The 288,358-nt window shown below is 39.7% G+C and overlaps 3 protein-coding genes across 7 annotated transcripts in view; 1 reads left to right on the forward strand and 2 right to left on the reverse strand.

Moving 5' to 3' along the window:
• Positions 1-14,071: 14,071 nt before the first annotated feature.
• LOC121147305 (cytochrome c oxidase assembly protein COX18, mitochondrial) lies at positions 14,072-25,199 on the reverse strand. Its single transcript, XM_040967128.1, has 6 exons — positions 24,888-25,199; positions 23,941-24,041; positions 20,906-21,069; positions 20,452-20,576; positions 17,418-17,525; positions 14,072-15,052 (listed from the first exon to the last, which is right to left on the reverse strand). The coding sequence occupies exons 1-6, from the start codon at positions 25,197-25,199 to the stop codon at positions 14,879-14,881; spliced, it is 984 nt and encodes a 327-aa protein (XP_040823062.1). The 3' UTR covers positions 14,072-14,878.
• A 6,448-nt stretch (positions 25,200-31,647) lies between these two features.
• ANKRD17 (ankyrin repeat domain 17) lies at positions 31,648-192,234 on the reverse strand. 5 transcript variants are annotated; one of them, XM_040967473.1, is made up of 35 exons: positions 192,028-192,234; positions 191,725-191,946; positions 116,342-116,495; positions 110,034-110,190; positions 104,188-104,335; positions 103,781-103,928; positions 102,545-102,778; positions 98,187-98,281; positions 95,771-96,008; positions 94,337-94,528; positions 93,842-93,951; positions 92,729-92,816; positions 91,316-91,443; positions 90,965-91,108; positions 90,452-90,554; positions 88,218-88,970; positions 83,913-84,061; positions 78,275-78,386; positions 77,974-78,119; positions 75,179-75,321; positions 74,130-74,343; positions 73,511-73,686; positions 71,550-71,712; positions 69,729-69,824; positions 68,203-68,319; positions 59,648-59,819; positions 57,316-57,763; positions 56,729-56,884; positions 52,294-52,443; positions 47,702-49,335; positions 42,315-42,512; positions 34,978-35,226; positions 33,736-33,914; positions 33,268-33,432; positions 31,648-32,699 (listed from the first exon to the last, which is right to left on the reverse strand). In XM_040967473.1, exons 1-35 carry the CDS (start codon positions 192,232-192,234, stop codon positions 32,640-32,642), a joined length of 7,848 nt encoding a protein of 2,615 aa, XP_040823407.1. In that variant the 3' UTR covers positions 31,648-32,639. The 5 variants fall into 5 exon arrangements, with proteins under 5 accessions (XP_040823407.1, XP_040823406.1, XP_040823411.1 ...); XM_040967472.1 differs by having other exon boundaries at positions 191,725-191,991; XM_040967477.1 differs by lacking the exon at positions 88,218-88,970.
• Positions 192,235-284,723: 92,489 nt separating this feature from the next.
• ALB (albumin) overlaps positions 284,724-288,358 on the forward strand; it is a 15,596-nt gene continuing 11,961 nt past the window's right edge. Inside the window, exons 1-4 of the mRNA XM_040966954.1 lie at positions 284,724-284,835; positions 285,532-285,589; positions 286,430-286,562; positions 287,875-288,086. Coding sequence (XP_040822888.1) covers positions 284,757-284,835; positions 285,532-285,589; positions 286,430-286,562; positions 287,875-288,086 — 482 coding nt within the window. The 5' untranslated portion in view covers positions 284,724-284,756. The remainder of the gene's footprint in view (positions 284,836-285,531; positions 285,590-286,429; positions 286,563-287,874; positions 288,087-288,358) is intronic.

Here is a 288,358-nt window from a genome sequence, read left to right on the forward strand (position 1 = left end):
GACACACACCACACTCAGCAGTGATGTCAGAGCCGGGGTCAGGTTTATCCTAGTAAAGTATTTTTAACTCCCTGCCCATAGAAGACAGCGGGGACAGAGTATATCCTGTCCAAGGCACTGCCATTCATGTCAAAAACAGAAAATGAAGGCTTATTCTAAACAGAGCACCCAAGGTCCTGCCTGCCCTTAGCACCTCCATCTCCAACCTCTAGACAGATGTGACAGGATGTGGGTGACAGACCGGGGACAGACAGTGTGGGGCATCTGCTCAACAACCCAGGAAATGGGGCAGTTATTCACAGTCACAGATCTCAGTCTAGAAAGGGTAGCTCTTGGACCTGTGCGACCAGATAAATCTGCTGCCGAATAGGGGACAGGTTGAAGACCGGACACAGCAGAGGGAAAAGACTGAAAAAGCCAGCAGAGCCAGGGAGCACGAGGAACTCCACTGAGACCGCAGCCAGGCACTAATGGACAGGCAAGTCACGAGCTTGATGCTGCAATGTGCAGGCTCCTGTAGGCTGGCCTTAGACACCTGTCATCTTCACTGCTGTTCTTTGTACTTTATCCCCCTTAACAAAATACTTACATATTTATTTATTTATTTGAAAGGCAAAGGCAAAGTTTGTAGAGAAATCAGACCGAGAGATAGACTCTTCAATCTATTGGTTCACTCTACAAATGGTGTTATTAGCCAGGACTGAGACAGGCTGAAGTCAGGAACCTCAAACTCCATCTGGGTCTCCCACATAGGTACAGGGGTCCAACAACTCGGGCCAACCTCCACTGCTTTCTCATGCTCCTTAAAAGGGAGCTGGATCAGAAGTAGAATAGCTGGGACTAGAACTCGTGCCCATATGGGATGCCAGCGTTAGAGGCAGCAGTTTAACCTGACGCATCACAGAGAAGGCCCCTCTGTTGAACTGCAGAATACTAAAAGAACATCAAGGCATATAATATTACACTAACCCCACTTTTAATCTTCTTAGCCAGAGGACAGTATTGTAGTATAGTGGGTTAAACCACAACTTGCAATGCCTACATTCGTATCAGAGCACCAGTTAGTCTCAGGTGTTTCCCTTCCAATCCAACTTCCTACTGAACGAGCCTTGGGAAGCAGCAAAAGGTAGATTCAACTGCTTGGGTCCCCGCCATCCACATGGCAGACCTGGATGAAGTTCTGAGTTCCTGGCTCCTGGTTTTGCCTAGTGCAGTCCTGGCTGCTGTAGCTGTTTGGGGAGTGAACCAATGGACCAAAGCTCCCTGGCTCGCTCTCTCTTTCTTCTGCTTTTACAATAAACAAAAGTAAATAAATCTTTTACAAATTAAGCTCAGAAGGGACAGGGACTCAATGACCTCTTTCTCTTCATCCCACTAACAAAATTAATATTTTCCTAGCCTTAAGAAGTCTGTGTGTGCGTGTGTGTGCGTGTGTGTGGTGGTGGGTGGAATGGAAAGAGGAACCTTGCCCCATCCCCACACTAGATAAGTACTGTGTGCCCACCTGGCACAGGAAGTGAGGTCCTCGCAGACTGAACAGATGAGGAGGCCCATACAAAGTGAGGCGATTATGAACTGCTTTGGACTGCTAAGCTGACTCAAGGGCTTACTTTGGGTTGGGATGGAGTCGTCTCTCGCAGTCTTTGTGGGCCCCAGTGATAGGGTGCTAAATAGATCCCCAAAGGAAGAACAAGCCTGACAGCCTCATCATTGATACGGTATGCAGCGGTGTCAGGATCTTTAAGAGGTGGGGCTTAGTGCGGGGGACTGCAGCCTCGGGAATGGACTAGGGCAGCCTTGAGGCAGTGGGCAGGGATGTATTCGCCCCGAGAGAGGGTTATTACAGAAAGAACAAGAAGGGCTTCTCCAGTCTGCTCCCTGGGCTGCACACGTGCCTCACCTACAACGCAGGCATCTCTCCTTCCACTTCTCTGCCCTTGCCGGGATGCCAGCCTCACACTGTGTGCGCTTGCCAGGGCCCAGAACTGTGAGCCACACAAACCTCAGGTGTTTTGTTTGAGCAGCATGTGGAGACAGGAGTTAGACTGATCCAGGCATAGAATTTTCCAGGTGGATGAAATGTCAGGGTAATGATCATGAGGACACTAGGGGAGAGGGTGGCCTTGTGGCATAGAGGGTTAAGCGGCCACCTCCAACACCAGTATCTCATATGAGTGCAGGTTCATGGGTCCATGTCCTGGCTGCTCCACTTCCAAAATGGTTCCTTGCTCATGGACTGGGAAGGCAATGAACATAGCCCAGGTGCTTAGGCTCCTACCACCCACATAGGAGACCCTGAAGAAGCTCCTGGCTCCTGGTTTCAACCTGTCCCAGTCCTGGCTATGGTGTTTACTGGTGGAGTGTCTCTGTGTCTCCTCTCTAACTCTCTCAAGTTAAAAAATGTATATGTATTTTAAAGCGAGAGGAAAATACTAGCGAAAGTTTGGTTTGAGTTTCAAATTAGGGAATGTAAGTTGTAGAGGAAGGAAGTGAAGAGGAAGGAGAGGTCAGAAACCAGGGACGGACCAGAAGAAGAGTGGACGGATTAGGAGAGACCAGGTGGGACACCTCGCAGAGTAACTGAGCTTCAGATGCAAGTGCAATGTTTGGATTTATGAGTATAAAGGAGACACAGGTGAAATATACTAGCCTCGTCACTGCCCTCTGCTCAGTTACAAAATAATGTGAGAGGTGGAGCATTTCATGATCATGAACGAGCACTTGCTCAAGTGACTGGTAAGGGAAGCTCAAGGTCACTGGAGTTCATGTCTTTCAGCAGACACCCACTCGAGTTTACTGAAAACGTGAGGGTGAGGGCTGAATCCTGTCCCCCACAAAGGCAGGCTGGAGCCCTATTCCCAGGACCTGTATGACTGTGACTTTCTTTGGAGCCATAACCTTCACAGATGCAGTCAAGTTCAAATGAGGTCCCCCTGGGTCAAGGTAGACCTCCAATCCAAACCTGGGCTTTGATAGGAAGACGCAGAGGACGTGAGAGTGTCATAGTGTACTGAGAACTACCATGACTTCCAGGAGGTGAGAGGGTACATGGACCGGTTTCTCCCTCAAGGGCTCCAGCAGGAATCAATCCTACCATCTGACTTCAGACTTCTGGCCTTCAAAACCATGAGAATAAATTTCTGTGGGTTTAAGACATCCAGGTGTGACACTCTATTCTGGGAGCCATAGGTATGTGAGTATGGGGCCAAGGACAGGGTGTCGTAACATAAGGTGACAGCAGTGTAGCATGAACATGTAGGGCTCCGAATCAAAGCACAAAGGGCTTTGGGTGTTTGGAACACCTGTTCCCAAGCATGTCCACGCCTTCATCTGTTGAGCCAGTGAGTAAGAAGCTCCTGGCTCCTGGTCTCCGAAGTGTTGGGTTCAGAGGCCCAAGGATGTGGGCCGTCATCCAACTGCCTTCTCGGGTGCCTCAGCAATGAACCTGATAGGAAGTGGAGCAGCCACCAGCACTTGAATTGACAACCAGCATTGCAGGCAGTGGCTTACTTAACTCACTGTGACACCCCCAAACAAAAGCTGTTAGGTTTAAAATTCATTTAAAACTGGTAAGTTTTTTTATTTTTGTAATCTTCCATTTAATATTTTTGGGCCCCCGATGAGCACAGGTAACTGAATCTGCATGGAAGGATACGCAATGTCTTCAAGCAGAAACTCACACAGAAGCTAGCTGTAGGCGCTTGGTTAACGTGAAACGCATGGTCGGTCAAAGCTCTTAACTCACACCTGAGCCAACTTTGTCTGACTCGTGCGATTTCCTCGGGCAGGCACACTGCAGCCTTGTTAAGCTCAGGAGAGCTACAACACAGCATTGCTTCCTTCTGCTTGGGGCCAGGTTATGACCGTAAGTTTACTTAGAGCCTTAGTTCCCATTTGGACCCTAAGTTTGTATTTGAAAACAGTACTTATAAACTCAACTTCAGCTTCCATTGTAAACTTCCCACCTGTAGTAAACTGAGATGGCCCGGAAGGAGAAACTGTGGATTTCCTCATTGGCATAGAAGTTTCCATCATACACATGCACTCCAAGAAACCTGAGATTATCAGAATAAACTGTTCACATTTTAATGGTAGAACAGTTGGAACATACAGAAATGCAGCTGCAGTTGAAACCAATAGCATTAGCTATATTTCCTCGTTCATTTTTTCAGTTGTCTAATAGAGCTGCAGTTTTCCCAGAGGACAAAAGCCAGAGTTAAATGAAACACAATCCTCGCGTCCCGACTCGGAACCAAGGCAAAACAAATGCAACTATCTCATCAGGGAGGCCAAGAGAAGCCTGCCTGTGAAGTCTGGAATGGAAAACGAGCAATTGGGCATTTTCTTTTTTTGAGAAATCATGAATTCTTGGTGCTTTGACCTCTGGTAGAGCTCTTGAAGGATATTTATTTATTTGTTTGGTTTTGTCCTAGAGTGAGTCAACAGGAACGGGTTATTTTCTTGGATTTTTTATGCCAGGTCTTTTCATTAATGCTTTCACTTCAAAACACCTCAAACCCCTCCTCTGACACAAAATCCAATCGGCAATACAGGATTAGACCATCTCAGTTAAGGCTACCATGCTAAGCTTACCTACAAACTGAGCGGTGAGCAGGGCAGTCCGTGGAACACAAGGAGCCGTGGTTTTCTCTGCTGCTTTCCTTGGGGATGTTTGTCTCAGCATCACCGCCAGGCTCACATCATAGTAAAGCCAACAGTCAATGGCCTGAGACCCGCATCGGCCTCAGGAGGAACGTGCGTGTCAGATTAAGCTGGTTGATTGAGAAAATGTGGGAAGTTTGCAGCCAGCCATTCCTTGTCTACTAATTTCTTTTGTTGCTGTGGTGATATCAGCCAGGCCTGTGGTTTCCAGGGATATAAATCACCCAGGACCAAATGTTTGTCTCATCAACTAGGATCAAATGTGTACACATAGAAATCTTAGCTGGGGTTGTGGAAAATCCTGGATCAAACAGATACAGAAAGCTGGGATTTCTTGTCACGAGGGCGGAGGCCCGTGAAGGGGAAGCAACGTCCTTCCAGGAACTCTTTTTCTCAAATGCCAGAACTAGGAGCAACAACAGTCTACGCCTCCTAGGTCAACTCTAATTCCTACGGTTTTTGGAGAAATATGTAAAATAGATCCATTGTACATGTCTTACATCTTTTTGCTTGGTAGTAGAAGCAATACAAACAAAATAATTTTTTATTTGATTTCCAAGTAATGGAGTCTCAAAAAAAGCAGTATTAAAAACCAGCAATGGGCCCGGAGGCGTGGCCTAGCGGCTGAAGTACTTGCCTTGCACGTGCCAGGATCCCATATGGGCGCGTTTTAATCCTGGCAGCTCCACTTCCCATGCAACTCCCTGCTTGTGGCCTGGGAAAGCAGTCAAGGACGGCCCAAAGCCTTAGGACCTTGCAGCCGTGTGGGAGACCTAGAGGAAGTTCCTGGCTCCTGGCTTCGGATCGGCATAGCACCGGCCGTTGAGCTCACTTGGAGAGTGAATCATCGGATGGAAGATCTTCCTCTTAGCTCTATTCCTCTCTGTATATCTGACTTGTGATAAAAATAAGTAAATCTTAAAAAAGAAAAAAAAAAACAGCAATACAGTTGCTGGCATCATGGTGTAGCAGGTGAAGCTGCTGACTGCAACACCAGTATTCCGATTTAGGAGCAGGTTTGAGTCCTGACTGTTCCCTGCTCATAGCTAATGGCTCCCAACCATTTGGGCCCCTGCTAGCTGTATGGCAGACCCAGAACAACTCCTTGCTTCCACCTGACCCAGCACTAGTCACTGCAGCCATCTGGGGAAGAGAAACAGCAGATGGAACAAGTTCTCCTCTCTCCTCCCGACCTCGCCCCATCCTCCTGGCCTCCCAACTGACTTTCAAAGTAAATAGATCTGTTTAAGCAATATGATTACCAGATGAAGTTCAAAATCTCAGAATTCCTTCTGCTTTGAGACTGCACTCCATTAACAAACTACTGTCAAGGTAATGTGCTCCAGAGCCACAGGATGACATCATTGCTGCGCAGGTCGGTCCTTGGCTGACAGAAAGACACTTTGGTTCAGTTGTTTGGGTTTGTTTCTATCAGCGGTTATTATTTTAACCACACCTGCTAAAGTTCAAATGGAAGACATTCTTGCAGACTCATATAATTTCCAAATAACCTGGATCCTACTAGACATAGCTCTTAAGATACAAGTGTTTATAATAATGAGTTGTTCTACATCAAATTTATTAGATGCCTTAAACATTTAGCATGAATACAGAAATGTAAATTCTTGCATGGTTTCAAACGCCATGCCTGAAATTCCAAAGTTTGCCTTCATAGCAGGTGTAAGCAGAGTCGGTGCTGTGGCTTGGTCAGTTAAGCAACCACCTGCAGTATTTGCATGCCAAATGGGTGCTGATTTGAGTCCCAGTTGCTCCACTTCTGATCCAATTCCTGCTAATCCTCCTGGGAAAGCAGCAGAAAACAACCCAACTGCTTGTGCCCCTGCGCCTGTGTGAGAGATCCAGAAGAAGCTCCTGGCTCTTAGCTTCAGCCTGGTGCAGCCCAGGCTGATGGCAGCCATTGAACCAGCAGACAGAAGATCCACCTCTCCCTTTCTGTAATTCTGCCTTTCAAATACACACATAAATAAATCTTTAAAAGTAAGTATTCCAGGAGGGTGAGAACACACAGGAGATCTGTGTGGGTGGCAGGAGCCATCACTGAGGCCCTCATGGGTGTGCACTGGTGGGAAGCTACAATCAGGAGTGAGAACCAAGACTTCAACTCCAGCACTCTGACATGGAAGCTGTAGTTACTGCAGGCCCCCCTGTGTGCTTCTGATACCAGAACATTCTTCTCTCCAAGTCTGGCTTTCCCCCCAAAGTTCTTATTAGTTTCGCATCCCCTGGGTCATCTGCAAAGGTGGCAATTAAAATTTTTGATTTTTCTTTTTCAAGATTTATTTGAAAGGCAGAGTTATAGAGAGGGAGAGGCAGGCCTGGAACCAGCACTCTTAATATGCAACATGAGTATCAGAAGCAGTGGTGGTTTAGGCTGCACCACAATGCCCACGCCATCCTACTTTCCTTTCAATACCAACCGCCTCTGCACTTCTGGTCATCAAAATACACGGGGATTTCCCCCAACAGCAACTGAGTTTGAAGTGGACATCAGTATACTAAGCCCTGTTTCTCAGCATGCTTAGTCCTAACCAGCATCCCACATATGCACTGCTTAGAGTTCTGGAGGCTACATTTCTGACCCAGCTCCTTACTGATGGCCTAGCAAGGCAGTGAAGGGTGGTTCAAGTCTTTGGGACCCTGCACTAATGTAGCAGGCCTGGAAGAAGCTCCAGACTCCTGGCTTTGGACCAGCCCAGCTCTGGCCATTGTGGCCATTTTGGGAGAACATGGGTTCATCCTCCAGCAAGTTGAAGATCTCTGTCTCTCCTCTCTGTCACTCTGATTTCCAAGTAAAAATAAATCTTTTTAAAAAGTGAACACCAGGGCCCGGCGCGGTGGCGCAAGTGGTTAAAGGTCCTCACCTTGCACGCCCGGGATCCCATATGGGCGCTGGTTCTAATCCCGGCAGCCCCGCTTCCCTCCCAGCTCCCTGCCTGTGGCCCGGGAAAGCAGTCGAGGACGGCCCAAGGCTTTGGGACCCTGCACCCGCGTGGGAGACCCGGAAGAGGCTCCTGGCTTTGGATCGGCATAGTATCGGCCGTTGCGCTCACTTGGGGAGTGAATCATCGGACGGAAGATCTTTCTGTCTCTCCGCCTTTCCAATGAAAAAAAAAATAATCAAAATAAAATCTTTAAAAAAAATAATAAAAAGTGAACACCAGCCAGGTCTCCTCTAATTGAACCCCATTCTGATTTTACCGGAGCATCAGACTTCACAGATGGAGGTCTGTGCTTCTGATGCGCTGTCACTCATGTGGACCGACTTATTCGAGGGGCTCACAGAGCTCAGGAAAACACTTGACTACTCCCTGTTTACTGGAAGGATGTTACAAAGAACACAGAGCAAGAACTGGGTGTAAAAGGTGCAGGTGGGATATAGGAATGCGGTGTAGGAAGGAACGTCCCAGTCCTCTCCAGGAACCCATTCAGGAGCTCGGGAACAGACCTTGAGCGTGATATGGGAAGGCATGGCTGACAAAATCCCTGGCCTTGTCCCGCACCCAGAGGTGGAGGGTGGGATTGTGATCCCAACCCTCTAATCATGCATTTCTGATGGAGGACCAACCCCTCCACCGGCCTCCCTGCCCCTAGTCATCCCATGGAATATGAAAGATACCCCTTTCACTGCAGAGTGTCTAAGGGTTTAGGGAGCCTTGTGAAAATGGAAGACCAATTGTATATATTCCACATTATCAGCAGAGACAAGCAGGGAAGAGAAAAGGGAATGACTTCCTGCACCCCACTAGGAGAAATTTACCTGAAGCACTATACAGTAACACACGTGGTAAGAATCAAACTGTCCCAGGGAGACTTATCCTGCCAGTGCTTTCTCAAACTCCCTCTTGTTTTAAACCAGCACACTCCTCAGCCACAGCTCCCTTGCAAACACAAACTCTGGAAGGTTTGACTTGACTCTGGTTCTACAATGATGAACAGGCAATACTCACAAAGCAGAGACGGGGATTTGAACTGTGATCTTTGCCTGGCATACCAGTGTACCGAAGGATGCCCTGTGGATCCCGGGCACTCAGCAGCAGTACGAGTCAGCCTGGCCAACACATGGGAAAACAGCTCTACCGAGTGCTGTGCTGCTGACCTTCGAGGTCCAGTGGGCTTCGAGGGTTTGTCAGGACACAACCCCACTCTAAGTCAAGAAACATCTGAACTGTCATTTCTCAACTCTTATGGCATACTCACGTCCTAAAGTCTACAAACACCAAATATCATTCCACAAATAGTTTATCAGTGATTATCTGACCTAACACTGCCAGGGGACACACAGACACCAGTGCCTGCAAGCCGTAGCATTATTGTCAACAGATCAATGTGTATCGACGACTCGATTTCTGTTGATGCATGAATGACGATGACCTAACAGATTTCGTTTTCTCCTTAAGGCACATCACAGCCTTGTGCTCAGACATTGAAAGCTCTCTGTAGTGCTCACAGAGGCCATTGGAAACAGAAAAATCACTGGCAACAAGCATGAAAATCTAAAAAGCATTGTAAAAAGGGCTCTGCTTACGGTATAAAAGCTGGAACAAGCAGCCAAACGCAGCCTTGCTTGATTTCCACCAGAAACGTGCATGTATTCCAGCATGCCAGGCTGCTGGAAGACAAGGCCCAGGGCTGTGCTGACATGGCCACATATGTGATGCCATTAGGCTGCTGTACCCATCTGTTCACATGAGAGCTGGGGACAGGAGCAGGCTGGGCAGGGTGAGGCTGCAGCATCCACCAGTGAGTTGGAACTAGGGATGGGCCAGGTCAGGTCAAGCTGCAAAATGCCAAGTGCCAAGATGGAGGGTGGGCCATGTCAGGCTGGGTTGGAGCATTCACCAGCACACACAGGGTCTATGGCTTAGGAGTGATCCTGGTTAAGTAACTAGGCGACTTCCTTGCCAGACTGTTTCCCATTGGTGAGTGCCAGAAAGGGGGTGGCAAACCAGGCTAGACATGGCTACAGCATTCTTTGGCATGTGTGTGATCTGGGACTGGGAGTGTGCCAAACTGGGCTAGGCTCTAGTATTTGCTAGTGCTCACAGGAGTTGAAACGGATGTTCGATAGGCTTGGCTGGGTCATGACACCCGCTTCAACCACATGAGAGCCAAGTTTTGGTGGTGGGCTAAATGCAGCTGAGCTGTAGCACCTACAGGTAAGAACTAGAATGGGTCGAGTATGAACACTGGGGCAGGAGACAAGCCAAGTCAGGCTGGGCCAAGAACCTACCGGTGCATGTGAGATCTGTAACCGGGAGATGGTCTGATAAGAGGAGCTTATTGAACTCCTCTGTCAGGATGCAGTCTCCATTGGTAAGCCTCTCCCAGCTGAGGCTGGGAGAGACCCAGACCAGGTTGGTCAGGTCTGGGGTGAATCAGTTCATAGCATCCACTGGCAGATATGAGAGAGCCAAAACAAGGTACAGAACACACCTGGGTGGGCCACATCTGCCAGTTTACATTAAGGCTGGGAGTTGCAGCTGGCTGGGCTGTGCTAAGTTTAGGCTTCAGCACCCACCAGCATGAGCTGGAACTGGGAGCAGGTGAAGCAAAGCCTATCTGCAGCACCCTTTGGCAAATACCGAGAAGGCAGGAATTGCCAAACTGGGATGCAGCACCCACTGGCACACTCATGACCCTAGGGTGGCTGTGGGGCTCTCCTGCTGGGTCACTGCTCACACTGGTGAGCCTGAGGGCTGGACTGGAAGCACACCAGGCTGGACAAGGGTGCATCTGTTGGAATGCATGTGAGCTGGATTTGGAGGAGAGCTGTACTGGGTTAGGCTACCACATCCACTGGTGCATGCATGAATCGGAATAAAGGCAAGCTGGGTGGGCTTTGTTACAGCATCAGCTGGCAAGTGCCAGCGTGGGGGGGGGGGGGAAGTCATGTCAAATTGAACTGTAGTACCACCTGGAAAGTGCAAAATCCGGGGCTGGTTGTGGGCCTTATAGGGAAACTGTGGGTACCCCTCTGATGGGCTGCAGCAACCACTGGCGCGAGAACCAGGGCTGGGTGCAAGCCTGACTGGACAAGGTACAAGCACCCATTGGCATACATGTGGGCTGGACAGTGGGGTCAGTTGGGCTGAGCTAAGCTGCAGCACCCATAGGTATGTACAAGAGGTGGATGAGACGTGGGATGGACCAGACCAGTCTGCTGCACATACTGGATGCACAGGAACCAGGGCTGGAGGCAGGGACTATAGGGACTATTCCAAGTTGTCCCAAGTAGGCAGTGGTGCCTGCTAGAGTGCATGAGAGCTGAGGGTGTGGTGACCAGGGTTAGGCTAGGCCACAGTATCCATTGGTTTGTGTATGACTGGGCAGCTGGAACCACCAATGTGTGTAGGCAGAGGCAAGTGAGATGGAGCCAGACCCTGTACTAGCCGGTATACACAGGAGTCACATCTGGGGTCACCTCAGGTGAGGCTTCTTGGGGGAATCCCTCCTTGGACTGCTGCACTCAAAACTCCAACCACAGGGAACATCACCTGATCTGACGATGCAGTGCATGTGTTAGAACTGGGCCTCCTCAGCTACTGAAGTGGACAGCATGCCCAGGTGCACATGGAAAACATGACAGCTCGCTGAAGTCTGCAAAGAACATCTAGTACCACGGCAGAGGATGGGAGGCAGAACAAATTGAACAACTCCTCTAGTCAAGCTTTGACAGCAAGTATCTGGGTGATTGGATGCTCTAAGGTGCACTACGTCAGCCAATGGACCTTGGAAAGAGTTCCTCAACTGTGTAGCCTCAAAACCAGCAGCATCTCAGAACATTCTCCACATTGGGGATCCTGGGATGATAACAAGTGGCTGTCTCCCCCAGCCCCGGGTAATTACATGGTTTGGGTGGGAGTGGCCCCATCTCCCCAAGTGTCCCCAAAGGAGGAAAAGAAATTGGAATCAGCTGTTTCATCCATTTTCCCTCAATAATTAGTGGTCCACATGGGCATATACATCCTTCTCAACTATGTAAACATCAAATATAAAATAATTAAAAGCAAAAAAATATGGAAGACTCAAATCATTTGATGAAAACTTTTGAAACAGCCCTGATTGGTATATAACACTGTAAATGCAATTAATACCACTGAATTGTATACCTAAACTGCTAAAATTGGGCCTGGCATGGTAGTTTAGTGGCTAAAGTCCTTGTCATGCACCCACCAGCATCCCACACAGATGCCGGCTCTAATCCTGGTGGCTCCACTTCCTATCCAGCTCCCTGCTTGTGGTGCAGTCGAGGACAGTCCCTTGTCTTGGACCCCTGCACCTGCATGGGAGACCCAGAAAAGGATCTGGGCTCCTGGCTTCGGATCAATACAGCTCTGACCACTGAAGGCCATTTGGGGAGTGAATCAACAGATGGAAAATCTTTCTCTTTGTCTTGCCTCTCTGTATATCTGTCTTTCCAATAAAAATAAAAATAAATTTTTTTTAAGAATTGCTAAAAGTGTTGATTTTGTTACATATTTTACTACAATAAAAGTTGTAATTCAAAGAAAATCATGCATCAAGTGACTCAAATATTTGTCCATGAATAATCTCAAGGTACAGTACAGTCTGTGTTGTGACTGCTCCCCTTCGATCCAGCTCCCTGCTAAGGGCCAGGGAAAATTAGTGTAACTCGGCCCGAGCGCATGGGGCCCTGCACCCACGTGGGAGATCCAGAAGCAGCTCCTGTGTCTGGTTTAGCTTGGGCCCACCTGGAGAGTAAACCAGCAGATGAAATGATAACTTTCAAATAATTGTTTAAAAACAAAACAAAGCAATAACAACAAAAAACCAAAACCAAAAACCATAGCAAGCATTGATTTTGGAGTTACAGATAAGTTTGACCAAGGAAGCCAATGTGCAGATACAGAAACGCCAACCACCGTGGACTGAGTGAGCACAAGCCTGCGTTCCTTCACTGCGACCAGGGGGCACCGTCCCCTCAGGACAGAAGTCCTGTACCAGGACCCAAAACCCAGAACGGACTCTCAGCTGCACCTGTTACCTCTGACTTCCCAGCAAGCTTCAGGAACATGGTAACCACAATCCTTACTCTGTACTCTTTCTTTGTATTAAAAGCTCCAGACCTTCATTCCACAGGGCAACTAAACTCTAGTATCACTCAAAGACTCAAAAATGGTCTTCCTTCAGCTGTTATTTCATGGTAAACACTGAGGTGAGTGACAGGGCTTCTCAGAATCAGGTGCATAGTTTAACTCTGAAAATGGATACTTCACAACCATCTCCAGCGCCTGCTTAGTTTATTCCCAAGTATCTCAACCAGTATTAATTTTATTATCTTTGTAAATTAAACAAGCAAACAATTGATTTCACAATTATACTGTCAACTTTCCTTAAATCTCTATTCTAAATTCAGTAGTTAATTCTTACAAGTCTGCTTTTCTATTTATTTATAATTTACTTATTGGAGAAGCAGAGAGAGACAGAAACAGCAACACACAACTCTACAGAGCTCGCACAATCCAGAACTCCCATCCCCTGGTTCACCTCCTAAATCCCACAGCGGCAGCAGCTTGCCAGGATGGATGACCAAGGTACATCTCACTTCGGGGTGGCAGGAACTCACCCACTTGAGCCATTGTTGTTGCCCCCCAGAATCCACAGCAGCAGGAAGCTGCAGCCATGAGCCTCAAATTGAACCCAGGTAACTCAGTGCAGGCTACTGCCATCATAATGAGTGTTTTAACGGCTCAACACCCACTTCTAAACAACAGCTTAAAATCACCTCTTGGGGCTGGTGCAATGGATCAATTGGCTAACTTGACCTTTAAAGCACTGACACCCCATATGGGAGACGGTTCGTGTCCCAGCTGCTCCGCTTCCCTTCCAGCTCCAGGTTTATGGCCTGGGAAAGCAGTGAAGGATTGCCCAAACCTTGGGATCCTGCACCCACGTGGGAGACCTGGAGGGGGCTCCCGACTTCAGACTGGCTCAGCTCAGGCTATTGCAGCTATTTAGGGAGTGAACCAGCAGATGGAAGATCTTGTTCTCTGTCTCTCCCTCTCTGTAAATCTGCCTTCCTAGTAAAAGTCAGTCGGTCTTCAAAAATCACTTCTTTATGGTCCAGCACGATAGCCTAGTGGCTAAATCCTCACCTTGCATGTGCCGGGATCCTACATGTGTGTTGGTACGTGCCCGGCTGCCCCACTTCCCACCCAGCTCCCTGCTTGTGGCCTGGGAAAGCAATAGAGGATGGGCCAAAGGCCTTGGGACCCTGCACCTGTGTGGCAGTACTGGGAGAAGCTCCTGGCTTTAGATCAGCTCAACTCCAGCCACTGTGGCCACTTGGAGAGTGAACCAGTGGATGCAAGAGCTTTCTGTCTCTCCTCTCTGTAAATCTGACTTCCCAATTAAAAAAAAAAATCTTAAAAAAAATACCATCTCTTTAATAGGTAGCTACTCCTCGAATTTTCGTCCTCTGACCAAACAAACTTAATACGGGATATTTTTCACTATAGGATTTAGCAATACGAACCATCACACGCTGCCTTGTAAACTTCCCAAATGACTGACAAAGGAATGTACAGTCTTTGACCTGTTCCCAGCAGAGCTGAGACAAGAGTATCTACACATCAGGTGCTCAGATGCTTAGACAGCCACACTTCAAGACCTTCCTTCTTTACTCAAACGTTAACTCCAGATTAATCTCAGGTTCCATTAGAATATGATTTCTGCTAGAACCTGCTAGAGGGCCTTCACCATTGTCAAGGTCCTTACTCTGCGAGTCCCAGCGTTTCCCTCTGCAGCCTTTCATCAGAGTTAAGTAGGTCTCCAACCCACACGACCACCAAAATAGTAAGAGTCACATCACCAAATCCTCATATTTTACAAAAATTTAAAGTTGTGGAACAATTAAATACAATATGGCAGCATTCAGTATCTAATCATATTTTCCAAAGTTTTGGCACCCCTCACAAGTTGCAATTTTATGAACAGGGACAAACACTTTCGTTTCCTTTTACGTTCTTTTTACAACTAAACAGATGAAATTTTTAGCACTTAAATGGTTTTAATCACTATCACATGTATCTGGATTGCATCTTAACCTACCCTACACTTTCTGGAGTTCATGATTTTAAGCAAATGCAAATTAAAAAAAAATACCTTGATTTCTAAGTCTAAATATTTTAAAGTAGCAGTGACTCTTGCATCATTTCAAAATTGCTGAAAAATGTCACTTTCTTGAAAGGAACTTGGTATAAAAGGCAGCAAGCAGGTCTTTATAAGGAGTGTCTGAATCGGACTTGGTTAACGGTATTCGGCAAAGTCGACGAAACCCAGGAGAGCGCAGCAGCAAGTTCTGGCAGAGGCCCATGACGCTGGAGCACAGCCAGTAGAGGACCAGTGACTAGAGAGAAGACACGAGAATTAGCACCCGCCCCTCCTCAGGGACACCAAGGCCCACAAATGGGCACATGTCGGCAAGGCCCAATGGCAACATCTGTACAGAGAAAGCCACAAGACTGGCCAGACCTGCAGCAGCTCGCATGGGCAGGTCAGAGAAAGGCCACAGCAAGATGCTGCAGCACCACGAGACCTGTCCATGGGAACCTTGGACGACAGAGAAGAGCTCCCAGAGGCCTCGCAGGGGAGAGCTGACTGCCTGGTGGGCAGTGAGCGCATTTCCCTGCACAGACTTCTGCTAAGCTGTTTACAGCAAAGGGCAGGTCCTGGGGTGTGGCCACGTGCAACAGCAAACTCAGCCTGCAGAACCTTCTCTTCCCTGAAGGGTCTCTCACAGCTCTCACAGGCTGCTCCTACTGTGTCTCAACGTATCTCCTGTTGCCCTTGGAACATGCAGAAGATCACTTAGGTCAACACATATGCTCCGCTTGCCAACTGCTCTTGGGCATCAGAAGGTAAACAGGCTCCCAAATGAGGGCTATGGAGTCAGAGTGCCTGCATTTAGATCTGATGGGTCATCTGTTGGACTCTGGGCAAGTTCTATCTTGTAACCGTCTACCTCAGGGGACTGCTATAGGGAAGACTGAAGGAAGGGAATTCACTTAGAATGGGAAGGATGGCATGTGCCCACACCAAGGACTTGCCCCAAGCCACATCCTCAAAGACAGATGGGCACAGCAGTTAGGAGCTAGGCACCCTTATGGGAGTGATGCCTCCTGTACCAAGTTCTTCATCACCGAAGTGGAGACGAGACCAGTAGAGGAGTTATTGTTCATCAACCATTGAAAACAGTGTCCAGAACAAGGCCAGCAGTGAATAAACATTTGCTACATCACGATCTAAATCTGCCAGTCAAAGCAGCACCCGAGCCTGCTACAGCCAATGATGGGCTGCCATCTCAGTAACAATCCCCCATCTTGTTTCAGAACAAAACCCTAGTCTACTGTGATCTGGACAATGATACACTTCCTCACCTGCTCTGCAGCCAGGGCGCCTGGCAGTGATCCCGGAGGCAGGCCCGGAGCGCCCTGTAGCCATTGCTCGGTAGCCTCTGTGACCCTCAGGTCTCGAGAGGAAAAGGGATGAGCCGCAAGGTCCGAGTCTCCCTAACCTGCTCACCTCTGTATTACCACTCCTGAGAACACGACCAAGTGCTTCCGGCACGCCTTCAGGTCTCAACTGCTGACTCGGAAGCCAGTCACTAACTGGTGCTTCACTGTTTCTATTCATTTCACCTAGTGGTTTTTTACATTATAATCAGGTTGCTTCTTCTCAGAAAAGTGATTATATATAAAAAGTACCACAGCATGCATGCATGCTGGTGCATCAGCTGTCACAAATGCTGCATCTGTTTTAGACATGAGGAAACACTTATTTTGCACAAGATTAATGACAATATTCTGTGTGACAGTTTAAAAATACTCTGACACCAGAAACACCTAGCTTCAGAGTCCTTACAAAAATGCATCATGATGGACTTGGCACAGTAGCCTATTGACTAAAGTCCTCGCCTTGCATGCTTTGGGATCCCATATGGGCACCGGTTCTAATCCCAGCAGCTCCATTTCCCATCCAGCTCCCTGCTTGTGACATGGGAAAGCAGTCGAGGACGTCCCAAAGCCTGGGATCCTGCACTCCAGTGGGAGACCTAGAGGAAGCTCCTGGCTTTGGATGGGCTCAGCTCCAGCCATTGTGGTTGCTTGAGGAGTGAACCAGCAGATGAAAGATCTTTTCTTCTGTCTTTCCTTCATTCCGTAAATCTGACTTGCCAATAAAAATAAATAAATCTTAAAAAAAGAAGCAACAAGTGAATTCTATTCCACACTGCAGCTATGTGTGGGCTCTCAATGAGGACGGAGACAGAGCCAACAGTTCATAAACTTTTAAACCACCTGTGGGAAATACGCAAAAGACAAAAGTAACTGCAAATATCAACATCTTTTCCTATTTCTACCAGAAGTTTAACTGCATACACACAACTACAACTCTCACACAGTTATTAGTCAAAATGATAGTATAAATGAACCCACATGGACCAGGCACAAAATTATTAAGTGCTAAATTCCTAGTTCTAACCTAAACAGGCAGAAAGAATACAGTATCTCATTGAATCACACAAAGAGAAAGTGGCAGGAAAAAGGAATTAGATTTAGCAGAGTCAGGACATCTTCACACACAAGATGTGCCAATCCAAGAAACATCCGGGGTTATTTCGCTAAGGGGTCAAGCTGTTGAAGGTGTGATGGCAGGGCAGGAGAGTGGGTGGTCTAACCGGGGCCAGGGAGCACACAGTGCTTGGGCCTACTCACTGAAGGGACAGTCGCAGCAATTGGAATCATCAAAACCGACAGTCCGCGGACAAAGTGCGTGATGTAAATCTGAAAACGTGACATTCCGGTTTTTTGCAGGGCAAAAATCTGAAGGAATAGAAGAACAAAAACACAATGATTATTAAACAAGGTTTAAATTACAAAATGACCTTTCACTAGCCTCCACCACACTTCAACAAAAGCAAAAATCGGGGCCAATGTTGTGACACAGTGAGTTAGGGCACCATCTGAGATGCCAGCATCCCATATGGTCCGCCAGTGCATGTCCTGGCTGCTCCACTTCCGGACCAGCTCCCTGCTAACGGCTTGGGTAAGTCGTCAATGATGACCCAAGTGTTTGAGCCCTGCCACCAGGCGGGAACCTGAATGAAGCTCCTGGTTTCAGCCTGGCTCAGCCCTGGCCGCTGTGCTCATCTGGGGACTGAGCCAGAGAGAAGGTCTCTCTGTCTCTCCATCTCCTCAAATCTTAAGAAATAAAAAAGTAAAATATAAAAGCAAAAGTTAAAATACTGAGATATTTCTACAGCTTCTCATCTATTAAAAAAATAAATAGGGACAATTTTCACATGAGCTCTGACTCCTTTAGACAGGCCTAGTGCCCGGCATGGAGAATCACTCAAGACACAGGGCAGGAAAGGTAGGCAAGAAGCAGTTACAATCCCTCAAGAACTCTGAGAAGCACAGCGCGGTGCTCATCCTAGAGCCACAGAACTTCTGTCAAGGCGCGCCTCTCAGTTTTAGAGGCTGGGTCACACTGCATCGTCACATAACCTTTCTGTCTCCCCAGTTCTTGACTTTAAAACAGAGCTAACGGTGCCGATCTGAGGGGTATACTAAAAATTAAAGAGTTCGTGTAATGTACTGAGAAACAACGGCTGGCACATAGCACGTGGGAAGGCAGGAGCAGCTTGCTGTTGGTCGTTAGGTGGGCTGGAGGGAACCCCAGAGGACTGTCGTCAGTGTCCGTGCTCAAGTGTCTCCCCCTCCTCTTCCCAGTCAGTGCACAGCCACCTGCTGTGCAGTGGGCCCCTGCTCTTGGCACACTGTGGCAGCTCTCAGGAAGAGCCTGTAACCCACACAGTGTCCGTCACAAACTCCCACCTAAGACTGTATCATCTTCACTTTCCTCATCTGAAAAAACAATGGGTCTATCAGGTTTCAAAACAGGGAACAGCATCCCCAGTGACAGGTCACTGTCTAGGTTGCCTCATAACTAGGCAAGCGTTGTACTGCTGGGAGAAACACAGACAATAGCTGGCAGGCCTTCTGGACCTCATTAATGCCAAGTTTTTGTTAACTATTTCAGTATGTCACCATAGATTCCTATTATTTTTTATTTCTTAAGTGGGAAAGTCCAGCGGGCTAGCCTAGTGGCTAAAGTCCTTGCCTTGCACACTCTGGGATCCTATATAGGTGCCAGTTTTAATCCTGGCGGCCCTGCTTCTCACCCAGTTCCCTGGGAAGGCAGTGGAGGAAGGCGCAAAGCCTTCGGACTCTGCACCCGCGTGGGGGGACCTGGAGGAGGCACCAGGCTTCTGGATTTGGATTGGTGCAGCTGCAGCTGCTGTGGCCACCTGGATGAATCAATGGATGGATACCTCTCTGTCTCTCTCCTCCTCTCTGTGTATCTGACTTTATAATAAACAAGAAATCTTAAAAAAAAAAATTAGAAATAAAATAAGACAAAAACCGGGAACAGCAGACACCATGTCAGTGGGATCAGAACTGAGATAAGGCCGAAGGTGGAGCCTGTGTTAGACCCAGGCTGAGGCACAGCTCTGCATGCAACGGCAAGCATGGCTTTCCTAAACTGCTGCGGAAGACAGCATGGGATAAAGGATAGAAGAACCGACCACGAGGCCATATTTCACGTGTATGATAGTGATTCTTTCCATTTTACACAAGAAGCTCAGTGCTTTTCCTGTCAGACAGCAAGAAAACAGCACTCGAGGACTCAGGATCACTGCCTGGAAACTTCCATATTAAACACATTCACAAAACACCACTGTACGGGCCCGGTGCGGTGGCAGAGTGGTTAAGGTCCTCGTCTTGCACGCCTGGGATCCCGTGTGGGCGCTGGTTCTGGTCCTGGCAGCCCGCTTCCCTTCCAGCTCCCTGCCTGTGGCCTGGGAAAGCAGTTGAGGACGGCCCAAGGCTTTGGGACCCTACACCCACGTGGGAGACCCAGAAGAGGCTCCTGGCTTCGGACCGGCATAGCATCGGCCGTTGCATTCATTTGGGGAGTGAATCATCGGACGGAAGATCTTCTTCTCTGTATATCCGCCTTTATAATAAAAATAAAATAAATCTTTAAAAAAAAAAAATACCACTGTATTGTGAGACTAAAACCAGATTAAACTCAGCATCTTCGCTTTTGGTTTTATTAAAAGCAAGTCTTAAAACAGTAAGCTTGGGATCACAAAATCTTAATGCTGAAAAAGACTTTGAAAATGACCACATTTAGCCATCTCAATTATGGGATTTCTTTTTTTTTTTTTAATTATTGGAAAAGGCAGAAATACAGAAAGGAGGAAGAGACAGAGAGGAAGATCTTCCGTCCAATGATTCATTTCCCAAGTGGCTGCAACAGCTGGAGCTGAGCCAATCTCCAAGGCCAGGAGCCAGGAGCTTCCAGGTCTCCCACACGGGTGCAGGGGCACAAAGCTTTGGGCCATCCTCAACTGCTTTCCCAGGCCACAAGCAGGGAGCTGGATGGGAAGTGGAGCTGCCGGGATTAGAACCGGTGCCCATATGGGATCCCGGCACATTCAAGGTGAGGACTTTAGCTGCTATGCTATCACTCCAGGCCACAATTATGGGAATTCTAAGCCCCACCGATGTTAAGGGACTGGCCTATGCACAGGGCTGATATCGGATCAGAAACCAAGGAACCTCCACCTTGGCTCATGGTGACTGTGACCAGTTTCGACGTGTGCACCTGATGTCAGAACACTGGCAGCAACGAGAGCCCAATGACATAAATGGCAAACAGACCTCACTCGGAGCCACTGACCTCCACTATTAGCAAATTGATGACACCAACAGATATCGGCAAAATCCAAGTGGAATCCAGCGCAGTGAGGTCAGGAAACCACAGGACTCCTCCAGTAGTCAACTGCTCCTGAACAGAAACACCTGCTGAAACAGTTTTAAATAAAACACGAGGGAAACACACAAGCCGTGTGTCATCGCACCGTTCCATTACAGCGTCCCGCACACTCACTGTATTCAGGTCACTGTCATTCAGCATTTTCCCCTCAACCAGAAATGTTTTTCTCAACATAGCTAGTCTCATTACATTTACAAGTTTACGTACTATATTCTTATAAGGAAGATAATGCTAGTCTCATTACATTAACAAGTTTACGCACTACACTCCTATGAAAGGTACAATCTCTCTTTTTTTCTGAAGTACAAACACACTGTTGGAGCGTTGACCCCGACGAGGCTCACTTCGGAGACGTTACCTTCTGAGTGTGCTGTGCCGGTGCTCAAATTCCGCAGAGCAAGAGACACGGTGATCCACATGGGAAGCTGAACCCAAAGCAAGACGCTGGCTTTGAAGGGGTGGCAGTTATCCCGAACGTACAGTTCGGAAACAAGCCTCCTCATATTTCTGAGGTAGGTGAGCCTGGATCCACGGGAGGGGGGAAGCAGAAAAAGCAATGTCACCTGACTACTGCAACTGCTTCACCCCGCAGCACAAGCGCGCTCACTCAGTGGGGACTGGCTGCAGCTCCCGACGGGCCTGTCAGCTGTCCTAGGCTGTGCAGTGGCGCTGCTGAACCAAGACGCAAACAAGGTCTTTTACTGAAGCTTCCACAGCAATGTGCACGATGTACTCACTGCTCCAAAACACCTCACTTCGTCACATCACGGGCTCTGTATCTGCGGGTGTTTGGCCAATTAGGCTTTATTTATTTGTTTTTTTAAGATTTACTTGGTTTATTGGAAAGGCAGATCAAAAAATTTTTTTAAAGATTTATTTATTTTTACTGCAAAGTCAGACACAGAGAGCAGAGACAGAGAGGAGGAGAGGAAGATCTTTCATCTGATGAGACAGGGTGGAAGATCTTTCACCCCCAAGCGGCTGCAATGGCTGGAGCTAAGCCGATCTGAAGCCAGGAGCCAGGAGCTCTTCCGGGTTATCTCACACAAGTGCAGGGTCCCAAGGCTTTGGGCTGTTCTTGGGCCACAGCGCTAGGTCCAGACAGATCAGATTTATGGAGAGGAGACAGAAAGAAGGATCTTCCGTCCACTGGTTCATTCCCCAGATGGCTGTGATGGCGGGAGCTGAGCTGATCTAAAGCCTGAAGACAGGAGCGTCTGCCAGGTCTCCCACGTGAGCGCATGGTCCCAAGGTCAGGGCCGTCCTTCAGCTTTCCATGGCATATTACCCAGGGAACGGGATCTCAAGCAGAACAGCTGGGACGTGAACCGGCATCTACACAAGACGTTGTTTGCTCCAGGTGGCAGCTTATCCGGCTGCACCACAACGGCAACCTCTAATGTGTTCTTTTGGACTAAAGCTGAAGTTCCCAGATTTTTTGATGGATAAAACTTCAAAACTTTAGGTTTTATCTAATAAAAATATTACACTGTTACAATGTTTTTTAAAAATGTCAGATCTTTTAAACACTAAGATAGACACAAGCTCCTAGGAAAGACAGTTGGTAAATTTACACCTATATATCAAGACAAGCTTACATTCACACTGTGAAACTCTAATGTTTGTCAGCTCAGTGGATGCTGGGCACCCATGAGCACTCCCAGGAGCCGGCGCCTGCCCGCACCGGGCAGTGGCGGTGGCCACACCCTTGCCGAGTGCGTGCTGCCACCACAGCACATACATTCTTCCTCACCATGCCTGTGAGCTGACGCTGCTCAACACGGGTCACCTCTGAAAGCAATCTGTGCCACATGGTGGCCAGAGGATGACCAAGTGTCTTCATCCGATGTCCCCTGCCCTGCCTCGCCTGCTGACCTAGCTCTTGGAGCAGACTCTCTAGCCGGTAATGAATTGTCATCCGTGCTGATTTGCTAACAGGGCTTTTCCAGCAGGCCAGAGTCCCTCAAAGACAAGAACGTGCTCTTAACCCACTCCGCTTCCCTGCTCTCCCTCCAGCTGAGCAGTTACACTATCCTGATACACGGATGAGAAAAGTCGATGGCCCTGAAACCTTGGCCCCACTTCCACGGGGGTGGCACAAGAACTGCCCAGCCATTTCCTAACCGGTGAAGAGACCACCAATAAAGATCGGAAGCAATACAGAACTGCTGAACTATCAAAACCACTTGAGGGCCCAGTGCAGTGGCCTAGTGGCTAAAGTCCTTGCTTTGAACGCGCTGGGATTCAATATGAGCACCGGTTCTAGTCCTGGCAACCTTGCTTCCCATCCAGCTCCCTGCTTGTGGCCTGGGAAAGCAGTGGAGGACAGCCCAAAGTCTTGGGATCCTACACCCACGTGAAGACCTGCAGGAGGTTCCTGGCTCCTGGCTTTGGATCGGTGCAGCACCGGCCATTGCAGCTGCTGGGGAGTGAATCATCAGATAGAGGATCTTCCTCTCTGTCTCTCCTCCTCTCTGTATATCTGCCTTTCCAATAAAAATAAAATAAATCTTAAAAAAAAACAAAACAAAACACTTGAGCAGGACCCTTGGAGCATGCCCCACATCGGGAACCCTGGGATGGCTGGGAAGCTGGGCCTGGCTTCTCTCCTTATGTCTCCCCTCCCCCAGATACAGGATGGAAAAACAGAATGTCAAAACAATGGTTCCTAGGGCACGGCGGTATGGCCTAGTGGCTAAAGTCCTTGCCTTGAATGCGCTGGGAACCCATATGGACGCTGGTTCTAATCCCGGCAGCTCCACTTCCCATCCAGCTCCCTGCTTGTGGCCTGGGAAAGCAGTTGAGGATGGCCCAAAGCTTTGTGCCCCTGCACCCATGTGGGAGACCCAGAAGAGGTTCCTGGATCCTGGCTTCGGAAAAGGCATAGCATCAGCCGTTGCGCTCACTTGGGGAGTCAATCATCAGATGGAAGATCTTTCTCTCACTGTCTCTCCTCCTCTCTGTATATCTGACTTTCCAATAAAAATAAATCTAAAAAAAAGATTCCTAATTAATAAAAAAAAAAAATCACAACGCTTCCATTCACTTTCCTCCAGCCCTTGACCTTTGCACCCTAATGAAATATGTAAAAATTATCCAAAATAAAATTTATACAACTAAAAAGAGAATGTCAATAGGGGCCCGGTACAATAGCCTAGTGGATAAAGTCCATGCCTTGAACGCACCAGAGGCCCTGTTTCCCATCCAGCTCTCTGCCTGTTGCCAGGGAAAGCAGCTGAGGATGGTCCTAAGTCTTGGCATCCTATACCCACGAGGGAGACCCGGAGCAAACACAATTATTAAACTTCAATGATAAAAAAAAAAAAAGGCTTCACTGACAAAGCTATGAGAACCCGACACCTATAGCATCGTGGTCGCACGTGCAGCCGTTACCTGGCAACTCTTTTGGACCACCCCAACTGATTGGCTCGCACCACAACTTCTCGGTTAAGATGACTGGCGATACTTCTTATTTCTGGCTGCAAATTTTCCACCTAGCTGAAGAAAAAGTGGAATGTGTTACAAGCACACACGATGTTTACATCTAAGCACTCATTTTTCTCTCTTCAACTCAAAGATCTAATCCTAAGCTTAAAATATGCAGTCAGCACCAGGTTCGAATTCCAGCTTGGGGACTTGGGATCCAGCGCAGAATCTCATCCCATCAAACAGGAAACCTGCATCAGTACCGTGTTTATCCACTGGTTTATCCCGAGCACTTTGGGATTTCCTGCTTAACCCTAGATCCTCCAGAAAACAAGCAACAGAAACCTATGAAATACAAGTTTTTAAAAATACACTCTGATGGCCACAGAAAGGAAAAAATGAATCGCGTTTAACCCTGTGCTAATTCTTTCGGCAAAGTAACTCCCTTCACATAGCCGAGCCCCTTCTTTTGCCTCCTTTTTCTTGTCCTGAAAAATTGCAAACAAAGGAAGCCACTACTTCTGAAATCTCACATTTGAACGATCCCTTGTTCTCAAAACACTTTAATCACTGCCACCTAATTTGATCTCCAAACAAGGTCAGACAAGAGCATTGTTATAAAAAAAAAAAAAAAATGCATGGAGAACACAGTGAGGAGTGCCTGTAATTAACCAGACCCCGGCTGGCACCTTGCACAGGGCTAACCTAGGAGTTCTAGTAAGACCAAGTGGAATACTGCGGGACAAAAGATGCCACGGGCACAATGGCTGGTAACATGTCCTGCTGACTTCTTGATTTGCCTCAAATCTCCTAAGAGCAAGCGTAATCAACACTTGCGCACCAACCCAGCGGGGCAAAGGAAATGACAGAGCTGGCTAAGTTCTCAGCTGCGACGGCCGCTGGGCGACCCTCACCTTGGCCAGAATGTAGTGCTGGTAGGCGGCCAGCGGCAGCGTGACGGCGCCGCGAAGGGCCACGGTGGTGAGCACGATGCTGCCCCACCACGGGAGGCCCGAGGCGGCGTGCGCGCCCAGCAGCAGGTCCTCCGCGCCGCGGACGGGCGCCGAGGCGGCCAGCGCCTCATACCAGCCGCCCGCAGACACCGCCGCGGCCGCGGCCCACGAGGGGACAGCCGCCCGCGGCGGGGTGAAGGCCTGGGCCGCGGGAAGCGGCGGGCACAGGGCGCGAGGAAGCCGGACGCAGAGGCCGCCCAGCCGGCGCAGCATGTCCACAAGCCCGCGGCCCCCAGGCGGAGGCCGCGACGCACGCGCGCCCGTCGCCGGTCGCACCGAGGATGACGCAGCACTCGAAGTGCCGCCCTTCCCGCTGCGGGGCGGAAGTGGCCGCTCCGGGCTGCTCGTGGTTTTCTGCTGAGCTCACTTCCCAGGCTGTGGCTTTTCTTTCTTCGTCTCCGGTACTCGGCGAATCATTTGTAGTGGGAATTAGGCGCGGCGGGGGGTTTTTGTAGCCGGAAGCTGCGTCCTCCCTGCTTGAAGCGCACCCCACTGCCGCATTCTGTTAGACCTAGTTTCCAGCCCCCGAGTCCGCCCGCTCGACCAGCGAGGCCTTTTGGACTGTACCGCTGGTAATCGGCCCCTGTGAGGTTCAGGTATCTTGCGATTAGCCTTCTCGCCCCCAACTTGCAACCTCTCTCTTCCATATTTTATGTTGGGCTACGAATAGCAAAAGGTTCCTGTTAAGGGTGAAATTACCTCACTCAAGAATTATCACTGCAGTATAAACGTTTGATACCTGATGAATACTGCTCAATATATAAAAAGAATGAAATCCTGTCTTGCAAAATATGGTTGCAACTCAAGACCATTGTGTTTAGTGAAATAAGCCAGACCTAAAGACACTTGATTTATGACTGTTTATCTGATTATAGAGTACAAAAGGACTTAATGTAGCTGACACATTGGTATTTTGGAACTAGGCGTTTTCTGCCTTTTGTGATTCTGCCTTAATGGCTTGGCTGGAGGCTGTGTGAACTCCAGGCCTGATAGTCTACCTGACACCCCGCAGGACACCTGGCAGGTCACGTAGGCAGGAAGGAGGTACCTGGTATTTGATAATATTCACAGCCCAATAGCTCATCGATTTGTACTTTTTGAAAGTTGCTTGTTTCAAACCCACCAATAGAAGCCTGCTAAATCATGACTGTATAATTAATAGCCTGAAATGTATAAGAAAGACCTGGGGGGCTTGAGCTCTCTCGCTGTCTGGCTTGCTTGTGTTTCTTTTTGTCTTCTTTGCTGATCCTAGCAGCCTCTGTTGCGGCTGCCCCTCCCCCAGCCCAGCCATGCTGGGATACCTAGGCTAACCTGAATAAACCATCTTTATGTCTTACCACCGACTTCAGACTTGATGATTATCTGGGGATTTCAAAAATCCGGCACAACAGTATAGCTGTGGTGATGCTGGTAGCGCATAATAGGCACCGGTTCAAGTCCAACTGTTGCACTTCTAATCTAGCACGTAGCCTGGAAAGTGGCGGGCAGTGGCTCAAGGCCTTGGGCCCCAGCGCCCACTTGGGAGACCTGGAAAAGATTCCTGGCCTGTGGCTTCAGACCAGCCAGGTTCTGGCTGACAAAGCCATTTATGGAGTGAACCAGCAGATGGAAGATCTCTGTCCATCTCTGTAGCTCTTTCAAGTAAAAATCAATAAATCTTAAAAACTTAACTGCAACTGACATCTTGTGCTTTATTATTCATAAACCTTATCTATTTTATTCCTGAAGAACATTGTCTTTTTTACTTCTTGAGCTTTTTAGTGGAGCATTATAAATTGAAAGTATATTGCAAAAAAATAAAGGCAAAGAGAATGTAAATATTATTAGAATTGTATCTACGAGGGCCTTGGTGTCGTGGCATAGTCTGTTAGGCCACCATGTACAATACAGGCATCCCATACAGGCACTGGTTTGTGTCCCAGCTGCTCCATTTCTGATCTAACTCTGTTAGTGACCTGGGAAAGCAGCAGAGGACAGAGGGAGACTTGCCATGGCAACCATCCGGCGAGTAAACCAGCAAATGAAGAACTAGTCCCTGAAACCATCCACGCCTGCTAGAACTCCTGAGCGGTACAAGAATTGCCCACCCATTTCCTAACTGGTTAAGAGATCGCCCAAAGAGGGATCAGGGAACCTTTTAAATCCCCAAGACCTTTCCTCAGACCTTAGGGGTCTTCTTTTCTTTTCAAGAGGCTCTCCCAAGAGGGGGTGCGCTTCCTCTTTCTTTTCACCTAAGCCTGGTCACTTTGCAAATAAAACTTCTCTGTCTGCAACTGACTTCTTGCTTTTTATTTATTTTTTTTTTAGCTGAGGAAAGAACCGATTGAGCTCTTCTGTAGGACTTTTTCAAACAAATATTAACCAAAAAAAAAAAAAGTTATCTTTTAATAAAAGGTATTTGGGGTTGGTGTTGTGGCATAGCAGTTAAGCCACCACATGTGACACCAGCAATAACTGGGGCCTTGGGGCCAGGCTCAGCTGCTGAAGTCCTTGCCTTGCACGCACCAGGATCCCATATGGGCGCCGGTTCTAATCCCTGCGGCCCTGCTTCCCATCCAGCTCCCTGCTTGTACCTGGAAAAGCAGTAGAGGATGGCCTAAAGCTTTGGGACTCTGCACCTGTGTGGGAGACCCAGAAGTGGTTCCTGGCTCCTGATCGGTGCAGCTGCAGCGATATGGCCACTGGGGAGTGAAACATCGGACAGAAGATATTCCTCTTTCCTCCTCTCTGTGTATCTAACTTTGCAATAAAAAAATAATTGGAGTCCTGGTTGACCCATTTCCAATCTAGCTCCTTAATAATGCACCTGAGAAAGCAGCAGAAAAAGGCTCAGGTCTGTGCCTTGCAGGTACACGGGAGACCTAGAAAAAACCCTTCACCCTGGCTTTGGTCTGGCCCAGCTCTAGTCATTGTGGCCATCTGGTGGGTCAATCAGTAGATGGAAGATCTGTAATTGTCTTCCAATTAAAACATTAAAGAATCTTTTAAGTATTGAAAAATAAATATTTGCATGAGGAAAAGCAAGAAATGTTTCCGATTTTTTTTTTTTTCATTTGCACACGAGTCACAGCAAAAGACCCTCCTTCACTGGTTCATTCGTGCTCCTCAAACAGCCAGGACTGCACATGCCCAGGGCAGGGGCCTGGGAAGTCTCCCAAGTGGCCAGCAGGGGCTCAAGCTCTTGCACTAGCTGCTGCCTCTGGAAGCTGGAGAGGAAGCCAGTTGGTAAGACGAAAACTCTTCTTACATGATGAGACCTGCCAGGAAAAGTTTAACCTGCACAACTACTCACTCCACACAACTTTTTTCCGCCTCAACTGTTAGCTTTTAAAAACAGACTAGAGCCCAGTGCAGTAGCCTAGCAGCTAGAGTTCTTGTCTTGCCAGATTCCCACGTGGGCACCAGTTTGCATCCATGAGACCGCGCTCCCTGCATGTGGCCTGGGAAAACACAATGCCTTGGAACCCTGCACCCACATGCGAGACTCAGCTCCTGGCTTCGCATCCAGCTCTCTGCTGGCTTGGGAAGGTAGAGAATGACCCAAGTCTGCACTTATGTGGGACACCCAGAAGCAGCTCCTGGCTCCCAGCTTCGGACCAGCCCAGATAAAGCCTTTGCAGCCATCTGGGAGTGAACCAGTTGATGGAAGAGTGTTCTCTCTCCTCTGTAAAACCTGTCTTCCAAATAAAAGTAAGTAAATCTTAAAATATAAAACGTTCTCCCTTGGGCCCGGTGTGATAGCGTAGCAGTTAAAGTCCTTGCTTTGAATGTGCCGGGATCCCATTTGGGTGCCGGTTCTAATCCCAGCAGCTCCACTTCCCATCCAGCTCCCTGCTTGTGGCCTGGGAAAGCAGTCAAGGACGGCCCAATGTTTTGGGACCTTGCACCCGTGTGGGATACCCGGAAGAAGTTCCTGGCTCTTGGCTTTGGATCAGCATAGCGTCGGCCGTTGCGCTCACTTGGGGAGTGAATCATTGGACAGAAGATCTTCCTCTCTGTCTCTCCTCCTCTCTGTATATCTGCCTTTCCAATAAAAATAAATAAATTAAAAAAAAAAGTTCTTCCTTCTCTAGAGGAAGGACCCTTATATAAGGCCACCTACAAGCCTGAAAGGAGACCCTCAGCAGGGATGGAATTGGCCAGCATGTTGATATCATACATCATAGCTTTTAGAAGTAAACTTGTATTGTTTAAACCCTGGTCAATTGTTTTTGTTTCAGCAAAGTGAAGTAAGAGTGTTCAAAACCTGAACACAGGCTATTATCACAAAGTCACTTAGATTTCCCATTCTCCCAGTATTCCTTTTAACTGTTTTCTGGAAAAAATGCCACTGTCCTGAGCAATTGTTACAATGATAGTTTTCTGTTATCTTTCCCATTTTCTTCAGGCATTATATTTCAAAACTAATGCCATCTAATCTAGCATTAGCTGTTTTTCCTCTATTGAAAACAGTTTCCTGTCACCTTTCTTAGTAGTATTGAAGAATCGAACATGCAAAGTTTGCTTTTATTTTTCCAAACACATGAATTCATTTAAAGGTAGAAGTCTAGTATGAAACAGCCTGAGATACAGCAGTTAGTCCTGTAATTTACACTCTGTCACTAATGTTCTCATCTTAACTTCCAGCCACTTGAGGTATCAAACACAGCGACTTTGTTATCTGTTTGCCAGTGAGACAACTATGTCCAGAGACTGGCACGCACCTAGGATTTATAAAGTACAGTTCAAGTAGGCCAAACACTGGTATTACCGTGTAACACAGGGGAGAAGAATGGCTATAACATTTTTAAAAAGTTAACGTATTTAGAGAGATTCAATTATCTAAAGTAAAACTGCATTGAGAGAAGGAAGGTCTGAACCTCTTCTTGCAATGATTAAAAACACTGAATTGGTTTTTTAAAAAAATACTTTAATAATTCTGAAATAATCCTGAATTTAGAATTTGTTGTTTGAAGTTTTATTTGAAAGATATTTTGTGATTATGAATCTCCCTATTTAGTCTAACACTTTCTAATGTTTAAACAGGATATAATGTGCAAACCTTGTCATGAAATGCTGATAAAGTTAACGAGTCAAAAGGCAATGGAGTGCTATTTATGTGATAAATAAGACAGGACAAATAATTACCCTTTTTTAAAGTGAAAACTGCTATTAATATTTTACCAAAAAAATTTCACTTACTAGTTAGTAAAATAAATAATGATTTATTTCACAGTAATGGGAGACAGTAAGGAATCTATTGTATATAAATACTAAAATACTCAGATTTCTGTTAAAATGTCTACTAAAATACATGTTGGAAGGCATGAAATGGGAAATTATTTGGAAATCGAAAAGTCATATCTAAAATGGAATGCCTGGTTTAAACAGATTAAACAATAACAAGGGCATTATTTGGGATTTACTTGTGAACTAAACGAAATATTAGTTCCAAGAGTTAAATCACTTCTTTAAAAAGAATGAGAAGATACATCATGTAGTCTGTACAGACACAAATACTTTCAAAATAGAAGAAAAGACCTGTGTGGTCTTAAAATTGTTCTAATACCAATGGCACTGTGCCTAACAAGCCTGATCCGAAAGTTTAAGCACGATGCTCTCCTGTTTAAGCATGAAGCTGCATCCTCTTAAACCGGTTTTAAAATCAAGAAAATACAAAGTCTTCCCCTTTCTTTTTAGTAAGATACCTTATCTTAGAAGATTTAGTTTAGCGAAACAACACAACTAAGGTATTGTAAAAAAAAAAAAATATTAAGTTTATCTATTCTCTAGTAGGATTAAATCTAGTTACCACAGGAAAAAAATCAGGTCATAAAAAAGAGATATGGCAAAATGCAGAGAATGCTCTGTTAAATAAAATTCTACCATATATGCTGCATATTATACTGTAATTGTATTTCATAGCTGTATTTTTTTGTAGGAGGATATCTTTCAGCTTTTGTTTAAATCTGGACATATTAATCATAGGTAGAAAAACAAGTTTATGTATTTCAATACCACCTCTTAAGTTAAAATACGTGAACGTGTTGTTTACAGCTTCTAGATACATTTTAGAATTTGCCTTCTTATTCTTTACTCAGGCTAAAAGAGCAAAGAAATCCAGTTCATGTATTTGAAAAGTTGGAGAAGTGTTAACTCAGGATACTATGCTTCTGCATCATCAGGGTAGAGTTCGTATCTTTTTTAAAATGACAAACTGACATAGGAATTACTTTACTTTCATGCTTGCTGCTTTTGCATTTCAACCATATAGCTTATTTTTCCGTATGAGACAGGTTAGGACACATATTCTTGGATACATTACCGTTTATTGTTTCAAGTGGATGGAATATATAAATCCCACTGAGCAATTTGAATGTGGCCCTGTATCTTACATAAACAGGTTAAATGATGAAGAGTTGATATTGTAATCTGTGTATTCATGTATCTACCATACATTGTCATAATGACAAATGCAAGCTTTATTACTTGACCCAAGGCAGCTGTTGATCCTTTTCATTGATCACATACAGGTGTAAAGAACCAGAAGTGTTTCAAACTGAGAAAAGAAATAAGATACTTTCCACTAAAGTTACTGAAAAATGAGATTTTTATGTTGACTCTTGATGACTGGAAAGCCAATGTTAAGAATCAATATTATCCAATATAAAATAGTACACTGAATTAATAATAAACAGTATATGAAGAGCTTGTATATGCTGACTGGGAACAGTGGTGGCTTTTTAAATTCTCAGGAAGTCTAAACATTTTATAGTTAGAAGAAACCACTAGCACTGATGAAGATGCTCTACGTCTCCATAGCAGCCATTACAATGAAAATCTTTACAGAGTTTTTTCACGATCAGCAAGAGAATTTTACGGGTATTAGTGGTAAAGGTAAAGAGAGACAAGAGTGAAGAGAAGTGTGTCATCATTTTAAAAGTGAGAAAAGGCCATGAAAAGAAACAGAAAATCTAGTGGCAAAGTCAGAAACTTCTTATTCCAGATGTGTCTTGCTGCAAACATACCCAAAGGAGAGCAAGGCGAGTATTTTAAAAGCCAATGTAGGGAAAAGTCCAATGATAATGCCCATCGTTTTACTTTATACTTAAATTACACAAGTAGAAAAGTTATGCTTATTAATAGTTTAATGTATGAAGGAAACATCCAGATTTCTGAATATGAAGGTACATATCTCACATTAATTTAAGTCTACATAAAGTAGAGCCTCTATACTGACATATTGAAATTTACTTTCTGCTTAGCCTTTTCAGTTATGTAAACAATTGTACATTTATTTGCCATTCTAAAACGTCAGGATCAAGTTTACATAATTTTGCTAAATTTCCGTGTTTGCTCAGAAGCAGTTTACAGTACTAAAACCAACCAGCCAAAGAACAGCTTTAACAGAAAGTTATGTCCAAAGGGGAAGAGGAAAAGAAAAAAAGAAAAATGGTAAGAAAAATGCTAACTAAGGTAGAATGGATGATGGTGGGGAATGGGCAGTCACAAATGTTCACAGAAAATAGGTCAGTTAGTAAGTTCTTCTGCAAAAAAGCCTACACACTTCAGTCAAGCACATCAGTAGAATGATTTGGGAGCATAGATTTTTTTCTGGCCACTTCTGTTTTCCTCTGAATGAAAGCAATCTGCAGGCTAACAAGCTGATCCTCATCAGCCAAGCTGGTTCATATGCACACTGCTCATGTGAGGTGCCCAGGGTCCAGTCCACACCTAGAAACAGAATATATATCTATTAACATTCATTCTTAACATAGATTTGGATTAATTAAAACTCTTTAAAAAGGCTCTTAAATAATTAATTAAAAATACCCAAATTTCATTCAATTTGAAACATAATGGGAAATTACAAAGAAAAGCAATGATAAAACCACTTTTATTGCTGTGTTCCTGACTCTGGTGTCTCTGATATAGGATCAGATTAACTACCATTTTAAAAGAACTCATTACCCAAACACTTACAGATTTATGATTATGGAAGAGAGATGAGCTCTTTTCACCTCACTAGTAAATTCTGATATACAGTATAACATTATAATCACTTTACAACTTAAAAATCTTTCCCTTACCATATGCGATTCAATAGAATACACAATGCTATTCTGTAATTTTAGTTCGGATCCACTACCTCTGGTATTATTTTTCACATTACTCTACTATATATAAAGATCCTTCAATTTTCTCAATTTCTTATATATAATCTAGATATTATGATTTATTTACCTGTATTCTTTTTGTCGATGATACTAGATAAATGTTTGTTCTGAGTGACTTGGCTTACCGTTTGGGGGCCATTGTTTTCTGTGGAGCTTGATACCATCTTTATCAGAGAGTTCCAGGAGGGGTCCGCAGCATGAGGGCCATTAAATATGGGTCCTCCAGCACCATCGGGGATGGGTGCCACTGGAGGAATCATTGCATTCCCATACACAGAGAAAGGCATACCCTTAAAGAAAAGAACAACCAACAGCCTTAAAATGGATAGTTAAAATTCCATCTCAATTTACTCAATGTGTAAGTTATCAAGGGATATAAGTTCTTTTTCCATTATGTAAGACTGGACATAACTTAGAAAATACTTTTTTTGAATAGGTAAAACAATATCAGCACTTATTTCTATTTCAGCCAAATTTTGATCTGTTTCCAGGCCCATACTGCAGCATCACTAAACAAATACTTATCCACTAGGTTAGAAGGTTAATAAAAAACACTTTGAAATAATAAATGCTTATTTATAAATCGCCATTACCCCAACTTTAGGAAAGTCCATGTATCCTGCAGGAACATGCTGATGGAATGTACCAGAAGGAGTTACAATTCCCGTATTATCCCGCTCCATTGCTTGATGCTGTGAAAACACTCCCGGATCAGACATCGGCCTATGAATCATTGGATTTCCCATCCCAGGGTTACACCAGTCTACCTTATCTGATAGAAAACAAAGAAGAAGAAGAATATGTTGGTGATATTTAAAATCAATAGGTAGAAAAATAAAATGTTTTCCATTTTTCCAATAGTTTCCACACAGAGATACGAATTATTTCCAAATGGCTTCATATATTTATAGCAGTCTTTTAACATTTGTAGATAGAGACACATTAGTCAAAGAAACAGTGTTGACAAAAGACAGAAAAGCTAACATAACAAAATCTGAAGGACTTGAAAGGATCTATCAGCATTTCACTAACATGATGAAATAAAGAACACATTTATATCCACCTATTTTCAGAAAATATTCATTATTGCAAGGGGAGAAATCATATGAAAACAGAACTTGTATTTTTTTTTTTAAAGAATTCTTTTTATTTGGAAGGCAGAGTTACAAAGAGACACAGAAAGAGGTCTTCTATCTGTTGTCTGTCTTCCCAAATAGCTGCAATGGCTACAACTGAGCTGATTTGAAGCCAGGAGCTTCTTCCGGTTCCCCACATGGATGGCAGGGATCCAAGGAGTTGAGCCATCTTCTGTACTTCGTTAAGCAGGGAACTGTATCAGAAGTGAAGCAGCTGGGACACAACCTGATATCCATATGGGTTGCCGGCAATAAAGTAAAAGACAATCCATTATGCCATGGTGCCAGCCCCCAAATCAGAACTCCCAAAACAAAGTGACTACACAGTCAGAACAAGGCATGGTTGCTGTGTGGCAGCGTTGGTTTGAGTTTCCACTCCTAACCCAACAACCTCCTCATCTTCCCGAGAAGGCAGCCAAGTGACAGGCCAAGTACTTGGGTCCCTGCCAACCATGTATGACACCCAGATGGAGTTCCTGGATCCCGGTGTCAGCTGGCCCAGCCCTGGCTATTGCAGGCATTTGGGGAATTATTCATTAAGAGGAGGAAATCGCTCTCTCTGCCTTTTAAATAAAATTTACAAAGTCACTAACAATATAAAAGTAGATATTTTTAAAATGACTATGGAAATCAAATACTGCCTATTTTAGAGTGAAATGTATAAACTTAAACTCTAGTAGGTAGGCTAGGGTATCATACCTTGATTGCCACCAATTCCTTCAAAGGACCAGATGCCACTATGCCCAACTGATGTGGATAAATTACTCCCAATAACAGATGGAGCTGAAGTGCCAGTCTGCCTGATCCTTGCTGAACGTTCAGTCCCAATAGGGACGGGAACTTTCCTGTCCTGAGAGACACTGCTGGGCTTTTCTGACCCTAAAGGTACTGATGAAGGGGCAGGTGATGGTGCACGAACTCCGGTGGATACTGACTGTGCAGGAGAATCTGGAGAAATGATAAACCACAACAAGGTGGGTTCTTAATATAGTCATTTGTGATTCAATTGCTTTATACATTACTGAAAAAAATACATAGCAACAGACAAAATCATATTTATTGTTTAAAGTTTAACTGTTAAGCACATTTAAACATAGTACACATTTATACTTAAGCACATTTATACTTCAATAATATAAATACCATGAAATCTGGAAGCCAAAACTGTTATATGAATATCCACAATTTACTCACAACTGCTTGACAGTATGATGCACAATCAACTATACATTTCAAGTTTCTGGGGTGTAGGGGGTGTGTGTGTGTGTAATAAAGAAGTTCATGAAAAACAGGTATGTGCACCAAAACAAGCTTACTGTTTAGGCTCATTTTCTATGAACTTTTTTGAAGTTTCATCCTATGTGCATAGATTTTGCAACAGATTTAGACACCCACCCACAAGCACAGCATGTCTATTTCCCCAATATTTCTAAGAGAATTTAGAAGACAAATTCAGTTATCAGCCACATCAGTTGTTATCAGCCACGAATCAATAAAAAAACTTAAATACACAGAATTGCCGAGAGCAATTCCACATGACAAGTGCTGACATTTGTATTATTATACTCTCAATGAGTTAGTGACCACTAATTACAAAGGAAATATGAAATTATTTTGCTATAATATTGCTAAGCATAAAAACCTGTGAGTATATGAAAGAAAAACAACAGTATTGCAAAAACCTCATGGAAAATCGAGTTAAAAGATACATTTCTTTGAGTTAAAAAAATGTTGACATCCATGCAATATAAGAGGTCATTGCAAAGTTACCAGAAAATTCTTGCTAAGAAAAAACCGGATGGCTGTCAAAAACTTTACATCCAAATGGATTTACACTGTAACTCCACTGGTCTAAAGATTTTTTGAAGCAGTCTGTACTTGCCTTTTATAAAATATTAGATCTTTCATAGTCATGGATTTAATATCACTTAATAGCATTTATTTTTAACAAATCAAAACAACGGAAAAGGGAGGCTTTTTAAAAAGCAGTTAAAATGTTTTTAGATTTTCACCTTCATAATGCACTGCAACAGGGGCAGGCATTTTAGCCTTGCAGTTAAGATGCTGGGATATGGGGTTTGTTCTGAAGCATGGTGGATAAAGCTGCTGTTTAGGTGCTGGCATCTCATGGGCAATGGTTCCAGTTCTGACCGCTCTACTATCGATCCAGCTCCCCACTGATACACCTGGGAAAGCAGTGGAAGACAGCCCAAATATTTGGACCCCTGCACCCATATGGGAGATTCGGAAGAAGCTTTTGGCTCTTGGCTTCCAAAAAGCTCAGAGCAGTCGGAGATGAACTAGTCTGTATCTATATCTCCTTCCCGTTCTGCCTTTCAAAGAAGGAAGAAAAGACCATGCTGAGGTGGAACATCAACGCCAGAGTGCATGGGTTCTTACTGTGGCCCCACTCTGGATTCCAGGTTCCTGCTTAATGTGTACCCTGGGAAAGTCCTTCCCTGGCACCCCAATGGGAGACATGGGAGATCTATATCCAGTTGTGGGCTTCTAGCTTTGGCCTGGCTCACACCTAACCCTGGTGAGCAATCTAGAGAATGATCAGCATTAAAAGATTTCTATCCCTTCCACACAAAATAAATGTTAAAAATTGCATTGCTATGGGGAGGGAATTCTGGGAAAATAGGTAGCAACAAATGTTTTGGCTTTTCCCAAATTGCCCCCCAAAACCAAAACACTAAGTATTTAGCAAAAACAAGAACTCATGGATAATATAAGTAACAAAACTAAAGATACACAAATGAAGCCAAAGACAGGCTATCCTTCGGTGTGGAAGGGAGCAATGAGAAATTAATCCTCCACCAGATCTGAGCACAAGAGGGCCTTATGGGCCCAGTGCAGTGGCCTAGTGGCTAAAGTCCTCGCCTTGCACGCGCCAGGATCCCATATGGGCGCCGGTTCTAATCCCGGCAGCTCTACTTCCCATCCAGCTCTCTGCTTGTGGCCTGGGAAGGCAGTCGAGGACGGCCCAAAGCTTTTGGACCCTGCACCCGTGTGGGAGACCCGGAAGAAGTTCCTGGCTCCTGGCTTTGGTTTGGCATAGCATCGGCCATTGCGCTCACTTGGGAGTGAATCATCAGATGAAGCTCTTCCTCTCTGTCTCTCCTCCTCTCAGTATATCTGCCTTTCCAATAAATAAATAAATCTTTAACAAAAAAAAAAAAAAAAAAAAAAAAGCGGGCCTTACAACAGACCAAGATCCTCAACAGAAAACAGCGCCTGCAACTCTGCGACAACAGGTGAAATGTGCAGAGGGGAAGGTGTCGCCTCTCCCCCACTGCAGGACTGGTCTGAAGGCATTTATGCAACAAGGTCTGAAGAAGCAACAGCACTACTAGTGGCGTAAACTCGCAGGATAATCATTCAAGCCTTCTTTCAAAAGGAAGCCCCACAATCACAAGATACTTCTAATCATTGATTCTCAACTGGGCAGAACAAGAGACAACAGGGCAAAGCAAAACGGTCCAACACGGCCATAATTTGCATATTTCTAAAACAATTAAAATCCAAATTATGGAGCTGCTAACTAGATAACTAAAAATTCATGAAAAAAAAAAATCACAAAAATTACCAGGACCACACCTAAATTCCATGTAAATATATCATAAGACAGAAACAAACCTATAGTATTATGCTTAAACCACATCCCCAAGATTCCAAAGTGAGCTAACAGAATTGAAGGAAAAAGGTAAGACAGAACCGCACAATTCACATATTGTAAAACTAGAAACAAGATGACAAAACTAAAAAAAAAAAAAAAAAAGACAAAACTTGAATTAAATATTAAACTATTTTTTAAAAGCTGAATTAAATGAAAAGGAGCACAAGAACATGCAAACATGGCAGTTTTAAGCATTTTTAAACTACATATTGAAAAGACATACTTAAATCACTGAGGAAAACCAGTCCCCCAAAACAGACATAAAGACGTTAACAGGAAAGACAGAAAGGCAACAGAGACAACACATGAACCTACCTTCCTCTCTGGATTTCTCCCTAGGAGCTTGACCTACTTGTGTATTCAATTAGGTTTCCCTTTCCTAAACTCTACCCTTCTAAAAACAAACAAACAAAGCAAAAGAAAAAAACAAGCAACAGCCCTTCACATATTGACAGTATTCTGTGAAGCAGGCTAGCTTGCAGACCAGCCCCACTTGATTATTGCTAAATGCAGACAACCCTTTAATCTGCTCCCTCCCTGCAAGCCCACTATTTTTTATTTTAAAGATTTATTGCACTTTTTAATTGGAACGTCAGATATACTGAGATTTTCTGTCCACTGATTCACTACACAAGCAGCCAAAATGGCCGGAGCTGCACTGATCCAAAGTTAGGAGCCAAGAGCCTCTTTCGGGTCTCCCATGTAGGTGCAGGTTCCCAATGCTTTGGGCTATCCTTGACTGATTTCCCAGGTCACAAGCAGGGAGTGGGGCCGCCAGGATAGTCCTTGCCTTGCACATGCCTGGATACCATATGGGTGCTGGCTCTAATCCCAGAAGCCTGGCTTCCCATACAGCTTTCTGTTTGTGGCCTGGGAAAGCAGTCAAGGACATCCCAAAGCCTTGGGACCTGAACTTATGTGGGAGACGTGGAAGAGGTTCCTTACTCCCGGTTTTGGATGGCTCAGTTCCACTGCTGAGGCTACTTGGGGAGTGAATTATCGGATGGAAGATCTTCCTCTCTGACTCTCCTTCCCTCTGTATATCTGGCTTTCCAAAAAAAAAAAAATCTTTTTTTTTTTTTTAAGATTTATTTGAAAAGGAAAAGAGAGAGGACAGGAAGGGAGGGCACTCTTCCATTTGTTGCTTCACTCCCTCAATGACTAAGTCTGGGTCACAGCCAGGCCAAAATCGGAGGTAAGAACGCCAAAAGGATCTCCCACACAGAGCATAGATGTCCAGTTTGCAGGCTATGTGCTGCTCCTTTTCCAGGTGCATTTAGGAGGCTGGATCAGAAGTGGAGCAGCCCGACTTCAACAGCTGCTCCATTATTGTGATGAGGTGGCAGAATACCCTGCTGCATCACAACATCAGTTGCATACTGGTTGGGCCCGGCGGCATGGCCTAGCGGTAAGGTCCTCACCTTTAATGCACCAGGATCCCATATGGACGCTGGTTCTAATCCCAGCAGCTCCACTTCCCTGCTTGTGGCCTGGGAAAGCAGTCAAGGTCAGCCCAATGTTTTGGGACCCTGCACCCACGTGGGAGACCTGGAAGGAAGTTCCTGTCTCCTGGCTTTGGATAAGCGCAGCAACAGCGGTTGCGCTCACTTGGGGAGTGAATCATCGGATGGAAGATCTTCCTCTCTGTCTCTCCTCCTCTCTGTATATCTGACTTTGTAATAATAAATAAATAAATAAATAAATAAATCTTTAAAAAAAAAAAGAATATGTTTGGTTTTATCACAGTTCAGATTCTGCTCTTTCCACTAATCACACTCAGAAGACAGGGACCCAGATGTTCTATACTCAGGGATTTAAAAAAAAGTCAAAGAAGAGCACAACAACGCTAAGCAGAAAATCCATTCCGAATACATTAAATACTAATTATTATCACTGATTATTTATAAATGTTTGTTCCTCTGTTCCCACTCTACTAATCTGGATGATGTTCAAAATTCATCTATATAGATCTAAATTATCTTTTCTTCCCCCCAGGTTTCATCATTAGTGACACAATTTTTTTCTGACACATTTCTAAAATTACTGCACATTGGACTAATATTACTCTCATTATCACCCATATTCTTACTATGGTCATAAATTTAATAAACAATATTAATAGCAGCTGTTAGCAGATACATAATTCCATTTATCTCTTACACTAATCCTATATGAATATTATCGGTGAGAACTTGACAATTACCTCAGCGACTTGCATAAGTTCATCTAACTGCATATTAAGATTTTGCTGACAAAGGCGTGGAGAGAGGCAGAACACAGGATGAGGGAAATGAACTTCAACACTATCCATTCAGTTAAACTCACAATTATTATTAGTGTAACATGCAATTGCAGGAATTCTATCACAGAAAACACTTCTTAGTAGTCTCATTATACTTTTCTTTTCGAAAGGGACACCTCAATGAAGGAACCCTGAAGAGAAGGCTCAAGTACAGACTGAAACCGGTCCCTTTCTCAATATGTATCTGTCAATGATCCTTATAAACTAAATAAAATATTTTTACTGTTCTAGTACATATAAGTTAATGCTGAATTCATTATAGCTTTGAATAAGTAAATTTTAATCTTTTGCTATACCAGATATGTAAAATTCAAATGTGACAACCAAGCATCCTTCCACACCAGAAGTTCTATTCAACAGATTATTACATAAATTATGCTATGTAATGCTGGTTATACCATCCTCCACTTATCTGAGAAGTTGTTAACATTTCAGAGATAAAAAGAATCCCCAATGAAAAATGTCACAGATTGTCTTCCTTAAGAACAGTATTTTTGGGCCCAGTGCAGTGGCCTAGCGGCTAAAGTCCTCACCTTGCACGCGCCAGGATCCCATATGGGTGCCGGTTCTAATCCTGGCAGCTCTACTTCCCATCCAGCTCCCTGCCTGTGGCCTGGGAAAGCAGTCGAGGACGGCCCAAAACTTTGGGATCCTGCACCCATGTGGGATACCCGGAAGAAGTTACTGTATCCTGGCTTCGGATCGGCATAGCATCGGCCATTGCACTCACTTGAGGAGTGAATCATCGGATGGAAGATCTTCCTCTCTGTCTCTCCTCCTCTCTGTATATCTGCCTTTCCAATAAATAAATAAATTAAAAAAAAAAAAAAACAAACAAAAAAAACAGTATTTTCATACTTACCCAACAGTATGGGCAAAAACTTACTTCATGTTTTAACTGACAATGTATTTTGTTGATGTGTCTAATATTTATTTTTCTTTTGCTCTTTTACTGAGTTAATCAAGATATTATTACCAATTCTAACATGTTTTGTTAGGAGAAACTGATAGTCCAAAAACTAAATTGTTGGGGCAGCCTGTGGAGTTGCTCCACTTCTGGTCCAGCTCCCTACTCATGGACTTGGAAGGAAATGGGGAACAGCCCAAGTTTGGGGGACTCCGCACCCACAGGGAGACCTAGATGAAGCTCCTGGCGGCCAGCTTCGGACCTGCCCTATGCTGATGCGGCAGCTATTTGGGGAGTGAACCAATGGATGGAAGATCTCATTCTAATTCTGACCTTCAAGTAAAACAAATACATCTCTTAAAAAAAATAATGAAAAGAAACTGGGGCAATCTGAAGCAAGGATCCAGGAGATTCTTCGAGGTCTCCCTCATGAACACAGGAGCCCAAGAATTTGGGGCATTCTCTGCTGCTTTCCCAGGTAGAAGGAGCAAGCTGGATCGGAAGTGGAGTGGCTGGGACTAGCACAGGTGCCCCTACGGATGTGGTGCCACTGGTGAAGGTTTAACCTACTACCTTATGGTGCCAGTCCCTATAATTTTCTCAAAGTATAAGCAATTTGATCACTCTCAAACAGTAAAAGTAACGTAAATTAATTGAAAGTACAAGAGTTAATTGCATTTCTTTCAAATAATGAGTCCTTTTAAAAATATACTTCCATTTTGTAGTCCAATGTGGAAATAACCTAATTAGATTCCAAAAATTTGCCAGGATCCCATATGGGTGCCAGTTCTAATCCCAGAAGCCCTGCTTCTCATCGAGCTCCCTGCTGTGGCCTGGGAAAGCAGTTGAGGAAAGCCCAAAGTCTTGGGACCCTGCACCCACGTGGGAGACCTAGAAGAGGCTCCAGGCTCCTGGCTTCAGATAAGCTCAGCTCTGGCCGTCATGGCTGCTTGGGGAGTGAATCATCGGATGAAAGAAATTCCTCTCTTTCTCTGACTTTGCAATAAAAATGAAAAAATCTTTTAAAATATAGTATTAAATTATAGTGAGGTTTAAAAATTAAAAATTTCCAAATTGGGAAAATGCAAAACTTTTAACAACACATACCATATGAACTCTTCTTTGGAAGTACACCACATAATACTCACCATTTGATGCTGATGAACACGGAGTCAACAAACTAAGTGGGGAAAAATGTTGCCTGTTGAAGTTAGCAGCCGTAGGTGCTCCTCCAAGGGGTGCTCCAGGCCCATACATCTGACCTCCTGAAAGGTTTGAGGCGAAAGTTCCCAAGTGTGTAGAAGAAGGTGTTACAGAACCATATGGTGAGTCCATACTGACAATACCTGTAACATGAGATCATAACCTGCAATAGTTATCCTTAGGAGAAACAGAGAGACCTAACATTTGTAGAGTTTAAATACATCCCAAGTTATTTTAGATGACAAACATTTCTCCTGAATTACTTCTCTTTCTCTTTTTAAGATTTATGCGTTTATTTGAAAGATAGAGTAACATCTTCCCTCTGATGGTTCACCGTGCAAACTGGGTGAGTATGAAGCCAAGAGCCAGGACCTTCACCTGCATCCCTCAAGTGGGCGCGTAGACCCATTCACCTGGGCCGCTCTGTGCCACAGTGCTGGCCTACTGAGTTACTTCTTTAAGTCCACTGACTTGCTATTTCATTACACAGAGGAATATCAAAATTATTTTTATATTTAATGTCAACTGTTTTCACTGTTACAGTACAGAGTACGCATAGATGTAGAATTTAAATAGGTTAATAAGAGCCAAGGTGTTGGCATCCCATATGGGCACCGGTCTGAGCCCTAGCTGCTCTATTTTTTATCTAACACCCTGTTAATGTGCTAGGGACCCTGGGCCCAAGTATCCACGTGGGAGGCCTGGAAGAAGCTCTTGCCTTCAGTCTGGCTCAGTTCCAGCTGCAGCCGCCATTTGGGAAGAAACCACTGGGTGGAAGACTCCACCTCTCCTGTAACTCTGTCTCTCAAGTAAATAAATAAATCTTTGAAATGAAGAAAAAAGACTGTTTACAAAGTCAGTATCCTTTATCAGAAGAGTTATGTTCAAGTACAGCTGCTCTCCTTCCCATTAGCTACTTGTTAATGTGCCTGGGAAAGTAACAGAGCATAGAATAAATACTTTAGGGTCTAGCCACCTGCATGTAAAACCAGGCTGAATCTCCTCACTCCTAATGTCAGACAGGCCCATCTGGGGCATAAACTAGCAGATGGAAGAGCTCTGTTTCTTCATCTGTCTCTGTTACCCTACTTTTCAAATAAATAAAAAATAGTGTTAAAAATTATAATAATGCTATGGATATATTTCTATAAGGGAAAGATTTGTTAATTAGCATCCTAAGACTTATTAATTAGCATCTGAGAATTTGTTTCTGTACCTAAAAGTGGGATAATCTGTTATTGAATGTCTCCTGATACAGTGTAGTATGGCGTTAAAGCATTACTATACGACAGTTTCTTCCAAAACAGTTTAATCTGATTCTAATCACTGACAGAAGTAACAGATGAATCTCACAATAGTTTTCAAGACAGCCGGACTCCTTAAAAAGAATCTAAGTATTTAAAGAGGGAGGTGGCAGTATGCCTTAGACCAGGAAAAGTCAAAGAAACCTTATAGGAAAAGTCAAAGAAACCTTACAGCCTACAGAGATTTTAGGCTATAAATTTGTGTACTTTGATTTTACCTTGAATCAACAGGAAATAAAACAAAATCATTCAAGATTAAAAACTCAACTGGAAATAGTAGTACTGATAATGGTACTGAAAATTAAACTTGTGAATGTAGGCGTAGTAGTGAACACAAATATGCTTGATTAGGAACTATGCATGAAAAAGATTTAGAAGTCAATTATCAAGTTTGAAAACTGTTTTCTCATCACCTGACAAAAGGGTGAGAGAAGGAAGAAGTAGGAAAGGAGAGAAAAATAGAGAGACAGGCAAGAAAAGAGAAGCGACAAATGAAAGACACCCAAAGAGGAAGGGAGGAACAAAGGCAAAGAAGCAAAGAGAAAAGGAAGGAGGAGGGAGCAACAGTGGAGTCTGCAAAAATGGTAAGTACAGAACACAAGCAAAGGAATACACAAGTGTTTATTATTCTCTTTCTTACATTTTTGTTAATTTTTCAAAATAAAAACTAAAACTGTAAGAGATCTGACTTAAAAATAAAAGGCCAATGCATTTACATAAGAAAAGTTAATTCTGGGACACTGTTGTAGAGCCTAACAAAATGTGGCTTGAGATGCCTACATCCTCCTCTGATCCAGCTTCTTGCTTAACACATCCAGTGAAGCAATGGGTGGCTCAAGGGCCTGGGCCTGCCACCCATGTGGCAAATCAGAAGAAAGGTCTGGTCCTGGCTTTGGACAAATTCAATTGGGCTTTTAGGAGAATTAGGGGAGTGAACCAGTGGATGCAAGGGCTCTCGCCCTACCTGTTTATCTTTCTATCATTCTGGCTTTCAAATAGATTGAAAAAATGAAAAAGAAATATGTAAAATCAATTCAAATAGGAGAAAAGTTATTGGTTAGGCATGGAAAAAAATATGTATGGGACACAGAGCATTAGCAAAAAGTACAAAAAAAAATTAAAAACAGCATCTGGAAAATGTTTCGAAAAAAATAAAGGTATTTTCTAGGTAATAAATATCTTTAATATTCTGCTTTGAAAAGCTCCTATAGTAAGCCTCGAGTGCTGATTTGGATGCTACTCAACTGCACATTCCTAAAAAGATCGCTTTCCTGAGATATGGCCTTTAACAACTTTTTACAAAATAAAAAATTTAACTTCCTTATTCATTCTAGATCTTAATTTGAGTTTTTCTCCATACAGTTAACATTTCAAAGTTAGATATTATCATTAAATTCCAACTACTACAAAAAATAAAATGTAAGGGTTAGGGCAGTGGCACAGTATCCCTTACGGGTGCTGGTTCAAGTTTCAGCCGTACTTTCGTCTTCTTTTTTTTTTTAAGATTTATTTTTTTATTTTTTATTGGAAAGTAAGATATAGAGAGAGGAGAGACAAAGAGGAAGATCTTCCATCCAATGATTCACTCCCTAAGTGGCCATAACAGCTGGAGCTGTGCTGATCTGAAACTAGGAGCCAGGAGCTCTTCTGGGTCTCCCACACACGGGTTTAGGGTCCCAAGGCTTTGCGCCATTCTTAACTGCTTTCCCAGGCCACAAGCAGGGAGCTGGATGAGAAGTGGGGCTGCTGGTATTAGAACAGCTGGACATATGGGATCCCGGCGCATTCAAGGTGAGGACTTTTAACTGCCAGGCTACTGTGCCAGGCCAGTTGCCCTACTTCTGAACCAGCTCCCTGATAATGCATCTGGAGAAGCAGCCCCTGTACCCACATAGGATATCCAGAAGAATCCTCTGGCTCTTGACTTTAGCAAGGCACAACCCTGCCATTTGGGCAGTTAACTAGTGAATGGACAATCTTTGTGTGTCTCATTTTCTCTCCCTGCAACTCTGCATTTCAAACAGAAAAACAAGCAGGATCTAAAGTGATGGCTCAGCAGTTAATATCCTTGCCTCGCACATGCTGGGGTCCCTTTTTGATGCCGGTTCATGTCCTGGCTGCTCCACTTCCCATCCAGCTTCCTGCTTTTGGCCTAGGAAAGCAGCAAAGGATGGCCCAAAAAGTCCTGGCTTTGGGTCGGCTCAGCCCTGGCTGTTGCAGCCATGTGGGAAATGAACCAGTGGATGGAAGATCTTTCTATTTCTTCTCTATGCAAATCGTCCTTTCCAATAAAAATAAGCACAATAAAAAAGCAAATAGATAAGAAATTAAATTTCAGGGACCAGTTATGCCTTCTCCTCCAGCTGTGGCACTGCCACCATCCCATTTGAATGCCAAATTAAGTAAGGCTGCTCTACTTCTGATCCGGTTCCTTGCAAAAAGCCTGGGAAAGCAGTGGAAGGTAGCTCAAGTTCTTGAGCCGTTTCACCTACGTGGGACACCAGAAGAAGCTCCCAGTTACTTGAAGCAGCTCTGGTCATTGTGGCCATTTGGGGCAGGACCTAGCAGATGGAATATCTCTTCCTCTCTGCCCTTTCCTTCTCTCCGCTACTCTGGTTTTCAAGTAAAATTTTAAAAATATTTAAACGAAAAGAAAGGAAAAGAAAAGAAAAGAAAGAAATTTCAAAGCAAACAACAATCTCTTATAATCTACTTATAATTTTGTTATTTTAGTTGTCAAGACACATTGCTTGTTTTTAACTTTCATTTATTTATTTGAAAGGCAGAGTTACTGAAAGACACGAAGATACAGAGATCCACCATGCTCTGGCTTATTCCCCCAAAATGGCTGCAATGGCTGGAGCAGGGCCAGGGTGAAATCAGGAGCCTGGTACTCCACCCAGGTCTCTTACAAGGGTCAGTGCCCCAAACACTTGTACCTCTGTCTTCTGCTTTCCAAAGCATATTATCAGAAAGTTGGATAGAAGTAGAGCAATCAGGATTGAGGAGTCACCTACATGGAATGTGGTGTTACAGGGCATGGCTTAAACCACTGGGCCACAACACAGGCCCCAGGAGAAACTGCTTTTGAAAACAATCAATCAATCTGGCAAAGGAACATTTATTATCTGGCAACTACATTTACATGTTACAGAAATAGGCAAAAATAACATCAAGTTTCCATTCAACTTGCCCATTTTTGTCCTACCATGTTGCATCTTCAATGTTACAGATCAGGGATAGGGAACTTCTCAGTAAAAACCCAAATCCTAATTAGTTTTGATTCAAACTATATAATTTTGTTATAGTGTGAAACTAGTCATAAATAGTATGCAATGCCTATTAAATTTTACATTTTTTGTCCAACAATAACAAGTATTAAGCATTTAAGCACACAGCATGCTAAATTTGGCCAATGGACCTCAGTATGTCAATATCTTGCACAGATTATCTTTAATTACTTTAATTACTTGTTTAGATTAAAATACAGTAGTGAGGCCACCATTGCAATATAGCAGGTAAAACCACCATCTGTTATGCCAGCATCCCGTATGGGTGCCAGTTTGAGTCTCAGGGATTCCAGTCCTGATGCAGCTCTCCACTAGTTAGTCAAGCAGCAGCAGCAGCAGCAGCAGCAGCAGCAAACAGCCCACGTGCTGGTCCTCACACCCACAAGGGGTCCTAAGTGACATCATAACTGTTGCGGCGAATTCCTACCCAGGCACTCAAGAGAAAAAAACAAACCACATAAAAGAATCCCCCCCCCCCAATTTTTAGTTTTCTTTTTAATACTATTTACATAATTGAGAGCAATGCATGTCCATGAAAAGCTCTTATTAACAGAAAATTCAAGATAAAAATTTACTTCAGCATTTACAGGTTAACAATTTAGTACACAAGTAACACAACAGTTCACTAAATACAACCTCTGTGGCCACAACCTTGCCATAGACTAAAAACAGTATCAAGATGGCCGAGAACTTCCCCATCTAACAGGCAGTTAGAGAAATTAGAAAATACAAACTCACCTGAGGGACTTGGAGCAGGTCTCTGTAAAGGTGGTCTAAAGCCTGGTGCTTTGGAAGTATCAGACTGATGCAAAGGATCTGAAGTTGGCAAATATGAAGATTTTCCTGACAGCATAGATTCTGGTGTTGACTGAGATGAAACAACAGATCCTCCCCAGAAGGCATGAGCAGAAGTAGGACTGTTCTCAAACAATGTGCTAAATGGCCCAAATGGTAAGGGGGCAGTGAAGTTGGGAGCAATGGGCTTACTTGCTGGATGTACTGAATTCTGACAAGCACTTTGTGTACTTAAGGTCGAAGGTAGCTGGACAGAAGAGGGAACACTGTGAGGTCTTTTAATGTGATTGACATTGAGGACTGCAACAGATGAATTCTGCACTGGAGCTGGATTCTTGTGAGGGGCAGTTGTGCCATGAGCAGGTGGTCTAATAGCAGGGACTTCCATTTTAGGAGCAGGCTGGGAGCATCCCAATTGTGTCTGAGGCAAAGGGTAAGTCACTGGGGCAGTAGAAGGCACCGCCACTGGAGCAGAACTTGTTGTTGCTAAAGGAGGAACAGTCATTCTAACTTCCGGGGCAGGAACCTGAGACTGCTGAAGAGATGGTCTTGGCTCCTGGGAAGCAGGTCCCGGAGGCTGTTGTGGAGTAGAATGAACTGATGAAGTCCCAGAAGAACTGCTGCTGTTGGGCGGCCTACTGTTTGCTGCTTCTACTACTGGCGGACTACCTGCTTCCTGTTCAGAAGATGCCCCTTTATTCGGAGATGCTGAGCCACAATCCAAAGGGCTAGTTCTAGAAACGCCTCCTGGCTGGGCTGGTGGTGATGGGGAAGATGGGGATGATGCTGGATAGTGTTCTTTGGCAGTAGGCATAGGATATGTGGCGTTGGTGGGTGCAGTGCTGTTGTTGCTTGCGGTGGTTGTGACTGTTGTGGTGGTGGCATTGGATGTCTTCACAACCGTGACAAAAAGCTGCCTTCTAACAGAAGGCGAACTTGGGCTGCCATTTGCAGATGAACCAGGCACCGTTGAAGCTGATGAACTGGTTGTAGTTGTTGGACTTGAAGTTAAAGAACCTGCTGAATTCACCTGAGAACCACTGCTATTCTGATTGCTATGGCGAGGCACCATGTGAGGCTTAGGTGAGTTAGTAGCTCTGGCAGGGCTCAAAGGCCTGACAGGAAAAGGACCCCAAGTGGATTGAGCTGGTGGAAAAGTACCCCCAAAGTGGGTCATGGGCAACCTTGGTGGACGGATCTGCTGGAAAGTCTGAGCAGCAAGCAAAGCATGTGCAAACTGTGGAGGAGGGTAGGCTAATGGGAGAGAGACTGGAAAACCAGGCCTCACGTTGGTCACTGGGTTCTTAATGGTTTTGTGAGCGGATGCAGAAGAAATTGCAGGCACAGTGAGTGCTGTGGCAGTTTGCGATGTGGATGACAGAGCTACAGTCGTCATCTTAATTCCCATTAAGGAGCTGTTAGCAGCAGTGGTGGTCGGTGCTGATGACCCTATTTTGGAATTTGTTGAGGAGCTTTTCAAACGATTCTTTGGGATAAGTTCATCAATTTCTTTGTCTGGATCCTTGATAAGAGCGTTGATTAACTGGGTTGCTTGTCTTGTTGATTCAGTGCCACCCCTGTAAGTTAACCGAAAAAAATTAGGTTTAATTTCTCCTACTTCTGATCACATGAGGTCTACATTCAACTGTGTGTGTGTGTACCTAGAAGTTAAAAAGCAATTTTATAGCCACACAAAAAAAATTAAACTGTCCCAAATAATCTTGATATCATTCAGAAGAATAAAATAATTTGTTTCCTAAAAATTCATTTTACTATTGCTCCCTCAGACAAAGAAGCCATGCTATTACTACAAAACACACTGTAATTAGAAGAATATCGCACATAAAAGCATATAAGTTGGGCCCAATGCGGTAGCCTAATGACTAAAATCTTTGCCTTGCATACACTGGGATTGCATACACGTGCCAGTTTGTATCCCGGCTCCTCTAATTCCCATCCAGCTTCCTGCTTCTGGCCTAACCTAGGAAAGCAGTAGAGATGGCCCGAAGGCTTGGGACCCTGCATCCGCATGGGAGACCCAAAAGAAACTCTGGGCTCCTGCCTTAGTATAGGCTCAGTTCCAGCCCTTGTGGCCACGTGGGGAGTGAAGCAGTGAATGGAAGATCTTTCTCTGTCTCTTTCTTTCTGTAAATCTGACTTTCCAATAAAACAAAAAAAAACTTAAAAAAAAAAAAAAACCCTCAAAATGTTACTTTTAAATTGATAATACTAAAAACAGTACGAAAAAACTGAGAAAATAGTATTTACCTTAAATTCTCCTACCTTCGTGTCCTCATCTAATACACACTCATGAGTAATTTCTCTACTAGAAGGATAATTATTATAATTGCTGTGGGAAGATGTCTCAAATCAAGGGAAGGAGGGCAGAAGTTTAGCCCAATAGCCAAGATACCCTGCTGCATGTCCAAAGGCCTGGGTACATGACTTCCAGTTTTGGCTTATGATTTCAGTTTGCTGTTGATACAGAATCAGGAAAGCAGCAGTCATGGTTCAAGTGAATGATTTTCTGCCACCCACGTGGAAGGACTAAATCGAGTTTTGGGCTCCTAGCTACTATCTGCCCCACCCTGACTCAGCTCTGGCTAGTCGTAGGTATTTGGGGAATAAGTCAACAGATGGGCTCTCTTTCAATGTATTTTTTTTTAAACTTGTTTTTAAGAAAGAGAAGAATTGGGCCTGGCGTGATGATGCAGTGGTTAAGGTCCTTGCCTTGCACGCCCAGGATCCCATATGGGCGCCAGTTCTAATCCCAGCAGCCCTGTTTCCCATCCAGCTTCCTGCCTGTGGCCTGGGAAAGCAGTTGAGGACGGCCCAAAGCTTCGGGACCGGGCACCCATGTGGGAGACCCGGAAGAGGCTCCTGGCTTTGGATCGGCATAGCATCGGCCGTTGCCCTCACTTGGGGAGTGAATCATCGGATGGAAGATCTTCCTCTCTGTCTCTCCTCTCTGTATATCTGCCTTTCCAATAAAAAATAAAAAATAAATCTTTAAGAAAAAAGAAAAAAGAAAGAAGAATCCCAATAATGTTAACAATGGCCATGATACTGAATCCAGTGAGACTCTTCAAGAGAATATTTAAGTGAAAGTCTTACGGAGACCCAAAGGAAAAATTAGTCAAAAAGGGTATCTACTTCACTTTTATTTAGCTAAGGCAAGCTGTGGATACCAAACTATTTCAGAGAAATGTCAAGACAGAAGGAAAGGGGATAAACAGAAAACAAAATTGGTCAATTATCTCCCTACTTTACAGATAGACTTGAGTATCAGCCCAACTGCATCATATTTTTCATAATGTATTTTATTTGAAAGGCAGAGTTACAAAGAATGAAGGGAAGGCAGAGAGAGACGGGAAACCTTGCATCCACTGGCTTATTCCCTAAATGGCCACAATGACCAAGTCTGGGCCAGGCTGTAGGCAGGAGCTTCTGGGTGTAAGAGCTCAAGGACTTGGGCCATCATCTCCTGCTGCTTTCCTCGGCACGTTAGCAGAGAGCTGGGTGTGCTTCAATGTCACTGCATAGGATGCCAGCTACATAGGTAGTGGCTTTCCCATGTCAACGACAGCCCCAAAGCATCTGGCTTTTAAGTCTTAATTGCCATTAAATGCCTTACGAATCTTTTGTTTTTAAATTTAAATTTAATGACTTTAATTAAAATCATTAAATACATCTTCTTATAATCTTGCGATTTTTAAATATTATCTTTATTTCAGAGATACTTAGGAGAAAGAAATCTACAAGTTATATAAGAAAAGTTTACATTTTTCACTTGGAGGGGTGTCACGGCACAGGAGGTACAACTGCCACTTTGGACTCCCATATGTGATATGAAACACCATATTTATATGGTGTTTTCTGCTAACAGGCAGAGGAGGCAGCAGATGATAGGCCAAATACTTCTGTCCCTGCCAGTCACATAGGAGATCAAGATAGAACTCCTGGCTTCTGGTTGTGAGCTGGCGCACCTCAGGCTGTTGCGGCTATCTGGGGAGTGAATTAGTGGACTGCAGATCTCTCTCTCCCCCTGCCACTCTGCCTCTCAAATAACACATATATAAGTTAATTCTTTTGTCACTTTCATTTTAAATCTATTACTGAACTCAAATTCTAATGTTGCAATTTTAGAATAATAAATCTCGAAGTCTAACTTGAGAAACTACAAAGTCCACTCTTTAAAAAGTCTCAAAACAAAATTAAAACGTGAGGCTTATTTATACAAAAGATTCTAAAAACTTTTCTCACAAGTGCTCACACACAGACATACTCCATATCAAACTCCTAAAACATTTCACAAGAATGTATTTCAGTAGTGGAAAAAAAAAACTATCTCAAACTCACAAAATACACATTTGAAACAAGACTATCATTAAGCACAAAGTTCCACAAAAACTCAAATCACTATTTTTGGATAATGTTTTATGGCAGTAAGCACATAATACGTGACATTTATTGGTACAGTGAATCATTCATACACTACAGTGTAATAAAACAATGGAAGAAAATTGAAGATTTGCCTTATGGTTATTATTCGGTCTCCAGTCTTGTCTTTCTGCTTATCAATATCTATGTGTGCACCAGTGAACTCCCGAATAGCATTGATATTGCAGCCTCCTCTTCCAATTACTCTGGATATTACAGTTGATGGAACGGATACTTTCTTTGACCTGTTTGAAAGACAAAAAGATAGATGAAGGTAACTTTTTTTTTTTTTTAAAGATTTATTTTTATTATTTTTTATTGGAAAGGCAGATATACAGAGAGGAGAGACAGAGAGGAAGATCTTCCGTCCGATGATTCACTCCCCAAGTGAGCCGCAACGGGCCGATACTATGCCGATCCGAAGCCAGGAGCCTCTTCTGGGTCTCCCACATGGGTGCAGGTTCCCAAAGCTTTGGGCCGTCCTCGACTGCTTTCCCAGGCCACAGGCAGGGAGCTGGAAGGGAAGCGGGGCTGCCGGGATTAGAACCGGCGCCCATATGGGATCCCGGGCGTGCAAGGCGAGGACTTAACCACTTGCGCCACCGCGCCGGGCCCGATGAAGGTAACTTTAATTTTCTTCTTTCTCACTCCAGATGAACAGATAAAAGGCAAACGCTAGTGACCAACTAACTACCACAGCTCCTCATCTCATTTGCTTTGCTGACTAGTATCCTTCCCATGTATTCATTAACAGCAAATGTGACAGGTACAGATCCCTTCCTACTTTAACGGATTATACAGACACCAAGTTAGAAAACTACAATATGTCATGAACATTCCCACAAAATATGCTCATGAAGTCACAGTCACCTAATCTATCTAGCTCAAAAAGGTCAAAAAGCATTGCTTTCAGATTACCTTCTGGTGTTTTATTCATTCTTTAAAAGAAAAAATTTTAATATATATCATTTTAAGAATAGTATTAATAACTTCAGTGTTTCCTGAACATGTCTAGAAGCATTAAAATGGTTTTCTCCAAATACGGAAACTTGCTAAGGATGATAGCAATGCAAAGAAAAAAGAGTCTACTGGGGTAAAAATAGTAAATTGACTTAACTTTTATAAGATTACACATTAATTATGACCATTCAGGTTCCATAAAAATAGATGTAAATTTCAGATAAGTAATTAAAGAATGCTTCTTTAAGAACAGCATAATTCTAAGAGAATCAATTATGTTATGTAATTAACAAATAAAACTAGAATATGTAACATAAAATTTTCCTACGTCTCAAAGGTAAGATATATATCTATCCTTTGGTGCATAAAGCTCATTTACTTCATAATTCCTTTTCTCCCTAAAGGACATGAAAATCAGAGAGTAGCAATTATTTCCAGGCCCAGTGGCTAAAAATCATTGCTTTGCATGCATCAAGTTATCATAAAATTACATATAGTTAATGTCCTAGCTGTTTCACCACCCACCCAGCTCCCTGCTTCTGGCCTGGGAGAGTAGTAGAGGACAGCCTAAAACCTTGGGACACTGCATCCATATGGGAAATGTGGAAAAGCTACCGCTCCTGATTGGCTCAGTTCTGGGTAGTCCTTGGGCAGTATACCAGTGAACAGAAGATCTTTCTCTCTGTATCTCCTGTTCTCTATAAATCTGCCTTTCCAATAAAAATAATTACTATAAAGAAAATAAAAAAATATTTTTTCCAAATTAGTAAAGAATTCCTTTGAATACCAAAATCTTAAATACATATAGAGGACTGAACCAATGGCTCAATTAGCTAATCCTCCTCCTACAAGTGCTGGAATACAACATGGGCACTTGTAGGAGGACACTGTGACCCTAGAAGGTCAGGGAGCACAGATTGGATAATATTTGCATGAGAACAACCAAATGGCCACCTTTTGTACACCTGATTGGATATCATTAGTATAAGAACAGTTGAATGGACAATATGTGTGTGAGAACACTTGGTGGAATATTCAAGATAAAAGGAGTTCCAAACAAAAGCATATAAATTGTTACTGGGTTTTGTTGATGAGCTCAATACTTCCTCCCTTATCCCACATAACCCTCAGTGTATAAAGTCTGATGCCACTAATAAACTTCGGCTTTTGACCATCAGTCAGGGTCCACGTGTGTTATTATCGGCTCCATGCACCAAGGCCATCATTGCGGGACAGCGACAGGCACTGGCTCTTCTGGCCTCTCCACCTCCTGCCCAGCTCCCTGCTTGTGGCCTGGGAAAGCAGTGAAGGATGGCCCAAAGCCTTGGGCTCCTGCACCCACATGGGAGATATGAAACAGGCTCCTAGCTCCTGGTTTCAGATCAGCTCAGCTCTGGCCATTGCAGTCACTTGGAGAATGAAGGGAGTGAATCATCGGACAGAAGATCTTCCTCTCTGTTTCTCCTCTCTGACTTTCCAATAAATATAAATAAACCCTTAAATACACACAGAAAAATGGAATCATCTTAATTTTCTCTGGAAAATACTCCAATTAGCACAACAGAGTATGAAATGCATTAGTGAGAATGTATGTGTTAGAGACAATGTGAAGGGTACCTAAAACATAAAAACCCAACCAACCAATCATATGGTGCATCTGGGGGTTGAAAGTAGTAAATTTAATTCATTATATTTCATACAAACCTGGTTTCATATATTGAAAATTTTAATTTTTTATGGGTTTTCTGGAAAGTTCTTTTTGATTATTTTTGTTGGTAAAGATTGATTTATTTTTATAGGAAAGTCAAATATACAGAGACAAAGCTTTTCTGTCAATTCACTGGCCCCAACAGTCAGAGCTGAGCCAGGAGCTCTTCCAGTTCTCCCAGATGGGTGCAGGGTCCCAAGGCTTTGGGTTGTCCTCGACTGCTTCCCCAGGCCACAAGGAGGGAGCGGGATGGGAAGCAGTGCTGCTAGGATAGGAACTGGAGCACATCTGAGATCCTGGGCAGGTAAGGTGAGGACTTTAACCACTAGGGTACTGTGTTCAGTGGAAAGTTCTTTAAAGTAAGTTAACACATAATAGACCACATCCTACTGATATCCAAGGATTTTAAAGGCATCGCATCCTTTACCAGCTTTTGAATGTCACGATTGTACTCTTTAACATGTATTTTTTCAAAATTCCTATGCAATTTGTAGTACATTATTCATAAATATTTATCCTAAAACCCTTGAGATAAAGCTATCCTGTGATGTGAAGATAGAATTAAATCAACATTTATAAAGGCAAACTTATTCTTCAGATGACAAGTACAGATATATATAAGCTACGTACTAGGCTCTGGGATTACAAAGTTGAATAATACACAACTTAAACTAGTTCTTCAGCAAATTCCAATACATACTGGGGCCCAACATGCATCATAAGTGTTTCACTTTGTTACATAAAATCTTCCAATTTTTGGGCCCGACGCGGTGGCGCAAGTGGTTAAGGTCCTCGCCTAGCACGCCCGGGATCCCATATGGGTGCTGGTTCTATCCCGGCAGCCCCGCTTCCCTTCCAGCTCCCTGCCTGTGGCCCGGGAAAGCAGTCGAGGACGGCCCAAAGCTTTGGGACCCTGCACCCACACGGGAGACCCGGAAGAGGCTCCTGGCTTCGGATTGGCATAGCATCGTCCGTTGCGCTCACTTAGGGAGTGAGTCATCGGATGGAAGATCTTCCTCTCTGTCTCTCCTCTCTGTCTATCCGCCTTTCCAATAAAAAAATAATAAAAATAAATCTTTTAAAAAAAATCTTCCAATTTTTAACAGCTTTTTCATAATTTCAAATGTGATGTAAGATTGCCTCTTTCTGGCCAGATTCAGCCTTTGCTGTCAGTTTACTTACAACCTTGGGAACAGTAGAAAGAATTTAACTGTAAAGTGAGAAATACTTCGTTAGGATACTGGGACGACTTATCAGAGGAATGGGTTCCTCTTAAAAGCTTTATTTTAAAAATTTACTTCAAAGGTAGAGCGACAAAGAGAAAGGGTGAGAGAAGGAGAGAGAGACCAGGGGAAGGATAAGAGGAGTGGGATAATGTTTTATCTATTGATTCACTTTCCAAATGCCTATAACAGTCAAGCCTGGACCCTACCCAAAGGAGTAGTTGGGTAGCAGGGACCCAAGCACTTGGGGCATCATACACTGCACTTCCAGGCCCATGGGGGAAGCTGGATCTGAAGCTGAATAAACAGGATTTGAAACAGCAGTCAGATATGGAATGTCTGCCCTAAGTAATGGCTTAACCCATAGTACCATTAACAAAATACCCCCAGCTTCCTTCCAATGCACTCCCTGGGAGGAAGCCGTTGATTGCTCACATATGTGGGTTCCTTCCACCTGCATGGGAGGCTCACAATGAGTTCTTGGCTCCTCACGTGATCTAACCTTGGCTACTGCAGATACTTGGGGAGTGAAGAGGGGACAGAAGACTTCTGCCTTTCAAATTAATAATAATAATAATAATAATAATAATAATAATAATAATAATAAATAAAGGGTAAGAAAACTATCAAAGCACTCACCTTCTTACAACTTCTTTCCATCCTTCTTCCCTCTTCTGACCACGCTTCGGACTTGCTACTGTTAACTTCCCATTTGGAGATGAAAGGGGAGATGGACCAGACTTTGTGCAAGTAGACAGAGAATTACTGGTCCCTTCATTGATAGTCTCTGACAATCTTCAACAAAGAGAGGAAAAGTGTAGCAAATATATATTAGACATAGCATTTTTGAATGATATACATGATTCTACTTTCTTTGGATGAAATTATGGTGAACTAATGAAGACTTTTTCATTCCTCTTTTATATTCAGGCTACTAATAGGAGGAATCAATTTTAATACATTAGAGAAAACATTTACCCAGAGGTGAACCAGAGGAATGAACTCTGTGTAACTATTATTGATACTTTTCATGAAGAAGTTTAACAATAAAAAAAACATATTTAAAACAGTTCGATCTCTCATTAATGTAAAAAGTAACAGTAATCTTCAACTGTTTTTTTAAACATCAGAGAAATTCTTATTTTGTAAGTTTACTAATTCAATTTGCATTGCAAAAATATTTTGTGAAGATATCGTAAATAGTTAAAAGAAATATTGAAACTAACTTTACTGAGGTCTTGCCAGAAACAGGTTTTCTGTCTTCCTTTGGAAATGTGACAAGAACGGATGGCTGCTTCTTGCTGGTCACTGTGCTGGTGACCACAGCTGGTGAATGATTGTCACTCTTCCGACTGCTGTTGCTATTACTGCTTTCATCACTGCAGCTGGAAATCCTCATGTTATCACTGTCCCCACTCTCGCTGGTACTGCTGCTTTTGGATTCTCCATTCACCTTCTCTGGCTGACTGTATGAAATTGGTAGTGGATCATCAAATATAATTTGAACATTTTCTGGAGTAATTTTATTTTTTCTGTTTTTCCTCTTTGAACTGGTTGTAGTTATGGTGTTATTTCTTTTACCATGGGAACCTGCCAAAGTTGTCCAGGTTGCAGATATACCTATGGTAGTTGTGGTTGTGGCACTTGGCGGCTCAGTCAAGACTTCAGGCTCATCTGAAAAAGTAGAAATATGAATCGGCAAGTTCTAAAACTTTCCTGAATATTTTTAGCTTCAAGTGCCTTGAAGAACAAAACAAAACCAGAGAGCTCAAGAGTCGTTTCATGTCTAAAAAGTCACCTGGCAATCAAGCATTCAGTACCAGTAAGATGGATATGATCTGTACCCCTAAGTTCTATCCAACACACAGTACATAGTCATAAGGAATATTTTTGAGAAAACTTGGAAAACATATATACTTAAATACGCTATACAATTATCAAGCTTAGGTACAGTAATGTCTCTGCAATTAGGTAAAACAAGGTCCCTTTCTGCTTTTCTGGGGGAAGTATATATTCAAGTATTTATGGATAATTTCACATAAGTAGCACACAAACACACACTCCCAAAGTAGGGGGCTGGTGTTACAGTCTATTAAGTAAAGCCAGTGCCGGTGACACTAGAATCCCTTATGGGTGCTGGTTCTTATCCTAGGGTTCCATTTCTGATCCAGCTCCTTGCCAAGAGTTCAGGAAAAGCAGCAGGAAAGGGTCCTACTGTTTTTGTCCCTTCCACACATATGGGAGACCTGGGAGAAACGTCTAGTTCATGGATTTGGCCTGGAACAGCCCTGGGTTTCAGACCATCTGTGAGCCACCACGTAAAAAAAATCCTTTCTGTCTCTCCCTCTCTGTATGTTTTAAACAATTACAACCTCGCTTGAAATAATTCATTTATGCAATTCGTCGCCGTCTTCTATTTTTTTTGGTTGATAAAGATTTATTTCTTCTTGGGCCCAGTGCTGTGGACTAGTGGCAAAAGTCCTCAACTTGAAAATGCTGGGATCCCATATGGGCGCCAGTTCTAATCCTTGCAGCTCCACTTCACATCCAGCTCCCTGCTTGTGTCCCAGGAAAGCAGTCGAGGATGGCCCAAAGCCTTTGGACCCTGCACCCGCGTGGGAGACCTGGAAGATGTTCCTGGCTCCTGGCTTCAGGTCGGCACAGCACCAGCCATTGTGGTCACTTGGGGAGCGTATCAGATGGAAGATCTTTCCCTCTGTCTCTCCTCTCCGTATATCTGGCTTTGTAATAAAAATAAATATTAAAAAAAAGGTTTATTCTTTCTTATTCAAAAAGCAGATATACAGAGAGAGAGAGAGAGAGACAGAGAAAAAGTTCTTCTATTCTGGGTTCCCTCTTCAAGCGGCAATAATGGCCGAGGCCAATCTGAAGCCAGGAGCCAGGAGCTTCTTTCAGGTTTCCCATGCAGGTGCAGAGTCCCAAAGCAGGGAGCTGGATAGGAGGTGGGGCTACCGGAACACAGACCAGTGGCCATACAGGATCCTGTTATGTGCAAGGCGAGGACTTTACCCACTAGGCTACCACTATATGCCCATGTGGAAGTCATAATATGGTGAATTATACATGACATTATGGAATTAGTATAAATTTCTTTTAGGTATTAGAAACAATATTAGAATTATGTAATTATGTATTTTTGGGATGTATGTTGAAATATTTTTGGGTAAATGCAAGTTGGGTAAACACAATTTCAGATGGCTCAGAAAAAAATGCATACAGCTCTTTAGCAATGACAAAGTAAATACAGTAAAATGCTAGCAATCTTTATTTTTTGGAAATATTACTATTATCTTTATTGACACATTAGGGCCACACTGGCCAATGTTAACAATCTTATAACCATAAACATTTTTTAGAGGTCTGAAATTCTTCATAATTAAAAGTTAGGAGTCAATAAATGAAAAAGCACAAAAACAACTTACAGATGCAATGACTTAAGTGCATTCTGATCTTTCAAGTGACAGCTATTTAAATAAATGTTATCTAGAATTGAATCTATTTTGTGAAACAGATTGGATCACTATTTGGAGAAAATACCTTCAACTTTAAGCTTTTCTTTTTCTTGAGCAGCTTGGAGTTCAAAATTTTCTTTATTTTTGGCTTCAATTTCTTCTAGTTTTCTTCGCTGTTCTTCCTTTTTCTTCCTTCTCTTTTCCTTTCTCTTTTCTCTTTTGGCAGCCAAAGCCAGCTTCCGGCTTTCTTCCCTTAACTGTTAAAAAGATCAGTGAAACAGAAATACAACACTGGAATTTACCCTGGAGAAAAAGTTTCATGATGTCCTTTTATCTTAAGTGAACAGCATTACCATAAAAAATTGAAACTCATCCATTTTAATTCAGTTCTTGATCAAGATCACATTCAAACCACTCTAAGGACATCAAATTAATGATAAACACAATCTAATTTTAAACAGTAAACTATACTTAGCTTTATAGCCACTAAAGAAAAATACAAGTTAAAATAACAAAAGTAAAATTTGTGTGCACAAATTTGACAAAGCTTTAGCAGACAACATTTATATCAGTACAAGTTTAGGAAGATAAGCCATCTATCAAAATCCCAAATATTCATCCTAAGAATCTATTCTACAAAATTATTCTCTGGTGAAGTAAAAAAGGTTTAAGTATTTCCATTACAAAACTGATCATAATGATGAATGGGAACAAGATTGCAATGGAAACATGATTGCAAGGAAAAGGTACTGATTCACAGAATACCAAGTAAACAGTGAGAAATACTCTATGAATGAGAAACACCATTTACATCTATTAGAAAAAGTATAAGACCTATGATCACATCTGTGAAGGAGGCATCTGCATCAATTTGAAAATAAAAAAATTTAAAAAAAAAAGAGAGGAGACCAATAAAAGGCTTCAAACTGATTACCATAATAGGGCAGAACTGGAAAAAGCGGAAGATTTTAAAAGATGTGTTAAAAAGATTATTTATTTTAATGTCAAAAATTTAAAGTCTGATGGTACTATAACCAAAATTTGAAAGAAGTGTTTTGTTGCATTTTCTAGGTCTCTGCTTTTGCCTTTTTTTTTTCAAACGCCAAAGATTTATTTTTATTGGAGAGGCAGTTAGAAAAGGAAACACAGAGAGAAAGCTCTTCTGTTTGCCTGTTACCATGTGGCTAAAAGAGCCAAAGCAGGGCTGATCCAAAGGCAGGAACCAGGAGCTTCTTTCAAGTCTCCCACCCAGATACAGGGTCTCAAAGCTTTGGACCATCCTCTACTGCTTCCCTAGGCTACAAGCAGGGAGCTGGATGGGCAGTGGAACAGCAGAGACACAAATAGCACCTGTCTGGGATCCTAGCCAATGAGCTGGGCCTTTTTTACGTTTGTTACTTGTATGAAAGGGTTTGGCCCACTTTGCTGATTCCTACACCCTGACATAAAATACACTGAAAAGCAGAACCTATAGAACACCAGTATTTTCTCAGACACATAGTTTTAAGAAAGAACATATTTAGGGAGAAAAAATAAAGACTATGATAATTTGCAAGCACAGCTCCAGTTAGATCAGGAAAGGAGGTACCCTTACCTTTTCAGAAACAAGGGGAAAACCTGGCAATGAACGACCTTCACTCCCTAGGTCACAGGAGGGGGATGGGGGAGTAGTATCTGATTGGTGAGTTTGAAGAGGGAATTAGGCACCTGTGACTCAGCTTTTTCCAAATACATGGAGGTAACCAGTTGTCTGCAGTTCAAGTGTGGTCTTCACGTGTTTTCTGCAAATGCATCCCCGTGAAGGAGGCTGTAATTCTGAGACTTTGTGGAATGTGGTAAGTGTAAGGGAAAGAGAGAAAGTGGAGTGAAGGGAAAGGGTGTAGCATGAAAAACAAGCCAACGCCAAGGCAGCAAGGTGGAGGAATCCACCAGGTGGGGAGTGTTGGGGGAGGGGGAATCCCAGTGCCTAAAACTGTGTCACCTAATGCAATGTAATTAAAAAAAAAGCCAAAGCAGCTTAAGCCAAAGGGCTTAAGAAATGTGCAGAGGAGATGGTTTTGCAGGAGATCAAAACACTCAGTGAAGTTAAAGACTTGGGGTCAGCCAGAATGAGTTTTTTACTTTGCCTGAATTTTGAACTTGTCTAAAGGCAATGCTTAATTATTTCGGTTCTTAAGACTGGAAGTTTTCTGTTTTTTGTTTTAGATAAAAAAACTTTTAAGTCAGAAAGTAAAATTTCATCCCAAACTATCTGGCATATCTGTGGGTGTGGGGCTGATGAGCTCCAGGTAAATTAAAGAATTTGGGTGTGACACAGGCTTGGGTATGCAAGTGCTTTAAGGCTTAAACCATTCAGTCAACACAGTGGCTGGTCTTTTGGTTACAGTAATCTGAGCCGGGGTTAAAGTCCAGTCTAAGAGTCATATACCTAAATTTGGTGCTTTGACAGTCATTTTGGGTTCACTAAAGATTGTGGCAGAAATTCAGAGGTTCTAAGATTGTTTTTTTGTGTGGAGATCCCAGCTACAGCTGCAAAAAGAGTTCAACTGCACATATATGGCACAGAGCTCTCAAAACTCAAGACAATTTATGGGTTAAAAGGTAGACTGAAGAAGCCTGAGGGCTTACAGATGGTTAAAAACAAATCAGTCACTAGAGAGGAAAAGCTTTAACTGGGTTTTATATACATGGTCAGTGACTGTGTGAAAGAGAAATTGTCTAACATTACAAAGCAAGGCGTGAATCGCCACAGCTTCAGATGACTGCCCTCGGGAGGACAGCAAACCAAGACCCGCATCCTTGGGCCTCTCCCTCCTACACAGGATACGTGGATGGAGTCCCTGGCTTAGGCAGCCATTCAGGCAGCTAACAAGTAGGATATGTGATCTCTGTTACATAGCCTCTGAAATTAAGTTTTAAAAATAAAGGAAAAATTCCCTGAGACTATTGGAAGGTTTAATCAGGTGCAGGAAAGCAGCCAACGGTAAAGGAAAGGTGAAGTCAACTTTGATAAACATCACAAAGAGGTCTTGTCAGTAAGGACTGAAAAGTAGAGGATATGATAAGTAAAATAATTTTGTTTACCTCTGCCAGGGTTCTGGAGTAAAAAAATGAATAGTTTGCTTAAAATTTTTTTCAAATTTCCAAATTATGATTGTTTTCTTAATACATTTAAAAAAGGAAACAGGATGCAGTTATCTTCCATGCTTCTTCAAGGACTACATGGTAAATTCCAAATAGTCAAGTCTTAATATTCTTTCCAGGTACTTCTCTCAGTATAGTTCACAATTCCAATTTGCCTTCAATTACCCAGGTTTCTAAGTTAAATTTTTTTATTTTAGACTGTTTCTCCCTAAGCTGTGCATTTTACATAAGTTTTATTTTCAAATGTCTGTTTACTGAACATCAGATTAGAAAATGACTTGGCTGCCACTAACAATGAGTCCATTTTATAGTGTGACCTCTTTAAAAAAGTCTTTGCTCACTTTTCTGCATATACAGTCACAGACAAGTAATGTATAGAAACACAATAAAGTAACAGTTGTTCCTCAATGATGGAAGAGGATTAGTTCCAGGATACCTGATGCTTAACTCCTTTTATAAGACACATACAGGGCCTGGCACAATGGTTCAGTTAGCTAATACACCTGCTTCAAGTGCGAGGATTCCATAGGGACACAGGTTCATGTCCTGGCTGCTCTACTTCCTATCTATCTCCTTACTTCTGGCCTGGGAAGAAATGGAGGACGGCCCAAAGTCTTGGCATCCTGCACCAGCATGGGAGAGCCAGAAGAGCCTCCTGGCTCCTGGCTTCAGATTGAAGGAATCAGCTCTGGCCATCTTGGCCATTTGGGGACTGAACCAGCAGATAGATCTCTTTCTTTTTTTTCCATCTGTAGATCTAGTTTTCCAATAAAAATAAATAGCTCTTAAAACATATATATTTCCATATGCTTTAGATCATTTCCCGATTATAATAATAGTTGCTACCAAATAAGTACTTATTGTATTGTTTAGTAAATAGTATCAAGAAAAGGGACCTGTGCAGGTTCACTATTGATGTAGCTACTGAAAACCAGTATTTTAGACCCACAGTTGAACCCATACATGCGAAAATCGTAGATAAGGAGTACGTACTGTTAAAAAAAAGTATGTAGAAAAGGAAAGAGCCAGTGCAGAAGCACAGCAGGTAATGCTGATTACAATGCTGGCTTTCCATGTGGGCACTGATCCAAGGCAAGGGCAGGCTGCTCCACTTCAATTCTGGGCAAAGTGTCAGAAGATAGCCCACGTGTATTTAACCCTGGCACCCAAATGAGAGACCCAGATGAAACTCTTGGCTTTACTTTGGCCTAATACTAAGCACCACGGCCACCTGGAGCATGAATCAGGAGATGGAGCACTCTCCTTTCATCTCTGTCTTTCCCTGTCTTACTTTCAAATAAACAGGTCTTAAAGAAAAAGGAAAGTAGCAGCAGGTTAGAACTGTATGTGTAATAAGCAGAATTTGGATTTTAAATAGGATCATCAGTGAAGGCCTAGTAGAAAACCTGACTTTTCATTTATACTCAAATAAGCTGGTAATGTTTTCTAGGCTTACAGACAGAAATGCTCCCCAACCCTGGATGACCCAGAGCTTTTCTAGAGACTGTAATCAGGGAAATTGACAAGGAATGTGAGAGTCTCTGTTGAGCTGTCATGTGACTTTGAGCTAAATGATTCAAGAGGATCACTCTTAAGTGCTACACAGAAAAACAGAGTGCAAATAACGATAGAACCCAGAGGACCAGTGAAATGCTGAATGCAGTAACATAGCTAAGAAACTATATTAATGGCTTGAACCAGGCAGAGAAGCAACTCAAGTGGTTAGGATTCTAGATACTATTTCAGGTAAATTTAGCAAAACTTACCCCAAACAATGAAGCCTACAGAGGAATGACAGACAATCTCAAAGTTTTTGGCTCCCAGTAATTACAAGAGCTATGGGCTTGTGGTGGGCAAAGGTCAGTAGCTCATTTTGCATACATCAATTATCAGATAAACTAATTAGACATGTAAATGGACATACTGGGTAAATATTACATCTACTGAGAGCAGAGCACAGAAAAGGAGTCTAGGTTAGCAATTTTGGCTCTGCTGACATTTAAAATTAGGAATGGTAAGACCATCTAATGAGCCAAGCAGTTGCCAAAATACCTAACTCCTTGAAAGTATGTTATCAAGAGGAATAGAGAAGTGGGACTATGGCTAAGAAAGCAGGAAATACAATAGGAGAGAGAAAACTGTTAAAACAATGCTGCCAAGTAGGAAAATCAAAAGGATCTAGCATGCAAATGCAGCAACTGCCTACCAAAAGCTTAGTCAGTGGTAGGAAATATACAGATGCAGGTATTGTTGGATGGGTAGGTGGAATGGGGGGAGGCTTTAGAAGTTTTCTTCTGATGCTTCAATTTGTCTCACTAATGTATAAGATAAAAGTGATAGAAAGCAAAGGAAAATTAGGTACTGAAGTGTGAGGGTACAAGACAAAGAAAATATGGTCTGGATGAATGGGAGACTAAACTAAACTAAGATAACAGTAGGCATTAATTGTAATTCAGACACCTCCTTGGTATCTGTGAAGTTGGTTCCAGGACCCCTGCAGCTACCGACATCTCCAATCCCTTCTATAGCATGACACACGCACAGAGCCTTTACACATAACTTCTATATTCTGCATTACTTACAATGCCTAATACAATGTAATGATTGTTATACACTTTAGGGAATACTGGTAAGAAACAGAATTTTTCTTTCTGATTGAACTCACCGAATATTAAGGGGGTAGATAACAAGATTTATCTACCTTGTAGATTAAGTGGTTAGCATCAAAGTAACACTTTAGTCAAGGCTGAGTGCAATTTTCTAAATCTACCTGTTTACTGGGTATAGGTGAGAATAAAACTATAGGGATAAAGAATAGTCTTAGCAGTGACAGAAACATCCGACCAGCCACTGGCAGGTACAGTGTTGGCAGGACTGTTGGAAGCAGAAATTTTAAAGGAGTAAAGCTGGTAGATAGTTAGAAGTAATAATTTCAAAATGAAATGTGCAAAACTAAGACTGTGGAACAAATGTATTTCTAAAATGTTCGACATCACTCCTTAAAAGGTCTTTAAAGTTTACAAATAAAAGGCAGGTAGAAGCAGAGGAAAAAACTAAGCAATGATATGGAAGGGCAAAGATGAGCAAAAATGCTTGGGTTGAAAAAAGCTTCCAAATACAATAATAGCTTAAAATCCCTTCAGAAGATAGTTCAAAAACTTTGAGGAAAACTGGTATGGCAAGATAAGTTGTGTATTTTTCATTAAACTTTTGAAGCCTCCTGGAATATGTAGTGCCCCCATTCAGAACCATTTGCAGAAGTAAACCATGCATGTGGAAGAACTGATATAAATATATAATTCAATTAAGATGGTAGACTTCCTATATCTTTCAGGGCTAATATTACTCAAAGATGACATTTGAAAAAAAAAAAAAGCTTTATTTTATTCCATTTCAATGAAAGGGAAGACTCTTTCCAAAAGAAAACAAACATCAAGAAACACTGGCAAATTATGGAAATCAGTCTGGAGAACACTCAAACAACTCAAAATCTGCATACCATATGACCCAGCAATAGCACTCCTAGGAATATACCCAAAACACCTGTTTTACGACAAACCAACATGCATCCCTATGTTCATAGCAGCACAATCAGTAATTGCAAAAACATGGAAGCAACCGAAATGCCCATCAGTAGAAGATTGGATAAGAAAGCTTTGGTTCATCTACACCATGGAATACTACTCGGCTATTAAAAAAAACAAAATGCAGTTCTTTGTGGCTAAATGGGCCCAACTGGAAACTATAATGCTAAGGGAAATGAGCGAATCCCAAAAGGTTAGACACCACATGTTTGCCTTGATTTAACCTGTAATTTTTGTTTGGTTGTTGGTTATTTTTTGAACCTGTCATTGATACTGTCTCAACCCAGATGTTTCGAAAAATGGAACTTGCATTATTTTTAACATATTGTTTACCCAATACTATGTCAATTAATTCCATAATGTTGTATATTGATACTGAGGTTTTGTTGGGGCTTTTAACTGACTGGATCTATCTTCAGACCAGAGAAGGTCTCCCCAAGAGGCCACTGAACTTATCTGGACAATAAGACGCTGGACTTCATGCTAGGTATATGCTTGCAATGAAGGAATCTCAACTGAACTTGAACTGTGGTTATGCAGCAAGGTGGAGGAATCCACCATGGAGGGAGGGGTATGGGAGGGGCGGGGGGAATCCCCAGTGCCTATAAAACTGTATCACATAATACAATGTTAATAACAATAAAAAAAAAAAAAGAAAAGAAACACTGGCAAGAATGCAAGCAAAAAAACATTCATTAATTGAATTGGTCACTTGTAAATATTATTGCACTTTAAGGAATTTACTTCACAGAAATAAAAGCACCAAAATAGAAGTTAAATGTGGTAAATGTATATTTATTTTGACATTATTGGGAATTACAATTGAAAACAAACTTATTATAAGGCGTTCCGTAGTCACTTAGAATCATTATAAATTGATAAATCTCTAAGAGGAAACAAAGAAATAACAATCTTGCATGATTCAGAATTTTTTCATGCCTATGAACTTGTGACATATATATTGTTGTGGTGGAAACACAAGATAATTAAGTGAATGAAAAGGGGTTTAGAATGTTAGATAAATGAAGGCAGGTAAATCTCTAAAGTGGCCAAAAACGCTCACTTTACTATGACAAGAATTAAAGTAAAAAAATGTGGAACTGTGTTGCTAAAATTATCTTTTCAAGAGTTTAAATTGACATGAAATGGTCAGAATAACTCATTCTCTCTGAGGATGAAATCTATAGCTTAAAGTCAGTAATATAGCAAAAAATGGGCCCAGCTTGACTCCAAGAGGATACATGTGTAATTAACACCATATTCAATTAGCACTGTATATTCTTTATCAATTTAAAAATACCACTATTACATGTTAAATTTTATAATTTTTCATTATAATTAAAATTCACAGAATTTGTACTCTGTGATACTCACTACTGGACTCAGTTTTTTTTCCCTGATGTGATTAGTACTCCTATTAAAATTCTAAAAGTTGGCAGAAAAGGGAAGTCAAGAAGGTACTCTGGGACTATCTGAACTAAATGCTACTTTGGATTACATGCTACCTACGGGAGGAGATGGAAATGATGCTGTAGTCTGTCTTGAAAAGAGGTGAGCCATGCACATAAGATACTGCTCTAGAGACCTTTAATGTAACTGTATTTCGGCAGTTGCATACGAGATGGTATTGCATCTGGCGCTTCTGGTCGGTGTGCGATTACAGACCTATGGAGGAGGGTTAAGAGAAACACAGCTAACACTGAAATTCAGAATCGGAGGTTAAGTGTTCTTATTTCCCAATCTTCATGATTCACGCAGTAAAACTGTGGTTACTTGATTATAAGAAGAAAACTACAGCTCGTTAGTGCTATGTAAAGTAAAGAAAAATTAAAAAAAAAAAAACAGGTTACAAGTTAAGGAGGAAAAATCAGAACGGCAAAGAGTACTTTGTGTATCTAAACATCACTATTACCTTTTCCAAGTCTAATTCCTCTAATAAGATGCTGGCATTTTTGTTGGCTTCAGCAGCCTGTCTATCTTTGGCTTGTACTATTGATTCCATACAAAGATGACACTTCTTCAGCATCTCCTACAATGAAAAATTAAAACATGAATCTCTTTAACCAGGCACTAAAAATTAAGCCATAAAAATCAGTTGTAAGGAATAAAAAACAAAAGGATGATTCTGCTTTCCTTCAGCATCTATTACACTACTACATGGAAAACTACGATTATTTGCTTTTGTAATTTAAATACATATTAAATGAAACAGCAAGCAGCCATGATACTCTGTTACCTAACAAGCTAAAATAAATAAATAAGTAAATGTTGGGAAAGAGAACTGGCTAGAGTTACAAAGCTTCCAACATATTTGCACTAATCACAGACAAGAGCATTTAGTGGTTTCTTGAAACACGTTAGGAAAGGACTATTTCCTCTATTTCTTCAATACTAAAAACACCAAGATAATATTTCTTAGTATTAATTTTCTCCCTTTTTAACAAAAGCAAAATAAGAAAAAAAACCACACACACACTGAGGAATTCAGAAATACCAATTATCATAGAAAAATCATGAGCCAGGCAAGACAATGACATAGCTATTTTCAGTAAAATCCTTGGGGACGTGCTGCACACTAACATGAAATAACTGCTATGAAAATCTAACAGGAAGATATTTTAAACTGTGTAACAATGGGCCTGGCATGGTAGCCTAGTAGGTAAAGTCCTTGCCTGGCATGCACCAGGATCCAATATGGGCACCGGTTTGTGTCCCAGTGGCCCACTTCCCATCCAGCTCCTTGCTTTGTCACCCTGCTCCTGTGCAGGAGACCCAGAAAGAAGGTCCAGGCTGGCTCCTGCCTTCAGACTGGTGCAGTTCTCCTTTGTGGCCACTTGGGAAGTGAATCAACGAACAAACAGTAGATCTCCCTTTCCTCTCTGTCTCTTCTGTGTATATCTGACTTTCCAATAAAAATAAATCTTTAAAATAATGTATAGTATAAATCACAGCATAAGTCAAATGCTACTAGAGGAAGATTTCAGTTAAATTTGTCAAGATATATGTTTATATTCTGGCTCAAAAAATTCTAGCCAATTCATTTTTAAACTGCTCTTGATTATGATTAAAACCACTGAGTTCATTTTTTTGCTGGGAAACAAAAACCCTCTGGTTTTATTCTTTAAGACAGATAATCAGGATAAGCATGCAAATACACTGACAGCCCTAACTAACCACGATTTTATTTTTACCTGTTTAATGTTCATGTAAGAAATTAGCTCAAGTGGTATTTGAAAAGATTAAGTATTATTCTACCACAGAGAATGGTTTATCAATTCCCACATTAGCAATTTGTAAGAGTCACATTCACAAATACTAAATTAATGAAAGTGCTATATATCACAATTAACTGTCCAAACTATGATTCTGCCTGGAAGATATGTAGCCAAATAGAATCCATGGCTCATACAGTGAGATGAAATTCAGCGATGTATTCACCTTATCAGTGATGGTTGCTATGTATCTCATACACTCCGAATCCGATGGGAACTGATTGACTTCTTTGACTAAATAGCGCACCACCTTTACGTGACCCTAAAAACACAGATCACTGACGTTAGGATTCATGGATTCAGTAAATGTACACCATCTCTCTGCACTAACTTGCACATTAACCGCAAGGTAGGTTTTGCAAACTTTATCATCCATATTAAACTAACATCCCCCAAAATTCATAATTTATGACCCAAGACAACAGTCCAAAAATCAGTAAAAGGAACAGTCTAAAGGAAGCAATTCTGTTTTATTCTTTTTGACTCATGGCACTCAGCTAAGCAGTATGAAAGAAATACATCTTTCTAAAGCATGAACTGATTATGTAACTGTAACAAATGAATCTAGAAATTCTTAGAGCAACATTCAAAACCCAGTATTCTTTTTTAACATATCTCAGACTGTTTTGATGAACAGCTGTATTTTCTATATTGCCTGCCTTTTTGGTTTTGTACATTTATTCAACTTTTTTGTTTGTTTGTTTAGGATGCAACATGGTGGCTCAATTCTTTGGTTTTCCACCTTGCAAGTCCCAGAATCCCATATAGATGCCAATTTACGTCCCCAGCTGTTTCACTTCCAATCTCTGCTTATGCCCTGGGAAACCACTGCAGGAGAGAACAAAGCCTTGGCACCCCTATCCCCATGTGGAAGACCCAGAAAAAGCTCCTGGCTTCGGATCTGCTCAGCTTTGGCTACTGTGGCCACTTGGGAAGTTAATCAACCAGCAGACTGATCTCTGTTTCTCCTTTTTTGTAAATCTGAATTTCCAATAAAACAAACTATTGCTTAAATGAATAGGAATGCTTCAATGAATGCCATACATGCCACTTACATTATTCCCTAATGAACTCTGTACAATCTTTTGCTTAAAACTGTATCAGACAACTCAATTACATGACATTGGGAATATAGTCAACCTGCCTAACAACACTACTGAAACAAAACAAAACAAAACAGAACAGTATGCCATGGGGCTAGCATTGTGGCACAGTGGTTAAACAGCTGGATGTTCCACTTCCAACTCAGCTCCTTGTTAATGTACCTCAGAAAGGAACCAAGGATGGGTCATTTGTTTGGGTCACTGTACCCACAGAGGTGACCCAGGAGCAGCTCTGGCTTCAGCCTGGCCAAGCCCTGCTGTTAAGGCCATCCAGGGAGTGATCCAACAAAACATGGTTTCACATGCACTCTCTCCGGTAATTCTTTTACACAAATAAATAAATTGGTGCTTGCTGTTTCCTATATAAGTGTACATGGTAGGGATGGGGGGGGGGGAGAAAAAACAAAAATGGAGTTAAAAAGTCTACCTGAGGGACTATTGTATGATATATGTGACCATGCTTACACCTAGGAGCCCTGAGTGGGAGACCAAAGCGAGGATCCTGGCTCTTGGCTTTGGATCTTTGCAGCTCTGGCCGTTGTGGCTGCTTGGGGAGTGAATTAACAAACAGGAGATCTTTCTTCTCTGTATATCTTTCCAATAAAAATAAAATAAAAAATCATCAATAACTCTTAACTGGACTTACACTTTCTGAAATACTAAGATTACAGCTAATTTGAAACACTATTTAGAATGACTTTTCTAAAGTTTACTTACCTTTGATATTTTACCCACCTTTCAATGTTGCCTTTAGCTATTTGCACTATTACAGTACTACCTTCTGCACAGCTGCTAGCTAACAGAGTCAGTCATCAGGGATCACTAAACTCTACTTCCTAACATAAAAACCATCAAGGTAAACATGAAGACAGAAAATGTATAACCTTTCTAAATGCTGCCATAAGAGGAGTGATCTTGCGGTTATCAGCAGCATCTACATCTGCTCCTGCTTGCACCAGCAACTGAACCACATCCAGGTGTCCACCATTTGCTGCTAGCCACAACGGAGTGTTCCCCTTCTTGTTACGAACATCAATATGAGCTCCCCTAAAATTAAAGACAAAGCACTGTCTTAAAGGACACTGAACAAGAAGGAAGCATTAAAATAAACTACTAAACATAAAAATGATGACTTATCAGAATGATGAAAATTACTTTTAATGTTAAATGACTGAAATATGTTTTTCTCAATTTCATAAAAAGAATTTTTGGTCACCAAATTAAAATTATGTAGCCAATATTGTCTTATAAAAAAACGTCCACAGGGGTTAAGTATTGTGGAGTGGTGAATTAAATGATCAGCTAAATAAAAAGCCTGCACCCCATATGAGAGCAGATCTGAGTCTTTGCTCTTTGCTTCTGACGTAAGCTCCCTGCTAATGTGCCTGGAAAGGGAGTAGACGATGAGCAAAATGCTTAGTCCCAAATGCTGCCACCCACATAGGACTGCTCAGATGCCGCTTGCCTTTTATCACCTCAACCACTGGTACCCATTTCTGGAGTGAATCAGTGGATGAAATTCATCTTGTCCCACCACCCCTGCGCTCCCCCGCTTTTTAACGCCACTACCTTTTAAATAATTCTAAACTTCAATTCCTGAGAATGTGCTAAATTCTGATGAGTGAAAAATCAGAACATATTCTTTTAGTCCTATGATCACGGTATTAGTATCAAGGGAGGCAACTGTAGTTTTCAGATTATGTGACTAGAAAAAACTGAATCTAACAACAGTATTCAGTGGGCATCAAGACAGACATGTTTAATAATAGCTACCATCAAAAACAATTGTATAGGATACCATATAAAGTCTTTTAGATTGCTCAAGTTTACAGCAGATGACAGACTAGCATCTTTGCATGGAACACAGGCAGCTTCTAAATAGCTTACACTAGAACTTGTTCTGGATGGGCCTGCGTGGTAACCTAGAAGCTTAAGCCCTTGCCTTACAAGCACCAGGATCGCATATAGACCCTGGTTCATGTCCTAACTGATCCAGTCCCCTGCTTGTGGCCTGGAAAAGAAGGGAAAGCAGTAGAGGATGGTCCAAAGCACTGGGTTCCTGCATATGAGTAGGAGATCCAGAAGTTGTTCCTGGCTCCTGGCTTCAGATGGGCCCAGCTCCAGCCATTGCAGCCACTTGGGGAGTAAACCAGCAGAAGGAAGATCTTTATCTCTCTTTTCTCTGTAATCTAACTTCTCAATAAAAGATTTATTCATTTTTATTACAAAGTCAGATATACAGAGAGGAGGAGAGACAGAGAGGAAGATCTTCTGTCCGATGATTCACTCCCCAAGTGAGCACAACAGCCAATGCTATGCCGATCCGAAGCCAGGAGCCTCTTCCGGGTCTCCCACGCGGGTGCAGGGTCCCAAAGCTTTGGGCCGTCCTCGACTGCTTTCCCGGGCCACAGGCAGGAAGCTGGATGGGAAGCGGGGCTGCCGGGATTAGAACCAGCGCCCATATGGAATCCCGGGGCGTTCAAGGCGAGGACTTTAGCCGCTAGGCCACGCTGCCAGGCCCCCAAAAAATCAATAAATCTTAAAAAAAAAAAGTTGTTCTGGTCAAAGAAATTAACAAAGATTATTGCTAGACTTTCAAAGTTTAGAGCATTTTGTAAAAGCTTATACTCAAATATGTATGAAAACGTGGAAATTCTCACAGCTTACAGAATTTATAGAATATTGTAATAAAAGAAAAACAGTTTTATATAGCATCGAAAATAGACAATGTAACATTCGTAAGTAGCTGAATGGTAACATGTAGTTTATGTGTGGGGCACTTGTGGCTCACAGATGTAATCACATTTAACTGAGAGAATGGAATAATAGTAAGCATTTGTAATACCTGCCAATGAGAAGTTCACAGAATTTATAATGCCCTTTGTCTGCTGCGATGGTTAAAGCTGTGTCTCTTGAGGAGGGCACCGGAGGGGCATTAACATCAGCACCTTTGTCCAACAGCACTCGGCCCACCTCTGCATATCCTCCAGAGGCAGCTTCCATTAATGGTGTGAGGCCAGTCTAGATTTAGTAGAAAATAAGAAACAGCAGACATTGGAATGAATCAAAATAGTAACCACCTGAGGGAGTGTTATGGTATAATTCACACACAGAGTCAAATTTGAATTTCAGCACTTAGTAGCCACTTTTACTTAACCTCACTGACATTATTAGAAGAACGGTGTAAGAGATAAGCATTTGGCATACAATTGGCACTCAATAATTGTCCCCCGTTGTCTCTTTCAAAGTGGGGCATCTTTTTCTCAGCTGATAAAGTCATGGCTATAAAAATGTGCTGTTCAGGTTTTTCAAGAGTTAATGCTTGACTCGGTCACAAAGAATGTTTTCTCATTAAATACAAATCAGGAGATGTTGCTATTTACAATTGGCATGTTGCTAATAGAAACCGGAAATATCAATCATTAGTTCACACTGATCCACAGTCAAATCTGACTTTTTCTTACCTTAGCTCTGTGTTCAACATTTGCTTTTCTATCAAGCAGAAGACTAACCACTTCAGTTCTTCCTTGGAAGCAGGCTAAGGTAAGGGCAGTGTTCCGATTGGTTTCTATTTGAGCGTTTATGTCAGAGCCCATGTCCAACAGGAGCTTAACAGCAGCTGTATGCCCATTCATAGCTGCTAACATCAGAGGAGAAATGCCCAATTTGCTACCAGTTCTGGGGGTGAAGATATAGGAAGAACAAAAGGACACAGTATATTCTTAATGAAGAAAACTTGGGGATTGTATAAGTAATTTTAATTTAATTTACATAAAGTTTATTTATTTTTTCTCAGTCTAAGTCTACGATATGCTACAGGATCCCATTAGAAATCTCTTTCCAGAATATTTTCTGTCTCTCATTTAACATAATAACAGTCTGTAAAGTGATTAAGTTATAGTTGCAACAGATTTCCATCCTAAAGCACGTATCGGTTTAATATAAGCTCCTATGAAAGTTACTAGCCAAGAACAAAAAATTATTAGCTTTTCGCATCAAATACAATTGATGTTTTTAAAAGTCCTATGTCAACAGCTTCACTTAAATAACACCTTAAAAATCTCTCAGGAGTTCAGTGTTGTAGTACAACAAGTTGGGTTGATGCCTGCAACATTGTCATCCCATACGCATGCTGGTTTGAGTCCCAGTTCCCTGTAAATGCACCTGGGAAAGAAGAAGAAAACCACCCAAGGGTTTGGGTCTCTGCAGCAGGAGGGGACCCCGAAGAAGCTCCTGGCTGCAGACCAGTCCAGCTCAAGCCACTGTGACTATCTGAGGAGCAAACCAGTAGATGGGAGACCACTCTCTGCTTGATTTCCTTTCCATTCTCTGACAGTCTTATCTTTCAAATGAATAAAATAAATTATTTCTAAAACGTCTTTAGCAATTTGGATTTTAAATTTTTATTAAAAATTTTCTAAGTTAAACATTCACAAAGTAGGTGTCCTAGCAGTATATAACACAATATGACATATGCATTAAATAATGGGTTTAGAGACAAAATAAAACTTGCCTAGAATTAATCTCAGCTCCTGCATTGAGTAGTATTTTGATGATGTTCACGTAGCCACCAGAAGCAGCCAGGCTTAGGGGTGTGTAATCAGAAACATTTCTGTGCTCTTTATTTGCCCCTCGAGCTAACAATAGCTCAACCACCTATGAGAGAAGGGAGAAAAAAAATGCTGTTTCACTGTCAGAATTTTCTGATCTATATCTCCAAAGAGAAAATTTCTACATCCTGTTCACAAAACCAGTCTTCATGGTAAGCTAGGTAGAAGAAAGCAAGAAAGCAAAGAGCTTCTTTGGTAAAGCCTATTTAGAAATCTCTAGTTTTCTGTTACTCTATCACTAGCAAAACAGAAAAACTGAGAGGCTGGTATTGTGGTAGTGAATTACGCCGCTGCTTGCAATTCTGATATTCTACATGGGCACCCCCTACTCTACTTCTGACTGAGCTCTCTGCAATGAGCCTAGGAAAGCAGCAAATAGAGTCCAACTGCTTGGTTCCCTGTACCAACATGGCAGACCAGTCATGGCCATTAAAGAACACTTGCGGAATAAAACAGCATATGCAAATTTGGCCTTCAAATAAGTAAATCCTCATTTTTAAAAAAAGCATGAAGGAAAGGAGAGAGGAAGGAAGAGAGAAAAAGAAAAAAGTTCATAAACTTTGCCCTTAAGCTGTGGTACTACTTCTACCCGCCCCCCCCCATCAAAGACTCATTGATTCTTGTTGCTCCACAGCCCTGCCATCATGTTATTGGCAACTTTCACCATCCGAATGGTATGTAGTGGTACTGAAGTGGGTTTTAAATTGCATTTTCATGACAGCTAAAAATGTTTAGTACCTATTTGCTGACTCTGTCATTTAATACACACATATATCTTTTGGCAAAGGTACCAGGGGTATTTTCATCTTTCAGAATGAGGCTTAAGGAAGTTCAAACTAGGCCAAGATCATAGCTTCAATCAATACTCTAAAGATTAATAATACTAACAAATGTTCCGAATTATCACCCTGACCTTATTTAACAGGCAGAATAGTCTCTTCCCAAAGCATAATTAACATTTTACTGTAAAATTGCTTTCCAAGTTTTATTAAGTCATAATATTCACCAGCTTCAACAATACAAATTGAAGTGTTCAGTTCTTATGCAGAAAGACTTCTATAACTGTTAATCTCTCATTTATTATTTTAGTGAAAATACATTAATTCAGAAAAATTACTCATATTTTTAAATGAAGGAAGTCAACTGGTTTTTTTTTTGATTCACCAATGAAAACAAGTATTTCAAGGTGCAAAACAATTAGAAATTTCAGTTAAGGTAAAATTGTACTGTCATTACTGTGATAGTTTATTGTTAATTTTTCAATTTAATACTACTTAATTGAAAAAATCCTGCTTACTAATTTACTAGTGTAAGTATGTTTTATTTTCCTGTCTTATAATCTGGTTTAAAATCTTTTCACCATTACCATCTCTTCCACTGTGGGTTATAGAAAGGAAGAAAGGAAGGAAGGAAGGAAGGCAGGAAGGGAGGGAGGGAGGAAGGGAGGGAGGAAAATAAAGATAAAATCAGAAGGATCAAATATTAAGAATTGATCTCTTGTTATCTTACATGCAGAACATTTTTAGTATCAATTATGTCTCAACATAACATCTACTCCAAATAAAATTTTTGGTAAAACCACCCCATGAAAACAGACTATGTAAATCTCTATGAAAAGAATGCATGTGTTCCAATTCTTTTTAATCTACCAATTAACAGACTTTGTACAATAATTATTCTCTTACACAATTAAAAAACCAGTTATTTATCTAAAAACATTTGGTCAGCTTAATGGGTTAAAATTCAGTATTACCTAATTCCCTCTGACTAGCAAGAGCAGGAGCTAAGGGAAGCACAAGGCAGGTTCAAATGCTAAATCGGGTGCTAACAGTCCAGCAGTGCCCTTGAATATTTCAGGAAGAACACTTGAATAGCTTTAGTATGTTAAGGAGTTTGAAAAAGGAATTCCTCGGGGGAAAAATGGAAAGAAATGAACTTGTTTCACACAGAATAGGTGATTCTGAATAAGATGTGAGCTTCTCTCCAGTTCCAAGACTAGCATTAGGAACCTGGAGAACACACAATCAGGTGCAACAGGAAAATCTGCTGAATTTAAGGTTCAAGATTTCCTCACTGAGACATTGTCAATCTACAGACAACACACGAATTCCTGAACAAAGATTCATATTGTTACCAATCAGAAGACTGGTGGTTCATTAGGTTAGTCAATAAATATTAAATATCAGGAATGGAAATCTATCATTTGTCTATCAGATCAACCTTAGTCCTAATTTCCCTAAAATTCCAAAGGCTGGGTTCAAATGATCTTATCTGAGGATCTCTCGTCAGAGAATGAACGAAGGAAAGGAATATGGAAAATCAAAAGCAAGGAAAGTTTTTCAGAAGAAACAAAAATTGAACATTCTTCATCTTCTACCAATTTTACAGTGAAGCAGAGGCTTGGTAAGCACCTTTTATGCTATGTATACACAAGGGCACTAAAGATGAATAAATATGGGCCTAATTTATCAGGATCTTTCTGTTTTGATTAAGAATATCTTAATCTTTAGACAAGGGGCTTTGAAGTAATATGATTTTTGAGACAAGATAGCATATATGGATACTGTTTATGGTACTTAATAACAGTTTAAATTACAACAGTAAGTCTGACCTTTCGAACCACTGTTAAAATGAGAAAAAGCTCATAAGCTTATATTTGCTGAGTAGAAGAGAAAACTCAAAGAAAAGGACATGTTACCTCCTGTCTTCCCCCAGAACAAGCCAAGGACAATGGTGTGTCCTTTGTTCTTTCTGACTGGGCTTCAATGTCTGCTCCATTGTCCAACAATATTTCCACAACACCAACATGACCAGCTGTAGCAGCCAAAATGAGTGGAGTAAAACCTGGAGAAAAATAATGATTTTTCTCATAACATGTTAAGCAAACAGTTTTGTTTCCCAGTGCACCTACAGATCAAAACATGGTAAAGAAATAACATTTTTCAATACTAAAATTTTGATGATAAATATTCCAGAAAATTAAGGAAAACAGGCCCTACCTTTCTTGTCTCGGTGTTCAATACTAGCTCCTCTCTCTAATAGTGTTTGTACCAGCTCTTCATGGCCACCAGCACAGGCAAGCGTTAGTGCTGTATCATGGTTACTCTCGGTCTATAGGGGGAAAACAAACAAAAAACAAAAAAAGGTTTACTTACTTCAAAACTGGAAACAGGAATATCAAATATACACAGGTATATTTACTCCAATCTACTACAGTAAGGATTTTAATGTAAAGTTTATCTCCCTCCCCGCCCCCACTCCAATACTGACCAACCTGTGGGAGTTGTTTATGTTTCTTTTAAACCTAAAAATAATACTTGAATTTTATGTGCAATTCTTAAAGCAAGCACCAAGGAGAAAGAATGAGTATGATTTTCTACCACATGCTACATGATTAAAAGAAATACTGCAGACTTTTCATTTCCATCAGTTAAAGGCATACAACAGATAAACCAAAATCACTTTCCTCTCAAACCAAAAAAAAGCATAATTTTTGAAATGATGCTGTTTAGACAGGCAGTGCAAGACAGTGATTCCTGAGGACAAAAATGATTAACCCAACTTTATCCCTGCAGTTTCGTTACAGCGTGAGCAGGAGGATTGGAAGGAAGTATACCCAGAAAAGGTCTGGCAGCCTGAGTTAGAAAGATGGTCTGTAAGAGTGCACAGGAGTAGAACTCAAGCCATAATGTGCTGTAGCTCTAAGAGCTGCAGATGGTTCCCCTTCAGCCTTTAGCTGAGTTTTGGTGAGCATATTCACACTGAGGACATTACTGACCGCCAGGCAAAGACCACCAGACACATCAGGCTGAACAACACTGAGACATTCCCACAGCATCAGGAATAATACGGACCTCGTCAAAGTTGAACATGTTAAAATACATGGGGTAACAAACACAATTCTCAGCAGTTGGGCCAAATTAATTGTTCTGGAACCTCCTAACAATGTTGAAAAGCAAGCCTTAAAATGGAAACAATTTCCAAGCAGCTTGGCTACTTCTGAGAATAAAGCCCCCAAATATTTATACAATAAAAATTTATAAGAGACACTGCTTATTTTAAAAGACAACGACTATTACAATTGGGACACAATACCCTTCACAATTTGACTTCTCTGAACAAATGATTATGACTCAATACTTGCAATCTACCACTGTATGTACTCTTATCACACTTTAAGTGATACTGTATATAAATGATCTACTTCCTCATCATTTTAAGTACTCTAAATGTGTAACATAAAAGATAACAGCAACACAACAATACCTCAAAATGGCGAATGTGAAGCTTCAAATTTTCTTTAATTTTAATTAAATTTGAGTGCATTAATTCCACTGTTCTGAAAGTATATTTTATCAAATCAAAATATAAACCATCTACCTCCAATTAAATCCAAACTGGCACTGATTTTAAGAGTGATAATTCCTTGGGCGCGGCGCGGTGGCGCAGTGGTTAAGGTCCTTGCCTTGCACGCCCAGGATCCCATATGGGCACCAGTTCTATCCCGGCAGCCCGCTTCCCATCCAGCTCCCTGCCTGTGGCCCGGGAAAGCAGTCAAGGACGGCCCAAAGCTTTGGGACCCTGCACCCACACGGGAGACCCGGAAGAGGTTCCTGGCTTTGGATCGGCACAGCATCGGCCGTTGCGCTCACTTGGGGAGTGAATCATCGGATGGAAGATATTCCTCTCTGTCTCTCCTCTCTGTATATCCGCCTTTCCAATAAAAAAATAATAAATCTTTTTTTTAAAAAAAGAGTGATAATTCTAACTGAGAGATATCTCAGAAAATTTTTGGTGTCAAGTCCTGCAAAAACCAGGATGATGGGATTAGCTTAGCTCTAAGTGTGTCATGCCCGTTGTTTTGAAGATTATTAGCATGAGGTAAAATTATAATATCTTTTTCTCATAAAGTTTTAAAAAAAAATCTCATACTATGTCTCATACTATGACATTTAAATGAAACATAATCCTTTCTTCAATATAGTTCTACTTCTTGTTTCAAGTATCTATAAAAATTTAAATTGTATGTTTCATATTAATTTCCTACTAGATAGTGCTACCCTAAGTATCTAATTTCATTTTCACATGTGTAACCTCTATTATACAATTTGTCGCTGATCTGCCTAAAGAGTTTATCACCTTCAGGGAGCTATACACATTCTTGGAGGGTAATGAAACTTTCCTAATATTTGTAATTCCTACCTAGTGGAGATGTTTTACCCATGAAACAACCTATAACACTTAGACGAAATGAATGAATAAATAGCTATCACGGGTTACAAATTCAAAAACTATTTAATACACAAATAACTACATGAAATTCATATCATCTTTATTTGTTCACATTTATGTAATAAATACAGAAAATGCATATTCTCCCAGAATGTAAATAATTCTAAAAATCAAATTCCACTATAAAAAAATGAAAATCAAGAGACAAAATTGATAAAGAGTCAAGAAATAAGAAAAAGCCTACTAGTCAGTGATGAAGAGGGAGACCGCAAAGCTGCTCTGCAGAAGAGGCTGGCAGAGCGCAGAGCAGCAGCCTGCAGCGATCAGGGCTGGCCACAAGGGAGAGATGCACCAGCTACAACAATGGAGAAGCACAGGAGACTCAGATGAGTGCTTACACTGGAATAGCCCGACTTCACTCAGGCTTATAAAAAAAAGTTAATGTGTCCGATTTCAGAGAAAAGCAAATAAAGCCCCAGAGAAATAGCTCTCTGACTATACAACCTAGTCCCTGGTACAGTTGGGTTTTAAAAAACCAAGAGGCTCTTCTGGTTTCAAAAGCTTCTTAAGGCACAGCAAATTGAGGTGAATATGTTAAATGTATTTTGTTTTGCATCCTCTTTATATATTAGTGCATACGCAATCAATAGAAGAAGCAACATTATGATGTTTATGAGATTTGTGAAGTTCTTCCAGGAGATAAAAAGTGACTCTGAAAGCTATGGTGATCTTAAATAGAGAAGACATATAAATTTTGAAAAAACCTTGTGAAATTTTCTGGATCAATAACATGTTCTGTTTTCTTACATTACAAAAATCAAATTGATACTTAAAAAGTAACTTTTATACTCAAAGCACTCTTTTAGGTACTCTGTGGTTGACAAAGTTTAAAAAACAACAACAACAAAAATACCTGCTCTGTTGACTAAGAGCTTACTTCACAAGGCAAATTTAGCTTACTGGGAGAGGGCTACAAACATATTTTGGACAACTTATGCATGAATTCTGGCTTATTAAGAACATATAATTATCCTATTTTATAACAGTAGTTTAAAGTGTGGGAAAAAACCCCAAGATGGGATCACTAGATACATGGGAATAGTGAAGGAAAAGGGAAGGTTCAAGGAGCTACTCTGTATTAAGGGGAAAAAAAGCGTTATTTCAACTGTTTATGAAAAAGGAAGTCCGTTAATTATATTACTTTAGAAAGCATTACGATTTAAAAAGCTTAACTTTTTCAGATCTCTTTAACCTTTACAATTCTAAACCTATCATTCTCCACACCAGTCAGGTCACAAGTAGCCACCAAAAGTAAAAATGGCAATGTAGGATGCTTGAATCAGGGGAACCATTAAGCTACCTGAAACTAGTCCCCATGAATACAATGCATGCATTTTAACGAGAATGCTTTAATGGTATTATTTTAAATAAGCCTTTTAACTATTTTTTTCCCACCCTCCTTCATTTCTTAAGTTATTGTGACAAAACTATTTTTGGTAATGCAAAATAGGCAGAAATAGATTAAAATACCCAAATTATTTGCAGACTATTAAAACTCTCATAAACTCTACAACTGCAGTTGTGATGACAGGTTAAACTCCATTCTTTTTAAAAGATAATGGAAATATCCTAATTATTAAAAACAGAAAAAGGCAAAACTACATACTTATTTTTTCCCGTTTTTGTACTGTACCAGATTAAATTATTCTGGGTTCAAGAAGTCTTTAGGAGTTTGAGAATAAAAACAAGCAGCTTAGAAATACATGAAGGCCACAGGACAAGAATGAATCTGAAACAAATTTTTACAAACCATGAACAAAGTAGTTGGTTCTTTAACAGTGAATGGCTACTGGAATCACAAAAAAATCCCTTTTAAAATGTTAACCAAGAAATGTTTTAATGAAGAGGAGACATGTTAAATTTTTTCTTATTTAGGTAATCTATGGGTAAGACAGCCAGACAAAGAGAAACAGTGGCAAAGGAACTCATTTGCTTGAGTCATCCTCTGCTGTCTCCTAGAGCAAGCTGAAGTGCCTCAGTCAGAAGTGGAGTTGAAAAATGGAGACTAGGACCCAGTGTTGCAGCTCCACTTCCCATCCAGCTCCCTGCTTGTGGCTTGGGAAAGCAGTCGAGGACGGCCCAAAGCTTTGGGACCTTGCACCCGTGTGGGATACCCGAAGAAGCTCCTGGATCTTGGCTTTGGATTGGCATAGCACCGGCCATTGCGCTCACTTGGGGAGTGAATCATTGGACGAAATATCTTCCTCTCTGCCTCTCCTCCTCTCTGTATATCTGACTTCCCAATAAATAAATAAATAAATAAATAAACAAAATAAATCTTAAAAAAAAAAAAAAAAGCGGAGACTAAACAAGAATCCAAGGAACACTACTGTGAGACCAGGGCATCACAGGTGGTAGCTCAATTCCTAGGCCAAGCACCTGCCCCAAGACTTAACAGGTAAGAGTACACACACAGCCTGGAGGTTCTAACACACTCACTCTCTCTCTCTCTCTCTCTCTCTCTCTCTCTCCCTCTCTCCCTCTCACTCATTCATTTCCAGGAATTCAGCCTTATACAAAAACTAACATGTTTATATATAAAGTATATGCTCTCACCTAGTATCTTATTAAAATGCAAATAGTACCTGAACTATAAATGTTACTCAATGCTAAAGGCCACACACTCAACGTACTCAGCAGTCTTCTAAGCTGTATCTCTTTTATCAGAACAAACCACATGCTGTTTCCTCCAACTTCACATGGCCCTAAGATTTCATGATAACTTATCTATTTTTAAGAAAAGGTTTACTCACAAGCTTTCACGATATCTAACCCTAAAACACTGTCTCTAGCCTTATCCTACGGATTCATCCAGAGATTCTGAAGACATAAAATAGTGCTGACATATAAATTGTCAGTATGGATTTCAATTGGTAAGATCAGAATTTTCAGACACGATATATATATATATGCATATGATTTACAAAAAATACCAAATCTGCCAAAGTTAGAACTATTTTTCTTTTACATGTAATCCATATTGTCTAACAGGTCTTCAAATACTCATGGGAAAATGCAGTCTGAAATAACTGCAAGGATTTCACGAATTTTTTGCACCAAATTAAACTTACCTTCTAATTTTATTTTCCATGAAATTTTTTCAAGCACCCTCATAATTTAAAGTGTATCTTCTAATATTGGAAGGAAACAGGCACTAATTTTCTTTCTTTCCATGTACTTGGAAAGCAGATCATTACATAATTATCAGAAATCATCTGAATTCGTTATTTTATTTTAAAAACGTGGGCTTTATTTGTAGCTGTTTAAGTTTCCATACTGATGCAAAATGCTCTAAACATGGTTCAAATCCGAAAGCAGCCCTCCCAAGGACTCTCTTGAGCTTACCTGTGCATCAATATCAATGGCAGGGTAGATAGGCAGCATGGCTGAAGGAGAGATGATAGGACTTGGAGTTGGAGTCTGAGGTTGGGAAATGGAAGCAGCGATACTGTGGGTAGGAGTGTTTGACATAGCTGATGCTCTTCCACTGACTGCTGTTGAACAAAATAACTGCACTTAATAAGGATGAAACACTGTTAGGTACTATCAAGAAACAGTTTACTAGGACAAAGTTAAGGATTTTTTAAAATGAAAATGTCTACAGAAATACTACCATAGCACTATTAGCTCATATTTCTGGTTATTTCTGACTGTTTAAGAGTCTAATTAGAAATGTATACTTAAAGTTACCCATTTTTTATTATTAACAATCCACCTGAAAACAAATTCCCAGCATATGATATGCAGTCATAAAAACTCAATTCAAAATAACCCTGGAAGCAAAAATATTTTTACACATTAAAATTAAATATAAATGCCAATGGAGAGTTACCTATTATATCTTCTAAACTAGAAAGGAAATAAAGGCAAAATACTCAAGACTAGAGGGGAAAAACAGGGTTCTTACTTGGCAATTTCATACCTTCTATTCTAGAACTAATAAAAATAATATCACTGGGAGGGAATAACTTCACTACTCAACCAACTGAAATACTTTTTTTTTTTACTAACTATTCAGGGTTGTACTAATAGTCTGCATTCTGCTTTTCGATATCACAGTATATTCAAATGAAAAAACTCTGACAGGAGACTAGCTCCTCCTATAAAAAATGACTCTGAGTGGGGTAAAATGCCTCACTAGGTCCATCCAACAATCTCACTGATTTATGAGCATGAAATATAAAAATTAGAATAAAGATTTGTAGATAATCATCCTTCATATATGATTACTGTTGTTTCTTCCGAGTTGGATTCTGCTGTGCTATTAATTTCACCCAAACATGTAGTTGAATAAAGGTTAGGTCAATATTTGATAGTAACACAAGATATACTGCAGATTCAGGTGAGGGTACTTTATCCCCTCATTGACATGCTTCTGGGGTTAACACTGAACATTTCTTTTCACTCCCTTATTACACATGCTACGGTATTAAAGTTAAGGCTTGATCTGAGTGGTCAACAGTAGTGTGGATGCATGTTACCAACTTATTAACTACATCAGACATAAAACAAACATGATTCACAACTGGATTTGAAACCAGGCAAAAGTAATTATGATCCTGTCAAGAATAAAACTGAAATTGATCTTACTGTAACAATTATAAACATGATTATCAATCAGGAAATCTACTTTACAAAATCCTTAGTTTAGGCACAAACATACACTATACATGATAGCAACACACATTCTGTAATTATACAGTTTTAAATTTCACTTAAAAGCCAAAGAAAAATGAAAGAGGAAACAAAACAAAACAGAACATAACGAAACAGTGCTTAAAGCCTTAAACATCCAGAGCAATAGGAAAGGGCATGTACTAATATGTTAAATTGATCACCTGTTGATCTCGCTATTATTCCATAATGATAGCTTTGCATAATTTCAATGTACATATTCTAGATATGCTTCACATAATAATAAAATGTATTGTTCTTAAAAGATTCCATATCTCCTTTGAAGTTTTACAAATGGTATTCCTAAATACAAGAAGTGGCTTGAACAGATTAACACCAGTCTGTCCAAATCACTGATTTTCATGTCATGACACTAAACAGGTTAAAAAAAAAAAAAAAAAAAAAAAAAAAAAAAAGCCACAAATTTTATCATTAAATGATTAAATTACAAAGCACATTGCACCTAAAATAATTTCAAGAGCCTACAAAAATTAGTTTTCTTAGTTTTTGCTCAAATTGGATTTCTTCTTACCTCACAAAAAAGGAGATAGGAAAAACTAATTGATTTCATTCACTTTGGGGTATGCATAATACTGTTTCACTCATGTGCCCATTGCTCATCCATTCTCCACAGTTAAGATTAACAAATATAAGTATGTATATACATGAAGGAACTCTCAAACAGACCTTCATTTTAGGAGGTTCATTTTAGAATTACATTTAGAAAGGAAGAATCACATGCTTAGTAGGTTTTACCAGGTTACGAAAAAGGGAATGTGAGACCACAGCAAAGAAAGATTAAGACAGGTTCAATAGGAAACTGATTTTGCTGTGCAAGTATGGAGAATGGAAAAGGCAGAAGACTTTGGCCAACCCAGCACTAGAGAAAATAGCAAAATCTTAGGAGACCAGCACAATGAATGGGGACTAAGGAGTGAGGAACAGAAGCTAAATTGGAGGTGCCAGAGGTAAGGAGAGAACACTACAACCCTAATGAAATTTTAATACCTTAAGAAACATTAAAAAGGTCGGGGGAAGGCAGCAGAAACGATAATTAGTCAACTAAAAGGACTGTCCCAGAAACGTCAATAAGGCTTCTAAAGAGAGCACTGTATGTGTATGTGCGGCATGTAAGTGCGAGGGAGGCCAGAGGCGCTGCAAGCAGGGAGCTGGACATGGTGCTTCAGTCTTGTTCTTCCTTAACTTTGCTATCTCTTCTCTCTCCAAATGATTAAACACAATAAAAAAGGAAATAATTTTATAGTGTGACAAGTATTTGTCATAATCTGAAAATTTTTTATATGAAATAATTGAAAATGTTTTTGTTTGGGATACAAATCAATAGATAAGCTACTTATAAAACTGATAATTCTGAGCAGCATAAAAAAGTTGTGCAACTGGTAAATCACTGCTGAAAACTATGCCTAGGCAAATCAGGTGAATTCTGATAGCACATCAAGAAAGCCTTAGCAGTCACTGGATGTCCACTCTTCATTGCAATGTCTTTTGGTAGAGTCTGGCTGAAATACAGAGGACACTATTCTGCTCTAAATTACTAACAATGCATCAAATTTGAAATTTGTGGTTGCTGTACTCCAAATTTTACAGAATACTTAAAATTTTAAAAATTACGTCCCTGTTTATTGTAACAATCAGCTAGTGGCAATCAGCTGTGATTTTCAAATTGGCAGAAAAACTTCATGCTCATTAATATTGACATGTTAACAGTTCCTATTATGATTAACATTTTCCCCCATTTAATTACTAAAAAGTTAACATTAGCATAGATCTTCATTTCTTGTATTATTACTGAGGACTAGAAAACTTCAGAGCAATTTTTAGGCATTAAATCTGCTTCATTATTTGATTTATTAGCTTCTAAGTATTAACTAAAAATGTTCGCATTATACAATCCAATTTTATTTTTTTAGAAGGCAAAAATTTAAGCGTTGTATAATCTCATCACAAAATGTGTTTTTTCATTAAAACATTTTTAGATTAAAATGAAAATCACTCTATGTATAAATCATGAATGAAAAATAATAAAAATTCAAGTATTCATTTCTTTTGTTCTTTCCTTAGCCTTACAGATAACTTCTTCTTTAATTAAGTGAATTATTATTCTCAGCATAGCATATACAACTGCCTATAATCCTATCAAACTTCATTCTGCTGCTCTCTTAGGAAGCGAGAAAGTACCCAAATAACAAGTATTTAAAGCAATCTCTAGAGTATTTCTTCTTTTCAATGAAATTAAATGTAAATATAATGGAATAAAATGTCTGACTGTACATTTGAAATTATTTATGATACTGAGGACCACGATTCCCCATAATACAGTTAGAAGGAGACTGCACACTAACATTCACAAGGAATAAAATCACTGACATACAGTATAATCAAAAACTACATGGCTTGGTGTTTTTATTCATGCAAAGATGATTAAGGTTTTTTTTTTTTTAAATATCCATCAAGTTTGAAGTTTGATCCATTATGGATATAAAGTATATCTATTCACAAATAAGCTTACTGATGTGTTCTATCACTTCTGCAATTCAATTGTTGGCAAATTTTCAGTTTATTGATGTGAATACAGAAGCAAAAAAAGCCAAAATTAAATCTTAGTATTTTGAACTTAAATAGGGAATAAAACAAAACAAAAGCAAAAATCAAACATCAACCCCCGCCCACTGAAAAACCTGGATTCCCAGCCTGTCCACCTAACTTAGAAGCTTCTGTGATGCATAATGAATGAGCTTCTCTTTAATTCAACCTGTTTCCATCTGAGAACTTCTGAGATTGAACTAACACTTCTAAAGATATACATGGGTCAGGAGTCCAAAAATAGTTCTCAAGTTGGGTAACGGCAAAAAAATAAAACCAAAAACCAAAACAAAACAAAAAAAACTCTGGCACACTCTTACTCGCCTTAAGCAAATCATATTTGATACCTGCTCATATATAATATAAACCCACCTGCCATGATGTCATCCAGCGTGTCATTGAGGGTCTGAGCAGGGCTGGCTACCATTAACCCTTGTTGTGTTTCTGTCAGAATTCCTTGCCCCAGCCCTGCCAACTGTGCTTGTCCCAGTACTGGCTGTCCAACTATTACTCCTTGCAGTTCTGTAAGATTTGCGATGGACCCTGGAGGCAAGGAACCTGCCGCCAGAGGCAAAGCTTGAGGCATCGCCAGAGGCTGGATTGGTGCAAAACCCATCTGAGCAGCAGTTTGCTGGGGTTCATCTTTAAGCAAAACAGGATCCACTTGCTGTAACCGTGCATAGTCTCCCTCCGAAAGCTGATCTCCAACTCCAACAGGAGTTAGTAGTCCCAGATGTTGGCAAGACTGTTGCTGTTGTTGTTGAAGTTGAATTCTTTGAGCTTTAACCTCTAGATACTGCTTTTTTAGCTGTTGCTGAGTTTTCAGTTGTAACTCTCGTTCTACTTTCTGTAGTTCCTCCAAAATCTTTTGTTTCTTCTGAATTTGTTCCTCCCTCGTTTTGTTGAGCTCCTCAATCTTCTCCTTGGTAAGTTGGTCAGCATGAGCCAGTTCCAAGGATTGCAGCTGTGCGTTCTTTTCTATGGCTTCTTTTATTCTCTGTTCCAGTTCTGTTAACTTTCCCTGAGCCTCTTCTACAATGCTCTCTGGAGACTGATTGGTGATGTAACCCTGTACATCCTGGCTGTTTGCTGGCAAATGGCTGCTGGACTTTTGTTTAGAAGCAGCTGTGTGAAAAAGAAACCCCCTCAGAAGTGCACATGAATGGCATCCTCATTACAGAGTTACTGTTGGGAGGTTTAAGTGCCAACAGTTATGCACCCAACTATCATATCCACAGAAGGTGAAAATGCACTGTCAAGGAGTTAAAAATAAATACACCTTCTTCATCATAAATATAAAATGTATGTATTTTATGTGCATAGAGTAAACTCTGGAAGTCAATTTCAGAATTTAAAAACCATCACATGGCTAAAATTAAGACAATAGAGGGATGCAGGTTTGTGATACCTAAGTGGTGCAATTAAAGTAAAATCTAAGGCTATGTGTAGATATTTCATATGGTCATAAAGATGTAAAAACTTATCAGAACAGAAAAATTATATTAATTTAAAGGTGAAGGTAAAACTTAGACCTCTAAGTCAAGATTTTTCCACATTTAATAGTCTGCCTTTTAAACACACACACATACACACAAAGGAGTACCCAAACCACCGAGGAGTACCAAATAATCAAAATCCAACTAAAATGTACCTCTTTGTTGGGACCTATCATCTTCAAGACTGATAAAGGTAAGCTATAAATTCACATATTCACACAGCTACCTGGCCAGTGGACAAGTGGGAGTCAGATTCCCTGAAAGAAAAGATGTTGGGCTATGCCATCCACTGCATCTTCTGACAGCCAGGTGGATAAACTGATCTGGCTATAGGCACAGTAAATAATGAATTCACTGTACCAAATGAAAAAGGTGCCAGGGCTCTAGATTGGTAATAGTGACTGAAAAGAACTGGTGAAAATACTTAGCATTCTTGTTGTTAAAAGAATATTGGTAGCCAAAAACAAAACAAAAATAAAATAAAATAAAAACTGCACTTGTTCTTCAAGGAAACTTGTTAAAAGAGAAACTATTTCTAACTGGTAGCTATAATGATAGGGGACATAACTTAAAAACAGGCATGGCGTAACATCCACAAATCAAATATGGACCTCAAAGTTCTAGAGAAATAAACATATCTGACATAGCTTAAGAATCACTGGTAGAGAAAAGGTATCCCAAATATAACTTTGTGAAAACAGTCACTCAAGAATAAATTTTAGTATTTGATCCAACTTGTTTTTTTTTTTTTTGATTCAACTTGTTAATCTTAGGCCTAATATTACTACAGAGACTGAAGCAAAATACAAAAATGTTACTCAACTACACCCAGCTTAACATTTTATATGAATAAAATTAGAGGAAATCATGGCTAACCAGAATTGCAAAGATGAGCATCTGATTTTTTCAGTTACTACCTCTAATTCTAGCACAAATTAGTGTTATCAGCCATCTTCTCTCCCAAAAACATGTTTTCACTGATAAAAACACTCTTTATGACAACTCAGTAAAATTGTTTTGTGGAATAATAATTTAAAATGGCTAACTTCTCGTTAATTTTTATTTTACCCAGAAAGCATATAAAAAACGGTCTTTGGAAGTATAACTGACCTTTATTCCGGATGGGCAGAGTAGTGGCAACGTTGGCAGGTGGTTTGTCAGGCTCCTGAGGGGGGACAACCATAGGCAGTGCTTGAACTGGTACACGAGGAGCCTAAGGCAAAAGACATTAACTGTTCATTTCTTCTTTTTCATTCACAACTCATAAAATAATGTGATTTAAATAAAGCATAAGTTACATACTTATTCAAAATATTTTTAAAATGTCATCTCAAACAATGACATATTTTGTTAAAATAGATGGACATTCAATTATTTACTGTATCATTTTTTGATGTGCTTTGAATTCAAGTTGTTGCTCTGAACTTACTAAGAAAACTTAAAAAAAGAATCATTATGAATATAAAATCATACCACATGTTCATTAACTATATCAACTACTTTTCTGTCAAAAGAACTTTATTATTACAATAAAAAATACACAAGCTAGTTTGAACTAAAACTATTAGCAAAACAGTGTGGAATAAATGCTTTTGGAATAAATGCTTTTACTTTCAGTCTTACCCGATTCAAATCGTGGGAAGGGGGGGTTAACTGAGTGACATCCGGTGGAGGGGCTGAAAGCAAATTATTAGGATAATCCAAAAGATAGCAAACCACACTTGTATGGCCACCTTTTGCTGCTTCTATCAACATAGTTGATCCATCCTAAAAGAAATCAGAATGGAAGAGGGAAAGAGTAAAAAGTTTGATTGCAGAATCATTTAGGAAGATAAATGTGCAGTTCTGAGATCTCAGACACATCAGAATCACAGGCTAAAAAGAATGCCATTAAAAACTGAACTTGATAATAACATTGCACAACATAAACTAAAGAATTCAGAATTCTGCCTGAAATATCTGAGATTTACCTACTTTTAATCGATGGGTAGGGTCTGCCCCATGAGCTAAGAGTAGTTCAACCACTGCCAGATGACCCCCTGCACAAGCCAGGGATAGTACAGTATGATCATTATTAGCCGTGGTTCTATTTACATTCGCTCCTAAAATAGACCAAGAATAAAATCACATTGGTTGACTGTTTTTCTTAAAGTTATGACAAATCAATGAATCAAAGTATAGTCCAACAAAGCTCCACATGATTTTAAAAATCTTGTTTAATATGTACCCACTTCAACTCTCCTCTCCCATCTTGAATGTGACAGCAAATCTCAAACATGATATAACTTCATACATAAATATTTCAGTATATATCAGTAAATAATAAAACTATGTACCACTCCTAATATAAGCACTGAATTAAAAAATTATTTGTTCTTTAATCAGTAGAAAGTATGACTGAAAATCAACAGAAACAAAACACTCTTCTGTGGGCTGACACGCAGAGAACTAATGCAGAATAAAAAGAGCTCCAACTGTTTTATTTTTTTCAAAGAAAAAATTATCAAATAGGCACAATTATATTCTCAAATGTGAATATACCTCTGATTTGAATAGGTAATATATAAAATTCATCTAAAATAGCAGAACTAGAACCAGTCATTAAATGAATCAAAGAAAAAAAGGCATGCTGATTATGTACATGAATCTACAGTTTAATATGTGACAAAACGTAAAGACATCTAAAATAATTGGAACCTTAAGACTTATTTTAATTATTCAGTTACAAACTTATGATTTCTCCAGTATTTTCCATAGAAAGAATATGGTTTTCTTTATTGCATATGGCCTATACTGATAGTCTTTTATAAATGTGAACAAGGAAATTATTCCCATACTTGAAGAATCTGATGAATTGTACAAGAAAAATAGTTTAATTTGGCTTCATGCTGTTAATACTTAAGCAGTAATCAATAGGAAAGAATAACATGCTAATTTGGTCATTAGGCCTTTTTATTCATACTAGAATTCCTGACCACAAATGAAAATCTTCATGCATTTTGCCACAATCATTACATTTCAACTGTGAGTATTCTTGTGTTACTTTTATAACTACCACCTTATACTTTATGAAAAGAATTTAGGCTCATGAAAATATTACGAAACAACTCTCTCAGTAACGCAAACAAGACAAAACTTCAAATTTTAAGAAAATTCTGAATTATATAAAGACTTATTTTTTTCTAAAAGAAATGCTTTTCAACAAGTACGGTGTTTGGTATGATAGTTCTTTTGTAATCTGAAACTGCTCTGTGCATTCTAAGATGTTTACCAACTATCTGTTCATTTCAGCAGTAGCCTTTCCCCAAGTGATAAGACACTTAACACCATTTACCTCAGGGATAATCACCTTCAATCTAAGTGTCTTAATGCTGCATGTTAACCTACCTTTACTAATTAAGAACTGAACAGTACAAACATGACCAGCTCTTGCAGCTTTCATTAAAGGAGTTCTTCCACCTTCAGATTCATGTTCCTATTCAAAAAATAGGTTTGTTTCATATTTGTTAGTGAACAATATTTCATAAGTCAAAATTAAAACAATTGGATTAATTTCATCTAACTACATTCAATAATATGCTTTAAAGAAAATCGAAAATCTCAAATTAGAAGCACATTCTCTCCAGCTGTGGGAACTGCCTAGGTCGCCTTGCATCTAGGCAAATTTCATACCACTGGGAAAAAAAGCAGCCAATAGCTGGTAGGCATTCTGGGCATGGTTAATGCCAACTCTGTTAACTATACCAGTGTGCCAGCATAGCTGCCTATTTGAATTTTTTTTTAATCTGGAGGAAAAGGGGCGGAGAACCCACTGTGCCACAGTGAAAGATTGCCAGCAAAGGTTACACCACTGCCACTGCTATCACAATTGTATTGATGGCAGGGTGGAGGAGAGGGAGTGAGCAGGATGGGGATGTTGGGGGAGGGGGCTAAAGGGGTTTGGGATCCAGGCATTCCAGGCTTAACCCACTGTACCACAGCTTGGGCCTCCATATTGAGGCTTTCTACATTTTACTCAGTTGAAAAGATAGTATCTCAGCTGTTTCTGAGCTTCTTTCCTCCCAGTAGTCTTCCTATGACATCTCTCTACAATCTATCTTTCAATACCATCTGTATTTATTTATTGATTTATTATTCCTTTTAACTATCTGAAGAAAAATGCTTGTTACGTACTTCTACTTTCTAAATATACTGTTTAATGATGCTGTGAACATTAAAAGTCCAACATATTTCCTAAGCTATTTAGAGATACTATTCAATCACATTTGTCTTTCTGTGTTAGATTAGCAAAGCTTCTAGAAATAGCTAAGTAAACACCTAAGAGAGAGTAGACTAGATAGTTCTATTAACAAGAAAAACAAGTGTAGAAAAAAATATAAATGAGAAGAAATGGTAAAAAGATTTTAAAAATTGTAAATTAAGAAATGCCTTTTGCTTAGAATCTTTAGTGGTTCAATTTATCTAAAGATTGAAAATGACGGAAAAGGTGATATGGCTTACCAGATCTGCTCCTGCCTGAAGTAAAACATCCGCCACGTCAGTATGACCATTTTCACAGGCATATGTTAGTGCTGTATCCCCAGTTGCTGTTGTTGCATGGACATTAGCTCCTGTAGCGGTGTTAACAAATAGTTCACAATTAGTGAAGAACCTCAAGACATAATAATGGACATAAAAATTCCTTCTAAATACCTGAAATCTCAAATTAGACTAAATAATCATATCCATTTCTACCAATATAAAAAATACTCTCAGCATATTCAAAAGCAAAAACTTTTTTTCTAGACCACTTAAATTAACACTTAAAATACTTCAAATGGTATGAATTACTCATAACATGGCTCTTAAAAAAATACACATTTGTTATTATTGTATCATGGAAACTGGTTTCAATGACTTTGCAAAATGTATCATAGAAAAACTTAATCATAGAAAAGTCTAATAAAACTTATTAAAAAAAAAAACTTTTACAAAACCAAATGTAAAAATGCCTACCTGCAGCTAATAAATATTTAACCAACTCCAAATGACCCTCTTGAGCGGCTTCCATTAAAGGAGTCGAACACCCTAGTTCTATATCAGCTCCTGCCTTAATTAAAAAGTCTGCCACTTCCAGAAAGCCTCCACAGCAAGCCAGAGTCAAGGCAGTTTCTTGAGTTTCTTCCGTCTGTGCATTGATATTTGCTCCTAAAATAAAGATTTGAATTATTAAAGAAATTTATTAACTTATTCCAAAACAAACCTGACAGACGCTTCAAAGCTTAATAAAATGTATCTCGGATTTAAAACACACCTATATTACTACACTAAATAAGAAACTACCTCTATACTCCTGAGGCAGTGAGGGAAAAAAACACACAACTCACTAAAACTACACCCATTATTATGCAACTGATGTATACCGCCGGTGTATTATTCAGGCAAAAAGTACAAATCAATGGATAAAGAGCACAGAAAAAAGAAGATCTGTACCATTTTCCAGGCAAAACTCAATACATGTTACACACTTTTCTATGCATTATTGCTATTGGCTTCATTTTAAACTAAGGGAATTGAGGCTTAATTAATCTGAACAAGTTCACAACATTATTATCGTTACTATCACCATCTCCATAGCTAACTTTGAGCAGGCAATACATGACAAGCACTGTTCCAGAGGGTTACATGCATATATTAACTTTCATACCAGCACTACAAATCAGAAAACTAAGCCACAGAAGGGTAGAAATTTGCCTAAAGTTACAAAATCAGAAGCACTGGAGTTGTGCTTCAAACCTAAGAACTCCGATCCAAAACTTATTTGTCTCAATAGTATCTCTAATAATATTTTTCACAAGTGCCATTCTTCGTATACTTATTCAGAATTTATTTAGAGAGTAAATCTTACTACTAGAAGAAAAAAGAGGCTACCATTACTGAGATTAGAGATGAATTTTAACTCTGCCTATGCATATGCATACTGCCAATGCTCAACGCAGCAAATTTTCTCAAAAGGCAAGTTCCTTATATTTTGAGCTCTGATGATTTGCATTGTACACTGCTGCCCTCTCATCAAGTTAGTATGTGCCATGAGGATTTCCTATTTTGTTAGCTGAAACACTAGATCTTTAAATTACTTATTAAGATGCAGCACATGATCCCAGTGGAACTCCCTCATTATATTTTCTTTCAAAAACACTGAGTCTCAAATACTTTCCAACGTCATCCGAAAGACTATGCCAATCTCTGTTCTGTTTGTTAGTTCACACAGCTCATAATGACTCTGATTCTGTTTAAGAAAATATAGGCAACATTTCACAGCAAACATTACTTTAGAGACAATATTTCATTACATATCTAACACAAAGATAAAATACAAACATTCAACTTCTTAAAATTTTATTACAGCTCACAGATATTACAATGGAGTGTCCTGACGGATAAGGTTACCTTGGCCTAGAAGCAATGCCACCATTTCCTCATGTCCTTCTCGAGCAGCTTCCATCAATGGTGTATAACCTTCATCATTGACCTCCTCCAGGCTCGCTCCTCTTTCAATAAGTAAAGCCGCAAGTTCCACATGCCCACCACATGCAGCCAAAGTCAATGGTGATTCAAATGAATCAGCAGGCATGTTCACTTGGGCACCACTGTCAAGAAGTAACCTAGCTACTTCAACATGGCCGTCCTAATCACAATGCAACAAAAAATTGAATCAGTATCATTGCAAACAGTATTTATAATCTGAATATTTCTCAATTTATACCAATGACACCTACTGATTTCCATTCAAATAAGACTTAAACCATCTACATTTAATAGTTTAATTGTAATTATCATGTACTGCATACATTCCTTTAGTACTGAATAAATAAAAATTGAGGATATAAAGCATGAAGAAAAATCATACCTTCAATCAAGCAGATTAATGATAAGGAAAGAAATCAGACTACTTTAAGACCAGTGTTCAAAAACTATTTTAAGTTATTAAAAACAATGCATGCTATGGGTCTGGCACAAAAGCCTAGTGCCTAAAGTGATCACTTTGCATGCACCAGGACTCCATGTGGGTGCTGGTTTGTATCCCAACTGTTCTACTTCCCTTCCAGCTCCCTGCTTGTGGCCTGGGAAGGCAATAGAGAATGGCCCAAAGCCTTGAAACCCTGCATCCCTATGGGAGACCTGGAGGAAGCTCCTGGCTACGGATCAGCTCAGCTCCAGCCATGGCGGCCACTTGGGGAATGAGCCAGCAAATGGACGATCTTTCTCTCCATCTCTCCTTCTCCCTAGATGACTGACTTTTCAAGAAAAATAAGTAAATCTCTGGAAAAAAATCAGAGATACTGCATGCTGCAAACTTTAAAAACATAGAGACAGATAGGATCTTAATAAAAAGGAGGAGCAACTCATGATTAGGCAGAGTAAGAAAAATGAAACACTTTTCTCAGTTGGGGAAGATGCATGAAATGTTAGGGACACAATGGATATCCAGTAGTACCTTCTTTGTTGTTCATCGTTTAAATGCCAGTCAAAAGTCAGAAAAAAGCTTTTTTTATTTTAAAGACATATTTATTTTTATTGTAAAGTCAGATATATTAAGAGGAGGAAAGACAGAGTGGTAGATCTCCCGTTCACTGATTCACTCCCGAAGTGGCCACAATGGCCAGAGCTGAGCCCACTAGAAGCCAGGAGCCTCTTGTGGGTCTCCCATGAGGTGCAGAGTCCCAAGGCTTCGGGCCATCCTGGACTGCTTTCCCTGGACATAAGCAGGGAACTGGACAGGAAGCGGGGCCACCACCATTAGAACCAGCGTACCTATGAGATCCTAGTGCGTGCAAGGCAACCACTATAGCTACTAGGCTACCCTGTCAGGCTCTCTTGTATCTTCTCTACCCTACAGTGGTCATTCATTCTCACAGATTGTCCAAGATTTGAGATTCCAAGGGTCTAGTTCACCTTTTTCTCTCCTTGATATTCTATTTTTTCCCTTATATGACTCCTGCAGAATCACTTTACTTTCTTTTGAACACATTATGTAAATTTTTGCCTCTATTTTTCACACTGTCCAACTCCATCATCTTATTACTATAGTCATTTTGTTGTCTTCCTCCCTGGAGAGTTTACATCTTCATTGCTTGTAAAGTGAAGTTCAAAGCACAATTGTTTAGTAAGGCTTCCAAGTAGCTGTCCTAACTTGTATCTTTCATTTAGTTATAACATTTACTTCCAGTGTATTCTGGTCAAATCTATAAAATATTCAATTTTAATTTCTTAATCTACAACTAGGCTATTTCTCTGTTATGGCATTATAAATAAAAAATTTCTTTCATGAAGGGAATTCTTACACTGTTATTATTTATATCACTGATGGTTTTACAAACATCATCTCATTTTAGCTTCAAAACAACTGCAGAGAAAGATACCTTCATTTTACAGGCAAAAAAAGAGCTTCAAAGAAAAACTTAAAAGCAAATACTTGGCATGCAATAAAGAAAATAATTATATAACAAAAAATACTGTATTTCTTTCTTTACTTCACTGGTGTGGCACATTATATGCTTAGCACTGTGTGTAGTTTCAGTGGATTACTATATTCTCATTTTTATATGCCTAACCAACCTCTTTAAAAGTCACTTTTGTAGTGTTATGTAAGACTAGAAAATGCAGGGGGCAATGCAAAGCTTCAGGAAGTAACTAATGAAAATTAATACACAATTTTTTGTGAAAATTCAATCAAATCAGCTCAGCTTACGCTCCACTATAAGGTTATTAGAAACAGAATCATTGTAGCTTCAAAAATAGGCTCTCCTTACATACAGGTTGTAATACCTGAATGCAATTTGTGTATTCATTTCACAGATCTTACCATGCAAGCCTCCATCAGAGCAGTGTGCATTTCATCTGTTTTATGCTCTTGATCAGCGCCAGCTTCCAAAAGAAATCGCACCATCTCTAGGTGTCCTAAACCACAAATGAGTAATATTAGTAAGAAATGTTTTTCAAAAATTTGTACTTACAAGTTTTAAAACTAATTATATATAACTTACATCATTAAACTTATTAACATAATACTAAAGTCAACCGTAGGCCACCTGAACTATCAAAGTATGAAGCTGTACTCTTTATTCCCTAGAAATTCATCATATCAAAATCCTTGACACAGGCAAAGACTTTAAAATCCAGCACCCAGAATATTCCATCTACAATACTCTGAGTGCCCAGGCATGCTATAGATATTTATGTTAAAGAGAGTTAATATTCATGAAAATCCCAACTGTCTCATAAACATTTTAGTCTACTTGTAAATTAGGAACCAGGAGTATAAATATGAAACAACTGCATGAAACACCTTAACTGAAATACACATTATACACATTTCTACTTTCAAATAGTTACATGCTTCAGTTTAGATAAAACTACTTATGAGGGATTAAAGGCAAGAGATACATTATGTTTTAAAAAGGGACTTTGGATACTATTTTAAAAACTAAAGAAAAGTGACTCCTATCCATCATTTGTTTGTTGAAAGAGATACAATCAGTTCTTAGTCAGCTGGAACTGGGAGAAAAAAATGGAAAGTGGAGGCCAAGTGGAGTCATAGGTACCCAGTTAGAACAAAAGTTACTGCAAACTTGTACGATTTTATCTACTTTCCCTTTCTCGTCATCCTCCCCTCCCAAATATCAACATTAATGCTAAGTCTCAGCCTCGCCTGCATTGATTTCTGCCACATCAAATCTGTGAAACCTCAGCAGAAAGAAAGGAAAAGAAGAAGATTCTTCACCAGCTCTATTCTCTACTCAGCCTCTAACCAAAGCTCACAGATTGCCTCAACCTCAGAAGCACCTCTTCAGAAAGCAGAGTGGGGCTCCTGGCAAAGGGAGAGGCTCAAGCAACCCCATCTCAAAGTTCTAAGTTCTCCAGCGACCTGGGGATCAGTAGTAAAATGTAACCAGTTCTGGGTTCAAAACTATCTATGAAAAGGAACGGGCCTGGTGGCGTGGCCTAGCGGCTAAAGTCCTCGCCTTGAACGCTATGGGATCCCATATGGGCGCCGGTTCTAATTTCAGCTGCTCCACTTCCCATCCAGCTCCCTGCTTGTGGCCTGGAAAGGCAGTCGAGGAAGGCCCAATGCTTTGGGACCCGTGCGGGAAATCTGGAGGAGGTTCCTGGTTCCTGGCTTTGGATTGGCATAGCACCGGTCATTGCGCTCACTTGGGGAGTGAATCATCAGACAGGGGAGTGAATCATCGGACAGAAGATCTTCCTCTCTGTCTCTTCTCCTCTCTGTATATCTGACTTTGTAATGAAAATAAAATAAATCTTAAAAAAAAAAAAAAAAAAAAAGGAACAAGAGCCACTTAATCAGCGGCTCCCAAACGAATCAATGAAGATCAGCTTTTGCCTAATTATCATAAGGTTAGGGCAATAAAAGTCCTCAGTTGTGCTCCCTTTCTGAAACAACATCAGATAATGAAAAGCACTTCAAAAAAAGCACATTTTCCAAATGTAGCTAAAAATTGAGTCATTTGTAAGTATTCTAATGTTTGAAAAATTTAAATTTGGTTCCATTAAAGGTGAAATAAAAGAGGGAGAGAGAGAGAGAGCGAGCAAGCTCTTCCATTTACTGATTTATTCCCCAAATGTTATAATTGCCAGGTTGACACAGGAGCACAGAATTCAATTCTGGACTCCCGTTTAGGTTGTAGGCATTCAACTACTTTAACCATCATCTACTGCAGTGCAAAACCTGCGTTAGCAGGATGTTGAACCAGAATTCAATCTGATATGACATGTGGGTGTATCCAGAGCACTCCCAAGGACATCACATATCCTTGACATGAAAAAAATGACACCAGGATTTGAACTAAAGAGAGAAAATCAAAGCTCATGGTGCAAAACTAAAGGAGGCATTGAATCATAAACATGTGCAAATTGAAGATTAGCTTTCAAGAATGATAGTCTCCCTAAATTTTGTTCCTGGCTTTGCAAGGGCTTCTCCTGGAATCCTGACAAACAAGAAGTTACTTATGATAAAAATAAGGAATAGCTGCAGATGGAATGAAGCACTAGGCATTGAAACCCTGAAGGGCTAAAGAAAAGCAAACAATCACACTCAATTTAAAAGGTAAAAAAGAACCTTACTTTATAATCATTTTGTCTGTCATACAGATAGCTGAAAACTATGTGACTTGTGGCTGTCTCTTCAGAATCTATAAGCATCACATGAGCACAGCTGCCCCACTTCTGATTCAACCCCCTACAACCATGCCTGGAAATATCCTCGTGCTTGGGCCCCTACCATCCATGTGGAAGACTCACATATTGCCCCTGGCGTCAGCTTGGCACAATTTGTTCCACTACAGACATCTAAAAGTGATTTATTTTTATTTTTATTTGCACTTCATCTTAGCCAAAAGGCTGAGAAGCGATGATTTTTATTTGCAATGCAGAGTTTCAGAGGATAGGAAAGTGAGATCTTCCATCCGCTGGTTCACTCCTCAAATAGCTGCAATGGCAGAGCTGAGCCAATGCAAAGCCAGGACCCCCCACTGTGTCTCCACGTGGGTGTATGGGCATAAGGACTTATGTCATCCCTCTACTACCTTCCCAGGCAGCAGGCAGGGAGCTAGATGGTAAGTGGAACAGGCAGGACTAGGACCAATGCGCAGATGTAAGACGGGCAACACAGGAAGAGGTTTAGCTTCATATACCATGGCAATAGCTTCAAACATATGTATTAAATATTTTTAAAGAATCTATATTCTAGAATTAATAATCCATAGACCCAGCATCTTTCCATCGTCCAACCCAGAGGAGGTATTCTTTGCAATATCCTTATTTTTGGGTTATTTAAAATCAAATTATCTTACACTCTCCTTCTGTACCAAGCAAAATAATGCCAACATGCAAATCATTATAAATCAGGCCTATTAAAATGTAAAAAAGCTATTTCTTGTAAAGTAACTAAACCAACAGTCATTTTTCATTCCATAATATTTATGTCTATATAAGTTGGCAGATAAAACATGCTTCAAAAAGCTTAGTTTACATTCAATTGCATAATACATACTTTACTTATTATTTCAATCTAAAAACCAGACCATATAAAATAGCTAATTTCATGTGTTTAAGAAGCTATATCCAAAAGGATTTTTACTGTGCAGGGCAGCTCAGAATACTGTACTATTGTAGGAAGGCCATAACTTTTTAAAAAAATTATTTATATTTGAAAAACAGATTTACAGAAAGAAGGAGAGTCCGAGAAAGATATTTCATCCACTGGTTCACCCCCCAAATGGCTGCAACACTGGAGCTGAGCTGATCCAAAGCCAGGAGCCAGGAGCCTCCTCCAGGTCTTCCATGTGGATGCAGGGTCCCAAGACTTTGGACCACCCTCTTGTGCTTTCCCAGGCCACAAGCAGGGAGCTGGATTGAAAATAGAGCAGTCAAGAACAAGAACCTGCATCCAAATGGGATTCTGGCCTTTCAGCCATCTAAGGCAGCACACTGGCCTCAGGGTCATAAGTTTAAATCTGAACTTATTTTTCAAGGTCCTGGGACAACTTAGTAACAAAACACTGCTTTGAACATTTATGCCACAGTTTGGGAAAATGCTGTGAATCATAACTGCCCCAACTCCAAACAGAATTCTGGCCTTGTGCTAATAGTTTCGTTGTTTAGTTCCAACAGTTTTCTTTGCGCACCCCCCTCCCCCCATGGGAATGGTGGAACAAGTAAGAGGTGTGAACTGAAACTGGTCACCCTCACCCTGGCTCTCTTAATGGAGTGGGTTAAGCTTTAAGGGTAGACTGAAGTGAAGGGAATATATAGGGATTGTTTTAGTCCCAGTGGAGGCTAAATGGACTGGGAGTAACGAGGAAGGCAAGAATCATTTCAGAGGGGATCAGTAGCCTACTGAATGAATCTTTAAACTGAGTAAATACCTAAATCAACTTTTAGTCTCCTGTGTGGGCATTTGGGGAAATGGTTAAACCACCTCATGTTTCTGGTTTCACTGCTCTGTTCTTCCTTCTTGGAAGGCAGCAGCTGAAGGGCCTGCTGCCCACCTGAGAGTCCAAGATCTAATACTGGCCCTCTGACTATGACTATCTGGCCATTACAGGCACTTAGGAGCTGATCAATGAGATGAAAGCTGCCTTTCTTGAAGTAGAGTTAAAAACAGTAATCATTTCTTTAAAAACAAACAAAAGCATACTGTACCTTTGTAACAAGCTAATGTAAGGGCACTCTCTTTAAATTCATTGGAATGGGTATTAATGCCAGCCCCATTTTCTAGCAGCAATCTGGCTACTTCCACATGTCCAGCACTTCCAGCTTCCATAAGAGGAGTATGACCATTTTCATTATGGTCCTCAATACTAGCACCGGATTCCAAGAGCACCTTTACAACATCTACATAGCCCCCAGCACAAGCATATGTAAGTGCTGTATTGCCTATTTTAAAGAGAAAGAAGAAAAATACATGAATACAAAATAATAAATTAAAGGGAAGAATTTAATCATTTTGATCAATAAAAAGCTAAATCAGAAGATCACATTTGTAATGGAAACTAAATTATAAGCATACATCTTAAATTATATACACAGAAAATTCTTCCCTTATTGCAATATATCTTTCTGAAATCATTCCCCATAATCTTTATGTTAAAAATCAGGTACAGTTACTGTAGATTCATAAAAACAAAAACAAAAGTGAAAACACCACTGAGTGATTTTGAAAATGAAATTAGCTCTCCCTTTCAGAAAAACATTTCACAAAATTATTTTGTTTTAACCTAGATTAGTCATCTCATTTATATATTGAACTATTCTACTCAAATATTTTCACTAAGACTTCAGATAACAAATCTAAATTATAGTACTATTTGAAGATAAGAATGGTACATGTTAATAAGTTTCAAAATTCCTTTAAACAGAACATGCAGATTTTAAAAACTAAAACATCTAGTTAAAATGAATTTCATAGAAATTATATTTTCATATAATTTCACAACTCATACAAATCCACGTAGGTGTCAAGTTTAGAGTGGGAAATTAAAACTACAATTCTTTATAAAAAAATTTACTAACTAGCAAGAACACTAATCAGCCTTTTGTGACATAGCCTTTCTGTCTCTTTCATTCCTCTTTACCTGACAAGTAAGCCACCTGGATTTCACATCTGTGGGCCACACCTTTCTAAGTGGCCCATCTAAGAAAGTCATCTTTAATGTAATGTGAAAGACTCAAAGCCCAAGTAATCCTCCTCACAAACAAAACAGCAAGTTTTATCTCAAATAAACTATACACATTCAACTTCATACAGACATATACAATGTGCAGCAATTTTAAGAAAAAAAAAAGACAGTTGCAGAAGCATTACTAATGACCATTTCCATAGAAAATATAAACAAAGGAAGCTTTTATTGAGGAAATTGAAAGGGAGATGTGCATGACCTGTTGAAGACTGTGCATTGACATCAGCTTTATGTGCTAGCAGCAACTTGACAATCTTGACATGTCCTCCATTAGCAGCAGCCATTAAGGGTGTAATGTCACCTTTGATTCCCCTGTCTTCCACATTTGCATGCATTGCCAACAATACCTTACAAAAGAAAAATAAAGTTTAAAGCAAAGGAAACAGGTTAAAATTTTTAATGTATGTATTTATATAACACCATTTTAGTTACTAATACAGTACAAAAGTGAATGATTGTGCAAAATTACCAGACAAATGTATCTGTTGAAATGTTATCTACTGATTGGAAGGATTTACTTTACTATTTCCTTGCTAAGGAACCCAAAATTAGAAAATAAACCAACCAAGCAGCAAAACGCCCCAGCTTTACTTGGACAACACAAACCTGTGCGAGCTCATAGTACCCAGCGGAACAGGCTAAACAAAGCAGGCTCTCCCCTTCCTCGGTGTGCTCGTTGACACTTCTTCCTTCTATGAGCAACTTCCGCACAGCGTTTACATCTCCTTCCGAACAGGCCTCTGCCAAACTGCGGCTATTAAGGAAAGAATAAGGGAGCATTCAGATACAAGAACGCATTTTTTAAAAATCACACAGTTTTAAATATTGATTTTTGATGTCAATCTTGATATCAGAGCAAACCAACAATGATTCATAATTAAAAACGGAAAATAACTGAGGTCACTGAAGTTTTAAATTTACAGAAGAACATTACTGAATTACAGTCATCATTATTCCTCAGTTTCAAGTTTTGCAAATGAAGGATAAGATCTATTTACTATAACTAAGTAAGTAACATTTGAAAATAAAATTTTGCAGAAATCAGTCACACAACACAGGCTATTAGTTACTATTCTGCACAAGCACAAGAAAATTTTTATGAAATATAAATGAAAGAAGTATAAAATGGGAAAAGCTTGAAGCAAATGTAAAGGTCTGCTTTTATATGTATGGCTTTACCAAGTAAAGGGAAATCAGAAAATCCTGGAACATGCACTATTAATAAACAACTACTAAGGGAACCTCTACTTGAGGGAAGTATTTACTTCTGCAGTCATGTACTGGGGGACACGGACATAACTTGGGAAAGAAAAAGAAAACTGAATTTAAGGAAATAGCAGAGTTAAAATGTGGCATGAAGAGAAAATTAGACAACAGAAATGTTTTTGTCCTGCAAATCAGTCAAAACAATACCAAATCCAAGGATATGAAAATTCTCTTTAACACAATTCTATCACTTACTTGTAATATCACCTTGTCTCACTTAAGCTACTAAAGATCTCATGAAAAAACTCTTTTCTGCACTTTCATTAATACTACCACCCAAATTCAAGACCAGCACCTCTGAAAGAGACTATGGCAGAGCCTCCTAACCAGCTCTCAGGTTTCACCCTTGTTCTCCCCTTCAAGGCTGTTTACCCAAGGCACCCAGAAAGCTCTTGTTTGTAAGGATAAAGGTGGTCACTTCACTTCTAGGCTCAGCATCTGGCCTGGCCTCTACTGAAAGCTGGCCAAAGCCAAGATCATTGCATTATTCCCTTTTTCACATCTGACGCTTCATCTACTCGCTCATAGCTATGCCTTCCACTTGTGCAACAATGGCTTGCCTTCCTTGTTATTATTTAATATGCGAAATATGCTCCAACCTCAAGATATTTATATATGCTGCCCATTGGCCAAGACAATTACTCTCCCAAATATAGCTGGCTCCTTTTCCTATTTCAGGTCTTTGCTAAAAAGACATTAAGTGAGAACTTTCTTGATTACTCTATCAAAAATGCAACATCTCCAACCCAAACATTACTTTTGAAATTACCCAGCTACTCTTTTTCCCAAAGTATTTATCACTGTGTGTCAACCTAAACACTGCCCTTATTGTTTCTTTAACTAAGAATCTGACAAGTCTGATTCTCTTTCCCATTCAACAGGACACTACAGTCCTAGAACTAGGGCTCTGCAACGCAGTGTTAGGAAATTCTTCCCATCACATTTCCCAAATAAGAGCATACATTTTCTTTCCTTCAAGGCAAGGCTTCTCTCCCATCATTTTTTCACGCACATACCCTCTCCCAGTTTTACCATTTGGACTTCCTCATTAAATTTCCATATACGTATGCTAACTTAACACATTGCTGGATCTAGTTCAGCAATAGTTGAACTTCAGAACTTAGGAGCAAATAACATGTTAAGTCTGGCATATGGCACAGTACCTGTATTAGTCTGGCTTACAACATCTACTGTACTTCACTGTACTCAAGATTTATTGAAAAAATAGCACCATAAACATGCTCGCTTGTTTGAATGCAAAAGAACACATATGGTAATCCTTCTATTCTTTCCTGTTTTACTTTTATTATTTTTAAAGATTCATTCTATTTTCATTGGAAGGTCAGATATACAGGGAGGAAGAGAGAGGAAGATCCTCCATCTACCAACCCACACCCCAAGTGGCTTCTACACATGAAGCTGCTTTGTTCTGAAGCCAGGAGCCCAGCAGGGTCCAAGGCCTTGGGCCGTTCTCGAGTGCCCTCCTAGGCCACAGGCAGGGAGCTGAATGGGAAGTAAGGATGCTGGGATCAGAACTGGTGCCCATATGGGATCCCAGTGCTAACAAGGTGAGGACCCCAGCCACTAGGCTACCGTGCCAGGCCCTTTAACTAACGTCTATACAATCTTAAAGGTGTTTTGAGTTTTTCTTGCCAGTCTCAGCAGATACCACATTAAAAATTTCTTAAGAATATCAGTAATATTTTAACACAAAACACTACAAAACACAACTCTTAAATGCCATTACTTATTCTCCAAATCCATAGAGACAGCCATTGCATAAATATACTTCAGAGAATGACACACCACATGTAACAGAGGTCCTCTAAGGTTACATTAGCTAGTGACATCACGGCAATGTTAGTTTATATTAAATAACCTAACATAGTTGACAAAGCAATGCATTTCTCAAAACACTTTCCTATCGTTGAGCAATGTATAAACAATAGGACACTACCGTTTTCTCAACTGTTTAAAGGTAACTGCTAAAAGAAATGACTTCATTCTAGAAGAGAAAAAAAAGCCACTGAAGGTTAAAAAAAGTGACATGTACTAATAATTCACTCCCAGCTGCTTCCTCAGACATGCACTCATTTTCAATCTACATCCTTAACTGTGTACATGAAAGAAGACTTTACTGTATACCAGTGGAAAAAATTTGAAATGCCCATGGTAATGCTAAAATAGTAACTACAATAAACTGTAAGCAATACAAAAATCAAGTCCTTGGATTCATATTCAGGTTATGAGGAACTAGATCTATCATTTTAATAAACTTCATAAAACAAAACAAAAAAATTCCTGCCCATTAAAAATGGTTAGAATTATGCACATAAACTAGAAGATGTCATTACTAATTGGAAGACATTTGCTTCTTTCATTATATATTTATACATTAATAAAAGAAAGAAAAACATTAAAATGAGTTAGGAAGGATTTTCTAACTAATGGCTAACAAGTCAGTCTTGCAGTTAAACACTGGCACTTGTGAGCTATTCCACCCTGATAGTTACTCTCTTTAGCTCTTAATCTATAAAATCAAAATAAAAATAGGGTATGTCTTTTAAGTATTTTCTGAGAATAATTAAGATATAACAAGTTAAGGCACGAATCCTCAGCTGTAGGCAACTGCCTAGGGTTGCCTTGTATCTAGGGAAGTTATATTGCTTGGGGAAAAACAGCCAATAGCTAGTCAATGTTGAATCTGTGTTAACTACATTAGTATGCTAACATACTTGCATGTGTGTGCACGTAATGAAAGGTATGTAAGTCCAGGAGCTCTGACCTCTATGCCAAGGGAAAAGAGGTGGAGGAGGACATATTTAAATGGGAGCAGCTGAGGGCATGCTTGAAAAGGAAGGAATAACTTCTGGGATATTCCATGGACTGAGCCAATGCACTTGGAGGTGAGTGAGGGAGCTGAGATCGAGTTGTCTGAGTGGGTGCAGGGGAAGGAACTGAAAGGCATATCTGAGTCCAATAAACAACCTCCCATGTGGAAAACCTGGGCTACGCCAAACAGCATCACTTGCTGCCTGTTGGCACTCACCAAAACTGTGGCTTTGGAACATGCCTGGCTGGGCTAGGCAACAGCACCCACCAGAAGGTGAGGGAACTAGATTTGATGGCAAATTCTGTAAAGGAACTGTGGCCTCACTTCACTGGAACTGTAGCACACACCGCTTTATGTGGAGGGCAGGGGCGGTAGTGGGCTGAGTCAGGCTGGACCACAAAACTCACCTGACATGAACCTATGGAACACTCAGAGGAGCTGGGGCTGGGAGAAAGTGATATGGGGTCAGGCTATGCCAAACAGGGCTGCTGTGCTCACTGGTATGCATGAGATCTGGGGCTGGAGGCATGCATGGTAGGGAAATGTGGGGAACTTCCTTACTAGGCCGCAGATCCCACTGGGGAGCACAAAACTCAGGGTCAAGGATGGAGTAGCCAGGCTGCAAAACCCGGTTGAAGCATCTGCTGGGAAGCATGAGATATTTGCAGGGGGCAGGCCTGTAGAGGAACTTAGGGAACTTCCCTGGCTAGGTACAGCTCCTGCTGATGAGTGTGAGAGCTGAGGCTGGGAACAGGCTGGAGCAGGCTACAGCAGACTAGAGCAGGCTGAACAGCAACCCTTGCTGGTAAACCTCTGAGCCAGGTCTGGGGCTAGGCTGGGAGCAGACAGGCTATAGATTTGCTGGCACACGTAAGATCCAGGGCTGTGAGTAGGCTGGGTAGGGGAACTACAGGGACATCCTTGTTGGGCTGCTGTTTCCACTAGTGAGCCTCAGAGGTGGGACTGGGGTGAGCCAGTCTAGTGGTGCAGGCCAGGCTGAGCAAGGCTGCTGTACCTGCTAACATTCACGAGAGCCAGAATAGGTGCAGGCCAGTTGTGCCAGGCCGCAGCACCAGCTGGCAAATGCTGGGACCAGGTATGAGTCATGCCAGGTTGGACTGCTGAACCCCATGGCAGGTATAAGATCTGGGAATGGGAACACGTCTGGCAGGAAATGTGGGCATTCCTCTGATAGGCTATGCCTATTGTTGATGAACATGAGAAACGGGGCTGAGGCAGGCCAGGATAAACTAGGCAGCAACATTTGTTGGCACACAAAAGGGGGCAGGTGGGGCTGAGCTACGCTACAGCACTCACAAGGGTGCACAGAGCTGGATGAACTACAGGCTGTGTCCGGCTAGGCTACATCAGAGACTGGCATCTGCAAAATCTTGGGCTGGAGTGGGCCTGGTAGGGGTTTTGGGGGGTCACCCCAACTAGACTACAGCACCCACTGGCATGTAATGAGGACATCTGAAGTGGGTTGCAGTGGACTGAGCCATAGGACCTGTCAATTCACATGAGATATGGGGTTGTGGTGACCAGGCAGCTGCATTGGCTGGTGTACCCAAGAGTCAATTCTGAGGTCACACCAGGTGAGGTTTCTTGTGGACTCCCCAATTAAAACACTGGACTCAGATCCTGGCAACAGGGAAATTCACGGCGAAGGTGGTCTGACCCTGGAGTGCATATATTGGGACTGGGCCTCCGCAGATGTTGATACAGTGGAGAGCATGCCCAGATGCACAAGGGGGATATGATGGCCAGCTCATCAAAGCCAGCAGGGGATACTGACTACCTCATCAGAGCACAGAAAGCAGAATAGGTTGGACAACTGTCCTGAACAAGCTAGCAGAATGTTCCAAGTAGGTGGATGTACTAAGGTGGACTGTCAGCCAAAAGACCTGGGAAATATTTTTTCAACCCTGGAGCAATAAAACCAACAGCTTCTCAGAACTATCAAAGCCATTTAAGTTAACATCCTCAAAACACTCGTCACCACACTGTAGTCTCTAAGGTGTCATCAAATGACCTTCCCCCATTCCTAGGTGCTTATGCAGCATGACAGCAGGGAGCAGTGCCCCTCTCGCCTCCCCTGGGGACACAGGAGGAAAAATGTCTGAAACATGTGTCCCACCCTCCTTTCTCCATCTATGAACCCCTTCATCCTAACAAAATCGGAGGCTTACATGGGCATGCGTCCCTCTCAATCATGTAAACAGTATTAACAATAAAATTTTTAAAAAGTTATTAGCACAACACAAGACACAAAACAAATTCTCAGTGTATGTTGATTTTTAAGTTACTTTTAAGAAAATAGGTTTCACACTGTCCATAGTAACAATGTACTTACTTGTCCGACTGCCCTGCATTGGCTGTACTCTCAGCTCTCATCCGGGTAAGTGCAGCAGCAGCTTCATCCAACGCACAACTAACAGATGACGTCAACCTCCGCAGCACTTCAGGATCTGCAAAGGCTTTTCCATCAGCCGTGGATAATTTGCCTATTCCTATTATATTGGTTCACACCAGTTTGGATATACCCAAAAGTAAAAACAAAGCAAAAATCAAATTACTTAAATCTATATGCTACATGTTAACTAATAAACTCCAAATGGTACACTGAAAAGATACATACTAAGTGTTAACATCTTTTGGGAAACTCTCCTCTTCCAATTACATAAAAATCATATTCTTCTCATGTTAGTTCATTAGCACTTGATCCTTGAACCCCCGTGATACCAGAAAAAAGTCCTCAACCTATGCTGAGAAAACCAGGAGTTGTTGCTTCAACTTCTGTCATGTGTTTGGAACGAGAGCCTATGTTCACAGATTGCTAAGTTGGTAAGATTAAGTCATGAGCTGTTTAACCATTTTTATCACCACACAGAGAAAAACACGGCCCAAAATAAAATAAACATATAGGAAAACAGACAGAAAGGAAACAGAGGCCTGATAAAGCTGTCTCTGATTCCAACAGTGCTAGAAGGTCACACCATTTCTACATTTTTTTGTAAACATCCATTTTTTCTTAAGATTTAGAGCCATTATTTGTGACCAAAGATGGCTTTTAAAAATTCTAGGAGATATATATATATATGTTTATATATAGATGAGGCTTACTTATATTTATATTGGAAAGGCAGATCTACAGAGAACAAAGACAGAGAGAAAGATCTTCCTTCTACTAGTCTCCCCAAGCGGTTGCAATGGCTGGAAACTGAGCTGATCAGCAGCTAGGAGCTTCATCCAGGTCTCCCACACAGATGTAAGGTTCCAAGGCTTAAGCCATCCTCCACTACTTTCCCATGCCACAAGCTGGGAGCTGGATGGAAAGTGGAACAGCTGGGACTGGCGCTCATATGGGATCCTTGATTCACGCAAGCAGGGATGCAGCCACTAAGCAACACTCTGCATTCTTTAGGATACGTATTTTAAATGTGTATTATTCTTACTTCAAATTATATTTACAGTTTACCACATAGTCAAAAGCACTAAATGTAAAAACTGTTCCGAGTATAAATATTTAAATTTTCAGAAACAGAAATAATTACTGATTAAATGAAACAGAACTAGCTGCTTTTCCAGATATCCGTCTAGCAAAGCTTCCCTCTAACCTTATCGTTCTCAGAACTACTCAATACAATCTGCCTTTCAGCACCATCTATATTGCTTTTCAAAATAGATGTAAGTTACACAGGAATTTTGTCTAGAGATTAAGATGCTGGTTAAGATGCCAAAATTTCACATTGCAGTGCCTGGATGTGATTTCAGCTTCCTGCTAGTACAGGCCTTGGAATGCTGTGATGTTGGTCCTAATGGTTGTGTCTCAGCCACATACATGAGACACCTAACATCCCAGTGTTCCTGGAGTGAAGCTGAGCAGGGACCATCACAGGCACTGGGGAGTGAACAATGAGCAGACTAGGGCTGTCTGTCTCTTTTCCAAACAGATAAATACAAACAAAAATAAAACTAAACTCTCTTCTCTCTACAAATAATGAATTCAGTAAATAGCAAGGCCAACCTAAACCTCTACATATTTTAAAAGCTCTAAGGTGATCTGATGTGCAGTTATGATTAAGAACTTTTAAAATTTAATGTTAGGACAGATGGTAAGGAATGCTGTAACAATATGTTGCTATATGTTATTCTAATTTTAGAGGTAGTCAGAATATTAGGTTCCAAAATATATGCATCAAAAGTCTCCATATAGTTTTTAAATCTCCAAATACTCACATGAACATTAAAATTTAAGAAACAAATATTGTAAGATTTAGCTTTAAATTACTTTTTAAAAAAGATTTACTTTTTTTTTAAGGATTTACTTATTTTTATTGTAAAGACAGATTTACAGAGTCTAGAAGAAGAGACAAAGAGAAAGACTGAAGATCTTGTATCTGCTGATTCACTCCCCAATTGACCGCAATGGTCAGAGCTGAGCCTATCCGAAGCCAGGAGCCAGGAGCTTCTTCTGGGTCTCCTATGTAGGTGGAGAGTCCCAAGGCTTTGGGCCACCCTCTACCGCTTTTCCAGGCCATAAGCAGAGAGCTAAAAAGGAAGTGGAACAGCCGGGACACAAACTGGCTTACATATGGGATCCTGGGCGTGCAAGGCGAGGTTTTAGTCACTAGGCTTTCACGCCTAACCAAATATTATTTTTTATATAGATGTACAGAACCTTACTGCTTCATTTTACAAATGTCCATAACTGCAACAGCTGTGCCAGGTTAACACCAGGAACCACAACTCAGTCCTGGTCTCCACAAAAAAGGGAGCCGAAACCCAACTATTTCAGAAAATACCTGCTGCCTCCCACGGTACACACCAGCAGGAAGCTGGAATCGAGATTAAGAGCCAAGGACTGAAACCAAGTCACTGGGATGTGGGACATGGGGATCTTGGTAAGCACCTTAGCTGATACGGCAAACACTAACCCTTCTTCACCTTATTACAGGTTTTGACACTGTCCCTAATCTTTATGTTCTTCTGCTTGTTCACATACATTATATGAAATCTGCCTACTTTACATAAATAATTTTTTTAAAAAAACCTAGCTTATTACAGGTTTTAAAGCTAAGACAAAAGAGGCTACTTGGGAATAGCAAGCATATTTGAATAAGAAAATACCATAGAAGAATGAAAAGCGTTAAATAATATCACTTAAGTTTGTATTTAAATTTTATAAAAGCCTATACTTGTCTTGGTTTTCAGAATCTAGGTTTTAAATATTATATCTTCCAAACAAAAAAATTATGTTAAGAAGCCTTTAGGGTTTCATTTACTACAAAATGCTCAGAGCGCGGTCCAGCACAGTAGCCTAGTGGTTAAAGTCCTTGCCTTGCACGCACCGGGATCCCATATGTGTCCCAGCAGCCCCACTTCCCATCCAGCTCCCTGCTTATGGACTGAGAAAGCAGTCAAGGACAGCCCAGAGCCTTGGGATTCTGCATCTGCGTGGGAGACCTGAAAGAAGTTTCCGGCTCCTGGTCACTTGGGGAATGAGCCAACGGACAGAGCATCTTTCCATCTCTCCTTCTCTGTTAATCTGGGTTTCCAATAAAAATAAATACTTTTAAAAAATGCTCACAGCAGTTATATTTTGATATGCTACTGTAATCAGATATATAAGACATAGAAACAATATAATTTGTGTCACTAACATAAAGTCACTATAATCTTACTCTGCTACATTTACTCTTTGGATAATTTCTGGATAAGTATATTATGATAATTGAGATAAATTTGCATGTCAGATTATTAACAAAGAAAATTAGCTGCAATTAAGGAGCCATCCCAAATCAACTATGCAAACAGCTGTCAGTGATAGCAACAAGACAGACTTCTTGGGGTCCAGGGTGATGCTTAATTGGTTCACTATCCCACTGGAATCCCACATGGCCGCTGAGTCATATCCCAGATGCTCCACTTTCCATCCAGCTCTCTGCTTGTGGCCTGGGAAAGCAAAGATGTCTCAAAGCCTTGGGACCCTGCACCTGTGTGGGAGACCTGGAAAAGGCTCCTGGCTCCTAGCTTCAGATCAGCTCAACTCTGGCCATTATGCTCATTTGGGGAGTGAACCAGAAGATAGAATATCTTTCTGTTTTTCCCTTTATCCAATAAAAATAAAGAAAGCTTAAAAAAACAGAGAGAGGGGTTATAACTGGAGCCACAGAGAGTAATCATCACTTCAAAAATAAGTAAATATTCCACATTAAATTATTTCGACCTTTTCATATGAAGACATGAGAGTAAAAAATTGACCTGAAAACAACCCAAGATTTGAAGGGGCACCCTCTCAATTAATAAGGTTGTTAAAATTAATTTATTCTAGCTATTCTGGCATATGGTGATCTATTTTTTCTAATTTTATCCAGTTATGAGAAATATCAGCAAACATCAGAAAACAAAGAAAATGATGACCAGATTGTTCTCTGAAAATTTTGACATTTAATTAATACAGATATGTGCCTTAAAACATTATCTAGATTTCTAACTTTAAGATAATGAAGCAGGTGATTTTTTAAAAACTTTGCAAAAAAAAAAATTTACTTATTTTTATCTGAAAGGCACATTTACAGAAAGAGAGACAGAGAAAGATATTCCATCTGCTGGTTCACTCCTCAAAAGGCTGTAACCAAAACTGATCAGATCCGAAGCCTGGAGCCAGAAGCCTCTTCTGGGTCTCCCACCTGGATGCAGGATTCCAACAATTTACTGAGCCGTCTTTCCCTGCTTTCCCATGTTATAAGCAGGGAGCTAAATGGAAAATGGAGCACCTGGGATATGAACCAGTGTCCAAATGGCATGTTGGTGCTTGCAAGCAAAGATTAGCCTTCTGAGATAACATGCCATACCATAGACTTAAAAAATTTTTTTGTTTTATTGCAGCAGGCAGTTATTGTGGTATACTGGATAACGCTGTTTCCCCGTATGCCCATATTCCAAATGGAGACAAGTCCATGTCCCATAGGTTCCGCTTCTGATCCAGGAATTCAATCTGAATTTTCCATATGAGTGGCAGGGTCCCAAATATTTGAGCCAGCACCTCTTGGCTGTTAGGCAGGCCCAACTGATGCACTCTGGAGCAAGCAGCGGGAGGCCTGACTGCGTGGACATCTGGTAGCCACCCGGGAGACCTAGATGGAACTTTAAGCTCATAGCTGTGGACCAGTCCAGTCCTGTATTTTCATTCCAGAATTTTATGATCCAGAAAGAAATCAAGCTTAATCATGAGTTCTCTAAATATTCAGAGGCTGCATTATATAATATTAATTGAATTAGCAAACAGTAATATGTAAACTTTGTTATACCAAAATAGCTTATACAATGTACTTGCATGATCTTAAACCATACAAAATCTAAGAAAACACGTTTCTAAATGATCAGAGAGATTTAAAATTGCTATCATTATTACATAAAGCATATCATCTATATGTTGCTAAATCTCTGATTATATACATCATCCTTAATTAAAGTACTGTTTTTATTAGAATAATAATGAGGATCCACTTTAAAAAAAAAATAATGGTTTCAGAAGACAGGCTATACCAAAAAAGGTGGGGGAATTATATGTAGTCAATTGTTGGTACTCAGAGCAGCTATATTTTATGAAATTCCTGCAAACACTGATGTGTAGGTTTGGATTAATTCTTAGCCTTGGGCCATAGCATTTTCATCTTTATCTATGCTTCTGTTTAAAGACACCTTATTTAATGCATACAGTATTTTTTTAAACTCCTGAAAAAATAATTAACAGGTTTATTCTGATGCAAGACAGCAGTACTGTTAACAGATTATCTGAATAAAGCTTGTCAAACCCAAGTATTTTCTCTCTAAGGCATATCACAGATTTCTAATTAATGGGAACACTAAAGAACATGTCACCATTATGCCTGTAGCACACTTGTAAATAACAATCACCAATCAAAATGCAAAAACGTGGAAAACACAGCACTAAATAGGTTGCAAAAAGGTATCTATTTGTAAAATTGGGACTGAGACAAGTCACCTTATCTGGTTTCAGCTGAGTGTGGGGTGACTCAGATCTGCCTTTTACAGTACATGTTCATGAAACACTCTGAGGACCAATGTGAGTGTTACAAACAGAGCTTACATGTAAGTCAACCAATGAGTGATGAAAATCATGTTAGAACAAGTCAATATTTTTTATAAAATCAACTGCAAATAAATTTTATGCTGATAATGCAAACTGAGGTATGTTTTAATGAAATGCTCACTGTAACTTCCTAGAAAAAAAATTAGTTTTTATTAATAGCATCATAGTAAACACCAAAAGTCACAGATATGGGGCCAATATTGTGGTATATTGTAATGCCAGCATCTCATAAGGCCATGGGTTCAATACTCAGCCACTCTACTTCCAACTACTACTCTGTTACTGTGCCAAGGAAAATGGCAGAACGTAGCCCAAGTGTGTGGCTCCCTATACCCATATTGGAGACCCAGAAGTGCTTGCCCCTTGGCTTTAGTCTAGTGCAACCCTGATCAGCGGGTCACGTAGAGTAACAGAAGCTCTGTCTCTGCTTTCAAATAAATAGATCGTAAGCAAAAAAAAGTTGCATGTGTACAATTGACAAGAATTTTTATTAATACACATTGTGGCTACGATAACCATGTACGCAGAGCTCACAGACGTACCTGCAGCTTCCAGCAGAGCTTCCAGTCTAGCTTGTGTTTCTGGATCTACTGTCCTGAGGTCTGCACCATCAGCAGTACCCGACAAGAGCAATTTGGAAGCTGTTTCCAGCATCGGATTTTCCAAATCATCCTGATCCAAAATGAAAGATTCCACCTAGAAAACAAATACAACAAAAGGAAGAAAAGAAGGAATGAAAGGAGAAGGGGAAAGATGGAAAAGGATAGGGAGAGAAAAAATATTTTAACATAATTATCAATGATAGTAACAATGGAACCCTGAATATATTAAACAGGATATCTAAACCCACTACTTAACTCAAGAACTTAAGAAATTATTACTCGCCTAAATGTAATTTTGCTTACTGAAATTATTTCAGTTCTTTCCCATTTTAATCTGGCTATGAACACATGAAGTGATTGCTTAGGCTTTTCACTCTTCGCCTTTGGTAGAGGATCTAAACCAGCAATGTTAAATACTTTGCTTTTAGGATTTATGTATTTATAAAGCACTGAGGTCCCAAGGACTTAATATGAGGGGGTTTTATTTCTTGATATTTACTGTATTACTGGTCAAATCACAGTATCAAAGAGCCAACTAAAAATGAACAGTAGTACCAGGGGTTTAATCAAAAGTCCAAATGTTAGAAGGCTGCACAGGCTAGGTAAATCTAGTTCTAAATCTTAATTTGCATTCAAAACCTGCATTTTATCACTGGAAATACTTTGTTTTTTTTTTTTAAGTGACACACTCACTTCAATCATTTCTGAGAATGTCTGCTAAACACCAAAATCTGATCATCTTGATGGCCAATTCTGATTTCTAATAAATTGTATTTAATTAAAGGGGGGGCAGCTAACTCACTAGATATCTTAAAAAAAAAAAGTGCAAGTGCTTTTCCTCCCAACACTACTTCTGTACACAGACGTGTTTTTTGTGTACTTCGCAAATGTTACAGTAACATTAAAAAGACAAGCATTTTAATAATGATTTCATGATGTTACTTTTATTGCTTCATTAAGGACACTACAAAATTGAAATAGTTTTTATGTATTGTCTTAATTTTAAGTTTTAGGCAATAAAGAATATACTGAGTAGTACAATTTGGTCGCAAGGCCTTCATCAGGAGCCAGTAGGTTGGCCATTTGCAACATCAGTGCAAACAGGAGAAGGCAAAAAAAGCAAAAACATTTAAATATCATGATCAAAATTGTTCTGACACCTTGGATGCCCTGAGATGGTCTCTGGGACTCTGAGAGGCCTGCCAACCACATGCTGAGAGATATTGGTTGTAAATTAAAAAGAAATACAAAGAATTAAAAAATTAATTCAGGGAAAAGTTATATTTTGTCACCACTTATCATAGTGCTATTTACAAAAAGTCAATGAAATGTACTTATTCTCAATGGAAAAAGTTAATAGATAAGTATATACTATATTTAACATGATCAAAGTAAATTTCACCAGTCTAACACTCTAATACTTAAACCAGGTATAAAACTAATTAATAACTGGAAACATAATCATTTTTATATCCAGTATCCATAGGGTCAGGGATAAGAAAAACACCTTCAGGAATAACTTCTTAGGCTCATAACTTCAGAAATCGCACTATTCCACCTAACTAGTTAATCAGCATGTATTTAATATTTAATAAGGTTTCTGGTTTTTCAAATACAAAGACACAGAACATGTTCAAAACAGTCTCCATAAATATCTGAAAATGTTCAGAGAAGTTTGCAATATCAGTGTAAACAATCAAAAAATAATCTTTAAAATGTCAAAGAGAGAAAACAAACCAAGAATAATTTTTACTTTATTTTTAAACACAGTAGCAAAGCCATGATAAAGAATCTTAAACAAAAACCCTGATCTCCAAAGGTGGAGATGAGCTGTTAGAAGGAGACACAGCATACACACAGAATAATATGAAAGGATTTCCACCAAAATCACTAAGCTATGTAAGAAAGGGAAGCAGATAACACATTTCTACATGACAAGGTAGTTTACTGTACAAAGTCAGAAGGCTAGAAAGCAAGACCACAAAAGGTATTAAATTTCAACCAAAAGGGATTTTTTTTCTTATGACATAAAGTTCTCTGCAGCATACTGTATAATAACTAAGCCTGGTGAAAATTTACTTACAAAGTTGTTGCATTTTAACTCCCTAATGAGAGATATTAAGAATAGGAAGATTTGCTTTGACATAAGTGTCTTTATAATTGTAAAGTTCTCATGTTGGTTCTTACAGTCCTCTGTTCATACAATATACAAAACATATTCACTTAAATAGCAAATCAAAATGACTAAGAAATTCTATTTAGCTCAGTGTTTAAAATGCCCACAGTCCCACATCAGAGTGCCTACGTTCAATTCCCAGCTCCAGCATAAACTCTAGCTCTCAATTCCAGCTTACTGACAATATGCACACCAATAGGCAACTGTAGACAGCCCAACAGGCTGGGTTTTTGCCATCCAGGAGAGACCAGGATTCAGTTGACCCTGGGTCAATCCAAGAAATCGCAGGTTTTTGAACAGTCCACTACCACATGGGTGCTCTCTACCACTTACATAAACTGAAGTTTTTTAAAGGTGAAGGAAGGACAACAGTTATTAGGATAAAAGAATAAAAATTACAACTAATGTTTTTCCCCCATTCCCAGTTTAACGAAGGAGGGGCTGATATGGCAATAATGGATTAAGCTGCTGTCTGCAATACCAGCATCTTACATGGGAGCCAGCACAAGCTGCAGCTGCTTCACTTTTTCATCAAGTTCACCCCTAATATGCCTGGAAAACAGCAGCAGATAGCCCATATGTTTGGATTCCACACCCAAACAAGAGACTGGATCAAATTCTTGGCTTTGGTAAGTCCTAGGGCTGGCACTGTAACATTTAGAAAGTAGACCAGCAGATGAAAGATCTGTCTGTCTGTCTCTCTCCCCCACCCAACCCACTCTGTAGCTCGGCCTTTCAGATAGATTTTTTTTTAAAAAAAGTTAATGATGGAGTAGCTAATTTCAAGGACACTACTAGGATCGAAAGGTTTTGGTACTAGTATTAACATCAGGTACTACCTGTATGACTTGAGCAAGTCTCTCAACCACTAGGCACTTTTTCTACCCAACACCTTTCACAAATTTATTACATGTGATGATATAAATATTGCCTATCATTCTAAGCTCCATCAAAACAGAAAATTTGTTTACTAGTGTAATTTTGGCTGACCCAAACTGAAAAAATTATTTAAGTGTTTAAAGAAGTTTCAATTTACCAAGATTGAGTTTCAGTTCTTTCCTTTCAGTTCCTAAAAGACTCTCGTATATTAGGAGAAGCAGGGAAACAATAAATAAATTTGCAGATTCTGGATTTCATAAGAGACACAGAAAAATTTCACATTTAATAGAAGCAAAATGCTGTCTTCACTGACTTATGAAGCATATTTGCTATATCCTATGAGTAAGAGTTACTATTTTCTGTTAGAGGATACAAAAATAGGTAAAACCAACACCAAAGAAAACAAACATCTCATTCATGACAATGTATATAAAGGAGCAATCAAATTAAAAAATACATAAAGCAATGACAGAATAAAAGAACTCTATGATTTCAGAAGGGAAGTAGTAAGTAACTTCCTCCTGGAACTAATTCATCCTTTACCAACTGGAAAGAACTTGTACTTAATTATAGAACAAGTAGAGAGAGAATGATATAAGGATATGCAACATACAAAAGTAACTTAAAGCACACAGTGGACATAAGGCTCTCTATAGTGTGTGCTTCCATAGTTTACACTGAAAGCTCAGGCTGGCACGGCAGCCTAGTGGCTAAAGTCCTCACCCGGCATGTGCTAGGATCTCATCTGAGCGCAGGCTCTAATTCCAGCCACCCTGCTTCCTGTCCAGATCCCTGCCTGTGACCTGGGAAAGCAGTCGAGGATGGCCCAAAGACTTGGGACCATGCACCCACATAGGAAATCCTGAAGTTCCTGGCTTCGGATCGACTCAGCTCTAGCCATTGCTGCCACTTGGGGAGTGAATCAGCGGACAGAAGATCTTTCTATCTCTCCTTCTCTTTGTAGATCGACCTTTCCAATAAAAATAAATAAATCTTAAAAAAAAAAAAGACTGAAAGCTCAAATATACATTTTCACTTAAATCTAACTCACTCTAATAATACTAATTCCTCATGAAAAATTAATACTAAATTAAAACTAAGTTCTAGAACAAAAGCAATAAAAATGATCTGAATAAGAAATCCAAATAAACATTTAAGCCGCAGACACCACTGAAATTTTAGGAGAGATAATTCTTTGTTGTTGAGAGCTGTCCTGTGCCTTTTAGGACATTCATATCCTCTCTGACCTCCATTCTCTAGATGCCAGGATTAAAACCTCCTCAGTCTGACAACCAAAATATCTCCAAACACTAGCAAATGTTCCTTTCAATGAAGAAAGAAAAAAAATAATCACCAAAGAAACCTGGAACAAGGATACCAGGGGAGCAGACAGAATGAGGAAGCTGAGAATCGCTGAGTTAAATGGAAGTAAAGGACACAAACATTTGGCCTAGTGATTAAGATATTGGCAACCCATACTGGAGTGCCCCTATAAGCACCACTAGTTCCTGATTTCCACTTCAGCCCCGGCAGCAATGGTTATGTCTCAAGTAGCTGGGCACTTGCAGGAGTCCTGGATGGAATTCCCAGGCCATTAGCCTGACCCATGCACAATTACTGCAAGCATCTGAGATATGAAACTAAGAGTAAGAGCTGCCTCTCTCTGCCTCTCAAATAAATAGCCACACACACACAAACACACATACACACAAGTAGCCTACAGATGATCTAAATAATGGAACACTGTACAATTATTTTACCAAGTAAGTGGAATGGGAGCAAATAAAAAATCTTCTAAATTAAAGATATTGAAGAAACGTAACTGCCAAGATAATACAGACCTTATTTAAATGGTGATTCAAATAAATCAATAGGAAAAGCATGTTTGAGACAAATGAAAAACCTAAATGTATATACTGGGTATTAGATAATGCAAAGGAATGCCTTTCTGCAAATAAAATGTCTTCATCTTTTAAGCAGGAATACTTTGACATGCAAAACATTAACTGAAGAAAACAAATATGTGGTTAATGATAACGCAGAATTTGAGATACAAATACAGACTTCTAGAGCCGATACAATGTCTCATAGGCTGCTCCTGTACCTGCCAGCACCAGCATCCCAAATGGGTGCTGGGCGCTGGTTCATGTCCTGGCTATTTCACTTCTGATTCAGGTCTGAATAAATTGGTTTATGATATGACAAGAATAGTACTCCCAAATCATCTTACATTAAAGAAGAGAAAGTCAGAATTTGGCTATGTCCTTAAGAACTTTATATTTCAAACTAACTGCACTCAAAATAACCTATCATTCCATGCTGGTATAGAACATTTCATTTTGTAATATAATAAATGAGGGCATCCCAAAGAAAACTATTTTGACTGATGGACATCACAGATACAGACTCGAGTTTGCTGAAGAAGTTACCTGCCATCGACTACACACTATCTACAAAAACAGGACATTCAGCAACGTCTCTCACAAATACATAATACAGCAAGTTAACATACAAACATCTGCCAAACAAGCCTAGAAAAAGTACTAACCAGATATTAAAAGAGGAAGCAGAGAAATAAGAAAAAAAATTCTGCGTGAGCATGGCAAAAGGTATGATGCTTTCAACATTGCGATAACAAATTCACATTTTATATGGTAAGCCACTCAAAGACTTACGGCAAATCACAGTTTAGGAAGATAAGTGAAGATCATATCAAATATGGTTTTATACAGATGTGACATAAAGAGAAAAATCAATCAGGAACATATTTACTATATCAAATACAAGATTATGTGAAAGTAGAAGAAAAAAAGATCCAGCTGAGATTAAAGATACTTTTTACAAAGTTAGAACACTGGGGAACCAGTCAGTGAGGGAGTATTTGGCACAGCAAACATGACACTGCTTTGGCAAACAATTCTCATGCTGCCTGGCACTCCCACACATGCTCCACTGTGCATCTGGAATCACTCCCACTTCCAACTGCCTGCTAACGTGCACCCCAGGAAGCAGCAGTTGATAAAACATACCTGGGAGACCCACTGTGAGTTTCTAGCTCACCTCCCCAAACATGGTCTTGTTGATCTTCAATAATCCCTATCCCCTCTCAGCCCATCAACTAATCATTACTATTTCTGCTATCCTGAAATCTTTCTGCCCATTTATTATTGAATTCCAAACAAGCAATCTTAACTTTAAGTGGATAGTCTTATTCAAGAAAGCTAATACACAGACTGTTGTAAATGTTTTTATAACATTCAAAATCTCCAATTTGCTTCAGAAAAAAAATTTTTTTTCACTCCGAAGTCTGTACTACTTAAAATTTTAAGACCTCTTAATAAATTCAGCAAATGTCCCTCCACATGTTCTCAAACTGCTCAAAGTCCTGGTCCTACTTCTGATCTGGGTCGCACTTTATACATTTTATCTGACCCCAGCTGCGTGCGAAAGTGCATCTTAGAAAGCATCCAGTAATGGCTCAAGTGGTGGATCCCTGCCATCCATGTGCAAAACTTGTCATTAGCTACTGCAGGTAATTAGAGAAGGGAACAAGCGATGGGAGCTTCTTCTGTGTCTCTGACACTCAACAACCTAAGAAGAGCTCTTTACATACCAGAGGACTCCTGGTTGTCAAGTAGTAATTACTTAACTCAGACATCACTTAGTAACATTTTAAATCAGCCAATATAAACATAATTTAAGACAGTAACAGTTTGTATTTACTGCATTATTCATCATTATCAAAATCTTCTGAATAAAAAAGTACTAAAAGATTGCATTAAAAAGTGAATACCCAGGTAAAGAAAATTAACATGAATCTGCAATAATCTCATGACAGTGACGAAGTTCCAAACAGCTCGCACTACATCTAATACGTAAGAAACAGCCATAATCACTCAGTACAATACAACCTTTTCTACACGTGGCTTTGAAATCTAAGTTTAGTTTTTATCTTTCATAAAACACGCAAAACAAAAAAAGTTGATAAATTATTCCAAATATATATAACGAATAATTTTTTTATTGAAAAACAAATTCTTGAGTAATATCCATGAGCACTCATCCATGTGTAACACTGAATTTTTTATAAGACAAAACCTCAAATACAAAACATTGTGATTGTTTGAGTTAGTCTTTTTTCAATAATTTATATGAAATTAGTAAAACAAGAATTCAACGTGAAATTTTTACCAATGGTAATACGCTTTAAAAAGAGAAAGACTGTTAAAAATAAGATTAATTGTATCACATTATTCCATTTACAGTGTATCAGTGAATTAAAGACATGAAGTGCTTCAAATATTCCCTCGAAACTACATCAATAGCAGAATTCAGTGGTAGTAAGTCATTTAATTATAACTGAGCCTTTTCTGGTATTATCATTATTCACCATTTATCGCAGAGATCGTTTCAAAATACAATGATTCTTAAGAGATGGTATTAAAATGTAAATACAAACAGATATACACTCACAGTCACAAAATGTTACCATTAAACTGCTGAAACTTAAGAATTCTCATACAGTATCTAGAAACATTGCAGAAAGAGGCTGAAGGGATACATTAATTAAAACAAAATCACACTGATAATAGACTTCCTAAATGCCAATGATAACATGCAATTAAAGGTTCTGTAATATAATTTTTTCAAAGTAGAATCCAATTAGAGTATTTTTTAGCTATGTAAGCAGTCTGAAATTTAAAAATCTGCTAATATTTCTGAATTTATAAACATTTTCTGAATTTATGCAAGTATTCCTTCAAGAAAGAAAATCTAATAATGCAGGAGCTAGGCATCACAAGACTAAATATTTAGAAAATGAATCAAGGGCTGGCATTGTATTGAAGTGGGTGAAGACACAGTCTGTGAGTCCTATATTGTAAATGGATTCTGGACCTTGTCCTAGATATTCAATTTCTGATTCAAATCTTTGCTAATGGCCAAAGATAAAAAGGAGGGGATGGCCACATGGATGAAGCTCTCAGTTCCTGGCTTCAGCTTTGCTCAACAGTGGTGACTGCAGCCACCTGGGGACTGAAATCAGCACACAGAAGATGTTTCTCTCTCTCCTTTCATCCCCACCCTATCCTTCCACTTTCAAATAAACAAATGAATAAATAATAGTTTTTTAAAAATGAAAGCCAGTAGTAAAACAATGTTCAGCAGAGCAATTATTCATAACACTGCTAAGTATGTCTATAGAATAGCAATAAAATAGTTTCCCATTAGAAATGAAAATAAAAATAAAACTTTAGTATTAAGTTATGAAAGGGATAGATCATAACATAAAGCTTTAAAATTTTACTTTAACTGGTAAATAAAAAACAAAACAACACAACAACAACAACAAAAAAACAAACAAAGAACAGGGTGCAGCACAACAGCCTAGTGGCTAAAGTCATTGCCTTGCACATGCCAGGATCCCATATAGGCATCAGTTTATATTCCTGCTGTTCCACTTCCCTTCCAACTCCCTGCTTGAGACCTGGGAAAGCAGCAGAGGATGGGCCAAAACCTTGGGACCATGCACCCCAAAGTTTGGGAGACATGGAAGAAGCTCCTGGCTTTGGATCAGCTCAGCTCTGGCCATTGCGGCCACTTGGAGAGTGAACCAGCAGATGGAGAATCTTTCTGTCTCTCCTTCTTCTGTAAATCTGCCTATTCAATAAAAATAAATGAACCTTTAAAAAAAATAACAAAGAACAAGTCAATGAAAAAAAAATGCTCCAATTTTAAAAAAAGTACACAGACCAAGTTAAAAAAAAGTATCTATCTATACGTTGTTATAATACAGACACCTTAACTTTTTAAAGTAATAAAATGATAATCCCAGTGAAGAGTATGATATTAATATTATTGCTCAAAGTAAAACAAAAAGTTAAGTAAGTAACATGACTGGGGAAGTGAAGTGGCTGAGGATGTCCCAGGCACATGGATCCCTGCATCCCCATGGAAGACTTGGAGGAAACTTCTGGTTCATGGCTTTGACACAGCCCATCCCTGTTCGTTGTGGCCAAGCGCAGCAGTGAACCAGTGACTGGAAGATCCCTGTGCCTTTGCAACTCTACCTTTTATACAAATAAAATTAAAAAAAAGATTTTTAATGACATTTAAAATAAAAGATAAAACTAAGTCTGTGATGGTCTGCTATTTAAGCATTCAATATGTAAGGTAAAACTGCTAAAAAATAAATGGTTCTTCATAAAATTCATAGAAAACAACTACATCTAGATTTCAAAAGCTATTTTAAAAAATACTTATTTTTGGTTTCCATTTTCCATGAACTTATTCTTTGAATAAGCAGCTGCAAAATTCATATAATTTAGTAAGAATTTTCCATAAACCTGTATCAAAAAATGCAAAGCAAGTGGATTAAGCAAGGATAATAGAGGACTTAAAAATATAGAATTAACTGCAGTCTTTATATTTCACAGTGAAACAGAAATCTAATATAAATAGATTACAGGCTGTAATTTCAAAGATCTGACTATACTTTAAGCACAAAGGAAAACTCCAACAAAAGGTCAGCACAGTGGTATAGTGGGTTAAGGTGCTACCTGCAGTGCCAGAATCCCATATGGGCACCCATTTGAGTTCTGGCTGCTCCAATTCCAATCCAGCTCCCTGTAGAAGTGCCTAGAAAAGCAGCAGAGGAAGTTCCAAACCTTTGTGCCCCTGCATAGATGTGGCAGCTCCTGGTCCTGGTTTTGGCCTGGCCTGGTCATGGTTGGTCATTTACAGAGTTAATTGGTGGAAGCAAAGCCTCTCTATTTATATTTCTCTCTCCTTCTGTAACACTTCCTTTCATATAAAATAAAATAAATCTTTCCATAAATGATTTATACTAGGTTACGTATTTTTGTTTGTTTGTTTTTTAAATTGGAAAGTCAGATATACAGAAAGGAGGAGAGACAGGGAGGAAGGCCTTCTGTTTGCTGAGTCACTCCCCAAGTGACCGCAATGGCCAGAACTGAGCTGATCTGAAGCCAGGAGCCAGTTCTTCCATGTCTCCCAAACTTTGGGCTGTCCTCAACTGCTTTCCCAGGCCACAAGTAGGGAGCTAGAAAGGAACCAGGGCAGTCGGATTTAAAAGCAGCGCCCATATGGCATCCCTAGGTTACCTTCTTAATCCACAGAGCTAAAAGGTATTAAACGTGAGCAATAACAGGATGACAGTTCACTTGAAATTTTTTTTTAAAGATTTGTTTTTAGTGAAAAGTCAGATTTACAGAGAGGAGGAGAGACAGAGAGAAAAGTTCTTCCATTTGCTGGCTCACTCCCAAAGTGGCCACTATGGCCAGAGCTGAGCCCATTTAAAGCCAGGAGCCAGGAGCCTCCAGTAGGTCTCCCACATGGATTCAGGTTCCCAAGGCTTGGATGGGAGGTGGAACAGCCGGGACCCAAACTAGCACCCATATGGGATCCAGGCATGAGCAAGGCAAGGATTTTACTCACTAGACTACCGTGGCAGTCCTTGTTCATGTGAAAATTTGAAAAGACTTAAAGATGCAATTAATTCTAAAATTACACGTAAGTTAAAGTAAAATTTTGAGGGTTTCATTTCATATATAATTTGACTATTTAAGTCCAAAAAAACACATATAGCTTTAAATTCATTATTAATATTTAAAATAAATAAAAAGCTTTGAAAGTAAAATAACAAATATCAATAATATACAATTATAAAATAGTAAAAATAGAAATGCGGAAAAAGAGGCAAGTTTAATGAAATGAAATAAAAACCCTTTGGCTTGAGTAAATCTAGCAAAAGAGACAAGCCTTTCGCAAAAAAGCCACTGCTTGCAGAGCCAGCATTCCATTCCAAACTCAACTGCTCAAAATTCTGATCCAGCTCCCTGCCAACACACCTGGGAATTCAGCAGATGATGCTCCAACCACTCCGGCCAGGCACTGACATGGGAGACTCGCAGGAAGCTCCTGGCTTTAGCCACTCTGGTCTTTTGGGTAGTGACCCAGCAGATGAAAGATCTGTCTCTCATAATCCCTCCTCCCTCTCAGGAATATTTGTTTATATATTCTTCCAAATGTTTAAACAAATCCTTTTAAAAACTTAACAGAAAGATGACTCAATACAAGAAGTTACGAAAATTGCAAATCAATAAATAGGAAAAGGCTTATAGAAAAAAAATTATCAGAATTAAATCAAATGGTAGGAAGTCTCAGTAGAGGTATGTTCACTGGAGTAACTTTAAGGGCAGTCAGAGATCTATATTTCAAAACAGTACCGAGCAACTGGACTGAGGTCATTTCTACTGAGGAAGACTGTGGTATTCAAGAACAGATCAGTATCTACTTTCAAAGCCCAGAAAATAACAGTGTAAGATTCTGTTAGTTGGGTTTATTAAACCACAAACAAAATTAAAACTGAACAGGAGTAGAAAGAAAATATGCAAATTAGGTACATCAATAACAAACTAAATTCAGACATAGTATAAAATATAAGACAACTGCAAGAAAGGGGCTAAAAAAAGTTTAGGAGCAGAATCAATTGTACATATAAGTTGGTTTTGCCACCTGAACAGAATGCTTCGCTTAGTGTTTTCTTTATTCTGATCCCAACTTATATTTTATCTTTACAAATGATACTACCAAAGGAGGGTCATTCCTCATCTCTCCGCCATCACACTCACCCTCTTTATTTTCTCCACAGTACTATAACAGCCAGAAAGTATCATATTGCTGCATATTTCCTTATTATCTCTTTCTTCCATATAAAAGGGAGAAAACATCTTCAGAGCTATCTGAGTAACCACACTATGGTGACAACTGTACTATCATCAGTATGTGTCAAGGTTCTTAGCACAATGGAATATCCAAAGAAATATCTGCTTAATAAATACTAAGACAAAACAAATTATTACCAACATTAGTAAATATATTAGTGTAATTCTCCAAATTAAAATAGAGGTGAAAAAAATCCATAATACTAACAAAAGCACATAAGATTTACCATTAAGTTTAAGAGCTAGAAGCAATTCAAATTAAATCAGGAACAAGATGCCAAAATCAGAACCAGTAATAAAACAGTTCTGGAAACACTCAACTAGTGCAATCAGATCAACAAAGCAAAATACCAAAAGCAAAACAAAACATAAAAAAGCCTCCAGAAATACTAAAAAAAAAAAAAAAAAAGATAAAATGCTTCCATTATTTGAAAAAATTATAATCATCTACTTTAAAAAATCTCCGAGAGTAAACTGAGAACTAAATAAATGATTAGATCAACTTACAAAGAATTAACACCTTCCTATATATCAGCAACAACTCATTAAAAAATAAAATGTAAAATGGAAGATGTAATTCATAATAACAAAAACTAAGAAAAACCCAGGACTATACCTAGCAAGAAATGGATAGGACCTGCATGTTCCATTTAAAAAAAAAAAAAAAAAAAAAAAAAGGACATAAAAAGAACACCTGAAGAAATGGAGAGGCATACCATGTTCCTGGATGGGAAGATTCAATAGTGTAAAGATGTCAATTCTCCCCAAATTAATCTGTAAATTCAATGCACTTCCAATCAAAATCCCAAAGGGATTTTTAATGGAACTTGACATGTTGACTCTAAAGTTCATCTGGAAGAGAAAATACACATAATTGCCAAAAAATTTTTTGAAAAGACAGTAGGGAGAGATGCACTACCAGATGTCAAATATAATATAAAATGACAATAACTAAAACAGTGGAACACTGAAGCCAGAATATGTATATGTATATATATACATACATTCATAAACAGAAATATATATACACATATATATCTGGAACTTTAAAAACAGGATAAAGGTAGTACTTCAAATTAGTGATAGATATTCTGCTCAATGAATTGTTTTGGAAAAATGGCACTGACACTAGAAAAAAAGAGCCCTAATATAGATTAACAAAAAAAAAGTTAGATGAACTAAAGACAATTAGCAATACAAAAAAAATATAACAGCAGAAGAATATACAAGACTTTTTTGAAACATATAAAACCAAAAGCTAGAGAACACTAGTAGATTTTCAGTGCAAAATAAAAATCCAATGGTGCTAAGAAACAAAAGTGACATACTAGAGTGAAAATACTACAAAATAAAATGTAATTACTACAAACAATTAAAAAGTGCAGCAAGAAAAACACAATGGTCAAAGTCATTTGGACAGGTAATTTATGGAAGAAAAAACAGATGGCAAATATATGTTTAATTTTACAAGGAAATCAGATTAACATCTATTAAAGTGAAGTATCATTTTCATCCATTGAGTTTTGGAGGAAAATTTGCTGGTACTTATATCAATACTTTAATATGCATTTCCTTCTAGAATTTAGTCCACAAAAATATTTTATATTAAAAGTGTATATGCATTATAACTGGTTATAATAGAAAAAACTATTAAAAAAATCCATGACCATCAATAAGATAATAAACAAATTGTATATGGACAAATAGCAATCTTAAAGCAGATCAAATATGAAGATCTATACCACAGACTCCCACTGTATTTGTCTTGTTTATTCTGTTCAGATAAGCTCAATGGTGGTAATCAAGCAATGATATTAATGAGGAGATTTTACCTTATGAATCAGCCTGCATCTTTCTGTACTCTTTATCATAAAAAAGTGAGGAAAAAAAGAGAAAAGGAAGAAAAGCCCATGCAGTTCTCTACCGTGAGGGAGCACTGGAGATTGATTATTGATTTTTCAAAAAAAAACAGCAAGAATTATCTGTTCTGATATTTCAAGCAACTATCCTAACACAACTTGTACTGTTTTGATATATACAGAATTGAGTCGCTGATATTGTCTTTTCATTTAAATATACCATTACTTTTATACATAAGTTTTACATTTTGGTAAAGTTCAAATTATCATCTTCTGTGTGTTTTTTCTGCCCTACATGAAATGCCTATATATAAACCAAAGTCACAAATATTTCCCCCCAGTGTTGTATTCTAGAAGCTTTGTCATTCATTCCAGGTTAATTTTTGCCTACACTAATATATTTGCGTTCTAACCTTCATTTTTTAATAGTATATTCACACCATATAAAAATATATTTCTACACCATTTGCTAAGACTACATTTTGTCTATTGAACTGTATCGCTATGCTAGTGCTCTTCCCATTCACGGGTTCATTCCGTAAACGGCAATGAAGGTGGGGTCAGGGGGCACTGTGAGAATTTTAAGTCAGGAGATTCTTTGGGGTTTCCCACCACATGGATTCAAGAGCCCAAACATTTTGGCTTCAACTCTTTCCACAGATACATTTGCAGGAAACTGAGACACCAGTGTCCCAGGTGGCAGCCTAACCTTGTATACCACCACCTCTGCTGCAGAAATTTCAAAACGACTATTACTAACCAAGTAAATTATAGCCTTTTGTTTTAATAGGTGTTTATTATAATCCACATTTTATAGAAGATATATATTACCTAACATAACACAAATAATATTTTATTAAGATCATATGCAAAGTTTTTACAATGTCTCAATATGGCACAGATTATTTAATTTAGTAACTTACATAACTCAAGAACACGTTAGCATTGAACAAAACAGTTGCTGAATAAGTAACTTACAAAGGCTGGGTAAGTCAACAGAAAATAATCTTGACATAGCAATAATGGTGACAAACTGAACATCATAATGTTGGATACTTGGTTATTGAAAATCGGACGCATGTAATGGATTGAAATACCAAAATGCAGCAATGTAACCAATTCATAACAACTGTTTATACTCATCCATTTTGCTTCTTGTGAGTTTAAAGCTAGCATCTAAAATAAGGTATATTTTACATCATATATAAATGGACTACATTTAGGCTTATTTTGCATTTCAATTAGATTCCAAAATATTAAAACTGGGAAGAATTGGTGAAGTTATTTCTCAGTGCAGGTTTATAACATTTCAGTTGGAATAAATTTGGAAAAAATTAAGGAATTTCTAATTCTAACATGCACTGCAGAAGCAGGTGTATGACCTAGCATTTCAAATGCCCAAAACTAGTTTGATTCAAATCCTAGATTTTCAGATTTCAGTTTTGTGTCAACATATACCCCAACAGTGATGGTTCCAGTAGTTGGGTCCTGCCACCCAAGTGAGAGACCTGAATGTCTGGAGTAGACACATTAGGATGAAACAATTTACAAAAAATTTACAAATAAATCACATGAAGATGTTTTAGATTTAAGACAAAAAAAAAAAAAGTACCACAGTTAAAGTTATTCTGGAAGATAAGGTCAATTTTCAAATTTGAACAACTTTGTAAAAAAAAGTCTTTTAAATTTTAAAGATCACTTTTGAAGCCTATTTGGTAAATGATTTCATTGTAGAGTTCAAGAACAGATATACACGAGAAAACGGAAAAGCACAAGTGATTTGCAATGTAAGAATTACACACAGATTGTAAAAGCACTTAATCTCAAAAATCTTAAACAGCAGAAATATTGAATTATGGGAAATTGTGCCAGGCAACTAAAAGCAATGTCAAAAGTTCATATGAAGGGTCAGAAAAAAAATTACTTCATAAAATCTGACACTGGCAAACAACAGCACAACTGGAACTGGAGGTGGTGGGGGCAAGCTGGACAGAGCCAGACTGTAGCACCCACCAGTGAGATGCTGACGCGAGCTAGGATGTGCCAGACTGGGACACAGCAACTACCAGCACACATAAGACCTGGTGAACATGAGAATTGGGACCAGAAGCACACCAGGTTGGTCCGGGTGACCAAGACTTGACTCCTGTGTGTGCTAGCCACTATGGGATCCAACAGTCTCATCCACATCAGCCTGCACAGACACTGGTGGTTGCAGTTGCAAGGAGGGCAGCATGGGCTCCCCTGCTGGGACACTACTCCTACTGGTGAACATGAGAATTGGGACCAGAAGCACACCAGGTTGGGCCAGGCTATAGTACTCGTTGGTCTGCATGTGAGCTGGGTTAGGGGGAAAGTCAGGCTAGGCTAAGTAGCCATATCCATTGGGGCAGGCATGAGTCAGATTAAGTGCAGACTGATTGGGCTTTCCCTCAGCATCAGCTAGCTGGCAAGTGCTGGACTGGAGGCATTTCCTGTAAGCTAGATCACAGAAGCACCCGGAAAGTGTAAGACCTGGGTCTGGGAGTGGGCCCAGAAAGGAAATTGTGGGTACCTCTCTAGTGAGCTGCAACTTTCATCAGTAAGCATAAGAGCAATGGTTAGGGGGGGATCTGGCTGAACAAGGTGGTAGCAGATGTCAGCATAAGTGTGGGCTCAGAGTGGGGTCGGCTGGGCTGAGCAAGGGTGGGCCAAGCGAGGCTGTAACACACACTGATGTGAGAGCTGAATGGGATGAAGGACACTCTGGATCAGTCCGGCACGTACAGAAACCAGGGCTGGGGGTGGGCTATGGAGGGTCCCTTAACTAGGCTGCAGTTCCCACTGGTGTGTGTAAGGGCCAAGACTGGTGGGCAGGGTTGGGCTGGGCCTCAGCGTTCACTAGTTTGCACATGAGATGGAGCTGGGGACAGAACTGACCTAGCAACTGCAACCACCAGTGTCTGTGCAGGCTGATGTGGGTGACAGACTGAGTTGGATCCCATAGTGGCTGGCGCACACAGGAGTCAGGTCTTGGTCACCTTTGGCAAGGTTTCTTTGGGGACCCCTGCCTGATAACCCCGCCACAAATGGACTGCCAGTCTCAAAACTCCAACTATGAGATAAATCACAGGATCTGAAGTTTGACCATGGAGCGTGTGTGTGTGTGTGTGTGTGTGTGTGTGTGTGTCAGAACTGGGCATTACCCTGGCAGAATTCGATAGCAGCTCTCTGGGCAATTCGAGACTTTAAGGTGGAATATATCAGCCAATGGACTTTAGAGGAATTTCCTCAACCTTGGAGCAAAAATTCCAACTATCGCTGAACTTTCAAAACCATTTAGCAGTACCCGTGGAATATGCTCCACATCACAGACTGTGGGATGACATCAAGTGGCCATCCACATCCTTGGATACTGGTGTGGGAGGCTGCTGTGAGAGGCCATCTCCTCTTTTCCCTCTTCCCTCAGGAAGAACAGAAAGGAAAATTGGAAGCAGTTGTCACATCCACTTTTCCCCATTTCTTGACCCTTCCCATGTAAATCTATGGTTCACATGGGCATGCATGCTTATCAACTATGTAAACATCATCAGAAATAAAACAAATCTATAAAAATAAAAAACTATTCAGATGGCCACCGGAAATTATACTGTTCTTTACAAAATGTCATTAAGTAATTCTTAGAACAATTTTACCAAATAAAGAGTTCAATTATGAAAATATATATCTATGAAGAAATCCCTAAGATTATACAAGCAATTGTAACTAGCCCTGCTTTTGCTCTCTTGACCAAAATCTATGTCTAATTGACAGTAAGCAAGCAGGTACAGAAAGTTTGGGTCTCAGTGTTTCAGTTCAGTCTTCATTCTTAAAACTGAACTACTTTATAAGTGGCTTAAGTAAATGCTAATCAAAATATCAGAGATTACCAAGATCAGAAATTAACTATTTCCAGTATTCAAAGAGCCTGCCAAGGTAATCCAATGAATGTTTGTAGGGTATCAATTTGGCCATGATTCTCAACAAGTAAAGCCTGATTCTTTACTCATTTCTGCTTCAACCACAGTTCTTCATCCACTAAAGATGACAGGTAAGTGTGGCTTAAATTTAAAATATTTCAAAAAAAAAATAATCAATACACTTCATTTGCAAAGAGATCTACAAGGGGCGGGTGTGGCAGTGAAGTGGGAAAGCCAACACATGCAGCACCAGCATCCCATAAGCATACCAGTCCTACTTCCAACCCAGCTCCATAATAATGCAATTGAGAAAAGCAGTGCAGTGGAGGATGGTCCCAGTGCCTGGGCTCCCTTCAAGCACATGGGAGAGCCAGAGGAAGCTCTTGACTCCAGCCTGGTCTAGCCCTGGACATTTGGGGAGTGAACTAACATATGTTAAAGACCTCTTCTGCCTCTCCCACTTACTATGCAACTCTGTCAAATAAAATAAATTTTACAGAGAGAAAGAGAGAGAAATGAACCTGGGATACATTCTAAGTTCTGTAATTTAAACCAGCACCATATAAATCAGCCAAAATTTAGTAACTTTGAAATAGCTGTTCAATCTTCTGGGTCTAACCTCCTTTAGCTATGTAAAAAGGAGGAGCCTGGTAAGAGATGATAAAGCAGTTACTGTGATGCAAAGATTCCTACAATCAAGTACTCAATACAGGATATTTTATAGATAACGATGTTATATAATAATAGCTTGGTAGAATTAACATTCTTCCAAAATGTACAATAAAAATAACATGGATGAGGGAGACTAAGATAGGGGAAAATCCACTCAAAATTTTGACTGAAATGAGAGCACTAAGATAAACCAACAGTAATTGTCATAAAAGTAACAGCACACCTGAAAAGACATACTTAATTTCCACAAATACTATATATACTATAAATGCAAAAAGCATTTTCAAAAGAGAACACAGTCAAACTGAGCCCAGGTGAAGAAACTGAGGTTAATGAACATCACATCAATATGCCCTTGTCCTAGGTGCTTTCAACTGTTAGCATACATTATATGCAGCAACTGGGGGGATATTATGTTAAAAATATCGGGGAAAACTGTAAGCAAATCAACAAATCTCCAATCTGTACCACCATCATTTCTGCTAAGAATATGAAGATGTATCATTTAAATTTTAAAAAAGGTGAAGTTTGCCAGGAAAGCAGGTATGTACTGGAATTATCCCAAGTAGTACAGTCATCACATCTACTTAACTGCATATAAGTACTCACATTATAGAAACAGTCAATGCAACATAATTGTTACACTAAAACATTACTGATTCTCAACTGCTAGAGCAATGACTTAATATGAATTATAAAAATACGAAGATCTATATACTGAGACCCTAAAATTATCCAGATTTTTTATTTTCTCAATGCTGAATGCTACTATGATAAAAAGATTACTCAAGGACAGGCTTACTTCACTCTCAATTCCCTCAGAAATCGAGTAAGCTGTAAGGTAAATTGGCAAAATGTCTTTTCCTTAAATATACACAATGATAAATGTCAACCAAACTAGTTTTGCAAAAGAAAATAGCTTTGGATGGGGTGAACAAAAATAAAAGAAAAAGATAGCTTAAACACCGACAGACATATGATCCAACATTTTATACAACAGCAAATAATTTTTAGTATAAACAGCCAAACATCAAACAACAAATTTTAAAATGATTTTAGTATGCTATAGGTTCTCCCAAAGTCACAAAGAATTTACACCAAAATTATAAATTATAAATAGTCCTTTCACTGGACATCTGGTTTCCACTATACATGCTCCAATAAAATCTACACAGTGATTGTTAAACATATGCTCCATGAATAATATAGTGATTAGATGAGCAATAACAAAACTGCTACAAGCGTTGGGAACTGTGAAGGGCCAACAACCTGAGTAAGTAACACTACTTGAAAACTGCAACATATTAAAAAGATATCCAAAAATTAAAATGCCTAAGCCAGTTACAGTACTCTGAAGATTTAAAGCTTCCCTTTAATTCCCAATACATCTTATCACTTATGGTCCAAAACTGTGCCCCACGATTAGCAGTCAGGTTATAGTTACAGAAATTACCTCCATGCTCACCCTGGATCTTTTTAGCTAGTAGACACGTTACAGAAAATCTGCAAAACAAGTCATATTTATGCGGACGTACTGTTTGTGGCCTGCTGGTGAAATCAAAGGGCAAGACAAGAAAGCAAAAATTTGAATATCTGCCTCCATTTGCTTTTACCCTACAATTTTTTTTTTTTGAGTACGAGTCTGCTGCTCTAAAGTTCATTCACCCAAATGTCTTGTAGTAGTGGTTTCAAAATTCAGCTTTATGATAGAATTACCAATCATCAATCAACAATAATAGATCCCTGGTCACATTCTCAAAAATTCTATTTTAATCATTCTTGGGTATACAGTGAACAAAGGGATTTTTTTAAAGCTCCTCAGTAGCAATAAGCAAGATCAAGATTAAACACTTAAAAGACAAAAATTACTGGTTTCCATTATGAAAGCAGTTTAGTAAACAAAGATAAAAAAAATCTGACTGAAAAACTTATTTATTATATATTTTTGGAAAGAGCCTGAGTTCTCAGTTGTGAGAACTGGAGTTCTTCCTGCTGCTTGTGTGTGTAAACAGTTTATCTGAAAAGTAAAGGTAAATAGAGGTCATCCATCCCCTGCTTCACTGCTCAAAAAGGTCTTGGTCAGGCAGAAGCTAGGAGATTCTTCTGGCTCTCCCACATGCAAGCAGGAACTCAAGTATCTGGTCCATGATCTGATGCTTCCCCATGCATATTAGTGGGCTGGACTTGAAGGAGCACACACTTCCAACAGATGGAAGACAATCTCTGTCTCCCCCTCTTTCTGTAACTCCTTCAAATAAAAAAGCAAATAAACTAACATCTGATTTTTCCCTATTTTGAAGAAAACACATCCCAAAACATAAAAGGCTTGATTTTACCATTTAGTCATCTATATAAATGATTTAGGGTGAAGAACAAAAGATTCTTAGCTTATCACGAGTCTTACCTTAAAAAATAAATTTTAACAATACGAAGAAATATATATGTGAATATTGTCTGTTATTCAGAGGCAGAAATTTATAAAAATAAAAAGTCAAAGAAAAAATATAAAATTTATGTTAAAGAATCACCATTTGGTGGTGAACAAGAACATGTAAAATCTCTATCTGTAAATCTGCCTTTCAAATACAAAATGAATAAATTTTTTAAAAAAGGAGCCTAGACTATAAATGTAAAATATTCATGCTTTTCTTCTGTGCATTGAAATTTTATATTAAGTATGGATTAATGTAGCAAAGAAAAAAGTTTAAAAATTTGTATCTGTTGGTCACAGATATACCTTTTAATAATTATCTGAAATTCAGAGAAAAGCATAGAAAAATATTCTAGAACTGTTTATAACACAGAGTAAAAATACACTCAGCCTATTTTTTTTAATTAATACTTCCATCTGAATATTTAAGAACAAAGGAATAGATAACACCAGTGAAAACTTAGGATCAAAATTTTTGTTTTTTAACAAAGGGCAAAGGTGGATTTAGTGGCTAAATCCTTGCCTTACATGCACCAAGATCCCATATGGGCGCCATATCCCAGCTGCTCCACTTTCCCTTTAACTCCCTGCCTGTGGCCTGGGAAGGTAGTAGAGGATGGCCCAAGGCCTTGGGATCCCGCATGCTCTGGTTGTTGTGGTCTCTTGGGGAGTGAACCACTGGATGTAAGATCTTTCCCTCCTTATTTTTTTCTCTGTAGATCAGCCTTTCCAATAAAAAAATAAAATACATCATTTTTTACTTAATTGCAAGGTAGAGTTACAGAGGCACAGAATAAGAGGCACAGAAAGAGAGAGATGGATACAGAAATATCTTCCATGTGTTGCTTCACTTCCCAAATAGCTCCAAGTGCTAGAGCTGGGCCAGGCTCGAGCCAAGACCAAGAGCTTCATCTGAGAGTCCTGCCAGATGCAGGGACACAGGTACTTGGGCTTTCCCAGATGCACGAGCAGGGAGCTGTAATGGAAGCAGTGTAGCTGGGACTCAAGTTATCACTGTTAAGGCATACTGGCACTGACGGAGGTGGCTTAACCTCATACAGCACAGCACAAATACCAGGTCAAAACTTTTAAATAACATAATATAATAAAAATGACATTTATCAAATGCTCACAACAGCCAAGGCAGGGCCAAGCTGAAACTATGAATCTGGAATTCAATACAGCTCCCCAAGAAGGAATGGGGAATCTAAGTCACAGTTTGTTGTCACGTAGGATGCACAGGAAACTGGAGAGAATAGGGTCACCAGAATTCAAATCAGGCACTTCAATATGGGATGGGGCCATCACAAGCAGTACTTCATCTGCTGTGCTAAGTGCCTACCTCTACTGTTCACATTTTTACAATTTTGGACTTAAACTTTTGTTTAAATTTCTATGAGATTTATAATTAAAGAGTTGTAAAGTGTTAGAACATTCTGCAAAGGCAACTATAAGCTAAATATTTGTAAGTCAAAAAGCCATTAAAAATAACCCAATTATACTATTGGACCTGAACAAGCATGTCTCCAAAAAAGCATACAACAGACAACAATTATATGAAAAACATCAGTATCCCTAATTACAAAGGAAATGCAAATAAAAATCACAATGAGATATCACCTTACACTGTTGGAATGGCTATTACTGAACAGATGAAATGTAAAAAGTGCTAGTAAAGATGGAGGGAAAAGATAAACTGGGCCTAATGAACATGTAAATTATTGCATCCATTGTGGAGAATAATATGGAAATTCCTTGATAAAGTAAATATGGTTATAAATTTCCCACTACTGGGAATTATTAATATATCATGGGACTAACCTAAATGATAAACGCTAGGAGAAAAGATAATGAAAATATAGTATACATGCACATCTTTACAAAAAAGGACACTTGTCATTTGAGACAATGTGGATGAGCCTGGAGTATACCACACTATCTATGATCAGGGAAACAAGTCAGGCACATAGAAAGAAAATTAGTGTGATGTCACTTATTACAAGTGGAATCTAAAAAAGAGTCAAACTCAACAGAAGCCAAGATTAGAATGGTGGCTATGAGATGGGGTGAGAACAGCCAAAATTTTCTTGTAATAAGAGTAGGCCCAGAGATTTAATTATAGAATAAGCCATTTAAATAATGACAATACTGAATATTTGAAAAGATCCAAGGGATAAAAAGAGTGGCAAGCATAAAATGCAATAAGTATATTAATTACCTCAATTTAGTTAAACCACAATATATATATAGTTCAAAGCATGTTAATTAACATAAATGTATTCAACTTTTTATTTAAAACCTTAAAAATACAAATGTAAAATATTTTAAAAATATATAAAAGTAAATGTAACAAAAGGCAAGAGCAAACAAAAAGGAACAATAACAAACAAGACAAAGCAATGAGCAAGTCAGCATATTCACCCTGCACTGTATGCTGAGGGACACATAAATTAAAAGGCAGAGACTGGCTACATAGATACATGTTATCCACAAGATACACATTTTAAATGTAATACTAGAGATAGGCTTTAAAAATGAAAGATCTATAAACTAAGAGAAATGCGTTTAAAACAGTAGAAAGACACAAACATTAGTTGTAGGAATATTGCTAAAGCTATTATTAAAGAAAGTACAATTCCAACAAAACAACAACATAAAGCTATAGACAATGAAAGGATCCATTTAGGATATAATAATCTTAAATGCATAAGTACTCCATAACAGGTCTCCAAAATTGATCAAGTAAAAAAAAAAAAACGACAAATCATAGGAAGGATGGGCCTTTCCACAATTACAGCTGGAGATTTTAAACTTTTAACATTAAAATAATTCAAATACTGATAGAAGTAGACAGAAAATCAGCAAGCGTAGGAGCCAGTGCTGCAATGTAGTGGGTTAAGCCTGTAACACCACATGCCATGAGCACTTGGCGAGTTCAGATCCGGTTCCCTGCTTACAAGTCTGGAAAAGCACTAGAGAAGAGAACAGGATGAAACTTCAGGGCCGGCCACTCATGCACGAGAGTAGAATGCAGATCCAAGCTCTTGGCTTCCAAGTGGCCAGTCCCGGTCATCCTGCCTGCTGTGACTGTTTAGGGAGTGAATCAGAGGATGGAAGAGCTCTGATGTCTGTGTGTAACCATATCTTTCCACTAAATAAATAAACTTTTATCCCACCTCACACAGATCAGTAAAGGAATAAAAACTTAATCTACCGGGATTTAATTTAATTGACATTTATGGGCACTCAATCTAGCAACTACTCTGGTTCAAGTTTAACTCGGGATATTCATTCATGAAAACGGACCATAGTGCAAAACGTGAAACAAGTTTTAATACATTTAAAAGATGAGATCAAAGTAAAAAGTTTCTAAACATACATAACTAAATTACAACTTTGTAAGCACCTCTAACATATTTAGAAATGAAATAACCAATTCTTTAATATTCACCCCCCCAAAAGAGTTTCTCACCTAAATCATAAATGACCAAAACTGATTTGAGAAAATATCTGCTCAATTTTCTGAAGGATGGTACACAACTGGTCCCACCACACAAGCACAGACCTTTTAGTCTTGGGCATTAGGTTTTAATTCTTCCACAAGGAAATAGTCAGGGATTAAAACGGTAAGGGCAATCAAAAAAGTTTAGAGCTGAATGTGAATAAAAATGAAATATACCAAAACTTGTGGGCCACAGGGAGAAATCTGCACTTTTTATTAATGATAATGAAAAAGATTAAAAATAATAGTTAAAAATAAGAATCTAGGGGCAGGCTTTGTGGTACAGTGAGTACCTGGCTACTTTGCTTCTGACCAAATTCCCTATTAATGCACCTGGGAAGCAGCAAATGATGGCTCAAGAACTTAGAACTTCCTGCCACTCAGGTAAGATTCAGACACAGTTCCTGGCTGCTGTCTGCACCCTGGCCTATATGGCAAGTGCAGGCACAGGAGAGTGAACTACTGGAAAGATCTCTCTCCTTCTCTCCCATAATCCTGTCTTTCAAGTAAACAAAACATATTAATACCTTGGACTTCAATATAAAGAAAACAGGAAATTATTAAGTTTTATCCTAAATAATGAAAAGAAAGGAAATAGTAAGACCAGAAATTGTTGAAACAGAAAATAAAAATAGTAAATCAGAAATCAATGACACAATCAAGTTTATCCCCATAAAAGGGGAAAATTCAAACTGTCAATATAAGGAGAAGAGAGGGAATATTATCACAAACTCCATTATTATTTAAAGACAGGACTATCACAAACTCTTATCAACACTGACAGAAAATACAAATAATCCTGTAGTTACCAAAGAACTGATTTTTTAATTAAAAGTCTTTACATAAAATTCTATTTGCAGAGGCTCCACTTATGAATTCAATCAATCATACACAAACTTTTGGAAAACAGTTACTTTCCCAATCACTTTGACACTGGCATTTATTTCTCTGACATGGGGGAAAAAACACGGCTAAGGTGTAACAAGAAAACACGAGTATACCTTGCAGCAAAACATAAATCTTTAATAAGATACTAGTAAATGAAATTGAGCCATATACAAAATGGCTCATTAATCATGACCAAGAAGCGTTTATACCAAGACCACAAAGCACCTGAAAATCCAAAAGTCCAAAGATTAGTTACTACTCACTGGAGTATTGAAGATTTCTCTGCACACCCCTCCTAAAACTGTTCTGTATCTCAACTGTTGACACATGATTTGTTAGAGTTATAAGCCAGTTTATCCTAAAATCTGCCAAGTTCAGCAAAATTATGCTTCAACGCTATAAAATGCTAAATACTAAAATGAAAATAGACACAAGACAGCTGAATAGTATCGTATAGCCATTTTAAGGTGTATAGAAGCCAGTCGTATATAAACTAAAATTGGAATGTCAATGAAATAGTCACAGGATGTGGTTAAGAACTTGCATTTTTTTAACATATTGGTTACTCAAGACCATGTCAATTAATTCCATAATGTTGTAAATTGTTGTTGATGTTATGTTGGGGTTTTTAAAAGATCAGGATGATATTCTGCCAGCTCTGCTTTCAGACCAGAGATGATCTCCCCAAGAAAACGCTGAATTTATCTGGACAATAAGATGTGGACTCTATGCTTGGTATAAGCTTGCAAAGAAAGAATCTTGACTGAATTTGAACTGTAATACTGCAACAAGGTGGAGGAATCGACCAAGGGGGGAGGATTTGGGGAGGGACTGGGAGAATCCCAGAGCCTATGAAACTGTGTTACATAATGCAATGTAATTAATAACAAAAATAAAAAAGTAAAAAGAATAAAATAAGAAAAAAATCCTAAAAAAAAAAAAGAAACAACCAAAAGTCAATGTAACTCAAACAACACAATAAAAGAGCAACTACAAGATTACTTCAAAGGATGCAGATAAAATCACCTATCAAACTTCAATATTATTTTTTTAAACAAACTCCAATACTCTTTGATGATAAAAACACTTATTAAAAAGAACAGCTATCACACAAAGGAATCAGCAACAACAACAAAACACTACAGTGATGAAAAACTAAATAGCTTTATTCCTACAATCAGGAACAAGCCAGGGATATCCATAATAACCAATTCTATTCAAAAGAATTTTTATTAGAACTCTTACCTAAGACAGTAAGAATTAGAATGAGTAAGAAAGGTAAAGAAGATAGGAACTGGCTCTACTTGTATATATGTTCAAGATACACAGAAAATTCTAAAACTTACCAAACAACAAACAAGAAACAAGTAGAATGCAAAGATAATAGTGACTGTATTCCTATACAGAAGAAACAATTACAAAATAATTAGCATTTACAGAAATTTAAAAAACATAAAAAACGTCAGGGAAATTTTACATAGTATGTCAAAAACCAAATAGCAAATTCCACAGCAGTGTTAAACAAAATGTAAGAAATGCATAATACGTATGTTTTTCACTGTGTAGGCCAGTATTATGTGGGCTGTACAAAACAAACTGCTAAGTCTCACAGGGGAACAGGCCACCAGTGTGCAACCTCTCGCTCACAAGTTTTAAATTCTATCCTTGGAATAAATCAGACCATCAGAAAACAGACTGCTTTGCTGACATTATTTTTTAAACCAAATTTCATTTTATCAGTAAATCCTTGGCTTTACACTCTGTGGAACATACGGGTTCTTTTTTTCTAAGAAGGCTGAAAAAGTTATCCACTACCACATGCAATACATTTCCACTCTAATAATTCAAAGAGAAACTTTGCTCAAACTTAGTTCTTGTCCTAAACTATCAATTTTGCCTTCATAATTTTTAACAGTATATATTCTAAATGAACTATTTCAGAGTATCATAATAGTATGCAATTTTTGAATTTAAAAGGAACAACATTTCCTATATTCAAGATTTTCTTACTTAAACAAGGACAAAATACAGACCATAAAATATTTTCCATGTATGTGATCTCACACTATTTTTGAAAAGAGGGAAGGATGGGAAGTAAGAAACATGAAAGGAAGACTAAGGAGAGAAAACACAGGAAAGGGTGTCATCTCAGCAGGGCTTAAATAATGAAAAAGCTTAAAAGAACAGACACTAGCTCTGTAACAGAATGTCAGAATACAAATAAAGCCAATTGGTTTAGACTTAATATTACACCGATAAAGCTGTATGGGTAGAATAAAGTCAGATAAGATTATAGTTCAGGTAACAGATAAGTTTGAACTTGCTCTCCAATGTGAAGCAACATTAAAACAGGTATATAGAAGTAGGTATAAGACAGTTCTAATTTTTGTTTAAATTCATTGAAGCCATTACTTAACGAAAATTCTAGTTATCGGTTTTTATATCTAGAAGGGATCTTAAAGAAACTATAGGATACAACTTAATCATAGAGATTAAAAAACTGCAGGAATAAAGAATTTATTTCAAATTATATGCAACGCTTATAGCTTTTAAAGTCCCTGCTTACTGATAATCTGAGCTAAGTTAATTTCAATGATCTTCAATTTTTCTTCCTTACTTTGTCCAAATACCAAGCCACAGCCATGAAACACTGGAAGACATGTTCAAGGGAAAAAGAGGGGATGTCAATTCCTTATGTAAATACCAACTCAAATGAGAATGAAAAACAACCATCTCCAATGTTCACTATACAATGTTACGTCCCTGAAGACACCAGGAAGAATAACACTATTCACAACAGTAGGCCTGCAACACTACATGATGCCAATGGAAGTCAACTAAATACAGTCCATAAATATTACAAATCAACATAAACACACTTCTGCACTCCCATTTAACTAACACTTTCTAAAAGATACACTTATTCCTCATCAGTCATCAGATACTTATGAAATGATATACCTGCCAAAATGTCTTAAAATCAACATATATAAAAGCTTAAGTTTAATATTTTGGCTCTGTAACTGGAAAGTTTCATAGAAGATGGAATGTTTGCATGCAATTTTGTCCTCATTTTATAGGAAAAAACAAACAAACAACCCTACAAATAAGAATGCGTAGCCAGGGTTAACCTTTTTTGTGGGAAAAAAAATCTTAGATGACCAGTGTGAACTACAAATGCAGGACCTGTGACAAGGACTGGGAAAGTAACAAGACAAATTCAAGGTGACAATCAGTTACAAGGAAATTTGAGTCAGACAAGTCAACAAGTGGGAATCTTTGTGAAATAGAGTAATCTGGCAGAATTATCCCAAACACTAAATGGAGGAAATGTTTAGCAGCAAGAAAAATTACAACGAAATGTAGTAACTACTAAAACAGAGAAAAGTAGCTAAGTGATAAAAGGACAGAGACTAAACAAGGAATCAAGATAGCACAAAAACAAGTTCTGCATAATACTGTTTCACCTTAACAGGCCCTCACAATTTTGGGAAGACAGGGATGTACAGACGGAAACACCATTAACTCAAAAGTAAACTGGTAAAATTGCAGAACATATAAATAGACATAAAACTTAAAAAAACACAAGCATCATTATGTGAATTATTTGTTACACACAACATAAAATAATATAAAACTCTCCTCTGACTAGATGATGAAAACAAAAGCGGCAACTGAAAGGTCTGACAAATACTTCAACCTGTAACATGATATTGCATGATAACACATTACAATTATCATAGGTAATCCATGGGCTCTACAAGGATCCTCAGAGGCTGGATGAAGTCAAAACCAACTTTATAATACTAAATACTAAAACAGTATCTGCCTATTTCATCGTGTTTACATTCACATTCACTACTTCAAACTGGATAAAGCTGCTTTCTTCTTACCATGAATAAGACCACGGCGGCACAGTTTCTACTAGTTACTAGTCTTCATATTCTTCACTACCATGCACTGAAAATCTTAAAAAGAAAAAAAAAACCTGATAAAAGCAGAAGGGAGGGAAGGAGGAAAAGAAGGAAGGAAGGAAGGAAGGAAGGAAGGAAGGAAGGAAGAAGGGGAAGAAAAGAGGTGTAGTGGGGAAGAAAGAGAAAAAGAAAAAAAGACTGGATGGTGGGGACAAAGTCAGTTTCCGTTAAGAAGAGTACATAAAATACAAAACTATAGTAATAACAAAAATATATAAACTATAAAAATTACACTAGATATTTTTTAAATGACTTTGAGTACATGATCTTTTAATGTCCTGTGTGAAAAATGGCAGGCACTTTTGCTACCCATCTAAGACAGCTGCCTCTAGGAAAACACTTGCATAAACCTCTAAACTAGTTTCCTTTTTTCTTAGACTATATTTTAAACAGACTATACTTATTCAGATGTACTGCAGATATTTTCTCAAAAAATGAGATGAGCCTGTCATAAAAAAATTCACATCCTTTGTTGCCAACTGTAAAATTCAAGCTTTAATGCAATTTTAGAAAACTTAAACATTTGATAGTATGAATGTGATATTTTTCAAGTTTTTTTTTTTTTACTTTTTGGAGATCTGTGTTGACATTAAATAGTGAGATTTAAAAAATAAAGGTATATAATCAAGTGTAAAGGGAAGCAGTATTTTCAAATGAGCTGTGTATGATGACAGAAAACCATGTTTGGCTTTGATACAAAGTATCCAAGTCAGTTGACTTTAACCTAACAAAGTTAAGCGAGATTACCTACATTGTGTCAGGACCTTTAAGAAATTACCACTTGGGGAGTTTAGCATTTGTATCAGAGAAAATCCTCAAGTATCTTATGGGACTACTAAAATACTCTTGCATTTTGTGTCTTTTGCAACATAATGACACCAAATGTTCTCACCCAGTATGACTTATTAGAACAAACTGACTATAAAATCACATATGAAACTAGTTATTGTACATTTTTCTTTTTTTAGAAATTGTTTAATAAAGCCAATGTTAACATGTAAATTATTTTAAGTTAATAAATAGTTTTAGACTTTCTGAATTTCACTTCCTAACAGTTTTATATCATAAGTCGCTTTTGTATCCTTTTTTTAAAAAAAAATTATTTTTATTGCAAAGTCAGATATACAGAGAGAAGCAGACAGAGAGGAAGATCTTAACATAGTTTGAGAATTCCAACAAAAAACCAAACTATTGATGTAATCAACTCCAATACTCAATGTTTGATGTCAAATGGAAGATGACACAACATAAGGATCATCAATATGAAGGAAATATATTATGAGGTTTTCACAACTCTAAAAACAAAATTTAAGTATTAACAAAAACATTGTCTTTACCTAAATTATCTCATCCCTTACAATTCTTGTTAAAAAACAAGTATCCAGGAGCTGGCACAATCCTTAGCTCACAATTGTCAGCATCCCATGAGTGCCAGTTCATGTTCCATCTGCTCCACTTTCCATCCAGCTCCCTGCTTATAGTCTAGGAAAGCAATAATGGGTGGCCTAAAGCCTTGGGATCCTTGCACCCATGTGGGAGACTCAAAAGAGACTCCCAACTCCTGGCTTTGGATTGGCTCTGCTCCGGCCATTGAGGCCTTTTGGAGAATAAACCAGTGGATGGAAGATCTTTGTTTCTCCCCTCTGTAAAACTGCCTTTTCAATAAAAACAAATCTTTTTTCAAGTGAGTACCTATTCCCCCAAAGAATCATTCTGAATATAAAGCAATAAGAAGCACTTGGCACAGACCCTCTACCCGCTACATATAGGAATTTAATCAATAAACTGTAGCCAACATGGTACTTACTACTGCCACTATAAACCTGCACCAAATAGAACACATATCGTCTGATCGCATTCAAAACAAAATTACTAACGGTCAATATTAATTCGACCATTCATGAAATCAAAGACCATCAGGTTAACATTTACTTACACCTAATAAAGGCCTTTGTGGCAACATGCTAAACAAACCAATCATTAAGCACAATTCTACTCAATTTTGTAACAATAAAGTCACATATCATATCCATATACATAGAGATAATTTTTGGTGCAAACTTTCTCTAATTTGCATTTCATAAGAATGTATTAATGACTTAAAGAAATCAATGTAGGATTGTAGGCATACTGGACTATCCTACTTTTACTTTTATGTGAGAAAAATAGACTACCATTTTGAAAACTGCCTGGAGTTTTCAAGCTTCAACAACATAACAGTTTTGTTTACAGAGATTATTAACTAAGTCAATTAAGCAAGTTCCTTTACTCCCCTATGCATTCTTCCAAAGTTGGTATATGAAAGCAATGTGCAACTTTCACCCTAACCTTCCAAGATAAACTATGCTTTCAGATGAGTACCCAGTGCAGTAGACTAACAGGAACTTCAGGGTATTTGTGTGTGTAGGCACAATTATTGCACATCTTTTTTAAGTGTTAAGAATAGGAAATGCTTTACCAACAAAAAGATGAAAATAGCAAAAAAAAAAAAAAAAGATGAAAATGGTATCACAATGGTGATGGGGATGACATTCCTGACAACTGTACATTCCTAAACACGTAACAAGCAGATATACATAAGCAAGCATATCTAAAAGTACTATCTAAAGTACATATCTCAACGTACTTAAAATTCTGAAAGCCTAAAGGATATCAGTTTTGTGGGATACTGCTGAAAAGCATGAGTTTCAAACTATTTGGACATGAATCAATGAATCAAAACACTAATAGTCACCATCTACAGGAATGCTGAATTGAAGACTGCTAAAAATACCAATGGCAGACACCTGTTCCGTATTTTTACCTCTGTGTAACAGCACTGAATTTTAAGTACCTTGCACAATAAATGTATTCAATAAATACCCGGCTGAAATTAAAATATCACATCTTCCAACATAGCTCATCTTGAGTCCAAAAGCTTTTGGTAAATGGAAATTATTTATATTGACTCAAATTATTTGTGCGTAGAGTCAAACAATTTAGTTCCTAGATCAACTTTTACTTATGTCCTAATAGCTATTTCAAGTGTTCCTAGTGAAAAATATCACATCTTTATGATAAATACAGAACTTCAGAATACCACAGAAGACTTATTGGCATAATAAATAAACCAACGTGCACTTTACATTAATCAATGTATTTTATACGATTAAATACAGCAAGAACCTGCCAAAAGAATACAACATGAAACTAAATATCATTACCAAAAGTAATTTTTACATTAAACAGTAACTTTAAACTGGAATTAACTATTTTCAATTAGTCTATATTTTCAACAAACTAAAGGGAAACAGTAACTTCCTTTCAATCTTTCAAACTAATTTAAAGAACAAAAACAGCTCCCTGATGTCAAATGAATACAGGGGGAGAAATTATCCCATTAATAAATATGCTTAATTTAGGTTTGCTCATTCAGTTGCAGCATGAATGGTTCAGTCAACTCCTCCATCAACTGTCTATATGCTGGGAGTTGCGCTTTTACTTGATAAAACTGTATGTCAACTACAGATGAAGCTAGAAATCCTGGCTTTATAAAGGACAAAACTGCACATGAGAGTTACTACTCAGTATTACAAATATTTCTATTTTAACAAAATTGCTGGTTTTTCAAAGCAAAAATTGCATCAAACAGGGCTTAGAGGCTAAATCCTTGCCTTGTTTGCACCGGGATCCATTATTGGCCCTGGTTTGTACCCTGGCTGCTCCCTCTTCCCGTCTAGTTCCCCGCCTGTGGACTGGAAAAGCAGTAGTGAAGGGCTCAAGGCCTTAACAAGCCACTCCCACGTGGGAGACTGGGAAGAAGTTCCTGACTCCTGGCTTTGAATCCACTAAGCTCCAGCCACTGCAGCTACTTCAGAAGTGAACCAGCAGATGGAAGACCTTCCTGTCTCTCTCTCTCCCCCCCTCCGTGAATCTGCCTTTTCCATAAAAATAAATAAATCTTAAAAATATACATACTTACAAAAAACTAGCAAACTGGCGAAATTACAAATAACAGAAGTAGGGCATATAACAATGAACTTTCCAAACTGATCGTTTATGATTCATGTTTTGGTACAATAAGCCCATAAATACGTCATGCAAATTTGTGATATACACAATGAAAAAAATTTGACCCTTTTTCTTTATGTTGACCCTTCTATAGACAATGTGGATTAATTATTATATAACTTTCTATGCATCTGGTTCCTTTACTTTACTTTCTATCATCTGTATCTGCTTCCTTCACAGAACATAGGCAGAAGAAATAGCAACACTTTTCCTATTCTTATTCACAAAAGAAAATTACTGAGCAGGTTATTTGAATAATTTAAGTAACCAATTTATTTTATCAATTCATTACTCTAGATAACTGAAAAGCAATTATATAAGTTGAAACTAGGGTTTTCTAGTTTTATTATAAATTTTAAAATTTGTAATATTTTACTTCAGAATTTAGCAATCTAAAAATGCAGGTTAAAATGCATGTAGGTACATACAATGAGTAATTAGTTTAGAAGTTAAGCCACAGCCCTGAGAAATAATATATACATACAGATACTGACTTTAAATTTCTTTTTTATATAATACTGAATGAGAGTATCTCAAAAATTTATTAATTAGTTGGAGAAGGAAAAAATTAGTGAATGAACTAAATTACAAAGGATAATATACAAGTCCGATGCTCATCTAATATGAACAGGCATAATCTACATAAAATTCCACGTTTGATAAATAAAATCGCAATAATAAATGTAATAAATTTAAAATTTCAAAATTAAACAAAATAAAATTTCACATGTTAATAAACTACATTATATACTACTGGACTTCTCATGTAAGGAATTACCCCTTTAAATAAAATATTCTTCTGGAAACCCCATTCTGTAATACACACCTGTTTAGTTGAATTGCAAGATGCTTTAGAAAATGGTGCATTTTGTTTCAAAGTTAGAAAATTTATTCTTGTGTTTTTTTTTTAACATGAGGTCATAAGCATTTATAAAACTGGAAAAGAAGTCTTTTTTTCACATCTAGCAAATCAACAACTGACAATTACTATATATTAAGTAATATTTTACAGACAAAAAAGCTACTAATTCAATATGGTTTAATGCAACAGGTATAAGCAAGATTAAGATAAACTGAAAATTAGAAAAAAAATTAAAATTACGCAGGTTGTTTCAGTCACTGGTAACAATGAATAAGGTAATAAAAATATGACAAATAGTTTCAGTGGAAATAACAAAAAGTCAAGTTAAAGATCATCTCTTACACATATACAATTACAGTATAAACTATGCTCAAGTGTATCTAAAACTGTTATATTCTAAAATTTTGAAAGAACAAAAAAATTCAAAATTCAAACAGCAAAATTTTAAACTGCAAATTAAAATAGTCACTACAGCTTTATAAACTAATTACATTTGGTTAAACCAAATCACTAAAAAGTCATGTGACAACCACTCTTAATTACTAGGGTTCCTGATGAAAGCAAGCATATATCACTATTTCTGAGTAGCTAACTTCACTCTACCATTTTAAAAGAAACTCACTAACAGATGCAAAATTAAGAAGGGGGCCACACGGGTGATGAGATAAAAGAGAGTCGAAATAATAGGACTCAATGCAGACAATAGCTCTGAGGAAAGGGGGGAAGAGTATGTTGGCAGGTGTCTGCAAGGAGGTGGATAATACAATGGAATCAGTTTTCATTCTGCAGAATAACCATGAGACTTGCTGCAATGTCAGCTCCAAGCACACACTGAGGGACTCCAGAAAACGCTCATTGATCATGCAGCACTTTATAATGCGCATAGCCTTTTTCTTCTGCTAACCCCGCCTAGCTAGCCTTTGCAGCTCCTTTCCCCAAGCCCTCTCCTCATAATAATCCATGCCTGAAGACAGCGGAACAGTTTATAAATTACCCTAGCAGTCTAGGTATCAGGAATACCCCTAAACACCAAGAGCCTCTTCATCAAGATTTTTCCTTAATAAGGGGGGGAAAAGCCGACAGCCACAAAGAGAACGAGATTTAAATATCTATATTATTAAATACAATTTTTAGCAAAACATTGCAGCCAAGAACAAAATATAGTCTCACACTGACATTCTCTTGAGCTGATTTATACTCAAATTTGTTCTTATAAAACTGTAGACCAAAAACACCCAAAAAATTCTGTGGCTCAAATTATAAGAAATTTTTATTTATACCTTTCTAGTGTTTGTGTTATAAACCTTAGGGTTTTAAAAATTTTAATTTAGCAAATTATTTTATAAAAAAAAAAGCCTCATGAAAAATCAAGGACCATGGTGTGCCAGCTAAATTAAGCAATTAGATTGATATGTACCTGTTTATTTTACAGTTAAAATAACCAGATGTTTTCACTAGTTAGCTGTAGGCAGAGATTTAGGCTTAGATATAGAAACGAACGCTAAGACATATGACACTTAACCTACTCAAAGCTGCTTTGCAGACCCCACCTTCTAATGAGTTAATCTAAAGGTCACCACGAGTACAAGGCTTTTTCTTAAGTCCGAGCCCCACCTCCCCTTCCTTCCCTACTAAGCACACAATTCATGAAACATGTAGTTTAAACAAAATAATTCTAGACTGCTTTAATATAATGTGAATCACACTGACACATTCTCACATAGAATAAGGTCTGACCGTGTCTGGCTTTTACGCTCTGCCTCTCTGCTCTCTCTTCTCTAATCTATTCATCTGTAAAATCATTCCCGCAGATAAGATTTCTTTGTTCACATTTCAACTTTCGTTTCATTTACAAACCTAGCCCTACCTCAAGAATGTCTTCTAGAACATATGCTTCCATTTCAGCCGCTGTCTCCACCATGTTTTATCAAACTGCCATGTTTCTTACTGCACTATGATTAGATCATTGCCAGCAGGAACACTCCTCTGTGTCAGCAAGGGAACAGGAAATGGAATGTTCTATTACATGCCTAAAGCAGCTTAGCTGTTCACTAGCCAGGCATCTACCAAAAGAGCAGGGGGTGACTCACTGTGTATTTTTTAAAGACACAGAAGCTCTATTCCAAAGCAAACTTAAGACAAGTAATACCAACAGACAAAACAGATAAAAATCTCTTCTCTTACCATGTGAAATTTTAAAATCCTAAAGAAAGAAGTTTAACATGTATTTTTTAAAAAGCTTTTTAACCCTCTGGCTTTCTGATTTGAACAAAAGAGGTTGAAGTGAGTTACGCAGCAATTCAGCAGTTTATCTTTAGTAAAGCCTTGTAGTGAGATTAATGGCTGCATTCAAGACTCAAAGAAAGAGACAAGACAATGGAAATTTAGGCATTTGCTAAAACAGGCAAATGTGCAAAATAACATTATTATAGTTACTGACTCCAGGGCGTCGAAAAATAATTATCCTAATGCAGATTTTTTTTTAAACTGCAAACTAGCTTTCAACATACCAATTTGTTCGTAATTAGCCAGAGAAGAGATTCACATTCAATTCACAAGGTCCTAAAACAAGACTTTGCACAACATGATATTTCTAACAGTGTCTGTAACTGCATTTACTAACCAAAGAAATGACTGGTGCTTTTTCCCCTTCCTTACCATAAATATTGGAAGAGACAATGATTTTGCTAACCAAATGAAATTCAGACAAACTATACCTTGGACAACCAAACTGCTAAGAAAACAATCAAAATCTATTTATACTGCAGTCATTACTATTTGATGCTCAGTTTAATTTAGACTGAAATTCCTTCCTTGTATAGTCTTACTTATGAAAAACTTGCTAAAAAAAAAAATGTTTTATGTTTTCTTGCATTAATACCATGACCTGAACTTGTAGGAGTACCATGCAAACGTGAAGTGACCAAATCACTGTACAAATTAAACAAACCGTAATTCTAAAGCGAACTGCTGAAAATTTTCTCAACAAGGGTTAATGCTCGGCATAGTAGTTATGATCATCACTTGGAATTTCTGCATCCTGTATCAGAGTACTGGCGTAAGTCTCCACTCCTCTACTTCCAACTCAACTTGTTGCTAACACAAATTCTGGGAGACAACACATGTTGGCTGAAGTCTCAGGATCTCGGTCACTGATTTTTTTCACACTGTTGGCTAAAGCAACCCTGGCTGCTGAATGTTTTGAGAAGTGACCAGCAGGTGAAGATTTCTGCCTCTACCTTACAAATAAAATACAATGTAAGTAAATACACTTGATCCGACTTTGAGAAAAACACAAAAACCCTGAGTTCTGAAAGGGAAGGAGAGAACCATAAAAAAACTGAAGTTAATGAGTGAATATATACAGCCAAATATAAACTGAGAAAAATAAAGATGTAAAAAATGGTGCCAGTCGGGCCATCACAGTGGCATGGCAAGCTAATCCTCTGCCTGCAGGACTGGCATCCCATATGGGCACTGGTTTGTGTCCCTGCTGCTCTACTTCTGATCCAGCTTGTTGTTTATAAACAGGGAAGGTGGCAGAGGATGGCTGAAATATTTGGGTCCTTGCACTCAAGTGGCAGACCAGGAGAAGGCTCCAGGCTTCATATAGGCTCAGTTCCAATTAATGCAGCCATTTGGAGAATGAACCAGTAGATGGAAGATCTGTCTTTCCTCTCTTTAAAACTGTCTTTCAAACAAAAGCAATAAATATTTTTTTAAAATTTGTGGTAAGATCTCTTCAAAGTAATGTCACTCCTTAAGATCTGGAGGTTCCTTAAACCTCAGTTTATAAATCTATAAAACAGAATAGTATCTTACAGACTATCTAATGTAAACCTAAGGAACTGTTCCATGCACAGTCAACAAGATAGGCTTCTTTTTAGCATATTTGCATGAAGATGGCGTGAGATCAAGCCCCTACTACACAATGAGTGCTCTCTGGGAGTTAATCTTACTGTGGCAGGCAACATGCAAGGTTTTTAAGTGGAGCCAAGCCTGAAACCCAGGCACTTGGATTTACCACACAGGCAAATCAAGTGGCATCTCATGAATGCTTCTAATGCTCACAACCAGATATTGCTGCTGTAATCCTCGTAACAACCAGCTAAGTGGTAATTTAAAATAACACTAACAGGTACACTGCAACTAATAACATATCATTCAAAAAGCTTTGCACGTGCTAATTTAATTATCTCAATAATCCCAAAAGATGTTGTTATTTCCATTTTGCAAAAGTAAAAATTGGGACAAAAATAGAGTACTAAGCAGCTTGCCCAATTTTTTCCAACAAGGCTAATCAAGGTGTGTAGCTACAGTGTGAATCCACGCAGTTGGTTCTAGATTTTAATACAGAGAGCTATCTGCAATATATCCTTACAGACACATTTTCTCACTTTACAGATATGGAAACCATGTCACAGACAGGACGCATGTTATACCAACAAATCCAGATTCAATTCCAGAACTGTCCAAATATAAAAAATCCATGTGGAGTTAATGGTAAATAAATTATATATTCAGCATAATTTCAATGTTTACATTTGTGTTTGAGCATACTTGCAATTTTGTGGCTTCTCAAACAAAATTCCTCCCATTGCTGAGATCTGACTCAAACAACAATTAGTATACTGACATTACTTCCTGTCTTTCAGGTCACTTATTCCCCACCCCTTTTGTTTTTTAATTTTTATTTTAAAGGCAGAGTAGAGTTACAGAGAGGAGATGGTGATCATCCGGCCTCTGGTTCATTTCCCCAATGGCCTCAACATGAGGAGCTCAGACACAGTTGAACTAATCAGACGCCAGGAGCCTCAAATCCCCTCCAGGTCTCTCACACCAGCAAAAGGGTTCTTGTGAACAGAAACTTATACATATCGTATTTAAAATTCAACAGGCTCAAAGTGAGCACCCTCTAATTTAATGGCATTTTAAACTATAAAATTGCCTTTCCATTTGTCCAAAATGGTTTTCTACGGTTTATATTTTTGCAAAAAATAAGCTATGCAAATATAAGCCAAAACAAAGAACTAATTTTAAATCATAAAGATGGAATGTGAATGTCCAAAATGAAGTGAAAAAGAGTCTCTGTAAATATTGGGTTGGATTAAGATATCTTTCAAATTTTGCAATTTTATTTAAGACCAGGACTATTGTCTTTAAACAACAAAAAACCCCAAACAGGAGCAGACGTGTCAACACGGTACTCCGGCATCCCATGTAGGCACTGGTTCTAGTTCCCGGGTGCTCCACTCCCAAACCAGTTCCCTGAGTGGCCTGGGCAAGTAGGAGAGGTTGGCCCCTACACCCATGGGAGACAACTGTCATAGTTTAGCTCAAGTATGAGATCATATATGAAACAGCCTAAATTCAGAATAACTAAAAACCAGACACTGAAGACTTCAGAATCTAAATTAAAAGGCTAATACAATTCAGTAAAATTTCTCAAATATTATTTAAAAACACATCTCCATGATTTCATCTTTCATCTCTCTTAGTCATGCTGTAAAATGAAGCTTCTGGATATACAGAAACCCAACGCAGCACAGCGAAATTATTTTCATTACTATTATGTTTTTGCATTTTACGTATAAACTAACGCATGCACAATTTAAAGACAATATGTACAGGCAAAAGCAAGCTATCATTAACTACTAAGAGGCAAAAGCTAATGGTGTATTCACACAGAAGTGATCTACATTTCTAGTACATCGTAGTGGAAGGTTATATTTTTAATTCTTTGCCACAAATGCAGAATCAACCACGCTTAAAAAAATGCATCTGTGTTCAATATGCAGCTTTTTCATTTGCCATTAACTAGAAATACAGTATGAAAACAATTTATAAGCCCGGTGTGATAGCATAAAGGTTAAGGTCCTCGCCTTGCACATGCTGGGATCCCATATGGGTGCTGGTTCTAATCCCGGCAGCCCTGCTTCCCATCCAGCTCCCTGTTTATGGCCTGGGAGAGCAGTTGAGGATGATCCAAAGCCTTGGGACCCTGCAGCCGTGTGGGAGACCCTGAAGAGCTCCTGGCTCCTGACTTCGGATTGGCTCAGCTCTGGCTGTTGCGCTCACTTGGGGAGTGAATCATGAGATGGAAGATCTTCCTCTGTTTCTCCTCTGTACATCCGCCTTTCCAATAAAAATCTCTTAAAAGAAAATTAACGTATTTACTTTATATTAGGCATTTAGATAATTAAGACATGATTTAAAGTATACTAAGATTATGGACAAATAGTAGGCTACTTTACATAAAAACTTGAAAATACTTGGATTTCAGTAGCCACAGGGCTCCTAAAACCAATCCCCCACAGTTACAGACACCTATACTTCTCTGTATTCTCAGTCTTTAAAATAGAATTGAATGATAAAGAAACCTCAACCACTAGTAGAATGCCCAAATGTCCAGACTGGGCCAGGGCAAAACAAGGAGCCACAGAGCTCTCCCTCTGGAAAACAGAAATCCAACTGCTTGAGCCATTGCCATTGCCTCCCATAGTAGCACTGGTGGGAAGCTGGATTCAGAAGAGCTGGGACTTGAACTCCGGTATGTAAGAACATAGACATCATCACAATGGTAAATGTCCACACTGCCACGTTTTTTTAATAAAAAATGTTTTTAAGATTTATTTATTTTTACTGGAAAGATATACTGAGAGGATGAGAAACAGTAAGATCTTCCATCTGTTGGTTTACTCCCCAAGGGGATGCAACAGCTGGAGCTGAGCCAATCCAAAGCATCTTCCAGGTCCACCATGAAGGAGGATGAGTGGGGTGGGGAGGTTTGCAGGGTCCTCCATTGCCTTCCCAGGCCACAAGGAGGGAGCTGGATGAGGAGCGGGGCCTCCAGGATTACAACTGGCGCTCATATGGGATCTCAGCACATACAAGGTGAGGACTTAAGCCACTAGGCTATCACGACTGGCCCCACACAGCCACGTTTTAAAATCTAGTACTTCGGGCCCGGCACGGTGGCGCAAGTGGTTAAAGGTCCTCGCCTTGCACCCCCGGGATCCCATATGGGCGCCGGTTCTAATCCCGGCAGCCCCGCTTCCCTTCCAGCTCCCTGCTTGTGGCCTGGGAAAGCAGTCGAGGACAGCCCAGAGCTTTGGGAACCTGCACCCGCGTGGGAGACCCGGAAGAGGCTCCTGGCTTCGGACCGGCATAGTATCGGCCCGTTGCGCTCACTTGGGGAGTGAATCATCGGACGGAAGATCTTCCTCTCTGTCTCTCCTCTCTGTATATCTGCCTTTCCAATGAAAAAATAATAAAAATAAATCTTTAAAAAAAAAAAAAATAAATAAAATAAAATAAAATCTAGTACTTCATAATAATTACTTCAATTTTGTAGATCTATAGAATCAATCTGTGACAGCTAAAAATTTTCACAGAACCATATAATCAGCCCACTCTTGATATGCATACTCTTCACATGACCAAATATAACTACACAGTAAATTTCATGATATGTATATGAATTAAAAATTGACAGGTGTTACGTAAATGCCTTCTAAAAAAGATAAAACTATATGGCACGCAAATAGAATTACCTGCTTCTCTACGAAAGTTCTTCATTATTTCCACATTTAAGAAATCTCAAAGTTTTATCTCTTTTCATCTAAATTCTGTCCTTAACCACCCCCCCCAAACAAACAAATTCATCCTCTGACAGATTAAACTTCACCAAACAAAAAAGTTTGTAACAGAGGGGAAAAAAAAAAAAACCCAGAACGCAGTCTATGGCTGTAGCTGGAGAAGGCAAAGTTTAATAACCTAGCTCTAGGGGCCTACAACACAGTCCCCATTTGCCATATGGGAGCCAGTGTAAGTCCTGACTGCTCCACTTCAGAATCAACTCCCTGCTTAAAACCTGGGAACACAGAACAGGATGGCCAAAAACCTTAGGTCCCTGAACTTCCATGGGAGGTAAGCTCTGGGCTCTTTGCTTTGGATTGGCTCAGTTCTAGCTGTTAAAGTCATTTGAGAAAAGAACTTGTCTATCCTTTAACTCTGCCTTTCAAATTAAAACAAATATTAGGGCCCGGCGCGGTGGCGCAAGTGGTTAAGGTCCTCGCCTTGCACGCCTGGGATCCCATATGGGCACCGGTTCTATCCGGACAGCCCCGCTTCCCTTCCAGCTCCCTGCCTGTGGCCTGGGAAAGCAGTCGAGGATGGCCCAAAGCTTTGGGTCCCTGCACCAGCGTGGGAGACCCGGAGGAGTCTCCTGGCTTTGGATCGGCATAGTATCGGCCGTTGTGCTCACTTGGGGAGTGAATCATCGGACGGAAGATCTTCCTCTCTGTCTTTCCTCTCTGTATATCCGCCTTTCCAATAAAAAAAAATAATAAAAATAAGTCTTAAATCTAGCAATCTGAAAAAAAGTTGGGTATTTTCTTACCAAAATATTAGCATTAATTAATATGTTTACCTGTCTTCCACACTTACTTTTTAAAGCTTATATGAAATTCAGAGAGACAGAAAGGTAGAGATAAAAAGAAAGAGGGAAGAGACCGCAAGAAAAGGAGAATGGGAGAGAAATAGAGAAGGAGAGAAAGGAGAGAGAGAATCCTCCATTCACTGGTTTAATTCCCAAATGTCCCAGCAACAAGAACTGAGCCAGACTGAATCCATAAACAAGGAAATGTATCTGGGTCTCCCACACTGCAATTTTTTTTAGGATATTCATTTTTGAAGCATGAAATTCTAACATAATCTTGCTTATATGTACACAAGATACACATAGTTATCAAATATACACATTCAACAGCATAAACTAAGAAGAAAGCAGGGCTGTTTTAATTTTTATTTTTGATGATGATTACATGGTTGACGAGTGGGAACAACTGTGGGATGGGGAAAAGTGGGTGAAATCACTGTTTCCAAATTGTTTCTTCTTGTCTCTGTAGGAAGGAGAGAGATAAAAGGAGGAAGCCTCACCTAGCCTCCCAAATGTCCCAGGTCCCAGGGATGGGGAACCACCACCCAATATCAACATAGGGTTCCAATGTAGTATATGCTCTGAGGGTTCTGACTAGGTGGTTTGGATAATTCTGAAATGCTGTCAATTTCGCTGATCCAAGGTTGAGGCAATCCTCCTGAAGTCTATTGGCTGTCGTAGTCCACCTCAAGTCTCCATTCACCTTGATTTTTACTGTGGTAGTTGTCCAATTTGCTGTTCTTCTCCCTCTGCTACAGTAACAAATGGGCTGCCTTTTTCTCCATGTTATCAGGGTCTGTGTCACCGTTCTGTCTTCGCCTGCAGGCAGGTCCAAGGACCAGGGCCAGGTGGCCTGAGTCCCGCCAGATCTCCCATCCCTCGGGGGAGGGGGGGGCTCCCAAACCCAGCACCTACCACACAAGTGCGCCCCAGGACCCGGACCAGATGACTCAAATGCCAGTGGATTCCCCACCCCTGGGGCTCATGAACCTACACCCACCTTACAGGTGGGGCCCCAGCGTTGGGCCATTTGACCCAAGCCCCACCAAATCCCCTACCCACAGGACTCACAAATCTGGCACTCACTAAGCAGAAGGGCTCCAGCACCTGAGGCAGGTGACCTAAGCCCCATCAGATCCCCTGGTCCTGCAGCTCACAAGCCAGGCACCCAATGACCCTAGGCTGGCATGGCTAGCCTCGTCTCAGCAAACCCAATGTGAGCTGGCTGGCAGTGAGGCCTGACCTGGTCCCTCCTGCATCCTGTCCTGGTTCTCAAATCTGCCAGTGAACTGGCCAAGCCTGGTCTGTCCCCAGACCTGGTCCACATGTATGCTGGCACTTATGTAGCCTGGCATGGTCAAGCAGGGGTTCTTAGTAAAGAATTTTTACTAACAGACAGTGGAAACAGTTCTCAGTTCCTTGACATCTGAGCCCCCCAAATAATAACAATAATATTTGAAGTAAGAATAAAGCTTCACCACAGCCTCCAAAATAGGCAGTTGAATGTCCTTCTAGTTACATGGAAGAATACGTAAAAGGCTTAGGTAACAAGGGTTAGGCTAATAAAATGTAAATACCATCCAGTGGTGCATAACTTAAATATGATGAATGGTATTTATTGTATTATTTATATACTGCCTTAAATACTTCTAAATAATTCATTTTTATTGATCAAATAAAATGTTTTCAGGGCTAATTATATAAAAGGCTAGTAAAAATTTTTTTAATCCTTATTAAAATCCTTACTTGATAACTTACATACTTTCCAAATGCATAAAAGGTGCAAACTTTACAATAAAACCTGTCTTCAAAAGTCTCTAATGTAGAAGAAATCAATTTAATATAATGTTTAACATTAAAATCTTCAGTGATTTTTCCTCTTTTCTAATTTATTATAAACTCATTCCATTTTTCTCTATTATAACAAAACCTGAAATCAACTTAGAAAATTATTTTATTTAATTAATCATTAATTAAATATAAAGCATTTCATCCAGATGTGTCCCATGTTCAGAATGGAATACAAGCACAGTTTTGTCTAAACGTAAGTAGCATGCTAAGCAAAGGAAGAAACAATGCAGCTGGCCCCTCTTTTCACAACACATTCACAGTTGTATCTGTTCATCACTTGCATTTGTTGTCACTGGGCATCATGGGTCACAACATGAATGCATTCTTTTTTCAGTATTTCACAATAGGGTCTATGTATACAAAATTGGTAACAATATTTAGTTTAGGTCATATCTGCCACCACATTGGTCTATATTGTATCTTTTAATAAAAATAGGTACTTGCATAAGAAAAATCACTTTGTTTTACACAGGCTAAATCTACTGGTGGTACAGTACTCTCGATCTGACCAGCAACATTTTTAACTTTTCTCGGTTCCAAGGCCACAATTATCTCCCAAGAGAGGGAAATAAATATCCCAGTTATATCCACACAGAGGAAAGAAGGCTAGGAATAAAAATTTAAATCACAAAAAATTTAAAGGCTAAGTTTGTAAAAAATCAAAGATTTTTACCACACCAGGGAACTGAAGTAACTGTTTTAGGTAAATTAAACAGTATCAAAGGCATGGAGGACAGTCAGGAGGTGTAAACCACCCAAGGATCCATGGAATTCTATCGCTATTACGGGCTCTTTTCTGGTCCCTTGATGGTATAGGATTCCGACACCAGGCCTAAACTATTCATAACAAATTTTTAATGGTTTTGTGCTATAAGCTGTCATTTCAAGTGCCAAAACACTACCCTTTCATACTCCTAACTCAAATCTATTAGAAAATGTGTTACATTGAATTACCTCCACTCATCAAGGAGTAGGCCTGGAACTGTAAAATGCGGTATTAGTTCCTTCTCCAATAACCTGATCATAACAATACATGTAAAGATCTCAACATGAAGAAAATCTCAGAGCATGACATATTATATACAATATATTTACCTCTTTGGTAAACATGATATATCAAGGCTATGTTTGAAGTAACGTTACAATTACTTCAACCTTCCCCACAAATTTCAGGAACTCAGTTACAAATCTCCAACAAAAATAAATGAAGTGCAAGAAAATAGTATTTGCCAACTTTCATATGTTTGATAGGTATCTTATAGATAGGCTTTATAATATTAAGTATGACCCACATTCATCTTTCCATTCCTCCATTACCCATTTCTTATTGCAAATATTGTTTTTTGAAAATCAACAACCATCCTAAGTTTCACTCAGTGAAGGCAGTTATATCTTGTCCACAGGCTAGGCACTGAGTAAAAAAAAGCATTTAAAAAGCATAACTGAGTGGCCAAACAAAATTTTACACTTTTGGTTTTACATGCTTACACATACAAACTTACTGGCATAAGTATTTTAAAGTTATACATATGCACACCTTGGTTTCTCAGCACTCCAGCTTGCTTAGAAAACTATGTGTAATTCAAGTTCAAGCACCACAGACACAAAACCTAGACACCGTGGTCTTCAAAAAATCAAATCTAAAAAACAAAAAACCAAAAATCTGCTCCTGAAGAGGACATGTTCCTAAACTAAAATTTCGTTTTAAAAAAACATTCTATGTAGAATATATATAGGATAACAACTAGATTTTTCATGAAATAGCCTCAAAATAGTTATTTGAAAGTTATTTTTTCCATTCAATAAACAGTGTCCGAGAGATTCACAATTTGTCTTCAGTAAAAATGAAAGACACAGAACATGAGATCAGACTCACATTTGGAAGGAGAAAAAGGAAATTTCTATTTCCATCTTTCTTTTTCCAACTTTTCCTAAAGACATACCCTGTCTCCATGTGCTGTGGCTCTCCTGGATCACGTGCGTGTCACCTGAAGGACAAACCAGCTTTCTAATCCTAGTCTTTAAGAGCAAACAGCATGGACATAACGGGAATCAAGGGAAACAGAACACAGAATTTTTTGGTAATCCAAATTCTTCAGAATAATTTTAAAAAAGGTTGCTGTCAAATTTCATGGAAAGGAATCAGGAATGAGTACTCAAAATCATGAGTGTTAGCTAGTCAAGATATAATTACAAATCTCACATAAAATCATATTTGTATTTTCTACCACAGTGTAATTTCCAGAAACTCATCTCTTTACATCCCCTGCTTCTATCTCAGAGTTTCTACAAGTCATAAGGTCTTGTAAAGGGTTTGCTTATTCAACAGCAGCATTCTTTCAGGTACATGCAATGATATCCAAAAACAAAGCCACAAACCCAGGGTTTTTTAAAGTTTCAAAGCCTACAAAGTCACAGGTCCAACATAGCTTTTTGTAACTCTATAGGAAGGTAGCACGTTTTTCTCTGCCAAAAGCCACTTAGATATTAACAGGATCATTTGCAGACCATGAATTTCAAGTATTGCCTACAAATACCATGGCTGGGTCAGAACAAATGATTTCAGAGGCTGACCATCCCTCACCCTGCCCTACTCTACCAAAATGGCAACAAATCATTACAGCTAAGACTTTCAGCAGCTACCAGTTTAAAGCCCTTTCCTTTGTTTTCAGAATCACCAAATTTTACAGATTTGTTTTCAATTAAGTACCCAGGAAGAGATGTGCATTGGTCTTCCTCTTAATTTCATAGGTTATATTTTTACCATGTAAATGTTTATAAAGCATTTTAGTCAACAAGCCCATTTTTATGCATTATATATTATACTCCAGAAAGCGTATTTTATAACTTTGTTTATTGACTCAAAGAACCGAAAATCAATTAAACACTAATCCCTGAAGAAAAGGTAGTCTTATATCATCTAAAGAATCGCTTATGGATTCTAACAAAACTCACACAGACTCCTCAACTCACTTATAGCTTTCTTCAATTCTCTCTGGTTTCCTCCCAACTGCTCACCTTGCATCCTTCACCTTTCGGTTCCCATTGTACTAAGTACAACAAAAGTGTTTTCATTAAGGCACGTGGCTTCGACAAGTGTAAAAGAAAAGTTGTCTTGGTACATAGGATAGAGTGGTCGAGTATACAAAACTTACAACCAAGTGAAGTGACTGCTCCACTGTCTTCTGAGTGGCTTCTAAGAATACAGTCATTTGATATTATTACCTCTCTTTGGGAGTAGTTTGAGATTTTCCTTGTAATTTTCAGAGTTCTGAAATTCTACCATCTGGGTCTGGGCGGAGGTGCTTTTCCACTCATCCTGCTTGATACTACACAAGCTCTTTCAGTTTGAAAATTCATTCTTTCCTCAGAAAATTTTCTTCAGTTATTTTCTTCATTATTCTCTCCTTCCAATTATTTGTGATCTCTGCTGTAAGCATTCAGAAACTTGGTGATATATTTTCCATCCCTCCTAAATTTCTTCAGTTTCTCCAGACTTTTTTCTTCATTTATACAGATGGGTCCTCCTCTTAACTCCCAACAAACAACCGAGTCTTGATTCACGTCAAATTATTATTTACCCATTAATTAAGAATTTTGTTCTGTTTTCAGAACCTTTTCTGGTTTTCTGCTCCCTTTTCAGTGAAGCTATGAATGATTAATCATTGCAACATGCTCTCAAATCTTAAATGAAATACATTTTTCTTTTGGATCTCTTCTGTCATATCTGAGGTCAACTTTTCTTTTGTTCATCTTAATTCTCTTCCATCCTCTTGATTCTCTTGTTTACTTTGATGAATAAAGATTTACAATATTAAAAATGTGTGGTTTCTCCAGGATTTTTCACTCTTTCTTCCTCACTGGTGTTACATTTAAATGGAATAGTAGTATTATTTAAGCAGGCAGGGCAGATGAACAAGCAGAAATTTTGAGAAGGTATCTGGATAGGAAGAACATAAGCAGAACTGTGTTTCCCTAGAGGAGCTTGTCTTAATGCCTCTCATCCTACTCAACTGGTGACCTACTTTTTTAAAGAGAATAGTTTTGAAAGCCTAAGGGTGGGTTCCCCTGCCATCAGAGCTATTTCAGCTGGACAAAAGGCAGAAAGGCAACCCTAACATTTTAGAAAATAATTCTTTAAAATATTCTTCATTTCTACCCAACTGCCCACTCCTGTTCCGTGTATCTGTTAACTCCAAACTTAGAGCTGGTCCAAGGTTCCCCTGGGAAAACCTGAGCTTACCTCTAGTATCTTGAGTTCCAGTATCCTCTGGGACTTTGCTGTCAATCCGATTCCGTGAACTTTCTATCTTCTTCAAAATTTCTGGTCCTCTGATGGTAGTACCTGTAGTGGACTACGAACTGTAATTTTACTGTTCAACATGCTTTCTCCCTGCCCCCTTTTTCTAATAAAATAATCCCTCTTTCTTTTCTGGGGAACATATTTTAAGTAATTTGGAGAGATTCTTTTTCCTCGCCACCAGTGAGGCGATCACAAGACCCACGTCTGGCTGCAATATCCTTCTCCTCACTCCTGTGACTGACAGTCACCTTTGGCTGAAAATCAAGCAATACAGAAGTAGAAATCAAAAGTATTAAGACAAAAATTCTGCCAACATTATTCAACTCTGTTTACATCCACACACCTAAGCGAGATCCTCCCACATCCTTAAACAAACACACAAGCACACACTAAAGTATACCCAGCTAAACTTGATAACTAAAGGACTAATACATGTCCTTTTGCTCCTCTTTAGGATAATTCAAGTAGTACAACAACATCTGTTCCTGCTCTTCAGAATTATGGTTTAATTCAATATTTAAACAGCATCAGCGTGACGTTAAAAAGGGAATTAAATGCATGTGCTCAACCTACCATATTTAAAGAAAAAGTTCAGTCAATAACTGCAAAATAAGCTAAAAGAATTCAGTGGTAACGTTGGTGTTTAACAAACATATAATGGGGAAATGGTTGCAAGCTTTATTAAGTATATTTTATCATTCTTTACAAAATTCATCACTCCTTTGTGGAAAAAGAAAATGGACATATAAACCAAATTATCTTGATAACTAGTTTTGTTTTTATTTTATCCCATCATTCTGAATAAGGGAAAAAATGATTTTTTCAATGAGATGGAAGTAGGATGACTGGAAATGATGTAAGATTTTCTAACCAACTATTAAAAAAAAGAAATCCCTGCATTCTCATGGTAGCAGACACTAGAAGAAATTCTGTAGCTGCTGATATGATCAGTGGTGAAAAACAAGAAAAGGGTTATTTCTTATTACAATTTCGAGGTGATATCTCAAAAGACCGATGAACTCTTCAACAGATAAAAGGTGCAATCGTTTTCTCCTACCACAGGCTTACATTCTGTGCTTGACAGACCTGTGCTTCTAGAATTCTTTAACTCCCTGAAACCATCTGCAGATTATTAATATTAACTTTCCCAAAGCAAACCGTATTAATGCCAAGATTAAAAAGCAAGATACCCAAGTTTCAAAACTATTCCTAAATTATATTTTTCCAGAAGCATTCATAAGAAAATAAAATACAAAGGCAATGCGATTTCAGAATGAAGAACTATTTTTGTCAGGTACAGAAGTCAGAAGTACGTGGTCACCTCTAACTCTTCCTAATTGCCCTAATGTTAAGATTTTCAAAATAAAATGCTTACGATAGTGAAGACAAGAGGAAAATGCATGAATTTCATCATGTAAATTGTCTAAGCTAATGCATGAATTTGGACAGGCTAAGCTATACTTCCGGGCTTCATGGAATACAAGACAATGCTGCTCATGCATAAATGACAAGAGGATCCGGTGAAAAGACTAATGCTGGCAGTACTGCCTCAAATGAAAGGATCTCCCAAATATTAAGACACAGTCACTACCTAAAATGTTCAACATACCTTAAACGGCCACAGAAAAAATGAAACTAAAAGGTAAGCTTTACAAAAAGTTTTAAAATTCATGCAATTCTTCCATAACATGTATTTTCCAACAAAAGTTGGGTACTGGAGTTTTGTTTGTAGCTGGAAATGTAGAATGAATGTTACATGTATGAGTGGTGAAGGAATGGTGAGAATGAGTCAAAAATCAGGAAAGGAAGAAAGGCTACAAGTCAAAGAACAGTCCATAAAACAAGGTAAGGGATATATCTTTAAGGTTCCAAAGTTTAGGAGACTGCATGATGAAACCTTTGCTCTGATACTTTGCCATTTTATCTAAAACCTTAGTAACATCTACTAAGCCTGTAGCAGAAAAGTCACAAGAAAATGGTTCGCTCTACTGTTTCCAGAAAAAACAGCAATAATTTTTAAGAAGTAAATGTGTTTCCTGTTACTCTTTATCTCGCCCCACCTTACCAATATCATAAAGTACTACCAATTTCAAATTCCTGAATTTAAGAACATATTCCATTTAAATTCTAAAGATCTAACAAGCCCATAACTTCACAAGAGCATCTAATGGAACTGAAAAGTTACTAACAATCTGTAAATTCAGTAAAATAATCAAATTTTTCTTTTAAAAAAATCCTAATAATAATCTCAATTTCAATGGTTCTTATTTTTCCTCATATTTCAGATTCAACACCTAATATTTATTAAAATCACCTTTTTTCACAAATGTTTTCACACACATTATGTCAAATTGCTCCTATCAAAAAAAAAAAAGGTTATGGCATGAGACTTTAATAAGAAGTTTTGAAAGATTCAGCTTACACATGTTTATCTGACAACATGAATCAAGAGTTTCCAAGTTTTTCTCACTTCATCTTTTGAGAACCTATTTATAAAAGAGGTCATCCAGGAGGTATCTTGATGTTTCAGAAATGGTGACATACTCAAAATCTGTGAAACATACCCAAGATAAACCACATGAATTTTCCCAAGATGAATGTTGCATAAATAGGATGAAACAGAACTGAACAATACTAATTTCCCACACTCAGACAGTCTTTATATTGTTAATTCCTGATTGTTTCCAAATTGCTACTATTATATGTAGTGACCTAGGAATAGGTAATCACTACACAGAAATTTAAAGTAAGATCATTCACACAGATCTGCAAAGAGGCTCTGGAAGCAAGCCAGAACAAAGTAGTGAGCTCTACAAACTATATAAAAGCTATTTCTTGAGTAATTATCAGGGAAGCCATACAAAGGGTAGTAAGGAAGCAGTGGAACATGAAGGCTAAGAAAAGCATTTTGCTGTGAAAAAGTGCATGCTTACATTCTACTTCTATCATCTACTATGATTCCAAACAAGTTATTCCCTAATTTCAACTTTTCAACTATAAATTGCAGATTATATCAGATTTCAAATGACGTAATAAAAATAGTACAATTAGAACTGTGTCTGGCACACAATTAGGTACCGTACTAAAACACTGTTATAGTTAAGTGCTGGGTTTTATGAAAACTTTCTGAAAAGAGGTGATACTTGATTTAGCACTTCATGGATAGGGCAATCAACAGCTACTGACATAGAGAACAGGGGCTGGTATTATGGCACAGCAGATAAAGCCACTACCTGCAATGCCAGCAGCGCAAATGGGTGCCTAGATGCTCAACTTCCAACCTAGCTTTCTGATAACGAAGTGAGAAAGGACCAGAAGATGTACCAATTTGGGAGACCCAGAAGACGCACCTGGCTCTTGGCTTTGACATAGCCAGCCCTTAACCATTGCAGCTATCTGCGTACACAACCTGTGGGTAAAGATCTCTGTTTCTTCCTCTGTCTCAAAATAAATCTTAGACACAGAAAAAGAACAGAGGAAAAGTTGACAGCTAATAACTGATTCAACACCTTAATAAAGCCACAGGAGTTTTAAAAATATGGTGTCGACATACATGGTAAAGCTGAAGTGAGAGCAAAGCTCAAACCTTTGGTCCAACACTTTCACCACTGGACTACAACCTATCATGATACAGAAATATATAAACAAATACACATCAAATAAGAGTCCACTGTCCAATATTTATATATCTTAACATTGGACACATCCAAAATTGCCATAAACTGGAGAGCAACTAAATCACAATATCTGACAAGGGAATATGCCACAGTGATTAAAAGAAATATGTTTACTCATTCAGAAAAAATGCACTGATGTGTGAGAAAAACATACAATAAAAGTCACTGAATTACATACATTTAAACTTTAAGCCTTGAAATAAAAGACTGAACTACATACCTTGAAACATAAAAGGCTGTCAACTATCATTCTGTCTCCTGTATACATATAAATTTGATAACAGACTATTTCTGTTACCAGAAGGGCACTTGGCAGAGTTCTTAAGATATCCCTTGAGACAACCGTATCCCACACTGGTGAGCCTCGTCTGAGTTCCGCTCCTCCACCTCCAACCAAGCTGCCTGGGAGACAGGATAATGGCTCAAGTGCTTGGCCCAGCCTCCCATGTGAGAAACCTGGGCTGAGTTCCTGACTCCAAGCTTTTGCCTGCTCCACCTGTGGTGGTTGTAGGTAGTTAGCCAGTGGGACAAAAAATCTGTTTCCATCAATCACTTCCTCTATCTAAATGCTTTCATACAATTGAAAAGCATATAAATAAAACTTTAAAACTCTTGTGATATAAAATAAAAACACTATTCCATCTTACATTATATTATTGATGAAAACTTTAGAACAGGTCTGATTTTAAAAGGATACTACCTTACTCACCCCCAAAAAATTAAACTTATCTCCACTGGTCTTACAGAAGTTCTTCTGGCATTTCTAAAACAAGGAATGTATGAGTTTTAAATTATTCCCTATTTATCTGGAATATAAAATGAAATAAACTCAAGAACACTGGAAATAGTTTTTTAAATTTTCACTGTATCCTTTAAATTCAACAACAGACCAGCATAACAGCAAAGCATGTAAAGTCACCAGCTGCAATGCTACCATCCCACAGGGCCGTGGATTCACAAGTAATGGATGCTCCACTTCTCATACAACTGCAGCAAAAGGCCCAAGTCGCAAGGCGCCTGCCAGCCACATGGGAAACCTAGGAGAAGTACCTGGATTCAGACACACACAGGTCCAGTCTTTGCAGCCATTTGAGGAGTGAACAAGAGAATGAAGTTCTCTGTCAACTCTGCCTTTCAAGTAAAAAAAAATTTTTTTTTTTTACAAAAACGAAAGTAATTCACTAACAAAGAAAAAGATAACACTGCAGTAACAGTGCAAAAAGATAACAAAATATTCATAGCTTTGGGTATGAATACACTAATACTATAAGGAGACAGTCACACAGTCAGTCACAGACAGTCTAGACACAACTAATGAGATTGTAGATCTAATGAGGCACCACTACTCTCACCTTTTTCATAGGTAGAGTTTAACTTTATTAAAAAACTGAAATGAAGAGAAAGAAAAAAAATTAAGCCATTTAGAAAAAAATCAAGCCTTTAAAAAATACATTTAGAAGCAGGATGGGGGCCAGCGCATTGGGTCAAGTGGCTAATTCTCCACCTCCAAGCACCAGATCCCGTGTAGACACCGTTTTGTCTCCTGGCTGCTTCACATCCCATTTCTGGCCTGGGAAAGCAGTAGAGGATGGCCCAAAGTCTTAGGACCCTGCACCAGCTGTGGGAGACCCAGAAGAAGCTCCTAGACCTTGAATTCAGATCTGGTCAGTTCCAGTCAGCAAATCATTTAGTAAGTAGCATATGGAAGATCTTTCTGTCTCTCCTTCTCTCTGTAATTCTGCCTCTTCAATAAGAATGAATAAACCTTTCAAAAAAAAGAAGACAAAGTAAATGAAAAATATATATATACACAAAATCAGCTTGTTAGGCACAGATTCCTACTACAGATATTATATATCAAATAATCAGAAACTGCATACTACAAACCACTAAATTCAGTATGCTGGCCACCAGGCTTACAAAAATTCAGTACAAAGATGAACAGACTGCAGAGATAATCCAGTCTACTAGGAAAAGATAAGACTATTAAACAACTAAGTTTGCTTAACTACTTTTAATTTCTTTCCATGAACTCATGTAAATTTGAGTGAATTAAATATAAAAACTAAGGTCACATTAATAAGGAGTTAGAAATCACCCAAACACCCATCTATTGATGAGTGTACAGAGAAAATGTATTATGTACAATGGAAATAATTCAGCTTTAAAAAGCTTTAAAAAATTATTTCCTTTCACATGCCTGAGCACAAACTCTAAGAGCTTTCTGTTAACTGAAATAAGACAATCACAAAATGACAAAGAAAAAGATAACGCTTGACTTCTGCTTTAATTATCAAAAGCAGACAAATTCACAGAAACAGAGCAGAATGGTAGGTCCCAGGGACTAAGGGAAAGAGAAATTTGGTATTGTTATTCAACAGGAACAGTTTTTGTTTCACAAGATGAAAGCATTTTGCCAATTTATTACACAACAATGTAAACAGTTAACACTACTAAGTTGTGCACTTAAAATGGTAGCTAGTGCTGTTTACCAATATTACAAAAATTAAGTCATTTAAAAAATGAGAAATACTAAAATACTAAAACCATTTTTAGACAGTTGATTATGACAAGGCAAGTGAAGCTGCCAACTGCAATGCCAGCATCCCATGCAGGCACTGGCTAAAGTGCCCGATGATCCAATTCGTAAGCCGGCCTCCTGTCAATGTGCCAGAGAGAGGAAGTGGAGGACGTGGCCCAGGTGCTTGGCTCCTGCAGCTGAGTGGGAGACCTGAAAAGAAGCTCCTATCTCCTGACTTGGACCCACCCCTGGCTGCTACGGCAATTTGTTTCCCTCTGTCTCTCTGACTTGCAATAAAATGAAATTAAATAAAAAACTTTAAGAAGACATTATCTTTATAAGATTGACTTAAGAAACAGCGACAGAGTCCAGCACCAGCATTCCATACAAACACCAGTTCATGTCCCAGCTACTCCACTTTCCTTGCAGCTCCTTGTTTGTGACCTGGGAAAGTAGAAGAGGAAGGTTCAAAGCCTTGGAACCCTGTACCCGATATGGGGGACCTGGAAGAGCTCCTGGCTACTGGCTTCGGATCAGCTCAGTGATGGCTCAGTTCCAGCCATTGCACCCACTTGGGGAGTGAACCAGCAGACAAAAGATCATTCAGTCTCTTCTTCTCTTTGAGTATCCCTCCAAATAAAATCAAATCTTAAAAAAAAAAGCTAAAGTTTCTTCCAACAAACCTGAAAATCTGACATGAAATGGATGGATGATCTCCAGAGAAAATATAAATTAATAAAATCAAATCCAACACTATTCAATAATCCTACATCATGCCAAACATTTCAAACCTATTTTAACATTATGACTGCAACATAAATAAATGAGGGGGTAGGGAAGACAATCAAAATTTCAGCAGATGTCAAAATACATGTGATAAAATCTGTAAGTTATTTACGACTAAACCTAGTGAGATAAGAGACATATTAAGCTGACACCAACTAAGTATGTCTGCATTATACTTAGTAGTGACACAAGAGCTGTCCCATTAAAGTAAGGAAAGACAAGAATGATCTTTATTGCCACTGACATTCAACAATTTTAAGGGCAATAAGAAAAACAAATATAAGCTGAAATACTGAAAAATTGTAGACAACAAATGTAACTTATTACAGTAAGTATGTCCATTTAGTTTATTCAGACGAATAAACTGACTACACAAAATTAGTGGTCATATAAAAATCAGTAACTTACTATACTCCAAAAATACCTGGGAAATGTACAGGAAGAAAAGATTCTACTTACAATAGCAATGAAAATTATAAAATAATCTGGAATAAACTGCACAAGAAATGTCTTAACCCTATATGGAAACTATAACACCTTATTAAATTCAGAAAAAGGACCTGAAAAAAAGAGCTATGTCAAGATTCTAAAAGACAATATTCAATATTACACATCTACTTTTCACCAAACTAATCCAAATTTCAATATATTTCAATATATAACCTATGGCAGTTTCCAAAAGGTCACTCTGAAGCACAAATTTAAGTTGTGTGCACTCCAAAACTCTTGATAAATGAACATGAGAGACCTCCTTTCCAAGACACCAGAACACGACAGGTGACATTACGCTGAATTATATGGAATCACAGATTTAGTGACTGACACAAAAATAGCAACTTCAGGTTCAACTAGTAATAACTAAACTAATAAAATGACTTAAGATTTTTGGAAATATTTTATAAACACTCAAATGTCCCCCAAACCACCATCACCTATAAACTTTTTTTTTTAAGATTTATTTATTCATTGGAAAGGCAGATATACAGAGAGGAGGAGAGATAGAGGAAGATCTTCCGACCGATGATTCACTCCTCAAGTGAGCGCAACGGCCAGTGCTATGCCGATCCGAAGCCAGGAGCAAGGAACTTCTTACAGGTATCCCACATGGGTGCAAGGTCCCAAAGCCTTGGGCTGTCCTGGACCGCTTTCCTAGGCTACAAGCAGGAAGCTGGATGGGAAGTGGAGCTGTTGGGATTAGAACCAACACCCATATGGGATCCTGGTGCGTTCAAGGTGAGGACTTTAGCCGCTAGACCATGCCGCCAGGCCCCACCCATAAACTTTTTAAAGTGGCAATAAACGGCATAAGCGTACACTGAAGAATTTAATACTAACAAAGCTAGGACAAAGACTGACAGCGTTATTATTTCTCCCTGCCCATATCCCCACCGACAACCCTATTCATTCAAGTTTCATCCAAGTTACCAAGTTACAAACAGAATACTCAATGAAAGAAAAGATGGTGCGGAGTTCCTCTAACGAAGAGCCAGGGGAAACATTCTAGGAGGAAAGCAGAAAGACTCCCAAGCCAAGTCAGACAATTTTTACGTCTGAAGAACTAAAAGGTCAGTGGGACTAATCAAAAATCAATGAACCAAAAGGGTGTAAAATAAAATTATAAAAACAAGAAGACACAAACTTGTAGGGTAAGCCAAGTTCGGAGCTTGGAATTCATTCTAAGTGCAATGAGAAGGCAAATAATGATTTATATTTCATCAAGATCAACTTAGAATTGCTGCACAAAGAATAAAAGTGTGAAAAGAGTAATATAATTAGCTCATATTAGGGGGCTGCTACAAAGTCCAGAGGGATCAGCACTGTGGTACAGCTTGGGGTGCCACCTGTAATCTGGCACCACACCTTAGCACTGGTTCAAGTCTGGACTCCTCCACTTCCTACCACCCAGTTCTTTGCTAGTGTGCTTATGGAAGCAGCACTCAATGACCCGTCACCACATGGGAGAACCAGCACTGGACTCTTTCAGACCAACCCAGCCTTAGACACTACAGCTACCTGGGGAGTAAACCAGCAGATAAAAACATCTCTTTTTTTTTCTCCCTCTCTGGAACTCTGTCTTTGAAAGAAATAAAATAGGGCCTGGCCCAGCAGCCTAGTGGCTGAGTCCTCGCCTTGAGGCTTCAGGATTCCATTCCATGGGCACTAGGTTCCTGTCACAGCTACTCCACTTCTCTTCCAGCTTCCTAATTGTGTCCTGGGAAAGCAAGAGAGGACGGCCCAAAGCCTTGGGAGCATGCACCCATGTGGGAGACCAGGAAGAAGCTCCTGGCTCAGCTCCAGCCACTGTGGCCACTTGGGGAGTGAACCAGTAACCAGATCTTTCTCTGTGTCCCTTTTCTCTGTAAATCTGACATTCTAATAAAAATAAATAACTCTTCATAAATTAATTAAATCCTTAAAATAGTTCAATTAATGTTACAGTTGGGACTAGGGCAATGGTAGTAGAAATGAGGAGAAACAGAAAATTCACAGTACCCTTTAGAGGTGTTACTCTAACACTCTTTTCCACTTTGACAGCATACCTCTCAGGTAAGAGAAATCCTTTTTTGGCGGGGGAGGGAGGGCAGGGTAGGAAAGCAGTCCAAGAGGTTTAAGTAGGAATTCTCTCTCTCTCTTTCCTTATTATAAAGACATATCTATTTGAAAGTTATGGGAGCGAGGAGACAATTTTTCAGTTCATTGGTTCACTCGCCAAATAGTCACAACTGCCAGGGTTAGACCAGGCTAAGCCAGGAGTCTGGGAACACCTCCTGTAATTTCTATGTGGGTCACAGAGACCAAAACACTTGGACCATATTCCGCTGCTTTCCCCTCAACACTGAGCCAGATAGGAAGCAAAGCAATTATATTCAAACTGGTCCTGACATGGATGCCAGTGTGACAGACAGCAGCTTAACATGCTGTGCCCCAACTCGCAAGACTTAGAGAAGTGAGAGTACATGAGCCGAAGCTATGTTAGCATTCTCTACAAGATAGTCACACTGCTAAGATCAGCTGCAAAGTTTCCCCTCGTGAGCACCACAGAGCAAACCCCTTCAGTTCAGCACATGCTTGTTTTTAAAATGAAGCTCTAAATTTTTACTGTTCTGTAAGTAAATAGCAAGGGAAAATAACAAGTTTCATAAGTTGATTCGTTTAATAATGTCTCACATTTTAGCCTCATGCAGTCATTTATTATTTTGGAACTATATCAGTGTGATTCCAAAAACATCTAGTCTGAATAGTGTCTCATACATGTGTTTTTGAAGGTTAGCAAATCTGCCTGTGTAGGTGATTACCATGAACCTCCTATCTCACCAAAGGTATGAGCTATAGACATTAATCTCAGGTTCAGGGCAAGAAGGAGTCAAGCAAGTTTTCCCAAAAGGAGTTGTCCCCTACTGGAATAATCCTCCACTACATTTCATTAGGTTAATAGGTGTTTCTGATCACAGACAATGAAGAAAGAATGATCTTACCTTTCTGGACATAAACTTGCATTTTATGTTTTTGAAGTTTTATTTACTTATTTATTTCAAAGGTTGGTTTACAGAAAGAAAAAGAGATCTTCCATCCACTGGTTCACTCCCCAAATGACCCTAACAACCAGAGCTGAGCTGATCTGAAGCCAGGAGCTTCTTCCGGGTCTCCCAAACCAGGTACAAGTTCCAAGGCTCTGGGCCAACTTCTACTCCTTTCCCAGGCCACAAGAAGAGATCTAGATAGGAAGTGAAACAACCAGGACACAAACTGGCAACCATAAGGGATGCAGGTGCTGTCAGACTGATTAACCTGTTGAGCCAATGTGCAGGCCCCATATTTTTAAGCTTTTAAAAATCTTTCCCTAGGCCCAGAGTGATAGCCTAGCACCTGAAGTCCTCACCTTGCACACACTGAGATCCCATATGGGCGCCATTTCTAATCCCGGCAGCTCCACTTCCCACCCAGCTCCCTACCTGTGGCCTGGGAAAGCTGTTGAGGACAGCCCAAAGCATTGGAACTCTGCACTCACATGGGAGAACCGGAAGAAGCTCCTGGCTTCAGATCAACTCAGCTGCGACTGCTGTGACCACTTAGGGAGTGAATTAGTGGACAAATCTTCCTCTCTCTTCCTCGCTGTATATCTGACTTTCCAATAAAAATAAATCTTTAAAAAAAAAAGTTCTTTTGATGTAAGAACAGATTTCTTGCATTTCACAAGTGCAGTTCTTAGAAAATAACCATATTTCTTATCTCCCCTCAAGCTCTCTGCTTCTTTAATTTCTGCAAAGATATTTTCAAAACCAAACTTAATTCAACACTAATCATCTGGAATCACCTCTTAACCTACTCATGGTGCCTAGTTCATCAACAGGGATATGAACCAACCTAAGTAACCACTTAGTGGCTCCACTGTGCTGTCAACTCTGTAACTTATTGCTTCTGTGTTTTGGGGTCCTTATGTAACCTTTCCCTCTTCTCTCTCCTCTCTACCCTTCCCAGTCTCCAATAATTGCTTTTCTACATTCAACTTTTTTTAATTCTTTTTTTTTTTAAGATTTATTTTTATTGCAAAGTCAGATATACACAGAGGAGGAGAGACAGTGAGAAAGATCTTCCGTCCGATGATTCACTCCCCAAGTGAGCGCAACAGCCAGTGCAGTGCCAATCCGAAGCCAGGAGCCAGGAACTTCTTCCAGGTCTCTCACATGGGTGCAGAGCCCCAAGGCTTTGGGCTGTCCTCGACTGCTTTCCCAGGACACAGGCAGGGAGCTGGGTGGGAAGTGGAGCTGCTGGGATTACAACCAGCGCTGATATGGGATCCCGGCACGTTCAATGCGAGGACTTCAGGTGCTAGGCCACGCCGCCGGGCCCCATTCAAACTTTTTTTTAAACTCCATATGTATCACAGACAGCGTGCAATATTTGCTTTTGGTTTATCTTACTTAAAAAAAATAATCTCTTGATCCATCTATGTCTCTGAATGTCATGATTTCATTTTTTTTTATGATTAATGTCACTGTGTACATCCACCACACTTCCTTTTACCTATTCACCCACTAATGGACTCCTAGACTGTTCGCCATCTTAGCTTCTATGAACAGTCTTGCATGAACATGAAAGTGCAGGTGGGACCTGGGAGAACCACACAGGAGGGCCAGAAGAAGTTCTGGGCTCTGGCTTTGGCCTGACCCAGATCCAGCTTTGTTGCCGTTTATAGAGCAAACCAGCAGATAGAAGATATTCTTCTCTGTCCTTCCTCCCTTGTTTTGTTTTTTAATGTTATCTTTGGGCAGAACTCTTTGCTATGTTTGTATATGAGGTCTCCAGAAAGCTCATAAAATATCTGAGAAGCCTTTCCATGAATTTCTAAAAATTTCTGCACCAAACTTATCTAGATTCCATTTTCCATGGACATAGTCCCTGTGTACCAAACATTTTTTATCTTATGAGAAATGCCTACTAAAATTAACTGCCCAATATTTAGTTGGATTATTTCTTTTTGAGGTTTTAGTTCCTCACAAATTCTGGATATTAGCCTCTTATCAGATGAACAGCTTGTAAACGCTTTCTTCCATTTAGTAGGTTGTCTTTTGACCATATTGCTTCTTGCACTGTAGAAAAGCTGCTTAGTTTTATACAGCTCAATCTATTTCACATTTGCTGCCTGTACTCTGAGGGAATTATAAAAAAAAAAGCCTATATCAACTTCTTAAACTTTCCCTTATGTCTTCTTCTAGTAATTTCACAGTTTCATTGTACTAGTTTTTACTGAGTGAACTTCATTAGTATAAACTAAGAGGAAAGAAAGAAGGATTGAAACTATTTCGTAGCATATAAATATCTTCTCTGTTATTCAAAGAACTGTTAATCCAATTGTTGCAAGCGGGGATTTACAGATGTCATTCAAGTTTTAATATGCCAAGCTTAAGTGTACATGACTTACAGGAGCTCTTCAGATGAGATCTAGTTTGGGTAGGCACTATGGCATAGCAAATTAAGCCAACCGGTGGCAACACTGGCATGCCATATGGGCACAAGTCTTGGCTGCTCTAACTTCTGATTCAGTTCCACACTGATGTGGCTGGGAAAGCAGAAGACTGCCTGAGTGCTCAGATCCCTAAATTCACGTGGAAGACCTGGAAGAAGCATCTGGCTTCAGCCTGGCCCAGCTCCAGCTGCTTGACCCTTTGGAGAGTGAATTGAGCAGATGAAACAACTCTGTCTCCTTCTCTGTACCTTTCAAATAAATTAATTTCCCCAATTAATTAATTCAAAAGAAAAAAGATATATTCATGTGGCTTTTCCTGGTAGACAGAACTCCAAACAATTCTGTCTGCTGGCTTTCCCCGCGACCTGCCCATGAGGAACAGCTTGAGACGTGGACTTTGGGTTCCACTGTGATTACAACCACCACTGCCCAACTGCTGCCACACAGACTTCCACCCCCACTCCTTATAATAAGCTTCTTATTAGACATCAATTTCCCACTTCTGCTAATTTGATTAAACCATGCCTGAAATGTCATCCAAAACTCTTATTTAAGATGTCTTCAGAACAAATCAGTCACTAAGAGAATTAGAAGGCTTCAAAATTTAAGACTAAAAAGAGATTTTTTTTTTTGTTACCACTAATGCTCCATGGTTTGGAATCAAAGAAAATAGAATAGAAATCTGTGAACCTTAAATAATTTGATCATCAAACAATACTACTAGCACTTAAAAACTTAGGATTAAACTTCAAACAACCTTACAAAGCCCTGAATCTACTCCAACTGGTAGAGGGCTACAAAAATTGTACAATTTCTATGGATTTCTACTTTCCAGTAACTTATTTTCAATGCAGCCAACGAAGATAATAAATAAATCAACTAAAAAACAAAGCCAAGAATGTGCAAATCAAAGAAATATTTCTCCCACAGAATAAAATTAACTTAACCATGGCAGTGAAATGGTGGCCAAAGTTATTGCAACTTTTACCTGGAAGAATTTCATTACTAACATGAATCAATGACTACTGTGCATTTTCTATTCTTCCCCTCACTGAAAGATCTGTATTATAATTATATTCCTCCTCATTATACACACAATGGATCAAATAAAAGTGGTTTCCTTGCACCCATGTGGGAGACCCAAAAGAAGCTCCTGGATCCTGGCTTCAGATTGGCTCAGCTCCAGCCATTATTGCCGCTTGGGGAGTGAAACAGTGGATAGAAGAGCTTTTTCTCTATCTTTCCTTCTCTCTGTAAATCTGCCTTTCTAATCAAATTAAATACATCTTAGAAATAAAAAAGAAATATCAAAAGAAAGCTTATATTGGGTAAACAAGGTCTCCAAATATGAAAAAATAATACGGAGCAAGTACTTTAGCCTAGAAGGTAACAAGCCTGCCCCTCATCTCAGAACTCGTGTCTGGATTTGTAACCTGGCTTCCACTTGTTAATCAGGATCTGGAAGGTACAAGTGACAGCTGAAGAACTGGCTCCCCACTTCCCACAGGAGGCCTGGCTTCCTTCTTCTGCCTCACTAGGTCCTAGCTATTGTGGCCACTGGGTAGTAAACCAGCAGGCAGGAATGTAGGCTCCCATTTGTCTTCTAGCTGTTTTTCAAACAAGTTTTTAAAAAAATTTCTCAGTGCTGGCTCATAATCAGCAAAATGGAAATGAAAACATTTTCCATTTAACAGGTTTTATAAACTCAACTGTTCATATCTGGGAATAAATTTCTTATTCACTACTGACAGAAGTAAAACTTGAAAGTATTTATTATATTTGATATATGCACAGAGTCTGGTCCAGCAATTCCATTTCCCAGAGAAATTATTTTTAAATACAAAATAGCATTAAAAGAAACTTTCACTTTAGCATTATAATTACAGCAGCAATAGTGAAAACAAATATCTACCAATATAAAAGATCCATTTCTAAGTAGATGAAATTAAATTATGAATATCTCTAATATAGCGCATTTCTAAGCAAATGAGAACAATTTGACACATCCTAATTTTCTCTGAAACACACACATATACCAACCCTTCTCGCATCATGAAGGACACATTATATCAAGCTGCCAGCAGCATTTACTCAGTGAATAAAAATCCATATTCACTAGAAATCTTTTTATATATAAATATATTCATTAGTTTTTACAATTAAGTAGGCATATAATCTTCACCTAAAGACTCATCCCTCCAAATCATATATTTGAAAAATGCTCATCAATGAAACTTTTACTAGGCAAAGTTATTAAACAACCGTTCTGTTCTTTAGGATAAATTGACATGTCGAGAATAACAATGAATACACAGATTACATAATTATTTTTCAAAGGAGGATTATAGGTGACTTTTGTATACTTCTATACATCTTGGTGATTTTGTCTAGGTTTCCATAAATATGTATGTCTATGAAGATAAGTATGCTTAATTAACAAAACACTATATTTAAAAACTTAATTTGATATTTTTCACCCTATGTTATCCTACAGTTCAACTTCTCATATTTTAGTCTATTTCCACCTAGGCAATCAACCACAAACATGCAAATCTCCTTTTTTACTACAAGACCTTCAGGATAAAATTAGGATGGATGACTCTTCAGGGCAATTTAGCTGTCAAGGACACTGAAAAATGCCACACATAGATCTCATCTTTAAACAATCACTGACTATTCCAAGAGACAGTCATAGGAGAGATTTAATATAACTCTACCCCACTAGAACAAACAAATGATCTCTATAATTAGGGACTAATTCTAAAGGCACAGTTTAGACCAAAAGCCATCACAGATTTTCAAAGTAACTTTAAAGGATTAAAATGATCTTGTAATTGTAAATTATTAGTTGTGTTTCAACAAGATTCAAATTTTATGAAGCCAGGAGTAATGTCTTGTTTCTTCAAATCCCTTGAAATCCCTAACAATTTTTCTAGATCTTAATAATGATCACTAAATATTTCAGCATTTACTTATTTATTTATTTCAAAGACAGAGCAAGAAAGAAAAGGGAGGGTGTGGAGAGAGAGCGATCAGGATCTTTCACCAACTCACTCTTCCAACGGTCCTCAAGACCCAAGCATGGGGCTGGTCACGCCGCAACCAGGGACTCCACGCTGGTCCCAAACGTGGGTGGCAAGAATAAACTCAATGAGAAGATTATGTTTACAGTAATATTTTTAAAAAATCATCCAGAAAAAATGAGTTATACCATCACTAAAATTCTATGGAGGAAGATTTTACTAACTACAACATTTAGAAATTCACTTAGACTCATCCACATTTAACACATAGCTTGGTTTTAAATACAGGAATCTTTTCACTTTCACAGAAAACGAAATGAGTGAGAAAATTCAATACTGAAAACAGTCACACAGAAGAGAGACTCAATAAACATTAGTAAGAGAATGCACTTCATCATTGTGCACTAGTAACAGTCCTGTCGCAGAGCTTCAGTAAGGCCATTTTCAGTATTATCTCCATATTTCAAAAAGAAACAGGACACAGAAAAGGAAACAATCAATAATCATCAAAGGCTGAACTGGAAATAGAGCTGGTGCAACAAACAAGAGGACTTCCTCTTTTCAGGTTTCAGATTTAGAATGACAAAAAAGGGAAAAGGAAGCAAATGCTAGCTCCAGTGTGTATTTATTATCTTTTTTTATTGGAAAGGCAGACAGACAGAGAAAGATCTTCCCTTCACTGATTCACTCCCCAAGCGGCCGCAATGGCTGGAGCTGAGCTGAGCCTATCCGATGTCAGGAGCCAGGAGCATCTTTCAGGTCTCCCACACAGGTGCAGGGTCCCAAGGCTTTGGGCCGTCCTCGACTGCTTTCCCAGGCTACAAGCAGGGAGCTGGAAGGGAACTGCAGCAGCTGTGACAGGAACCAGCACCCACATGGGATCCTGGGTGTGCAAGGCAAGGATTTAACCACTAGGCTATAACACCAGGCCCTTCAGTGTATATTTCTTCCGAACCCCAAACTGACAAAGACAACCTTTCTCTTTCTACAGATCCATCTAAACAATTTCAATCTCACATACCTAAACTAATTAAAAGGCAATTGCCAGGCCCGGCAATCCAGAGGAAGCTCCTGGCTCCTGGCTTTGGATCAGCTAATCTCTGACTGTTAAGGTCACTTGGGGAGTGAATCACCTCTCCTCTGTATGTATCTGACTTTCCAATAAAAAAATAAATAAATCTCTGGGGAAAAAAAAAGGCAATCCATGAGGAAAAATCCAAACCAATAATGAATTTAGGATAGGCTTTGCTTTTCCTCCCTGTTTTCTCTTGTTCCTTTTCTGGGACATGGAAAGAGTGGATAAAAACATTGAAGTTTAAAATTAGAATACCTCCTAGTCCTCTTGGCAGGGAGAAAGGTGGGAGGCAAAATTCCCTGCTAGAGATGCACAGCTATAAACTAGCTCTATAAATATGCTATACCTAATCTGTACTCTAAAATCATCTGAAGACATAAACCAGTTTATTTTTACAACTGAAACAGTATTATGTTGCATAGCTCCTGACTTTTTTGTTATAAACTAGTTCAACTCATTAATTTGTACGTGAAGCAATAAGTAGCGGGAATATAATTAGGTCAAACTGTAGCACCCCTCATTGACAGATTCTATCTCCAACCCTCCATTCATGTTTAAACTATCCCTCTTGCTACATCTTTCCTAGTTTCAGCCATTTTCATGGTTGAAATGTCAAGATCCACTTATATAGCAGAATGATGGACTTCTGACTGTTTCTGAAGGACTATACTATTGTAATAACATAGGGGAAATCAGCGGGGGACAGGAGTTGGGAAGCAGAAACCCTTGAGCCCATGGAAACTACCATAAAAATTAATTGATTTTTAAAAAGTTAGGAAAAGAAATGTTATTTTGTGTAGAGAGAGCACAGGATTATTTTAACTAAGAACTAATGGTTATTGTTATCTCCAACATCTTATTCAACCCCAGCCAACATTACACTATTACTAAAACATATATGGTGTTTCAAAAATCCATTATCTAGCTTTTGACACTCCAACAACCACCATGGTGGTTGGTAAGAACAACTAACTTATTACACGCAGCAAAAATGGAGTTGACTCATTTTCTTAAAAAGACTGATGTGATACCTTCAATACAAAAATATTAAGAAGTCATTAGTCATGAGGATTCCGGGAGGCAAAATCCACCTGATGCCTTCTAGTGGCATGTGCCCAAAGTGAGACTCAGTAGTGACCTGGCAAGGGCAAGCTAATTTGTGAGAATGTTTACAGTCAAAAGCACCTGACAATTTCTACGATCTGGATCTTACAAAATGTGCTCCATGGTCAAAAATGGCAGACCATGACTGAAGACTACCGATGGCTACTTGCTTCATCTATTCTGTGCTTGTTTTACTAAAAGGAAAAAAAAAACCCCTCATCAATCAGATATATAAGATTTTCCAGGCTTAGCACCAACAAGTCCACCAAATCTGGAACATGACTGCGGAAATCACAACCCAAGGTGTGAAAACAAACGACTTTAAGGAAGTAGCCAATAAACTGATTCTAGAGAGTAACAGAAAAGACACAGGAAAGATCTATCCATCTATTTATCCTCTCTGAGAAGTAAAAATGATTAAGATGCCAAAGCAACTCTAGAAAAACCACTGGGGACAAGAAAGATACTAAGTTAGAACCAGCTAGCGGATATGAACTACCAGTCTAAGACACTGTTTAAAATTTAGACTTTAGTAATCAAAAGGTCCTTGGCAGGAAATGGTAGTCTCCAACAGACATTCTTTTCTGTTAAAAAAAATTTTTTTTAATTGGAAAGGCAGAGTTTGAGGAGAAACAAAGATCTTCCATTCACTGGTATACTTCCCAACTGGTCACACGGCTGAAGCTGACTGATCCTAAGCCAAGAGTCATGAGTTTCTTTCAGATCTCCTTCATAGGTGCATGGACCCAAAGACTTGGGCCATCCTCAGCTGCTTTCCCAGGCCATTAACAAGGAGTTGGATCTGAAGAGGAGTAGCTGGGCCAGAACCAATGCCCACAGGGGACTCTAGCAGCACAGAAAGAGGCTTGGCTTGCTCTGCCACGGCACTGTCCCCTCACTTAAGCATTCTTGAGGTACTCTCATCTTTACATGTTTTCTTCCTCATTCTCCTTTATCTCCAGTTCCACTCAGATGTAAACTTAAAATACCCCTCAAAAAAAATCATGTAACATTCATAAGTTTTGTAGATGATAGAAAACAACCTAAGTTATGATTTCAATAATTAGGTCTGTATTCATCTAAGGAAAATAAAACGCAAGATTTTACTTTTCCATAGTTAAAAGCCATAATTACAAATAATGATGAGGTGATAACTATATTGCCGTACAGTTTCACTTCACTTTATGAACAAATCAAAAATTTAGAAGCATCAAAAAGCTGATCTTCGTAAGTCAGGAAGGGTATTTTACTTCCGGGAGCAAGTACAGGGACATAACTCTCCCAGAGATAAGGTTTAAGAGATAAGAAGAATATTCATAATTACCTGTCACCTTCCAGTCCATAATTACTTGTTCTCAAAGTACTCAGGAACTGCACAGGCTACTGTGGACGCTGGTACTTTCTGCTGGCCCTAACAAATGTATACCAGCAGGCACCACTTCACATACCATCGTGAAGTGAAAATTCCTTTTCCTCTGTGGTCAAACATGAAAAAAATTAAAAGCATCCACATCTGTGATTTTTCTAAACCCACTAAACTATAAACATTCAGAATAAACTACTGTCATAAAAGCTACTGTATCCAGGACCCAAAAACTACCTGGATGGCATGCCCACATGTTAAAAGCAGTCTCTTCAACAGCTTAGTGAATATCTAGAGCCAAAATGCGCCTGTTTTACATATTATCCAACACTGAAACTTTCAAAACAGTAACTCCAATTTGGTAACTGAGGTAAGCATTGACTACACAAAATAAGAACTGGGGTCCAAGTCATCCTCCATGGGTGCAATATACACGTCTAAGCAAGTCCTGGTACCTTAAGATGTGAGACTCCAGATATTTCATAAAGTAGCTGCTAAAAAATATTTACGAACTACTCTTACTGCAGAGATTAGAAAGCAAAGCAGAAGTAAGATGCTAAGACTTACACAACACACATGACACTACAAGGTCAGAAATAAAACTTAGGAGAATGGGCGTTAGCTAGCGAACCACATCTATTAATCTTGGGACCTCACTTTGTAAACAAGCCGCCTTTGTCAGCACATCACATTTTTAGAAGCAGTTTTGAAACTCTATAGAATCCCAACAATTGGTTGCTAGATCCCCTACTACCTTCCCATTGAAAATGTGTCCAAACAGAAAGAGGTAGAGAGCAGCAGCCCCAAACTCCTCTCAGGAACTAGTTTATACACAGAGGAAAAGAACAAAGAACTATTTAAGTATCTTTAAGAAAATCTTGCATTTGATTTCCAGGTGTTAATAGCCCATTCAGATACCTCTTCCTAACATTGTTAAAATCCTACTTTAAAGGAAAAAAAAAATTCTTTGGTTTAATAAGGAATGATTACTTTGAAAAGTAAAAAAAGAAAAAAAAATCTTTAAAAGTCAAGAGAAAAGCAGAAGAATGCCTCTAAGGGGAAGTTTTACCTTGAAGTTTTCATTTTGCAAGGAATTATTGATTCTTACATGGCAAGACTAAAACACATTTATCTAAACTTTTTCAGTTGAGTTTTAACAATAAAAGGTAAAAGCAAAGCTTGGAAAAGACAACTTGCTCACAGTGTCTGCCCAGCTGCCACAAGGTCTTTTCCTCCATCCAAAAGGAATTATTTTAATATTTTCTAAAACGTCACCATGACTTGTTGCATTCAACATCATAGAATGTAACGGAGCAGGGCCTGGTGGCATGGCCTAGCGGCTAAGGTCCTCACCTTGAACACGCCAGGATCCCATATGGGTGCCAGTTCTAGTCCCAGCAGCTCCACTTCCCATCCAGCTCCTTGCTTGTGGCCTGGGAAAGCAGTCGAGGACGGTCCAAAGCCTTGGGACCCTGCACCCGTGTGGGATTCCCAGAAGAAGCTCCTGGCTTCAGATCAGCATAGCACTGGCCGTTGCGCTCACTTGGGGAGTGAATTAGTGCACTGAATATCTTCCTCTCTGTCTCTCCTCCTCTCTGTTTATCTGCCTTTCCAATAAATAAATAAATCTTAAAAAAAAAAAAGAATGTATTGGAGCAAATGAATGAGGAAAGTGAGGGAGGAAGGAGGGAGGGAGGGAGGGGCGAGCAACTCTGAGATTCCTGCTACGTGACCCTTCTAAACAAAAGTACTTGAAATCCTTCTTAATGAGTTTCTTGGCCTGTGAAATATTTCCTAGAAGCTTCCCAGCATTTAAATATTTTTGAAATGCACACACTTCATTCAGGATATATTTAACAATTTAACATCACTCTCACACCTCCCCAAACCTGCATTTATTTATTACTGCATTTCTAAAATATCAGTGTATCTAAAACAGTTTTATTCACCATTATTCACCTAGTACTGTGCATTACCTAGCATATAGTAGGGAAACATCAAACATTTACTGCAGAGTGAAATAAACTGGGCAGCACCTGCTTCATACAGTTATAGAAAAAATAAGAATACACAACATCTTGGCCCAGCCTAGTAGCCTGGTGGCTAACATCCTCGCCTTGCACATGCCAGGATCCCCTATAGGTGCCGGTTCTAATCTCAGCAGCTCTGCTTCCCATCCAGCTCCCTACTTCTGCCTGGGAAGGCAGCTGAGGATGGTGCTGGGACCCTGCATCCACGTGGGAAACCCAGAAAAGGATCCAGGCTCCTGGCTCCTGGCTTTGGATCAGCACAGCTCCGGCCGTTGTGGCTGCTTGGGGAGTGAATCAATGGATGGAAGATTTTCCTCTCCGTCTCTCTTCCTCTCTGTATATCTGCCTTTCCAATAAAAATAAATAAATCTTTAAAAAAAAATACACGACATCTGACATCACTTAACTTGTAATGATGCTATAAAGCAGGATTTACTATTATCACCATTTATATATGAAGAAAAAGAGGGAGAGAGAAATTAAAGCAATTTTTCCAAAGTCACAAAGTGAATGACGGATCAAAGGTTTGAGTTTAGTCTCCAGCCAGGGTCCGTGCTCTTAATCATTACCTACCCTTCACGCACAGTAGGCGTTAAACATTAGTTTTTCTGTTTTTAAAGTCTAAACCAGGAGAAAGCATTTGGCCTAGAGTTCAGAAATTGGTCAGGCATCTGCATCCTGTATCAGAGTGACTTAGTTCAGTTGCTGCTTAGGACTGACTCCAGCTCCCTGCTGATGCTGACCCTAGCAGGGTCACGTGGGAGACCCCAACTAGGTTCTGGGCTCCCGTCTTCAGCCAGGCCCAGCCCTGGCCCTTGTGTATATCTGGAAAGGAACCCAATAAATGTGAGCACCTTCTGTCTCAGCCTCTCTTGCTTCTCAAAGTTTAAAAACAGAAAAGTCTAAATATATGCAGAAGGCTGAAGGCACCTGACCTAACACACATTCAGCAATCAAGGCCCATTGGGTTAACTGTGCTCCCTTCTAATACCGAGGGAAGACCACTAACACTAAGAGAAGTAATTAAGCAAATGAAATACAAACTTCAGCTATTCAAAGGCCCTGGCTCTAAGAACAGGGGAAGAAATTCTATTATTTTTCTTGCTTTCCTGAATGAATTCTGAATACTCCCTAAGCACCAGTTATTCACTGAAAATGTTTCTTAATCCAGTACTATGCTTAAGCAAGACAGAAAACAAGATAATTATCATTAAGACAGAACTGTTGCTTCAAAGATCTTAATGTCTAGTTTATAAATTCTGCTGCTCAATTAAGAGATGAAACCCAGGAACAAGGAAGCTTCCCAGCACTAATTTAGGATTCTAAGAATTAAAACATTTTTCATTAAGGAAAAACAAGTTGGGATGTGAATTCAAGAAACACAATTTGGGCCCGGCACGGTGGCGCAGAGGTTAAAGTCCTTGCCTTGCACACCCTAGGATCCCATATGGGCACCAGTTCTAATCCCGGCAGCTCCACTTCCCATCCAGCTCGCTGCTTGTGGCCTGGGAAAAGCAGTCAAGGATGGCCCAAAGCTTTGGGACCCTGCACCCAAGCAGGAGATCCGGAAGAGGCTCCTGGCTTCGGATTGGCATAGGATCGGCCCGTTGAGCTCACTTGGGGAGTGAATCATTGGATGGAAGATCTTCCTCTCTGTCTCTCCTCTCTGTATATCTGACTTTGTAATGAAAATAAAATACATCTTAAAAAAAAAGAAACACAATTTATTTCTGAAATAAATTTTCTTTCATTTTCTTAACCTTACCTCTTCTATGTCTCAATAAATATTCCTGCCAGCTCTGCAAAGTCTTTAGGCACTAAGTACTAATTTATTTACTGGTTTCCCTTGGCTAAAAAATCTTCACTAGGTTTATCTCTTTAGAAGCACACATTTCACACAAACATAGACCAAACACCAACTGCTACTGTCTCCACGTTTTATAAATTTTCAATACACCTGTGCTTTTACTAATAAGCTTTCCCTTTGAAGTCTGCTTTAAATATAACTGACATTATTCAATTATATTTAAAAATGCACTCAACAGAATGCAATGTTATTTCTGAAAAGAAGCATCAACTCCTGCACTTTCAACATTCCTAACCTAATTAACTTAGTCCAAAAACTTGGGAAAGAAGAGCATGATGGCTTCATGTTATGGAAACTCCTTTCTATTTCCTTACTGAATAGGAACTCACTGAAGGCAAGAAAGTTGTACACTTTCAATTTTAGATATAAAGAAGGGAAGAGAAGAGAGCTCGTCATCTATTTTTCCTCCAAGTGCATCCAGAGTTATGGAAATTATATGAAACATGACTATTTTATTCTGGAATCCTTCTGGAGAAATCTATTTCCCAATGATCTGCTCTAATAAGAATTACACTTTGGTTCTTTAATATTAAAATTCTCATTGATCCTCCTTTCCTTCCATTTGCTGTTTCAGCAGAAACAGAGAACAGCTAGGAGCAGTTCTTCACTGCCAACCTATACATTTTTGTTACACTAAATTATCCATGTAGCACAGTGGATTAAGACGCCACCTGCAGTGCAGGCATTTAAGTAATCACTGCTTTCAGTCAGGGCTGTGCCACTACTTTCACCTATGATGCTGACAATGTGCCTGGGAGGGCAGAAGAGGTCCAAGTGCTTGCACCCTTGCACGCATGTTGGCAACCATGGAGTCGCAGCCTGCAGGTTTCACTGCAGCCACCTGGGGGGTGAACCAGCAGATGCAAGTGCTCTCATGTGTGCGGCTTGCATGTTCTCTCTCAGGCTGCCTTGCAAATAAATTTTTTTAAAAAAACAACTGTAAAAACAAAAAATTTTCAACTTCTTCAGATAAATATTGCAAAAGCATAATCTTTCATATTCTTTATAAACTTGCATAATTTTTTACTGCAAGGATAGTCTCAGGATCAAAACATTTACTTTTTTTTTTAGTTGTATAGCTTAGAACAGAATGAATTAGGAAGAGGATTTAAATTCTGTGACTTTTGCCATAAGACTTCCCAGCTCTAGAAAGTCAAACCTTCTGCTGTCACTTCAGGAAAGCAGTAATTAAGGCAAGCATTGCCCAGCCTGCCCAGTGAGCCTGCAGTGTAAAGGAACCAGAAGTGCAGGGCCAAACTCCTCCTTTCAGCAGCTGGTCCCTCATCACAGACTTGCATGGATGAGTTTCTTAATGGTCGCACTAACACTTTCCCTGACTCATCTTCATCAAACATGACAAATCCATTGATTACTGTGCAGGAGCCAGTAAAAGCACATTAACACAACAACATCAGCCATGTTCCTCTAACTGATCAGTCAACATACACCATTCCTGTTTTCCAAGAACAAACCTGACTCACAAAATGAACATACCTACAAACTTATGGTCAAACTTATCCCTACAACTGAGAGGATTACTAGAAGTCTCACTCACTAGGCCACATTCTAATGGACAAAACTACCTAGATCCATAAAGTCAGCTGATAAACATTCCAGCAAGTATTATTCAATTATCACAGTCCTGTTTCAAACCACACCCTGATATTTTGGAGAATTTAAGATCCAGATGAATTATTGGTATTTTGCCTACATCTGCAGGACTGAATTATCTTGCAATTAAGTGCCTAAGCTTTTCACAGAATCAAGAAGAAAACGTAAGGAATCCATTCTGACTACAAGGTATACCGGTCGAAGACAACAGAAAACCCTGGCTTGTACTTTTGCTACATCCCACTATGATTCCATTTCCTCTCAGGTTTGTCTTCCTCCCTTCCAAAATAAAGGAATCCGGCTAGATTACTTTAAATTCCATACAGATTTACTGGAGATAAGGATCACACATCTTTTCTCGCAACTGCTTCAAATGCAGCCTGAGTAACATCCCATCCCGAAACATCCAATCAGGACAAAAAAAACTCTGTCCATACAAATCTCCCCTCAGAACACAACTCTTCCATCTCTGCGGCATTCATCATCCAACTCCTATCTCTCTTGAACTTCACTCCGTCTGAGGTAAAACAATTTCAGTCAAAAAACCCTTGCAGACGTGTTTCTCTGTTCGAACAGGGGTCAGATGCAAAGAATGCAATTCCGAGAGGCTGCCAGCCCTGGCCAAGGGAAGCCCTACATTGGTGCAAAGGAACACAAGGCTGGCGCTACTTCAGCCCAGGCAGCAGCTCTCACTTAGCACCAAGCTCCTCATCGGCCTTTAGCGCTACCTTCCCCGGCTGTCTCAAATCGCAATTCCTCCACATCAAGGTTTTTCTACTTTCCATTCCCGGCAGAGGACAAGCGAGGTAAAGCCACGGTGCTAACCTAAGCTCGCAGCTGGCTGTCAGCGGGCTCGGCCAGGGCCTTCGAGAAGGAACCAGGGCCTGCACCGCCGCCTGCCTGTGGGCCCAGGGAGACATGACCAAGTGTTATTATGAAACCAGATCACTAGGACAAACCAAGACGCCTTCCTAGTCCAACTCACCATAACCAGGCCTGGCTCCGAAGCACATCGCTCGGCTGCCCCACAGGCCTTGGAAAAACGACAGGTCCTCCTTTAATTCTTTCTCAGAAAGGAAGCATTTGGAGATGGACAGGTATGTATGTGTGGAGAGCAAATTTTTTTTTCCATCCACTCTACTGCTTATTATACACGTATGTGACTATAACCTCAGATTCCCGAAAACCCTGGAGAGATCGAGACGTTAACTTGGGCAGCCATCATAGTTATTTCAAAACCAGACACACAGAAAACCAAAACCTGCTCGGGGCAGTGTGGAAAAGTACAGCTTCTCACGTGTCTCTCTCTCTCTCACACACACACACACACGCACGCACACACGCACGCACACGCAAGGACTCCGCTCCCAGAGCCTTACGACCGTCCCTCCCGGGCTGCCCCCGCGCCCGCCGCCCGCAGCCAGGGCGCTGCCCCTGCCCGGTGCCCAGGAGGCCCGCCGACCTCTGCCCGTCCCCCTCGGGCCCGGGGCCCGCCCCCCTGGCCCCCCGGCCCGCCCGGTGTGCAGCGCGGGGCCCGCGGCCATCCCTCCCCAAACATGGTCGTGCGTGGGAAAGCGGCCCGCGGGGGGCCCCGCACGTGTCCGCTGCCCTGCGCCCCGCGAGCCGGGGGCGCCCCCCGTCCGCCTGCCTGCTCCCTCCCCGAGACACCGACCCGCCGCGATCCAAGCCCCCTCCCAGCCCCTCCATCCTCGGAAACCCAGGCCCTTGCCTCAGAAACCTCCTCTTCCTCGTCGTCGTCGTCGTCCTCGTCTTCCTCGCTGTTGTTGCTGCTGCCGCCGCCGCCTCCTCCCCCGCCGCCGCCGCCGCCGCCGCTGTTGTCGCTGTCGCTGCTGCTTTCGCTGCTGCTGGGGGGTCGGCAGGTCCGGTTCCGCTTGGCCTTGTGGTGGTGGTGGTGGTGGTGGTGGTGGAGCTGCAGCTGCGGCGGCTGCTGCTGCGGCGGCTGCTGCTGCGGCGGCTGCTGCTGCTGCTGCTGCTGCTGCGGCTGCGGCTGCTGCTGCGGCGGCGGCGGCGCCGGCGGCTTCTTCTTGAGGAGCAGGTCACACACTCGCACCATCCCACGAGGAGACGAGGCCGAGCGAGCCCCGCCGACCTCCGCCGCCGCCGCCGCCGCCGCCGGGGGGGGCCCCGCCGCCGCCGCCACGGCCGCCGCCGCCGCCACCGGGGGGCTCCCTTCTCCCTCGGCCGCCGCCGCCGCCGCGGGCACCGCCGCCTTCTCCATCCCCAGGGCGAGCGGGAGGGGCGCGGGGGCGACGCTCTGCCGCGACTCGGGCCGCACCGGGGTCGACGCAGCGCTCGGGGCCGCCGCCGCCGCCGCCTCGGTCACCTCTACTGCCGCCGCCGCCGCCGCCGCCGCTCCGCCAGCTCTCACCTCGTCTCGCGATACTGAGGGCGGGGAGCCTGCGGCGGGGAGGGAGGGAGGGAGCGAGAGGGCGCCGAGGCAGGCGGGGTGAGGGGCCCGGGCCGCCCCGACAGGCGCGGGCTGCGGCGGGCCGCGAGGGTGCCTCAGGAGCCGGCCTGCGACGGGCGGCGCGGGCAGGGCCGGGGCGCCCGCAGCGCTCTCTTCCTCGCTTCTCGCCCCCCGCCCCGCGTCACACATTACACACTCGCGGCCCTGCCGCCCTCCCTTCTTCCTTCCTGCCCGGGGACTAGAACGCAGCCGCAGGCGGAAGTGCGGCTGACGCCATCAGCCGTCGCCCGAGCGATTTCGCGCGAGCGGCCCCGAGAGCCGAGTGAGGTGTGACGGGGGCCCCCCGCGTCGCGCCACGGTGCGTGGGGCGGGCTCCGGGCGGCGTGGGAAGCGGGCGCGCGCGTGGGCCCGCACTTTGTTCGCCCGAGTCTGAGGCCAGCGGATCCGGGAGGTGGGGCCTCGTGCGGCACTGCGGCGCCTGCTTGGGCTCCGGGCCATGTTCTCCACCGCCAAATCGAAAGTTAAAAGAGCTTTGGATGCTGAGATGTGGCTTCGTGGAGAGGAACTTCTTGGCTCAAGTTTCAGTCTTGACTCAGGGACTTCCGGAACCTGCGTGCACACACGTGTTGTGTGACGGAAGTGGACTAGACGTTTGAATTCACTGTATGGCCCTAAAGTTTCCAAAGGGGAGACGGTGGAGGGATCCGTGCCAGATGTGGCGGAGATGTCCGCAGGGACTCCGAGCTGGCTGTGCACGCCTACTGTGAGCCTCATCCATGATCATTTTTGTCTTACAATGAAGATGGGGCCGGGGCTGTGGGTTTTGAGTTTTCCGGTTGTCTGAAGACCTTGGAAGACTGGCAAAAAGGATAGTTTATGTGGCTTAACTCAGGATTACACATTTCTGGTCTAATACGAGTACAGTGGCATAAGGGGTAAAGAAACAACCATTAAAGACAGATGTACAAGAGAAAAAGTTTGTCTCAAGTGACATGGTTGCCATTTTAAGACTGCTAAGTTTAGCTGAGTATACCTGGGTTATTTTTTTTAAGCGTTTTCTTTGAGTGCTGGCAGAACCGCTTGAAATGTGGGCAGTTGCCAGTACAATACGGAGAACCATAGCAGAATTGGTGATGACTAAATCAATTCATTGAAACAAAATTTTATCATTTGCCTACTGTGTGTGTGATTTATAAAATCAGTCTTTCCAAGGGCTTCCTGTCTAGTAAGTGCCATAGTAAATATGCACAAAGTGCTAACCAGGTCCCTGTCTTCTCCTGCATTGGTGCGTTGAGTCCCAGTGTAGAAAATGCTACCTTATATTTACGTTGAATAATTCGACTGACTCCCTCTAAAGCACCTTTTAATCCCAAATCCTGTTTTACAGAATGCAGATCGTGGCTCCATTTCGTTATATAACTACTTGAACTTTGTCGACAAGGTTGAGGTTATTAATATTAAGCACAGATTCCTTCCATTGTCCAAGTTCTAGAAGTATTCTGATCTTCCTTTCTGCTAGTGTCAGAGGAATGTGAGGTTCATCGTTCTTGGGTGAGATTAACCTTCTGTCCAAATTCGGGTTCCAATTCCCCTTCTCCCCATTCCGTGTTTTATCTTTTCTGTCTTCACATCTCCAAAAACTCTGGTTCCTTTGCTTATCCTTCTGTAGCCCTTCACTCTAGTTTTTTTTTCTACACCAACTTTCTTTGAAAAATATTTTCCATTTAGAAATGCTTTGGTTATCTGAAATTCATCATCCGGTGAATTCTAACTTCTGTACCTGTCACACTGGCAAAAATGCTTTCTTTTTAAAAAAATGTTTCTTTTTTTTTACTGGAAAAAACAAAAATGCTATCTTTACAACTATCCCATTATTTGGAAGAAAATCACTCCTTGCATTTTGAGTAGTGAATTGATCTTTCTGGAACTACTAAAGTAAAGTAGAAACTGTTAGAATAAATATGCCCCAGGAGTGACTTTGCTTTTGTTATACAGTATTAATTTTTTTTTTTAGGACTGGCCAAGCATTTGTGAAACATCTCTCTCTCTCTCTCTCTCTGTCTCTCTCTCAAGACATTTTTATTTCCAAGGCAGATTTTACCTGAAACAGAAGGGAAGACAGAATTCTTCCATCTGTTGGCTCAATCTCCAGATGGCCAAAAGGGCCAAAGTTGAGCTAGTCCAAAGGCAGGAGCTTCTTTTAAGTCTCCCATGTGGGTACAGGGAGCCGATTGTTTAAGCCACCTTCTGCTGCTCTCCCAGGCCATACACAGGCAGCCTAAGGATACTGCAACCTACTCTGGGCTGGGCTGCTCTTTGCCTTGGTTCTTGCTCTTACTTGCAGGGACTGACAAATGAATTCCTAAAGCTCCTCTATCAGTCTCTTCCCAGTGACAGATATTGTGCGCACCATAGTGGGTCTTGTCAACACTACTGGGTGCTTGACCCTCCTCCAGTCCTAGCAGCAATAGTGGCCTTACCCAGCTGGCCCACACCCATTCTGGTTCTTACTGTTGAATATTACAACCCAGCCATATCTGGTCCATGCCCTGACACATGACCCAATGGGAGCTGAGACCTACCCCAGCCTGTGCTACAGCCACCCTGGTTCTCATGAGTACCAGTGGGTACTTGAGTCTAGCCCAGTGTGGTGTGCCCCAGACGCAGCCCACACTCATGCTAAGGGCCACTGCAGCCACATCCAGCCCAGACCATCGCCCCCATTTTGGTTCTCACACTCACCAGTGGGAACCACAACTTAGCTCGGGCATCCCCTTAGGTCCCCACCTGGGGCTGCTCTCAGTCCCAAATCTTGTGCATGCCAGTAGTTGCTCTGACCCAGTTTGGCATAGTCCATCCCCCATCTTGGCCTTTGCGATTGGATGCTGTAGTTTGTTCTGCTCTTACCCGCTCCCAGTCCTAACTCTTGCTGGAGAGCACTATAGCCTTGCCCTGCGCAGTGTGCTCCCATCCTTGACTCATGCAAACCTGCAGGTGTGATAGCCTTGTTCGGCATGCCCTGCATTCCAGCCTGGCTCCTGCACTGGTCTTGCCTAGTCCACCCCCTTCCAAAGCCGACCCACACACTTGCTGATGGGTGGAGCTACCCTGCCCAGTCTGACCAACACCCAGGCCTGAATCACATACTCACCAGCCAGGAGCTATGGCCCACCGGGGGAATTTCCCAGGTTCCACCACCACACCCAAATCTTGCATGTGGCCCTCACCAAGCATAGACTACCCTCTCTGTCCTGGCCTATGTTTAAACAATGGATGTTGTGGCCCAGCCCACCCCACACCAGATTCTTGGATATGCCCGCAGGTGCCACAACCTGGACAAGCCTAGCCTGTACCCAACCAATGGGTACTGACCCATGAATGTCAGAGAGTTCCATGGTCATGCCTAGCTCAGCCCATCACCACCTCCATCTCCTAAGCAAACATGTGGATATTGCAGTTCTGCAGAGGTGGGCCCACACTTCCCCCACAGAATCTGCCCCCAGATACAATTGTCTTGCATGCTGGTTAGTACCATGGCCCAGCCTAACATTTCTCGTCCCCAGTTCTGACTCTTTCTAGTGGGTACTGTAATCCAGCTCTGCCAGGTAGGCCCCCAGCCTAAGCTTTAGTGTATAGCAGTGAGTGGTATTCAGCATTGGTCAGTCCTAACTACCCAGCTCTGGTCTGCTAGGTGATCTGCTGCTTAGGCCTGACTGTTAAAGGTCCTCACGTTTCCCTCTCAAGATCGCACCACTAGTTTATCCGAGGGCTTCGCCCAGTGCCACTGGGGCCTGGGCCACCCAACCCAAGCCCCACCTCCTGGGACAAGCAGACTCACCTGGTTGCAAGCAGGTAGTGGACCAATGGGTCCAAGCCTTTGCACCCAAGCCCCTTATCCCAGGGCTGGTTGGCCCCTCTGGCTCAGAGCACAAGGCAGGCTGATGAGCCCACACCTCCAGACCTGAGGGCTATTGATCGGATATTTTACATGAAGGTTACCTAATATCAGAGAGAACATATGCTATTTGTCATTTTGGAAATGATTAATGATTACTTATGAAGGATTATACTATTTGGAATAATACAGGGGAAATCAGTAAGGGGAGGAAATTTGGAGAGGATGTAATGGAAATCCCAGAGCCTATGAAAAAAAATAATAAATCTACATTGTGCTTTTTTAAAACAAAAGAAATCTTACCCTTCCTCATTACTGTTCTTATGTGAGCATAATGACCTTGAATTTTTAAAAATATTTATTTTTATTGCAAAGTCAGATATACAGAGAGGAGAAGAGACAGAGAGGAAGATCTTCCGTGCAATGATTCGCTCCCTTAAGTGACTGTAATGACCTGTTTGCACCAATTCAAAGCCAGGAGCCAGGAACTTCTTCTGGGAATCCCACACGGGTGCAGGGTCCCAAAGCTTTGGGCCGTCCTCAACTGCTTTCCCAGGCCACAAGCAGGGAGCTGGATGAGAAGTGGAGCTGCTGGGATTAGAACTGGTGCCCATGTGGGATCCCAGCACAATCAAGGCAAGGACTTTAGCCGCTAGGCCACCACACCAGGCCCGACCTTGAAAATTAAATGTTAGAAATCAGTCAGAAGAGAGAAGGAACGTAACAAAAACACTGCTGAGAAGAGAATAACCCAATTAAGTGCTTTTGAAAGGAAATGTTTATATATTTATTTGAGGGCCCATTGCAATAGCTTAGTGGCTGAAGTTCTTGCCTTGCCTGTGCCAGGATCCCACATAGGTGGCCTGGGAAAGCAGTCAAGGATGACCCAAAGCTTTGGGATCCTGTACCCTTATGGGAGACCCGGAGTAGGCTCCTAGCTCCTGGCTTCAGATCAGCTCAGCTCCAGACATTGCAACTACTTGAGGAGTGAACCAGAGGACAGAAAATTTTGTCTCTTCTCTCTGTAAATCTGACTTTCCATTTTAATTTTTAAATGGAACATATTTATTTTAAGGAGTTACAAAATAGGGATGAGAGAGAGACTTTCAGTCCACTGGCCCACTCCCCAAATGACCACAATGGCCAGGGACTGGACTAGGCTTAAGCTGGAAACTTCTTGTGGGTTCTCCCCCATGGATGCAGATACCAAGTGCTTGATGCTGCTGCTTTCCCAGGCATATTAGCAGGAAGTTGGAACAGAAGTGGAGCTACCAGGACTTGAACCAACCAACATAATAGGATACTGGCGCAACAAATAATTAATAACAATAGCGGCTACGCCGCAGCACAGACCCTCAGGTATGCTTGTGAGAGAGAATATTGAGCTTTAGGACTATGTTACAGGAACTGAGATAACTATAACTAATTCAGAAGTCTGTGCCAGGAGTGGGCACAGGCAGTGCATTAAGCACATATTGTATTGATTTAATGATGAATCACCAAATGATGAAGAAGCAGGTTAGGAGGCAGAAAGGAAACCTTTGCTTACAGTGTCAGAATGGTAAAAATACCACCTGTACAACCCACATGGAACAAATCAAAAGAAGATAATGTATCTGTTAAGATTAACTTTAGAAGAAATAATTGAAAAGATTAAAAGTAGTAGTCTTTTCTGTTTTTAGCAAATTTTTAAAAAAGATTTTTTTTTATTGGACAGACACACAGAGAGGAAAAGAGATACAGAGGAAGAGAGATAGAGAGGAAGATCTTCCATCCACTGATTTACTACCCAAGCGACTGCAATGGCCAGAGCTGAGCTGATCCAGAACCAGGAGTCTAGAGCCTCTTCCGGGTCACCCATGCTGGTGCAAGGCGCCAAAATTTTGGGCCATCTTCAACTGCTTTCTCGGGCCACAAGCAGAGAGCTGGATGGGAAGTGAGGCTGCTGGGATTAGAACTGGCATCCATATGGGACAACAGTGTGTGTGAGGTGAGGACTTTAGTCACTAGGCTATTGTGTCGGGCCCAGCAATTTTTTTTAAAGAGATAAACTCAGTAAATAATGACCAAAAGTTATGATTTATGTGAAAGAAACATTTATGTGGAAGGTTTGGAAAAGTCGAGTTTCTGTAGGCCTCAAGCAGTACTTGAAGAAGAAATGAAACTAGAAGAGTTCTTGAGTGTAGTTCCCCTATGATATCTTTTTACAATAAAAATCAGTTAAAGGGTTTCTTCATCCCATCCGAAGCCATTTTAAATGCCCTTAAGGTAGCTATGATTCAGTTCTAGAGGCAAAAAAGTAACTTAGGGTTATGGAAAACAACATCTTTGAAGAAATTGTGTTAGAAATCAAAGCATGAAGCTAGCTTACTATCATTTTTCAGATTTTGAAACAGTGAGGATAACTGTTTAACCCCAAGCTTGCTTAAGTGGGAAAGCTTTAACAGCTTATAATAATCACATAGTGTGTGGCCATGGAGAAGACTGGGCGAAGAACATTTCAGAGAGGTTGCAGGCACTAAACGGAGTAGTGGACGAGGGAATGCCTTCCAAAGGCTAGAATTGGAATCTCATGTGAACTTTCTTCACTTTCAAGGGAGATGGGTCCTAAAATGCTGGTGCAACTTTTCATCAGTATTTTGTTTCAGTATTGCTCAAGGTCTCACATAGAATTTTTCCTAATGAGAGAACATGTGCTATTAGCTAAACCCGATCTACCATCCATATGTGAACTTGTGGGCATATTGAGTAATAGAAGAGATAACTTGTCATTTTAATTCCTAACTCATACCTGTACTTAAAGAAGATAACTGCTTAGTTTCCTGAAAACCCTAGCGTTTGAGCCTAATCAGTGACTAGAAAAACCTTTAGGTTGTCTCCCTTGGGGTGGAGTATACTCTGTATGAATAGAGGAAAAATACATATTTAGTTTTCAAAATACTAAAATCTTGCAGATGCTAGCTTTTTCTGGACCTCAGATTACATTTCCCAGCCTCTCTTGCAATTAGGTATTCAAGTTAAGTGTGTCTGTTAGGTTCTTACAGTAGTGAAGTATGAGTTGAAATGATGTATTCCAATTCCTATTTCTGAATTCGTTAGCCTATAAGCGTATCATGTGAACAGTTTCCCAAGATCTTCCCGTTTTTCCATCCACTCTGAGTGGTTACAGTGGATGCCGTGCATTACAGATGGTGAAACCATCAGGTGAAAGACCCTGGTTCCTTGAATCTTCACTTGGAGGATAGCTGCTTGCTGGGTAGAACACTTGTTTTAGGAACACTATGCATTTGTTCATGTTAAGTCTCTTACATTGGAACGTAATTAATCCTACTTAGAACTGTTCCTCTTTCCCCAAGAGCAGTCATCCATTGTCTAATCCTAACTCCCCTGCCACCAGAGTGGACCCATGATGACGCTGGCTGTTGTTCTGTGTCCCTTAGCCACAGCGATTAGTTCAGGAATGGGCAGATTAGGCAGACAACGCTGACCAGAAACACTGTGGACATGTTTATTAATGTTATTAAGAAACAGACTGTTAAGAAACAGAATTAAGTAAAAACTCAAGCTACCTCTGGCCTTTGGTCACTTTGTAGCACACAGAGCTACTCAAGAATGAGATTACAGGAGAGAGAGCCAGTCTCAGTGATACAGCCAAAGGGGTTAAACGTTCATGGACTGAGATATATTTTCTGGCTGCCTCCCCACTTTCAAATGAAAAATTCCAAGAGTTAAGAGTAAGATGTGGCCAAGAAGACTTGGGAATTTTAAAACAAAGTTTATGGCTCATACCCTAATTTCCACCTGGAATTGTTTATAAGTTAGGCTACTACAATCAAGTGGAAATGGCAACATAAAATGTTTAAACAGAAAGAACCATGAGGAATGTGTAACTACTCCTATTCTTAATTGTTCTTACATACAGAGGAATGAAGAGTTACAAAACTCCTTGAGAGGTGTATACGTGTGGCTTCTAGTAAGAGCTCAATTGCTTACCCTGGTTCTCCCACTGGAAAGTGTAATAGGAACCCTTGGTGGAAACCCTGCTGTGAATCCATGAATAGGGTGAAGCATGCCATTGACAAAGCACCCAAACCCACCATTTGTCAGACAAAGATGGAGGGAAAAACATTCACACCTTGAGACTGCAAGTTGTATCAACAATGAAACTTTCAACAACCAGTTTAGACAACATGCAGGCCAAATAGCCTTTTCCCAATGCTATGATAATGACCTTAAATCCTGGAACCAAAGTCGGAGAGTAGAAGAGCCTAATCATACCTCAAGCATCGAATTTCCTGAACTTTAATCCGAAACGGACATAAAAGTCAAACTGAAAGTGTGAAATCTCAAAATGGCAATGTTTCTGTATTTCTGTCAAGATCAAAGATTTAAAGGGAATTCGTAGAAAGATATTAGGATTTTGAAGTGTGCCATTAATTGAGGTCCAACCAGGAAGAGATCAACTTCCTAGCTAATTATCCAGATACAGTTGTAGTTCTAAAGGACCCTTTCTGCTTATCACCAGGAGTTCAACTGGCTGAGCCACATAAACCTGTGTATTACAGGTTTGGAAACTCCAGTCTGTCCCAGGCTAAAGTTGGTACAAACAGGCAAAGCAAGGGGTTGGAAACAGTAAAAGGTATCAGCAGGACCCTGGAACAAGTCTGATCCTTGATCATCTTGGGTATTTCTTGCTGAGCCATCCACTGAGCTATAACTTGGGTGCAAATAGAGATAACCCATCAGTATTTTCCTTCCTAAACTTAATTTTCAGCCTATAATTTTGAATGCAACGGCTGAAATAAAATTAGTTCATTTTAGCTGGTGAAAGGACAGGCATTGCATTGCAACCCATTGCAAAAGGACAGAAAAGGTTGATATACATGTTTGTCTTTGGTTTCTGAACCACATTGACCAAAAAGCTGCCAGCTGCCAACCCAGATTGTAAGAGAAACACCAAACAAAAACATCAAACCTTACAAAAGCCTATGAGTTCATAATTCCAATATACTGTCATCTGGGTAAGGGATCATAGCATGCTTTTCAGAAAACAGACCCAAGACTACTAGATTAAGTAACTAAGGACCTCATTTACTGGTTAAGGTTCTTTTATTTTCTCTGTTTAAAAAAATAACACTGTATATGAAAGGGGGAGAAAGAGAGGGAGAGATTGAGATTGAGATATCCCATCCACTGGTTTAATCTCTAAATGTCTGCAGCAGCCAGGGCTAGGCCAGTCCAAAGCCAGGAACCAAGAACACCATCCAGGTGTCTCATGCAAGTGGCAAAAACCGAAGTACTTGGGCCATCATCTTCCTCCCAGGTACATTAGCAGGAATCAGGATTGTAAACGGAGTAGCCATCATTCAAATTGACACTCCAATATGTTATGCAGGCATGCCAAGACAACAGCTTAACTCACTGCACTCCAGTGCCTATCCTTAATAAAATCTTTATCAATAATATCAAACACATCCAAAGAACTGCATCTAGACCCAACCAAAAGGAATGGTTACCATCCAAAATTCTTAATTTCCAAGCAGGATACAATAACTGGATTATGTTTTGGCATATCTCCTGCTGAGGAAATTAGTATTTCAAGTGTCCATAGAATAATTAGATTGTCTTGTAGTGTAGTGTTTTTCCCGCTATATGTGTAGAGAGAAGCATGATGGATGCTAGGTAGTTACCCGCTGGAATATAGTATACAATGTTTTTTGTCTGCTTGTTTCCAGGAAATGCTTTTCTTCTACCTGGTAAGACTTGATTGTGAGACTTTTTTTTTTTTAATTCCTCTGTCACAAAGATATAGGCACTTGAGCCAAGCCAATCACTCCAGAGTCAACTAGGAAAGTGTTGCTAACACTGAAACTGCTATCAACCATCTTTGATGCAAAACAGAGCAAGCTTATCTTTCTGTATGGTAGCAACATTACAAAACAGATAATTAGTAAATAGGAAGATGATGTCATTCGAAAGCCAGGACCACAGACTCATTCATCGTCATTATTAATTAAGTGAACACTGGTTCTGCCTTGTCTCCCAATTACCTTGCCACCTCACTTCAATCATCTTAAAGTAGACTTCATTCATTTGCAAGTAGGAAATTTCTGACTAATGGTATGGACTCTTGGCTGGCACAGTCTCATTCTTAGAACATTCTACAAATGTAATGGGGCAGTGGTTCTAGTTGCCCTCCTTCCTATCGTGGAGATTTCCCAATCAAGTGCCTTCCCTAGAGGAGTAATATGACTTTATTAAAGAATATTGTGGTCTGTTGTCACTACCTAACCTTCAAACTCATTGACCTCTTTTCAGTCCCAAATTTACCTGACTCTTGTGGTATTTGTTATGATTGTTGGCAGTGCCCATAACTATCTCAAAGAAATAATTCCCTTCTCTCTCTTACCTAGATTCTAAATTATTTGGGAAACTAGGATGAGTAAAAGAGTGCCAAAATATCACTTAATTAATTATAAGCTAAGTTGATTATGTTGCTTTGTATGAAATCCAGGAAAGCCTGCAAAGTAGTTCTTAGGTTTGGAGCTACTAATTGATAGTTCATAGCAAGACTTGACAAGGTTAGCCTGACGGATCAAATGAAAATTTGTTTTATAGACAATCCTGTTAAGATCCTCTTTTTTTTAAAAAGATTTATTTTATTATTTTTATTACAAAGTCAGATAAACAGAGAGGAGGAGAGACAGAGAGAAAGATCTTCCTTCTGATGACTCACTCTACAAGTGACCGCAATGGCCAGTGCTGTGCTGATCCAGAACCAGGAGCCAAGAACTTCCTCCAAGTCTCCCACACAGGGTGCAGGGTCCCAAGGCTTTGGGCCATCCTCAACTGCTCTCCCAGGCCACAAGCAGGGAGCTGGATGGGAACTGGAGCTGCCAGAATTAGAACCAGAACCCATATGGGATCCTGGTGCGTTCAAGGCGAGTACTTTATCCACTAGGCCACACCACCGGGCCCAAGATCCTCTTAAGATGTTAATATTCACAAACACTCTTTCTCTGTCTTTTTTTTTTTTTTAAGTATTTACTTATTTACTTGTTTTACTTGAAAAGTGAGAGAGAGAGAGGTCTTCCATCCACTGGTTGACTTCCTGAATGGCCACAATTGCCAGATGAAGCAGTCTTAAGTCTTAAGCTTCTTCTTGGTCTCTGATGTGGGTGCAGGGGCTCAAGGACTTGAGCCATCCTCCGCTGCTTTCCCAGGCCATAAACAGGGAACTGGACCAGGAAGTGAAACGGCTGGTACATGAGCCAGTGTCCATATGGGATGCCAGTACCAACAGGTGGAATATTAGCCTATTATATCACTCACTGCACCACAGGTTTTCTAATGTAAGTAACAGCCTTCCCAAGTATAGAGAAAGACCTAGAATTAATTGAGGTCCTTTCGTAGGAAGCAAAATTAGAAATAAGCAAGATATGGTCTATAGTAACATCATTGCCATTTCTTCATACTCATTTTTTTTCAGTTTCCACCATAACATCCTATTTATTGTTTTATTTTTATAGTTATAATATTTTTGTAGGGAGGTCTTTCTTCTACCTGGATCTTAAACTTGAAGAGTTCTCTGTGATTCCAGCTTTTCACTGTGCCAGTTCTACACACATTCCCTAAGCAAACTGATACAGTTTCAGCTTTGGTTCCCATGGTTAACATTAATGATTCCACAACACATTTCTAACCTGTCTAGATCTAGGACTGTTAGTGGAATTACCGTGTTTTAGCTAATATTTCTTCTTCTTCTTCTTATTATTATTATTTATAGTGTTCACATAGTTGATAAAAGTGGGAAGGATCAAGGATTAGGAGAAACAGGGTGACACCATTGTTTCCACATTTTTTTTTCTTCCTTTTGTGTCTGGGGGAAGAGGGGAGACAAGTGGAGAAGCTGCACCCAGCCTCCCAACCGCCCCAGTAACCATGGGGGACTGTCACCCAATATCAATCCAGGGTCCCTTTTGTGGAGGAGCATGCTCTGACGGATCTGCTTAAGTGTTTGGATGGTTCTGAGATGCTGTCTATCTTGATGATCCAACGATGAGGAAATCCTTCCAAGGTCCATTGGCTGACGTAGTCCACCTTAGAGTCTCCATTTGCCCAGATATTTGCTGTCATCACTTGGCTGAGGTAGTTGTCTAATATGTCCTCCTTCCTCTGCTATGGTACCAGATGTCATCTGCAGGCCCCAAAGGGCTGCCATATCCTCCATGGGCACCAGGGCCTCCCATCCACTGCTCCATCTTTTCCACTGAGGGGGCCCAGTTCTGACACATGCACTCTACGGTCAATCCACCAATCCTGTAATTTTTCCCATGATTGGAATTCTGAGTCTAGTGTGCAGTGCAGGGGGGCATCCCCTAAGACCTCATCTGAGATGATCCCAGACTTGACTCGTGTGTGTTTGCCAGTATGGGATCTGGATCACTCCATCCCCCCACATCAGTCTGTATACACACTGGTAATTGTAATTGCTGTTTTAGTTCTGTCTCCAACCCCATCTCATGCAAACCAATGGATGCCACAGCCCATACCAACCTAACCCACTACACACTTCGCCCTTACACACACACCAGTGGGAACTGTAGCCTAGTTGGTGCAACCCCCAAAAACCCCTCCACACACACTGGCCTACTTCCTGCACTGGTTCCTGTACTTGCCAGTATGTGCAGCAGACTGGTCCAGTCTGTCCCACATCCCATTCAGTTCTCGTACATATTGTGCATTAGACCCTAGTTGGACCCAGCTGGCCCCACTATCCAGCCCACACGCATGCAGGCAGGTGCCACCACCTATCTAGTCAGCCCCTTCCCCAGCCCTAGCTCTCATGTTCTCCAGTGGGAGATCTTGCACTTTTCAGGTGGTCCTGCAGTCTAGTTTGACAGGATTTGTCCCCAATCCAGGTACTTCCCAGCCAACGCTGCAGCAGAGCTCAACCAGCCTGCTGTTACTCTGGTTCATGCATCTCATGCATGCACCAGTGGATACAGTCGGTTAACCCAACCTGGCTGTCCCCCAAACCAGTTCACATGCAGATGTTGTAGCCTGCCCAGCCTGGTCTGCCCGCAGCCCCAGTTCTCATGCTTACCAGTGGGAGCAGTGGCCCAGCAGAGGAATCTACAGTGCTTCCCCACCAGGCTTGTACCACTCCCCCAGGTCTTACATGTGCTGGTGGGTGCTGCGACCCAGTCTGGCATGGGCTGCCTCATCTTGGCATTTGCTGGTAGGTTCCCAGTTTGTGCTCGATTTTAGCTCACGCTAGTAGGTATAAGCCAATAGTTATTTAACCATTATCTCCAACCTACACAAAGATTATCAAATCTTTTCTATCTTTATTTCTCGTTAGTTTCTTTGTCCTCACAATGACTGCCTCAATTTGACTTCAACCATCTTTAACTCATACTATTGCAATTATCATTTAATCTCTGCATCTGATCCGCTTAGTTTCTTTTATCCTCTATATTGCCACTTAGGTTGCTTGTCTTCCTTGTAAAAATGATTGCTTTCTGAAAAGGAGAACAGTATATGTTCATTGTAAAAGTTTATAGAATACCAAGAAGCACACACATAAAAACATATGATCTGATTAGCTAGATATAGTTATTGTTGGACCCAGTGCGATGGCTCAGTGGCTAAATCCTTACCTTATATGTGCAGGATCCCATTTGGGTGCCAGTATGTGTCCCAGCTGCTCCATTTCCCATGCAGCTACCTTCTTGTGACTTGGGAAAGCAGTAGAAGATGGCCCAAAGCTTTGAGACCCTGCAACTACATGGGAGACCCGGAAGAGGCTCCTGGCTACCTGCTTCAGATGGTCTTAGCTCCAGCCATTGTGGCCACTTGGAGAGTGAACCAGTAGATGGAAGATCTTTCTCTCTGTCTCTCCTTCTCTGGAAATCTACCTTCCTAATAAAAAATAAATCTTTAAAAAATTAGTGGTTGTTGACATTTTAGTTTAAACTTTTACATGATATTTTCTCCACATATTTTTAAGGAAAATACAAATCCCTCATCTATATTTTGCATGCTTTTTAGATGCATATGGTATTTCATCCGTAATATTTTAATAAACATATAATGGATATATTGATTTATTTAACATGTTGCAAAATGAAAGCCAAATTTGGTATGTGAATGTGCTATATTTTATCATCACATTTCAGTGATTTTTGAATTCTGAATGCCTTTATACAAGGCATGTTTTCTTCAATTTATCATGGTTTCCAAGTTCCTGCTATCATGAGCCTGATATTTACTCATTTTATGACATCTTTTTTGGAAAATAGTTTGTGTGAGTTTTTTTTTTTTAACTTTTACATTTGAGATGAAAATGAACAATCCACCCAATGTGAGGATGATTTTTCATTTATTCACCAAATATTTGGTTCTTACTATTTAGCATGCAATGTGTTAGGTGAAAAAAAATGACTTGCAAAGCAAAGTAAATTCCATGCATGTGGAAGGCAGAGTGTAGCAAGAAAGGAAGCAAGATTCCATCTGTTGATTCACTCCCCAAATGTCAACAATGGATGGGGCTAAGCCAGGCCAAATCTGGAAGCCCAGCCTGTATCCCATCCAGCTCTTGTGCACACCCATAGGTGCTGTGGTTTAGCTCAGCCTGAGCCACCACACAGACTCAACCCTGACATTTGCCAACAGATGCGCCCACCTTGACTAGCTTGGTCTGACCTCAGCCCTGGTTCTTGTGCTTACCAGCGATAGGCACAGCCTAGCACGAGAATATCCACTACAGGTTACCCTGTAGGCATGTTCCCAGCCCTAGATCTTAGGCCTAATAGTGGGTATGGCGGTCCAGCCTGACATGACTCACATCTAGTCCCAGCACTTGGCAGCTGATGCTACAACCTAGCCCAGCTGGCCCACAGCCATTCTGGCTCTCATGTGCAGCAGTGGGTACAGTAGCCTACCCCAGTCTAGCCAGCCCTCAAGAGGAGTAGCAGGGTTTGTAGTCCAATCTGACCCAGCTTGCACCCTGTCCTGGCTCTCATATAAGTGTGTGCTGCAGACTCACCCTGCCTTGCCCACCCCCAGACCCAGTTCACACTTACGCTAATGGGTACTGCAGCCCAGCCTAGTCTGGCCTGGTAGCAGTCCTGACTCTCATGCTCACAGTGGGAGCTATGCCTAGCAAGGAAATTCTCCAAGTTCTCCCACCAGGCCTGCCCCCAGTAATAGATCTTGTGTGTGCCAGGGGTGCTGCTACCTGGTCTGACATGCCCAACCCTCATTCCTGACACTCACCAGTGGGTGCTGTGGCCCAGCTCAACTGGCCTGCATCCATTCTAGATCTTACTGATGGGTGTTACAATCTGGCCAAGTGCAGCCCACCCCCAGACCTGGCTCTCACAATCACCAGCAGGTGCTGGAACCTAGCCCAGTCTCACCTGCCCCTAGACCCTGTCCACACACATGCCAATGGCCTTGCCTGGCCTGCTCTGCCCTCAACCCAGTCCTCGCATTCACCAGTGGGAGCAGCAGCCCAGCTGGGGAGTCCCTAGAGTTCCCCTACCAGGCCCATTCCCAGGCCTGGGTCCTGCATGTTCTGGCAGGGGTTTAACCCATTCTGACATTACCCACCCACAGCTTTTGCAAGTGCCAAGGGGCAGCTTGGTGTTTAGCCCATGCCAAGTCTCTCACATGGGCAGGTGCCTTGGTCTGAATCAGACATGCCCTTCAATTTCCCCACTCTAAAAGCCATTCCATCTCAGCTCCCTTGACTACTTGTGAGTGCAGTGTTCCAGTTTGTGGAAGACTCCAGAAGTCATTCCTTCCCTGTCAAACATGCCCTCAGCTGCTCCTATGCTAATACTTCCCAGATTCCCTTCCCCAATCTGCAACCCCTCACTGCAGGGTCTGGAGGATGTGTCATGGTGTGGAGTTCCCTGCCTTCCCACTTTAAAAAGAAAATGAAAAATGAGAAGAAAGAAGCAGCAGCTATGTTGGTATATTGGTGTAGGTAACACAAATGTGGCATTAATCAGGCCCAGAATGCCTGCCAGCCATTGACTGTTTTCTCCCAGCAGTGTAACACTGGCTTAGGTAGAAGGCAACTTAGGCAGTTGCATACTGTTGGAGAAACCATTGCTTGACTTTGCCACCCATGTTGGGGACCCAAATGGAGTTCCAGGTTCCTAGCTTCTTCTTGACCTAGCCTCAACAACTGTAGCCATTTGGGCAAGTGAATCAGCTAATAGACGTTCTCTCAATATCTCTCCTTTGGTCACTCAGACATTCAATAAATACATTTTAAAAATGTAATAGTATGTTTAAAAAAAACAGTATTCTTCACTAAACATAATGGATTCCAACTGAGACTATTTTGTTGAAAATGGCAAGATTTCATTTTTTTTTTTTATGCCTGAGTAGTATTCTATAGGTGAAATGTACTACAGTTTCTTTATCCAGTCTTCTGTTGATTGGTATCTGAATTTGTTTCCATGTTTTAGCTATAGACATGGAATTGCAGATAGCTCTCTCAAATGCAAATTTCATTTCATTTGGATATATTGCCAGGAGTATGATTGCTAGATCATATGATAGATTTCTTTTCAGTTGTCTGAAGAATCTGTATGCTGACTTCCACATTAATATTATTATTAGATAAAATAGATTTGAGAGCAAAAAAATATTGGTAGAGATGAGGGACATATAGCAGATTCTTTGAAAAATACAAAAAGACAGGATGTCCTGGAACAATGCATTAAGCCACCACTTGAAATGCTGGAATTCCATATATGTGCACGTTCTAGTCCTGGTGGCTCCAATTCTGATACAGCAAACTTTCAATGAACCTTGCACTTATTAGCATTAATATAACAACCACAACTTTCTTTTGTTAAGAACTTAAACAAGAAAACATTTATTTGTTTATTTGAAAGGCAGAGTTACAGAAGAAAAGAATGAGGCAGAGAAACAGAAATCTCCAAATTGCCGGTTCACTCCCAAATGGCCTAACCAATTGGAGTTGGGGTAGGTCAAAGCCAGGAGGCGGGTATTCTTCCAGGTTGGACCATCTCCTGCTTCTTCCCAGGAGCATTAACAGGCAGCTGGATCAGAAGTGGAACAGCTGGGACTCAAACTGGCACCGGTATGGGTTGTAGGCATCAGAGGCAGAAGTTAACTTGTTACCTTTCTGCATGCATTAAGCAAAGTTGAATCTTGCTATTTTTAATCAAAATTTATAACTTTTATCTTTTAAGAAGTAAAATTTTGACCATTTAATGTGATTATTGATGCATTATGGCTTAATTACACTGTCTCGTTTGTTCTATCAGTTCCTTGTTCCTTTTTATTTTTTTAAGATTTATTTATTTATTGGAAAGTCAGATATACAGAGAGGAGGAGAGACAGAGAGGAAGATCTTCCATCCAATGATTCACTCCCCAAGTGAGCACAATGGCCGGTGCTGTGCTGATCCGAAGCCAGAATCCAGGAACCTCTTCCGGGTCTCCCACGTGGGTACAGGGTCCCAAAGCTTTGGGCCGTCCTTGACTGCTTTCCCAGGCCACAAGCAGGGAGCTGGATGGGAAGTGGAGCTGCCGGGATTAGAACTGGTGCCCATATGGGATCCTGGCGTGTTCAAGGCGACTTTAGCCACTAGGCCACGCCGCCGGTCCCTGTTCACTTTTTTTTTTTTTTCGTCCTGCTTTCCCTAAGAACAATATATTACTTTTATTTCATTTTGCCTCCTTTGTTGGGTTATTACCTATAATTCTTTGAAATTCAGAGCAAAGACTTGTTCATTTAGAGTTTATATTATACACGTTTATCAAGTGATATTGCCTTCAAGTGATATTACATTACTTAATGTGTATTGTAAGAACATTACAATAGTATAAATCTATTTTCTTCTCCTGTGCACTGTGCTCCTATGCACATGCGCTGTGTTCCTTACATATTCTAGAATCTCTACAGTGCATTTCTGTCGTAGTGTTATTTCTTTAAAGAGTCGATATGCTGGCTGAGCATTTGACCTCATAGTTAGGACACCCATATCCTAGCTAGGGGTTCCTAGGTTTGAGTCTCAATACTGACTCCCAATTCTAGGTTTGTGCTAATACAAACCATAGGGAACAGAGGAGATTGTTCAAATAGGCGGGTCCTTGCCATTCATGTGGAAAACTTGGATTGAGTTACTAGCTCCAGACTCAACCAGGCCAAGCCGCAGCGCTGCAGGCCATTGTGAGGGTGTAAGTAGATAGGAGACGTCCTCTTTCTTGCTCCTTCTAAAAAAAAAATAAAATGAAACAAAACATAAAAGCCAATTACCTTTTAAAGATATTTAAATAAGCAACTTTACATTTGCCTATTTGTTTACCATTTCCTGTACTCTCTATTCCCTTGCGTAGGTTTAGATTTCCATTCAGAAGTACTTTTCTTTTGTTTCAAAGATTGCTTACCACTGATTGTAAAATGTTACTGAAGGATTCTTTCAGCTTTTTTTTAATGTCTGAGAAATTTCTATTTTGTTTTTGAAGGATATTTTCACTGAGTATTCTAGATTGATGGAGCCTTTTTTTTTTTTAAGATTTATTTATTTTTATTGGGAAGGCAGATTTTCAGAGAGAAATATTTTCTGTCTGCTGGTTCACTCCGCAAATGGCTACTATGGCCAAATCTGAGCTGATCCGAAGCCAGGAGCCAGAAGCTTCTTCCAGGTCTCTACACGGGTGCAGGTCTTTCACTTCCCTGGATGTCCAGGTCCTTCTGCAAGACACAGCATATGCAGGTCGCCAGGATTTTATCTGGAAGTATGGCATAGCTTACTTCATTTGTACCATTAGCATCTGACAGAGATCACTGCTCCTCATTGCCTGGATGTCATCATTTTGTGCATTTTTGTCTGTCTCCCTGTTTTTGTAGTAACCAATTCTGGCTGCTTGTTTCGACCAGAAGCAAAAGTTCCCAGTGGCTTTCTAAATAATGCAAATATTTTTATGTAATGGTCCTCATAAAACCTGTCAATGTGTTCTAACTATTCTTAGGATAAAAGCAAGTCTTCCAAACATGCTGCCTCTCGCTCATCTTGTACCATGTTCTGCTTTACCCTTTCTGTCAGCCAAACACTCCTTTGTTCAGTTACCCAGGCTCAGCAAACACTTTTCCCCGTACTTTGTGCTCCCCCCTCTCATGGGCCTGACATACCTGTCCTGAATTTACCTGTAAATGTCATTTTCTCAAGGAAATGATCTTCGACTTTCCTGAACAAGTTACAGTTTTTATGACTGTCCCCATAGGTTTGAAGATCAACACTAATATTGAGAAGGTATTGTGTAATATGTTAGGATAGTAAACACAAGATTACTTCCAAAGCGTTGTGGAAAATGAAATCAAAAGGCAAACTTATTTTGGTATAAAATTTTTTAAAAATCTTTACCTGTTCCGTGAACTTTGTGAAGGTGCTTCATATTTTTTGACTTTTTAATCATAAATTTTGCAATGTCTTCAGAATAAGCTAAGACATCATTTTTACTTAATATTTTTACTTATTTTTCAGATAATTTAAAAACTTTACATTATAGCCAAAAGCTTTATAATTCCACCAAATAAACAACTCAACAGACAAAAAGTGTAAAGATCATGGTCCAGCAGGAAAGTAGACCAGGACTATCAAAAATAATCAAATAGAACGATGTTCAGTTTCACTCACATAAACTTTAAAGTGGTCACAAAATCGTTAAGACGAAAGGACTATACAGTTGGGTCGATTTTAGTACATTATTTTGACAATTATTTATTCAGACTATAATAATTATTAAACTCGATTATAAGTGTATTGAATGGTGTATGTCAATATTTGACTCCTCGTGAAGGCTTCTTTGAAGTTAAACATCACCGTACACACTGACCCTCACCTACAGTTATTATTCATGAATTAAGTGTATTGATTACATGCTCAGTATTATGAGGACTAAAGAGATAATTTGAGATCAATACATTCCTTAGGCAAGTTAAGATTGATTTGGTAAGGTAGGCTTTACAAACAAAAAACATCAAGGATTGAGTAAATGTTTTGAAGATAATAATGAAATACATTTCAAGTTACAATTCTTTTTTTAAAGATTTATTGTTTATATTTACTGGAAAGGCAGATTTCCAGAAAGAAGGAGACATTTGCTGGTTCACTCCCAAAATGGTGAAAATGGCTGGAGCTGAGCCGATCTAAAGCCGGGAGCAAGAAGGATCTTCCAGGTCTCCCACATGGGTACAGGGTCCCAAGGCTTTGGGCCATCCTACATGGCTTTCCCATGCTACAAGCATGGGAAACCTGGGAAATGGAGCAGCCAGGACACGAACTGATGGTTATATGGGATGCCACACTTGGAGGTGGAGGATTAACTAGTTGAGCCAAAGTGCGGCCCCTCAAGTTGTGATTTTACCTACTTGACATTTGGTACTCTGAGAGGCATAAGGTTTAGTACATGTAGGGTAGATATCTATTCCATCCACTCAGATTTTTTTTTTTAGATTTATTTTTTAATTTGTTTATGGGAAGTCAGATTTACAGAGAGAAGGAGAGATAGAGAAATAGATCTCCCATCAGTGGATTCACTCCCCAAATGGCTGCAATGGCTGAAGCTGAGCCAATCCGAAACTAGGAGCCAGGTTTTCCAGATGGATGCAGGGTTGCAAGGTTTGGGCCATCCCCTACTGCTTTCTCAGGCCACAAATAGGGAGCAGGATGGAAAATGGAACAGCTGGAATATGAACTAGCATCCATATGGAATCCTGGCAGTTGCAAGAAGAGAACTTTAGCCACTGGGCTACTGCACTGGGCCCCCATTCACTCAGATTTAGGCTAGAAAAGGAGTCTCAGAAATAAAAGTGACTAATTAAGTGGATTGCTTAGTTATCTGGATTAGCTAGAAGCAAAAGAAAGGAAAAGCTAAGTCAAAAGAATCTCCCAAGAAGAAAAGAGGAAGATTAAGTAGATGAAATGGGATCTGTTGTCAAGTTCAAGGAATGAATATTGGGCAAAAAGCCAGAGACAAGTCTGAAGTCATGTGTTGTGCCAACACAAGAATAAACTGAGAGAAAGGAGCAGGACAGCATTAAAGCTGGATAATTCAGCACTCAATGTATGGATGGAGCTGGACAACCTGGCGCTCCTGTTATTGCCTGTCGGTAACATACCAAATTTGTAAGAGGACATACGCTAAAAAGAGATGGTTAGGAAGGACTTCTTTCTGTCTCCACACAAATACTCGTAGTCTTACTCCCTCAAGGAAGGGAAGAGTGAAAGATACCAATTCTCTTTACTAAGAGGTCTGTTTTAACGTTGAGAATTTATTAGGTCAACATGACCATGGTCCCAATCATTTACTCTCCCTGGTATTTTCCAGTATTTATTGTCTACATGTTTTCAAGGTTCCAGATCTGCACTCATTCACTCCGTAGTCCGTTTGGCTTCTGACTCTGGCTCCATTCCCAGTCGAATCTTCTGTGCCTGTTCTTTGTACTGGACTTTGGTATTTGACTTCCTGTTTCTGATTCTTGCTGTTTTCCCCTTCCCACATAAAAAGCTGTGTTAGTTGTATTCCCTTCAAAGGACTTCGTTTAGGAACCCAACCTCATTTCTTTCATGGATTAGTACTTCACCCGAAACCATTGAATGTTATGAGAGATTCATATCAGTGGTTTTTTCATACGGTTTTCTTTTTTTTTTCCCATTCATTTCTATTCAAATTTTTATTTTTGAAATTTATCATACAATTCTGTGTAGTCTGGGATTCCCCTCCTTCCACAATTTTCTTCTATTTAACATTGTCTTCAGTGTGCCAGAGCCAGTGCCAGAGCTAGCTATAACAATGGCGAAGTCCAGATTATTCCCTATTGTGTGTTTTGGCTCCTTGTTTCTGGCAATTGAAGTGAGTTGCAGAGACACTACGTTCCAAATGCAGTTCTAGGGCCATGTACACATGAATCAGTTCACATGAATTTGAGACACATGAACAATGAAACTGAAAATAGAAGAATCCCGCTTAATCAGTCAGGAAATCTGTTCTTTAGCCCAGAATGTGGTGTTGCTTGGCGATGCATATCTGCTGTAAGGAGAGCCCAGGCGGGTACTCTCCGTGTTATCTTATTTAGTGTTCAACAAAACTGTCAACTTAATTTTTTTCATTGATTAGCAGATACTTGAGCACTATGTATGTGTTATACAACTGGCACGGAACTTGGGGATCCTATGCTGGACAAAAATAGGCATGATCCCTTCTATTACAAAACTTAGAAACTAAGCGAAGCATAGACATTCTATGTTAATCTGACATTTACCTAATGAAAGTTATTGATTAATACAAGATAATTGTAATTAGTGGGAAATTATAGTAATGTTTTATGCTGAAAGAAGAAATACATAGTGCTATGAAACAGTGTGATAGTCCTTTTCTGGGAAAACATGATTGAGCTTAAGTCTTAAGGAAGAGTAGATATTAACTAGGTGAATCTGTGCTGATTTCCAGTAGCTAAAGGGATCCTGGTGGTTTCAAGGAATTGAAATAAGATGATTGTTACATTTTATGTCAAACAGCTAAGAAAAGCATGTTGCTAGGAGAATCCAGCAAGCAAGTAAAGGGTTAGAGAACCATAGAGAACTACCACAAGAATTTGAATCTGAAAAAAAGGTGGGATGCAACTGTGGTATATTAAGCCAAGGAAACTTATGGTTTGTGTTTTGGAAACATCATCTGGCTTCTTAGGTAAAAGAGACCAAAAGAGAAAAAAAAAGCACAAAAACTAGTTAGAAGGCTCATTCAGTAGATATGTTTAATGGTGGGAGTAGTAGTTGGATTCAAGATATATTTGAAATAAGCGTATGTAGAACTTCTTGATAACTTAGACATGAAGAATATTCAAATCTCTGACCCTCTCATCTAACTGATTACTTTCAGAAGATGATCTGTGCTTCTGTTTTAGTAAAAGATGGAAGCCATCAAATAAGAACTTTCTCATCTACCTATCAACAAATACTCCCTTACATGGAACTTAGGGGAAACGGTATTTTCAAGGCACCACAGATTTCAGATTAAGCAAGTTAGAGCTCAGGGAAGTTTTTAAGGAGACAGAAAAAAAATGTCTAGATAACTTTTCATTGTTGGGCTCTCTAAGTATGGAAAGAAAGGAAGGGGAAGGAATTGATTTGAAGAGCAGAAACAGAAATAGTTGTGGTCAGGTGGGGAATAAGTGATCATATGGTTTGTTACATTATGTAAATACAGATGAAGGGCCTGGTAAATTTCTCTGAGTGAGGCAAATGATGGTAAGGGTGGTGGTAAGAGGATTTGACCAGGGTCAAATGTAGAAAGGTTTGGACAGTACTGAGATAGAAACTGAAGACTTGCATGCTGTAGGGTTCAGGTGATGGTGAGCAGAAGGAACACAACAGCCTTGTATCAAGTGGTGTCCATAGCTCCTATGGGTGGTTTTCAATCTCTCCTGAAAATGGATTTGTAGCAAAAGTACTGGTGTGTTATCCACAAAGAACATCAGTGATGATAAAATCTGTATTTGTTGAAGTAGTACATAAAAATTGTTGCATACCAACTTACCGGTGATCAAATGGACAACCTAGTCATACTGCATATAGATGTGTGTGTGTGCAGCCCTGGGTGTTTCTGTCTGTTTTTAAACCTTATCTGTGGGCAGTGAGTAGCAGAGGCGTGAATTCAGACATTGGAGGATTTGATGAACTTTAGACTGATTGTAATACATGGTCTCACTGTAAGTTTTCAGGTAACTATGGAGATGAAAACCTCCCTAATTAGCAAGACAGCAGAGTTGGAAGCAGAATATGATCTAGAGTAAAGAATACATCGTGCTTCATCTCGGTGAAAGCACTAAGAATTAATGTTAAATCTTTGTGAAAAGAAAAGACTAGAACAAACCATGAGGGCATAACTTTTTCTTTTAAACATTTATTTATTTATTTATTTATTTATTGGAAAGGCGGATATACAGACAGGAGGAGAGACAGGAAGATCTTCCATTGCATGGTTCACTCCCCAAGCGAGCGCAACAACTGGAGCTTAGCCAATCTGAACCCAAGAACCAGGAGCTCATTCTGGTCTCCCACACAGGTGCAGGGTCCTCAACTGGTTTCCCAGGACACAAGCAGGGAGCTGGATGGGAAGCAGGGCTGCCGGGATTAGAACCTGTGACCATATGGGATCCTGGCGTGTGCAAGGCGTGGACTTTCACCACTATGCTATCACGCCGGGCCTGGGTAGAACTTTTTCTAGAGTATACTTGTCCTGCTTTGATTTTAGGCATAGATCCTTTAATAACTGATGGTATATACCAGCGTCTTGTCTGAAAAAGGATGACCACATTTCTTTAAAGGTCTTAAATGGACCTCAGTATCCAGCCAGGTCAAGATTCTGATAGGAACTTAACACATTTTGGGGGACCTCACTTTGAGGGAAGCAACCGGTAAATTCTTTAGGCCTGGTTGGAGGAATTCTGGAGCTCCCTCAGATGCTGCCTTTCCCAAACATTGGCCGATTGCTGCCCCCCGATGAAGCCTTTCAAGCCCAGCTGTGCTGCCCTTTTCAGTCTTTGAGAAGTCTCTCAGGCCTGAGTAAGCTTGCCAATCAATACAGTCATGGACTTGACTGTTAATACACATGATATGAAACTTTCTTCTCCAGAAAAATATGCAAACTGCATCTGAAATATGCTAGACTGCCTTGTCATTGTTGTCTTCCTCATTAAGAACATTAGGCCAATGGAACATTTTTAAATTAATTTATTATTATTATTTTTTTTACTTGGAAAGGAGGGCAGGAGAGAGAAAGGGGAGGCAAGGCAAGAGGAGAGCAGAGGAGAGAAGATTAAAGATAAGGGGACAGGAGAAAAGAAGAGAAGAAAGGAGAATAGAGTGAGTTAAAGATCTAATGGCAACTGATTCACTCTCCAAATACCCACAGCATCCAGGACTGGCCTAGATTGAAGCCAGGAGTCAGGAAGTCAGCCCAGGTGTTTCATACGGGTGGCGGAGATCTAAGGACTGGAGCCATCATCTGTGGCCTTTCAGGATGCTCATTAGCAGGAAGCTAGATCAGAAACAGAGCAGCTGGGAACTGAATCATGCATTTCAAAATGGTGTGTGGGTGTCTGAAGCAGTGACTTAATGGGTTGCTGCTTGTGGAACCATCTGGTGGTTTTCTCAAGTTTGTCTATCTAGTGTTAAAGATAGTGTTTACATTGAACATACTTAGTCTCAAGTATTAAATAGTTAGTCATTGCCATAGACAACTCTTTCTAGAAGTAAGGGTACAGTGTTCTTGTTGACTCAAAGTATCCTTAAGGCAGAGATATCTTTCTAGAGATGGTGGAGGGTTCTCTTTAGGATGAGGGAAGAAAAACAAGTGGCATGGCACTGTTGAGGTCAAGATGAAGCTTTCACACTTCAGGCAGGTAATTACTACTTGCCCTTGGTTTTCTCTAGCTTATGTGACAAGAAAGGACATAACTTGGGATTCTTCCCATACAGTAGAGCAATTATAAAAGTATTACATTAGTTGATGAATTACATAGGAAGAAACTATGGAAATGAGATCTGGAAGAAGGGATCCAGTGATCTAGAAAAATCATCCCCAACCAATGCAGTCTAAATACCTCTCTGATGGAAAACTCAATCTTACTGGGAGGGGAAGGAAGTCAAGTACTTCAGACTGCCAAAATACAACAGCAAAAGGTGAAGTTATGTAAAAATCTAGAAAAGTATTGCCTTTATGTCATTACTGCCTCTGTGGATCACAGTCAAGTACCTGTTGGGAGTGTCTGGGGTCACTGTTGACCAGCAGGGCCCAGTAGCTGGGATAATAAGTAGTCCAAGGGGAGGAGGGGAAGAATGGCCGGAGCTGCGCAGATCAGGAACCATGAGCCAGGAGCTTTTCCAGGTCTCCCCTGTGGGTACAGGGTCCCAAGGCTTTGGACCGTCCTCAACTGCTTTCCCAGGTCACAAGCAGGGAGCTAGATCAGAAGTTGGGCTGCCGGGATTAGAACTGGCACTCATATGGAATCTCAGCGCGTTCAAGGTGAGGACTTTTGCCACTAGGCCACCGCACCAGGTCCCCCAAGACTTAACATAGTACCACCTAGAAAGCAATTTTGAGAAAGATTGTTTGGGGAACTTACTAAATTCACATAACACAACCCATCACAGACATTCGGACTTGAAACCTTCAGAGATATGTTTGTTTATGTTTCTTCAGAGGTAAAGGCAGTACATTAGTCTGAAGGCCAAAATATAGCAAATCACATCAATTTGAATTTTTGACATTTCTGGATCACAGAAAATCCACCTGAATGTGATTGAATAACATCACCAAAAACTTGAATGGTCCCAAATTAGTCTGAAAGGACATTTTACTGGTCAGTGTTTCTGTGAATTCGGACTACCTTCTAGATCCATGGATGGTGTCATACCACGACAGCTGTGTAGCTGTAACAGTCCTTTGTACAGATGGAGCTTCCTGTTCTTCACCTAAAGCCTCAAACCAGGAGCTAGGGTCCCAGAGGACAAGCACAGTCATCTGAGAGATTGCCAGATGGTTCATCTCTGTAATTTCAAAAGCATAATAAACCTTTTTCTTCCCCTCATCCTTCTATTTGTGTGTGTTGGGGAGTGGGTTCAGGGGGCCAAGAATTAAGCCACAGATGCAAAATAAATCATGCAGCCAACTGTTGATTCACAGGTAAAATTTGATGCATGTATCAGGACCATCATTTCATAGGAAAAATATACCGTATAATAGGAGCATCAAGACTGGGAACATAAATATCAGTCACTTTCCCATAGTTCAAAGGATGCTGGCCACAGCTTAAGTTCAGTTTCTAAGTGCATCAGGAGTTAGTGCAGTCCTCAGTTAATTGATGATAATGGCCCTCTAACAGAGGTGCCTAACACACAAGCTTGGATTGTCCCTTCCTCCATCATTTTTTTGAAAGACTTATTTGTTTTTATTGGGAAGTCAGATATACAGAGAAAAGGAGACATAGAGAGGAAGATCTTCAGTTTGCTGATTCATTCCCCAAGTGCCTGCAAAGGCCAGAGCTAAGCTGATCTGATCCAGGAGCCAGCAGTTTTTTCCAGGTCTCCCAAGTAGGTGCAGGGTCCCAAGACTTTGGGCCATCTACAACTGATTTCCCAGGTCACAACCAGGGAGCTGGATGGAAAATGGGGCTGCTAGGACATGAACTGGCACCCATATGGGATCCTTGTGCATGCAAGGTGAGGATTTTACCCTGTAGGCTACTGCACCAGACCCCTCCCTAGATTTTATAGATCAATTTGGAGCCCAGCATGCACTATCCTTATCCTTCTCTCCCTCCTTTTCACTCTTCTCTTCCTCCATGCTCATGTCCTCTTGTCTAGTTATGCTGAGCATTTATCTTTCTCCTGAGAAGGCAGCCATAGTCACTAGGCAGTAGGAATAGATGACTATGTGTAGAGTCTGATGAGGATTTTATATAAGGATGGCCACACTTTCTGGATAAGAGTCACAATATCTTACTCTGCCTGTGTCCCTTTTTAGGGATGAGCTGTTGTCTCCTCTGCTCAGGAGCAATTAGTAGATCACTATGAAGAATCGTCAGCATAACAGATGCTCAGTTAATAACTGATTTTTGTGGAATGTAAAGGCTTTAGCATCTTAAAGGACATTCTACTCCATTCTACTCCAAGGCTTGCAGTGGGACTAGGTGAATTTGTTGGTTGACTCCTTTCTCTCCCAGACTTGCATTCTCTCTTTACATTCCACAGATGTCAATCCCGTGGATACTTCTTAGTCCCATGACATAAAAAGTGATTCTTCGGGTCTACTTTGTGGGGATCCCACCTGTCATGCCTTTACAGCTGGTGAGAGTCTTCCTGTTTGGGAAGTCGGGTGACGACGGATCCTTCTTTTCGCATTCCTATCCTCAGCTACTAGTCTTCTGATGAAGTTGTGGATTGAAGGTACATTTTCAGAATGAAAATCAAAGTCCTGTTGGACTTTAGAAGGAAGAAAATGACCCATGAAATTGCAAACAATGAAGAAGGGCTTTATAGAGAATAGGATATTATCTGGTCATTGAAGAGTAGCAGAACATGTCATGACTGTAGGACACAAGAGAGGTTCCTGTTCTTTCCATCCCCACAACTGCCTCTTTCTGCAGCCTTATGATTTGAAATTGAGTTACACTCAGCTTGCCTTTCTTCTTAAAATCCTGCAATGGAGGTTAATTTTTGGCCTCACAGTTGGGCTGCCACCTGAGATGTCTGAATCCCCTACTGGAGCACCAGGGCATGAGTCCCTGTCCCACGCCCTGTTCTAACTTCCTATTCTAACAGCACCTGGGGGGCAGGAGTGGTAACTGAAATACTTAGGCTCCTACCACTCATGTGGGAGACATGGATGGAGCTTCTGGCTTCCGTTTTCTCTTGGCCCAGCCCAGGTCATGGTGGGCGTTTGGGGGATGAAACAGTAGATGGATGCTGTGGCTGTCTGCCTCTTGAATAAATAAATAACTTTAGAACGTCTTTTCATAACTCATGATAAAATTGAAAATATCTGAAGGAATCATGTGAAGAGCAGATGCTTAGACTAATAGTTGAGTCACCACTCAGGATTCCTACATTCCATATCAGAATGCCTTGTTTGAGTCCTTGGTACTTTAATTCTGGTCCAGCTCTCTGCTAATGTGTATGCTGGAACAGCACATGATGCCCCAAGTGATTGAACTCCTGTAAGCCAAATAGGAGAGCTGAACTGGATTCAGGGCTCTTGGTTTTGGCGTAGATGTGCCTTGAATCCTGTAGGTAGTTGAGGAGTAAACTAGAGGGTGGAAGATCTCACTCTGTCTATGTCTCATTTCCTGTCCCTCCCTTTAAAAAAAAAACCCTTGAAAATAAATTAATTTTAAAAATTAAGAATTTTCCCCACGTTGCGTTTTTGAAGCAGTCCTCTAACAGAGGGTGGATTTTTTAAAATTTAATTTTGTAGCTTCCATTACACAGTAGCCAAAATTTCCATATAAATAATGTTATGACCTGACCTCGGAAAAATTATGAAGAAAAAAGAATTGTTTAAGTTGGATCCTGCATTTCCTTGGCCTTGTCTCTCTCTCTTTTCAGCTCTCCTGAATTTCCCTCAGTTCCCCTGGAGTACCATTCTGACATGGTCCTGCACCATTCACATATAACTCATTGCCTAGACCAGTCTCTTCTTTATGGCCTGACTCCTCTTCATATTTCAGGGCTTAGCTTTAATGTCTCTCTGTGATTATCTTCCCTAAATGTGTGGTTGTCTCATTTGTCTCTGAGACTATACTTTATGCTTCCCTCTGGAATAGCACTGTCAATTTTCTTTTAATTTTCTGTTCTGCTTAAATACTGTATGTGCACTAATAACCTAATATCAGGCTACCTAATAGCCTAAGGTTTGTTGAGGGCTTACCATCTTCTAGAAACTGTTCTTTGCACTTAAGATGCACCATTTTCTTTCATATTTACAGAAGATCTGGAGGCAATGCCACCACTCCATTTTGGTGTCTGTCACATGGTCAATATTCAACAAGTATTCATTGAGTGAATGAACAAATAAATGAATGAAGTAGGCCCAAACAGAATAGGAACTGAACTACTGGAAATAAAGCAAGAAAGTTAGTCCAAGGTATGGAGACTCCAGAATTCTGAGAAATCGTTTAGCCTCAAGGTTGCTGGAAATAGGGACTCATTGTTTGAAACTTTTTGGAAGAAGATTAAATTGACAACACTTTGCATAATTTTACCCACTGCCTTCTTCATCAGCCTTCAACCTAAAGTCAGAACAAGCAGAAGAAAGCATGATGAAACATTCATGGAAAAAAAAAATCAGTAATTCAACACATAAAATTCAAAGGTTGAGTCTTTTAAACTGAAGAACATATATACTTTAAAAAAATTTAGTTTTTTTTATTGGAAAGTCAGATATACAGAGAGGAGGAGACATAGAGAGAAAGATCTTCCATCCACTGATTCACTCCCCAAGTGAGTGCAACAGCCAGAGCTGAACCAACCCAAAGGCAGAAGCCAGGAGCTTCTTCTGGGTCTCCCACGCTGTTGCAGGGTCCCAAGGCTTTGGGCCATCTACAACTGCTTTCCCAGGCCACAAACAGGGAGCTGGATGGGAAGCAGGGCTTCTGGAACATGAATCAGTGCCTGTATGGGTCCCAGTGAGTGCAGGATGAGGACTTTGGCCATTAGGCTAGCGTGCCGGGCCCAGGTCAAATATGCTTAAAGGACCAGCAAGGATATTTTTCAAATCATCTTATGACCTGAATATTAAGACTTTATGTTCTAAAGCAAGACTAGATGCTCAGGGAGCCCTTTACTTCCTACGTGATATTCAGGGACAAGCTATATCTTACTGAGAATCTAAGCCATGTGTCCAAACCAAAGCACACACTGCTTTTCTCTCTCATCTTAAACACAAAACAATAAAAACAATTGTGACAATCTATGACTTTAAATGCTGTCTGTTGGTTGCATGTTCACAAGTGAAATAATACTTTTTCTTACAAACAAAACCACCTAGTGGTTCATGTTTCTTAAATGGAAGGCTGGATTGTTTAAGTGTAAAATTCCACCCTCAAGTATGTTTGGTGAGGGTGGCAAAGACTTATAAATTGCGTCCTTCAAATTCACTTGGCTCTGTTGGACAAATTCCAGGAATCATTTAAATACAGTGATGTCACGATCATACTCAGGAGTAGTGAAAGAATCAGAACTTATTTCTCTACCTCCCAATCCACACCACCATTTTTTCTTATATTGCTCGAATAGTTTCTAAATAGTTTCTAAAGATCCTGAAACTATTTCAACTCAGGCATCAAGTAAGGACCATATATTTGAGATTTAATTTTTAACCATAGAGACAAGGCATTTGGCAAAGTGGTTAAGATGCTTCTTGGTATGCCGACATTCCATATCTGAGTCCCAGGTTCAATCTCTGATTTCTTTCTTCACTCCATCTTCCTGCTGCTGTGCACCCTGTGAGACAGAGGGGGATGGACCTGTATGGGAGACCTGGATTGTGTTTCCAGCTTCAAATTTTGGAATGGCCCAGACCTGGTCATTTTGAGGATTTGGGGAGTGAACCAGCACATAGGATCTTCTCTGTCTTTCCCCCTTCCTCTATCTGTCTTACCTCGTAGATAAGTAAAACAAAAATAAATAAAACTTTTCAAAAAGAAATGCATGAAATAAGTATAATTAAAATTTACCCATCTATAATTTCATTCAAATAATGATTTAACATAAATTAGTGTTAATGCTCCAACTCTACTGTCTTTGTGTTTGTTTTTTTGTACTTCCTTTTCTGTATTTGCTCTGATGAGTCAGGTTAGTGAAAGTCTGTACCCATTGGGTGGGGAGGGGCATTTACAATATCACTCATGGCAACACAAAATTATCCATTTAAAAGTTAACCTGCTATAGATGTATTGAATTTCAAGTCTCACATGTGGTTGCCTTGATTCTATCCACCAAAGCAAGTGATTCTGTGGCTGTATATGGCCCTTAGGCCTGATGTTCCTTGCCTCTGGGCAGTAGTGAGTGTTTTTTATTCATTTTGAGCAGAAATCCTTTGTCACGGAGGAGCTTTGTCAATGCCTCCACAGTTCAGGCTGTTTTCTCTTACCATTTGGCCTGGAAGCTGATGGAGCCACTGGATCTGGGGTCCCTGCTTATCAGAATCAGACAGTTACTCAGGTTTAACCATCAACAAGAAGAACCTGTGGCCTATTAAGTTAGCTGAAGTCACCTTCTAGGAAAGTGAGAAGAGAATAGGCTTTAATCTGGTTAAGGAATCAAGGGCGCTAATTGTATCTATTAGGAATGTCTTCAGTCAAAACACTTTGAACTCAGACAACTTGTACTAAGTTTGGTTAGTCTCTGTGCTCCTTTATCATAATGTGCCAGAATGTGAATTCAGACTTAGTGAAAATTACTATCTTTTTGTTTACTTCCAGGAACGTTTCGTTCTGTAGATGACTTTTACTTCAAAGCTCCAAGATAATATTTGCAGGCGTAGATGTGAGCAGCATTTTGGCAACATACATAGATCACATTTAGAAAGGATATATAGGACACAGAATTCCTAAATATACCAGCTTTGTCACACCTCCATACGCAAACATATGTTATTTCTCTATATTCCTTTGGGAATAACATGTAGAGAAAGCAGAAAGGAAGAAAAACACAAACATGTTACAAATCCAAATAGACATCAAGTAGTTGAGTTGAAAAATATGGAGAGTAACATAGAATAAGTGATTTAATTTTGAGTTTCAGTGGTTTTATCCACCATGTTGATTTTTAAAAATGCATTTTGTAATTGATTAAGGGAACACATTTAAGAAGCTTTATGTAAAAAGCTTTTTCCAGGGTCTTGAATCAGTTGGAAAATGACTCATGTTAAAATATTCCACATGTGGTCTGACAGATGTAGTCTTGAGAGGATATTTGCCTTTGAATTGGATTTATATTTATGTTAATGTAAGTTTAAACTACTTAAATTTTTATTTTATGGTCCACTTTATATTTTAGCTCTTTGTTATCTTGGTATCCACTAAAATCCACCTATCCTTTCCATAGAATCATTGTCCAATATTTCTGAAATTTAATTCTAGACTTATAGTCACATTATTTTTAAATGAATGACTATGAAGTTTTTCTTATTTGCTTCACTCTTTAGTCAGTTAAGACAATCAATTCTAATTTTAATTCTGCTGTCCATCATATTATTTACTGCAGTGGTTCCAACCTGCTCTGTAGAAAGCTAGATAATATCTTTAAGTTTTGCTGGCCATGGATCTCTGTTGTGTAGTCCTTTTTTTCATTGAAAAGAAACTCTGTCAAATGCAAACTCCATTTTTAGATCAAGGGCTATACAGTAACAGAGTTCAGGCAGGATCTGGTCCGCAGGCTATAGTTTGCCAATATCTGATCAACAATATTGGTTATTTATTACTGTGTAACTAGTTGTTCCACTGTTCAGTTGTTGAAAATAGCAGGCGCGATCAGCTCGAAGTTTCTGTGGAACAGGAGTCCATGTCCTTGCTTGTCTGGTATCTCTTCCATGGAAGCCACTCCCAGGCTACAATACAGTTGTGGGCCAGGGCTTCTCATCTGAAGGCTCGGCTGAGACAAAATCTGCTTTCTGAGCTTCTCGTGTGCTTATCTGCCACATATGGTTCCTTGTTGGCTATTGGACTGAGGGCTACCTGGGCCCCTCTGCAGGCCAATTTACAACATGGCAACTGGATTCCATCACAGAGAAACTATAAGAGAGAACAACAAAGAATGTACAATATGGGAAACATAATTTCAGAAGAGACTCCCATCACTTTTGCTGTATTACTTATTTGCGAGTAAATTCCTAGCATCAGTTGACACAAAAGGTGATGGGATTACAATAGGGGTAAATGCTAGGAGATGGGCATGACTAAGTCATCTTAAAAGCTGTTGACAATATCCACTCACTCCAGAATTCTCTGTGCTGTAGAAGCAGCTCACATCACGCAGCCAATAATTTGGCTGAAGAAGAAATTGGTTCAAGACAGAGACTTACAGCATGCTTTTCTGCCTCCCGAAATGACCGCAGTCCACAAATATTATGACTTTAACTGCTTGCTTAACTGTGAAGTCTCGATCCTATCATCTCAATCATTCTGTCATTTAGCATTTTATCATCTTCCCTGGATATCTCTGGAAACCTCATAATCCGGTGTATTTTAAAAAATCACACTATTTCTGCTTCATTGGACAGATGAAATCAAGTTAAACTGAGCCTCAAGGACAGTCATGAAGAAACTCATGAAAATGCCATGGCACAAAGGATGTCATAGCTGGAGAAGACAAGTGGCTTTCTACCTTGCCTTTACGACAGGCAGTTTAGGAATAATTGTGTCTTACATTAACCCCAACATTTTTAACCGGCTGGTGAAGCTGCCTTCTCTTCTACTTCTAGGATACTTTGAAAGATTTATATGTTCTTGTAGAATAGATAGAAGACCAAATAAGGCATGTACTATTATAGCAATAAATCACAATTATGGTTTGATTCAGAGATCTTTCAAAATTAGTATATACCAGTCATTAGTAGATGCTGTCTAGCTGCTGACTGTATACCAACACAGTATCTACTACTCCAAGGAAATGCTCCAGCCAGAACTGCCAATCAAAGTGCCATATTTAAAAAATATTTTGGCACGCAAACTTCAATTCTACTTATAGCTCAAATATTCTGTGACCCTTTTCCCACTGGACAATTGTATTACCTGTTTGATATATGGTATATACTACAAGTCAGATAACTTTAGTTGAATTTTGTTAATTAATTCTTCCTTACAGCTCTGGTGGGTAAATACTAATAGTATGCATTTTTAAGATTTATTTTTATATTTAATTGGACAGGCAGATTTATAGACAGAAAGAGACACAGAGAGGAAGATCTTTTGTCTGCTGGTTCACTCAATTGGCCACCATGGCTGAAGCTGAGCCAATCTGAAGGCAGGAGTTTCTTCCGGATCTCCCACATGGGTGCAGGGTCCCAAGGCTTTGGGCCGTCCTTGACTGCTTTCTCAGGCCACTGGCGTTGAGCTGGATGGGAAGTGGAGCAGCCAGGACATGAACTGGCACCCATATGGGATCCTGATGTGTGCAAGCTAAGGGTTTAGTCACTGAGCCATGGTACCAGGGCCCTAATAGCGTGTATTTTACAGAGAGATGAACTAACTTGTCTATAGCCATTTAGATAGTAAATGATGAAGCAAATCGTGGAAGCTTGATAGCCTGTTTTTCTTCTTCCCACCTCCCCCTACCATAATAACCCAGGTGAAACACTTAGTTTGGCATTTGTAGGATGCTGTGTCCTGCCACACAAATGCTGACATGTAGCCCTGAAGAGATGGTGTACTAAAAAAAAATGTGGAAGAGGCTGAAGAAAATGCTAAACTCTTGGCCAAGTGTATGAAGCTATTAATCAAAGAGGCCAGGAACAGAGAAATTCAGGCTATCCTCTCCAAGAGCTTCTAAACTCTAAAACTGAGTCTAATCAAAAGTAAGTTTTAAGAGTAACAAAAACAGATCAGATCTCAAACAAAATAAAACAACCTCTCCTACAACCCGGGGCCCTTCAAACCCGGTAGTCTAAATCCAGTGGGCATTTCTCCAAAAGCAGCAGTGGTCTAATATTTATTTAAGTACAGCTAAGGAAACTCTTCCTTGAAAACATGATTGAATGACTCACTGTTGTAGTTAACTTTTTAAAGCCTGAAACCACTAGATGGCAACATGTTCAAGATCTTTTTAAGGTGAGAAAGTAACTAACTCAACGTTATTATTGATGGCTTCTTTAATGAGTGCTTTATTTAACTTTTATTGGCCAAATTATAATTGCTTTAATGGTAGGAAACTTCTTCGATGGTGTGGTCTAACCATAGAAGTTTTGAGACAAAAACGGAAATGTTAAGTGCTGTTTCTGTTTTACTTTAGTTCGAAACTGAGGATGAATTCCTATGAGATATCAGATTTCTTCCTCAAGGTCTCTCCTCATGGCACTGTCCTACTTTATCAATGATAGGAATTTCTAGAAAAAGATTTTGCTATAATAAGCTCTACTGACTTTACAAATACAAGGATGATGCAAAGAGTTCATGAAAAACTGGAATTAAAAGATAGTTTGGGACCTAGCACAACAGCGCAACTGACTAATCCTCCGCCTGCAAGAGTCAAGATCCCTCATGGATACTGGTTCCTGTCCTGGCTGCCCCAGTTTCCATCCAGCTCTCTGTTTGTGGCCTGAGAAGGCAGAGAGGATAACCCAACGCCTTGGGACCTTGCACCCATATAGGAGATCTGGACGAAGCTAATGGCTCCTGGCTTTTGGGGAGTAAACCAGCAGATGGAAAATCTTTCTGTTTCTTCTAAATCTCCCTTTATAATAGTAACAAATACATCTTTTAAAACTATTATTTATTTTTTATTATATAAACTCGCTCTCCATCCCACCCCAGTTTTCAGTGCTTAGCATTGCGTCTATCACAATAGCTTCTGAATGCCTGAATTAAAATATGCTATTATATTAAGATATCTCAAGCTGTTTAATCCTCTACAGAAGGATTTGAATTCTTTTCAGGTATTTGTTATGCAATGCTTCAGAAAAATCCTTATTCCCATCTTGCATATTTATGAGACATTTTGGAGGTAGAATTTGTAGATTATATGATCTATATGCTCCATACAAATTTAATTATAATTGACATTCATTATTCATTTGACTACTCATCCAGTTATTTGTCTCCCTGTCTGGAGAATGCCCCATTGTGTGAACATAGTGGTAGGAAGATATTGCTGTCCACTATAAACACGGACAATGTCAAATGCTTGCTTCTCAGCTTTCTTTGCTCCCTGGGATATATGCAAACTATGGATTCTGCACATAAAATTCAGAGTCAATACATCAGGAGAGGAAATCAGGATAGCTGTGTAAATCATTGCCACAGAATGAGATTTTGTAGCTGCACAGCCAACCTTGCGAGTGGTGATAGTTGGTGTATGGAGCCAGCTGTGCTTGCAGTGCAGATGCTAACAGCTGATGTGTGGTGAAGGCTACAGAGGGTTCTCAGTAGACCATTGGGCTTTGGACATTGCTTGGAGCACAAAACTTTGTTCCTAATTATCTAAGGTTCTGAATCATTCTATGATCCAGCCAGAAATCCTTTTAAAATGTCCTACTCTGCCTAAATCAGTTGAACTTGGCAATTTTTTTTTTTTTGCTTCTAGTTAAAAGTGCTGACTGGTATAAATTGGCATTAGGAGTAGCCCGGGATATTGTTTCTGAATATGCTGAGCAGTGAAAAACTAAAGGAGTGACGTTCTCAAATTTCTAATTTAGGACATAGGTTGAAATTCAACTAAAAGAATACCTTCTCTCTTGGAGCCACAAGGTTGAGATAGCCAAAAATCAAACTCAATTTAGTTTTTCAGATTTCCCAATTCCAACAGTACTGAAATAACAAGCTTATCCAATGTCTTATGCAAAATTGTAAGATTTATTTATTTATCTATTTATTTTTAGAATTTTTTTTCCTAATTGGACATGCTCATTTACAGAAAAAAAGAGAGACAGAGAGGAAGATCGTCTGTCTACTTGTTCATTCCCCAAGTGGCCACAAGGCCCATCAGAAGCCAGAAGCTAGGGGCTTCTTCAGGGTCTCCCACCGGGGTGCAGATTCCCAAGGCCTCTACTGTTTTCTTAGGCCACAAGCATGGAGCTGGGAGAGAACTGGAGCAGCCAGGACATGAACCTGTGTCCATATGGGATTCCAGCATAAGGATTCAGCCACTGACCCGTTGTGCCAGGCCCAAAGTTATACATTTGTAAAGAAATAGTGGCATCCTCATTTGGTTGAAAATATAAAGGGTTTAATTGTTTTTACTCAGAATGTGCCAAATCTTTTATGCCTAAGATTTTCTCTTATTTGGTGAAGGGCTTACCTTGGTCTGACTCATTAGTTTTTGGTTTGTAGTTTTTGGTTTATCTGAAGACCCTGTTTGTTTGGAGTTTCTTTTCCAGAAAACTTTTTTTGGTGGACACTGGCATTGCGCTGCAAGTTATGCCACTTGCTGTGCCAGTGTCCCATGCTGACTAATGGCCGGAGTCCTAGCTGCTCGGCTTCCCATCCAGCTCCCTGCTAATGCAACTGGGAAAGCAGCAAATGATGTCCCGAATACTTTATCCCCTGTCAGCTACATAGCAAATGCAGCTGTGGTTCCAAGCTCTGTGTTTCAACCTGATGCAGCACAAGGTGTTGCAGCCATTTTGGGTGTGAATTGTGGATTGATATTCTCTCTCTCTCTTCCTCCCTCTCTCTCACTTCCTGTCTCTATGTGTCATTCTGCTTTTCAAATAAAATAAAGCAGTGGAGGATGGCCCAAAGCCTTGGGACCCTGTACGCATGTGGGAGATGCAGAAGAGGCTCCGCAGTGGCCAGGGTTGAGCTGGTCTGAAGCCAGGAGCCAGGAGCCTCTTCCATTGTGGCCACCTGGGGAGAGAACCAGTGATGGAAGATCTTCCTCTCTGTCTCTAAATCTGCCTTTCCAATAGAAGTAAATAACTCTTTAAAAATAAAAATGTTTGTAATTTAAAAAGTCAGTTAAAAATTTTATTGCCATTATTATTTTCTATGATACAGTTTTGTAGGTAAACTGATTTCCCCTTTCTCCTCCTTTTCTCACTACCCATTATCTTCTCCTACCATTTGTCCCATTATTTATATATGTACATATAAATACATATTTTATAGTAGTATATATCTTATGTATTATACATTAAGGTAAATATATAATAGCAAATATATAACATTATATATTATACATAAATGAAAATATATAATATATATTTATAAATATATAGGTACATACATATGTAAGTATATACTATACAATAGCATAGTCCTTTAGTAACAGGTGCTAGTTTAACATTCTGCTATTTAACTGCATCATGTCATTGTAGGTATAAGCAAAGGTAGATATAGAATCATGTTATTAATGTATATTAACTGTTTCATTGGGAGTCCTTCTTTTACTCAGGACTAGAGATGCATACTGCAATGTATCTTCCCTCCCAGTATGTTAGTCTCCATTATTCAGTTCATCTGTGAGAATATATGTTTTGTGTCTTACATTAAAGTATAGTATTCTATGGAGCAGATGTACCAATTTCTTTACCCTTCCCTCTTTTGACAGGCATTTAGGTTGTTTCCATGTCTCTCTTACAGTGGATTGTGCTGCTATCAATATAGGGTTGCAGATTTCACTTTGTATGAAAATGTTTTTTATGCAGATTTCAATTCATTTGGATACATTCCCTGGTGTGGGGATAGCTGGATCATGTGGTAGATCAATTTTCAGTTATCTGCATCCTCCCATACTAAAAGCAGTTCTTTTAAAGGAAGACTAAAATTGTCTTCTGGTTCCATTTTGAACACTCATGAGCGCTAGGTAATAATGAAAATTTCAAACTGGATTGAACTTGTGTAAAAGGCAGCAAAATTACAATATCAACGTTAAGAAAGTAAAGCTTATACTTTAAAGTAATTTAAAAGGAGATATTTTATTCATAGAAAATATTTGTCTGACTTATAAATCTTAACAACACACATGATAATGGAATCAGCCTGCTAGACCAATTAAAGTGTATAAACATGTAACTGAATTTACCAATAAAAGTAACTTTATTGGATATTTAAACATATGGGAGCAGTTTTCATTGTTCTGTTTGGCTGACTGAAACTAGCACATATGAATGGAAATTAGCATAGTATAAAGGTGAAAAGAGCAAAGAATTTAAAAACTCGGGAGGTGGAAATGTCGGATTCATTAGCTATGTGACTGCTGCTTTCATTGCAAATGGTAACATTCAAGAGGGTTCCAAGGATGATCTCTTCACTAAATCACTTCAGGAAAACATCAAGGACGCTCTTGATTTTGATGATGCAATGATTCTTGGTCAACAGAAACCAATCAAAAGCACTTAGTCAATAGAGGCAAATAGGTATGATTATCCTATTGATGAACAGTAATTTCCTGCAACAAGACCATGAATACAAACCACAATATTTTCAGTCAAAGCAGCCAAAATGTTGATTTTATCCATCAGGAGTCTCTCTTCAACAGAAGTGTGTGTGTGTGTGTGTGTGTGTGTGTGGAGCATGGAGCCTGTATATATCCAGATTCATGAGTAAGTTGTGTCTTCAGGTGATTCATACCCTCAGCATGCTCCTTCTGCCTCACTGTCACTTTTGTCTCTGCTTCATTTATCACCTCATGATGGATTTCTTCTGACCCGAAGTTGACTCTGATGAACAGATTAGACTGCATGATTTCTTGGCATCAGGTGGACAGATTGCTCCAGCTAGTAGCCAGAAGGGATTTAAATTTCTCTGCCTGCTATGCTTGGAATTTCCTTCCATTTCTTGGAATTGCTGAGTATCACATCTAGAGCCTTTGTATCCCAGACAGCTTTGCTCCAGGGAAATGACTACAATTGATCCGTACCTTGCTGTATAGGCTGTCAGAATATTCCGCTAAGGATTAGCAGTTATGGTGCTAGGTGGGAAAACAGTATGTTAGGAAGTCAGAGTACTGTCTTGCATGATGCATTAAACTCATATACTCTGAATCACAAACCTGCATATGTGGCCACTTTTCTAGTAGCCAGATTGCTGAAATTGGGCATTCGATGACTCTAAGTGGTGGTTCATGAAATTACATCACATACCTTATAAATTTTTTATATCCTATCTTTAGAATAGTCATTTTGACTGAACTGGAGATTTCTTAAAAATCTATGTATTTTTAATTATAAAAGAGTTACAGAGAGAAAGGAATTGCAAAGAAAAATCTTCTGTCCTCTGGTTCACTTCCCAAGGAGCCGTCATGGCTGGAGCTGAGACAATCTGAATCCAGGAGACAGGAGCTTCCTCTGGGTCTCCCACACAGGTGCACGGTCTCAAAACTTTGGGCCATCCTCCCCTGCTTTCCCAGGTCACAAGCAGGGAGCTGGAAGGGACGTAGAGCAGCCAGGATACAAACCAGTGCCGATGTGAGATCCAAGTGTGCGCAAGGCAAGGATTTAGCTACTGAGCCATTGCACTGGGCCCAATCTGGAGATCTTGATATCTAAGACACTACTTAATATAAAAATATTACTATCTAAAAGACATATAATCAAAAGTGTGTTGTCTGATTCCCCAGCAAATTGTCCAGTTTGGATAACTCATGTCACTGAAAAAACAAAAAGGGCCTCCATTTTGGCAGAATCGATTGATTCTACTTATAAAGGATAATGAACACACCATGAGGGCACTTAGGAATGTGGACAAAATCCTTCATTCTTTACAGTTTTTATGGTTGTTATTTCTTCTTTTCCAATTGTGTTACCTGCAAACTCCAGGTATTGTTGAAAACCAGAGACTATCAGTGGGCATCTATGGGGCTCTAAAGATAATATTTTCATTTTTCTAAATTAAAAAAAAATTTTAACTTTTTATTGGAAAGTCAGAGATACAGAGAGGAGGAGAAAAAGAAAGGAAGATCCTCTGTTGATTCACTCCCCAAGAGGCCTCAAAGGCCAGAGCCGAGCCAGTCTGAAGCCAGGAGCCAGGAGCGTCCTCTGGGTCTCCCATGCAGGTGCAGGGGCCCAAGTCTTTGGGCCATCCTTCACTGCTTTCCCAGGCCACAAGTAGGGAGCTGGATCGGAAGTGGGGCCACCAGGACATGAATTGGCACCCACATGGGATCCTGGTGCGTGAAAAGCAAGGACTTTGGCTGCTAGGCTACCATGCCAGGCCCGAGAATATTTTCAATTTTTTACCTTGAAGCGCGATATTGGTGGAAAGTTTTTAAAATAGTGATCATTAAATGTATTTTCTTATACTTTTAGCTTGCTACTTTTTAAAGATGTCATGAATATTGGATTCTTCTAATGTATTTTCTTATTGATATGAATCATTATGGTGCTATTTTAATTTATTAATGTGGAGGATATTAACTTACTTTTTTGAGGCTGAGTCATTTTGGAGTTTCTAAAGTGAAACCTACTTGATGACCTTTCAGTATTGGGTTTTATCCATAAATTTTATGTAGAATTCTAAATTTATACTTACAAATGACATGTATATACACATTTTTCTTTTCTGGTGTTAACTCTTTCTAGTTTTACTTTCAAGTTAACTTGGGTAGAAAATTGGCTAGGGTTCAGTTTTTGAGGGCAGATTCACAGTAAATAAAAATGAGTTTATACTACAGAGTAGGAAATGGCTTACTTAGAGAGGTCTTGAGGGCAGGGGAAAAAAAAAGCCTTTTATTTGAATTTCCAGGAGCTCTGGTAAAATGAATCCAGTAGAACTGGGCCAGCAGGGTTGGTAATGCCCTTAGTACAATCAAAACTTAAAAATTATGGCGCTCTACCATCTCTGCCATGAGCAGGAAGCCCCTGGATCAGGAAGTTGCCTGCTGGATCAGGGCACAGCAGCTGCTCCAGCTGGCATCTCTGGAGTCTCCGTGTCTTTGCCAATCAGGAAGCTTCCTGCAGTCCGTACTTGTTGCTGGTTCCTGGCTCAGGAACCCCACTGAGTTTGTTCCAATCCACTGTGGATAATCTAGTGCCCTGCCTATTTCACCTTCCTATTTGATTCCCTTCTAAACTAAAAGTTCACTAGAGTGAAGTTGGAGGGAATGGGCTAATCACACACGGTAACTTAGCAAGGGAGATTCTGGGAAATGCATGGTTTTGTATGACTTGCCTGCTCTACGGTAGGTGTTGTATGAACTAATCCTTATAGGCATCTGCAGATAATTCTCTCATTTTCTATTATCTGGACCTACTTATATAAAACACATGATATGTTTCTTGAAGGTTTTGTGTCAGGCGCTTATAAATTTTTGTTAATGAGAATATTTTTGAATAATTAATTAATTTGAGAGTTGGGGGCGGGCAAGCGATTCTCATCCCCCTTTCAAATGGCTGAGAGGATCAGAGCTGAGTTGGGCTGAAGTTGGGAGCCGGAGTCACAATCCAGGTCTCCCATGTGGGTGCAGCACCCTAGTCACTTGAACCGTTACCACCACCACCCAGGATCTGAACTGGTACAAAGTTGGACTGGAATGCTCAAACAGGAAATGGAATGCAGGCACCTTTATGTAGGATGTGGGCCAGTAAATGGCCAGTTAAAATTATTTTATATGTGAGAAGAGTAACAAAAATTATAATTCTATGAACTTGTAGATGAATAAAAATTTCTTTGAAAGTATTCACAGGTGAATAGTGAATGTTAGGACACCTTTGGGAGAGATGCTAGGTAGTTGGAGAGTATGGTGGAAAGATTTTCTCTTTGAAGTACTTCAAAAAGTTTATGGAAAATGAACTAAAAAGATAAACTTATTTTGGCGCAAAAATTTTTTGAAATTCATGTATAGTTTTTTTTTTCCACAATGCTTTTCCTAACTTTTGAAAGAGCCTTCTTAGATGTGGATTGCAAATTTTTCACCAAAATAGCTTTATCTTTTAATTCCATTTCCATAAACTGTTTTGAAGTACTTTTGTACATTTAGTTTAATTAGATCTCTGTAAGCTTACTTCCTATTGATATCAACAAAATAAAGTACAAAAAAGTTTGCAAAATTATACACTATTATCCCATAATTGTATGGATTTCTTGGTTATTTTCTCTTAGATTGTTCCTTTCCATTCTTAGTATGCTTTCTCTTGATTTCTCTCTATCTTCCCCTGATGGCTGAAAGCTTCTCTATTTATCAGATTTTCTAACTTGCAGACTTTCTCTCTTTTCTACTGTCTTTTTGGTGTTTACTCAGTGCCTGGATATAGTTTTATTTTGTTCTTCTTGCTTTGTTGGATTGTCTCTCGTCTCTCTCTAATTTGCGTATGTACTTAACACATTTGGTTTTCTACCACGCCACCCTTTGCATTTCACAATAACTTAAGCTAAGATTTTAAATTATCCTCTATCTAGATGTACTCTGGGTGCATCCCTACCCCATTTTAGTGTATAGTAGCATACTTTTTGTGCATTTTGAATTGTCAGGGCCATTTGTATTTTTCATTTATATACGTTAATTCAGAAGGTTTGGAAGGAAACTTATATTTGCCTTTCAAAATAACTCAAAATAACATAAAGGAACACAATTAATAGATTCATCTCCTTTTCATTCGCTTTAGTCCTGTTTAGTGGCGGAGGCTGCCCAAGCTTGTTCCAAGGACTTCTGAGAATGCCAAATGCCCCACAGGGCCGTACCCGTCTCAGCACAGGTGTGCCTATTAGAAAGCTTCCTCTCCTCCTTTCCCTTCCCGTCACTGCTTTTCTGCTTAGTCACCCATGGGCTTCTTTGATCTAATCCCTAGCTAGTTCATCCCCATAAAATTTGTTATGTTTTTCCTGGTATAATTATCTTTAGTGTAATTCAAGAGGCATGTATGTTGATCACTTACTCTGCACAAAGCACCGTGATAAACACTACTTCTTTTAGTCCGGGAATGTATGTAAATCATACCTAATTCGAGAGTAGACATTTCTGGCTTTGGGCTTCATTACGATGTTTTTCATTGTTGATGGCTATTCATATTGCTTCAACTTACAGTTACATTTATCCCAATTGTATCCTCTGTTGGATTTTTAGCTCCTTGAGAAAACTGTATCTTTGTATTTCACATAGCAACAAGAAACAGATTCATACAGACATAGATTTGAGGCTGGGCCTTTGTCCTGGTGATGGAGACATCAGTGTCCCACACTGTCAAGCCTGGGTTTGATGCCTATCTCCTGACTCCAGCTTTCTGCTCATGTGAACTGTGGGAGGCAGCTGGGATGGTTTAGCTGATTGGTTCCTGATACCCTGTGGGAGGCCTGGATTGAAGTTCCAGCTCTGGGCTTTTATGAGACCTTTATGAGAATTTGAAGGGCAAAATAGTGGATGGAAGTGCCCTACCCCCCAATAAATACAAAAGAAAACAGAAATCCTACGTTTCATAGGTCTATAAATGTATAAAATATTAATTATGTTTTAAAAAAATACTTGTTTTAAAGATTTATTTATTTTTATTACCAAGTCAGATATACAGAGAGGAGAAGAGACAGAGAGGAAGATCTTCCATCCAATGATTCACTCCCCAAGTGAGCGCAACGGCCAATGCTGTGCCGATCCGGAGCCAGGAGCCAGGAACTTCTTCTGGGTATCCCACACGGATGCAGGGTCCCAAAGCTTTGGGCCATCCTCAACTGCCCTCCCAGGCCACAAGCAGGGAGCTGGATAGGAAGTGGAGCTGCTGGAATTAGAACAGGCACCCATATGGGATCCCGGTGGCGTGTTCAAGGCAAGGACTTTAGCCACTAGGCCCAAGAATGTTAATTGTATTTGATGGAGTTGAAGTTGTGGTATAGTGAGAACATCCCTAATGGTTGATTGTGTCTAGCTGCTCTACTTCTGATCCAGCTTGTTGATAATAGCCTGGAAAAACAGTGGAAAAGGCCCAAGTGTTTGGGCCTCTGCATCCACACAGAAGACCCAGAAGAAATTCTGGGCTTTGGAGTTTCTGCTTGGTGCAGTCCTGGCTGTTGCAGCCATCCAGGGAGTAAACCAGAAGATCAAAGATATGTATCTTTCTGTCTCTCCCTCTCTCTTTGTACTCTGAGTTTCATATTATAAGAACAAATCTTTTAAAAAATGCATTTGTTGAACATCAGAAGTTTTCTCTATTCACAGTATGTGGATGTAAGTATTCAATCACTAGCTCTGAGAAAAATTTATAATAACATGAATCTATTGACATAAAGGATTAAAGCACACAATTTATAGAAAGCAAAGTAGTGCTGTTTATTGTCAATTTTATATTATATTAGCACAATTATTATAGAATTCTTTCATTGATTTTTACCAAATTCTTGTGTTCATAGCTTCCCCGTGACTGCAATTGATGAGTAGGTATGATCATCATAAATATTGATTGGTTTATTTACTTATATTAACAAGTAAAATGGAAATGAAGAAAGATTGATATCAGCACTTCAATCTTTTGTTATTCATTTACAAAAATTCAGACGACAGTTTTCAAACACTGGTTGGATATTTGCCTTTTTAAATTTTTTGCTACCCATCATGTGATGTGACATAACACATTTTGAAGTTTAGCTTTCATAATTATGATTTTCCCCATAATGTTCTTAAATCTGTTATTTAAGCAACAAATCAGGTTCTGATGTGTAGTGTTTCCAAAAATAAATAGGAGCATTTTTTTTAAACTTAAGTACCTTATTAGATATACATGCTATTCATCAGTGAGAAGCATAATTTAGCATTTTCTTGTCAGAAAGACTCTTGGCATGTGTTCTTCTTTCATAAAGATACATAACTAGATTGGCCTGCTCTAGTCCTTTTCAAATTTATGGATAGTTTATATAAACTTGGGGAATTCTGTTTGGAGAGAAAGGGAGGGAGACTCTATTGAAGATTTGGTCCTGAGTAATTATATAACCACAATAATCATTTTCCCATTCTAGGGCTCCAATTTCTCTTTTAAAAACTCGAGAAATTCAGACCCAGGATGATGATTCAATGGCTCAATAGCTAAAACCTCACCTTGCAACTGCTAGGAGCCAGTAGGGGCACCAGTTCATGTCCTGTGTGCTCTGGTGATTTAAAGTAATTGTTAGACACTGTGTTGTATTTATCAACTTTTTAAATTAGTTTATAATGATTTACTAGAGTAGGTTAAACTGAGCTAAACCCAACTTCTACAATATCAAATGCACACTACAATTTTCAGGAAGCATGTCTTTGGACTACATGTTTTCCAAACAGTTCAGATTAGACACCTTACAATCTCAAAGTCATATCTACCCTTTCAGTTTGTTTATTGACACTGTCCTGACACAGGCTGATGAGCCTTTTTTCAATCCAAGTCAAGGCACTGAGATGTTGCACAGAATTCAGATTGGACACATTTCCATTATTAAGAAAATATACAATTTTGGGCCGGCGGCATAGCCTACTGGCTAAAATCCTCGCCTTGAACACCCCGGGATCCCATATGAGCACCAGTTCTAATCCCAGCAGCTCCACTCCCCATCCAGCACCCTGCTTGTGGCCTGGGAAGGCAGTCGAGGACAGCAAAGCTTTGGGACCCTGCACCTGTGTGGGATACCCAGAAGAAGTTCCTGGCTCCTGGCTTCAGATTGGCATGGCATCGACCGTTGTGCTCACTTGGGGAGTGAATCATCGGACAGAGGATCTTCCTCTCTGTCTCTTCTCCTCTCTGTATATCTGACTTTCCAATAAATAAAATAAATCTTAAAAAAAAAAACTTGCATTTTTTAAACATATTGGTTACTCAATACCATGTCAATTAATTCCATAACATTATAAATGGTTACTGATGTTATGTCGGGGCTTTTAATTGATTGGGATGATACTCTGCTGGCTCCACCTTCAGATCAGAGATGGTCTCCCCAAGAAACTGTTGAATTTATCTGGACAATAAGATGTGGACTCTATGCTTGCAAAGAAAGAATCTTGACTGAATTTGAACTGTAATACTGCAACAAGATGGAGGAATCCATCATGTGGGGAGGGTTCATGGAGGGGTTGGGGGAATCCCAGAGCCTATGAAACTGTGTCACATAATGCAATGTAATTAATAATAAAAAATTTAATTCGCACATACATTCATCCATAATTGAATATTAGCTTACATTAAAAGATTTAAAAGCAATAATCTCCAATTAGAATTTAGAAGGAAACACATGCACATATGAATAATGCATATAACACTACAGCAATAAATCATGAAGACATTTTATAAATAAAACACATATAGAGAATGTGAAAGAAATTGAGCTGAATATGTGCTCAGAACATTCCTGATAGATTCTACATTTATTTATTTATTTATTTATTTATTTATTTATTTATTTATTTATTTATTTATGTATTTATTGGGAAGTCAGATATACAGAGAAGAAGATCTTCGGTCCGATGATTCACTTCACAAGTGATTGCAATGGCCAGTGCTATGCTGATCCGAAGCCAGGAGCCAGGAACTTCTTTCAGGTATCCCACACGGGTGCAGGGTCCCAAAGCTTTGGGCCATCCTCGACTGCTTTCCCAGGCCACAAGCAGGGAGCTGGGTGGGAAGTGGAGCTGCTGGGATTAGAACCGGCACTCATATGGGATCCTGGGCGCGTTCAAGATGAGGACTTTAGCCGCTAGGCCATGCCGCCGGGTCCTCTACATTGAATTCTTAAATGGTTTATTTTTGGTAAAATAAATATTTTAAAAAAGCAATTCTACATTGTTATTACATCTCTATATTGAATGGTAACTCTTTAGCAATCCATGATTTTCAAAGAGTAATTTATTAGTAAGGCTTCTCCTGAAGTAATGTGAGTTCTTGACTCCGTATTGGTTATTGTTGTCTTAAGTTTAATATGAGGAGATGGAAGTTGTCTAGGTTTTACCTATCATTCATTTGTAGCACAAGACATTGATTTCCTCTGCTCCTCATGGCCAAGGAAACCTGAAACTTGAACTCTTTTTGAGCACAGAAGACTTCTGTGACATCTTCAGTATCAAGTAAACCTTAGTAGCAATGTGACGGTGCTACGTGCCTTTCCTTCAGTTGTTCATTACTTCATTTGTTCTTGGAGCCGGTAATGTCTTATATACATTTGTGCAGGTCAACTACACGAGGCCTGGAGTTACTTTCCACATTCATGTCTGACTTATAACCATCACTCTGCTTCTGTATTCAGTGCAAAATATTCCTCAGTATCTACCACCTAGAATTAGCTTTTTTTTTTTTAACATTTATTTACTTTTGTTAGAAAGTCAGATACACAGAGAGGAGGAGAGACAGAGATCCTCTATCTGCTGATTTACTCTCCAAGTAGCCACAATGGCTGGAGCTGAGCTGATCTGTACTCAGGAGCTTCGTTCAGGTCTCCCATGTAGGCATGGGGTCCCAAGGCTTTGAGCCATCCTCCATTGCCTTCCCAGGCCACAAGAAGGAGCTAGATGGAAAACGGAGCAGCCCAAGTGTGAACTGGCACCCATTTGGGATCCCAGCAAGTGCAAGGCAAGGACTTTAGCCACTAGGCTACCATGCTGGGCCCATAGAATTAACTTTTTAAACATTTTCATTGAGATGTAATTAGCATGCTGTATATTCATTCATTTGAGATGTGTAACAGAATTTTTCTTTTAGTATATTCATAGAATTATTCAGCCATCACCATAATTTCAGAAAATTTTTACTACTTAAAAAAAGCACTGCATCCCTGGCCCACCATCCTCCCTCAGTGCCATCCCTGATCCTCCCCAGCTATTTGACTCTGACTTTTCCCATTCTTAAAAAGTCATATAAATGCATAATAAAACGTGGTTCTTTGTGACCACTTAGCCTGGTGTTTTAAGAATTACTCAGAATATGGCATGTATTTCTATCTGATTTATTTTTATTATTGAATAACTTCTCATTGTCTGAGTTTAATACTCTTTATTTGTCCATTCATCAGTTCATACACATTTGGGTTGTTTCTACTTTTTGGCCATTCTGAATAATGCTTCTATGAATAGTTGTCTATATGTATTTGTGAGGATATACAAGTATTCTTTTATTTCCCTTGAGTATACTTGGAGTGGAATTGTTAGGTCCTATAGCAGCTATATTTAATCATTGTGGAACAATCAGATTGCTTTTCTTTCTTTTTTTAAAATTTATTTATTTTTCTTGGAAAATCAGATATGCAGAGAGGAGGAGAGACAAAGAGGAAGATCTGTCTGATGATTCACTCCCCAGGTGACTGCAATGGCCAGATCTGAGCTGATCTGAAGCCAGGAGCTAGGAGCCTCCTTCAGATCTCCCACGTGGGTGCAGGGACCCAAGGGGTTGGGCCGTCCTTCACTGCTTTCCCAGACTACAAGCAGGGAGCTGGATGGGAAGCGGGGCTGCTGGGACATGAACCGGCGCCCATATGGGATCCCAGAGCACACAAGGCAAGGACTTCAGCCACTAGGCTACCATGCCAGGCCCTCAGATTTTTCAAAGCAGCTGCTCCCTCTTGACAATTCCACACAATGTATAGGGGTTCTCATTTTTCCAAATCCTAGCACTTGCTATTCTCTATATTTTTGAATAAGTTACCCTAATAGATGTGAAATGGCACTGTGGAGTTTTGATTTGCATTTCCTTGATGGCTAGTGATATTGGGTATCTCTTGTACTTTTAATAGCCATATCTCTTTTGAAAACTGCATAGTTGGACCATTTCCAGAATTGAATATAGAGCTGTTTATTTTTATTTATTACTGAGTTTTTTTAATATTCAGTATGTATATATAACATTCTCAAAAATTTTCTTCTGTTCTGTGGATTTGCATTTTCATTTTACTGATAGTGTCTTTAGGAACAAAAAGGTTGTTTGTTTTTTGGTTGGTGTTCCCTTTGTCTGGTTTCCCAATCATTGCTGCCATGGTTTTTGTGTCTTGCATAAAAACTAACCTCTAATCCAAGATCACAATGATTTTTGCTTATATTTTCTTCTAAGAGATCACTAGTATTTGCTCTTACATTTGGATCTTTGATCCTTTTTGAGTAATTCTGCATATTGCATAAGGTAAAGATCCAATTTTATCCTTTGGCAGGTTGCTATCCAATTTCCTCAGGTCAGCTTGTTGAATAGACTGTATCCCCATCGACTGGTTTTCTCACCCTTGATGAAAATCAGTTGATCATAGATGCAGGGATTTATTTGTGGATTTTTCTATTACAATAATGTGACCACAACATCTACCCTTGTGACAATATTAACTCTGTCATTTTTTAAGCTAGCTTGCTTTTTAAAAGTTTGAGGCAACAGAGCATGATGGTCGTGGGCACAGGTGCTTTAGAGCCAGAGAGAGCTGGGCAGCCTATCAGTTGTCATTCTGTGCTCCCAATGTGTGTCCAGTGGTGTTTTTAGCTTTGAAGCAACAGTAAATCCACAGCAACTTTGAGAAAAAAGCAAAGGACTTCCCTGTATTTGGAGCTCAGTTTTCAACCTCTGTAAGAAAAAAGGAAACTAGAATAGGAGAAAAGTAAAGCCAGACTGCCTGTGCAAGAAGGCACAGAACAGATCTACACATGGTCCTCCTCCAGGAATTGAGGGAAATTTCTTTCTGCAACACTTCTTTCAAAATAGTTTAAATAGTTGGTCTGCCTGCAGACTTGTAGCCTCTTTTGCAGACATAAAGGAATGTATTTTCAAACAGTCTCTTGGATCCCTTTCTAAGGACTTACTATTGAGTAAGGACTTCTAGGAGAGACATCAGGGTGGCCCTCTATTTAACCTATTTCAGCTATTAGATCATACTTTCAGCTGTACTTTTAAACATCTTTTTTTTTTTTTTTTTGCAAAAAATCCCAAGTCAGCAGGAGTTCAAAAGAGATAGGCCACACACTTGAAAGTATGTAGCAACCAGTGTCTCAGCTACCAGAGCCCTGAGCCCTCTGTTTTATTTGAAAAGCTCATTTGTTAACATTTTTCCCTTCCATCTTATATATTTTTTCCTGGAAGGAAGCTTCAGATGCCTTCTACCCCAGCAGTTCAAGTGGAAAGAGCTTACTGGGGACAGTGAACAGGCAGTGATGCAACACGAGGTGGCACTCTTGTCCCGGTGAGTGCTGCAGTGCTGGGGGTATCTGGCATGATAAAAACAACTTTGGAAAACATGCTCACCGGGACATGATGGATTCTGAAAGGCCGGTGGGGCCAGAGCCTCAGGTGGCCTATCTTAGAAAATAGTCAGGTTTAGCAGTGCGGGGGCAACAATCTAAGAAAAGGAGCTAGTTGTGAACAATGCTTTATGCATACTTGCTGGTTGCCTAGTTATTTATTTAAGCCTTTATAACAGTTATCGCCTATATTCTGCTGCTCCACACACATGTTGAGAACAAATCCTGGATTACCCAGTTCCCTGCGGCAATGGGAGCCCCGTGGGTCTCTGGGATAGATCCTGCCTTGTCTCCAGGGTCCCTTCCTCTCTCAGTCCTGACATGCCTGAAATTCCTGAAATGTATCCTGCCCTCTGGTCTCTGTGACTCTGCACACGATACTGTTCTACCTTTAATAAACCTTCTTTCATCTCCCTAGATGATTCCTGATTCTTCTTTTCGAGTCAACACAAATACCACCTTCTCTTAGAAGTTTTCCTTGACCATATTCTTTTGGGTAGGGATATGAGGATAATGGTTAATCTATATAAATAAGCTAATAGAGTGTAGATGTCTGTTAAATAGTATCTGTTGTTTTCATCCAATTTTTGCAGCATTTTTGCTCTATATGTATGTATACCAATCAATTTCACGAATTTATTGATAAATATTTACTTTTTAATTGGGCCATAAACAAGTTGGTTAGGTTTTTATTATCTGATGGTTAGAATGGTGCTAAATAGTCCTAGTGTGAAATCTTTCCTTTTATGCAAGTGTAAGTTGATATTTCCTGTTTTGTTTGCTTCCCGTTTAAGCTTTCTTCCTGGTTCATTCATTTCATTAATACCTTTCTTTCAGTATTTATGTGTAGCATATCCTCAGCAGAGGAACAAAGGATACAAAAATTGCGAGCTTAACCGAGACATTGTCATGCTGGAATTCTTAATATTCATTGTTCTTAAGTTTAATTTTCAAGTTACTTTGGGGAAAACATAACAATGAACAATCTTGATTATAGCTTGTTTTGTGCTATTTTCCCAACTACACTATGAATTTCCCAAGGCACAAACTCTTCTTCCCAGTAAAACTCTTAACATGTCTTTGTCAGTAACACATTTAAAAAGTTTTTCTTGATAGTCATTATTGTGTCTTTGGAGTAGAACATTTAAAAGACCCTAATGTCAACCAAAAATTTGTCTTTTTTTAAAAGGTCTCATGCAGAATCTGAGTTATGACCTTTCGTGCTTCAAAAGAAACACCTGGACAAACTCACCTGACACAGAATTTGTTTACAAATGTTTGGGAAGATCTTAGGAAACCAATGTTCATAGCAGGCCTGAAGGAGCTGGTAGGGCAGGGCAGGTGGGCATGGTGACTGCCAACCAGATCTGGGACTTCCCATGGAGGGAGGCGGGTTCCTAAAGACTGACAGACTCTGCAGTGAAGTACGCATCCTCACCTCAGTCTCCTCCCACCTCCTCTCTGCTCCCAGGCTTCCTGCTGCCAGCACCCACGGGACCCAGAGGGGAAGGGATCTTGCTCACGATCAGGGCACCTTCTTGTAGCACAGAGTGGAAAAGGGCATAATGAAGATCTGGAAAGGCCAGTAACAGAAGCGCAGCACAGGCTTTGTCCACAAACTGGGGGACTCAGCTATTCATATGATTTTATTAAAGGAATACAAGTAATTCCCTTTTTCAGGAAATAATAAACTTTACCTATTATCTTCCATCCTCAGTTTCTTGAATGCTTCTTTGGGCAAGGGCGCTACAGAGATAAAGACATCAGGTGAGAAGGGGTGGAATACAGAAACAAACTTCCTGATGGAGCACTCTTAAGCGATATGTGGTAGGAGGAAGCGTACAGAGCAGTGGATGCTCAGAGGCAGGGAGACTATTCCACATTATAGGTGGCTTGGGAGGGCTTCCTGGAGGAAGTGATTGAGGCATAATGTTTAAATTCATTCATTATTTCTTATTCTCATGTGAATTGAACTTTTATTTAACCCATAGAATATCTATTGTGGATTACATAACTATGCATTTTCTTTTCTTTGCTTTTTCTTCAATGTCATCTTCCTGATCATGAACTCTGCATTATTAGGTTACTTAATTAAGAGCTATGATTGAAGTTTTCAGTGTAGGCACACTTCTTTATGCAAATATTCAATGAACTAGGATGGAAAGAGGAGTCCATTTGAATAGGGCGTATTTAGTGCATGTAGTTGCAACTTAATATTTTCAGGAACTACTATGAATATAAATTTTCAGGCACATCTCTGAATACTCTAAATAGATGAACTCAAATTGTGGATTATCATGGCAAATGGCCTGAATGTTCTCATGGCTCCTGATCCATTTTGCCCATAGCTTTCAGAAAAATGCTATGTCATAAATACTGTCATACATAGTGTGTGGGTACAAATGGTACACATCGGCAGCATCACTGTGAAGAATAAACTTTGGATATTTTCTAAGTATTTGTTTTACATCTTGTTAACGCTGCGTGGCTGCTCCACCTTGGCAATGGCCTTTTGCTTTGCAGCAGACATCAGTTCCTGTCTCTACCTCCTCTGCACTTTCTTAGAATACATCTCATTATGCCAGCTTAGAAATGCCAGCATCCACAGTTACGCTCCCTGCCCAGATATCTAGGTCCAGGCTTCTCCTGTATGCCTCACATTGCCCTTTGTCTAGTGTGTGTTTGAAGCTGCTTGCCCTGTGTTCTTGAAATCCCATGTCACCTCTTGTTTGCAGTGCGTTTCCATTGCAAATTGAAATTCTGTTGATTGCAAGCGCTCAGTCATCTGGCCTGCCACTGCTGGAGGCAGAAGCCCTGATGATTTTCCTTCACACTGTGTGGCTCTGTTTACATGTTGTTTTTAATTCAATTTCAGAGTGCTTTTTCTCCTTCTTTTGAGCAGTCTTCCAATTTTATTGATATTTGCAAACATCCATTTTGTTCATGAATTCCTGAGTTGCCTCTTTCTTTCCTACTCCATCAGCATCTGCTGTTCTCCATATTGTTTCTTTCCCTATTTTCCCTATTAATTAATCTTCCCCCTGCCTTCTGATATTTTTTTTCCTACTGTTTGCTTTGGCAGATTTTAAGAGGAAATAGCTAGAGAAGAAATGGAATTTGCATGCTCCAATTCAAAATTGTATAAAGTAAAGCAAATAAGGATGGGTGTGGCCCTGAGACACAATACCATAGGAAGTCACTCTAATAAGATGCAAATGTATATTTTGGGGATTAGCTTTCATTCTTCATGGAAGAAGTGCCAATTTATTATTACTTTTGTCTTCCTTATCTACCACCTTCCTCTGCTTCCTTCCTTTCTTTTTCTACTTCTTGTTCTCATTTCCTTTTCTTTCTTCTCCTTCAATTGTAGCTCTGGGTACAGATACAAAAGGATTAGACAGAAAAGTGGGAAGACCATGTTGTCCATGTTTTTCATGGCAGACCATATTAGAAACAGTAAACTCGCTGTAAGATTTAAGGAACATGTTCCATGTAAGAGGTAGGTGTTTAAATTAGCTTTCGGTTTGACTCGTCTCTTCTTTCTTAAAGAAGTCTCTGGATTGGGTGAATTTCCTAACCTGTCCAAGACTCATTTACCTTTTGTTGTGAGAGCAAAATGAAATAATCTCTGCAAAAGCCTGTGCTTGGCACATGACAAGTAATGGGTACATGTTAGTTTTTTACTATAATGATCCACATCCACCTGCTTTGAAATGTCTTTCTTTTTATTTAAGCAGTGTTGAAATGCTAATCATTTGTTAATGCCCTGAAGTCCAAAGGTAGAACTTAATGTTTAAAAATCGCCCTGGCCATGGCGTGAACATGACATCAAAAGGCAAATATTTGGATAAACACCAAGGAAGTCAAAGGTGGCTGAAATGCTAACTGGCTGACAAAAATAATTTGGGTTGCTCAATGGGGCACAAAGGTAACACAAGAGACACTATTGCAATGTATATCTTCCCCCGTCAGTTCTTTCTAATTGTACCGAAGAATTAGAAAAATAAGATATTGTAAATGCTGAGTGAATTATATTCACTTTGAGAGATTTCTAATTATCTCAAGACAAAGAAAAAATTCTCACAGTATCATTTTCTTTGTATGATTTGCATTACTCATACATTTCTTCCATTATGTCCTATAAAAAACCTAAAACATGTGAGACACTTGAATAATAGTCTGCAAGAAGCAACCACCTTTCTCCTGGACTATGGGATCCTATACAAGTGGAAAATTTTCTATGGCGAAGCCTACATACACACCAAATGGCAGTCAGATCTGAATGATTAGTTTGTTTCATTTCCATGAATGTAGTTTAAGCGCCTACAGCAGGTTAACAAAACGGGTATCTATGAAGCAAAGATTCATGGATATGTGTGTGTATGCATTAATGGTAAAGAACAGCAAAGCAGAAATTAGAACACCATTAGGGATATCATCTTGACAGCAGTAACTTAGAGGCTTCTCTAAGATCCAAAAAGAAAGGTTCTCAACATAGTTACCATAACATCAATTTAATACTCAAAAGAAAATTTTGAAAATTTATGATTAACTTTGCAAAAATCAGTCTTTTAAATATATAAATTTTAGGAAATTTGCCTGCATTCCTTTGGAAGAGGTGGATGTTATCTGGGCAAGCCCATTGACCCACACAGTTCACTAAAAGATAATCCATTTTTGGCTAATTAAAGCTAACAGTCTTGAATAATCACATACCTTTTATTTGAATAACCTTGAATAGCCTGTGTGTGTTCCAGCTTCCTTTTTTTTTTTTTGCTTTCTCATTTTAGATCTTGCCGATTCTCTCAAACTCTCATTTCTGTCTGGCCAGTTTAATATGATTGCTAGTAAAACCCTGTGCTAAATTACTATTCCAGCTCTCCTTAGAGGGTTACACACTGATTCATTAACAATAGTGTTAAAAGAATGTCAACATAATCTTTAACTTTGCTAACCAGCACTGTGAAGTGAGAAAGATGAATATTCTCCAGGTTTTGTATCTGACAACAGTCTCGGCTAGACTCATACATTGCAGAGCTAGCTAGAGCAGAATAGAAGTTAGAACTCAGGGTCCCCTACTCCCTGTTAGCTCTGTTTTTGCGTAACCAACAGAATTTTCACATCATTTGCCCTGTGTTACAAAGCCTTCCCATATTCCCTGAGAGTTAAAAAATAAAAGATGTAAGTATTTTAAAGTGCTTGGTTTCCCTGCCAAAATACATTTGCATCATTTATCTTTTGAAGTTTTCCATGGAGTATGTTTAATAGGAACAAGATTGTTTTAACTTTGTTGTGAGATGCCATCTGGAACTTTTGGTATACATTGTGTAACTGAATAAACAGTGGAAATAATTTATAATTTGGCAAGACCACTGGATGAAAAGAAGAAAAATAGATCAGAAAATGACATTACAAAAATCCTTGCAATCTGTATTTTTTCTATTTAAAAAATTTGATTTCTCTGTAAATGTGCTATAGTTACATTATAGAATATCTGAAAACTTTAAAGGGAAAAATGTGGTTCAGTTCTATAAATGCAACCACATCATTATGTCTTTTAAAAATGTATACCCATCTATTTTCTTAAAATATAATTACACTTAGTAATTTTCATTCTGATTTTCTTTTGCTTAATGCATTAAGAACACTATTCATTCACATGAGAACACTAAAAGAAAAAGTTAAAGTTTGAAATACTTGGATTCAGTGTGAATCAATAATAAAAAGAAATTAACTGAAAGAATGCCAAAATGTTAAATATGAAAAACTTTAAATTGAAAATTAAAGAGCAAATAATTATCAAGTAAGCATTTAATCTTCAAAATGGAAAAAGTAGTTTATAGGTAAGCTTTTAACAATTAAAATATAGCAAGACAATTACATTTGGCATTTTCCCAATTTGCCAAGAAAATGGCATCTTTGCGCTCAAGATTTTCTTCCTTATTTACTTATAATATTCAAGTGCGAAGAAAATAAGAAGTCAATATTCAACTGGTATTTCTTGTGAGCTGCTGGTGATATTTGGAATTGCTGAAGGAATACAAAAAGAAAATAATACAATATCCAGAAGTTGTTTTTAGCATAGTGCAGCAAAGAATGATGGGATACAGATGGAAGAACACAAAAACGATCATTTATTATTATCTGTACTATTATATAATTTTGCACATTATGAATAAAAAGGGAACAATAGGTGATATCACTACTTCTGACTAGCAAGAAAAAAGTTCTTGTAATAATGATAAGAACCCTACAAGTATATAATTTTGCAAATTTTAACTAAAAAAATGAAAAGAATGGCACTGCTTTTCACTACCTAAAAGAAAGGGTCTTACAGTGACCTTGAAATGTAGGCTTTGTAGAGAAAGAAAAGGCGTTTTCCTGATTGGGTAGCTTCCATTAATGCATGAAGAGCCTTACCTGGCAACTTAGATAAAAACTTCTCCCTAACTTTAAAGTGATATTGCCTCTAAAGATGCTGGGTAAGCCATGAGGCTTATTATGTTAGGGCACAACAGGGATTTGAAGAAAGAAGGTCTGAATCTCCTGCCAGTGCTGTGATTGAGGAGATTGAGGAGGGGCAAGAACAAGAAAGAGACACAAATGTCGCATCCTTCCCTTTCCAGGCTGAAATCCTGAAGCAAGGAATTTTAGACCAGATGAGGGCGTGTGAGATCTTATTCGGGGGGGTGGCTGTTGTGGGCAGATGGTTCCATTCTCTTGATGTGTTGAGTGTCCACCACTCAGCAGGAGCACCCTGTTGGGCTTGGGGAGTCCCAGCAGGAGAGGACGGGGCAGTACCACAGATGGGCAGACACAGGGTGTGTTTCACACTCCTCCTCCACAGGCTGTAGACTCAGGAACAGGTGACGTGTCAGAGATGGGTCCTTTCTTGCCACACCTCACAGGCTATGCACATCTAAGGCAGGGCCTTTCAGTTCCGTGTGAACCCTTGAGCCCTCTCCTTCCAGACAGCTCCATGCCAGTTAGGGACAGTTGTTGGGAGTGGAGACTCAAGGGTAAACATGTAGGACAAACCAAACGAAATGAAACAGAATTGCCAAACACTTTAAAGTACGAGAGGCAAAAATGTTTTATTTCAAAAATTAAAAAATTTTATCTCTTTCCCTACTACAAAGTAGGAATATGACTAATTATGAAAAATAAGCAAACAAAACAACTATGTTTTTACTACACCTCTGAGTATAACAAAATGTTAATGCCATCCCAGTAATATATGTACCTGGCAATTATTTCAAATGATGTAAAATGGTTTGCAAACTAGAAAGTCATTTTCTAATCTATATTTTCGAGATTCCATTTTACCTCTCCAGAAAATATTTTCTTCCAGTATTGTTCTGTTTATATTTAAGTAAAATTATTTGTGAAAAAGCATGCTATTTGTCTGCAAACACTCTTTTTTATTCCTTTCTTTTTTAAAAAAATTTAACATTAACTAATTTTTATTTATTTGAGAGCAGAAAGGTCAAGAGACAGCCATCTTCTGTCTGCTGGTTCATATCCCATATGCCTGCAGTTAGCCAAACCTGGGTCAGGCCAAAGCCAGCAGACCAAAATTCAATCTGGGTCTCCCATTTGGGTCGCGGTGATCCAAGTACGTAACTATTATCCGTGTGTGTGTGTGACAGAGACAGACAGAGACAGAGGGAGAGAGAGAGAGAGAGAGAGAGAGAAAACCTTCCCTTTGTTGGCTACAACAGCAGGCATCCTGGTTCCGCTAGGAATCTTGTCAGTTCTCTGTAGAGACAAAACAACATCTGTGAAAGCAAAACAGGAGTCTATAAAACTGTGAATTATTACTTAATAACCAGCAAAATAAACCAAAAAGAAACAAATTTGACTAAATTTGAGTTATGAGATAAAGCTGAAGAAATTTCTCTGAAAGTAGAACTAAAACATAAAGACACAGAAATAGTAAGGGAGGGGTGGAAAATAAGTAAAAATTTTTCAAGAGGCTCAATATTCCAAATGTAAGATTTATAGAAATTAAAAAAGGAAAGGAGCAAATTAGAACTACACTTCTTAGTCTGGAAGGATATTAAAGTCCACCTTCAATCCAGTACATGGTTGAAAAAGACCCAGGCTAAGGTATCTTATGAAATTCTAGAACTCTGGTGGTAAAAACCTCAATTGCTTACAACAGGATTAGCTCCATATTTTTCTCTTTCTAATGAAAAACTTTCAAACATTTTAAAATGTTGAAGTATTTTGAGCCTGACATAGCATAACCTTAAGCCTTAAGCCAACCTTGGGCCCTCCGGGTGCAGGCCCTGCTCGGTGATTGCTCATGACTGTCTTCTCCCTTGACCATCACAGGAGGCCCCTGGCTGCTCTCCCTTCTCCTTATGTACTTCTTTCCGATTTACTCTCCATATGCAACAGGATCCATGTTTGTAAAAACCTGGTAGTGTGAATGCTACTTTTGCTATCCCCTTTATAGATGAGAAATTTTTATAGATGAGAAAATTGAGGCTGAAATGGTTGAGGTGTCTATCCAAGACCGTACAGCAAACAGGTATGAAAGCGAAAACTAGAACCCAGATGGTTTTCTAATGTCTTTTCCCTCCCTGTGTCTTTTGTTCTTTTGTGTTTGGGTCCTTGATATCAGTCTGTAATCTGAGTTGCACCTAGCACAGGGTAAGTGCTCAATATTAGTTGAATTAATTAACAAATAGCACCTGGCCATAGAGAACAATTCAATGATTGGCTTTTACCTAAGTGCCTGAGTACAGAAGCTCCTCAGAAAGTAAGATTTTAGAGGAACCATTCTGTGATCTATCACATTTATATAGAACATTGAAATTTGTTATTGCATAATAGCATGTAGTAGGCAGCAATACTGTTGAGCTGGCTCTATTTTCTGCTCAAGACCAAGATTGGCTTTTTGCTTCATGTAGACTCAAGTTCTGATCTTTCAGTGATGTATATATCACACTGTGTGATCTGCCCTCCTTACCTCTGGCTCTTTTGTTATTTTCTCTTTTGGTCATTCTGTTTAATTTTTACTGAATTTCCTCATGTTCTTGCAACATTCCCAGCATGCTCTGGCTCATGGCTTTGCTCTAGTTTCCTTGGCCTTATAGTCTTTCCCCACATATGTATGTAGCACCTGAATGACACATCTTCATTGAAATCTATTTAACCATCTTGTTCAAAATTGCAACCTGTCTCCATTGTCTGTGCTCATAAAATGCTTGAACCTGCTCTGGATTTTTTTCTCCCCATTGTAATATATAATTTGAAAAAAGTATGTGATTTATTATGGTAATAGTGTCTGTCTACCCATGAGGGAATGTACATTCTATATAGTGAAGAGTTTTTGTTTTATTCTTAAGACAGTAAATAGGGGCTCAGTGTTATGGCAGAGTAGGTTAAGCCTCCACCTGGGGCACCTGCATCCTATATGGGTCCCCAGATCAATTCCTAGCTGTCCTACTTCCAAAACAGCTCCCTGCTCCTGGCTTGAGAAAGTGGCAGAGGATGGCCCAAGTGCTTGGGACCCTGCAACTTTATGAGAGATCAGGAGGAAGCTCCTAGCTCCTGGCTTGGATAGACTCAGCTCCAGGATGTTGTGGCCCTTTAGGGAAAACCAGTGGATGGAAGATCTCTATTTTTCCTCTCTTTGTGTAACTCTGCCTTTCAAAAAAAAATGAATCTTAAGGGGAAAATGACAGTAAATAATATTGTTGAATGAATATCAATCAATGGATTGAAGTTGTGAAGTGATCAGATATATTTCTTTTCTGTAGTATTGATAATTTATCCTTAGAGTGCTCAGTGTATTAGTACTGCATGTGAATACCTGCTTGTGTGTAGAAAAGTAATGTATGTTGTAAAAATGTAAAACATATTCTAAAAACTTACTAAAAATAAGTGGGACTGTTATTTGTGACTTGATTATAACAGTTAACTCCTGCATGAACAACAAAGCTCTATCCATCTGTGATTGTTAAAACCAAGTTCTTGAAATCAGATTATTTCACATGATTTTCTTAAGTTTCCAGTATGCCTCCTCATTTCAAGGCAGAGTTAACTGGATATTTGTAAGACTTTCCTGCATTGTTTTCTCAAAATCTTGTTTTTTTTTATGTTAGTTTCCATGTATTTGAAAGGTAGACAGAGGAGGTGAGGAGATGGAAAAGAGAGAGAAGATAGAGAAAGAGAAAGAGAGAAAAGAGCAGGAGAGAGAGGTTGATTATCTCCTGGTTCTCTTCCCAAATGCTTGCAGCATGCAAGCCCAAACCCGGAGCACAACACTCCATTCGTGTCTCCCACATGCATGACAGGGGCACAAGCATTTGAACCACCAGCTGATACCTCCTAGTATGCATTAGCAGGAAGCTGGGTTGGAAGCAGAGAGGTTAGAACATTTACTGACAGTGTGATGTGGGATGCTGGAGTCTCAAGCAGCAGTTTAGCTTGCTATACCCCAATACTTGCCCCAGACTCTGTCTTTTAGCAGTTCTGCTTGGGTCTGTGAATTCTGTTAAGATTTAGACAATAAGGGAATTTTGAATGCACTTTGAGCCCCTCTTTTGTTACGGTTATTGATCTAGGTCAATATTTTAAAAATATTTCTAAAATATTCAATATGCAAATATAATGTATTTTGTGTATTTGAATTATAATATATACACATGTAGAAGTAATTTTCTATCAATACATATTTATTTAGTTTTTTAAAGATTTATTTTTATTATTTTTTTATTGGAAAGGTGGGTATACAGAGAAGAGAGACAGAGAGGAAGATCTTCTGTCTGATGATTCACTCCCCAAGTGAGCGCAACGGCTGATGCTATGCCGATCCGAAGCCAGGAGCCTTTTCCGGGTCTCCCACGGGTGCAGGGACCCAAAGCTTTGGGCCGTCCTCAACTGCTTTCCCAGGCCACAGACAGGGAGCTGGAAGGGAAGCGGGGCTGCCGGGATAGAACCGGCGCCCATATGGGATCCCGGGCATGCAAGGTGAGGACCTTAACCACTTGCGCCACCACGCTGGGCCCACATATTTATCTTTTAGATTCCAATCAGAACACTTCCTACTATGAAATCAATGAGATCAATAAGACTGTTTGGGCTAATATAAGCTTGAAAAGCAAATCTCCCCACTTCTAAGAAATGTCTTGTGGTATAGCAAGTAATATTACCGCCTGCAACTCTGGCATCTGATACGAAGATTGGCTCAAGTCCCAGTTGCTCTACTTCTGATCTAGCTCCTGGCTAATGACCTGGGAAAAGTAGCAGAAGATGGCCCGAGTGTTTGAGCCGCTGACGTCACGTGGGAAGCCTGGATGAAGCTTCTGGCTTCTGGCTTTGATTGGCCCAGCCCACTGAGGCCATCTGGAGAGTGGATCTGTATGAAAGATCTGCTCTTGCTGTAACTCCTTCAAATAAAAATTAATAAATATTTTAACAAGAGATGAAATAATCTTAACTGAAAAATAGAGATGAGTAGAAATGACTCCCTTCATTGCCAAATAATCCCCATCCCTATGAGCAGCCATTGCATGGTCTACTTCTGGGGAGCTGTGTGGACTTGAGTGGGTTCCATGTCTATCTTGATGTCACGGTTAGGGCCTCTCACCAGAACTCAGTTTGTTCTCCATCGTTTGTCTGGTTTGGAACTATGTCCTCTGAACCTTGAGACTCTGCCTAATGCCCTCCCACTCCTGCTGGAGAATCATCTACCTGAAATGGACCAGGTCACATGTATGCACACATCCTCAGAAGGGTGGGTACTTTAACCACCATAAAGAGAGTTGTTGATGTGAAGTCATACTCTGTCTCTTATTCAGGAAGAACGAGGCGGAATCAATTTGAAGTTGCTTATCCACCTAGAACAGCAGGACAGTAGAATAAACCTTCTAAACAGGTTTGCCCCCCATAGTTGGACATGCTCCATTCTGAACTAATAGGAAACCACAGTTGCAAAGCTTCAACATTCTCAAACACCGACATTTGAGAAAAGTAAAAATGTATCCATAGCAGATTTTTTTCTCCTAGGCGTGTATAAAGTTGAGCTGTTCTTGCCAAATAGTTAATGTTTCATTATCTCCAAAGTGTTCAATTTGAATAGGACACATTTATAAAATATACATTGATATACATATTATATATAGATCATGCACAATATATATTATGAATAAAATAAAGGTTATCACACATAAATACACACACACACACATATATTTGTTTATGCCTGGGTGCATCCATAGGTGTATACACAAGGTTTAACCTAAGTTTAAACTTCCAGTGGTGCTAGCATACAATGTGGGCACTGGTTCAAGTTCAGCAGCTCTACTTCCAATCCAACGCCCTTCTAATGTCTTGAGAAAGCAGTGGAGGATGGCTCCCCTACACACCACTTGGAAGACTTGGACAAGCTTCAGGCTCCTGGCTTCAGGCCAAGCCAACTCTGGCTGTTGCATCCATTTGGAGAGTAAACTGGCAGATGAACGCTCTCTCTCCTTCCCTTTCTGTATCTCTTTCAAAAAAGAAAATTCTAAAAAATCTTTTAAGAAGGCCCATGTGTCATTTAAGATACATCAAACGTTTGTGGATGTTTCTCATGGAATGTGACTGGAAAGGCAGAGTTGTAGGCACCAGGAATCAGTCACCAACAGGAGTTGGTGCCCGCCTGGGAGAAACGTGTGGTCAAAGAGGCACTAAGCAGTCAAATGCACTGGCTGCCTGGCCAGAAGAAAATAGTTGCTGTGAGAAATAGTGATCTTCTGTTTTGTTTTTGAACAGTTTTCTTATCATCATTTCTGCCATCTTTCAGTACTTAAAATATGACGATAAGTGGCATTTAATGTTGAGTTTAAGCATTCAAAGATAGGAGTAATTTTTGAAGATGGTTGCTGAAGTTTCTCATTCCATTCAGTCATTTTTAAGCACGTCACTCAAGATGGGTCAGTGTTCAGAACAAGCTCAATGGAAAAAAAATTTTTTTTTTCAGAAGAACACAAATTTTGTTGCTTGGTCAACTGTTTCAGAAACTAACTATAATATTTGTTTTCATACATTATCTTTCCCAGGATTAGATAAACTTTCCCAAGATTAATATGATGGCAAAATAATTTATTGGTTTTTAGATTCCAAAAGGACTGCCTTATATATTAAACATTTGTTCTGTTTTAATTTCCATTACTTTTGAATGTACACTGCATGAACCGGATTCATACTTTGCAGACACATAGATAACATAATTTGTCATTTTAAATGAAATATGTACTTTCTAGAATCATTCAACTTCCCTCCTAGGAGTAAACTTGTTTTATATATTTTTTGATATCTTTCCAGAGATTTTTAAATTAGTAATTATTCAATATTATGTCTCTTTTAACATGATGTTTTCCCCCTTTTAGCCCAATAATACCACATAATGTATTCTATTTTGCACTTTTTTTCTGAATAATATACCTTAGGGACAATTTCACATGCATTTATAAGTAATTTTCTCTTTCTGCCGTGTGTAATGATCCACTCAGTTGATGCACTCTTCATGATGTTTGTGTGTCTGTAAAATAATTTTAAAGACTTAAAACAGTACTGAAATCATCCTTAAAAATCATTCTTAATGTAGAACGTTGATGGAAGAATATTATTTGATAAGAGATGTTCTGTCACTCCCATCATGATTGACTTTATGTTAAAAATACTTTTCATTCTTTGAAAGGCAAAAGGAGGGAGGGAGAGAGGGAGGAAGATAAAGAGAGATTTCAATCTGGTTCTCCCACATGGGTGGCAGGGAGCCAAGTGCTTACATCATCACTGCTGTCATTAAGGATGTACATTGACAGGAAGCTAGACTCAGCGCTCTGATGTGAAAGGCAGGCACCCCAAGTGATGCTCTCATTGCTGTGCCACATGCATGTCCCACCTGCTCATTTTTTAACCATGTGAAAGACTGCGGCCTGTTCTCCTAGACTGAGTGAAGGCGCAGATGTGTTGTTCTGGGTCACATTCATCTGTCAGTGTTAGAATGAGAAAAGATACTGGTTATTTTCCATGTATACTCCTTTCTTTTCTGACCAGATATTTTTAAACTCCACTGGATATAAAACTTAGAAGTAAATAAAGAGAGAGAAAGGATGTTCATATTAAGAAAAGGGAAAGGTAGTTGCTGTTGGCATTTTTTCCCCCTGGAAATAAATGCCAAATGAGTGTTTGGTATAAAAGACATATGGTAAATTTTGAGAGTGATGTGAAAATATTGGGAACAGGAATGGAAAAAGCCGGAGGAAAGGATTCCTCTTTCAGGTTTTCTTGGAGGGTAGTGGTGACGAGTTCTTTAATTTAGTGTGATGTGACCTCTGAGCCCTGCGACTGGTGTTCCAGGCCAGAGTCAACAAGCTGTTTGAAGGGTTGGTCAAGTTTCCTACTAGAGCATGGAACAGACAAACATGCGTGGGCGAGTTCTCTGGGATAAGACACTATGTGAATGTTCTGGATGATTTTTTTTTTTTCTGGTACATTGGTCTGATTAAATCATTGCCAAAAGAACTATTACCTTCAAATGGCTTGGGCCACTCTGCCCAAACCCAGCTCAGAACGCTATGTTCTTATTACTGGGCATTTCAAGAAGCACAGGGTATGACCAAAAAGATTATTCAGAACTGCATCGATGTCCTGATTGGAAGCTAATCTAAAGGAACGATTAAGATTTAGTTTCCCAAATCTGCCAGACATATGAGGTTCCAAGTTTTAACTTTTCCAGTGTTTTTGTTTGTTTGTTTGTTTGTTTTGTTTCTGTAGTTTTCTTGAATTGAATTCTCCTATTCTACTGCATTAATATAGTTCTGTGTAGGTATTTAAAATCCTGTGTGGTAAAAATGCCAAAATTCAATAATCTGCATTTTAGAGAAATCTCTGTGAAGATCATATTTGTCTATATTGTTACTCAAGAGCTGATTATGTCACCGCATAATGTGGCTCAGCCCCCATCAGACCTGTGTACTGGCCTATGAGCTCAGTGCCCACACTTTCTATTCAGTCACGTGGAGTGTGCTTACAGACACAATGCTGCAGGACTTCTTGGAACTCTGTAATCGCCACATAGTTGTGTTTATTTCTGCTCTGCAAGGGGTTGTTCATGTTGGTCCAGGTGGGAACTTTGTAACTGTGTCTTTCTGGGAGGAACATCCATCCAAGGCTGTACAAAATTGCTTTTGACTTTCCTCTCAATTTTTCTGAACTTCTGTCTTCTTAATTCTTACTTTCCCCTTAGGGGTCAAAAGGTCTCAGAATCACACTAGTGATGTATTCACTCTGTTCTCATTCCTTTTGAATTTCTCTTTTGTTTCTTCTAATTTTTCTCTGAAAAGGCTCTCCATTTCATTTTTTGATGATAGAAGAGAATGTCTCTTATTCACATTTAGAGTTTTCTAAGGCCTATAACAAAAAAAACAATCTATGTAGGCTTTCCCTTTTGAAATGTAGATGAACCAGATTAAAGAGTAAAACCTTTCTCTCTTAGCAAAAACCTTTTAAGATTATTTGCCACTTGGGCCCGGCGCGGTGGCGCAAGTGGTTAAGGTCCTCGCCTTGCACGCCCGGGATCCCATATGGGCGCCGGTTCTAATCCCGGCAGCCCCGCTTCCCTTCCAGCTCCCTGCCTGTGGCCCGGGAAAGCAGCAGAGGACGGCCCAAAGCTTTGGGACCCTGCACCCGCGTGGGAGACCCAGAAGAGGCTCCTGGCTTCGGATCGGCATAGTATCGGCCCGTTGCGCTCACTTGGGGAGTGAATCATCGGACGGAAGATCTTCCTTTCTGTCTCTCCTCTCTGTATATCCGCCTTTCCAATGAGAAAATAATAAAAATAAATCTTTAAAAAAAAAAAAAAAAAAAAAAGATTATTTGCCACTTGAAGAACCCTATGCTACGTGAATATTAATAGCGCTTTCTTTTTGCTTTCCTGCTATACCAGTCTTGATCCTCTTCAATACACCCAATAGAGAGATCATCTACAAGAAGATCAATAAGAAAATATTTCATATTATATTATCCTTATGGATACATACATATTTTCAGATCTTTGTCTATTATCTATCTCTGTCTTCTTCCGCTCAATAAATTGGCTTTGTTTTTTGGAATGTGCATTAGAAATAATTGCGTTATCCCACTCCAAGGTTCTCTCCTTGACTCTGGGAGGAGATGTTTGTAACTCCTATCTTCACACATTCTTTTCAGAGAAAGATGCCATCTCTGGGTGCACCATTCATCTCATTGACCCTTTTCCCATGAGCTTGCTTGAGCCCCCAAACTTTTCATCCTATGCCTATTGCTTATCTCTTCTATGTACCTTCCTGCCCTAACTGAAGCTTAGCACTTTGTGTTTATTGATCTGTTGATTTTTTCAGTGCCTCAGAGTAGCTTGTAATTATCCCAGTTTAATCAAGGGATTCAGATTATGAAAAGCTGCCATGTCTAGGTGACTTCCTTTTTTGCACTGAGCGTGGGGCCCAGCACACTATTAAAGTTTGGATTTTTAATTTATAAGCAATGGAGAAGGTCTGTGAAGTTTTGGGTGAAAGGGAAGTAACAAGTGTGTATAACATTTTTGAAGGAATTTTTGTGTGTAATAAACAGGATTGCTTGTGGTTTGATGTATGTTTGAAGTATGAGGCATAACCGAATTAATACATTATTATAATAAGTTAGAAGAGAAGGAGAGGAGGAAAACTGAACAAACAGCCAGATGGTTTCCTGCCTGACTCAGCAGAAAGCTGGAAAGCCTTTGGCAGAAAACAAAAGGGAGAGTTATCAATGAATAAGAGTGTAAAACAGGGTTCAAGAAGAACATGGGAACACGAGAATAATGAGAATAATGTACTTTGCTTGAGGTCAGCACAAAAAAGGCCAACCAAAAGCTGTTGATCATGTCCTTTCCCTTCTTGGAACATTAAGCAAATACTTTGCTACTGGGTTGAATACAGTGACTTGAAATACAGTTTAAAATCAGTTTTTTTGGGGGGGAGGCTGGCATGATCTTGCAGCAGGGTAATTCTCTGCCCTGTGGCACTGACATCCCCTAAGGGCACTGGTTTGTGTCCAGGGTGCTGCACTTCCAATGCAACTGTCTGCTTATGGCCTGAATGGAAAACCTCTCTCTCCACCTTTCCTTCTCTCTGTAAAATTTACTTTTCAAATATAAAGAGTTATGGGAGTCCCAGAAGGTGCAGAAATAGAAGCTGGGATTCCAGGCATGTGTATTCAATGAAATAATAAGGGAAAATTTTCCCTAGAGAAAGAATTGGGAAACAACATCCAGGAGGGGCACAGAACTCCTAACAAAGTTGACCAAAAGTGATCTTCACCATGACAGATGATGATCAAACTCGCTTCATCCGAACCTAAGGAAAGATCCTTAAATGTGCACGTGAAAAAAATCGATTGACCTATAAAGGAATGCCAATTAAATTCACAGGACACCTCTCACAGGAAACTCTACAGGCCAGAAAAGAATGGAGTGACATATTCCAGATTCTAAAAGCAAAAAATTGTTGGTTCAAGATAACATACCCAGCAAAGTTTTTGTCTTTGAAAATGAAATAAAATTCTTCCACAGTAAAGAAAAATTGAAAGAATTTGCTTCTTCCAAATCTGCCCTACAAATGATACTTCAAGATTTTCTCTTGACAGAGAAGAGGAATAGCACCCAACAAAACTAAAGGCAAATGTGAAGACTATCACAGTAAAATAACAACAGAAGACTAAGTCCATAACGACCCATTGCTAAAATGACAGGACCAAATTACTACCTATTCATATTAACCCTGAATATAAATCAATTAAATGCATCAATCAAATGTCATTGATTAGTAGACTGGATTAAAAAATAAACCCCATCTATTTGTTGCCTACAGGGGACACAGAACCTTGAAATTATTCTATCATATTTCATATGAGGAAATTATATGATTATTAATAGGATGATGATTATTATAGGATTATTAATATTAGCAACTGAAAAAACAAATCAGCTTACCCTTGTTTGTCATTATAAAGCGAATCTTCTTGAAGCTCTCTTTTGCTGTGATGGAATATAATTCAGTTTAATACTCACTGAAAATCTCAACTGTCTACCTATTGCAGGCAAGGGTGACACAAACAGTCTTACGGGATGTGAGACTGTTGGAAGTGAGGTTCTGTTGTGACCTGGGTAGGATATGCTCCATCTAATAGCATGCAAAACTAAAACACTTTTAAAACATTCTTCCAGAGTGGGTATTTTGGCCCCAAATCCCATATTGAAGTGCCTGGTTCAAGTCTTGGCTACTCCAGGTTTTGATACAACTTCTACTAATGCACTTAACAATAAACATATGATAGCCTAAATGGTTTTGTTGTTGTTTTGTTCCTGCTACTCATGTGGAAGTCCCAGGAAACAGTTCCTGCCTCCTAGCTTTGACCTGGTCTAGCTCTGGCGGTGGTGGGTGTCAGTTGAATGTGTCAGTTTACGGAAAAAGATCTCTCTCTTTTCTTCTGTATCACTTTTTCAAACAAACAAGCAAGTAAATAAGTATGCTTTAAAAACTGTGTGCAGGGAAAATGGGGTGTGAATGTGTGCTTTTTTGTTAGAGGTGTAGAAGAACCCCCACTGAGTTTCTGTTTGGTCGCTTTAAGGGGAGATTGCACAACCTTGGCAGAATGGAACTCCTATCACATCTTCGCTCATAATTGAAATAGAAGTTTGAGAATTGGAAAGGTAGTAAGAGGTGTTCGACAGTTCAGTTGAACCATCACCTCTACAGATCACAGTGTTGTCCCAGAGCTTGAAATGGAGTGATTTGTGCATTGTTAATACTTACATCTCTTCGAGCTTTTCCCCACTTCCAGGCTTCTTCTCTAAAGTAGAACAACCTACACAGGCAAATGTGTTTAAAGTTTCCATGAAGGAATAAAAACGGCTGCTTGCTTTCCCTTCAGTATTTTAATTGGAAAAAAATAGTAGTGATCATAGTCCAGTCACTAGTATTCTGAATTTATTATTAATATTTGTAAGAAAATAGTGCAATTTATTTAATAAAATGACTTCACATTCTCTTAATTGTAAAATTGAGTGATTGCAATTGATGGAGGTAGTATAAAATATGCTTGTGATATTTTAATAGAATTCAATAGAGAAACAGAATTCTACTCCCAGAAATATACTCAGAAGCACTGCCACATTTTAATGAAAGATATGGTAAAGCAAAAAGAAGAAAATGTCATATATGATATAATAAGATATCCAAAAAAATAAATTTTAAATAGGCGTAAGTCAAGATCACATAGAATGATTCCTCAGCGGCTTTTCATGTAAAATGTAGAGACAGAAAAGGTAGGAAATGGGAACATTTTTTTCATCCTTGTGACCATTAGCTTTGGTCTGTACTATTCCATCCATCAGTAATGACTTTTTTCATTTTCCAAGACAGCACTCATTAAACAGCCTGTGTGTATGTCCAAGGGTTTGTTTAACTTAAAGAGATGCAATATCTACAAGTTTTCCAAACAAAAATGGTCTGTTCAAAGTTCTAAGACCAGCAACACGTAACCTGAAGCAATCAGTGTTAAGTCTGGTGATGCTTGGTTAACATTTCAAAGGTTGCTATGCGTGGGCTTTAGAATTTGTTTAGATAAGCACTGATAACCTTGACTCTCTTTCAGCAGTACAGGTTTATTAATCTGAGACCCACCAGCCACATTTTTAATCAATAATGTTTGCCTTGAAGTTCAGATAATCACATAATTTCCATGAAGTTCATTTGCTTCTGAAAGCAGATGACCATGTTTTATGACTGATTTTGTTCATCTTCCACTCTTAAAAATTGTTCTTTTTAGAGTTAAATTTTAATTCAGTCCTTCAACTTTATACAGATGACCCAGTGCGATGAAAAGGAGTCTACAAGTCTCTTGCAGAACAGTGCCTGTTCCTTGATTGCTAAACACAAAGTTTAGGCTTTTCTTTGTTTAGTTTTGAGTTGGTGAGACAGATAATTATTTCGTAAGCAAGATATTTCACTTTTAAAAATGGATTTATTTATTTATTTATTTATTTGGAAGGCACAGAGAGGGTGTGACAGGAGGTTTGGGGAGAGAGACAGAGAGAGAGAAAGAGGTCTCCCAAACACTAGTTCCTCCAGAAATGCCCAAAACAGCCTTGATTGGAATAGACCAAAGCTAAGAACATTATAGTCCATACTGATTTTTCACATAGGTGTTAGGGACCTGAGTACTTCAGCCATCTTCTGGTTCTCCCAGGCACATTAGCAAGAAGCTGGATTGGAAGAAGAGCAGCTTGGGTCAGAATAAGCCCTCTGATATGGAATGTGAACACTGCAGGTGGTAGCTAAACCTGCTGTGCCCCATCACTGTCCCAAGGTGTCTCACTTTGAGCTGCAGAAATTTCTTGTGCATTGGATGACTAAGACTGATCTTTAAAGAAGAACATATCAAAGATAATTATTTAAGGTTGAACTACATGAAATTTATTTTATAAATGTGTAATACACAAGAGCAGTTTGTGAGCACCTCCAAATACACATCCGTGTTTCCTTTTTCCAGTTATGAATTTTGTTTATTATTTTTTATTATTTCAATTTTGTATTTAATTTATTTGAGAGGCAGGCAGATTGATCGAGTTCTCATCTGCTTGTTAACCCCCCAAATACCAGGACAAGGCTAAGCTGAGAACTTAGACAAGAACTCCTACGAGGGTGGCAGGGACCCACCTACTTGAACTATCATCTGTTGTCTCCCAGGATACACAATTCTGCAAAGCTAGAATCAGGAGCAAAACCAGGACTTCAACCCAGGTCCTCTGCTATGAAATCTTAACTACTAGACCAAACACCCATCCTAGTTTTGCTTCCTGTTAGTGTATTTGCTTTGTTGCAAAAAGAGGAAACAACTCATGTGGGTTTTCTATTTCTTATATCATCAGTTGAGCAAACACTTATTGGTTATCTATTCAGTCAACAAATATGTATCACCTGATTGGTATCTTACTTTATGGAAATACAGAGTAAGAAACAAGGTATGTCAAGTCCCATGGTCAAGGGCTTGCAGCCTAGTGTGAGAGATATTTACGACCAAGAGTGAGGTATTAGATCGTTTTAAGGCCTTCAAATGTCAAGGTAGGAATTCAGATGAAATTTAGATCTAGTAAGAAGAGTACCAAGGGCCTAGTATGAAAGCCTGGTGATTGGCTAAAGTCCTTTTCTTGCATGAGCCAGGATCCCATTTGAATGCTGGTTCTAATCCCAGCTGCTCCACTTCCCATTCAACTCCCTGCTTGTGGCCTGGGAAGGCAGTAGAGGACGGCCCAAAGCTTTGGGATCCTGCGCCCATGTGAGAGACCCAGAAAAAGCTCCTGGCTCCTGGCTTCAGATCAGCTCAGCTCCTGCCATTGGAGCCATTTTGGGAGTGAATCAGTGGAAGGGAATTCTTTTTCTCTCTGTCTTTCCTTCTTTCTGTAAATCTGTCTTTCCAATAAAAACAAATCTTGAAAAAGAAAAAAGCAGAGATACAAAGATATCCCATGTGGCTAGGAAATCTCTATATTACCAAAGCATCAGTTTCTCCTTACTTAATCCATTAATTCAATACAATTTCTATCAAAATCCCAGCATATTATTTTGTAGATGTTAGCAAAGTGACTTTAAAGTTTATAGTGACAGGTAAAAGATACTCCACAAAATATGAACATAGAATTGACACTACCCAACTTTCAGTTTTATTACAAGTCCAATAACAGAGACAACATGGTATTCACAAAAGAATATAAAAATTAATTGAAGGGGAAGAACAGAGTCCAAAAAACATACCCACATACAGTGAGTTGATAGTGGAGAATGGAAAAATAGCAGCATAATACAGAAAAGATAGTGAATATCTATATGAAAAAGAAGAAAAAGAAAGCATCTAGACACAGATTTGTTATATTTTATTAAATCCTGAAGCTCTAGTTACCATTGCAATATTTGCTATTATATTTTGAAAATGATGCTCTCATGAAGAATTCAAATCTCTTGGCTACCCTTCTTTCTTTCTTTCTTTTTTAATTGGAAAATCAGATTACAGAGAGAAGGAGATACAGAAAGAAAGATCTCTGTCTGCTGATCCAGTCCCCAAGTGGCTGCAGCTGAGGCAATTTGAAGTCAGTAACCAAGAATTTCTTCCTGGTCTCCCACATGGGTGCAGGGTGCCCTGGGCTGTTTTTCACTGCTTTCCCAGGCCACAAGCAGGGCGTTGGATAGGAAATGGAGCAGCCCATATGGGATCCTGGTGCTTACAGAGTGAGGATTAGCTAATTGAGCCATCATGCTGGGCCCTATTTCTACATTTATTTAGTTATTTGATTGTTTTAATCAATTTTTCAGTTTGCCTCACTCAAATCTTATACATGTGATGTTATATTTTTACCTATTTTAATTTTTTTAAAGTTATTTATTTGAGAACTAGATAGAAAGAGAGAGAGCTGCCATCTGCTTTTTCACTTCCCAAAAGGCCCTGTCTGTCCCAGATTGGGCTACAGCCAAAGGTGGGAACTTGGAATTCAATCTAGCTTTCCAAAATGGGTGGTAGTACTCCAATCGCTTGGCCAGCACTGCTGCCACTCGACGTCTGCAATAGGCTTTCATACGTTAAGTTTGCATAATTGCTTACTAGTTCCAGGAGTTTGGGGCAGATTCTTTCTGATTTTCTGCTTAGATGATCAGAACATCTGCAAAGATCATCTATTTCTTTTTCAACCTTAATGCTTTTTTCTGCATTCCAGTATAATAATGAACAGCAGTGTTGAGATGAGGTCTCCTTGCTCTGTTCCTGAAAACATTCCTTAATGTTTTGCAGTCCAGTTCTTCGACTTTTGAATCTGTTGAAGAAACTGTCATCCTCTTCAGCTTGGACTTGGCTTGTTTTCCTTCAATTCATTCAGGTGATGCCAAGACTTGGGGTTAGGGTTTCCTAGGGTCTCTGTAGTTTTTCCATACAGTTGTTGATTCACATAGGAGTCATTGCCCATCTCTTCTCTATGCTGTGTTCATGCGGTTCACTTCCGAGACACCCCTTCTTTGCTCTGAAGTCCCGGAAGCAGTGTCCAGGGGCTCACTTCCTCCTTCCAATGTAGGAGCTTAGGATCATTGGAATCATTTGGTTGCATCTTTCTGTCTCCATGAATTTGCCTAAAAAGTTGGAGGCTGCATAAGTCTTTTTCTCCACCATTTCTTCTCTTACCTGCCCTCAGTTAGGGGCCTTCCCAGGCTAGAACACAGGGCCCTGTACTCTTAAAATGTTACTGTTTTTCTTTGCTTTTTTTACTCCTTCATTAAAAGTCCTTTAGGTAAGAGTTTCTCTTCAGCCCCCAGGTGCAATATTGTGGTTGTTTTCTCACATGTCTGCTTCTCTGTATCCTAACAGACTTTCTAGTCTCTTTTAAGGTGGTTCACTCCCCTCAGCTATTTCACCTATTGCCTGTTTCAGGAGTGCTTCCAGCTCCTTCAGAAGCTTAGGGCAGAAGCTCAAAAGGAACTCTTTGAAAGTGTGTGACACAGAATGATCCAACCGGCTGGTGATGAAAATCAGCTCTGTCTGAAGCATGGAAGACAGTGTTCTGGATTCAGAAATGCTATCGCACTTTGGAGGTGCTGATCCGGATTTTGTGGGAGCAGTTTGTTTCTTTTTGTGAGTGTTTGGCAGCCAGCCATACAATACGTCTCAACCCCAAGGATGTGGAGAAGCATGTAAAATGTGGGGATTTTGAAGCCTTCTTTGACATCACAGGAAGCGAGGAGATGAGAATGGTTAGAGAAACAAGCTCTTTTGTGATTTATTTTTTTAAAAAACTGTAAACCGGATTGTTTGACATTTGATTCTAACTCATTTTTAAACAGCTTAGATGCTGTTTAATTTTTTTATTATTATTATTATTTTATTGGAAAGGCGGATATACAGAGAGGAGAGACAGAGAGGAAGATCTTCCGTCCAATGATTCACTCCCCAAGTGAGCGCAACGGGCCGATACTATGCCGATCCGAAACCAGGAGCCTCTTCCGGGTCTCCCACGCTGGTGCAGGGTCCCAAAGCCTTGGGCCGTCCTCGACTGCTTTTCCCGGGCCACAGGCAGGGAGCTGGAAGGGAAGCGGGGCTGCCGGGATTAGAACCGGCGCCCATATGGGATCCCGGGCGTGCAAGGTGAGGACCTTTAACCACTTGCGCCACCGCGCCGGGCCCTAGATGCTGTTTAAATGCTACACAGAGAAAACTTAAGATAACTGTTATCTTCTGCATTTGTAACTATAAAACCAAGACACTGAGAAATGAATCATTGCAGGGCAAGGTGCTCTGCCTCCAGCTCCTGCTTTGGGGCTTGCCATCTGACACTAGTCTACATACCGCATGTATTGACATAGAATAAATAAAACAAAATGCTCTAATGTTTTCTTCTTTAATGTTTTATCCCTACCCCATTAAGGATTCTAGACTAGTTTTGGCTACTCTTAATCACATCATTCAAACATGTTTGAAATAGGGAAAATATATGGGACCAGTGTTGTGGTGCAGTGCGTCAAGCCACTGTCTGCAGTGCTATCACCAGCATTGTCACCGATTTCTGTTCATTCCACTTCCCATCCAGCTCCCTGATGCTGCCCCAGAAAAGAGGTGGAAAATGAGCCTGGATTAAGCCCCTTGCTCCTGGTTCCTGACTTTTGCCTTTGGTGAGTGAAGCAGCAGATGGAAGGGATAGAAGATCCCTTCTTCTTTTTGTTTTTAAAGATTGGTTTTCCTTTATTGAAAATTCAGATATACAGAGAAGAGAGACAGAGAAGTAGATTTTCCATCAGTTGATTCACTCCCCAAGTGGCCAGAGCTGAGCCGATCTGAAGCCAGGAGCCAGAAGCCTGCTCTGGGTCTCCCACATGGGTGCAGGATCTCCAAGGCTTTGAACTGTCCCCGACTGCTTTTCCAGGCCACAGGCAAGGAGCTTGATGGGAAGCCAGACCACAGGGATTAGAACCAGTGCCCACCTGGGATCCCAGCACATTCAAGGTGAGAACTTTAGCCGCTAGGCCACTGTGCTGGGCTCTAGAAGAGCTTTTCTTCCCCAGTTGTAAGCTCTTGCCTGGGTTGCCTTAAACCTAGGCAAATGTTACCCTGATGGGGACAAAGTGGCCAGTGTCTGGTTGGCATTCTGAGTCTGGTCGATGCTGACTCTGTGCTAATATTGTGCCAGCACAGCTCCCTGTTCTTTAATGTTGAATCTGTAAGCGATGGGGGCAGAAGGAGAACCAAGTTGACCATTTCTTCAGGCCATATTCTAGAGCAAGCACCCAAGTCTGTGGATGCTCTGTCTGAAGGAGGCGTGGATAGCCAGTAGGCCTTACAACTGAGCCCCTGTGCGGGGGTAGACTGAACTGGTCAGCTCTTGTCCAACCTGGCTAGCAACTCACAGCAATCATGATGACGCAGGGCTTACAGCCATGGACACTAAGCTTAAGGTCTCTGGCTAGCGAGAAGAGCCCATGAGACAAAATGGGACAAGTAGACAGCCAGCTTAGGGTCAGGAGTTGGAAGTCACACCTTCCCTGCGCTGTGTAAATGCCACCGGTCTATCAGTCATGTACCTCCCCTCCCCCTTCCCTCCATTGAGGTCCTGGAGGCTCCATCACGTGACCGCTCCCATTTGTTGGCACACACACTTTGGCAGCACAGAGTGACACACCCTCTCCCCTCCCCCACCTCCCCGTGGTCACAGGAAGAAGGGGAATGACATTTTTTTCCCCACCTTTTCTCATTCTGGTCCACCCCACCCCTGCTCATGGCCCACATGTGTCTGTAATCGCCTCACCTTTAGAATAAAAAGCTTCAATTAAAAAAGTTCAAATAAAAGACTGCTTCTTATGAACTCCTTTCAAAGAAATAAAATAAACTTAAAAACTCCTTTCAAAGAAATAGTCAAGAAAAGAAAAGAAGTGACAGACTGAGAAAGTTATAAAAAATAGGGAAAATGCAAAAATCTTTTTCAAAGAGTCATGGATTTGCCTTGCAATTATTTCCACTCGTTACTTGTACTATCACATACCAGCGGCCGGAAGCAGTGAGATTAATTCATCTCTGTTCTCTGTGTTTGCTAAGCTTCTTGGACTCTTCATTCTCATTTTTTTAAGACAAGGTAATATCCACATTCACATATGCTTTTACACTTGCTATGTAAAGTAACATTAATAATGAATATTCTAATAATAATAGGACAGCACTTACTCGGTGCTTGTTATATGTCTGGTAATTTATGCATATCAACATTACTGACTCCTCAAAACAAATTCATATCCTGAATTTATAATTGAGAAAACCAAAGCACAAAAAAATTAACAGTAGAAACTGGCAGAGTGAGGCTAACAGTTTGTGTGAGACTCACATACGATCAGTCTTGCTTTCTGATCATGGAAATGTCAGTATGGGGTGGGCGTTTGGTGTCGGGATTAAGCTGCTGCTTGGAATGCGTGCATCCTGTCTCAGCATGCCTGGGGCGGAATCCTGGCTCTGTCCCAGTACAGCTTCCTGCTAGTGAGCACGCTGAAGGGCAGCAGCGAGGGCTTCCCAAGCAAAAGCCTTGGATTCAATTCCTGGCTCCTGACTTGGACCTGACGCTGGCTTGGTTATTAAAGGCATTTAGGAGTCAGCTCATAGATAAGAAATCCTGGTCTGTCTGTCTCTCTGCTTTTCAAATAAATAAATAAAAATTAAATTTAAAAAAAAATGAGGTGACAGTGTGAGTCTTGTCAGCTCTCCTGTGTTTTTGATAGGAAGTTAGAAAAGAAAAAGAGTCTGATGTTTCCAGAATGGTTTTGCTGCCTTGTGAGTAAATACCCTCACTGCAATTCTTTTACAAGTTTTTCACCTGGAAACAAGTAAGGTGATCTTTCAGGTTTTATAGAAAATTAACATTATATTGCCCATATAAAAATTTTTTAAATTCACCATAATTTCCTTCTTTAAATGTTTCTTCTTTGATGTGTACAAAATGGGCTCATTGTGGTGCAGCACATTAAAATGCTACTTCCTAGCGCAGGCACTGTGGGTCAAAGGGTAGTCCTCCACCTGCAGGTGCTAGCCTCCCATATGGGTATGGTGCTAATCCTGGTGCTCCATGTCCTGTCCAGATTCCTGCTTGTGCCCCGGGAAAGCAGAGGAGGATGGCCCACTTGTGTGGGAGACCCAGAAAAAACTCCTGGCTCCTGGCTTTGGATTGGCTCAGCTCTGGCCATTGCAGCCATCTGGGGAGTGAACCAATGGATGGAAGATCTCTCTCTTTTTCTTTCTCTCCTTCCCTCTGTAAATCTGCCTTTCCAATAAAAATATATAAACTTCAAAAAAAAAAAAGCGCTGTTCCCTACTCTATGCCTGCGTACCGTGTCAGAGCACAAGGTCAAGTCTAGAAGTTCTGCATCCAATACAGGCTCTTGCTAATGCACCAGTAGAACAGAAGATAGTCCAAGTATGGGGCCCCTGGCGCCTGTGTGGGCGGTCAGGTCGGAATACCTGGCTCCTGGCTTCATCCAGGCCCAGCTCGTGTGACCATTTAGGAAATGAATCAAAGGATGGAAGATATTTCTCTGTCTCTCCCTCTCTGTAAGTAACCTTTCAAATAAAAAGTCTATAAAATGGACTCAGCAAATATGTGAGACATAACAATAAATGTTTTCTAATATTTCCACAAATTGTAATGGTGTCTTATTTGAGTGATCATTTTATTGTATTTGATGGTTTCGAGCTGTGAAGTCTTGATCACAATATAGATTCATGGGACTTATTTGTTAACTGCCTGTTAACTTATTTGTTAACTGCTCTCCCCAGTTACTACACCAATGCTAGACTCAGCATTTCTCCTTTTCCCAAAGTGAGGCTAGTTTTTGCAGGTCATTTTTTTTTGTGCTGTGTGGACTTTCTGTAACTCATTTGCCCAGAGTATACTTTTCAATGGACATAGTTCACTCTTTGTTGATCAGAGTTGTAGAGCATTTGTTATCTGCCTGGATTTTGCAAATCATCAGTGGAAAAGGATTAAAGTGCAAACACTGACCTTCAGAGTGGCAGATGGCCTTGTATTATACTTTAAAGCCCACCTTGTTTATAGTCAAGGATTTCCATGGTTATTTTTCAATTTATTTGTAAAAGGAATCAGCTCTGATTAGTCGTGGCTCTAAAGCTTAATGTGTAAGATATTTCTGCATATTAAATTTTGAAAGTGTGAATGATGGAAGTGCATATTGCTTGGAACTATAACACTCATGGTTTTCTGTCTTATGTGACAGGCTTTTTTGTCACAACTATGTTTAATTTGTAAAATTTTTGCAAGTAATTGTAAATTCATGCCTTATGCATCTCAAAGACCTAAAATTACTTATAATCCAGAGATATTTTGAGTTAGCTTATTATTCGAGTCAAGCATAATTGTAACTTCATCTCAGTCCTCTTTTTCAAAAGGTTTTTAAGAAGTATTTGTTCATCTGAAAGGTAGAGTCACACACACACACACACACATACACACACGGTGAGCAAGAGAGAGACAGACAGGGAGATTTATCTTCATTCCCTAGATGGTTGCCAAGATTGGGCCATGCTGAAGCCAGGAGCCTGGAACTCCATCTGAGTTTCTTACTTGAATCACAGGGGCCCACATTCTTGTGCCATCTTCTGCTGCTTCCCTAGACACATTAGTGGGAAGCTGGTCCAGAAGTGCAGCAGACAGGGGTAGAACTATCGCTCCCGTGTGGAATGCAAGCAATGGCGTAAGCCACAGTGCCACAATGCAAGTCCCAACTACTTTATTTGTGCACAGGATTATTTAAATCTTCGAGTCAAGACATATAGACATGGTCATCAAGATGGGCATTGTGTTATTCATTTAGAGTATAATGTGACTTCAATAATTCTTCCTGGGGTTAAGTGATAGTACATAGAAATACTAATCTGCGACTAGCAGATATTTCAAGTTCAGCAAGTACAAATAGGGTATTCATTATTATCCGTAAAACTACATTCTCCAATCTTTTCCTCTCCAACTGTCCCCTAGTCTTTCTACCATATAATTTGTCTCAGCATTCTCTCAGTTGTTCATGTCAAAATTTAGCATTACTGAATCCCATCTCTTTCTCACATCTCATATCCAATTGGTTACTAGTTTCTGACAGCCATACTCCCAAACTATGGTAACAATCTGGTCATGGCTTGCCATTTTCTTTGCTATGATACTAGTCTGGACCAACATTATCTCTTGCCTGGGCTGTAGCCACAGCTTACTGATCTCCCTGCTCCGCTATTATTCACTGGGAAAGATCTGTGGTGTGCTAAAGCTTAAATCATATCATGCCACGCTACTTTGCTAAAAACTGACTTAAGCCTTTGCATAGCCAGAATAAGAGCCAGTCTTGTGCCTGGCACCGTGGCCCAGTGGCTAAAGTCTTCGCCTTAAACGCGCCCCAGGATCCCATATGGGCGCTGGTTCTAATCCCTGCAGTTCCACTTCCCATCCAGCTCCCTGCCTGTAGCCTGGGAAAGCAGTTGAGGATGGCCCAAAGCCTCAGGACCCTGCACCCATATGGGAGACCCAGAGGAGGCTCCTGGCTCCCGGCTTCAGATCGGCACAACACCAGCTGTTGTGGTCACTTGGGGAGTGAATCAGCGGATGGAAGGTATTTCTCTCTGTCTCTTCTCTTCTCTGTATATATCTGACTTTCCAATAAAAATAAATAAATTAAAAAAAAATAAGGACCAGTCTCACTCCTGACGTCTAAAGAGCATAGCCTTTTCTATAGATCTCATCTCTCTCATTTCCTCCACTGTAGCCATGCTGGCCTCCCATGCAGCATCGCTCAAGCATTGTCACTTTCTGTGTATTTCCTTTGAGTGACTTCACGCTTCACCTCCCCCTCCTCAACTTCTTCATGGCCATCTCTTCCTCAGGTATCACTGCATGAGATTGGCCTTCACTCTGACGTGCCTCTGCTCAAAGTGGCACGCTCACTCACAGCACCCAATTTAATTATTTTTAACTTCTAGGTAGATAGAACTATGCATTTCCAAGTTTGTTGGCTTCTGCACTGGCATGGAAGGTCCTTTGATCAAGGAATATGTATGTCTTATATGATCTCAATTCAGATTGTGAGAAAAAGCTCTCCCTTCTGTTGCTTTACTTCCCCAAGTGCCTGCAACAACCCAACCTGAGTCATACCAAAATCAGGAGCCAGGAACTCCATGAAGGCCGACTGATGCGGATGACAGGGACCCAGGTACTTGGCCATCACCTGCATTATCAGGAAGCTGAATCAGAGGCTGAGCTAACACTCAGTATGGGCATCCCAACTGGGAGATTAACGTGCTGTGCCCCTGCACCTGTCACTGGTCTCCACAGAGCCAATGATCTCCATGGACTTCCCTAGTCTTAAGATTCTACTCTAGCCTCATAAATCTAAACTGAATTATTTTGAGCCATGAGGATACCAAAATGTACAGACTGTAGCAAGATCTAGATTAAATCATGTCTCTGACTCACAAAGCTTTTGTGTGTGGACAGCCTTAGTGCACAGGATCAGTCTGTGACTGGCCAGTCATACATACACTGTTTTGCTTTGTGATTTAAGTGCTTTTACAGGTGCGTCTGTAATTGCAATGTCCTTGTAAGGCAAGCCCTTTGGCTGAGTGCAGCCTGCTTTTTTCCTCATTGTGATAATGATAATGCTAACTAATGGTCACTGAGTGTCAATATATGCTAGACATTATTTTCAGTCAACATGCATTAGTCAATGTAACCCATATAGTCATACCATTAATTAATATTATTTCTGCTTTCTAGGAGAGAAAAACAAGCCACTGAGTGGTGAATTAATTTGTCAAATTCCACCCTGCTAGTAAGCAGTGAGGCTGCCATTTAAACTTGGAAGATCTATTCCTAAATTTATTCTCTTAGAGGGTACATAACCACACCCCTATATTATCCAATACAGACAGTGGAAAATATATCAGACATCAGATCTTCATTTGAATGAACCTAGTGGCTAAATAAATAGCAATGTGCCATGGCAATCCTAGAGAATGCCCACATACCACACCCAGAAATCTCCTGGGTAATTATTACCTGAAGGATGCTCGTTCCCAGGAGTAGCTTTTTTTTTTTTCTGTTGCCTTCCTGTGGCTTCCATTTGTTTTTGTCATCCATTCAAACTCTGTTTCTGCTTAATCCAGCACTTTTGCATCTGAGCAAACAAATTATATTGAACAAATTCCATAGATGTCGCCTTAACCTACTTAGTTTGAAAGGTAATCAGCAGTGCAACTAAATGGAAACCAAATTCAAACATCGTCTTCCTAGGCAGCACAGGGCTCGGGTGAGCTAGGACTTTGTGGTTAGAGTGTGTGTTTAAATTTACTCTTTCTGCTTGTCATTTAGTGCAGGCAAAGTAGGATTGGAAAGAGTTACCATTGTAGTAATTAGAGACCGTATTTGAGAAGAACATAGAAAAAGCACAAGACAAAAAGGGTACATCTTCATGTCAGTCCATCGGGCCCCCTTTAATTGTCATCGATGATAATGGGTGTAACTTTGCCAGTATGATACAAATTTTTGTGGGGCTGTTAGCAAGTGATTGCTCTAGTAGGAAAGCCTCCGATCTCTCTCCTTCTAACCAAAGACTGTGCTGAGTTCACAGTTCTTGCTCTGTTGCTTATTATGATGTCGACTTTGGGCAAATTACTTAATCTTGGTTACTTTAATTTTTTTAAAGATTCATTTATTTTTATTGGAGAGGCGGATATACATAGAGGAGGAGAAACAGAGAGGAAGCTCTTCCTTCTGATGGTCCATTCCCCAAGTGAGTGCAATAACCGGTGCTGTACTGATCTGAAGCCGGGAGCCAGGAGCTCTTCTGGGTCTCCCATGCGGGTGCAGGGTCTGAAGGACTTGGCCCATCCTCAACTGCTGTCCCAGGCCACAAGCAGGGAGCTGGATGGAACCAGGGCTGCTGGGATTAGAATCGGCGATCCTGGGGCACGCAAGATGAGGACCTTAACCACTGCGCCACCGGGCAGGGCCCTAATTTTGGTTGCTTTAGCTTCCTCATTTGTGAAATGGGCTAGTCATAATGCTGTCTTAATACAATGTTTGGAGTAGCAGACTTGCTAAATCTGGAAAAACACCGTGAGACAGGGGCTAACACATTGTTATGACTCACATGATAAATGTTTGTTAAATAAACAGTGCCTGCTGTCCTTGTACTCTGGACACACACAGTCCTTCAACAGAGTTAACTCAGTTCTAACCACATGTAAACACACTTGGGATTTTAGTATTTGTAGTCTTATCTTGTATAAATGCAAAGTTTCTGCAATTGTTTGGAACTGTTATTAACCACAACTCGATAACTTTTGCTATATTTCATGAATATTAAAGACTTGGTAGGCACAGTCTGGAAACCATTTATTTGTTCATTCATTCAGTCAGTCATTTAACACACATGCATAAAGCACTTGGCACATGCCAGGAATCCATGCAGTTATCTATAAGATTTCATATTTGCTGGAAATGAAGATTTATAATGTTTTCCACAATACTATCACTTTGGAAATTTTTACTCATTTAATTTAAGAGGGGTTTAGTGGCTAATAAGTGTCTACTAATGAACTTCAGCTTTGTATAAAATAAAATGGACACATTGCTGCTACTCCAAAAATGTTGCAATTTCATAAAACCATATAATGTAAGAGAGCTGATTAAGACTGAAAACAAAATAATAGGATCAGCAGAAGAGAATCAGAATAATGCAAAGTTGGGGAGAGAAGAGTTTCAGATACGCTCTGAAGACGGAGGATTTCATTAGACATAACGCTCTAAGGGAAGTCCTCATGATGAGAAAGAGCCAACAGAGACTTTGGTCTGCAAATGAAAGCAGCATGCTGGGAGAGAAAGAGATAGCCACATGATGCCTTGCAAGCCTCCTTATTTAATACAGTATTTCATGGTTTGTAGGACTGCAAAAAATGAGGGATTTTATACATCAAGGGAAATTACATATGATGCTATAAGGGAATTTTTTGTTTCAAAATTTCTTTTTTCATGAATATACTTACCTGTTCAACAAACATTTTTAAACAGATGTCGTGTGCTACTCACGCACTAACTGTGACATTGCAGCAATGGAGCACACAGAGCTCCTGCTGTGGGGCAGATGACAAAGCATTTTGAATGTCAAAGCCAGAGCATGGCACTTAATTTAAGTTTACACTTAAATCTGATAAAGAGTCTTAAAAAGGGAAAGGTTTTAAAGTTAGAGTAGAAATGGACTACTGAGATGCATATTAAGATTTTTTTTTTTTTTTTGAGAACCAAATCAGTCATTGAAGTGGGGTTAGGATCTTAAGGGATAAAGTTAACATGAAGATTGATTACAACCACTTAGAACAAATCGGATAATTGAGGTTAAGGAGAAGAAGGTACTAAAGTTACTCTAAAAATACTAAAATAGGGTGATGTGGAGAATTAGGAATTTTCAATTAAATGGGTATATTTGGAAAACAGAGGAAGATTTTGGTAGGAAAATGACCAACTTTTTTTGCCTACTTAGTTGGTGTCAAATGGGCTCATCGGAAGAGTGTATTTTTTTTCTTTTTGACAATGATTAAGAACTATTAGAGTATACGTGATTGATGAGTGATACGGACATGTATAGCACAGCAAAAATTTCATAAAATAGTACTTATATTTTTATGTGCAATTATTCAGATCAGTCTTATTTTACTAAAAACACAGTAATAATATACAAAATTTATTTCATGTCCATGTTTGAAAATTGTTTGAAAAATAGTTGGAAATCAGAATCTTATTGTTGCAGTGTGGTACCGAGATTTTTGGCAATAAGAATCTTGTAGAAATTTTGGAGTTGAACCACATGGCTTTAGGAAATAAGTTTGAGTTCGTGAGCGTAGAAAATCTTCTTACATGATTATGGCTACAAGCAGAGAAGCCTCTAACACATGAACAAGTTAGTTTGACGATCCCTTGGGTGAGGATAATAAAGAACATTTGAAAGAACCTGAAATCCTATCACTATATTCTTTTTTCTATAAAAACGTACGTTTTGGTTAAAAAGAAGGATAAGTTTTCTTAGTGTTTGACATGCCAGATATTTTCTATTGAGTGAAGGAATGTCTTTTTCCTTCCTCTCCCCATTCCTGCAGTCAGATTTCATATTTGATGTTTCCCAAGATTAGTCACAATTTTAAGGTCTAAAGAGAATGGACCAAAGGCTGAATGGACTGATTTAGGTTATTGTGGCTGTCAGTTTAATTTGACAGATTGGAAAGCCACTGCACGCATGTGGTTAAGTGGGTAAGTTTCTCTATAGCAAACGGCTAGAGAAATCCAGGGTAGTTGATTTCTTGGTAAGATTTTAATATTTAAAGATTTCATATTTAAATCAAATTCAAAAGAGAATGGATGGGAATTGACACTTGAATTTGGTCCAGGAGTGACAGGCAAGTGGTGTCAGCCATAGGTACACTGTCAGCTGAGCAACATTCTGGACAAGGAACATGCTTGCTACGCCAGTGGAATGTTTCACTGGACTAGTTGAATAAACCTTAGTATGCTGAATGCTTGGAATGTTTTCAGTCTCTTCAGTTGGCCAAGATGGAAGTAAGGCGGTTTCTGCCAACTTATTTGCATTTATTCTGTCCCTGAATTGCATTTAATGTGAAGAGAAACCCACTGCAAGACGCATGGTATTAAGTTGTTTGTAGCCACTTCTCTTAGGTATGCACTTGTCTCTTGGCCAGTGAAATCAAGCTGGCAATCAGTCAAAATTGTAGATGACTCTTGTTCAAAGCATGTGCTAGATTTGGTACTAGACATAGTGAATATGAGACACAGTTTCTGCTTTCAAGGAACATTCCATATGTCAAGGGGATGTTGGATGCAAATGATGGCATTTCAAGAAGGAAACATTAATTGAACAATGTCAAAAATGGAAAAGAGACAGAGAGAAACAGTTTCTGAATGGAGGGAGAGGAGGCGGGAGAGGGAGAGAGACAGAGGGAGGGGGGGAGAGGGAGAGTTTCTGATAGCCAAATACAGATTTTAAAGTTCAAGCACCAAAGTCCAGGTTCTAGTGATTATTTACAAGGGTCAGTTAACCTTTTGTCCCAGTGGGACAGGACATATGTGGCGAGATCTGAGGAATGGTGGAAGCACTACCTCGTTCACATCGTCACCTGTTTGAGATTCCAACCAATAGGAATGGACAAACATAACAGCAGTCCCTTCCAAATGGCTCAATTTTCTTAGTAGATTGAGAGTGAATGGAGGAAATGCAGTGTGGACAAGATTAAGAGTAATAGTTTTGAAACCTAAGACAGATTGTATCATGGAGGAAATAAAATCATTCAACATCTCTCCAATGCTTTTGGATCAAAGATTAAAATACTTACTGTACTTGATATGACATACAATGCCATATCTAAGTCTCATATCTTGTCTCACACTGTTTCCCTCCAACTTTTCATGCCTAAGTTTTCTTGCATTTCTTTCCTGATGTTTCTTGCCTCAACAGTTTGCACTTATCCTTGCCTTTGCCTACACGGTTGCTTTCTTTCCTTTTTATGGTCACCTAAAAAATTAGCTCAAATGTCACATTCCCAGGAAGGTCCTCTCTCACTCCTGTATCACCAATGTGCAAGATTGCCCTTGCATTTAAAACTTCCCCTTTATTACTTCTTTATCATATCACAAGTAACTTGTATCCTGCATGCAAAGTTGCTTGTGATATTGCGTTATCTTTATGCTGGTGTTTACCTATTTCCCAGACTGTGAGCTCCCAAAGGCAAGAAGTCTAATGAATGCAGAGTCTAATGAAGTCAGGATCTAATAAATGGCAGGCCTATAATTCACACTCAATAAATTAGGAGCATAAATGAAAGATCAGGTGGTGGTACTTAAAAGAAATGTGAAACATTGTACTCTGTGAACAGGAAGATTGGTGTTCTCAAATAAATAGTGTATTTGTTGATGCCGGGGTAATGTTTGCTTTTAGATATCAGCGCTCCTGATGTGTGTATTTTAACCAAATTTCCTTGTAACTGCAAAGAGAAGTTTGGACTCATCAATACACCATCTGCCTTCAAGATATTGAGTATGACAGGCTGATTTGTACAGCTAAAATGAATGATTTGTATAAATATAAAACTAAACTGAAATTGTATTTCAGTTAGCAATTTCAGTTATTGGTGTTAAATATCTTGGAAATATCACAGCTGAATCATATATTTTAAATAACATATATTTTAAATAACATATATTTTAAATAAATATATGTTGAAATGGAATGCCATTATCAGTGTCCTGTACTACTGAAATCGGTTTATTCTGTTCAAATGAATGATTTCATTATAGCACAATGTTAAATAAACTATTTTTATAGATAAAACCTTCAAACACACGTCAAATAAACTATTTTTATAGATAAAACTTCAAACACAATACCTCTTCTCCATGTCTGATGACAAACTAATTTTGAATAATTCAATTCTTATATATTCTAAAATACATATAATTTAAAATCATATTTAAAACATTCACATTGTGTGGTTTATACTAATTAGAGTAGACATGAATTGCTCTAAGGAAAGAAGAGAAATAAGGGCAATTATTTACTGAATATATTTCTTAGAAGTTAGCATCAGATATCTATAACTGCCTGAACAGCTCATGAGAATTTCAAGATTTAAATCCTAAAACTTGTGTCAGTGTCAGATGGAGGCAATTCTAGCTTAAGATGGATGCTGGGAGATCACAAAACAAAATGCATCAAGGAAAAATGATTGTTTACTCTTTAACAAAAATATTCTAAACGTGAACTTGTAAAACTTGTACTTTGGAATATTTTGTTTAAAAAAGCCTTATTGTTTTATAGGAAAGTCTTAATGTTCATTTATATAATTTAACATTAAAGTTTTTAAGGTAGTCCCTTGAAGTGCTTTTGGAAAATAAATACAGAATAGGAATAGACTTCCAGTAATGTAATATTTCTGTTTTGTTTCCATTTATAAATGCCATTATGGAAGAGAAGTCACCAGTGTTCATTTCAATTTAGATGTCAGCAGATTCTATTTGTTGTTAATTTGTGGAAAATGGATAAGCATGGACATAGCTTGAGCTTTGCTTTTCTTATGGTAGAAAACCTGTTAAGACGGAAAAATCTCATTGTATTAATGTGGTGAAATCAAGTTTAAGTGAGTTTTTCATTTTCTAGGACTTTCCAGGTGTACTAAACAGTGATGACCGAGAAGCAATTGTTCAGGTTAAACATGAGCAGTGTCTCAAACTTGCATCCTAGTTCTACCTGGATCCCTTCCTCCATGCCAGTCAGGCCCTTTCGTCTTATGAGACTGTCACCTTCAGAACACAGCGTCACAGAATGTTCAAGGTAGAGGAAGCCTTAGAGATAACAATGCAATATGGTCCTTCTGTAGATCTGCATGGCCAAGTCTGCAGCTAGAAGCTGACACTAAGCTGAATTAAGCTGTATAGCAAAAACTGATATACTTGAAGTCTATGATTTGGGACATCTGAATGGAAGCAGGCCTCTAAGATCCTAATCTAGTGATAACAGGACAGGAGAGAGAAATGGGGACAGTTTCACCAGGGCAGCTTTTTGGGAAAGATATTTGAGATGGAACACACCAAAGATGGTTATCTAGAGTGACTTTTACAACACGAGTGTTTTCTTCCTTGTTCCCTTTTAAATCTTCAGCAAATTCCATATTTTCTATTAATTCATGCTGACTTTTCGGGTAAATAGCTTGTGGAGGAAGAAGAGGAGGGGACAAATTGCATTTGAATTATATTGTGTTTCATTTGCATTAGAAATGCTTGGGTGAGTTAATACACTTGGAGCAAATTTCTTATTCCTTGTTGGGAAACAAGAAATGAAATTGCTTATTATGTTTCAGCTGGTTCGTTTGATGTCTACTGGTCTTTCACTTTTCTACCCTTCTGCTTCAGGGAGCGCTCCAGGTTCTTTCTGGTAGACACGGTAGGATCTGCCCAGGTGCATCGTTTGCTATGAAGAATGCCAAGAAAAGCTTTACCTGCTTCCAATTTTCTGGAATTTTGGGAATGACTAGGTACGAAGTGACGATTTCTAGAAAGGTTGTGTTGAGGTAAGGAGGATGTTAGCAGACTTTGTTGCCATGTGTCCTGACTGTGTCCACTTTTGTTCCTAAGAGAAGGAGACCTGGCAGCAGTAATTATCACAGAGGAAGAGGTGTTCCGTGACAGGTATGTCAGGTGCAGCGTAAGCCTGGCTCGATACAGACTGAGGAGCTTCAGAAGCTCACAGGGCGGGAGGCGGGTGTAGCTCTAAAGTTATGCTTACACTGCTAAGGAAGTGGGGGGGGGGTAGTCCAAGAGGACATTCATTTACTTCACAACTGTACCTTTTCCATCATCAAAATGCGTAACCAAACAAAGGACAGAACAGAAGAGGATTCTGGTTTCACTTCCACTTGTAGTCACAATCCAGTCAAGTTACTTTTCCCTTTGCTTTCAATGCTCGATACATGATTATTCTGTCTAAATAAAGTTTTAATTTTCTTGATGATTCTCTATTTTTAAACTTTCCTATAGATGAGGAAGCATTTTAAAATCATCAAAATTATTTTTCTAGTTACTTAGAAACTAGATTCTGTGAACTATATTTATAACTCTTAGCTTAAATATTTGCATTATTCTTTGATGTCTGACTAAATATAGAATTTTAAAAATTGAAGAACAGTGTATTTGGAAATAAGTAACAATTGAATGGCTTTATTTCCGTCAGTATAGACTGTAAATATAAATTAATGCCAGAGGTTTTTTTTTTTAATAGAAAAATATTGCAGTTCTTACTTTGCAAATGTGTGATTTTTTTATTAATTAAAATGCATGTTAAACATGTAAATACTACTCAGGTTCTCAGCTGTCTACTGATTTTTAATAAAGACACACAATAGGAAACACATTATGGGCACTATAGGGAAGGAATCATGTATTTTCAACTTCCCATTATAGAGATATGGGTTGTTCATTACATATAGGAAAAACCATTCAAAATTCTTATCGGTCATGATAGATTTAAATTACTTTAGTTAATTTTGCTTTATTTACCATTATATCATAGTTTATTGTAGCATAGAGTAGATAAAAAAATTGTAATTATTTTAGGCTGTAAGATGGGAATAGAAGCACAGGTACATGTGTGTGAGACACAAGCTGAATTTGTAAATCAATTGTATGATTATATTTCAATTTAAGGCCTTCATGTTTCCTCAGACCTTCCATAGGGACTCAAGTCAGGGAAAGGCTGGCATTGGCTGGCCTCAAACAAATAGGGCCCACTCTTTCTAGGAAGGTATGAGAAAAATTTGCATAATTCATCCTAGAAAGAGCTATTTATTTAGAACTTTCAAGTCTTTTTTTTTCTTCTTCGATATAGGTTTCTGTGTACCCAAGGCCTGAAAGACGAGTGTGCTACGTGGTCTACTTGTTAAACACAGGCCAGCCAACCAAACCCCAGCCAAGCACTCGGTTATCTTTGCCTCCTCTGTGCTTGATCATCTAATTGTACAAATTCCTGAAGAGTACGTAAAGTAAATAATTAATGGAGAGTATGTTTCAATCATGATAAGCATTAATAGGAAAAATAATGCTTCTTGTCAGGATTCACCAGACTGTACAATCTATTGTTCACAAAGGGTGTAATATACTTTTTCTGTAATACTGTGGAGCAGTGTGAATGACTCTTGGTTGACTCAGATATTTAATTATCTATCATTATAGTGGTTGGGGGCAGAATTTTTCATTTTCAGAGCAAAAAGGAAGAGGAAATATAGCCCAAGAGAGGTAAAAACAGGAACTTAGTTAGGGAAAGTAGAGAAAGATTAAAAAAAAAAATCTGTTTTTTTTTATTAGACATAGTGCTAACTTAAAAAAATTAAAGTAACTTCATGGAAGAGCATGTAACTTTTCTGTTATGAGGAATGAATGAGAAAGGGAGAGCATGCGATAGGAATAGAGTGAATCCCACATCTGTGAAGGTGGTAGGGTGCCTATAACCCTGAGGTGCAGTCAGGACACCGGCTCTCCATCAGTGTAGACATGGCAGCAAAGACCACCAGAACTGTTCTTTGTGTCTGCTTTCCCCCTTTGTCCTCTTAGCTGAAAAGGAGACACACACATTGGATCTCAGTATCCTACCTTGGAACCTGAGTCACCTGTGAGTAGGGGTAGAGATGAAAACAAGGAAATACCAAGTATGAGATGGCTTCAAGAACTTCATGGGGAAATAGAAATTAATGTTCAGTTTATTTTGGTGCAAAAAAAAAAAACACCTGAAATGCAAATGCTTTTCTCAAAACATGAAATGCCAGGAATTCATTAAAGACCATTAGCATCTACTTGTTGCCAAGTCTTTTTCTTTTTTTCTAAACATTTTGTACTTAAGTCATCATCAGTTTTCCAGGCAGGACGGTTTCAAAAGAATGTAAGACATGAAAGCCCTATAATGTTTGTGTAAATTTTTCATTACACATAGGTAAAAGCATACTTGGAGTTATTAATATTTGCAATCCAAGACTCACCTCTTTAATAGCTCTTGCTTCTAAGTAAAGTCCTTGGTTTGGTTGCATTTTTTTCAACTACCATAAACTAAAATGTTCTAATGTACATTTGCAGATAAAGAACATGGTCATGGATAATAGGTTCAAATTGTTTAAACTCTTATGTAAAATTTGATAAGATGTTTTATATAACTTCAAGATTTGGCAAGGTCTTGTAGAGGAAAGGATTCCAGAGAGCAAACATGTGCAAGGGATTTACTCAAACAATTTTTTGGCAAGAATATTATGAATTTTGTAATCAGCTGAGAGCCAATGAAATTCAAAGATGAGTCTGGTTAATAATCTACAATTATTGGTTAAAGAAGTATATTAGAGCTGAGGTCCCTTCTTTCGTCCAAGCTTTTCTCTTCCTCTTACCCACAAGCCTTTGGCACAATGAAGTGGGTAACCTTCATCCCCCTTCTTTTCCTCGTCAGCTCTGCTTATTCCAGGGGTTTGATTCGCCGAGAAGCACGTAAGAATCCTGATTTTCTATTGCTTAATTTTTTTATTAATTCTCCTCGTAAAAGATGTTTCAGAAAATCCTGCATCTATCTTTAAAGCATTGTTTTCTCTTAGCTTTTCTTGCTAGAATGTGATGGTATTTGGTGAATCTTTAATGTGATTGTTTTTAAAATATATTTCAAACATCCTAGGTGAAAAAAAAGTAGTGAGAAGTAGTTAGTGACTATAACCTCTCTTTTTTTTTTTGGCACATAAATGAACTTGACATAGTGTCATAAACTTCACAGAATAGTAATGAAGACAGAATTTGAAACTGCAGCCATTTCTTAGGCCTATTCATTGTGTCATTCATTAGAAAAAAGACAAAGTTTGTGATGCTGATTTTATAAATAGAATTCATATTTATATTTACTATTATTACTTCAGACCATATTCTCAGTAGTTGTTATTAAGCACTGTAAGAACTTTAAATCATATCCAAGTTCCAGCTACAAAGCTTTAATTTAAATCAGTATATTTGAGGATTGAATAATTCTGTTTAGATGTAGCTCATCATCATCTTGAGATTTTCTGTAGGGGGTCAGAGTTCGAATTTTGGAGGAAAGGATTCACCAATGCTAAATGGATTGCAACATAAAAACTAGCATAAAAACTTGTTTTTTTCTGGTTTCTAATACATCTTTTATTTTTATCCCCCTCTATCCAGATAAGAGTGAGATTGCTCACCGGTTTAAGGATGTGGGAGAAGAACATTTCAAAGGCCTGTAAGTTAAAATATGGAAAAGTAGAATTGTACATTGATGATAACGTGGAATATCCAGCAGTGTTGTCCAGTAGAACCTTCTGCACCGATTAAAGCATTCTGTACCGTGCTGACCAATATGGTAGTCATTGACCAGCAGTGGCTATTGAAGACTTTAAATATAGCAAGTGCAACTGAGGAGCATAGATATAAATCGTGTTCCATTTCAATACATTTAAATCTATGTAGTCACATCTGGCTAGTCCATCAGTTAGTGAAACTGAAACTTTTAGACATCCTGTCCTGTAGAAAGGATTGTAATCTGTGTTTCCTTTAGCAGCTCAATTAATAACTTCCCCTTACATTGCAAGTCCTGTGGTCTCTTGGGAACACTTTATTTTTAATTTGATAAAAAATGAGAAAATAGTTTCATTATTAAGGGTCAGTTTGACCCTACAGCCACACCTACATATATTTAAGCATGTTGTAAATATGAGAGTAATTCACAATGTCGGAAGAAAACTAGACCTAAAACATAATTTTGATGCAAAAACATTTTGAAATTGATGCTATGAAGGGTCCTCACAAAGTTCACAGAAAAAAATGCATACATTTAAAAATTTTTCTTTGCCAAAATTAATTCTATTTTCCACAAAATTTTTAAGTACCCTACTATATAGTCTCGTGGCCTACAAAGCCACATGTGCTTGATTAGGTCTCAGGTAATACCTGATGTGGGCAGTTACAGTAGGACAGGTGTATGAAACATAGAACATGTGAGTAGAATGCTCATCCTCTAGCATGGTGGCCTGCTTTACATTAAAACATTATTGTGTTACAAATCCCTCTCGCTTTATCCCAGGGTCCTGATCGCCTTTTCTCAGTATCTGCAGAAGTGCTCCTATGAAGAACATGCGAAGTTAGTGAATGAAGTGACTGAGTTTGCAAAAACATGTGTTGCTGATGAGTCGGCAGAAAACTGTGGCAAATCACTAGTAAGTGCATTCTGATTCTGAAGAGTTTTTCTTCTCTTTCAAGTAATCTGAATGTTTCAAGGGAAGAGAAATCTTTTTAGTTTTACAAATCATTCTTCAATGACCATATATATGTAGGCAACACTCAACAATTCCGTTGCTTACAGACTGATGAGCCATTGTTTCTTTTGGGAGAGAATGTCATTGTTTCTTGTGTGGGTAGAGTTTAAGAGATATTTCTGCACTGACACCACACACGGCAGGCTGGGTAGTATTCCAGTGTGTGTGCATGAGAGACACTCCCTTTATCCACTCACCTGTCAGTGGACTCATGGTACCACATCTTGACTGTCAGGAATAGTAAATAGCTCTTTGCGATGAGACCGTGGTTTTTATCTTCAGAAAATGTCACCTGATTCCTGAACTAATTCTGTTAATAGAGGACAGTGATAGCACAGCTATGCATCCTTCATCGTCGTTGTGCAGGTTATGGAAAGTCAAGGCACCCAGTCTTTCTGGGGAATTTGGAGCCTCTGCCATTTCCAGATAAATCTTCAAAACAAGAAAAGGGCTATATTTCTCTAACCACTTGGTTTGGTATCACCCACGAAGGGAAAGAACATTTTTTTTTAACTTATCCATAGAGCATTCTCTTCGATTTCGCCTTGTGTTTCTTCTCCCTGTGGGAGAATCATTACATTCAACGATATCATGGTTTTTAAAAAATGCTAGATTTTAATAAGAAGGTACTTTTGGAAAAATTAATTCTGCCAGGAGCAAAAGAATTGGATGACAATTATTTTGTAGCAAAAACTAAAGGGAAGAATTCATTTAGAGAATGAAATACTTCGAGGTAAATATTTCTACAATTTTTTTAAAAATCTGTGTTTTAATGCAGAAGCTTAGCACATTGCAGATTATGTTATATCTTTAAGTGGCATTTACTGAGAAACCAGGCCTCTTCAAATGGACTAGGTCAAATAAGAAACGCTGTGCACCCGTTCCGCCCTGGTGTGAATCCACTGGCCACACACAACGATGCTCTGATTTTTGTTAACAGTGATCACCTTCCTGGTCTTTCACGTTGGGTGAAACACTTATTAAGACTATTTTGCCTTTGTGTCTTATTCTCTGTGAGTAAACATGTGACAGTTCATTTTTTTTAATGAAAATTACGTCAATATGGTCAAATGGAGGAAAATGGCCGAAGGGAGTGTATCTTTTCCCATGATTTCCTAAGCAAGCTGTATCAGTGTATTACATTCCTTACATTGGTCACTGGCTATAAAGGAATTATTTCCTACTAGCTTGACACTTGCTGTTTCCCACACAGCACGACATTTTTGGTGACAAAATCTGTGCGATCCCAACCCTCCGTGATGCTTATGGCGACTTGGCTGATTGCTGCGCAAAACAAGAACCAGACAGAAACGAATGCTTCCTCAAACACAAAGACGACAACCCGGAGTTGCCTCCGTTTGTAAGACCAGAGGCTGACGTTTTATGCGCCTCCTTCCACGACAATGAAAAGGCATTCTTTGGACAGTAAGTCGATGTTTTCATTTTAAAACTGAGAAATTATAGTATAAAGGTATAGATCAATGCTCATTGTTATATTTCTTCAACCACAATTATTTTCTGCATTGGAAATTTTGTTCCTGTGATCAATTTAAAAGAAGTGCTATTGGATGCTACGCAATCCTACACAACAAGAGTATGTTCAAAGTTGTTTTGCTCTTGAGAATAGGCACTTAGCCAAGCAGCTGAAGTGCCCAGCATCCCACATTACAGTACTTGGATTTGAGTCCTAGTTCTGG

This window comes from Ochotona curzoniae, unplaced genomic scaffold, assembly GCF_017591425.1.
Source record: "Ochotona curzoniae isolate NIBS_2020 unplaced genomic scaffold, NIBS_Ocur_1.0 scaffold_4506, whole genome shotgun sequence".
Taxonomy (NCBI): Eukaryota; Metazoa; Chordata; class Mammalia; order Lagomorpha; family Ochotonidae; genus Ochotona; species Ochotona curzoniae.

Bases quoted from the DNA above. Each gene is read 5' to 3' on its own strand.
- ANKRD17 (XM_040967472.1), bottom strand. From the start codon at position 192,234: ATGGAGAAGGCGGCGGTGCCCGCGGCGGCGGCGGCGGCCGAGGGAGAA. The intron at 91,109-91,315 runs GTAGGTAAATCT...GATTTCTTTTAG, and splicing joins ACCCTACCCATCGATTAAAA to GATGGATCAACTATGTTGAT. The intron at 57,764-59,647 runs GTATTTTCTCCA...CTACTTTTTCAG, and splicing joins AGAAAAGCTTAAAGTTGAAG to ATGAGCCTGAAGTCTTGACT.
- LOC121147305 (XM_040967128.1), bottom strand. From the start codon at position 25,199: ATGCTGCGCCGGCTGGGCGGCCTCTGCGTCCGGCTTCCTCGCGCCCTG. The intron at 20,577-20,905 runs GTAACGTCTCCG...AAACTGTTTCAG, and splicing joins CGGCACAGCACACTCAGAAG to CAGGTGTTTCTGTTCAGGAG. The intron at 15,053-17,417 runs GTGAGTAGGCCC...TCTTCTCTCTAG, and splicing joins TTGCTGCGACTGTCCCTTCA to TCACTGGTCCTCTACTGGCT.